General features: G+C 38.2%; 5 protein-coding genes and 1 long non-coding RNA gene across 8 annotated transcripts; 1 reads left to right on the top strand and 5 right to left on the bottom strand.

Annotated features, from left to right (window-relative positions):
- Positions 1-4,043: 4,043 nt before the first annotated feature.
- PTTG1IP2 (PTTG1IP family member 2) lies at positions 4,044-28,504 on the bottom strand. Of its 2 annotated transcripts, none has more exons than XM_083875432.1 (7): positions 28,369-28,504; positions 25,558-25,610; positions 23,140-23,248; positions 20,316-20,424; positions 16,786-16,854; positions 12,271-12,317; positions 4,044-5,654 (listed from the first exon to the last, which is right to left on the bottom strand). In XM_083875432.1, the coding sequence occupies exons 1-7, from the start codon at positions 28,499-28,501 to the stop codon at positions 5,605-5,607; spliced, it is 570 nt and encodes a 189-aa protein (XP_083731558.1). In that variant the 5' UTR covers positions 28,502-28,504; the 3' UTR covers positions 4,044-5,604. The 2 variants fall into 2 exon arrangements, with proteins under 2 accessions (XP_083731558.1, XP_083731559.1); XM_083875433.1 differs by having other exon boundaries at positions 16,786-16,851.
- An 11,786-nt stretch (positions 28,505-40,290) lies between these two features.
- On the bottom strand, positions 40,291-49,161 carry CLDN12 (claudin 12). The gene is made up of 4 exons (XM_083870133.1): positions 49,050-49,161; positions 48,393-48,597; positions 46,044-46,112; positions 40,291-43,933 (listed from the first exon to the last, which is right to left on the bottom strand). Exon 4 carries the CDS (start codon positions 43,909-43,911, stop codon positions 43,174-43,176), a length of 738 nt encoding a protein of 245 aa, XP_083726259.1. The 5' UTR covers positions 43,912-43,933; positions 46,044-46,112; positions 48,393-48,597; positions 49,050-49,161; the 3' UTR covers positions 40,291-43,173.
- Positions 49,162-49,855: 694 nt separating this feature from the next.
- On the bottom strand, positions 49,856-97,166 carry CFAP69 (cilia and flagella associated protein 69). The gene is made up of 26 exons (XM_083880982.1): positions 97,073-97,166; positions 95,111-95,257; positions 94,811-94,988; positions 93,944-94,067; positions 91,854-91,902; positions 91,648-91,769; positions 90,961-91,177; positions 89,863-90,027; positions 88,499-88,617; positions 87,961-88,079; positions 86,843-86,924; positions 85,313-85,505; positions 84,651-84,788; positions 83,251-83,327; positions 82,023-82,217; positions 80,971-81,057; positions 79,106-79,210; positions 61,371-61,564; positions 61,186-61,277; positions 60,024-60,168; positions 57,382-57,455; positions 56,406-56,458; positions 53,391-53,498; positions 52,815-52,892; positions 51,745-51,868; positions 49,856-51,014 (listed from the first exon to the last, which is right to left on the bottom strand). Exons 1-26 carry the CDS (start codon positions 97,161-97,163, stop codon positions 50,788-50,790), a joined length of 3,303 nt encoding a protein of 1,100 aa, XP_083737108.1. The 5' UTR covers positions 97,164-97,166; the 3' UTR covers positions 49,856-50,787.
- On the top strand, positions 62,391-70,274 carry LOC310917545. The gene is made up of 3 exons (XR_014591461.1): positions 62,391-62,495; positions 69,804-69,857; positions 70,103-70,274. It is a non-coding gene; the product is annotated as an uncharacterized lncRNA (long non-coding RNA).
- A 9,940-nt stretch (positions 97,167-107,106) lies between the features above and the next one.
- On the bottom strand, positions 107,107-128,776 carry STEAP2 (STEAP2 metalloreductase). 2 transcript variants are annotated; one of them, XM_083863529.1, is made up of 5 exons: positions 128,724-128,776; positions 123,574-124,095; positions 121,409-121,936; positions 119,256-119,420; positions 107,107-113,020 (listed from the first exon to the last, which is right to left on the bottom strand). In XM_083863529.1, the coding sequence occupies exons 2-5, from the start codon at positions 124,063-124,065 to the stop codon at positions 112,736-112,738; spliced, it is 1,470 nt and encodes a 489-aa protein (XP_083719655.1). In that variant the 5' UTR covers positions 124,066-124,095; positions 128,724-128,776; the 3' UTR covers positions 107,107-112,735. The 2 variants fall into 2 exon arrangements, with proteins under 2 accessions (XP_083719655.1, XP_083719654.1); XM_083863528.1 differs by lacking the exon at positions 128,724-128,776 and having other exon boundaries at positions 123,574-124,379.
- A 9,703-nt stretch (positions 128,777-138,479) lies between these two features.
- STEAP1 (STEAP family member 1) lies at positions 138,480-150,621 on the bottom strand (the record flags this gene model as incomplete). The annotated part of the gene is made up of 5 exons (XM_083863566.1): positions 138,480-142,895; positions 144,419-144,583; positions 146,000-146,512; positions 147,301-147,405; positions 150,409-150,621. 5 exons carry the CDS (start codon positions 150,619-150,621, stop codon positions 142,638-142,640), a joined length of 1,254 nt encoding a protein of 417 aa, XP_083719692.1. The 3' UTR covers positions 138,480-142,637.
- Positions 150,622-243,793: the final 93,172 nt, after the last annotated feature.

Raw genomic sequence — 243,793 nt, 5'->3', positions numbered from 1 at the left:
TCTCCTAATCCACTGCATCTGATCTCCACTGGTGAGTACTGAAGAATGGAAATGCTTTTCCAGACCACAAACACTGTCAGGAGCCCACTCTGCACATGGCATTGGCTCAGGGGAGGCCTGAATGAGCCATCTCTTCACCAGCTTGCCCAGAAATGCAGCCATGACAAAATGGTGCCATGCAAATTCCACGTGCTTCTCTTGCTTTGCAACTCCACTGAAAGCAGTGTAGCCATACTAGCAACCATGTCCCCAAGAATGAGCTGAGGCTGAGCTTCTGTCCTGCTGGCTCTGGCCTTGTGCTGTTCAAATAAAGCATCAAAGCACTGCACTGGTCTGTTGCAACAATTTCAGCTCTGACACAAATCATCTTTTTTAAAATAAGCTACTCAGTGGTGGTAAAAAAAAAAATTAAAATATTATGAGTCAAATGGATTTTCCCTGTGTGCTCACTATGACCTTCTTACAGCCCAGGAGGTCTCCGAGGCAGGATTTCCCTTTGCAGATGCCCATGCTGACTCTTTTCCACAGCAGGCTCAATTGTCCAGTGCAGCTGATCTGAATTCACACCACAGCGACTTAGGTTATTGGAGTAACCCTCTTTTGCCAGGACTGAGAACTTAGGTCATCTGGTAACAAGAATTGTGATGTTCATTAAAAGGAGAAAGAAATAATGAAACAAAGTAGTGGGAACTTAAAGGACTCTCCTTGAGGGCAAGAGTGGTATGTGTGTGTGATTCCTGAACTGATGCATGGGAAATGAGTAACTAGGGCTGTCTGAGAACACCAAGTGCCAGATACAGTTTCAAGCTCGGTGACCATTAGGGGTATACAAAAGGTTGCCCTTGGGATGAAGTATTGAGCTCAGCAACAGTGACAGAAACAGTGATATGAAAATCCCCATCAACTTGGGGTAATTAAACATTTCCTAATTCTTTTTGCCATGCTGCTACTTGACAACTCCTTACAGAGATTGGACTGAAGGTCAAATTAAAAACAAAATAACCCAAACAAAACAACTGCCAAGTCTCTGGACCAACTGTAAATATCTTTATCTTTTTCCTGCATCTTACTTCAGCATGTTAATACACAAACAGATTCAAGCTTACAGGGTTCTCAAAGTGACTTTGCTTAGTCTATCACCCATTTATCTGCCATGCCAGCACTTGACTCAAAGTGACAGCTCAAAAACTCTGCCCTCTATTACTTTTTCTTGTTTAAAAGCAATTGCTATATCAGCAAGAGAAAAGTCACTCCATTTGATTAATAATACATACTGATGGTTGAGACATTCAGTCAGAAAACTGATAAATTGTTAACCTGCTGAAATCCACCTGCAGATTTCTTTAGGTCTAGACTTTCCTTCTGACCCTTCTGCTTTGTAGAAGCTCACTTAAGATATCACTAAATATTTTCTCTGTAAACTATGTTAGATAGGAAAAAGGAAAGTTTGTACTTTTCAGACAGCCTTCCTATAAACAAACACTAAGCTTGGTTATTGATGCAGAAAGTGAATCAACTGGGAATTTCTGATTCTGTAGCAATACAGTGTAGTTGCATATTTTCATTTCTATTGAGGATGACAGGACATAACGAAATACAAAAATGCAAATCTCATCAAAGTTGTGCAAACAGCATTTGTTGATCACTGCTGTAGTTTTTTCGACTATTTCCCTTTTGCCTCCCTTCACAACTTGCAACTCTTCCCATTTGTGGATGGTTTGGGTCATTCACTTATTTACATATATCCTAGCCTTCAGCGTTTCACCATGGCTTAAAAAGGCAACCAGGAGTCAAAGTGGAACAAAGCAACAAGGAGTCAAAGTGGAACAGACTTTTGTTCTCATCTCTGACATTTAACATCTCTTGTAGGAACTCAGCATCAGAAAAGAAAGCAGAATTTGTCTTTCTTGATAACTAAGGAATCCTATTGTTGAGGACAAACACACTTGAACTCACACATGACAAGACCTAGCCAGGAAGCAAACACCGAGTTGACAAAATAGAGCTCAGGGCTTGAGAGCCAATGTATACTTCTACACATTTAAACATCTCACCCTTTCATGCCAAGTCCAAAGCCTTAATGATACCACAATAACGACTAAATGTATTTGCTCAGGCAGATATTGAGTATGACCATGTGAAGCCATTAAAAGAAATAAAAGTTTTCAATGTTGTTTGAAGGTATCAGAATCATGACTCTAAGTTTTGGGTGAAGGAGCTTTTGAGGAATGGTCTCCAAGGATTCTGTCAAATGCCACACACAGAAACACAACTTTAGGAATACTCTGGAATAATCAACTAACCATTAAGAAAGATGTGGTACAGATAACTAAATGGAGTCATCATCAAATCCAAGATTTCTGAAGTGGCAAAAATGTTCCTGCATTAAGACAAGTTAAAACAATATGCTTCAATCTACTAAAATATTCTTCACTTACATAAATGACACCCAGCAATACCACTCTTAAACATGTCCCACTTGAGTTTTGAGTACTGGAAGCTCTATTCTGTGGAAAGATGAACACAAATTTTAGTTTTTTCACTTCCCAGACTTCTCTTCTTTTCAAACAGCACTACCTTCACTAACAAAATTCACAAGCAATAACCACAAAAAGTGTAAACACAGAGGAAAGGGAATAGATTGTGAATGAAGAGGAAATCAGAAAAGCACCATAAACAGAGATACAGCTCTTAGGCCTGGGTTATGCTGTTTCCCTACTTTTATTTTGTTATTTTGTTGCATACCTTCTGGGCTTTTTGTTGGAAAAGTATGGAGGAGGGGAAGCTCACAACTAAGATGATAAAAGCCTTTGCTCATACACCTGAAAAACAAAGATACAACAATACCTCTTTCTACAGCTCTTTATGGCTACACTGAAATACAAAGGCAAGTAACCCTTCTTGTGGTAAGCCAAAGTAAGACATAGTGACATACAGAAAAGCAGGGAAGGTAATTAATATAATGAAATAAGGGTATTTTCCATCCAATTATTTGCTCCAATGAACACAGAAAAGAAAGGTTAAATAATCTGAAAAGTCTGGGGATTTTGTGAGGATTTTTGCATTTTCCATTAAGCTCTAAGGCTGGTGTCCACAACAGTTGCATTAAATTAATAGTCTTAACTGTGTAGGTAAAAATATACCATATTTGATGTCCAGCTTAACATTTTGTATAAACTACAGACTTAAGTTAAGGCTTAACATTAGGTAAATTTGACCACAGTTGTTACTTTTTTATGTCCACAATTAAGATCTGGAATGTCAATTCTCCCATTCCCTCTTCTCAAAATATTTTCGTTCTCCAAGTACTTTACCATCTTTGAGATGGTAAGAAAGGTTGTCCCTCCTCCCCTTTTTGATAGACTACATGACAGCCCTTCATACATTGTAGCAGCTGCTGAAGAAAAATGCTTTTCTATTAAGTCAGGAATGTCACTACTTGGTCATGAGACAGCAGACAGACCTTCATCATTTTTGCAAAAGTTATCTCCAGGGAAAACCATCAGCATGTTTCATTTCCACACTAGCAACTCACTCTTATCACAGACCATCATTCTTCTAAGACAGGTATTTGAATAATACTTCAGATTTGACAATGGCTGACAGATAAAGAAACATGAAATTAAACACAGTGCCTACTAATAAAGCGCTAAATATGAGTTATAGAAAAAAAGGAAAAAGAAAGAACAGAGCAGTATTTCATTAACACAAATTACAATATAGATTCAGAAAGTAGGAAAGTTATTTTTATATAAATTCCTGAGAAACTATACAGAGAAACAGTTTGCAGAGGAAAAGCCAGTGAAAGAAAACTCTACCAAAACCAGTGAGAAGTGTTATTTACTAAATCTAAGCAGAGGCAGGTTCTTTGACACTGCAAGGAATGGTAATTCACATCCTCACCCACAGGCATGATCTAATTCCTGCCACACATAACCAGCAAAAATGCATCTTTTTTCCTTCTCCAAAGTCATACTTAGTAACTTCTTTTAAACCAAGGTAATTTAAAAAGGTATGGAACAACAGAAGTAAACAGAATCACATTCAAGATGTTAGAGTTTATTTTAGGAATGTCGACAAAAATAATACAAACATCTTCAATATTGTACATTTGTTTAACATTTTAAGATAATAAACACCAAGAGAGGTGATTTAAAGCGTACAGAATAAATGGGAACGTACAATCAGACTGGAGGGACTTTGCTTGTCACATTATAATGGTAACCTACTAAAAGTGCTCAAGGAAACACCTCTATGAAAAGAAAGACAGGAAATAAATCGCATTATGGAAAATACCAAAAGAACAATAAAAGGTTAAAAAAAATACTGCCTTGTTACTGTACTGGGTCTGGCAGCGACTGAGGTAAGTTTAGTCACAGCAGCCCTTACGGTGCTGCTCTGCTTTGGATTTGTGGCAAGAATAGTGCTGGTAACACACCAGTGCTTTGGCTTTTGCTGACAGTTGCTTGCACACCATCAAGGTTTCATTTTTCCCCCCCTCTATGGCTGCTCCGGCAACTAGGCCAGAAGTGAGCATGAAGCTGAGAGAGGGCACAGTTGGCCAAAACTGACCCAAATCGACCCTATTCCAGGCTCACCAAGAAAAATGGAGGGGGGACTGGGCAAATGTCTGCTTCTGGGAGGTGGCAACTGCCTTTGCAGAATTAGTTCCCACTATCCTCCTTTCCTTCACTTACTGTGCCTTTACCTCGACCCTTTGCTGTACCCATTCTCTTCCACATGCCCCTGAGGGAGGGAGGAAGCAGCTGGGCAGTGCCCAAGCTGCTGGCCAGGGTCACTCTGGTAAACTGCAGAATCTGGGCAACTTTATACCTTTTTTTAATATACATTAACTTTGCAGAAGAAAGTGTTCACACAGACTGACGTTTCTTAAATTTAGGAACACGTAACTATGTTTGTTTCAGGATGGATCTTCCTCCTGTTTTGCTAACTGGTTTATTTTTCACATCAGTGCTATATTCGAAGTACATATTAACATTCCTACAACTGAATTCCATTATTCAAAGACAACTATGCTCCTCCTCTCTGTCAACCCTTACATATTACACTCTTGGAAGATCTTTTTCCAGGCAAAAACAACTCTCCACCCACAAGAATGCGCACAATGTATTTTTCGTCAATTGTTTCTGCTATGTGGAGCTGTGCTTCCATGTTGCGTTTTGGTTTTTTATATATATATATATGGTTTTATATATATATATATATAAAGAGATCTCTTTATTTAGGAAGAGATAACATGAGAACAACTACTTTAATTGGCAGTTAAGACTGAACTCAAACACACTATTGTAACTACCAACCATCTAAATCAAGCAATAAAAAATAGATTTAAGAAGAGGAAAGATAACCAACCAACAAACTTCAGTGAACATTTCAACAACAAAAACCATTTATAAAAAAATTACTTCTATACACACAGGACATAGAAACATGTTATTTCAGGAAGTCTTTAGCTGCTTTTAGTTTTACAACCAGGAAAAAAACACTTTAGAGAGAAAAAAAAGCAGAAGAGCACAAAGGGCAAATGAAAACAAATTGTCTTCTTGGATTCTGGAGTTACAATTCTTGTGGAAGATGCTCATCTTATTCATTCTCAAATCTGCTGTAAGGGTTATCAGAATCCTGCAGAAGACCTGTAAAACAAAATGGGACTACATTTATCATTTTCTTATAACAGAAAAGCTGAGTTACTGACTTCCCTGCAGTAGGTGCTGCATATAACAAATTGAAAAGGCAAGTTTTGTAATAGTTGCTCTATTACCTAAACACTCAAGAATTATAATAAATTAAAATTGTTCTTAAGCACTCTTACTTTTCAGACTATAATCATGATTAAGTATTTCATGATTTAGCAGGGAGAGAACATTTTTCTATGAAAAATTATCATGGAAAACACATTTCTCATTTGTGAGGTATACCCACATGCACTTGTGAGAGTCAAGTTGACAAAAACCAAAGTATAGAGATGTCTCAAGAAGAACAGGTTCCAAGTGGCCAGTTTATTAATGCAAGTGACTATAAGATGATCATCCTTTTAAAATGTAAGATGCTGCTAGTTTGACTTAGTTCTACTTCAATTATACCCAACAATCTGTCATGTTCTTTTATCTGTCATATTCTTCATTGCTTTTCTGCAAGGGCAATAATCTCTAAGAAAAAAAGATCACTTCTTATGTGCACTAAAACCTCCAGGGACCACAACAAGAGCATCACTTAATCCAAGCTGCGGTATGTTTCCCTCACAAAGATTCTTGATGACTTTATACTGGAATACTGTCACAGAAAACACTGCAAAGCCATCCAATTTTGCTGAGGCCTGGATATGCAAAGCATCCTCTGTATGGATTAGCTGAGCAACCGCTGTTCCACACAGAAATTATTTCAAAGAGACTTCAAACAACACTTTAAACCAGAGGTAGGCAGAAGACTGAAAATAAAGGAGCCCTGTAAGAGTCCAGAGGCTGACCTTATGTTGTGAAAGGACAGGATACTATTGCTATTTTTTCTGCCACAATTTTTATACTGATGTCTGACAGGGACTCTTCTCTAGCTCATTTGTCTAGGCATGGAGACAGAAGACCACCTGAGCAACTCCAAATCACAAATGTTTAGATTCACAATAATGAAAAAAAAATTTTTTTTCTAGTCACTGCTTGTAAGAACTCCCCTCAGTCCTTTTCACACCATATCTCTTTTCTGCATGTACCTGCACACAGATACTGAACATTCACTGTTTTATCTGAAAGTCAAAACCTAATGCTGCTGTAGGCAGACTACACTATTGCCTACCTTGTGCAGTTGGTGAGCTTCATTTGAACTGCCAGGTTATTTTAAGATGCCAGTCAAGCAGCACAACTGCTCAGTGCTGATTACTGTATCAGTTACTGCAACTAACCACCTGATAGGGAACAGTAAATATTTGGAATAAAGAATAAATATGAAAAGTCCTATAATCACTCAAACAAACAAGATTACAAGTAGTCAACTTGTAAAACGTTAATATCGAAACTATCCCTCATATATAATGATCCTTATTTTTCCAAGGAGTAAGCCAGTAACATTTATAAAGCTTCAGCCAGATAACATGACACATAGTCTATCTATCTGATGTAAGACCTTTTATCAGAGGTACTATCCATTTCTGTAATTGTTTTTGGAAAAAAATATTTAAGCATTTGTTTAATAAGAATATACTTAGATGATATAATTGTCAAAAATAATCTACAATATTCTCAGATTTTGAAATTTTTGTATTTTTAAACTTCTAGAAGGTGGTTACTTCTCAGATTTTCATCTTACCTTTCATGCATTTAAACAAGCAGTTGTGATGTCCACTAACTCTATTCCAGCTGTCAAGTAAACTAATACACAATAAAAAAAACCCCTCTTATCCTTGGCCTGCCATTCAGACTTGTTAATACTTTGACAGTTAGGATATACGGCTCCTAATATATTTAGTTACCTGAAACACAACTGAGTAGTCCAATTTATAAAAAAAACTGCAGTGCTTCTGTATCTCACCCCTTGGAAATACAGAACACGTTTACACAAAATTACCAAAAATAAGCATCAATACTAGAAATTACCACTATTATTACAATTACCATTGCATAAACTCCCTGCACTCATTAAGTTCCATTTACAAATAAATGCACCTAACTTCAAAAAGCTTTCCACAAAGTGGCAAGACATGGTACCATATTCCCCGATAAAATGAACGTAGTCTGCAGACTTTTCTCCATAGAGTTTGGCGCATGCTTATTATAATTTTTTTGATATTTCACTCAGGACACATACTAAACACCTCACAGACCTGAAAGTAGCACAGTAAAACACTAGATACTGTTCTTTACAGTTCAAACAACTGAAACCCAATGGAGAAGATTTTCTACATCCAGTAGTGCCAATTCAAATTAACCAGAGGATTGTGTTAAGAGTCCTGATAAACCTTTCCTATACCATTCTGAGGAGTGAATATACTTTTCTCCTGCACCAAAGCACTCAGCTAAAAGCCATTTTAGAAAACTGATCCTCATTTTTCAAGTGAATGTGTAATTTTTACTCCTCACTGCAAATGCCATTCCCAGTAGTACTTGCTTGAATTTTACTGAATTATGTTTAGGAATGAACAGATCTAATCACTACCAATCAGGCATTAGTACGCCTGACTTAAAAGTACTCTCATCTGTTTCATGACAAAATACTGAAACTAAATAGGCTTTAAGAACTATGGGTCAATCCAGTGTGAATACTATTGGCTCTGACTTCAGAAATTGATCTCCCAAGCAAAAGGGACTTCAAGAGAAATGGCAAGCCCTCCTTCCAAATGAGAATAACCAGGGGTTACAATACCTGATCCACTTTCCTTTCAGCCTTGCTCTCAAACTTGCATCCAGCATTTAAATCTTTTACCCTCAGCATTTTAAGTACATCATAAGATTACATTAAATAAGAGAAGTGAGACAGTAGCTCATCACTTGCACCAGCTCTTACTGAAGAAGTATCAGGTTCCAGTAAGTGGACAAAAACTATTTGGAGAGACATACAAAAAAAGAGCATGACAAAAAGCCTCTGGCAGCTCCCACAGCTGCCCTGCCAGTGCCACTCTGAGAACCTGGCAGCCCATGCTAATAGGGCAGCATGTCTGGTTCAGCTGAAGCTCTTGTGCTGCCTTGAAGCAGACAGGAGCTGTCTCTTGACTGTTTCCTGTCTGACATGAGAGCCATTACCCAAGTTGTCATTTACCCTCCAGGGTTCAGAGAAACCAGATGTTTGTATCTTCAGGAGCCTTGTTTGTAATCAAGTCCATTACATGGCACTGATGAACTTGAATCTTGGCACACAGGTGACTTAAAAGTTCTTCTATTTACCCTCATTTTGAGGTTACTATTTGACCAACTTAGCAGTATCTAAGAAACACTCAAAATTTTGAAAGGTATAGTAGTCCAGTATCTTTCATTAGTTTGTATGAAATAATTATGAAATGACAAAGCAATGGTCAAAAGAAATTAATATCTCTTTCCAGCACATTCATTTATAGTGTATACTATCTAACTATGCAGGTTCCCAGTCACTGAGATCTGATTCTCATCATGTACTAACACTGCCCAAAACCAGAATTAACAACTGAAATACTTACAAGAGACTGTATAGTTGAAAACAAAAAACAATAACCTAGTTTGCTGCATGTCTTCACTCCTTAAACTTTTCCTCCTTATTTTTAGTTCCCCAGATTAACAGCTCTATTCTTAACAAATCACATAGCTTTCAGTGTTTGGCAATGCAGGGCTCTCCTGACTTGCATTCAGAACAATGAAGAAGGTCAAGGCAAAGTATCTACCTTGAACAGAAGAAACATTTACTGTCATAAACTACTGAATATAAAAACCAATGTCTTACATAAAATAAACAAGAGAGGATTACATACCATTAAAATAGCTAATCAAAACCTTTGCAGAACTAAAGCAATGAAATGATAATCATTTTGCAAAAATTAAATGAAAAAAATCTTTCCACTAATATTAGGCAAAATCCTCAAATAAATAAATAATAAAGCAGCTTCTCACTAATGCTATACTGAACACACAATAGAAGCAAATGCAGCAGGAATTAAATTGTAGTTCCTTTGTGTACTACAGAAGCTGCAAAGTACTCTGAATTCTACTTTAAATGTTTCCTAAGAGTCAACGTATAATTTGTGTAATCATATTGCATTCATATATGTGAGCAAATGAAAAATACTATCAAATTGTGCAATAAAGAAACAATTGAAAGTGTGTACTCCTGGTTGCTAAAGCTCTATTGCTTCCAATGCTCCCAAAGGATTGTGGCTAGAGTGACACCTGCAGTGCATTATAAATGTGTAATTACCATTTAAATGGGGTATGGAAAGCTGGGGGATGAAATGGGAAAAGGCATTCCCTTAAAGCCAACCAAATACTGAAATTTCAGGCATCATCATCTTAATCTACAGTCAGGTTAACAAAGTCATTGTCATTCTGCCACTCATCCATAACTGAGAATCCTCTCTGCAGTGTGCAAGAGTGCAAAATAATCTAGTGCCTCCATAATTATTTGCAGCAATTTTTATTAGATTATGTTTAATATGCTAACATCTGTATTTTCTAGATAGTAAAAAGTGTCAACAGAAGATCCAAGTCTACTCTATGTCTCACCAAATTATTCTGACAATAATTTGTCTGTATATTACCAGAATGCAACCCTTATATTCAACAGCAATTATATTTTTGAATTTCAAAATTTATACATATTTTGTGTTTCATTTCTCCTCAGTTATGTAAGTCCTTTAAGGATGTGCTAATTATGTTTTTATGAGAGTTAGATTTTTCTTTAAGACAAAAATTAACCATGAGATTCCAGGCCTCAAATTGATATATCTGATAATATAAATTAATCTTTGTTTAGGCAATACAGCAAACATGTCAATAAACTTTATATAGAATTTGCTAATAAAATTTAACTTTTATAGTCCAATTGCAATCTTGTGCAGTTAAGCTGCATTGCAAAATGTAAGTGCAGGAAGAAGTGAGTACATCTGACTTCTTACAAGAAGCAACACCTTCCATTAACACAATGAATGTACAGACTTGTTTCTCATTAATTCACTGATAGTGGAGGCAAAATGACAGTAGCTCTCCTATGACTGTGTCCACAGTATAGCTACAAGCAATACTTGACTGACTGAACTTGATGTCTGTATTCCAGAGGCATTGCATTATACAATTTTAAATTTCAGGGAACTTAAGTACTCCAACAAGATCCAGCAAAGCACTCCACAGAGGTCTGGAAGTTAAGCACTGAACAGACAACTGTCTTCAGTAAAATGTAGGGCCATGCAGAGGCAAATGAACTGGTTCCACAAGCAGAACATAACTGAATGCAGCTTTCACATCCCTGAACCCCAGTGCAGGGCTCTGACATGGGAGCTATGATTTTGCACCCAGAACTTGCATCCTGGCTGCATCCAGGAGATGCAAAGGTCCATCTGCACTCAGTGCTGCAAGTTATTGTGGGGACACAGCCACTACTCTAAGCTCTTCACCATATCTTTCCCAATGAATCAAACTTGCTGAGATTGACTGTGAAGTCTCTTGTAAGGAGAAACAAATAAAAAAGCCTGTGTTGTTTTTGTTGTGCTTGGATCTTGTTTGCTTTTTTTACATCTAGACTATTGTCAACCACTCAAACGCCTCTTGAAACTGAACTGTGGTTGAGATACAGGGTTTATTATCCTGTAAAATACCACAGAACAACTTCCATGACTGCTGTTTAACAAAAGTTACTTCCAGTTTCTACAACATTCTTTCTCCTGTAGCTCAAGCTTCACAGTGTAGTTTTCCTCCTTCAGAGTCCAGGCAAAGAATCATTCTTTTATAAATGTGCTCTAGGCAGAGAATTCCCTACAGAGTTTGTCTGTATCACTTCTGCATCAGGCAAAGGGCAGGCTGCAGATTCATGAAGGCATTCCTAGACTCTGCCAATCAGTTTAACAAGAGGATGAAAATTAACAGCATTGAGTGACTGTTCAGACCCCTAGAAACACCTTCTCTGACATTAGTGCAATTTGCATAATAAAAAATGCAGCAGAGTTTTAGCAGATCTGTCTCTGAATACACAGTACTATTAACCCTATGAACAAATCCAATGGAAAGTGCAAGCACTGGCAAAACTACATACTAAGAATCTCCTATACAACACAGCAGGTCCTACAGTCTTGTGACATTCTTCTACAACTGGAAGCTTGCACAGCTTCACTTAGAAACAAAGAAAAAAAATATTTTATCCCTACATTAGGCTGCATCCTCCACCCTTCTTTTTCAAGCTTGATTTACAAGCTTGCTATCTACTAGTCAGTCTCTCCTTCAATAGCCATGACTCTAGTAGCAAAGTTCAAGTAGGTTCATTTATCACATCCAATAACACACAAAAAAGCCCCCAAACTCAGTCCTCTTACTTAGGAATAGACAGGATGATCCACTTATTTTAATCAATATATTTAAGTGCCCATCCCAAGCACACTTGTCTTCTTGCCCAGTTGGGCAGTCAGTGCAGGAAGAGAACAGGAGCATAAACATGCTGAGATCAGGTGTCAGAAGACAGGCATCAGCAGAAAACTGGGCTTGATTATTTTTGCCACTCATAAAGCAGCTTATTTCTGCTGTGAATTTTAACAATAATTAGGGAAAAGGAATCAACTTAGGCATAGTATCAAAACAAGATGACACATACCATACTTCTTACGTATTTCATCATGCTTCAGTTTTCTTTCATGTTTCCTGCAAGAAATAAAGGCATCAGAAGAACATTCAGACTCTTTTGAGCTGCAAGCAAACTATAATTACATCCAAAAAGGACAACAGCATTTTTTGTATTTGCATTAGTAATGACATTACAATTAAAAAAAAAAACAAAACACACTTAGCAGTTCTATATATATTACCTTTCTATTTACACTTCATCTGTAAGTATCTACATACATTGTATCTCTAAGACCACAAATTCTTATTAATTGATAGTGCAAATATAAGATGTATTATAATAAACAATAAGAAATACCTTTCTTTTCTATATGAAAGTAAAGCATCCACATTATGCACACATTCATACACTGAGGTGTTCATCTGTACATAAGAAGCAAAGTACTTCACTACACTGAAAGACTCCCGAATGCTTTCCAGCAGGGAGCATCACTGTAAAATTTAGCTGTGCACAGAATGTACTTCAGAGTACTAATTCAATGTAATAATTCTAAAAGGATAAAAAGGTGTATTAGTATTTTGCTTAAGATGTACAGCAAGTTTAAGTGAAAACTACTGCTTTCTAAAATAAAGCATGGCATCCATGCAGAGAATAAATCAAAATATTGTGCTAAATACAAATTGGTTTTTATGTTGTCTGACCATAAGGCCATTCTCAAGCCTGTATCTAATACTGACAAACTTAAATTATTCGCATAAACCAAGTTTCTGATGAGTGGATTTCTCCTTCCCCTTTGCAAAGGTGAAGGGTGACAAAGGAAAGATGTTTAAATTGAAAGAATTCCATTTTTTCTCAGATAGTTCTCCTATACTACAAAAGAAGGATCTATTTTGCTTAGTTTAAAAAACAAACATAAAACTCCTACACATCTGCTTCATGATCCAGGATCTATATACCTTGAGGAAAAGACATAGAATTTGGCAAAGATGTTCCTCAAACAAAAATTTAAAAAAAAAAATAAAACATACAAATACACCCTTTGCTACCCCCAGTCAGACAAGTTGTGACTTCTGCCGGATTCCAATTTGCACGTATTCTGCAGAAAGCTGTTAAGCACTGACAGCTTAATTCACCAAAGATCCCATCTGCCCTATGCATATTCCACCTCCCAACAATTCCTACTGCTAATCAGATCCTCTGCGTCCTCAGAAGCAATTATCCTGCTTCCTACTGAGCTGAGGGTTGAACTGGCCTTTTCCAGCAATTGCACTTCTGGAAAAGCACGCAGATGAAGCATGATGAGAAAAACCAAACAAGACAGAGAGACTCAAAACCTTCCACCACTATTTCCCAGAGATACTCATGTTCATTACATCCCTCTGCATTATTAAGCCCAGGCAGCAGAGTAAACAAAGCAACCTGGCCAAAATGCAGTAAGAGGCACTGGAGAGTCAGGGTACTAAAATTCAGGTAGAAGAAGAAAGTCAGGATTGAAGAGAACAGAAAAAAAAAGGGACAAATTTACCCATTGAAGGTAACTGACAACAGGATTTCTGCTTTCTGTGGTATATAAGATATTATATGGGGCAAGGAATTTTGGGAAGAGAATAGAGAAGTTCTGCTTAAAGCAGCCTTCTCCAATATAAAGCTAAACCTTTCTACTGTATAATTTTCACATGAGCTTAAACCAGGTTTATTACTGGTGGTACTAATGGCATTTCTTTGTTTTGCATATCCTGTCTGAAGTAATGGAGACTCACTGCTGCATTTTCAGCTACTGAAACCTCGGTACTTCAACAGTCAGTGTGAATCAGTTCTGAAATCAGAAAGCACCTGCTTAAGAAGGGGATGGTGCGAAACCAAGCTGCGTAGGCTTTAAACCTCAGAAAGTCTTTAGGATACTTCCCTAGGCCATTCAAAACAAAACACCAAACATCTAATTAAGTTTGAAGAGTAAAACCATTAATATCATTGAAACATTCAAACTCTGACAGGCAGCCACAATGGCATCACTTCACCTATGACTAAATCCTTGCTCAGTAAATAAGACTTAGGTACACATCAACCCAGAAGAACCAGACACAGCTCTGAAAGGCAGTCCCTGAATCAGCCACCCAGAATTACTGCACCACCCACATCTCACATTATGATCAGCTCAAGTCACTTTAGTCTTCCAAGCTGGTTCTGTATCTTAACACTATTGCTGGAGTCTTGGCTTCTCATGCAAGTTGTCCCCACTGCTCTAAGGTGAGGAAGTATTTTTCTCAGTACTAACCATTCACATAATAATTTTCCACACTTGGTTCTTCACAAATAAACGCCCATCCTTTCTTTCCCTGGCCTCTCTCCTTGTTCTTCACCACCAATACACTATCAATTTATACTTGGCACTGGATCTTATTGCTTAGCATTTGTTTATAGAATTCTAAAATAAATAATGATCCATAAATTATATAAATCTAACATATAAATATATCATGTATTTGAAGCTGTAAATAATTGAGTGTATAGAAAAAGACTCACTATTCAATGCTATGCTTAAAATTATTTTTCATATTAGAGATAATGAGGTCAAATAAAGAACTAAAGCTATGCAATAGAATACTTGTTTTAAGTCAAAAATTGAACTCCAGACATCCTTTTCTTCATGCCCCTCACTATAAGTGCAAACTCAAACCATCATCAGTGACTTTCAACTCTCTCAGTAAACTGACAGCTAGCTTCAACCTTGTGAGGACAAGCAAGAGAGCCAACATAATTACCTTTACTTTTCATTTTAACAGGTATCCTTTAAAGAGACACTGAAGTATCTGTAAGTAACTGAGTGCAAACAAATATTAAACTTAAAAAGCAGATTTTTACAGTGTACCTGAAAAGACAGAAAATACTAGGTGCTGCAATCATCTTAAACTTTCCACAAAAATATTTCCACGGAAACTATGGAACTTGGGCCTCCTTACTTTGTTTTTACCATTCACTAAAGGAATCATGAAATGATGCTCAGGCTAGTCCTGTTCACCTCTCATTGCCAACTGATATGAACAGCCGTATTTAAAGTAGCTGTATTGCACAGAAAAAACCCCAACATGTCATATGACAATAAAAAAAACAAAACCAGATAGACACAAGGTCAATGCTATGCCTGTTTTCCTCCCATGATATTTATCTGAACATCTATTCAGCTATTTTCATAAACTATGTGAAAACTTCACAGTAGAAAGGAAGGACTACACAGTAGACTACACAGTACCAAGGCACTGTTTTCCTCTGCAGGTTGCTTGTCAAAAATGGGTTGTTGAGAATATTAATTTGTTCTACAACCTGCTACAAGCAATTCATCCTTCAAAGGTCTTAGAGGAAGCACGCAGTGGGTAGGGTGAGGTGCTCTAGGTGCTGGAAGTGGCCCACTCCTGGTGTTTTCCCATGACCCCCAGCCACACACACAATAGGTATTCATGTTCAGAACACGGAAACACCCCGGGGCTGCTGCTAAGCTCTCTCTTGCAATTAAAACAGTTTCTGTTTCACAGACACAATCCTGAGACAAGCTGGGAAAGAGTAATGCTGCTCTAAGTAAGGCTGCAGCAATCACTCTGGCAGTGCAGTCTGCTCCCAGTGATCCTTGCTCCCAGGCTAAATTCAAGAATGGAGCTGCTATTAGCTCTGTGTTGCTAATTGCCTAGTGCAACAGCACTTGCTTGGTGTGTGCAAAGCACACTTTACACTCCAGTAGCATCAGACTTCCTACAGATTAACTGTACCAAGAATTTAAAGCTGATACACAAATCACAGTGGAAAGGTTATGGAACACAATCATCCCCTGTTAGGCACCTAGTCAGAAGTCTGCTTTATAACAAACAGAGGTAAGTGCTGTCTTAACTGAACAAAGTCACATAATTAAGGATGTACATTTGATAACAAGGCACATGGTTTTGGCATACAAAAAACCCACTGATATTCCTCACTGGATCTCTTCTCTTTGAAAAGAAACATAAGCATTATAGGAGAAACATCATGTTCATACCAGCACTCAGCCTACGGTGCTGTGACTAGTTACAACTGGATTAACAGGTAGAAACTCACCTTTTTTTTTCTGATCCATTGCAAATATTCAATACAACTTATCTAAGAAACTGTGCGTGAGTATATTTCGTAAATCAGACACCTATTTCTTATTCTTCCAGGTACATTTAGGTCTGACACTTTCAGCTCACAAATTCAGATGTATACGAAAACAAATTTGCATCTGTTCTCTTCTTGGATAATGTTTGTCATCAACCTTGCAATGATGCACAGAGCACTCATTGTACCTGCCACACTGAGCATCAAGTTGTTTGCTCTCTATTCATCTACAGCAATACAGCTCTTAATCAGGTACATCAACCTCATAATAAAGCTCTGTTTTGTAAAAACCTGAGCTGTAAAAACTGTCATGCCTAACATCACAACGCCACTTTGTTTGGTACTCCATGTATTTCTTAGAAGGGCGGGATACTCCTACATCACCAGGAAGTGTATACTACATATCAAGCTGTCAAGACTTACCTCTGAAGAGACTGTAGCCTTCGTTCCTCTCTCTTCCTAGCCAGATGCTCCTCTTCTTCATCTAGTCTGCTAAAAAAATTAGGAGGGAAGGAGAGCATAAGAGGAGGAAAAAGCAACTTTATTGCTATCATTATTTAGTTACTGTACTTTCAAAAAGAACTTACAATCTGACCAGAGATACTACTTCATAGCCATGTAAAATTTAACAGCTTAGTAAGTATAATTGACAACTTTGTGTAATTATCCTTTCACAGTTTATAATATCCAAATGCCCTACTCATGTAGTAATATGCCCTTCAGCCTCCACAGGACTATTTACAGCTTCTCAGGAAGAGGATGCAGACTGTTCCAGAAGCAGGATTCGTAACTGCCCCTTTCTCTATGTGTCACTCCCCATTTAAGACTCGGTGTTCTGCACGTGCACAGTTAAGTCCATTGTTGTCCTCTGGAAGATTGATGATTCATAAGCCTTTGATGCCAGAACAATTTATCTTCCCAACAACCATTACTATCCAATCTCGAGCTGCCCCCAGGAAATGAGTCTGTTCTGGAATGAGCAAGGATTTACCTGAATATCAGCTGTGTGATTCTGGTAAATGCTGAACCTACACAGTACATCTGAGCTCTGCATGTGCAGATATGCTCTACTGAATTCTCTGCTGCACTTTAGCTTTGTGTCCTGCCTTGGAGAAACCTCAGCTTCACTTAACCATTAGACAGACTGTGTAAGACTGGTAGGACTCCAAAGCAAATGTCAAACAATTTTTCTGTTAGTTTTTCTATGACAGAATTTATGATGATTCTTCGGGATTAGTAAACGGACAACAGCCATGCTTGCCCAGGTGCTAATCATCTTCCAAAAGTGAATATAGTTCTGAAGATGTCTGAGATTAATATTTACTATATTAATACACCTGAACAGCATTAACACACATCTGTAGACACCAACATCTAAGTTAAGCAAGAGTGACATCCAGTGGTTAATTACAGCATGTCAAATGCTTCAAAACAGAAAATTCAGGCATACTCAGCTCTGGAAATGTGAATTCAATTCTTTCATGTGCTCAAACAGTCCATATATCTCTCTGAACACTTTAGTTATTTCAATACAAGCCAGTATTTCAGAATCTATGCAATGTTTCAGAAACAAATTTCTTAGTTCCAGCTTTTTCACCTAAAGAATTAGAAAAATCTTGGGGGAGCAGGAACCACACACAACAGGTCTCTTTTATTTGAAAACAATGTTAGACCCTTTTGGAAAATGAATCAATTCTCCACATCAGCATGTCTGGCATGACTAGAAGCTCCCATTCTTGGGTACCTTCCTGTAAAACAGCTTTACTGGAGACCTCATTCTTGTAACTATGCAATAATCTTCACAATTGGTATTGCAAAATATAAAAGCATCAAATAAATAAAATGTTGCTATATGACTCAGAAAATGCATTTCTTTCTTGTAATTAAACAGCATTAAATATCTTCTGATTTCTGGATACTTTGAATGAATAGTTCTTCCAAATTCATAAAGTTTGATATTATACAAAAAAACATGGTTGATAACAGAAGCTCACAGAAGTCTATTTAGTAGAGTTTAATGAATAATAGTTTTTCATGAAACTGTCACAAGTACATGGAACCAGACTCTTAAAGTCCAAAAACACAGGATAAAAATAAAAACTACGCACCGATATTCCTAAAATTCCTCTGGTAGGATGGACACAGATGAGCCAACTACATTACTGATGTGGGATTTAATGCACATAAATATTCTCTGTGTTGAAGGAAAACGTAAGTTCAGGCTTCTCAAACAACACACCAAAAATTCCCAAAAGAAACACTGATACTTCTGCAAAACAAGGTTACACCTCTGATCTCAGATGATACATAAATGATAAAGAGTCAGTTAAACAGATCTGATACTACATTTCCACAACCTTTCCTTCCTCCTATTCATGAAAAAAAGTTTCTTTTGTGGAAAATGAGTCCCCAAAAGTAAGGAAGAAGAGAGCAAAAAGAATTCTAGCCAAGAATCAGTGGGCTTAAAGTCAATAATGTACCAGGCTTCAGTGTAATAACACATTCTGACTTCTCCTGAAATAAGCTGGACCTCAGATTGACAAGGCCTCTAAATCCTCTAAGGGTCACAAGATTAAGCTTGACACCTTTGGAGTCTTGGCATAAGATGACTCTCAACTAACCCTCTATTTTTAGAATTAGATGTTACAGTACTGATTGACAACTTAGCTACTAAAACTGAAGGCTGGCACAATTATCTCTTTTCACAGGATTCAAGCTTTATTTGCTGACATGTCAGCCACAGGAGCCTACTCAGTTGCTCTGCAGAGGATGTTGGCTGATCTTATGTAAGATCTAAACCTGTTCTTTACATCTTCAGGGCTTATCAGCACAGGGCTAAAGAGTATTCATTTTTGAACTAGGCAGAGTAGGTACACCAACCTACCAACAGAACAGTACTTGCTTCTTCCTCAGGGAAGAGAGAAAGGAATGAGATGTTATTTATAATTATTTTCACACTTCTTTAAAGCCACACATGTACCATATTTCCCTGGCTTTAAGATCAGCACTAAACAATGTACAGTTGCATAAGTACCTTCAAAAAAACGAAAACCATATCTCAAACAGGAACAATGAGTCAAAGGTACTTTAAAAAGTATAGAAATCATTTCAGACCAAGAAATAATGTCCCCATTTTATTCGTACAGGAAGTACTGAAGGACAAAAAGAACAGAGCTAGCTGAAACTTCACTGTCCAGAAAGCTTTAAAACTTGAGTGATAAAGGCAAGCATATTGTGCTGTCCCACTTCATATCACAGCACTGATGTACCTATTGTAGTTACTCATCAACTACTTCCCTCCTTTTAAGAATATTAGCGACTTAAAGAAGCCAGTTAAAAAAAATTAAAAGATCTTAAGAACATTTAATTTTTGCAGTATTACTATCCTTGAAAATAAGTAAATCATTCTTAGTATCTTAGAGCAAAGAGGTATTATCTTGCATTTAGAGTATCTTCTTGAATTGGCAAAGAGAGCTAATCCCTCAGATACTGACTGCTGACAGGTCCTAGAGCAGCTCTGAAAGATGTGTGTATAGGTGCTGTATAGAGGACATTGTTACATTGCTGTACCATGAGCTTGCCTTGAAAGAAATTATTTATACCATTATCACAAGAAGCAAAGATTTATTTGGTCATTGAAAGATTTCATGGCCAGTGTTACTACGAAAGTGTGAAACATAGAAGTGTAAAGTAATAGCTTACCTGAAGTCAGACACATCAGTGCTGTTACCACTAGAAAAATCACTTCCATGTCATTCCAGCACCATTTCCAGTGTCATAGTACCTGTCACTAAGCATCTCTTACCTTGTTGTCTTTCTCAAACAAATAAAGCCAAGTTACCAAAACTGCTTCCAAATGAAAATATCCTTAGTATACTGGAGAGTAAAAATTGTAGATAGATAGAGAAGACCAGCACTCAGTGTTAGCAAAGGAAACAAATGCATGTGTTTACCTCCTGGAACGCTTTCTGCAGTAACAGCAGTAACAGCAACAGACTGTTATGGTCACCAGAATGAGTCCAGCTATCACAGCCATGGCAATAATTAAATCTTCAAAGTTTACTGAAAAACATGAATATATTCAACTTGTTAGACTCCATTAGTAACATTTATCTTTCTGATAATTCTTCCCTTCCTTCTCAGACACTTTTTCATCCCTATATGCAAAAACCTCCACATAATTCTGTTTAACTGCTCCAGATAAAATGCAGTATACCACATTCAAACTTTGCTATAATGCATAATCTACACTGAACAGACATCAAATAAAACCATATTTCTCATTTTGTTACTTCCCTACAAGTTACAAACAATTAAATATACTTCACCTAGTAAAGCAAAAATTCTTTTAAAATTTTGTTTTAAACAAAATTTAATTTTTTCAAAAGTATACTACTTAATTGAAGCAAAAAAGATTTTTTTGAACCTATGAAAGTGCAGGAAAAGACTGTCAGTTTTCAGTCTACACTCCTGGCACCATTACCTATTTCATCTGCTTACTATTCATGAAAACACCCAACACAATTAAGTTACTTTGTATTAGACTGTTCTTCACTTCACTCTGGTTAATAATCTGTCAACACACATTATTCATATAAAATTGTAACTGGAAGCAACTCATTTGTTTTTGACTTTGAAAGCTGCACTATTCACCTTCATTTTCAGCAATGGTGAACAACATTCATCTCTTAATTTTATTTGCTCAAAGAAAAAAAAGAAAAAACATCACCACCATCTTCACAAGTTAATTAATTTTCCTGCTGTGTTTGTAGGGGACAGTCTCAATAAGATCATATAACCCCATGGCATGTTGCTGTCTGTAATTTGTAAATAATCTATTAAGGAAATGCATATTTTAGAGTGTTTTTGTTGTTGTTTTGATCTGGGCTTTTTTTCTACCTTTTTTTTTTTTTCTGAGAATGTGCTCCATCATGAAGTTTTCATTCTGTGTTTAAGCTACAGTCAACCTAGAAACACAGATGGCATACAAGATAGAAGCCATTTCCACAGCAGCAGTAAACTGTCAAGACCACCTTTAGTATCAGTAGAAAAGGACATGTGTTTCTCTACCTGGTGTGCTTGAGAGTGTCAACTTACTTCACAGCACCTCATTTGATGCTGTATTTTGGATTTCTGGCTCAAACATGCTGGTAACACATCAATGGTCAGGCTGTTGCTGAGCAGGCTTGAAGAGCACCAAAATATTTTCCCACCTTCTCCTGCCCCCTTCCCTCTGCTCCCCCCAGTGAGTAGGGCTGGACACAGGCACGAGACTAGGAAGAGGTCAGGAGGGGACACTGACACAACACTTGACCCAAACTGCCCACCATACAATGTGGTCAGTGAAAAAATCTGAAGTGAAGGAAAGGCAAGTGGAGGGTGTAACTGGCTTCCAAGGGGAAAGCCAGTTCCAATGGAAATTGATTGTTTGGGGACTGACTGAGCATCAGTCTGCCTCTGAGGGGTCGTAAAAAAAAAAAAAAAAAAAAAAAAAAAAAAAAAAAAAAAGTCTTTTTTCCCTCTTTTTCCTTCTTTTATTAAACCATCTTTATCTCAGCCAAGGAAGTTTTCTGCTCTTGTTCCCTTTTCTTCCTCCATCCCACTGGGGCCATGGGTGGAGGGAGGAAACAGGCAGCTGTGTGAGCACTCAGCTACTGGCAGGAGTCAACCCCCCACACTTTCAGAAAAAAAACCCACTAAACATTTCATAATAAGAGCCGTTACTACAACACTGCAAGCCCAGTTTTCCTAAAAGTGAGCTTTATCACTGAAATTATATTCTTATCATACCCTAAAAAACTCTAACAAAAGTTTACACATAAATACCCGTTCTCTGAAAACAAAGCACAGAGCCCTTCTGTAAGAATATAGAATTGATTATGGTGATCTGTACTTTCTAATCTATTCACTCTGCAGTAGTCATTAAGTGGTAGTGTTCAGAAACTTGCATGTTACACTTTATCAGCAATCTACTTCTGCTACCCTAGCTTAGACTACTGCAAAATCTCTCTGCACTAAGCATGGCGACTTTCTTCAGTCAGCATAGTCCCTGATAGTTCATCCCCATTTGTTTTTGTCCTTTAGCCTCCTGGTGTCCATGCACAAACACACAGAAAGCAGAAAGCCTTTGCTCTGCTGGACTGAAGCTGTACTCTTGTTTCATACAAGAAGCTTTCCAAGGCCTTAGGTGTTCTCTGTTCCAGTCTAGTCTGATTTTAGATCTGTACCCACATTATTACAAAAACAGCTCCAAATATTTTACCCTGATGGCAGCACATGCTCAGTCCTGTATTTTGTGGTAAAACATGCAAAGCAAATGGAAATTGAAGAACAATTACATGATGCAGGATTACAGTGGCACCATGCATGTTCCTTTTAAACCTTATCTACATTGACTTTGGCACCCTGTTATTTCAGTTGTTTAAGCAAAAATAGCATTCACAAAGTTCTGTGTGACTCTATTCCTGTAGTATTGGTTCACTGCTGCCACTGGAATATAATAGAACTGTGTATCTATATAAATCATCCAACACTTTCAGAAATTTTAAAGGTAAAAATGTTTTAAAGCCATTGCATCAGCATAACTACACTGGCTGCTCACACAGAGACCTTAACAATTGTTTCTAAGTTCAGAAGATTAGAACTACGGCTCCAAATCATACCCACTGCCTCCTTGGCCCAACTCTCCAAATAAATTATCAGGAAACAGCTCTAGCAAGCTTACTTTAATCATACTCATAAATAATTCTCTACAGCAAAAGTAAAATTAGTACCTACTCCAGCAAACTCCCCATCGAGCATTTGAGAGAGAACACAATGAAGATGGTGGGAGAACAGTTCTTACAGGGTAATCAATACATGTGTTGTTGGTGTAACACCAAAGGCACTGTGCAAAAGAAACAAGAAAAATCCAAATTATTAATCTCCAAAAACAGTTAACAATTTAGTGCACCACTCCAAAGACAGATTTTTATGTGAATGTAATACTGGAGAAATGGAAGTGCTTTGTCTTATAAAGCCTATGGAAGTCCAACTTCTCAGTAAAACCTAAACTGAATGGTGAATAAGAACATTTTGTAATTATAAGTAATACTAGCCTGAAAATATTTGGGAACATACTGAGGTACTCTGCACACTTGAGGGTAAAATGGCTTTGGATTTAAAATTACTGGAATTAACAAATAAGAAATACAAAATTGGACGGCCAACTGTTCAGAACTTTAAAACACCTCGTATCTTTAAGGGATAAAAATATACCTATAATCTTACTTCAGACCTGCATTTGATTATCAACAGAAACAAAATAGTAAAGAATCCTTACAAGCCTACAGGAACTTTTGCTGCAAGGTAATGAATGATATAGCCTCATCCAGTGTGAGTTGCAAAGTATTCTGTCTACCCTAATTGCACTTACTTACATATCTGGATATTTTTATAATTTGAAGTGTTTATGTGTACTGTAGTTAAAATTCCAGTACAACATTTCTGCCTTTAAAGTCATCACTAAGCATTAAGCTTAGGTTTTGGTTTTCATCTGTTAAAATAAATACTTACTCAGAAATCATTTACCATACAACTCAAACAGTGAAATAGTTTTGAATAAGAGCAACAAGAATTTTTAACAGAACACGTTTTTTTAGGATTTGTTACAAAAAGAGCTCAGCCAGGAACTGTGCTTTATCTAACAGTACTATCAAGAACATCTCTGTCATACATCCTCAATTACACAAAGCCTGTTATCTTGCTCTTAATGGATTACAAAACGTTAAATACAAAGGAAACAATTTGTAACAGATTCTGCTTTCTGGAAAATGTGGATACAAGAAGATATTACTATTTTTTAGTTGCTAGACTGTACAAGTTAAACATACCCATAAGGACACATCAACAAAAAAACCTAAGAAAGTAGAATTCACTTTGGAAAAACCATGCCATTTTAATTATGGATGTTAGATGAGAATATGTGGTTTTGATTCAAATATTTAATAAGAATTAATAGATTAAAAATAACAACTAATAGGGGGCATAATAAAAGTCACTGTTAAACTCTGAACATAATGTTGACCTTGCTTTGAGCAGGAAGCTGAATGAGGTGGCTCATGAGGTCTCTCCTAATCCAAATGACTGCACACTGTTGGTGACAACTGGGAGCCCACACAGGGCACTGTGTCATTCTGATGGAGACTCCTGCATCCAACTACTGAAAACATGTCTAATCCAAAAGGCAATACCTGACACAGCTACTGGTTGGAGCAAGGGCTGAAGTACAAGAAAATATTTCAGTTGACTCACTCTCAATGATAAAAGAATCTGACAATACACAATCATCAATACAATTCAATTAATATTTTTTCCTTCAAGACAAAATATGCATAAGACAAGCAGGTAAGTTCAGATATTTCTCAATCTTCCCTGGTGAAAAGGTTTTCCAGTAATGGAAACTTATATGCAACTTTAAGACTCCTGAAATGTTTCTTTGCAGTGACATCTTAAGTTTGAATTTGAAATAATCTCACTTCTGTTCTGCAGGGAATAATGCCTTTTGCATGCTTATCACAATCCTTATTGTAGAACTAAAGTTTTCCACAAAGAAATAGAAACAAATTCTAACATTTAAATGTCTTTCTTATTGCATTCTCACTGGAAATCTAAACACCAACAATGGCTTAGCCTGGCAGTTTTAAGCACACACAGTCTGATGTAGTCAGAGGGACCTGCACACTCTGCCTCAGTTACAGGGACTTCTTGAGGCATCTAGAGAAAGGCACTTCCAGTTTATTCGCATTAATTTCCCAGCTTTCCTAACACAACAGAAAAAAAAGCAAGGCGTTTTAACTGTCTAAGTTTCTTAGATGGACATTTAACTAAGTGCTACCCACAAAATGAGCATGAATCTGAGGCAGCAGCAACATCAACTTGCTCAGCTGAGCTATACAAGCCCTGAGCACGCACTGACTGGATTCGATCTGTCCTCTCCAGACAAAGCACAGAAACAGCCTGAGTGACCAAATCATGGAGCAAGCGTGGCAAAGTGAGAGCACACTGGCATCACATGTGACAGAGGGAAAGTAACACATCAGCTGACTCTATCATTTAAATAAGACACAAACAGCCAAAGAAAGCCTAACAATTTGATTTCATATTAAATGAAATATTGAAATTCTTATCAATCAAAAAAGATGTTAAAAATCTTACCGAAACATTTTTTAGACATTCTTCACAGGACTTCTGGGAAAATGCTGAACATGCTAAAAAAACCAAACAAAACCAAATTATACAGAGATTATATTTATTTTTCTATTTACAGAGATTTATAGTTATTTTTATTCCATAAGGTCAAGCATTTATCATAATATTTAACCTTTCTTTTCTTTCCTAATCCTAGATACAAGCAATAATTTTGACTGAAGTAATGAAATCTCAGTAATTCCATTCCAGGAGAACTGCAGCCAACAGAGATAAAAAACATTTCAGTTTAGACACAGGGAAACAATTCCAGCTTATCTCTAACCTCAGTTTGCTTTCTCTAAGGACAAGACAGAAGATGTAACCCAAGAGTCTCCTGGTTGCTCCACTGAAATTTTAGAACTTAAACACTTTCAAGCTGTGCAGTTCTGGAAGCTTTGCAAAAGGTGACCCTTGCTTAGCATTTATCCCCTTCCATAGGTATTAACTTTTTTTTTCTGACAGAAAAGAGTTTTTAAAAGATAAAGCTCTCCAAATAATATAATTTTAAATAACAATAAAATACACTTCCAAATATAGGACACAAAGTTACTATGCAAGAGATCAATAAGAACTTTAACAGAAGCTTGACAAGCCAAGTGATGCATTTTCTCTGAGTTTAAAAAAACCCCACATACTTACTGGTGCTCACATTTACTTTTTTTTTAGAAGTATCACATGTTTATCATCTTAAGAGCAGTCTTTTTTTATCCATAACTCAGATACAACTTGTGGCACAGGACCACATACATGCCTTAGTCTTGACCTAGATGAACTACTTCAAAGATGAGGGGGAATCTCCTTTCCTTGTCTGAACCTAGATTTTTCTTCCAGTAATTGTAATTCCTATTGTTGGGAAAGATGGGACAGGAGGGGCCTGTGGATATGATTGCCTGGCAAGAAATACTGGAGATGTAAAACCTGTGAGTGAAATAGAAATGAAAGCCAGCTCTGTGATGTGATCATGGCAGGCAGGAAGATGGTGATTAGCTGGAGGTAGGTTGAGGGATAGAAAACAAAAGGACCCCAGTGTGTAGCCCCTCTCCACTCTGCCAAGGTGTCAATGAAAAAAATAGATAAGGAAAGTAGTCTTCAGAGTTTAGAATATAGGATGATATGGTAATATAGTAGTTCTCATTGGCTGCATGCAAAGTTTGTAGGTTTTGTATCTCGCACCAGTTGGTCACTGTAAATTACAATATTCAACACAAAAGGAGATACAATTTATTGTAATAAGGTCCTCACGCTCTCTTCTCTTACCGCTCTGACCCCTACACTCTTCTTACCTTTCTTAGCCCTCTTAGCTCTTTTACCTCCCTTACCCCTGCTATCTCCTTTACCTCATACCCTCTCTCTCTCTTTGGGGTTTCCCTTCAGCCGAGGCTGGTGGCTGAAGGCAAAGCCCTTTTTACCCACGACCCTTGCAATAAAACCACGTGTTTCTAGAATACCTCGGGTCTGCAGAGTTCCTTCTCCCTGCCGTCCATGGATGCCTTACATCCTATGATAATTTATTACACCAGTTAATGAAACAAACTTGTTCTTATTTCAGCATATCACAAATACAAACGGAAATGATCTCTAAATGGCGCATTATTCACAAGCAGTTGCCATTTTGAGCTAGAGTTACTTGCTTGTGAAACAACTACAGATTTCAATATTTTCTTTTTATAATTCATAATTAAATATTAAAAGTAAATATTTCTGGTACTAGTCCTTAACATTAACTGCATTTTATGTACCAGTATATTCATCTTTAATTAATATACTCATATAGAAAACTCCCTTACCAGTTTCTCCCTTACCAATCAAATTGTTACAGGTACCAAATAACAGCCCAAGTGTAAGGCCCATATACCAATTCATAAAAAATCAACATGAGGAGCAGGTTCAGAAACTGTCCAGTTTATATTTTAAAATTTTCAAATTTTCAACACGGAGTATAACCATGCTTATTGGAAAAATATTTCATTACTTTTTCAATGTGAGATTTAAAACACTCAAACAAACAAGCTTTCTGAACATGAATTAGTAAGGCTGATTAGCTTCAAGTTAGTTGTCTCAAAAAACTGGAGGCTCCCTTTTCAAGTATAAACCCTTCCCTAAAGGAAACTAAACATCTCTAGCTGGGATTTAGACACACCTGCCAAGGTGCACTTGAGATACCCAAATCTGATGCCAGCCAACCTGACTGCACCTTTGTGGTCACATCTGCTGGTGGCAACTAAATCTGAGGCCGAGCTTCACCAACTGCCTGCCAAAAGCAGCGAAGAGATGAATGACTCCAACAGAACAGGGAGGGACGCGCACCTCCGTCAGCTTTTCCTGAGGCACATTCCTCATCATTACCCAGGGTTGAGCAAACCCTGGCGACTGTGTACTCTAGGATAACCCTGCTTGAGCAAGGGACGTTGGACCAGGGGGCCGCCCTGGCCCCATCCCGCGATTCTGTGACTGTCACCGTGCACGAAGACCCGGACACCCCCGCGGCCCCGCGGGCTGGCAAACCCCAGCGCCACCAGCCCGTCCCTCGCCCTGGGGCGGACTGTTCCCTGCCGGCCCCGGGGACAGCACCACGGCAAGCCCCGAGCCCTCCGTAACTCTCCTGAAGGCGCTTCGGGCGCCGGTGGGCCCTGGCAGCCCTCGGGGCGAGCCCGAGCCCGTGTCCGCCGCCGAGCCCCCTCTGCCCGGCCAGGCCCGCCCCGCTGGACGGGGAAGGCCCCGCGGCCGCACCGCTGGACGGACGGGGAAGCAAAGGGAGCGACGCCCGCCCCTCCTTACCCTGCACCGGCGCCGGCGGAACCGTGGTGCGGATCTGCTCCATCCCGGCCACGGCGCGGCCCCACAGCAGCGCCAGGCCCTGCAGCCAGAGCGGCCACAGCGGCCACAGCGGCCACCACCGCACCGCCTCCATGGCCGGGCCGGGCCGCGCCGCTCGGGCCCCGCTCGCCCCGGGACCGGCCCCGCGCAGGCGCCGCCAGACGGGGGGGCGGGGCCCTGAGGGAGCGGGCGGGGCTCGGGCCGGGCTCGCCTTCCCCGCTCCGGGGCGGGGGTGACGGGCGGGCTGTGGGGGTGACAGGCGGGCCCTGCCTGCTACCCGTCCGCAGGTACTGCCGGGGAGAGCTGAGATACGCGGGGCCTTTTCCTCTGTCTTCTTCGTTTGATGTGACACGCTTTCCCCTTTCTTTGCAGTGTGAACTTCCCGGTGCCTGTGGGGGCAGGGAGCTGGCGAGGATCCCGTGCCCTGGCTCCTGTTTCCTGGTTTGTTTCCTCAGGGAGGATGCCCAGCAAGCTGCCAGAGCCAGCGGAGACAGTAAAGACATCCCTAAACCAGGGCTGGCCGGAGAAATTAATAAAGAGATGGAAGCAAATTGAAAATTTTCCATGACCTTCCAATTTTAAAAGACCAACGAGTTGGTTTTGCACGGTGACCCACCTCTCAGGGCCTTTGGGAAGAATCTAGCACCCTTTCAAGTGCCCAGGGATATACAGAACACCCAGATAAGCCTGCAAGATAGAACGCAGGAACAAAAGAAAGACCCCAAACCCTCTGAGATGGCAGAGTAAGGACACGCAAGACATTCTGGGCATGTCAGTGGCCCTAGATAGCTGTGGTTAGATACCAAAACAAGTCCTTAATGGCCAGTGAAGTGACTTGCCCTGCTGTGACAGCCAGCCTTACTTTAGTTAAACAATCCTACTCCTGAACTTCATTAGCTGCTCTGTGCCTTTTTCAGGAATGGGAAGTTTGATATTTGTCAATTAATAGCTGAAGTACCGGTGTAGGTCTTGCTAGTGCTCAAAGATTTCTGCTCCAAGCAGGAGGCAAACACTCATTCCAAGTATGGCATTGTTCAGTCAGTAGTGATCCCAGCTGCTTGAGACCTCCCTTCTCAAACACTCCTCTTCTGTTTGCACCATTTTTATTACTCTCGTGTAATTAAGGCCATTGTTGCTACAGGAAGTATTGCAATTGGTTTGTGGGCATAGGGACAGCGGGTCTGGGCTGTTTGAGAGGCTTTTGTAAATGCACTTAAGCCTTAACAAGAAATAAGAGGAATGTTTCCTCACAGTGCTTGACCTTGCCATCCTATCTATTTTTAGACACATGATTCACCTCATCGCAGAGATTAATCTCCCTAAAATCCTACATAGTAAGAGATGAGTAGCTCCAAGAAAAATTCAGAGGGAATTAGGATAACTTTAGTATGGTGGCTTAAGGCCAATGTGTAAAATTGACGAGATCAAACTCGAGTAAGGTACCCTTACCTTAAATTTTCAACCTGTGCATTAAAAAGGTGTTTACATTTAATTTTGTCTATGTTATCTTCAGATTTTTGCCAGCAGCACTAGAATCCCTGCTTCTTGGTCTTCAGGGATATTAGAAAAATAAAGCCAAAGTGTGGCTATATGGGCCATATGGAGACAAAGAATTTTTTTAACTTTAAATGTTAAATGTAGGAAAGTATTAAGTATTATTATGACTTCAGTGTACTTCAGCTGGCAGAATCCTTGAATGGTTTGGGTTGGAAGGAGTCTTTAAAGATCATCTAGTTCCATTCCTCTGCAATGAGCAGGGACATCTGAAGACCAGGTTTTACTGTGTGTTCAAGTCTATAAATCTTTATGCTCTGAAAAACTTTTTTTCTTGTTTCTTGAAATCACTTGGAATGGGCTTTTGGGATAGCAGAGAGACACAAGAGACGGACAGAGACTGCCAAAGATAAGGAACTGTTTACAAGTAATAATTCAACAGAGTAGCTCCCTATAGCTAAGGAGGCATATGGCAGAGATGTATTAAGTCATGAAAGGCACAGAAAAAAATTAACACAGAAGGGCTTTTTTCTAACAGAAGACCTAGAGGGCATTGAACACAATTATCATGTAAAAGACTGAAAAAAAGTTCTTGGAAGAAAATTAAGTGCCTTAAATTGTGAAACTCCGGATATTAAGGACACTAAACGTTTAGATTAGGTCAAAATTTCGGATTTTTTTTTCCATAAATATGTCTGTTAACAGTTATTAAATACCAGATACCTCTGGTTCAGAAAGTCCCTGAACCACACTGTTTGAGGCTGTGTGCCATTGCTGAGGAAGATGCATTATATGATTGCTTTGTTCTGACATTCTTTCTTAGGCATCTGTTGTTGACTGCCATTTTAGGTGAGATACTGAGTTAAAAGTGTCCTTGAAATGACTTTATGGAGCTGTTCTTATTAATTTTCTTTTTCTTCAAAGCTTATGTTATATTCCACCCAATCGTACTGAATTATGTTTGAGGCAAAGGGGAAATTCTTTAGCTTTTTTTTTTTGGTTTGGGTTTGTTTTTTTTTTTTTTTTTTTTTTTAATCTTAGTTTTGGATGGCTTTATGTATTCAGTGAGGAGTGACTTCTCATAAACCAGCTCAAATTCCAAGCTTTCCAGAGTTTGTGATTTTCCATTGAGTTGCTTCTAACACAGTTATGTTAGAGGAAGTATTTAGCTGGTGCCAAGTGGGAGAGAGGGGAAAATAGAATTTGCTGAGAGCTCTTCATAAGTATGGATACATCCATCTTCTCAGATTTAGCTTTATTATTCTTTTGGGGGAAAGAAAAACCATTAATATAATTTATGAACAGCTGTGGTAATTCTTTCACAATAACTATTCCTACAGTATTTTTTTCTTGGTTAGGTAGCCACTCCCTCAGCAGATAAAAATTCTGGAAATAGAGTGTAGATGACAAGAAAACGTGATCTACCAAGAAACTGACTTTGAAACAAGTCATATATATTAAGATTGCAAACAAAAATAAAATCTCAGAACTTAAAACAAATTTTGATTATTTTGTGATTTCATACATATTTCAAAGGATAAGGATTCTTTTTTTTAGCTCTGTAGATTTTGCCTGGGATTTTGAACAGTGTTTCTACTCATGCATTTTCAGCATCACCTCTGGCCCCTTTGCCTCATCTCTGTTCCAGCTCCACTGCTGCGATAGAACAGGTGAATGAACCGTTCTCTGGGTATCTGAACAAAGAACAGATTGGGCTAACAGAATCTTGTCTTTTTTTTTTTTTTTTTTTTTAGCTTGTTTATTTTCCATTATCATCAGTGCTAACAATCTCAAAGGTGAAATATGGGTTACAAAGCCTCTGTGTGTTCAGTTGATTCCCTTAACAGCAGTATTACTTCATCACTGTGGCAGAGTTTACCCAGCTTGCTTGATTGCAATATGTGTAAATAATTCAACTGATGAGTCACAAAAGTGATTAGAATGTCACTGGTTTTTTTTCTGTGTTGGGCTTATGAACATAGGCCCTGGTAAGAGACATTTTACTGCAGCAATACATCGTTCAAAAAGCTTTTTATTTAGTTTGTGTCTGGCTGGAGCACAAATGTATCTTCAGGTTGCAATTTGGTTTGTAATTAGATCAGTGTTCCCACAAAAGGCAGTCTTGAATACTTGTTCTTGCATCTGAAAAGCATTGTGATACATGCAAAAAAACTGTAGCTGTAGTCCTATAGAGAACTAATACAACTGGAAGTTAGTTTTTCAGTGACATCAGTGATACTTTATGGGGTTCAGTGAGCAGGGGACAAAAATCTTGTGCTGGCACAGCAGAGGAGGAATTGTACCCCAGGGGCTTTTGTTTTCTCAGTTGCAGGATCAGCTTAAATGTCTGTTGGCTTCATATAAAAGCTTTAGGGCACTGTTGAAGTCATGTGAGACGTATGTGTGAGATCTAGTACTTTCTTGAAGTACTAAGTGATTATATAACTACAGGGAGCAGATCTGCTGAATAAGGGCATGCACCTTCATAGAGTCTTCCTTAAGAGTGTATTCAGATTTTAATAAAATTGTTTCTACAGCTATCTTCTTAAAAAATATTAATAATACTATTTTACAGAGCAAAAAGTACAGCTATGAGTTCAGACTATTTCTCAAGGTCAGATACAGAAAATTAGATCTTCCAGGTCAATGTCCACCTTCTGTCTTATAATAATCAATCATCCATAAATAATCTTTGGTGAATTCTTAGAGATGCTAATAATTAGAAGTAGGAAGCACCATAAACAGCCTAACTCCAGTCCTGCAAATACACAGATAGCAGATACTGGCAGAGATCAGAGCAGCGTGGTTTATTCAAGGTTTTTATGGGTTTGCTATAAAAGCAACAGCTCAGTTTCATCTTTCAGGCAAACCCTGGGATTAAACCAGAGATTGGCTGTTAAATAGTATTAATAAATTCAGACATGGTCAGCTGAATACGGCTGGGACAGTTAAAGGAAGTCAGTGTTCTCAGCTGATATGGGCCTTTGATGTCATGGAAGTAAGATTTGCACCCACAGTGAGTTTTTGCTTGAAAAGAGGTAGCCTAGAGCAACACAAAGGAGCAGTTCGGTGTCTCTGCTATGGGTAGTGGTAGCAGCAGATTTTCTTTGATTTTCATTGCACAGTACACAACTGACCACACAGAATATTTAGTGAATAAACATATTTTTCCGAAGAGTATCTGCATAATTACTCAATTATCTTATGGTTATACTGAGAGATAAAAATACTAGTCTCATCAAAAAAGGCATACAGTGAACATTCTTGCTTTCTGACCTATATGTTTTTCTGGCCTGAAGTTTTTTTTGAAAATGAATAGTTGAGAATAGCTTATGTGCACTGTTCTGCAGAATGATTAATAGTACTGAATTTCAGTCAAATTGAATTATAGTCTATTGTTAGATTTATTGTAATGCTACTATGACCAAAATGACAAGTCAAGTGCTTCAAACTTGTATTTGAAATTAAAATGCACTGCCAGTCAAATCTGGCAGTGCATAAACAGCTGTTAACATTTAGTCCTCTTTAATATTTCAAAAAAGAGAGAGTAATGAATTTTCTAATATAGCATGTACCAAACTGATCACTCCTAGCAGGACTAATTAATTTATTTTGGAAAGCATTGGACATATTTAGACAAAGACTAATTGTTAAAAGCAGTATTTCTTCAATGCCAGCACTGATTTGGTTTCTGGCTGAGCAGTGTTGCATAAAAAATGGACAGTGTTCAAGAAAAATAGCGTCTGAGGCCTTGGCATAGGGTATTGCTCAGATCTCCCAAACAGGCTGGTTGGTTGCAGTCTGGGTAGTGACAGGAATTGCTGGGTCAGGGTCTCTGTTCAATTCTCTCATGCCAGCTGGCTCCTGATCCTGTATGACTACTTCAGCATGTGCATATCCATTGTTGTAGAGTATTTAAAATAAAACATCATGCTGTATTAACTATGTGCAAAAAGACTGGCCTGTGTATTTATAAGAACAGTTTCTAAAATTTGCGTGCATGCAATCCCATCAGTTCTGCAGCAGGAACCACCAGGAGGGTCTAAAAAGGTCAGATTCTTCACCCAGGAGGGATTTTATGGGACAAATTTAGGTGTAGAAGTTTGCTTGGAACCAGCAGGAGCTGCCTGGGAGGAACCCCCAGGACTGTCTGAATTCCTTACCTGAAAATCTCTTGCAATAGTTAGATCCTTTTGTTGTGGAGCTGAGGAGGAGCCAAGTCTGTCACCTTGCTTTGCTTAGCTGTGAGTCTCTTCTGTGCAGGGACTAGCTGAGGAATTCCTGGAGCACCCAGGGAGCTAATGAGTTTGGGGCACTGAGTGTGCACACAGGGACACCCCTAAAACCCAGCTACGCCACAATTAAACTAAAGGACAGCTTGACTTTCATCCATATGTCTCACACTAAACTTAGACACCAAAGCTCTTGCCAACTGAAAACCTTGCAGAACAGCATCTGTCCAGCTGTGAAATAAGATAGGCAGCTCATGATTTCCTGTGGGTCTGTCTTGAGGTTTAACCGGGCACAGGCTTTTCCTGGGAACATGGATATAATGCCATGCAGATCATGCTGTTTTAAATTGTTCTGGCTCTCTAGAGAAATCTGTTTCCAAGATTCTGCTCTTTTTCCCAGAATGAATTCATGTAATTATACTTAATTGCATGTTTTGTATTTATCATTGGCTTTTCTGTATTAAGTCTTGCCTCAGTTGTAGCTGTGCAAGAGAGACATTGTAGTGCTACAGTCACTTGGGGTAAGGTAAATGGGGGAGTCACAACAACAGCCCAATAAAAGAAGGGTTCTGTTGCATTCCAGAAATTAACTCCACTTGATTTCAGCTATTGGTGTAACAAACTGACAGATAATATCCTTTGGCTATTATTTCCCAGAACTTATCTAACATCTGAAAGTTTTCCATTGTCAAAAACTGGTAAAAATCAGCTAACCTCTAATGCCAAAGTATGAGATAATTATTTTCCCACACAGCTCCTCTTATTTAGTCCATTTTCTAAACTGAGGGGACCAGACTTTCTCTTGGCATTTCACAATCTATATCACATGAGTTAACAGACTTTTTCACTTGGACATTGGATCTTCTCCTTAATACTGTGTATTTCCTGGCTTGTCAATATTTCAACTTTTCTTTCCCCTGCTTCAGACTTAGATTTGGTTCAGAATGCCTTATAACTATGCAAAAACTAGTACTGTGATCTTGTATATCTCTGTTCTGACTATTTTCAATACAAAGTGCTAATATAATTTGCTTCTTGGATCAATTTAAGTAATTCAAGAATCCTAATACCAAAATATCCTGCTGTGGCTTTGGTCTCTCTGCCTCCATCCATCACTTTAATTAGACCAATTTAGAAATAGTATCTGCATCTAATCATTGTGCAATTTTGTGCAATACTAGTTCAATACAGAAAAGGAATCCCTTCTTTTGTAATATACAATATAAAATTCCCAACCTTATTTAAAAATCAGAATGTATTATTCCAGCAAAAGTCCCCAGTTTACCTCATCTGGAATTTTGACTGTAGCAAGTACTTATTTCTTGCTCCTTTGAAGAAATTAAGATGCAGAGAAGATACTGTTGATTACCCTGCTGAGTTTCACAATTTATACGCACCTGTGTTAACCAAAGCAGGTAACTACTGTTTTAGAAAGTTGTAGCTTTACAATTATTCCCCTGAACACAGCATCCTGTCCACATCTCCTTGCTTATGCTACTGAACTGTGATGTTGGGAATCTGTGAGTTTACAAATGTCTGCCTTTACATTTCAGACATTTTCAACACAACTGTGGTCAAATCCTTATTTTGATTTACAGATAATTTCTTTCTAGGCAGTGGGTGACCAGCTTGTTTATAGATGGATCATATACTGAGTGGGGATTTCCAATTTAAAATCCATGTCCAGATTTCTGATATTCTCCTCCAAGCCTATGCCAATGGAAAAGGAAATCTTGCCTTCTCCTACATTCTCCCTTATGTCCAGCCAGAGTTGTGCACTTTGTACAAGTGATAAGAGACACAACAGGCACAGCGGTTGGACAATATTTTCAGGCAATGTAATAATAATTTAAAGCCATAGAAGAAACTTCAAGAGCTCAAAAAAAAAAAAAAAATTGATGGCTCTCTGCCATTAGGAACTTGTGTTTATTCCTGTTAGAAAGATGGGATACCAGAGCCAGCAACAAACCCAAGAAAATATGTTTAAGTATTTCAGTAGAAGCTAATATCAAGATGAAATGCAAAACATTGTAAAAATAGCTGTAAGAAAAATATTTTCCAGAACCAACTTAGGAAACACCACCAATTTTAGTTTGCTAATTTACAATAATGCTCAACCAAATCTAGGCTTATGTTATCTTTGACAGATCATACAGGAGCTTCTGTAGCCCCTTATGCCATCTATGGGGACCTACAAAAATAGTGAGATGTCACCTGAGATAGTGTCTTGTAAAAAATGGTTCCTGGAGGGCTGCTGTGGACTTCTCGACTCAGTAAACTGACTTGCCCATGCTAGGAAAGCAGGAGAAGGACTCTGAAATTCTTCAGGGAATGAAGCCATTCATGAAACAAAGACAGTTACGATGTACAAAAAGGCTCTTAGAAGAAAAGGGTAATTTTCTAGGGATAGAAACTGTCAAAGGCAACTTTTCTTCTCTAGAAATGGTAATCTGCTTGGTTGACTGGAGAGTCAAAAGCTGCAGGGTTTTAGTACTTTTGTATGCACACACAAGAAGCTCAGAGGCATATCTCATCAAATCATGTTGTTTTCATGTTGTATGTCTAATAAGACCTCTGAGTTCCTTCAGTGAGTTTCAAACCAAAAAGTGTTTGTGATGTGTTTGAATCTTACTTTGAGTAGTGAAATTCACTCTGAGCAAATTCTGTTCTGCCAAGTGTTCAAGATCTTCTGTAACAGCTCTAAGTAGATTACTGCTGAGAGCCTGGGAGAATTACAGCTCCCAGAGGACTTCTCAAGTGAGGCATGCAGGCATCAGCGACCAGGATTAGTGGTTCTCAGGGTTCTCATAATGCCTTGGCTAATTAAGGTGCAGCCACACAGCATTTGGAAGTGTACATGCAGACTCACTGGGACTGCTGCAGCTTAATGAACGATGAGCTCTGTAACAGCTGACACAAGAACTGCTGAAAGCCCCACAGCATCTCAGCTTAGTCATAGTACCAGAAACCTCGTGTTGTGACTGCCAGTGTTCCAGTGTGCCACCAGGCTTGCAGAGCCAGCTCTTTCCCAGTTGTTCAGCTGACTCTCCCAAGTATTTGCAAGGGAAACGTCCTCATCTCTGCAGCTGTGGATGTCAACAGCATTTGGTCAGAGTTGCAAGTAACAAGTTAGATCTGAAGGTGCCCCCACCACAAGCCTAACAAAGAGGAGAAAAGTGAATATATTTTTTTGATGGCTGGGCTTGTATTCTCAAGGCCTTCCCTGGGAGAGGTATATTTGAACCAAACAGAACAGGCGGCAACAGAAGGCACTCTGCAGTCTCATTTACCTGAAGCTGTACCATAGATAACATGCCCTCCACTAAGCCCATTTTGTGAGAATTCGATTCCTTGTCAGCTGCTTCCCGAGATGACAGTTTTGCCAGAAAATTCAACCTGTCTACAGAACACCATAACAAAACAGTAGAAAGTATGGGGAATGAAACAGAAAGTATAGTGGAACTGATAAAGGAACCTGGTATCTTAGGCCTGATTGAGCAGAAACCATAGGAGAGACAGACACAGATAAAGGCTCCCTGGGGTAGAAGAAACATGTTGTGAAACTTTGTAATGATTACTAAGTAACTGATATCATAAAAAATTTATAACCAATGAGAAATCGTTACCAAAAATAGAACCCTATATAAGTGCCATACAAGAAAAAAACTAGATAAATGCCTCAGTAAATGGGGCTTCTGATCAGAACTCGAAATTTCCCCATCTCTCAATTGCCAGTAGAAAGAATCTGAGCATTTTATTGTTGCTGACTTGATTAAGTCAAAACAGTGAAATGACAGTAATTCATGGTGCTGAGTCTCTAGAGATAATATTAAACTATTCACATCTAACCTATATACTAATGTAAATACCTATCTGGCCCTTTTAATCTACTAAAAAATCAGCTCTTTCCCTTACTAATATCATTATCAGTTTCTGCATACATACAGAAGCAGAAACTGTATGAATAAGCAGAGTGATCTTCAAATTCAATGGAAGTTAACTAATTTTTGTGCTTCATTACCTTTTTTCTTGCCACTGTCTTTCTGAGTGAATTAGGATGAAAAGCACAAAGGACCAAACTTTTAAATGTTTTGAAACATGATTTCTTTGCCTTGCTAATAAATGTTCTGTTTTTTTTTTTTTTTTCCAAATGCAGCATTTTTCAAGAACTTCTACAACTGATAAACACAAACCACCTTAAAAACCTTTCAAATTAACAGAATCTTTCTTATGCAAATTGATCACTAATTGAGAAAACAAAGGTATTAGAGTAAGGCTTCCTGAAAAATCAATCTAAGACTGCTATCTTGCCCTTCTTCCACTCACACACTCCCACTGCCTCCTTTGTCTTGGCAGTAGAGCTTGTGACCAGGAGATAGACCAGATTAGCCACCCAGGGAGCTGAAATCTAAATAAGCAGAAAAGATAAATAGCAAAAGGAGCAGTAAGACAGGATTTCATCTCCTGGTAGGAGACTATATTTACATCTGCTTAAGCCCATCAAAAAAATCACATGCTGAAGCCTCTTGAATAGTAGGTTACAAAGGGTCAGCAGTAACCTTAGACAGATCCAGGACAGATCCATATTTTAGGGAACAACTCAGTTTTGACATAACTGCTAGTAACCAAATTGACTCTTTGGAATACAGACAAAAAGCAGTTTTGAAAACAGTAAAAACTTCTTACCCTCCAGTGAGGCCTCTGTGTCCCCCTCTTGATGAATAATGATGCAGCAGTGGAACAAAAAACTCACAGGAAAGCTTATGCTGCTTCTGAAGTGCACTACTCCTCAGTGGGTACATGAAAGGATAAGTAACATTACACACCTGATGAACTGCATATGTGAACTCAAAGAAATAAAACAAGGGAAAAATCTGCCAAGATATTTGTTTCCAATGAGCATACGTGGGTACTTTTTCTGTAATTTAAACAGGAAAAAATGAGTCACTCTCACATTTTGGGAGAAACTGAATTTTCTGCATCCTGGTATTTATGCCAACCAGCTCCTAGGTTTATACCAGCTCACAGAGAGAGGAGGCCTGTCTGAAAGTGACAGCAAAGGAGTAAATGAACCCACTGAAGCAGAGATTGTGAAATCATTTTTCCACCCCCTCAAATAAACTGTGGTACTGACAACTGCTTTTTACTGTGCCTACTCCACAAGAACAGTTCTCATAAAAACTATTTCCCAAAACAGATAAAAACGCAATCTCCTAGAATGCCAGCTGAGAAGACTAGAAATCCTGAGGAATTACCAGCAAGTCTCACTCTATTCTGCAAAATAATTAATGTTTTGTGGAATTGAGTGATGGTATCAGCATTTTTAACACTCAAAGGGTTTTTGTATTTTGCCCCTTAACAATGGGGAAAGACTCAGTCCTGAGTCACCATAATGCTGCTGAGCTGCAGCAGCCAGGAGCAGCACAACAGAAGTGAAGCACCAAGAACCACCACCATCCTTCCTGACTGCCACAGGTCCCTGGGATGTCCAAGTGACTTTCACAGGCAGCATATTCTCCAGATGACAGCACATCCTGCACAGCAGATGGGAGGGCAGGACGTTGACTTATCCTCCCTTTTCAGAAGGATTGGTTTGGGGTTTTGTGATGCTTTTAGAAATTATTTTGTTTCACTCAAAGCAGGAGTCCTATAAAATTAGGCAGCTAAAATGCACTATACACATTTTAAACCTGTTAAGGCATCTGAAATAGTCTGGTGATCAAAATTGAAAGGTAAAGTCTTTCATATTCTAGTAGCTACTGTTTTCAACAAAATTAATCAAAATAAAGCACATCTGTATGAGACTCTTTTATTAAAAATACATATCTTCTGTTTCACATAAAAACAACCAACACTTAACACAATTTAAAGAAGTTGGACAGGAACTACTTGAAAAAATACAGGTTCCTGTAATCCCAGAGCACCCAAACTTTACTGCACAAGCTACAGATTAAAATCTTTCTGTTCAAGACCCCAAGTGCTTGTCCTGCACACAGCAGTGCCCAGGAAGGTGCAGCTGGTCAGAGGCTGCCAACTGCTCCCCAGAGGCTGTTCCCTGACAGACACATCTGCAGGATACAAGTGTTCTCTCCCAATCCAGGGAGGCTTGTCACTCCCCAGCCCTGGTGCTGGGCATGATGGCAACCTTAGCAAAAAAAAAAAAAAAAAAAAAATGTTGGAGTGGCACTCGGCTTAAATATCACAGGTTGGCCATGTCTTTCTTTAACAAAGGAAATACAGCACAAGCACTTCCAGGTAATTTCACTCAGGATCCAGCAGAAACATATTAACAGCATTGATGAAAGAAAGCCAGACGTGCTTTGGTGACAGAACATGATCCAAAAGTCTTCTTGCTAACTACAACCTACTCTGGAATCCATTATCTTCTGGAGCCCCACTTTTCGTAACTCATTCATCTTTGACTTTTGGAAAGACACAATTTTCAAAGCAACGAGTTATCAGCTTAGGCAGCAGCAAATACTAATTACAAGTTCTGTGCATAAAAATCAAAGTCAGAATACAAAAGAGCTGTCAGAGGCATCTGCTATTAAAGTGCACAGAAAACAACAGTGGCTAAACTTATATTCTGGTAGAAAGCAACAGTTTGCCAGGCTGTCATTCTTGTTCTGGAGAAGCTGAAAATTCAGCTCCTTTTTAAGTCACTAAGAGACATATTCATCAGCTCTTAAAAATGATCAGAATGCTTGGCAAATTCAAGCTCAAAGAGCGTATCAGACGCTGACTGTAACATTTACTGGCCAACTCATAACTGAAGCAAGGCACAAAGAAGAAAAGACACTGAAGTGATGCAGAAGCAAGACGACATTAAATCACAAACCAGTGGCCCCTTTGCTTTGACCTTACAAGGCATTAAAGGATATGGGCAGCTAAACCAGCATCAGTTGGACAACCGGACTAACAATAAAGCAAAGTTCAGTTTTGAAGAAAAAAAACCATTGGCTTGCATGTCATTACACGTGTTCTAAGCCCATGCAAGTCATGATCTGATTAAAAAACGATACTTTATCCTCTCATACCTTGTAAACCTAAAAGAGTATTAAACTCATGTTTGAGCCTTTAGAGGCATATCTCCTTCCATATTCTTTATTGTCTACAGTGTTAATTCCTTAAGACTGCTGTTTAATCAAGCTCTGTCTTAAAGGCCTGTCATTTTACTGACTATGCTGGGAATTATGATAGAGATCAGCTTCCTCTCTCAGTTCACTGAAGTCTGAGATCTGTCAGCTAAAACACAATCCTTCTTAACATACTACTATTTCACAGATTTTAACAGAACAAGATTTGCCCAGTACAGTACTTGTTTCTATTTCTAACACCTGGAGGAGGAAACAAAATGGTTTTCAGGACCTTGGATTAATTTTCAGAACTGGAATTAAAGAACTTGATTTGATTTTTTTAGAAAAACAAATTTATTCTGGGATTAATGAAATGCAAATACCTAAGCTCCAGAATGCCACCAATCAAAACAACTTTCCTTACTGGGATGACATCTTAAACACAAGATCTCAATTTACCAAAACCTGAGAGAATCAAATGCTTGTCTTAATTATAGCACTTTTCAACTCACTGTCATCAAAATTTCAAGTAATGTCAAAGGCCATATTGAAGAGCTTTGATCCTTAGGCTTCACCTGCTGCTCTGCATTTTAGAAGGCAAAAAGTGATATAAAGACATCCCAGGCTGGGAATTTACAATCCTTCCTCATCCTTGTCTAGCTACAACGTGAAGCTCACAAGTTACTCAAAATCTCATTTATGGAAAATAGGAATAGGAAACTTTCTGCATTTATGAGGTGACAGCAGGGGAAATAACTGAATTTTAATATAGCTGAATTTGAAAGGTGTTAAAAGAACAAGGCTGAAAAGGTTAAGTCTTAATCAGTAATGAAATAAGCTACAGTATGAAAAGTCCATCAACCATAAAGATCAACTCTGAAAAAAAGCAGAAGCTCATTGTTCCTTGTATATACACTTTTAAAAAGCATCTAGATTAAAAAATCTCTCCCTAGGGTTATAATTCCCTTTTCAGAGAGATGTTGTGTATATATAGCTTGTATACAGTGTTTCAAAAGAATCTTTCATAGTCTTCAGAATTCTTTATGATTTTCCCAACCCTTTTTGCAGTGAATGACATTTCTCTCCAGAACTGAACACTTTATATCCTACTTGAAACTCAATTTTTAAGAAGGCCTTAAAATAAAACATTCAAGATTCTAATCACAATTTTTAAATACTAGTGTTTTTGTTTTAATCACAAAATAGATCTAGTGAATTTGCTAACTTAGTAAAAAACAGACTAGAAATAAAATTCACAAAAGATTTCTAGCCTCCAGTAATTCACAAAATGCTATTACAGCACAGAACAACATTCTTAGTTTTAAATCCATTTTATTCCTTCTGATAGCTACTTTGAAAATAAAGGGTAATTTGGCACTAATTCTGTTTCAGTAATTCCTAAGCAGGTATCTGTTTGTGTGTACAATGAAAAACAAAGAACAGTGCACAGAACTGAATTAGTTTGCCAAACACCCTTTTCAGACATCACATATTATAATATGTGGGTCTGGATGAAGAAAAAACTCAGTGAGTCCCCTACACCCAGTTCCATTGCCTGCATCTGGACAATACACAGGTGCAAGGATCTCACAATGAGATCAGAATCTAGGAATAGCTTATTAAATTTCAAAGAGGTTCAAACCTACTTTAACATCAGTCAGCAAAAGGATGGATGCATATAACTGTTAGTGTACTGTTCCAACATTAGCAGCGACTTTGACTGTAGTGAGCTCAGAGTCAAAAAAAAGCAAAGAAGGAAAAAATGAAAAGGAAAGGTGGCCCGGAAGTAACAAACAGACCAGAACAGCAACAGACTTGCTGAACTTGGGCCTCCATGGCTTTGTGCCCTGGGAAACTTAACCTTGCAAAGGATTATGCTCAGTGCAGGGCAGCACAGAGAATCAAGCCTGCAATTTTCATGGCTTGAACGAGCACAAGAACTTGGCTTCCAAGGCTTTGTCTCCTTAAGATGAATGTGACACAACAGGAATGTCAATTTCCACGGCAGAGAGGCGAGAACGTGCGGAGTAGGGCTGAGAGGCATAGCTGTGCATGCTGGGGGCGTGGGAATACAGGGGCTGCCAGAAAGGAGAAGGGAGGCTTTTGCATGCACAGTACCACAGGAACAGCAGGATGGAAGTGAAAAACAGACCGCCAGCACTGGCAATGGCAATAAATACAGAAATGTCAAAGCTGAAGACGGGCTCGTATTTTCTGTTCAGATAATTGTTATAAAAAATGACCCAGATGGACGGAGTGAGACAAATGGCACAGGCAAGCAGGAACAAGAGGCCGGCCACGAGGTGGCAGCCCGCACTGTTTACCAGGCACTTGGCCAGTTTGACGTTTGGCACACTGGATACAAAGGCTGTGTTACACATGCCAATCATGCAGAGGAAGAGAGCTGAGACAGCAGTAAACATACTCAGAGGAAGGGCAAACTGAAGCACACGCAGATCCAGCTGATCCACAGCCGTGTACCACTGCGGGTCATAGATCACACAGTCCCTGCTCCCATCAAAGCGCGCGCACTTAATCCAGAGTCCAGTGTAAACCGTCACGTTCCTCTCATTCTTGTTGTATGTGTACAGTCTCATCTGCCTCCAGTTGGGAAGCAGAACTGCTGCAAGGAGCCCAGCTACTGAGGCTGTTCCACTGAGGAAGGCCAGTACAGTCGCTGCATGAACATCCCGGCAGCCCATGTTTGCCCACAGAAGTTGTTTCCTGCAATTAAAAAGAAAAATATAAAAGAAAACCATGGACACAGGACTAACTACAGTTGATATGTGCCAGGTTAATAAACTTAGATGACAGCTGGTAGGCACTAACTTGTGGCACCTTCTTTGTCTGACACACTTAAGACAGTGGTAACAGCACCACATTCACGCTTTAATAAAACGTCAGGTTATTTCACAGACTGTTATGACTTCTCAGCTGACAGACTGCGAAAGTGGCTGTGCTCAGGATGAAAAGAAGCACATTTGAATGTGAGTCTACATAGCCATGATTTAAGCACGATTTAAGTTCACCTGTCCTTAACTGGCAGCTCCGTGTCTTTCATCCAGATACAGTATCAGTCTGCATGCCCAGACCTACCATGCTGCTGCACGAGTAAAAGGGAGTTGCTTAAAATGTACATCATTAGACTGGCAAGGAATGCATATGCAGGCAGTTCTACACATCTTATATAGGCCAAACTGTTGACAAGAGCTGCGAGATAGTGGCGGAGGCTCTGCTGAGTAATTTACTATGAATTTTTCAACAGCAGCTAACAGTTCTGTCACACTACTCCTGCCTTTCAGAATCAACTGTCCAAGCACACAAACAATTACAGAAAGCAGATAGCTTTTCAGCTTTCACATTTTCCACTTCAGAGCAAGTGTTAGTACTGCTTCCTTTTCAATATAACCACCGTCTGCATATCTACTATAGCGTCTTGCCTGCAGAGATGCCGAGAAACAGTCCGAATGACAGGTCTTTACAAACAAAAACTAATAAAAAAAAGACTCAATTCAAGTTATCCCTTCTCTGCATGCCCAAGATATTTAAAAAAAGCCTAATACATAATAGGCACTGAGCATTTACCCCAGAGTGTACTTGAAGCTAAACACTAAGAATGATAGTACCTAAAAAACAAACAGATACATTGCAAATTCTCACTGAGCGCCGTTCAGTTATAAACTTCTCCTGAAATTTCTTCCAAATTATTACACTGCATTGTGCATATGTGTCAAATGTCCAAAGTCATAAACCAATTCCTTAAGTGCCAGAACTTCTACTTAATGCAAATACAATTAACTGAGTATCTGTATCAGAGGAAAATTCATGGTTGCAAACAAAATGGTTGCAAACAAATGGTTGCAAAATATCATGGTTGCAAACAAAAAGGCAGCTGGATCTGATCCCTCACTCTCCTTTTATACCTGCAAACATCCAATGACCAGGGAGTTCTGGAGCTCCAGTTTTCAGATAAGGAATTCCCATGTATACTGGAAACACACTAAAAGCATTATCAAGCCAGACAGCTAGCCAGCATTCTAATGATTTATAGATAAATAAATGAAGTTCAATTTGTTTCCTAAGAAACCATTAGGCTATTATTTTATCCCATCTAACCCTGAGGAATTGCACTGGAATATGGGCACTATTCAAGTGCTGATCACAGTCTTCTAAAGAAGCACTTTGGAAAGAAGTAATGACAACCACATTTATGCTAAAAACTACCTTATTTGTCAAAAAGAAGCACTGTACTGTTGCTAAGGACAGCTGAGTATGGGCAAGTTTCTTTTCCCATGGCAGTCAACTTTTCAGATAGCAGGTCACTAACAGGATAGCCCCAGAGTAGGGGGACCAGAGGAGTATTTCCATCAGGATTATTTTAATATGATGCTTAACCCTAGCTTTGGTAAGGTCAAAACAATCAACTTGCAAGAAAATCGAACAATAGTAAATGAACTTGAGGAGTAAATCATAATAGCATCGAATTTTGTTCTCCTCAAGCTCAAGCTCGATGCTTTGCTCTTCCATAAAGAACTTGCCTTTACCTGGATAAAACTTCCATGCAGACAGGGCATACTCCAAGACAGAGCTATATGTGAACCAGCTGGAATAAATACATGACTGACCATTTTCTAAAGCCTGCTGTTTCTGAAAATTCATTTGCAGTAGTAGATTACTGCAAATAGGCAAGTTACCCACCATCCCTTCCACCAGGGGAGGCCCATCCCATCTTGCAAATACTGCTGCCTTTATGACTGTAATTACAGCTTCAGCTCCCCAGGGAAGACCTTAACAAAACAGGTGTTGTCTTAGTTGGATGCTTAAGTGTACTCACCAGCAGTGTCCTCAAATCCAGAGAAACTTTAGCAACTTCTCTAAGTAGAAAAAAAAGGTGCTACTGGATCTAAGAAACAGAACAAAGAAAGAGTCAACATCACATTTGTTTCATGCAATTTCAGCAACAGCATTAACACTGCAATTTAGGAGTTACGAATGTCAGCTATGTCTGCATTAGGTCAACTCCATCACGTTCTACAATTTCCTCTTATTTAAAAAACAAAACTCAAACTACTCTTTTTAAAAAAATTTTCTTCAATTTTTTTCCCAGAGCTTGTTCTCTATCTATTCATCTCAAAAGATAAGGGTGGAAAAAAAATGCTGTTTTTATGGGTGTTTCAAGACCCAGAGTTTGCATCCTGAATTTTACGTTTTGAGCAAAAAACCTGTAAGAAGTCACACAGAATGATTACTGCAGATGTTAGGTTCAACAGTGAGGAAAGGGTGCAATGATTATTCAATGTTAGCAAACAAAGCACAAGCTTTAAATTGTTTATGTATCTTGTGGGTCTCTATTCCTTCCTGCCTTCTACACGAAGGTTTCAAGGAAATTGGAGAAAACCAGGAAACACTGGAAATGCCTTTTTAATGGCTGTCCAGCTCTTCCAGGGGAAAAGATCCTCTTGTGGGTTTTCTACACCCACATCTAAGTCCCAAGATCAAATCTGCAGGTCATAATAGATAAATCACCTTACTACTGGACAGTATCAGAGCTCCATGTATGCCAGTATGTAACTGTTAAAAGTTACAACCTAAAGTTGTTGGGTTTGTTGGGCTAACATGTGCAAAGACACAGAGTTTATTCCAAACTACCCATATCAAACCCTGAAATATTATAAAATTCATATATGAATAGGCTCCATCACCTTAAAAAATCAAAGTAATTCTTCTATCAAACTATCTGGGCAAGAAAGAGACTTTACAACAGTCATGAACCCTGATTTTTTCGCCAAATGAGAAAGAGGGCTTCAGTTGTGGAAATTCATTATTATGAATGCTATTACATATAAGACACAGAAATGCAGATGCACAGCTTGGAGCAGCAGCTTTTGTTCACTAACATTATTGAAGGATTTTCAAGCTTTCTGTGCACTTTGCAGCTGAAGCCAACATAAACACACAGACCTCCCTCTGCAGGGTCACACCCATGAACAACCACAACAACATAATTAAGTAGAAAATAGTACAGGCAAACAAAGCTGCCAAACGAAGCTGTGCCCAGCCCAGGAGTCCCTCCCATTAAATGATGAAACCTGTGTTGTAATAAACAGATCCAGAGCAGCTATGGAATATTCCCCAACACCCAACTCATTTCTGCAGCCATGGAGTTTCTTTTGGTTTTCTCTTCCTCTCCTTAGTCCATCTGATTTTATTGTCAGTCCCTCGTGGTGTTGAACAACTAGGCACCTCAGCCACTTCTCAAGTAGCTGTCCAAGGGAAGAAGGCACACTGGCCAGATATAACCCTGCCTTGCCTTAGACTCTTGGCTTCAGCTTCTTCCATCCCAAGGATTTTAAAGCTGTACTGTGCAAAGGGCTGATGTTATATGATCCACAGAAGTTACCAGTCCTAGCAGCACCCCTTTGTAGGGAGAGATTTCACCCCCTATTCTAAAGATCCATGTTGCTGCACAAAGCAATGTTGGCTGAATCTAGATAAAAACTGGTAAATCATTAAAAGCCCACAAGATGGAAAAAAAAAAAAAACAAAAACAAAACCAAAAAACAAACAAACAAAAAACAAAACAAAACAAAAAAAGAATAATATTTACTAATTCAAAAATTAGTAAATCCAGTTCTGTTCCCTTGCATGGCCTTGAGAAGACCACGGTCTGGGAGGCATCACTGTTTTGTAAAACCCTGCAGGAGAGAAGTCACAATACAATTTATCAACACAATTCATAAATAAACGGTTGTATATCCAGAACAGCAGGAGCAGTTTAAATTTTTTAATGAGTTTTGGGTAACTGACCACCTGAAACTGGAGGCCTAAAGCTTGTCAGTTTCGAGGGACTGGTTCAGAACCAGTGCCAGCACTCTTTTTTTTTTAAATCCTGGGAATCAATCATGCAGTTCCACGTTCCACAAAACTCCTTTTAAAATTAAATATAGATGTACCGGCTTAGAATTAACCATCCTAGCTAACAGATTACGACTTCCAAGAAAAACTTGGAGTACGGGTAATTATTTTACCGACCGAATCGGAAAGAGCAGCTGACGCACGGAGAGAACACACGGCGTCCCCCCGGGGAGCACCGCCGTCCCCCGCCCGTACCAGCGCTCCGAGCCTGCCGCCCCGCGATCCCGGCCTGGCGGAGGAACCGGGAGGCCGGCGGGCCCGGGCTCACCTTGCCGCCGCGCAGAGGAGGCGCCATGGCCGCCGCTCCGGCCGCGGAGCCGCCGCGCTGGGGGGAGGCCGCGGCCGCGCGGGGCCTTGTGGGGCGGGGCCGCGCCGGCGCAGTGCGGGCCGGGCAGGGCAGGGCCGGCGCACCGTAACCCCGCCGGGCCCGCGGCTCTGCGCTCACAGGCACATCGCCCGCCAGGGGCTCTCCGCTCACAGGCACACCGCCCGCCCGCCCGCGGCTCTCCGCTCACAGGCACACCGCCCGCCCGCCCGCGGCTCTCCGCTCACAGGCACACCGGCCCGCCCGCCCGGGGCTCTCCGCTCACAGGCACACCGGCCCGCCCGCCCGGGGCTCTCCGCTCACAGCCGCGCCCGCCCGCCCGGGGCTCTCCGCTTACAGGCACACCGCCCGCCCGCCCGCCCGGGGCTCTCCGCTCACAGCCGCGCCCGCCCGCCCGCCCGGGGCTCTCCGCTTACAGGCACACCCCGCCCGGGGCTCTCCGCTCACAGGCACACCGGCCCGCCCGCCCGGGGCTCTCCGCTCACAGCCGCGCCCGCCCGCCCGGGGCTCTCCGCTTACAGGCACACCGCCCGCCCGCCCGGGGCTCTCCGCTCACAGCCGCGCCCGCCCGCCCGCCCGGGGCTCTCCGCTTACAGGCACACCCCGCCCGGGGCTCTCCGCTCACAGGCACACCGCCCGCCCGCCCGGGGCTCTCCGCTCACAGGCACACCCGCCCGCCCGGGGCTCTGCCCTCACAGCCGCGGCCGGGAGCTCCGCCAGCCCCGGCCGAGAACGCCGATGCGCTAAAACTCGCCCCTCCGATAAGCCAGCTGACCGCAGGCCGGAGGAACCCGACAAGGCAGGCGGCAATGCCCCCGGCGGAGAGCTCCAGTCAGGCCATGCTGCCTCTCAGTCCAAACACACCCCCACTTCTCCCTTTGTGAGTGAGGTTAAGACCGGTGTTCACAAAGTCTGGAAAAAACAAAATGGTATTTTCAGCTGTGAAATAGCCTGCAGAAAAGGAGGCTCAGGGATGATGTTACTCTACAACCCCCTGAAAGGAGGCCGTAGCCAGGCGGGGGTTGGTCTCCTCTCTCCCAGGCAACGGGATGAGAGGACATGGCCTCAGTCTGTGCTAGGGAAATTCAGACTGGACGTTATGGAGGATTTCTTCACGGAAAGGGTAATGGGCTGCCCAGGGAGGTGGAGGGTAAAGGTGTTCAAGAAAACAATGGACGTGGCACTGAAGGCCATGGTCTAGTTGATAAGGGTGGTGTTCGATCATTGGTGGGACTCAATCTTAGAAGTCTTTCCCAACCTAATTGATTCTGCAATTCTGTCAGAATATCAAAAATTATTGACAGCCTATTCTTAACATTAGTGAAAGCATATTAGCCCCAAACACAGTAAAATTAGAGGAAAATCACAGTAAGAGCCAATACCATTGATAAAATAAATGCATCATGAGAAACCATACCTTTCTTCCCAGCGACTGCTTTAACAAAATTTAAAGCAGGGTATGATACAAATATTACAAAACAAAACTAGACCAAACTCTTTGATGTATTGAATCTTATTTTGCTTTACAATCAATTTAATTGCTTTGAAGTAGAAAACACCCTAATAAAGGACTTCTAACTTTTTCAAAGTAAAAATATAAGTGTGTCTTCTTGTAATACAAAACCTAGAACACTAAATATTTCCAAAAATGTATAGCTCTGTTGAGTAGAAGCCATTTTCTTCACCAAAATGTAACATAAACCCACCTCCATAAAAGGAGGGAATCACAAATTAAACACGGGAATTTGGAATCAGAGTTTCTACAACTAAGATTACTACAGTAGGCACCAGCAGGTGTCAAAAAAACCTCCAACATTATGAATCAGTCTTGCTTTTTGTGCTCGTACAAGTCACTTCCTTGCAGCCATTTATATGTGTTTTCCTTTAAATCCTTAAAATCAACAAAACCCCTACAATCCAATGCCTGTCACAGTAGCAGAACTGGTTCACCTTAGAAGCCCCAGACCCTGGAAAATCCTCCATCAGAAACTTCCCTTGGTTCTTCTGGTGCCCACAGGACCTGGACAGTTGTTGAACTTGCTCCTTTGTGCAAGTTATATTCCCTCCATTCCTCTCACTTGGTAAAAAATATTCCAGGGATCATCAGTTGTTAAGCAACTTAAGTTTGAGTTGCATGTACTTTGGTCTTTACATTGTTGAGCATCGTACCCAACATAAATAAAAAAAAAACTTGCTCCTTTCCCCACTGTGCCCTACCCAAGTGCCTAAACAAATGGAGGGAAGCAGGCAGTGATGGAAGTGGGAACAATTAAATGGAAAGTCTGCACAACAAAGGCTTCATGGGCATAGTTAAAATATTAAAATGTGCTGTCTCCATTCAGGAATGCCAGCCTCTATTCACTTGTTCTTTGGGAGTTTGTAAAAGCAGGAGTTTCCTTTTCCGATATTCTTCATTCACCTGCTCTGCTTGCTCATCTATGGATTTTCTTAGACATGCTTTGAGTTCCTCAATTCCTTCTCCAGTATGTGTAGATATAGGAATCACCTCTCTGAATTCAAGAGTATTTGCCGGAATCATTTCTTCCTCTAGTAAGTGTAAGAAGTCTGAAAAATTGTATTGAAAGAGTTAGTACAATCCCCAAATACTGTATTTGCCCATAAAATCCTACTAAAGATAGAAAATAAACTTTAATAAATTACAGTTCTAAAAATAACTGCAATTAATATACATATTATCTGCTTAATTAGTCTTTTAAAATACAGCTAAAATCTCAGAAGGCAAGCACTAAAATAGCAGTTATACCATTCTTCATGCTGCCATGAGAAGGTTCTATACACTTCCAATGAGTACAAAGAAATCCCAAATTGCAGACTATAGTTTTAAGCCTTTCTGGTTTCTACACACTCCAGGAAAGAGAAAGGAATTCACCCCAATTGCAAGATTGAAGTAAACCTACATAGAGCTGTCCAGAATGTTCATGTGTTTAGGCCCAAGTCACACAACAAATGGTATATATGTCAGTGCCTGTGAGGGGACCTTCTATGCAGGTTACTCTTATTCCAGACACCTAAACTGGAAACTTGATCTCCTATATCATGGTTGGGAAAGATCATCTGGGATATCCCTATTTTATTACAATCCTTTCCCAACAATTAAGCCATCATACATGCCTATCAACAGAGCTCTAAATGCAGGAAGTGATTTTAAACATATGTTCAAATAATACATGTAATAGGTGACTTCAGTTTCAAACAACTCTCTGCCAGGGCAGAGTTATCCATATGAAATCTTACTACTGCTTTTGATGAAAGTTATTGTTGGAATTTCATTTACCCTGAGGATTCTCCAGTTGTGTCATAAGTTTATCCAAGTTATCCTTTGCACAAGGCAAATCCATTTTATTAATGGCAAGAAGTGCAGGTTTTGTTACGAGTTCTTCTTTGTACAGCTCCAGTTCCTTAAAAGAAAAGTAAATTTCCCTTAGTAAGTATTTGTAGTTTAACAAGTGCTACTTCAATTTTACATCTCCTCAGCATTTGTTTAATTGTCTAAATAGCTTTTTTTGCTCAAGCAGCTGTGAGTTGACTCAGGTGCTCTCCTCAAGGCTGATATATTGAAGCACAGAAGAAAATAATGCTCAGTGATTCAGTCACACTTTGCTCAAAGATTTCAGGTAAACAGGCTAGCTCATTCTGAAAAGCCTCTTACAAAATGAATGAGAGTCTTGGTTTTTGTTTATTCTGACATCCATGAACATAAAATCAATTTCAGAAAAACTTCACACCTATAAAACGTAAAAAAATCATTTGGAGAGTGGTATAATTCTTAAACATTTTCATATTAGAAAATCACAACCTGAATAAACTAAAAATAAACAGCAATACCTGAAATTTAGGAGATTCATCAACTTAAATCACACAGATATAAATTTAAAATTACATAATATGTGTTATTTTAATCAGAAGTGCAGTTAAGAGATGGAAACAGTGAATATCTGCAAAGCTGGGGCCTGATGTCTTACCTGTGTTAGTCTATGCAGTAAGGGCATCAAGGCAGGGCTTTAACTATAACCACATATTTCTACTTCTTAAAATACTACTGGATTGGGGAACTAAAAATGATGTGTCTTTTTACCTTTACTTTACTGTAAGAAATATCCCACATGCTGCATAGATTAATCAATTCTATTAATAATTATGTGGTACCCAACATAAACTAGAGCAGTTTAATCTGGACAAGTAAAACCAAAGACTTCATCATTTCAGAGAATCTCTTTGTTAACTGGCCTTATTTTATAAATCCAGAAGATACACGAACATTTGAATGTTTCTCCATCAAAACTGAGCCATTTTCTTGACTCAACACATAACTATAAACTGTCACATAGGAAGATGAGAACTTACCTTTGTTAGAAGCAATATCGTTTCAAAGGCTGTTCTGAATTGAGTCTTGGTAGACAGCTGAAACCCAGAAATATCAACCTGAAAAAGTTACACAAAGACAAGCTTGGTGGTGTAAAATTATATTACATTATCAAGGTACTCTCCATCAACTACTTTGCCCTGGAATGTCCATGGCCATGTGTTCACTCCTGGGCAAATAACAGGGGGCAACTATACAGCAAAGAAACATCAGACACTGGAGGCACAAACTGGTTAATTCTGATAGTGTTTCTCAAAGGTCTGGTTTTTAAACTTCTTACGGGAATCTTACAGAAAAAAAAACCCACACACTTTTGTTACGCTTGGAACACTTCACTCTTCTAAATTAATTGGAAATTTTCAATGATAAATTCTATTTACGAATTTAATTTATCATTAGTCATTTGAGTGTTCCATTCTGTAAACAGAATTACAGCTATATTTATCATAATCATGCAAATTACAAATGATTTTCTAAATTCCAACTACATTGCAATTAAGATGTATTTTATTTACTGCACTTTGATTTCAATAAACTGTAAATTTTACTCAACTTACAACTAAGAGAAGCTGTTTGGTTCTCTCTACATGTTTGAGAAATCTGTGTCCCATTCCTTTGTTTGCATGTGCACCTTCAATCAGTCCTGGGAGATCAGCTACTGAAATCTAGGAAAACAGAAGTTTCAAACAAAATACTTCCAGTAAGCAAACCCAGGGACTTTAAACTATCAACAGTTATTATCATGTTATGTTAACAAAAGAATCCAGACAAAATAATGTGCATTGGCAGTTTCAATACATTTACAATCTATCATTAGAAGCGGATTAAAGAAAATGCTGCTATTACACAGACCTGGTGCTCCTCGTGTTCCCTGTCTATTTTTTATAGCTGTCTGCAAAGTACAAAATAGAGGGTAATAATACCTCAGCAGAGATCTTACAAAATTTAGCTATTACCTGAGGAAAAAAACAGACTCTGAAAGGTGAGCAGCTTAGGCTATCACATTTGTATAGAATTCCATTTGTCACTGGAAAAGAAAATAAAGTCTGTTCCTTGTGGCTACAGAGTATCATTACTCCAAATACAAACCCACTTAACACTGCTCTCCTGAGCATGAGAAGATACAAGAATTTGACTTCTGCTCTTCAGCTCAAATCAGACTTTGATTAATCAATCAGCTTCCAGCCAGAGCCCAGCAAAGACTGCCACAATGGACAGGGACGTTGTCATTCTCTCTGCTGCTTGACAGGGCTGTTGGACAGCTGAGGCAGACCAAAAAAAGAGCAGAATGATAATGAAACCCCCAAAATAGCTACTCAGTAAGTCACAGAAAGCTAAAACAGAGAGTGAAGTAAAGAAGAGCAAAGGTAGCGTCTCCAAATCTATCTAAAGCCCATTTAGACAGCAACTGGATTAAATTCAACAGTGCCTGAAGCCAGCATACCATAAAATTTCCAGTGTGCTACTTATTGCAGAAGGGGGCTCAGATCCTCTGGTAGAAAATGTAAGTGCTCCTGCTAGTTTTCATGATCTGGTTTTCATGAGACTGAAACCCCACCCTACTCAGATCCTCTACTTTTGTGTATTTTTTTCCAAGCAGTAATGACAGACAGCACCAGGAGCTTGCATGTGTTTTCTTTTTTATATTGTACTGAGGTAAAATGAGCAAATTGTTACATATCTCTTTAAAAATATCAGTGTTCTGTAGGAAAAAATGAGTCATCGTCCTTTGAGTGATATAGGAAAGACACCTCAATTATTGCTCTTAATTACATTGCTTATGTTGTTTCAGTTTCAGCAGTTGCAATATGGAGAGTACTTCCTCTTACTCCCACAAGTTCCCCGTGATCACAACCCCTAATTCCCTCAACTTTAGAAAACAGGTATCTTGTCCATACAGTTCCTATACAGCACTCAACACTGTGGTATAAAAACCATGAACTGTAGAAATGGCCAACAATAAGGATCACCGGTTAAGACAAGAAAAACTTTCAGAAAAGAAAGCCAGGAGTGCAAGTAGACCTTTTGCTGGAGAAAGATACACCAGTAGAAGCAAGAAATCCTCATTCATGGCACACAGATTTTGAAAGGGCTATGAAAAATCCTGTTTATTTGATTTCTAGGATAAACTACCTTAAACTAGCAGATAAAATGAATATTTTAAAAAAATATCCCTTAGTCATATTGCATCTCTACAGGGAACCAGACAAACTAGACTTACTTTCTTTAATACACAGTTTTGTTGAAGTTTGTTAAATGAAGGTTTCAAGCATCAGCTACTGAATCTCCCTAGCATTATCAGTTCTGAAAGCAGAAACAGTAGGCTTTTTGTCTTTTCATATCTGAATGTTATGTTTTTCTGGTCTACTCATCTGAAACCCTTTTATGCATTCGCCTTTTATCTTGAAAGTGATGAGTCCAGGGCTGCATGTATCATACACTTCAAAAATAAAGTAAAAGCACATCAAAGAAGATTCAAGCTTGAGGAATGAAAATGTTTGCTGCAACTTTTAAGTGAAGCTGTGGTCCAAAATCTATTAACCTCTCTAGTCTCATTTTGCACTGGTTTCCCACTCAGTGGATACTGTAGAAAGGATTCCATGCACCACACAATTATCTGACAACTTTTATCTGAAGAAGCTAGGTGGAACAGAGTTCACAAAAATTAAAGTGGTAGGGCCATAACTCAACCAGTCTTTCAGAACCACAGCCTACCACAAAAGGAACTGGACCCAAGTGCCTCACCTCTCAGGTAATGCACTATCCTGGCTGTTCAGGCAATCACTATCAGGTCATACTATTTCAGGTTTTAATAAAAAAAAAATCAACCCACCAAACAAAAAAAAAAAAAAAAAAACAAAAAAAAAAAAAAAAAAAACACCCCGAAAAACCCTATGCCCCAAAAACCAAACCAACAAAACCTCCACAAACACAAAAAGCCCTAAAAGAAAGTTAGAACAGCCAACCTGGAAAGTCATAACAAGAAGTTATGGTAACAGGGTTATAATCCCAAAACTGCCTGCCATTCACTAATGTAGATCTTCAGCTATTGGACAAATCTGCCACTATTTGAATTCTGAAAATTACTCAGTCCAGAGCTCTCTGTATAGGCAACTTGCAGAAAATTTGCTTCTTCTAAACAAAGATAACAGGCTGGTCTCTGAAACTGATTTTTTTCCCAAGTCCTAAACTTATAAGAGTATACTATGACACAGCAATCTCAATTCCATAAATAATTTCATACTTCTAAGATTGTAAACCAAGATTAGAACCACAGAAAGAAGGTAAGGGAAAATGAGAAGCCATTTATTAAAGTGACTTGAAATAAGCTCTACAGCATAATACTGTATTTGGCTATGAAACTCTCTTATTATTACTTCATAAAACAGTACTTTTCCCACAATTCCTGTAAATGCATTTGACATGTACACAGTATAGATACACATATGAAAATACCTACAAGTATGCATGAAAATACCTACGAGTTTTCTTTCTCTTTCTGAAATTCTGTTAAGCAACATAAATAGTCACTCCATATAACTTTAACAAACAGAGTGAAGTTTCATACCAACCTGCTTATAATCTGCATACATGATCTTTCCTAGTTCAGGCTGTATTGTTGTGACTGTGGCAAGGGGACAGGAAGAAAACAAAACTGGTTTTAACATTTAAGAAAATGTTAAACAAAACATGTAAATATTGTTAGGACTTTCTCAGTGTATTTAAATTAAACAAACGTGTAGTAGAAAAAAAAAAAAAAAGGCAAAATAAGACAGATTTAATAAGACAGAAAATTTAACCACAAAAAATCCAGCAGTTCACCAAGTCTTGTCTCTTTCTGAAGTTCTGCTCCAGTCATCCCAAAATGGGAACAGTGAAGGTACAGAAGTCTCAGACACAAAAACTATTACCTAGACTGGTAATAGCTTGGATTAGCTTCCAAACAGGGATAAAACAATGAAAGGTAAACTGAGATAGGACTCTTCAAACTGAGAAAAGGCTGTAGAGAATTGGGAATGGTGCAAAAAGATCAGTAGGAATTATCAGTACTTGCACTCTTACTTTTTAATTAAAGAAGATTAGACAATTAATTCTAACTTACTGATAGAAAAATAATAAAAAATTTCTGTCCATTTTTCAGTGGACAGACTAAAACCCCCAAATCTTTTCTGTTGCAAGTGGTAGCAAATTCTAAAGCATATAAGATACTTATGCAAAGGAACTTGACAGTACATATTCAGTAGACTGAGGATCTTATACACCACAGAGAGTCTCAGTTGTAATAAAATGGGCTGAGACAAAAATAAATAGACCCTGGATTAACAGGTTGAAGCATTATGGGGGTGTATACATGAAAAACTGAGGTGGGTAGAGGAACTGGAAACTGAGGCAGCAAGTATCTCCTTGTAGTGTTTCTTATAATTAAAACGTCAGGCAACATTGCTATATCCTATTCTTTATTACAAACCTTTATTATAAGCAAGTCAGTGAAAAGACTTCTTGCTCTCAGGAAATATTACTGCTCTAAAAGTAAGAGTATGAACTTACATGCATAATTTGCAATCTCAGGTTTGGCATGAGAAATCTTGCTTAACAAAGATGACTTTCCTGCATTTGGAAACCTAGAAGGAAATCAGAAGTGTATCAGGATTGATACACTGAATAAACACCTATGTGACTCCTGTATATTTATTTCCAAAGGTATTCAATGCTATCAACTCATTTTTGCACTCATCTACTCAGACTAACTTTTTTTTTTTTTTTACAAAATGAACATGCCCCATATCATTATGATTTACTTTTTGACATCAAATGTGAATAATTTTTCTAAATCCAACAATGCTTCCTAAAGATGCAGGCAGGAGAGTTATGTCAATACATGTTTAGTATATTTAAGGGAAATCTTTCCAAGTCATTCAGACAGAAATATAGAAATACCATCCAGGTGTACTTGGATGCACTCTTCACGTGCTATAGCTGATTTTGTAAATTATGCTTGCATTCTAAAAAGCTGTCATGCAAATACATCTTACCAGTTGGATTTACAGTCTCTTAGCATACACATCATGGTTTAGGAAACTCTACACTTTAAGTACCAATTATATCTATGCTAGAGCTCAGCTGACATAGCAAAGCAAATGTAAACTCAGAGAGAGTGAGACTGTGTATATAGACACATGTGCACAGTGTAAGTGTGGTTTTAAGGCAGTGAAGTCGCGTGTGGGATCCTGAAACTAGTACTAACCTGTTTTGTTACCAAGTAAAACTAAAAGAACACCTAGGAGCTGGTCTGTGCACACCTGATTGTTGTAACATTTTCCCTTTAAAAGGGATAGCTATACCTGCATCCTAAAACAAAAGTGTTCCTTAAGGGATACATCAGCTTTTACAAAAGCTCCTTTACAGAATAAATCTACCCAATGAAATGGAAACCTAAATTAGGATTGAAATTTTAACACTTGTTTTAAAGATTAACCTGAGCTGGAAAAGGCACAATAACTTTAATCCATGTAAAACTTGAAGTTAATCCTGACATCCAAGGATAGACTACAGTCCTTATTCTCAGCACACACTCCATCCAGAAAGTCCACACAAGACTTGTGTTCCAGTCAAATTCACAAATATTCACCACAGCATGATCAAAGAAAAGTTGCCTCTGTCTACAGGCAAGTCAACACAGTCACAAGATATAAAGGCAGGTGTCCCACAGAAAAACAAATACTCTCCACTTGAATACATGGAGAACTATGGCCTGTTAACAAGGCTGGTACTACATCACAGCCTTTATAAAGGGATTGTACATAAATCTTTCTTAAAAAAAAAAAAAAAAAAAAAAAAAAAAAAAAAAAAAAAAAAGCAACCTAATGACTCTTGTTAAAATAGGGAAACTATTGAGTCCAGTTTTCATATACTCTGATGTTGAAAGGTGCCATAAAGACACTCCAGAAGGTTACTCTGGTCATATCCTGGAGAGAGCACTTTGTTTCCACTGAAGTAAAATATGTTCTTTGAAGTTTAAATTGCAACCCAGACTAACACATCACAACCTGTACCCAAACTTGATGGGCCTTTCTCAAGTCTACATGTTTGTTGTTTTTTTTTTTTTACCTGATCTAATAGCAAACCACTCGCAAAAAAGGTAAAAATGGCAAACACAAAGAGATCAAAGTAAAACCACAAACTATCAGAGACTGATTCATACTCTCAAAAAGAAAATTATATGCTTCTCTAATTGACTGATAATGATTTTTGTGTCCATTTTGAAGGCAAACTGTCAGCTAAAATACATTATTAAAGAAGCATCAGCATCATAAAACTCCTGTACTTTCACTCTGATCAAAACAAGAAAAAAAAATCTGTCATGTAATTATTGAAGACCAATTGAATATTATGTAACTTTTGAGAATTTTTATATTAACAAAATTATTTCTAATAACAGAAAAAGAAAAATGTAGTTAGAAAACCATGCTGTTTCCACTTCAAGTTTCCATTTTTTATTGGTATATACCAACTAGACTATTTCCACTTCAAACTCATCATTTCATGTTTCCTATGTCTTTTTATTAAAAAGGACCACAGGGCTGATTTATGTTAGCAGATGGCGAATAGAACAACAGTTGTACAACACTACAAGTGTAGGTTGTTGAAAGCTTTGTCCAAATTAAAATATATTTATGAGCATTATTATAAAGCAGCAACATCAATATGCAACCCCTACTGTTCTTGTTTTGAATTACTTCCTTCCAACATTAAATGCTGGTTTTCTGGGAGAGTAGGAAACATAGCCTTTGGAATTCTCTTCAGAATTGCTGAAAGAATCTACCTGTGCCAGTGCCATGAAGTTAAACATGCAATATGCAGTGTTCTTGGCTCTGTTTTGCACCTCATACCTACTTAATAAATATTCTGCTAATAATGTTGTGGCCATCACTGCAACTGCTAAATACAATTATATTACTAATTACATGTTATCCTGATTCATTAAGCCTTTTGCTCACCAAAACATAATGACTACTTTGAAAATGTTAAAATTAATTTTAATAGCTTTAAACTCAATCTGATTTTTTCAAACTGCAAATAACCTATGTGACAATGCAAATGCACAATTAACACTCATCATCCAAACTCTCAAATTTCTTTGAAATTGAATTTGAAATATACTACTCTGTTTTCTAAGCTACAGTACTTACCCAACTAAACCAACATCTGCTATAAGTTTCAAATCAAGGTGAACGGTTCTCCTCTGACCTTTGCAAGGCAGAAAGTTTGTAGCCAAAGAGCCTCCAAGACCTCCACGAGCTGCTAAGAATTTCTCTCCTGCTGCATTAAGCTCTCCTGAAAATAAATTCGTTAGTGAAAAAACACAATCCCCTGCAGTAGTTCAGTTGTGGTTTTCCATCTAAATCTCTCCAGTTATGAGACAATTTTCTGTATGCTTCCTTGCAAGAACTGTGTCCTCAAGGTCATGGTGATTTTCCTTGTTTGGCAACAAATGAAAGTCATCACACCCCAGTATTCTTCTCTGTCATACAGCCAATCACCTCAAGAAAACTACAGACAGGCAAGATGCCCAAGATGGAGGTTCTGAACCCTCCAATACTTGAATTCAACAATGCAAGGAAAAATATGCATTGATAGAGATGTGGCTCCCTTCAGATGGTTCATATTTTTACATTAAGATGCAGACTGTGATATCTCCCTTAAGGTCAGAATAATTAAAACAACAAAAAAGCGCAACATTTGGATGTCTTTAGCCCCCTGATATGTCTGCACCATAAACAAATATTGCAATACATCCAATTCAGTTAAACATCCAAATCAGGGCAATTTGGGAATTCAGTTTTAATTCTAAGCAGTCTGAAAAATTCTGAGAAACTGCAAAGGAACCATTGAGAGCTATTCCAAGTGTATTGAAGGATCTTCCTCCTGAGTGAAAAATAGGTATGCATTTTAAGTAACCTCCAATGTTGACATTCAGCAAGGATCTTTGTCTTTTAAGCATTTTCATAATTCAGTAAAGATATAGGGACACTTACTTGGGTTTATGGAGACAAAATTTATGTGAGGTCATGAATGGCCCTGTGGAGGATCAGTATGGCTTCCACTTGTTTCCAACAGCAAAAGGCTTGTATGTTGTGACAGAAATCAACTACTGCTAATTTCTGGAAGGGGTCCCTGCTTTTCCAACAATTTTTACAGTGTATTTTTCAACTCTTTGGCCAAACAAAGAAAAACACACATATATTTTGGAAAACGTGTAACCTTAAAATATCCTAGTATTAGAAATCTACTAGATGTTGTCAGTCAATGTGACAAACATTAGATCCCTTAAAATAAAGCAAATGTTCTTACCAATCTGCTTGCCATCATCATCAAGAACTGAAATTCCCAAAGGCACATGAACTTCACGATCTTTTCCTTTTTCACCTTTTAGAGCTTTAACACTGGGAGAAATTAAACCAGATTTAGTAACTTAAGCTGACCTTTTGCTTTCTGGAAAACTTGCAAGTAACAACTTCTATGAAATAGATTCTTACCTGCTGTTGGCTCCTGTTCCAGCTATAAATCGCTTGTGGGGATATTTCTCCCTAATGCTCTTTAAGGTAGTCCTTTCTCGAGCGACGAACCAGACATCACCACCTCGTCCTCCTTCTCCTCCCAGGTTGGGATAACCCATTCCACCAGTTCCTCCTCTCACATAGACCCGCAAATTGTCTATGAAGTTGCTGTACTAATGAAACAACAGTTTCAACATCAGTTAATTAGGTTCTGTTTACATTTCGCTTCATACAAACGTGTGTAAAACCGCCTGGACTGATCTTTCACGGCAACGGATGAAACTGCAGAAAGCAGCACGTACAGTTTTAAATCAATGTTAGGCATGTCCTCCCCGGCAGCGACACCTCACGGCGCGCAGGGCCGCGGGCCGGGCCGGGCCCCGGAGCCCCGCGTGTGCCGCCGGGGGACACGGCCCTGAGGGCCCCGGGCTCTGCGGGCAGCACGGGCAGGGCGGGAGCGGCCGGGGCAGGGCGGGGGCGGCCAGCGCCACCCGGCACACGGGGAGTCCCGCGGAGGCCCCGGAACCGGGACCGCCGCTCGCTGCCGGCCCCCCCGCCCCCGCCACCCGGGCACCTTCCCCACTGGCCCCGGGCCGGCCGCACTGACCTTCCGCAGCGCCGCCGCGCCGCACCGCACCATGGCGGGAGCAGCCGCCGCCCGGGCCCGAGCCCAGGCCCGCGGCAGTGCAGACGGCACGGGTAGGAGGGCAGGAGAGCGGGCCGGCTCCGTGCGCCGCCCGGCCCCGGCACAGACCCGGCCCCGCTCCGGCCCTGCAGACGCGCAGGCGCGGCCCGGCCCGCGCGGTCCCGCCGCTGAGGGGCTGGGGCAGCTCCGGGCACGGCGCGGCGGGGCCGGGCTCCCTGCCGGGCTCCCTGCCGGGCTCCTTGCCGGGCTCCTTGCCGGGCTCCCTGCCGGGCTCCCTGCCAGGTCTCTGCCGGGCTCCCTGCCAGGTCTCTGCCGGGCACGGCCGGCCCCGCGCCTCGGGCCGAGGGCGGCAGCGACGCCGAGATCCCCAGGGCCAGAAGGAGTTAACGAGTCGTCCAGAGAGTTCCAGAGGATGAGAAGGGGGTGTTAAACAGGCTCCTGCCTCGCCAGTAAAGCAGGTCTCGTACCCTCAAAGGAGGGACCCTGGGCAAAGGACACCTGGGCTTTTATCGCACGTTCTTGTAGAGACCTCGGCTCCTGCTATGTCGCTGGCTGTCTCTTGTCACCTGTTGTGTCCCTTGTCCCCTGGCTGGCGCCACAGGCCGCCCTGTGTGCATTACAAGGGGATTGGTGCCAGTTCCCCGCCTTTAGAACCCGGCAGGGGGAGGTGGCGACCCCAGAACGCCAAACATAAAGAACAGAAGACTGAGCATGTGGACTGATTAGTGTAGGAAAGGAAATAATAACTTAAGCAACAGAAGATAGGATACTAACTAGTAACTAGATACCTTGTAGCCAATGAACTGTTACTTCTTTGCTTGCTAAAATATATATATAGTGTAAAGTTTTGAGAATTTGCAGGCTCGATTTGTGGAAAACTTCCACCTCGCGCCCTGCACAGAACAAACGATGTCTCCTTTAAAAAGGAGAGGTTTAGAAACCTGTCCGTGTTTACAGAGCCCCTAACCTGGCAGCAGCAGCAGTGCCGGAGGGGAGAGCCCCAGCTGCAGCAGCGGCCGGGGCTGGTTACAGCGGCGCCTTCTCCTTGGAGCCCGAGTGCTGGGTCGGGACAGGGCTGCTGCTGCTGCTGCCCCAGGCAGCTGGACCCTTTAAAAGCTGTCGGTCATATTGCCGATGTGCTCTCCCTCAAGAAATTGAGACCTGACCTTTAAATTATGCTAATTTTCAGGATAAGTACGACTGTTAAAAATGCATGGCATTAATAAGGCTTAAAAGTGTGTTGCATTTTTTAAATGGTCATGAATAAGAAATTATGTTGTAAATTGTGACATCAATAAGGTCTGAAGTGTAAAATTGGTGAAAAAAATCATAAGAGTCATAGAGTGGTTTGTATAGGAAGGGACTTTAAAGATCATCCAGTTCCAATGTCCCTGTCATGAGCAGGGACACCTTCTACTAGACCAGGTTGCTCCAAACCCCCCATCAACCTGGTTTTGAACACTTCCAAGGATGGGGCATCCACAGCTTCTCTGGGCAACCTGTGCCTCACCACCCTCACAGTAAAGAACATTTTCTGTGTGTCTAACCTAAATATTCCCTCTGTTGGTTTGAACCTATTGCCCCCTGTACTGTCACTGCAGTTCCAGATAAGTCCCTCTCCAGCTTTCCTGTATGGCCATTCTGCATACTTGAAGGTGACTATGAAGTCTCGACACAATCTTCTCCAGGCCAAACAGCCCAAATTTTCCTGACCTGTCCTCAGAGGGGAAATGCTCCAGTCCCCTTAGTAACTTCATGGTCTCCTCTGGGCTTGCTTCAACAGTTCAATGTCCTTCTTGTGTTGGGGGCACCTGAACTGCACACAGTGTTCCAGGTGGAGTCTCATGAGAGCAGAGGAGAAACATCTCCCCCAAGGTCTTTCATAAGTCTCTATTTTGTAGATAAATATTTCTTAGACAATATGAGCATATTTTTAGGTTTTTTTGTGTTTTTTTAAAGCACTGATCCTCATCAAAAAGTAAATATTTTTCTGTTCCTTCATACAGCTTTTCCACAAGGTTTTACATTCTCGATTGCACTTGTTAGCTGGATGAGGAGAATCATTACCATTTACAGTAATTTAATACTAAAAATAACTTTAACAATGCATGTTTCATAATGAAATACTACATTATGAAATGTTACATAATGAAATATTTTTTTTAAAAAATAGAAAACAGTGGTATGCCTTATGCATACTAAATGGCTGAGCAGAACATTTAAGTTCATGTGAATGGCAGAACAGAAATTATTGCCACACCAAAAAATTCAGAATTCCCATGTTGTGCTTTCAGATCATGGGGCCCACATCCACAGTCCTGGAACAGGTATTATGTAAAATCTAGTGGGAAGTGTTTTGAACTGATCAGTTAAGGATCAGTCATGACTGGAAAGTAGCACATGCAGGCCTGGCCTTGTCCTCTTCTGTACTCAGATGTCTTCAGAGGTCAAACCATGCCATGCCCTGTGATCTCCATCTGTCTCTAAGTCTTTGAAGTTAGGTCAGCTGAACTTGGACTGTAATTGCTTATCTTTGAAAAGAAGAAAAGTGACCTGGCCAACCACAGACCCTGAGATCTAGTCTCAGTCTCACTGCAAAGCTTTGGAAAAACTTAGATTTGCTGTTTTAATTCCCAAAAATGTTTGATATGGTACTGCCTGGGAAGGAATGAACATATTTGGGTTAGGAGAGAAACTGAAAAATGAGATAGCCTCAAATAAGGTTGAAAAGAGAAGATGTCAGGCTTAAAGGGTTTGCTTTAGGATGGTCTTATTTGGTATTTTTTGTAGTAGTCCTGATAAAATCAGTAAGAGCACACTCATGAAATTTGGAAATAAGATATACTTAGGAATCATCATATGTACAGAAATGTGCTGTTTTGGCTGGGATAGAGTTAATCTTGTTTCACAGTGACTAGAATGGGGCTGTGATTTGGATTTGTGCTAAGGAGAGTGTTGATAATGCAGGGAATTTTTTAGTTATTGCTGAGCAGGGCTCGCATGGAGCCAAGACCTTTCTGCTCCTCACCCCACCCCCTCAGTGAGTGGGCTGTGAGTTCATGGGAAACTGAGAAAGGACACAGCCAGGACAGCTGGCCCCAACTGACCAAAGCATATCCCATACTATGTGGCATCATGATCAGTAAAAAAAGCCAGGGAAAGATGAAGGAAGGGAGAACAGTTTGAAGTCATATTGTTTGTCTTCTCAAGTTATGTGTCATGGCACCCTGCTTTTCTGGAGATGGCTGCACACCAGCCTGTCCATGGGAATTTGTGAATGAATTCCTTGTTTTACTTTGTTTGCTGCATGGGTTTTGCTTTCCCTATTAATCTGTCTGTATATCAACCCACAAATTTTCTCACTTTTACACTTCCAAATCTTTCCCCCATCCTGCTTGTTAGGGAGAGGGAGCAGCTGCATGGTGCTTAGTTGCTGGATGGGATTAAACCACCACAAGGGAGTATCTCGGGAGCTGGATTTCATTTAATGTAGGGAGGTATTCATACCATTGTGTAAGGCCCTGGCAAAATCTCATTTGGGGTACTGTGAAAACCTAATCAATTGTTCTATAGCTGAGCTAAGGTTGAACTAAGAGAGGGCTAGAGGTAAGTCAGGTTCATCACCAGAGAGCTTGAGAGCCTTTCAAAAGAACTGATCTTAGGATGGCTCAGCTTGTTTACTGCAGTAAAACAAAATCAGAGAGGAGACACAAGTGCTGTCTATAAATATATCAGGAAGGTAAACACAAAGGATGAAAACCATTTAAATGAAGGGGAAAGACACAAGAACAAACAGATATGTACTATTCAGTAATAAATATGTCAGGAAAGCAGAATAATGTTTCTAGTCATTACTGCAATTGACTAATGAAACTGCTTTTCCATGAAATTAGTGGGAACAAAAGTATTTCTATTTTTAATATGGCACTTGATAAATATATGAGATGATTGTATAACAGAGCTTTTTTTTTGTAGTGGCAGGGAACTAGGCCCTGTCATTCAGGAGGATCTTCCTGTTCTGTGTTACCATGCCAATTCATAGTACAAACAGCAGAACATTTTGTTCAGATTTATCATTAATAATATGAGAAGGACCTGTCAGGTTTTTTTCTGAGTGGGCAAGGTTCAGAAGTCCTGTTGTGGTTTGAAAGCAAAACGAGTGAGAGGCTCCAAGTCAGAGATATAATTTAATGAGAAGAAAGGTAAAAAGGTAAAAATAAAATAAAATCAATGCAATAACACAAAGAATCACTGACAGGGTCAGAATACAACCTGAGCAGGATGGTGGAAGCAGTCCAGGTGAAGTGCTCTTCCTGAAGCAGTGATCCTGTAGAGAGGTCTGGGAGCTCTGGTCCTCTGGGAATCCAGTGGGTAAGTGCTGCTTGCACTGTCCCAAATCCCAGCTTATATCCAGGTGAGAATGCTTGGCTCCTCCCCCTGGGCAGAGCATCTCACAATAGCATGAGAAGTGTGAAATGTGTCCTTGATGGCCCATTAACAGAGATAACCCCTGGAGGGAGTTACCTGTGACTCATGGGCCATTAGCAGGAGACACCCCGAAAGTCATTAGCAGAAAAACACCTCAAAGGCGTTAATGGGCCATTAGCAGAAAAGACAGGGGGCTTGGGAAAACACTAGCCCACCTGGTTTCAACAGTTCATGAAGATGGTGATAGAATAAATACTTTGTGTACAGCCTACACTGCAACCCAGGACAAGTCCTTACAAATGCAACACTTAGATTGTGTTACTGTGACTTCAGTAAAGCATATGATGTCAGCCTTCTATAGAAAAGAATAGAAAGAAGGAAATAAGCAAAAGAACTTTTAAGTGAGATGAAAAAAGCACAGGTAAGTTGTAGGTAGTTCTTCGAGGATCAAGTCACAGGCCCAGAGCCCTCCTTGGATACCAGTACAAGTATGTATCAAATTACACCCTGGTTTTGTGCCATGTTCTGCTTTCGTGGTACATAGTGTTTGAATTTAGTCCTTACAACTGTTAAGATCAGCCTGGTCAGAAGCTGGTCCACTTAGCAGAGACTTAAATTCAGTGTGCTGCACTTCCTTAATGTGCAGCAGGAGGTTAACGTGTTAATGTGTAGACTGGCCCAGAGCTGCCAGCAGAGCTACTAACCAATGTTAATTCATGTCATGTAATCAATCCACAACTTGACCTCAAAAAACAGAAATAAAGAAAAGCTTGTCTCCTGTATGTTATGGGTTGAAGGTGTTAAATTTATTGACGTAACACTAGATTTGTTTCAGCAGAGAGCAAGTTTATGCCAACAAGCTCATGCCAGCAGGGAATTAAGCAACATTTCACTTGAAAAGTGGCATTGTGCATTTTCTGGAACCTTTTATAACATTAAGTGGCTCATCACACATACATGATGCTAAGAATTACTGAAATAGAATCATTTAACATGCCGAAGTTTGAGGATATTTAGATGTTTCATTGTCCAAATACCTGACTTCAAAAATGCATCTGGTCTCCTGAAGAGACTCTGTTTGCCAGGGCAGGACTGATTCTATCACCTTTCTCTCATGTTTGCATTGGGGGTGTGTCATACTTGATCTTCAGTAACAGGGCTGAGCACTTCACTGTCAAGCCTGATGGCAGAACATCACTCTGTCATTTTTTTACTTCAGGAGCTGCTAATCAGTGATGCAGAGGGTGACTCAATTCTTTATCCTCAGTGAATCAATCCTGTTTACGTACAAGTGTGCCTATGTCACAGAGATATATATAATTCTGTCACAAAAGGCTGGTAACATTTTAAAGGTTTCCAAACTGATTTTTACATAGTCAATGCACATTCTGAGTTTTGTGATAAATAATACTTTGTTCCTTCTCTTTCATTCTTACTGTGTATATCACTATTTGTATATGATTGCTTGAAAATCACAAGAGTACAGCTACCTCAAATCACAGTTTTACCCCTCTCTCTCTTTTCTTTCATGGTATAAATTACTAAGTAGTGTACTGTCATCAACTCTAAAAAGAAGAAGCCATACAATCTCTTCCCCAAACAATTTCAAAACTTCCGCCAGCAGTTTTTTGAAATTTGTGCTATATGTGGTGTTTTTCTCAGTCTAGAAAATAAATACCTTAGATGGAAATACGTAGAAACTAAGCCAAAATCTTTTAGCAATACAGGTTTATTTAAAGTGGAGTTGAAATAGTCAAAAAATGAAAGTTAGTTTTTCTTTCCTTGTATTTCTGAACATGCACACAGCTGGCAAATTGGCATAATGGTCTTTCTGATTGAGAGCAATAACTTTGCCAACATACCCAAGGTCCAAATATGGTACAATATTAGTGTATTAATTTTACAGTTTTATGGAAAAAAAGAGATTTAACCGATACCAAGGATTGTATACCTTACTTATGCCAGGGATACACTCTTCAGTACAATCAAGTCCCACTATATGGAAGCACCTCAGCTGCCATAATAGAAGGAATAAGTGGAAGTACAACAGTTTAAAACACATGCTATGGAAAGCATGGTGGTTTTAACTAGAAAAAGGAAAAGCAAGAGGAGAGTGATAAAAATAAATCTGTAGGACGAAGAAATATGATCATAGGCTGCCTTCAGTGGCTGTTGGAGTAGAAGGAAATCACTGTGTTTGCACCAGTATCCTGTGCTACTACACCTCGATGTTTTAAGTGGGAATGAAATGAGAAGGGATTGATGCCACAGCCAAGCAGCTGTGAAATTACCCGCCTCTTTACAGGCCTTTAAATGCCTTTGAAATATTGGCAGTTTCATTGTGAGATTGACAACACTAAAAAATTTGATAGTGCATAAAACAAAAAGGGAAAATTTTCTTAACTTGAAAACTTACTGAATGCTGTTTTTTATTAGTGATAAAAAGGAGCTTGCTTAAAGGTAGGTTCCTTGTGAAGTCTTTCTAATGCTTTAATTTCTTTTTTATGAACACTGCCTTAGAATTCCAAAGAATAATTACATCTACTAGAACTTTAGCTCCTTTCAATGATACAATGAGTTCAGAGATAAGCTAACTATATGCCAGTCTCCCAGTTATTTCCTTTTATTTAGTAGTGTAGATTCAAACATGGCTTACTTTTTGAAGCAAGATTTTGAAACAGTGTTGACATAGCTTAGCTGGTAAGGCTTCCAGAAGACACATAATTATTGTGAACACTGTCATTTCAGAGCAGATTTGTATTTGTGCTCAAGTATTGTATATATATTGTTTTTTAAGACAGAAATCACTACATTTCTACTTGAAAAAACTGACTGGCTGTTCCTGTCATGTTGAACAACACCAAAGCATGTTGTGAAACCCTAACAGACCGAATTTTACACTTATTTCTCCCTTTTCATTATTTTGAACATTGTCTCTGCATGTTCTGGTGGGCAAACAGGAACATGCATGGAAACTTTGGTTTATGAATGGGAGTTTATTAAATGAGAATGTTCATGTTCCTGATTAGGAGAAAGATTTGCTATCCATTGTGTTTTCTTCCCTCTGCCCCTCCTCTTCCCTCACCCGAGGCACCCCCACGGCCGAGGGCAGTCTCTGCAGGTGAGGCCCCAGCCCAGGCTGGGCTGACACTGGGCGCTGCTGCACAGAGAGGTGGGGCTGCCACAGCTCCCTCCGCCGACCTTTCAGCTGCTGCTGCTGCTGCTGCTTTGCCAGTGCCAGAGCTGTCCCTGTGCACTGTAACCTCGGCATCCTCGGAGCATCCAGCAGCTGACAGACACTTGCAGCCCTCTCATTAATGTCTTTCTTTTTCTCCAAGTGGCTGACTTCTGTTTTTCAACGCTACTGTTTTCCATCTCCTCCCTTAAATACTGTAAGTACAACTTCTGCTGTGGCTCTTTAGTTATTGCCTTTGTAATTCTTTCTTGTAGCTAATAGTAGGAGTTACTAGAAAGTCTCTGAGTTTTGTTGTGGTCTCTGCTCCTGTTTGTACTGTTCAAATGGGCCTTTAGCATTTCAGTTTTTAAAATGAAAATGATTAAATGAAATTATTAAAACATGAAATCAGAACAACTCAAAATGTTGGTGGTTTCCTGGTGCTGTTTTCCTACTTTGTAGGAAATTGCCAATGTGTCCTTCCTCTGAATGCTGGTGTCTAGTGAAGTGGAAGTTGGAAGAGAAGCATTTTCATCCCTACTTGTTTCTGGAACTAGTTTTCTAAGAACCCAAAGAAGAAAAATTAATGCATGTTGATAAGCTCTCAGGATGCTGAGGCAGATAATCCTGCTGCCTGCTGAAATGTAGCTGGCCCGAGCTTTTAGGAGGGAGCTAGGCTGGAGAGTATCTGTCCGTCTCAGTTCCTTGGGTTCTGAAGCTGAAGTAAAGGAATACATGACTAGGGACCTCAGGTGGCTGCAGCAGTTTGATTACACATTCAAACTAAAAATTATCCCAGGACCCTGAGGTCACAGCAAAAAGGCCTATTTCAAGCTGTCCTGGTTCCTAACCCAGTTTGGTGTGAGTGTGAATTCCATGGTGTCACCCTAGCTCTGTATTCTTACAGACATCCACATAAATGTTGTATCATCTATGGATTATTCTCTTTAATTGCATCACTAGGAGTTGCAGAAAGGATGTCAGTGTGTTAGCACTTAGAAGATATCACAGACTAACTTTTAATATTGTCAGTACCCAGAGATATTTTGAGTGGAAGAGCACACTTGCAGTTCTGGCCAAATTCCCAGTAAAATTTGCACAGCTGCCCAAAATGTTGCCTTTTTTTTTTTTTTTTTTTTTTTTTTTTTTTTTTTTTTTTTTTTTTCTTTTGATTGGTTTCCTCCTTATGATTATTCTCCTGTTCCACTGCACTTTATCTTGATAGAAAGGGCTGATTAAAAAAAATTATCAGGTGTTTTAGTGCTGTTCTGTCTAATCTTGATTCAAGGATATGGAATACACATCACAGGAAGACTGCATTTTTCCCAGGGTAAATCTCTGTATAGTAAAAAATACAGATTCTGTTGCATTTGAAGTTCTCATTATGCCTCCTGTGTTACTGGTATTTCCATCTCCAATTCGCTAAATAGTTTCTATATTTTGCATATATACTAGAAAGAATAATGCCAGGTAATGCCAAAAACTTACTTAATTTTCTAATATAAGCCAGAAAGAAATTTTCCCTCTTCCAGTCTTGCAACAGCTGCTGTGTGAATTCATAACATGCCTACACTCACTCAATACCATGTGGATTTACCATTCCTTCATTTCCATCTTTCTGAGTCAGACTTTCCAGGAATGACTGGCTGTTTATAACTGTTATTTGTTTGCAGTAACTTAAAATAGCATACCACTAGGTCTCTTTAAGCATCTGCTATTAACCTGATTTTACTGACAATCCAAGCACAGGAGGTTAAGGGAAGAAGTGTTGGTCTCAAGGAGCAGTTCTGACATTGGCTATGGTCACTTCAAAGTTGTTGCTTTGGATTTTCATGTTCTAAATGGCATTAACAATTTCTAGCTGCAAAGCTAGCTTCTAGCATTAGGGTTCATTGACTGGTATTTATTTCATGGTTTGGAAAAAAAGTACTTTTTTTGAATATATGTACAAATTATCTCTTGGGATATCCATGAGACTTATGTGACAGTGAATGCTATAGTGTCAGAATAACTGTGATTTTATACACTTCTTTTCAGGTATCTTCTTGAAGGATGGAATTTGTATGGAAACGATGGTGGTATTTTCAGTTGGGCTGTATATTGATAGTGAATTTGGTTAATGCCAGTCTAGAGTATCAAAAAGAAACTCCTCCGAGCCTGCGTGAGATTGACCCTCAGTGCTGGGAGGTATCATCCCATGGGCTGGTGGAAATGAAGAAACTCAAGGTAGCAGATACAGTCATTGCTCTCTGGGACTTCATGATGTTCCTAAAGGAATCCCCTAAGCCCAAGCACAACGAACTCTTCAATGATTTAGCCCAGAACTTCTGGGATATGTATGTGGACTGTGTGCTCTCAAGGTCCCACGGAATGGGCAGAAGACAATTAACATCTCCCAAATATTCTTCCACATACTCACACAGAACTTTAGAAGGTAATTATAGGATATGGTACTAACATTAAACTGAACCAATGCTTCATCCTCATCCTTCATTGTTTAGAAAACTCAATATACTAATTTCCAGTTTTCTGTCTCTACTTATCAAAAGTGTTTGCATCTTTCAATGGTAGTTATTTTCACAATATACGAGACACTAGTAGTTAGGGTACTACATTTCTATATTTAACAAAGTGTAAAAAATGCTGGGTATGCATGTGGAAGTGTGTGGAAAAGGATGCTGCATTCTCTGTTTATCACTGTGTGCATATAAATGATAATAAATTAATAAAGTAATTACAATACTGAAAGTTTCCTGGTATTAGGAGTTCAGTATCAGCTTTGGGGAATCATTGTTCTACAGAATGGAAGCTCAAATCCCTGACAGTTTGAGCTCTGTTCTTCCTACTAAAACTACTGACATAGAATGTCGTGGTCACTGTGAATCACTAAACAGTGACAGATTCTGGTCATCGTGGTCGGGTTTGAGTCTGAACTGAGGTCATGTAGGTGACTTTACATCTTACTAATCAGTCCTAGATCTGTTGCCCCCGTTCCTCCTCAGCAACAGGCTTTTTTCTGATGTACCCTATCAGATGATTCAGTTTCTCAGAATGAACATGAAGATTATTTAATGGTAGCATTTCTAACATATTGCTTGGACAGTAACTACCTGTCTTTCATAATTTTGCAGGATCTGCTTTCACCAATGCATTTTAGGCCAAAGGGTGAGAAAATGAAGATACTTAACAAGGCAACATTAAAACTAAGGAGCACAAAATCACAATATACATTGTAGATGTTTGGACAAATTCTTTGGCATTCTTTTTCTTCTTTTCTTTTTGTATAAAGTACTTAATCACTCCTAAACTGATAAGTACATGAACCCCCACACTGTTACTTTTGCTTTCCTGTCTTGCAGTCTACCCAGCTTGCCTTTTCCTCACTGCATGGTGAATGTGTTCTCAGTCAACACCTTTGTTTTCCCATGTAAACTTTAAAGTCCAGATGTGTCATATTTTTGTAGTCTCATCTTCTCAATAATTCTCATTTTAAAAGTTAATTTTGATGAAAACTTGATATATTTTTATACATTGTGCAACAGCAAAAATTTAAACAAACGTATTTTATACATCTTCTTGCACATATTTTAACTGTAAGAAAAAGAAAAAAAGAGGTGAGACATTAAGTTAAAGGGAAGGATTGTGCTCATTGTAATGTCCTGTGCAATCTTGACTTTGTATTTTAGCATTGCTTAGCCTAAAATATGGATTAATTAAAGTATTTTTCTAAGCAGCAAGGTCTGAAGAGCAGTAGTTTTCTTGTCTATTAACATGTTATTTGATAAGCCACTACTCTGTGACATGAAGAACAGTGCTTTACACAAGACTGCAAATCAGGTGATGCTGTCCATCCCTGTCACAGCCCTTGAGATGGGACCCATGCACCAAGTGGTTCAAAAGAGGGACAGACTGACTTGACTACTGCTCTCAGTATAAACCATTGAACGTGAATAAAATAATTCAAGGAGATTAACTGCCTACTTAATCCAATTTTTCTGAGCATAATAAAACCTTAGAAATGCTGAGTGTTCTTTGCTTTACTCCTTGGGGAATGCAGTTTGTTCAGTCCCTGTTGTGTTTTTGCCATTTATAAAATTACAGGTGGTTTTAATTATTTTAGGAAATAATACTCATGCTGTAACAGCATATAAACCTTCACAAGTAAACAAGAAATCTATCCCACATGTCTAGCTCATATATAGTTTATAAAGTATCCAACAAGTCTCATAGATTTGTAAATGTTCATTTACCTAAACACAATATTGAACTGCATCTTCTAAAATATGTCTCCTCCAGTTTTCTGGAGAGGATACAAAAGTAATGAGAGATTTTTCTGACCCATGTTTCTGACTTTAAGTTCCTGGTAGAAATAATATTTTTGAGCAAATTGAGTTATTACATATGCAAACACAGCAACTTCAGGCATTGATACATTATGATGAGCAGGACATTGAGAGCCATCATCTAACCTGGCCCAGCAATATCCAGTTTATAAAGCTGTGTACTGCATTGCATGTGCAACAAATGTTTTAACTGGCATAAATCATATTAAAAAAAGCCCCTTGTTTACTTACATTAATCACCTACAAAAGTGTCAAAGTATAATAACATTTTAAAGGATCATTTAGTCTATTAGTTTCCCCTATTCCTCTTTTAATTGAATGCCAGAGCAAGGTATCCTACGCAGTTTTAAAAGCTTCAGCATTCTTCAGGCAGTAAGTCTGTTGTAATTAGTCTTCTATAAGACACAAGTGTTTAGCATCAACCATAATTGTTTCCAGAATGTCTGATCAATTGCCATGGTCACCCTGTGGTGTCTGCCAAAGGGGCAGGTGATTATGAACCCCAGGTACACAGCAGCAGCAGAACAAATTCCAGATGCACATTGCTGTGGTGTACATCTATGAGAGCTGTGGAAAGCCACAACTGACTACTCCTGGGATGTCAGCATGAGGGATTAACAGATCTTTTCTTCCACCAGTATCCTCTCTCTTTCCATCCCTGGGTTACAGCAGGGACAGCAAGTCTGGTTTCTTGGTGCTGTATGTTCCCCTCTCCAAGAGCCAAACTATGGGCCATGGCCATCTGGCAAAATTAAATGCTGTTTGTGCCGCTGTCAGCCTTGTGTTAGTATTGATTTATGAGGAATAAATGTAAATATTTGGGGAAATTCTGTCCCCTTCATTCTCCAGTCATTATTAATTAACATTAATGCTCAATTAACAAGAGCATTTGCATTTGCAGCTGCTCATTTGCAGTCAGGGTGTCTGTAACATAAACAATACAGTTGAGGGAGAATGTTGTAGGGCTCACTTTGTGCCTGATTGAAAGTAAGCAAAACTATTTTCTGTTAAAGGTTCTTTATCCATATCTTGGCTATAGGGCATTGATGTAGCTTTTGCTCAGAAATTGGAAGAACTTACATAAGTCCTTTACATTTTTTGTAATGGGCCTTTGTCTTGCTGCCAGAAGTAATGAGTAATGAGTAATGTGACCTACACATTCACATGTGTCCATGTAAAAAGGATGTAAAAACCCCTCCAAGTGTCACAGTCTTTGGTCTCAAAGTAAAATATGTATTGTTTGGTTTTAATTGTGAAAAGACAACAGACCATACATTCTCTAAACCAGTAATAAAGCAGCAAGGCTGCTGCAGAGCTGTCAGAGAAATATAAACATTAAAACACTGAGCAAGACTATTTGACACAGAGGACTTCAGTTAGAGAATATTTATATACCTTGGCTAACCTTTCTTGTAGGCAGGCAAGAAATACACAAACAGGCTAGTTTAATAATACAAACTTTACACAGATAGTGTTGGGAAAACGTCATAATGAAATTAGATTATCGTTAAAAATTATCAGTCAGCAGAGGGTCACCAGAAAAAGCTAAATTAAATTAGCACAGCTAATTTCTCTAGGTTTAAGTACTAGATGACTTTCCTACTCTATAATGTGATGACTTTCTTACTCAACAAGGGTTTAACAGACCTGCCCATAAGAAAAATCCTTCTGATCTTTGGAAAACACACATGTAGATATTTTTCTAAACTTCATATACCATTTTTCATATGTATGTTTTATTTAATTATTTTCTTAGGGTTCTTATTTTTATTGAATTTAAGTAGTCAATTTTGAAACAAATATATTTGCCTTTATTTTTAATGCCACCATTGCTATGTTTGTCTTGCTATGTGGCAAACATTTTTATACACTTATACTCACACCTATCCCATCCCTCCTTCATGACGTAAAAAAAGGGGGGTTGGATTATGTTTAGCTCAAATGTATTTCCTTTTTTTCAAGCTGGCAGTTAAAAAGCGAAAGTCTGTGCTTTTCTCAAGATACTGCTGACAAGACAGTCTAAGTGCCAGTTTGTATGTCACAGCATAAAAGCTTGCAATGCCACAGAAATTTATGCCATAGCACTGGATAGCAACTGGTTTTAAAATGGAGAGCCTTGGGGAATCTTGTGCTATTGTAACATAGTGAATTCTGGCATTGACCAAATTCAAAAAGAAAATAGCTCAGAAACTGAGTCATCTACACAACGGTCTGCTGCTCAGCAGTTTGTGCATTCTAGAGGTGCCAAGGTAGAAGAAGATGAGTTATTTTTGGAGACAATAGGAACAATAGCCCAACAATTATTAGATTAGTAAGATCAGTTAAAGGGCTGTGAGCAAACCAAGGAGAAGGACGTCCCAGCACGTCTCTCCAGCAGGCTGGGAGAAACTCTTGGCACCAACAAGCTCCTTAGTGAGTATTTAGATGAAAACTGGGATCTCAGAAGTCCTGATGCTAAAAGCAGCAATTCAAGAAACAAAATGGGCTTGGACAAAAACTACGTGGGTATGGAATTCAGGAAAATGAAGAACTGAAGGTGTTTATGTGAAGATTTATCACCCTGCTCAATGAAATGCTTAAAGTGCAATGTGTCAGCAAGAGATGGAAATGAAAACAGTGGACCTGCTGACAGTGGATATTATCACACAAAGTTACTAGACTAACATACCAGTGTACCATACTGTACAGGGGATTTTATTAATAAAACATCCCCACATTAAATTAATAAAGGCAAAATATAATTTGACTCTTTATGATGTTCTAAACAATTTTTCAAATCATTGAAAAAGATTTCATCTTGTATCTACATATAGGTAACTACATATTAATACAGCACTCTTTGGAACAGCATCTATTCTACAGGTATTGATTTTTTCTTGACTGAGTCCAATGTTTTATCTCTTTTTATCTTTTTTGAAGCTCCTTTACAATCAGAGGACTTTCTGAGAGCATGGTCTGTATCAGCCAGTGGCCCTCCACCGTGCTGAGGAGGTTCACTTTTCACAGTTACAAAGCGACCAGGTCCAACCTGAAATACAAAATAAATACATCACTTGACTTTCATGCTAGCATTTAAAATGAGAAGAGAGGGAAATCTTCAACTGCCTTTTGAAAATATTTAGTTGGTGGAGATGCCTTCTAAGGTTTCCAAGAGCCACTAAAACTATCCTTTATACTAAATCCAGAATTTGTTCCCATCAATACAAAAGAAATAAGAGTGTGTTCTTTCAGCGGGTACTTTTATGCCCTCTGCTTTTCTGCCTTCATGTCTGATTTCTGAATTGCAAAAAAAGAAATTCAAGCTTTTATCCAATAGAAGTTTGCTGTACAATTGTTACTTGAATTTGTACAGAATGTCAGACACAGTTTGTGACCTCAGAATTTCACCATACAGTATTACTTATTACTTCAAATAAAAACAAACAAACAAACAAACAAACAAACACAACAACAAACACCAGGCCCTCTTTCTCTCAAAATGCAATTGCACAGAGCTACTGCTCCAGGAAATCTCCAAGACTGAAAGACACATATCCTCTCCAGAGTCATTACTACTCTTTACACTGAATAGGTTGGGGTCTTGCAATAAATATGCCTGAGTGACAGCTCTGTCTCCTAATCATGACCTACTGAAAAAAAATGCAACTCTTTGAGTGCATGTGGCTCACACATTTGATTACTTGACCTTGACTGGTTTGCAACAACCATCTTAGCTTAATCTTCATCTCTCCCTGCTGAGGGTGTTTGGCAGAAAGGAGGGAAGGAGGTTGTTGCATTAAAATAATTTTCACCCATATCTGTAATTTGTTATTCTCCTAAGCAATGTACCCAAGGAATGTTATATGATGTTGCTGATACACTTGTTTTCTCAATACAACTATTCTGCAAAATGGACTAAACTTTTCCTTTTTTTTTTTTGTTTTTACCTACAGTTATTGAAATATTGATTGTAGAACCATGAAGGTATTTTCTTGTTAAATCCTCTCCCTCCAAGATATGAATATTCTTGGCTTGAGTTTCAAGCTTTTAAAGTAAAATCTAACAATATATTTCTCTCCACTAACAATTTCCAGATTACTCATGCTTATATCAAAAATTTTCAGATACTTTCTGTAAAATATTGCTGTTTAAGTGGCTCATTGTTGTTTATGTTGTTTTATTGAATAAAATTTTCCACTTCCCCTTGCATTCACAGATGTGTCCCTCCATATTTTTGTGAAGTTTAAGATAATGTGTGAAAAGTCCTAGTCCAGCACTCTGAGACAATCTCCTTGCTTCCTATTAGGCTCCTTGCTTCTCCATCACATCAAACAGGAACTTATTTTCAAGTTGTGGCCACCTTAGTTGTCATTATTCATTCATGGCAGGGAGCCCAAAATAGGATCTCTTGCCTTCTTACAAGTTCAAAACAGCACCTTGGGTTTATTCTTCTTCATTTTTCCTCACATGTAAGTGTAACTTATAAGCAACCAAGCAACTATCCCCCTAAAATCCTCCTTAGCTCTGATACTTACACAGAAATAATCCAGTTAGCTCAGAAATAGTTATTGGCTGGACTGAGGATTCTCCCATGTCTTGTCAAAACTCAACATCTAAATATGATGTTAGGTGTGGATTAGATCTTAACAAAGGATTTTTATTTTCTCACACTTCAGTTGTGTGATAGAAATGAAAAAAAAAATGTTTTCTGCAGATTCAACAAGTGGCTTATCTGCAGGCAGTCAGGAACATGTTACTGATAAAGGACACCTCTATGGATGTATCAAAGATTGCACAGATGTACTCAACAATGAAAGGAGGAGGTCTTCTTGACCTCAGCAAGTTTTTCATGAATAGCTGTTACCACAGGTACATGTCACACAACATAGGGCACATCTTGCCCATTCTTTTTCAGAGTAATTTGCAGATCTGCATCTCATTCTGGCCAAGTGCTTGTCTGAGGCTATGTCAGAACTGGAAATGGCAATTTCCAGAAGATACCGATTCTTTCTTATGTACTTGAAGCTGGTCAACATAAACATTATTAAAGAAGTGGAAGCAGCAGCATGTATACAGTCAGAACAAACCCCATATCCCTTACCTGTTAATGAAAATAAAACAGTGTTATTAAAGGATTACTTACTGTTGTATGGAGTTTTGGAATATCAGTAGAATGATCTGGTCCACCGTGAATCTTTGATTTAGCTCTGGAAGCCTCTATTAATGCTTTCTGAAGCATTTTTGCTTTCTAAAGATAGTCAGAAAAAAAGGTAAAATTGTTCTAATCTGCATTGATTGTGTCATTTGCACTTATTTGAAAATATATAAACAACATGACAAAATAAATGAGGTTATAATTCTATTTGCCTTTAATTGTAAGTATCCTCCCCCTGTTTTTTGACTCTTTCTTGTCCTGACCACCCAAAACCAGAATAAACGGACGTGGCACTGCAGTGGTGGGAAGGGAATCCCTGCTCGCTGTGACCTGTGGGCTGCATTCTGTGCACTGCAGCCGTGGGTGCTGTGAGCCTCCATGGCCACAAGAGCACAGTGCTGCATCACGGTCAGCCTTCACTCGGCTCAGAGCACGCCGCCGCCTCTTCAGGCAGACCCAGCTGTGCTGAGGCATCTCGGTACACTCTCAGTACATCCCAGGTGAATGACTTCACGTTTTCTTTTCCTGAATTCATGAGCTTTTAATCAACCCATCCGTTCAACTTCTGAATAGCAACCCTACCTCCCAGCATATGGCTTCCTTCCTCCAGCTCAGTGTCACAGAATTTCAGGATCATTTAGGTTGGAAGGGACCTTAAAGTTGATCTAGTTCCAACTCCCATGTCGTGGCCAGGGACACCAGACCAGGTTGCCCAGAGCATCACCCAGCCTGGTCTCAAACACCTCCAGGGATGGGGCATTCACACCTTGAACTTGATGAGGATGGATACTGATCTAATATCCAAGTCACTAATGAACATGTTAAATCAACACTATATTAGCAACCCTATAATTAACTCAGAGGAGCATCACCCAAAACAGACCACTAGTTAAACCTCAATCCCTGACCACTGTCCTTCAGAGCCCATCAGCTTGTAGTTGCCCTGTATGTAATCTAGTCCATATATGCCCATTTTGACTACAAGAATGCTACACAGGACCATGCTGAAAACCTTGCTAAAGCCAAGGCAATAGGCATGCCCCTTCCTCTTTTTCCAGAACAAATAATTTTATCACAGAAGGCAACTATGTTGGCAAGGCATGATTTGTCCTTGGTAAATTTGTGACAGTTTATACCAATCTCCTTCCCCCTCATGTGCCTAAAACTGTTTCCCAGTTACTCAGTTAAAACTAATGAGTCTGTAGCTCTTCAGGTCCTTTTTCTGTCCCTTTTTCATCTCTAATTCTAGCATTAGGTCTAATTCTAGCATCCTGCCACAGACCAGGGAGATATTTGAATAGAAAGAAAATTGTTCTTCTTTGCAAGTCCTTTGGGAAAAGAAGAAAATTAAATTTAGCTGCCAAAGTTTTAAAGTCTGATTTCATTCATTTTCCAACTTAGTCTGGTTGTCAAATCAGGACTCTAATATTTTTATGTTCTTTTGGGAAAGTGCAAATATTGCTAGAAGAAACTCCTTTCACAATAAAATATTTCCCATCTTGAAAGATGCTTGCTGTACCAAAAAAAGAAAATGAGGAATTAGAACAAATAAAGTAAGAATGAACAGACCTGTAGTTTCAACAGTTTTAGAAAAAATACACATATATACACCCACTCCTCAATTGCAAGTGACAATGTTGATCCCCAACTTGTGATTGCAGTCAGAAGAATCAAAGATTGTATAACTTTTCCAACACATCTTACGATTACTTCTTCTTTGTCCGTATGAATATGAAATTTACTATCACTTCTACTTTAATATCCTTATAACTTATTAAGAAATGTGTTTGGAACTTCACAATTATTATAACTACACCATAATTGTAATTTTTTTGCTCCATCAGTTTTCTTACCTTCAATTCCTCATAGTTTGATGTCCGAGTCAAGAAATTTTCCCAAGATTTATTTATTGGTTCTCTCTGTCTAACGATATCTTGGACCTGTAATATAAATGAGATTTACAGCATGCAGCACAATCCTACTTAAATTTATTTATTTAAATCAGATATCTTCTGATTTCATTGTTTGTGCAGTTTGAAAAGAATATTCACCTATGCCCCTTTGGCTACCTTGGCTCATCCCTCTCACCTGAGATTGAACAATAATGTTGTAGTAAAATACTTGCCCTTTAAAAACTTCACTTATGAACTGCCCTTAAAAGCAAAGAGAGGTTTACTTTGTGAAAACTAATTTTCCTCTCTTCCAACACATATGTTGGATGAGGGCTAGCTCTTTCAGGAATACTTTCTGTATATTCTTACTCTCAAATGCTGGATAAAAGAGATAGAACCAGGTCAGGTAGCAAAAGTGCAGTCATCATAATGCAGGACAATCCCTCAAAAAGACTAGCATGAGATTTCAGACAACTTGACCAACTGAACTTATTTCTCAGAAAGCAGGAGAGGGTGAGACAATAGATGAGCAAAACCATGAAATGTGTGCCTTATAATCAAAGCTGGAAAATGTCTATACCTTGTCATTCTCAGCATGCTGGGAAGCACAAAGCCCTACTTTCTGAAGTAACAAAGGTCTGTGAATATTCAGCAAGAGAGCTTAGAAAAGAGACTTATATTTCATTTTAAGAAGTAACTTTGTATTGTTACCTGCTACAGATGAACACTGGCGCAATTCTATAGTAAAATAATGATCATTTCTCATTACCCCTGATGATACCGCTTCATTTTTTCATGTTGTTCTCTTAATACTGTGGAAATTATGTAAGCTGGGAGGACTGAGGTTTACCTAATTTTATTTAAAGTTAAAATTTTGCTGCTGGGACAGATTAAAACTTTTCAAGTAGTGTATATGTACAGGATTCTCAATATTATATAATAAGAAAATCTGCACATAAATGGACAAAAATGCTTAGGTGGGCTTTCCTTATTTAAATACTCCTTTGTCTTACTCCTTTGAAAGTTTTTTTCTCTTCCTGGATTTTGCGGTGGAGCTGTCTTTCAAGCGCTTCATTCTGCAGAGCAATAACTGTTCTTCCAGTATTTTCTGACACCTTTGAAATAAGTTGCAAGATTTTCTCATCTGATGAAAGAGGCCTGAATTCTTCTTTTAGTTCTGCACATATTTCACTCCAAACCTCTCCAATCTGTATGTGAAACATACACCATATGATTCAGTATTTATCTTATTCTTCAGTTTCAATTATTCAAAATAAAATAGAGCAACCATATCTCTCCTTATTGTTGTTTGACTTCTCAGAACTTTTATGCAAGGTTAGACTGCACTAATACTATGAAAAATTCACTCATAAGCCTCCCTAAGTCTTCCTAAGACCAAACTTGATTCAAAGAGGAGTAACAAGAATCCTGATAGCTACAGAAATTCAGAAGAAAAAGCTTCAAGATACCAAATTACAAGAGTGAAGTGTTGAGAGCCTACAAGAGCCTACTTCTTTAAATCTCAAACATTGCAGACATTATTAGAGCAAACTGCAACATGAGCCATCAAGGGAAGCTGGAATTATCAACCAAAGACTGAGTCTTGCTATTTCCTGAACACTGCAAGCTCTCACAGACTCTGGTCCTAAGCATAAATTTATAATAAACTAAAGCATCTTTTGAGCAAGACAGTTCTCACAAAGCTTGTTACCCTGCTGTAGTTTCCTTTAGGCACACCATTCTTAACTTTATACAGAATGGATGGATGGATGGATACTGCATGTGGGGACAAAGGTAGCAAAGCACAGAAGAATCTTTTTAAGAATGTGTTTTTAATGTCACTTTTAATAGTGTCCCCTAAACTGACCTTATTGTGCAAGGAAACAGTCCTACTCGAGTCCTTCCCCAATTTCTTACTCCTGGTACATTCGTGTCTTGATCTGGCAAACAATTAAAACTATGTTTTTTCTGAGTTATTTTTAACTAGCATTAGTTTCTTATTTGCTCCATGGTCACAAACATTTGTAGGAGTCTGAAGCAAGAACACGGGGATTGCTGCAATGTTGGACGTGGGATTGTTTCTTTTGCTGGTGGATACTGGCTTTCACTATGTGAAATTATTGGTGAATTGTGACATAAGGGACAGCTTTTGAAGGGTTATTTGTTTGTTGTCTACTGAGATACACTTACTATTTTTGGGAATACAGGTACAATAGTAATAATTGCTTGAACAATACTCACTTTGAAGTCAATATAATGTTGTATAATAGCAAGTGTAACAAAATCCTTAGCAGATAAGCCAGGTAATTTTTCAAAACCTAAAAGAATATTAATCACATCAGTATGATGAATTTATCTTAAAATATAATATTCTAAAAAAAGACATCTTATTTGCCATATAAACACATGCAAAATATTCATCACATATACACTCTTGATCCTGAGCAGGCTTTTGCTGATAAAACCCTCCTGTTTCTCCATAATACACTGTCACTGTATACTAAAATCTTTACTTATGAATGGCTCTCTCAGCCTTCCAATCACTGGGTAAGCCAGGATGCTCCACTTCTGTGGAAAGGGTTTGATTTCTGTTAGACAAACACTTGAGTCTACAGATTACAGGTTCTAAAGCAGCAGTTCAGCTTTAACTGTGAAGTAGCCAACAGGAAAATTATACTGGTGCTTTGTTCCAAAGCTGTGTAATGAGGGTGTCCCTCTATCTTGTAGATTTTTGTTTCTGGCAATAATGCCTTGAGCATCATGACTCCATCTTTTAAAAACGTTCCCAATATGTATAAATGAATAACGTAGAGAAATATGGTTGCTGAGACTGTTTTTTTTTTTGTTTTTTTTTTTTGCACACTGAATGATAATGGCACTTAATTAAAAAAATCTAAATATAATCTAGCAAATCTTTTTCTAGACTTCATATCATCTGTGTGGTAACTGGGAAAGTAGCATCTGTCTAGAGTAAAATTGCATCATGTTTTGAAGCTAAGAAATACCGTAAATAAAGACCATTTACCACCACCGCTTTTCTAGATCATCGTGTTACAGGCTGTTATGGAGCTTAAGAGTTGCTGAGAAAAGATTATAAAATATTTTCATATTCCACTAGGAATACAGCTATTGTTACATTTATGTCTGAATGTTTATTTACAAGATGTGTAGAGTAACATAACTCTATCTGGCTATGAAGCTTCTGCTGGAGTGCTGTGTTCGGCTTTGGGACACTACAGACCAAGAAGAATTTGAATCAATTGGAAAGACTCCAGAAAAAAAATAAAATTAGAGGTTATGTTAGAAAATGCAATCAAGAGTAATGTCTTTCTCAATCTAGAGAAATAAATGTAGAAGTACTAAAATATGAGAAGGAGATATTGTGTGTGGGAAAATAAATTGCAGAGAATTTCAAGCAAATTTTAGGTCTAGTCATAAGAAAATTCTTCCTGGTGGTAGGGGCAGCAAAGTAGTGGGGAAATCTCCAACAAATTCCAATAAAAAGGAACTCTGCTGAATCACAATGCTTCCTTTGACCTTGGTTTTTTTGTTTGTTTTTAATAATGACTTTATTGATCACCAGTGAACAAGCTATGTTTAATGACAAGCATGACACTGACAAGGCAATTCATTTGTCTTACCTAGCTTGCAAAATAATGAATAAACTTTTGCCCGTATGCTCTCTGAAATTTCCATGATGGCAAAACTGGGACAGCTGGCAGGCAATGGAATGATCTTCTGCTGTTTCTGGAAGCTGGTTACAATAGGTCTCTTAGTGTCTAATAATATAAAAACACAAAAACAGAGTAGAAGAATGAAGAGGTAGTATTTTACCAAGCTTAGAGGAAATCCATCTTATTTTGTGGACACCATGTAAATAATTTTTATTGTTTGACCAAGAGTTTGAACATAATTTGAGTCAGGAAATTTTAATAAGCACGACTAAAAATTTGTGAGAACAGCACTCATTCTTTTTACAACAAAACAAAATGCCTTTCGTGGAAGAAATTAAGCAGCTTAACTGTCCAGCATTAGAAAAGCTGGTTATGGTTCCATTCAATACTTGGTTAATTCCCAGCTGATGAAGAAAATGCCATATAATGGCCAGAAAGAAGTGAAAATAAATGAATAAATAAAATGAAATAAAAATAAATGAAATGGATGACATTTTAGGTTTGGTTAGAATTATAGTGTAAAGCTATAAATGCTGTTATTTACTGTCATCAGAATTCAGACTACAAAAGCAAATAATGTCATTATTTTACTGGACTGCTCACATTTTTACATGCACCATAAAACTTACCAACAATCTTTCCATCTTCATCACGTCTGACTCCCAAATCCAACTCCTCCTGTCTCCATAACTGTATTAGAAGGTTAGCTGCTGTTTGATCTCTCTTCCCTCGCCACATACCCATGTGCAAAGTGGTTTTAGGGTTGTCAGAAATTTCAACCAAGATTCCAAGAATTATATTGCACAGGTTCTTTTCCTTTAACTTGGCCAAGGAAAAAGTAAAGAAAGTTTTAAACTGTTCAAAATACAGCAATGTCTACTTTCTGAGAAATTGTGTACTATGCAATCAAGTAACTGCAAGCTTTTCATCACAAGTATTTGCACAACATTAATGTATAAACTTGTAAATCCTTAAAGTTTCCAGAATCCTGCTATGCAAAGTTTCATAAATCAAGGAACATGAGGGGCGTGATTGTAGGATCATATAAGACACATTCCTGTGTGTAGAATTACACAGTAGGTTTTGTGCACATGGCTCCAGGACCACATGCTGGAGAATCTACTGCTACCGAGGTTTACTGCTGTAAGAAATAGACTCTGAAGGCAGAGGCTGAGCAGCACCACGCAGCACATCTTCTGTTTTGTGGCCAGATCTTTTGGCAGCAGGTGAGAGGAGGCAAGGGCTTCAGACTAAAAGAGGGTCAGTTTAGATTGAATACTGGGAAAAAATTCCTTACTTTGAGGCTGATGAGGGAACTTGCCCAGAGAAGCTGTGGATGTCTCCACCCTGAAAGCTGAATAGGACAGGCTGGATGTGGCTTTGAGTAACCTGATCTCGTGGAAGGTGGCCCTGCCCATGGCCAGAGGAGATGGAACTGGATGATGTTTAAGGCCCCTTCCAATCCAGGCCATTCTATGATTTTGTTATTCTGAGGGTCTGCAGCCTTGCACTGCAAGAACATCAGGGGCTGACAGTACAACCAGTTTGAATGAGGAGTGAATGAACCAAGGAAGGTGTGTTTTGATTTTGTAAGAGGTGCCATGTCTGTGCCAGCTCTATGTCCAAGATCCACAGAAATAGCTCTACACACAAGATACATGTACAAAGTAACTTCAAACATAAAAACTGTTAAAGCCATCAAGTGCTCTTACTAACTTCAATGTAAAGAACTGAAGTGCTTTTCTAAAGAGAGATATGATTTGAACTAAGAGCATTGGGTTTTCTTTTCAAAAATAGTATAATTTTGTTAAATTAAGAACTCCCTCTGTCAAATAAGTATTAAAAAAAAAAAAAGAAAAAAGAAAAAAGATACAGGGAAGACCTATTGAATAATATCTGAGGAGATATCTCAGTCTGTCGCAGGGAATAAAATATACTGGTTTTTTTTGTTTGATTGATTGTGGGTTTTTTGTTTTGTTGGTGTTGTTTGTTTGTTTTGTTTGTTGGTTTTGGTGGGCTTTTCTGGTTGTTTGGGGTTTTTTTTATTAGTAGTACTTTTATTACACCAGTCTTAGGAGATACTGCAACAAAAATAATGCAATTTTCCATGTTGTTTTCCTACCCTGTCATTCTAAAAAACCAATAATAAAAATACCTACTGCCAATAAATCCAGAAGGAGAAAAATGCCCTGTTTTTCAATAAAAATGTCCTCTGCAATGTAACATCCAATGACACAGGACCTTAAACAGAAATAATTTCACTTATGTAGAAACACTTTTATGCTTCTGAACATTCTACAATCATCTCATTTATTTTGCTGAATTGCATACTATTTGGTATGCAATACACAGTATGCTTCATACCTTCAGGGAGTAGAAAAATCATGTTTCATGTGTCTTTTCATTTACACCTATAACTAAATATGCCCTGCTTGACTGCTCTTTCTTCTCCTGCAGGTGGCACACCTTCCTTGAAGCAGCCTAAGAAATCTAGTAGGTTCTCAATGAATTGGAGTATGTATTTGAAATGAAACTAACTCAGTAAATGAGTTTAAAATTTAACCAGGTCATATCCCTAATCTGGTTTATTGTAGGGCTGTGTGAATATTTCTGCCAGCAGAATCGAGGGGGCGAGTCAAGCAAGATTTTTTTTTGGCAACAGTTTGCTTCTCCCAGATTTATATCACCATAAAGCCAGCATTCATGTTGCTGTTCCTTCTTTATTTCCTCTGCTATGGTCATTAACAGAGAAACTCAAGAGATCTCCCATATCAGTATTTTCTCCCAGCAAACATATTCAATTTTTAATGTATTTATCAACCTCTGCTTTAAAACAAATTAAGTTTTTATTTTTCTCCTACATATTGGCAATCTTTAAAATATTTCTAGCCCAATATAGCCAGTTTACAAACAATTCTTATGCTTACACACATTTTTGCTAATATTGGCCTATTCTTGCCTGTTGTTTACTTCCCTAAAGTTATTTACTGACTTTAACCATATGCCTCTCTTAGAAAGCCTCGAGTGACTCTGCATGTCAGGAGGTCTGAGTGGGGAGTGAGATTGTCACACTGAATCCATATTTAGAAAATCTTACATGCAGTATATTCCATTTCTTATGCATAATTTTTAATTAGTCAAATTTTATGAAGAATTTTTATACATTATAAACAGAAGAAAGGCCTACATGTGCAGAGAAAGGTCTTAGCATTGCAGATGAAAAAAATACAAGACTTGACATTTTTCCGAGTTACTGCTGCTAAAATACTTCACTAACCACAAGCAGTCCAGTGCGCTGAAGAGGAGACAGTTGTGGCCTAATCCACTATACAACTTCTTTGGATCCATCTTGAAGAATAGGTTAAGTATACCAATTCCTTCATAGCTGAAGAGTTCCTGTTGAAATATTAATTAAAGCAATGTTTCTTAAGCAATATTTACTAAATTTAAACAAGAAAATACAATGGAAAATGGGAAATGTAAATACTTATATTGTAATAAATTTGGTCCACTTGTTGGAGCAGAATACACACATAAGAAAAGAGATTTTTAGTTTTTCCAAAGTGGTAATTAATTTCTTAACACACTTTCATATATCAATTTCAAAATAATGTAAATTAACAATCAAACACATTTGACACTTTTTAGTGGATTTCTGAGTGGTTTTGTATGTTAGCTGTGTCAAGAAACATTACTTGTTAACAATGAACTACAGTTAACACCTACTTTTAAATTAAAACACAAAAGTGCAGCATCCCTTAAAAGAAAATATATTTTGACATTTTCTCCACGGTATAAGCTAGAAAGGTACATACCTTTCTGTGGACATCATTTTCACAGAGAACAGACAAAATAAATAATATGTCAGCTTGGATTTCCAGTAGAATGGTAACTTCTTTTGCTTTAGATTTGTCTGCTGCATACCTTAAGATGTCTGTAAATGGATATATTTTATATATATGAATGCTCCTATAATCAAGTCAAAATTTTATTACAGCTGCTGCTTTTTTAAAAACTCAGATTTATATAAAAGGATTTTTAAAGTAAGTTCAGTTTTATCTTCTGTGTTTTAATAACAGCTTCCAGAAGTGCAGCACTCTGATGCTGCAGTTTCATGGCCTTTACTCTTGGTGACAGAGTTAATGCTGGCAGCTTGCACTGACTTCTCCCTTGTTCAGACTCTGTGCTGCCCCTTATACTGTGTCAGTGCAAGGAATTCAGGGAACTGATATGAATTAAGGAACTCTTAGAAAAAGACAACAAACTGGCTGGGTCATGCTACTCCACAGCTTCACAGATGTTTGAACTGACAGTGGAAATGTGGGAAAGACATGAAGTACCACCATTGCTGAGAAAATCAGCCTTGGAACCACTGTGTGGAGGAGGGCATTTATACACAAAAACTCCCTTAGAGTAAGAAAAGTGACTTTATTCTGATACATAAGGTATAGTATTAATTTTGTTTCACTAAAAGCTGTAGGTTTCCACAGAGTTTTCACTGGAGTTGAACAGAGGCTAGAAAAGACTTAATTTCTAGGCTTACTATTAGGACATAGTCTTTGAATTCCAAAGGATCTTTCCTGTTTTGTTTCCTTCAGAGTACTGAAAACTTTCTCTTATTGTAAGGAAAGAACTTAAACCAGTTTGTTTTGGAACTTAAATCAAATTTTAACAGTAGGTATGTGGTGCTGAACAAGAAATACTCTAAAATTGCAGGAGCAGCGATTAAGCAGTTTTATTCTGCTTTTTTTTTTTTCATGTTGTTAATATCAAGATACCTTGTTATCAGTTTTATTCTATGCTAAAGAGGCGTTGTGGAAAACAGCACTGTGATAGACCTAGGTGGAAAAATACTCATGGGCTGGAGTTTCTGGGGACTGCCACAATTAAAACAAGAGCTACCAAATGCAGTGAGAAGGGGCAGCTTTTGTTCTGAAATTAAACATCTCGACTTTTAAAACTGTCTGTTTTGCTTAAATCATTCAATGTGTGTTGAAATGGGAAAAAAATAAATAACATCAAACCAGTTACATTTGGATTGATTGGTAGAGGATTTTTTTAGTTTTTCAGCAGTCAAAGGAATGGTACACTAAAACCACAGCACACAAAAACACACGAACATTCTTAGTGTCAATAGAAACATAATAATTAAAGAACAGCAATACAAATTGTGCTTTACCCAGTAGCTGGCTAATTGCTCCCTGGTCACACAAATTAATGCTCACAGCATCATCATAAAGGGTCACAACGGATCTCAGCACTCTGAGGCTGTAGCGCATTTGTGCAAACTTGTTGCCAAGACCACCTGTTCCATGGAAACTGTTACCTTGACCAAAGAAAGGATCTGTGGAGCAATCACAGCAAATAATCTTTTTGTCAGACAATCTATGTTCAGAATTATGTGCTCAGGAAAAATAAAAACAAACAAAGAAAGAAAACAACCCAACAACCCCAAAACACAAAAAAAACCCCCACCTTTCCCAAAACCCTGCTGAAGTTAGAAATGATTTTTAAAATCATTTCGTTTAAATGATTTAAACTAATAATTTAAAATGTTAAAATCATCTAGTTTAAAAATCATCTAGTAATTAGCCTTTCTTTGTAGGATTATAATTTTTACATGCATAGAAAAGGTAACGTTTTGGTGAACATTTAAAATTATTATACATTTTTTAACCTTACTAGGTTCATGAGCAGTTTTGCAAACTCAAAATATGTTATGTTTAGCATGACATTTAATATCAACCTTTTGATCTCTATCCAACCCAAACAAAAATTTCTTCCTAGGAAGACATACCAATTTTATGATGAAAAATATCTATCCTTGGAAATCTGGGCAACAAAACTGAGTGCACTTAGTCATCTTTTTGCTTAGCCCACACTCTGATTTGATGCCCAGAAGTCAGCTTTAGTCTGGAACCTGACTCTCTATGCAGGACCCTGAGTTAACATGTCCTGTCTCATGGCAGGAATTGCTGCTTGGACTTCTTGCCACAAGGGAAGGGTGTGGCTCACTTAAAACACAGACAGTAGAGGTGTTTGTCTGAAGAAATATCAATATACTGGTACACAGGGAAAGGGGCACCAGGTTACCCTTCAGTAGTAAAAAAAAGGATGGTTGGTTGTTTTTTGGAAACATTGGTTTCCTAGGTGGCCAATGTAAAAGAATCATTCTAATATCATGAGTTTTACATTTTCCTTTCCTGTCAAAGAAAGGTGGTTTAGTTGAACTGTTTTGAGGTTACTTGTGTGGTGAAAACCATGAGTACCCACTGACCTTGGCCTATGCACCATTCTAGAAACACAAGGAGAAGAGTATTTGCTTGGCAGGACAAATATTTATCAACTAACACAGGAGCCACTGAAGCTAAAACAGCAATTGCATGAAGCTGTAATTCTTCATATTGGGTAGCAGACCAGCGAGGAAATCCAAGGTTTTGATTTCGTTTTACATAATAAAGCAAAGCTGGCATCACATGATTTTCACTGAGGAGCTGCAGAGTCCAGACAAAGAAAAAGAGTTTACAGGTTTCACATGCAAATAAGAAAAATTGAAAGGATGAGTCAACTTTATCTGTCCTACACTAAAAAAACTATTCTTTTATTGAGAAACTATGTCATGAACACTACAAGTACAGGCAAAATCTTCTTATGTTCTGTAGCTTTCCCAAAGATTGTGGTTTGCTAAATTTTATTATGTTCTTAAGGTGTATTTCAACAATGCTCTCAATGCAGTCACTTGTCAGCAATTTTCCTAGCATGGTCTAAGTTTGTAACTTTCTAAAACAGAAACTGTATGCTGGTTTCCAACAGCAGGACTTGCTCTGAAACTATGTATGAATTCTTGATCTGGAGAACAGATAATTTCAGTGTACTGGACTATGGCAGATGGACAGATAAGTAATATTCTCATGATTCCTTTGTATTTTTTTTAACTTATTATTTCTGTTCTGTTGCAACTTACCTGTGCAGCAGATGGGTCTTTAGATAAGATTCCTATTACATTAAACAGCAACTTCTTCATCTCAAAATCCTCGTATGAGTAGGTAATTTTAAAACCTTTTATCAAGGGATTGGGAAGTTTAACTATGAAGGAAATAGTAGAAAAGTTACAACAAAATCATAATTAAAAGCAAAAATTGTGTAATTATGCAGCATGGAATCTCTTACCTTCATAAAATGTTGCAAGTACTATCAAGAGCTCTGCAAATCCACTTTCCTAATAGGCATTCAAAAAACATACATTAATTAAGTTAAATTGCAGTGAAATTAAGGCTTATGATTTAATTTTTGTTTGACTTTTTTCTTCAGAACACAGAATTTAATGTATCCTGTGGCAGAATAAACATAATTTTATCCAAGCAGAGAACAACCATTTGGACATTATACAACAATAACTAAGGGTTATTGTTAAACCCAAAAAGTCCTAAGGGTACAATTGTTAAACCCATCTTTCCTTCACTACAAGTCTGAACTTCAGTGGGGAAGTCCCAAACACAAGAATTCACTACTGTACTCTAACACATGAAAACCATATTCTCAGTGCTCTTAGAGCTGTGTTTTTTTAAATGCACTTGGTCATGTTTTTTCATCAGGGTCATCAGTACACATAATTTTGTTGCACCAATACTACCATACCACTTCGAGTTCAGTGCATTTCAAGTTCAGTGCATTTACAAGTAACATATGAAAACTGCATGTATGGGCAAGAAGAATTTACCAATATCACATATGAAAAGCTCAGAAAATAAAATCTTGTTCTTCATAGCTACTAGAGAGCTAAGAGAAAGACAATAATGTCTAATATAACTATGGATAAGACCAAAGCCAGGAGATGTCTATGCAGCACATTAGAGGAAAAAGAGTTTTGTTTCTGAGGTTAGCAATTAGCAGTTTTGTTCCAACACAGACATAATAATTAATATCATTATGAACTTTATGTATCTGTTACAGTTTGCTTGTGATGAGAAAACTTTTCCTTTTCAAAGGCTCAGACTCTTGTGCTGATTTGTGAACTATATAAAATAAAAGAATGACTTTTCTGAAGTTGCTTGGATAGTATATTAAGAAGAAAAAGGAACAGTCTGAAGCAAATTGCTCTAGTATTACCTATAAGGCAGGATTAAGTGGTAATGTTAATGTTTTTTTCTACCTGATATTTATACCTTGTAAAATCTCTAGGCAGGCTGAGAGTAAAGAACCTAAATGAAATTGTTTTAATATTTTCTTTGCATAGAAACAATTTGTATGAGGAATTAAAAATACATATCTGGTTTACTTATTTTTTAGGAATAAAATGCCCTGTCTCTACAGCCAGATAAACAATTTGAGTGTTTTAGATATCCAATATGTTGCTGCAATAGTATAACAGACATTTCATACTAGTTGGTGTTAAATGAAAAGCTTGAATGAAAAGTATGTAATCTTCATTTAGCAATACAACCACTTGGAAAACTTCTCTTGAAGAGGAAAGTATTTTTTTCCTGAACAACCAATAGATCCACAGGCATATGATTGCTCAATTATTCAGTATGTTTGTCACAACTTCATTTGAAGTTGTAAATCTCAACTGTAAAACAAGAGACTAAAGCAATATTAACACCTATAAAAAGTTAATTCCTCTGCAGGTTTCTCATAAAAACTCTGGAATATTACAAAAGAATGAGTCATCTACATTTCAGGCAAGTCATGGTAGTGCATTATGTGACATAGTCTTTAAAAGAATTTATGTGCCTCTTACTAGATCTAAGTAATTATTTTCTCAGAATCTTACTTAGAGCTCCTGAGCTGATTTTTGGACACCCTTCTTGTTCCCAGTTATGAGGCACACATTGAATTTGGGTCATCTGAAAATAGCCTACATCTTCAAACAACAAATGAGATTTAGTGCAAAACTCTTTATAGGAGAATTGCATATTCAAGGATCCGTACAAGAATATAAGAATTAACATTAATTTAACATTAATTTTAAAGAATTAACATTAAATTTTGCACATAAATAATGTTAATATGTTTTTCTAAGTATTAAATAAGGTTGATGCTAGTATTCTGGGCTAATGACCTACAGATTTTAAGACTCTTTGAGGTAACCACAATTGCAGAAAGAAAAAATGTTTTCTTGCTCAGCAAATCCAAGCAGGAAAAAAGCACTGGAGACACAGTAGAAAAAAAAAAATTAGAACCCTAATGGTGAAGAATACTAAGCCTATAAAAGCAAAGGAGAAGTTATTAGTCTCTGGAATACAACTCTAAACACTTACAATCATGGGTACTTCAGGACTTTCAGCCAGCAGTGTGGCAATCACCAAGAGGTCATTCCGGAGCTGATGATCGCAGTGCCGGGAGCCATGCGTGACAAGGTCTAAAAATACTTCTTTCAAAGCCCTTAAAAGAAAGTGAAATGCATTTTATCTTTTCCTTTGATATTCTGATGTTGGACAGCACTACGTATAGGAACCCTCATTCAGCATCATACTTTTCAAAGCCTTAAGTTTTAATTGCAAGAGAAGCAACTTCCAACTTTATCATGAAGTGGATTCTTTTGGGTACCACTAGACATTCAATTCATTGATGCAAGATCTGTGTATTAAAAATTGCATCTTCCACTGTTTGTGTTATAATTAATTAATACCAAGACACAGTATTTACTTAAATGTGGAACTGGACATTGCTGAATGGTTATTGAGAAGAAATAGTCTAATCTTGAATAGTTAAAACAGTCTAACTCACTAAGGAAGAACCTGTTATTTACTCCAGAGGTTCTAGAAATAAACCTTGTATATCATGGCATAGAAATTCCTAGTAATTTTGTAACATCAGCATTTTAACAGTGAAGGAATACTGGCCTGTTGAGCCTAAGATGGGAGCTTGAAAATGCTGCAATTAACTCCTTTATGTTACAAAGCAATAGATAGAGCTATTCCTCCTGCACTATGCAGCAGAGCACCTTACTCTTGCTCTGTAATAGCAACAACTGTATTAATACTGAAAACTTCATGAGGATGTAATCAGAGACCCATTTGTGTTTCTCTCAGTTTATTTCAAACAACACGCTACACAACAGAATGCTTTAGATGTCTCAAAAACTACAAAATTAATTCATAAAATTATGCCCTCCCTGTACTTACTGTACACATTCCAAGCTCTTGAGCTGATTAACAACTTCTTCTTTTGGGGTGTTTTCCAGCAGGTTCCACAGGATATCTGAGGAACGGAACAGCAGCTGTCCCGAGGGATCAGCCTCATTTAGATACAAACAAATCCTGCTGGCTGCTTGGGCCTTCACCATTTGTCTACAGTTTTTTCCTGAAATTATGTAAGTCGGAGTAATTAATTCTCTATAGGTCAGTAATTGTTTCAGGCATGCTCACAGAACAAATGATCTAAGATCAGTGGTAATGAGATTACTGAAAGAAGTTTGTACTAACCAGAGGTGGAAAGATGCTGGAGAGCTTTAAGTACCCACAACTTCTCAAGAAGTTTATTTTCAACTAATGCTAGTGACAAAACAAGAGCTTCTGCTAATCCTTCTTCGGCCATCTGGATTTTATAGTTTGTACTTGTTGGCTGGTAACCTGTACATACAGTAGCTTTAGTTACAATGCAGTAAATACTCAGAATTTTGATTATTTCATAAAATGTTCATGCTTTCTCAAGAAAAGATTGAAAATCAAGTATCACGTTTCAAACAGTTAAGAAAAACAATCCAATACACAAGAACTGCTTTTCTTATATCTGAATAGTGCCTAAAACATATCCAACAGACTCACCCTCAAGCAGACTTCAATGCTCTAGAAACAAATTGCTTCTTGTAATTTAGACAATGAAAGCAAAAGCAGGGTTACAGAAGTAAAAAACTTTCTTCAGTCATCAGCAAGTTGCTAGTGCACAACCTAGTTCTCTTCAGTAGCCTGTTCACTGGAGAATTCCTGCATTCTATCATCATATCACTTAAAATAGGTGAATCCAAAGTTTGATTTACAAGTTTGACTTTCTAATGTGTCCCTGTTTTTACTTTTGTCCATGCATATGCAAATCTGTATTTCATTACTGAATTATGGAGAAGGTGAAACATTAATAAATTTATATTTATTTTTATATTATGATAACTCAGAAAAGCAAATTTTATCTTAAGCAGCTTAACTATATATATGTGTATATGTATACACACACATATATATGTCAAATGTCGTAAAGTAAAAGATTGATAAATACAGATAATGCACATGGTGAAATGAGGTTTAAGTAAGCATACAGTCTGATAGGCTTCAAGCTGATATTACTTTATAGATAAGAGAACTCTGCAGGGTCAACCTTTGGCAAGATTTACATATATGCTTAGTGATTAAATATACGACTTTAAAAAAATCAGACTGAAACACAGTCTTCATTTCAAGATAATGTATCTTATTTTCTAAATTGGGAGAACAATAAAATTTTTCAACAACACGATAGATTTATTTACAGATACAGAACTAAATGCACACATAGCTACTTGCAGGATTTGAGTCTTGTTTGTAAGGTAAAAAGAGATTTGGATGCTTTCATATTTCTAGAATTTTGAAAGGGCTGTAGTAGCAGCTTCTTTAGGCCTACTAAAAGAAATGAAAACTTGTAAAAGGGCACAGGAGCAGTTCCACACTGCAGGAACACAGCAGGGGAGCACACTGACATCAAGCACACTCCTTGACCTGCACTCTTGACCCACATTGCAGCAATATTCACTTGAGGTTGGCTGCCTATAAATCCAGTGCTGTCTCAGAGCATGTGATGCTGTGCCCCTCTGGGAGGGGATCCATGGTGGACTTCACCTGACAACAGTCTCTGCCACCATCATAAGAGTCCAAGGAATTATATAATAGAGGATTCTGATCATGCCTGAATTCATGCATAGCCTCTTTCTGCATAGACAAGCCACATGATTTAAACAAACCTATGCTCAAATGTGTCCATATAATATAAACTCAATCAAATTTAGATAGGTTCAGATCTATTCCTCACAGTACAAGTGAAACCAGAGCTGCTTCTCCCCAGGCTACATATAAAAAGCTGAAAACTACATTTCCCTTCTTAAAATTCTGATCCTAACTGCTTTTTTTCCCCCTCCATTACCCACGTTTCAGAGATCTTGTATCACTTCACATTTTCTGGACGCTATTTAATGCTAATTCCACAAGTGTAATAATTAATTCCTTGTACACTGATGAACTTATTTCAGATTTAGAACATGTACCTCTATAAAGGCATGTTAATTGCAAATTTGTCAATGTTATATATTTAATATATGAGATACCGTAACCATAGTTATAAAGAAAAATTAATCAATAGCTAATTGAAAGAGGCATTTCAAAGCAGTTGGGATCATTAAATAATAAAATACTGTGCTTTACCTGAAAGTAGTTTTCCTGGTAGCTCCATATTATAAAAGCTAACAATACTCTTACAGATTTGTATTTTAACTTGAGAGCTTGGCACCCTCATCAAGTAACCTGTCAGAAAGAGAAATAAATGTAGTTAACAGACTTTATAATTTGTTTAGAAAGAATTCTTAACACAGCATTCTTCTTTTTACAGCACTTAGTATTTTCTTTGGTCATATCTCGTACAAATCTGTAATTCCATGCAAAGTTTCATAATAAAATACTCAAGAGACAGAGACTCCACACTGGAGACGACAAAGGCATCTTAGAGGAGTAGCATAAAAAGTTACCTTCCCTGCTTTATGGCTACAGACACTTATAAGACACTGGATGTCATCCCAGAAGTTGTGGAATTCTGAGGAAAGCTACTAAGCTACTACACTAAGCTGCTGTCATCACTACCATGTCATTAGACACTCCTCTTCTAAGCAGAAATGATACGAAATAAAGGGAGCATAGAAGCAGGAAGGACACATGTTCCTCGATCTCATGTTTCAGTGTTTGCAGTGATACCTCCCATTTCTCAGATCAAAATGAAATGAAACAGGCTATATGCAGGTTTACTTCTTCATCTGTACTGATAACGTTTTCTCGTGTAGCTTTTGACATCGGCAAACAGGTAATTCTGCTAGCCAATCTGCAGGCTAGCTGCAGAGCAAAGTGAAAATAATTTCTAATACTAAAAAGCACAGAGGATTGAATGAATAATTTAAAGAAGTTATCTACATATACTAAGGAGTAACAATAAATTAAAATCATGCTAATAATACAGTTGATTTTATTGTGGCATAATAATAATTTTATTGTGGTATATCAGGTTACACTCACCCAGTTGTGCAATGGATTGTGAAACTTCAACGGAATAGTTTTCTTCATCAGATGATTTCTTTTTTTGAAATGGTAACCTGCAAAATGAAATTTAAAAATATTACAACTATGTTTTAATCAAATCACTAGAAAAGTTCAGTAGCTCTTCTCTTCTTCCTTGATAATTTTTTCAGATAAGAACACCTTTTCTAGGATGAATGCATTGTTTGCAATGCTGATGCTATACTGAAAACTTCATAATCTGCAATTACATGTTGGAAATTAGTGGTACATGTTCATAGATAATATTTTCATAATTCAAATATGATGCAACAAGACATGCTGAATAAACAAATGTCATTTAAATGTGGAAGAATAAATCCTACAACCTAGACACTATCAGGCTATTACAGGGCTAGGCTATGTACAGGCATATGCAGAGGTGAAAAAAAGGGATCATATCTCTGGGCAAGACCTCTTGAAATGGATAAAAGTAAACCAAATAAACTGACTCAAATAGCACAACAACAAAGTTATTTTAAAAAACAGGATATTTTTAAATACTCAGTAACACATCCAAAACACTCAGATATGACATAAACATGCAAGTGCTAAAAATTGTCTAACAGTAAACATTATAATATTATGCTAAGGTCTCTGCAGTACATACTGTAGAAGTAGCTTTCCGGTAGGTTTACCTCTGTAAACATTGCCAGAGAAAAAGAAAGGAGAGAGCAAACAATGGAAGAAATGTTGGGGGAGGCAGGGGAGGGAGAAACAAGACATTGAAAAAAAAAAAAAAGTGGGAAGAAGACAGGTAAACAGAAACAGTTACAGAAGAGTGAAATATTTTACTGGAGAAATTAAGGTATCTGAAACTGAATTCTGAAACAAACCAGCCCCTGCCACTGGTTAAAGGCTTCTCTGTCATATGAAGTAGTAGTGAATTGTGGTGGAATTTCCATAGTACAGAAATTAAAGCAAAACCCAAGGGTGCAATTTTCCAAAATATACTCATTGCAGAAACCACAATTAGTGCTGAACTGCTCTAAAAGAGGAAAAGTCTCACAGCTACATTTTATTGACTTTATACACTCATTCTCAATTTCGTCATGCTTCTAGCAAACACCAAAGAAAATTAAACTCCATGATGTGCCCCTTCATTCCCCACTGTGTGGCAGCAAAGAAAAGCAGTACAACTGAGGCTGCTTAGGGAACTAAAAGATCCAGCTGAGAAGTTCTGTGTTTATTAAATCTAACAGCTGAGAGGAAGGTATGTAAAAATGTATCTGAATATCTGTTTTAATATGCCACTAGTTTTCTTTCTGGTGGTTGGGTTTTTTTGGTTCGTTTTTTTTTTTCCTATTCTCCTCAAATGAAATTAAATACAAGAGTAATCGTAGCTACAAGCATATCAGAAATAACTTCACTGAATAATTGAGGAGGAGAAAACTATCGATAAATGTGGATAACGCCTAAATTCTATTCTACAGATTGCTTAAAATACAAGTATGACAACAAAGATGCCCAAAAGTTCATGCAATACATTTTAAAAGTAAATGTAACCTAAATCCTGTTGAGGTTTATTCTCTTCTGCAATATGGCTCATCATTTTGTAATGCTTACCTTCAGGTATTAATGTCTTTGTGTCAAGTATTTGTGTCTTTTTAAACTCACTTAAGAGCTTGTCTGAAACACTTAGCTGCTGAATCTTTTGAGGCCAGCAGTCCCAGATTGACTTACGCAGTAAGAGACCTTGGGGAACCTTGCTTCCCAGCAAGCGGGAGCCAAGTACAGCACAGTTTTGAATTATGTAGCATGTAACTGCACAGATACTGAACTGTTAAAATAGGTTCTTCATTCATGTCACCAGAAACTGGATACAAGTAAAAGACAGATGATGAAAAGGAAGCATGATACAACAGATTCAGGTGCTTTGTAGATAAATGCTGCATAGATATGTCAGTTGCTTTAGAAAATGTATAAACCTGTTTATAAGCAGTATTTAAATCTCTAAAAGAGGGGCTGAGGTACTTACTCAAACAATTTAATAAGTTCACATAAAGGCTCAGTGAAAGCTTCTTGTTCGTTAATTTTTTCTGCACACAGGTTAAGAATTTTGGTAATTTGTGCTACATTCTTAAGGGGCTATTAATGTGAAATTAAGGAAATCAGATCATATGTACCACTACAAATCAGAAGAAAAAGCTGAAGACTGTGCTCACCACACTTGAAAGACACAACCAGGAAAAAAAAAGACTAATGTTTACAAAGTTAGGTGTTTAAAAGAAGTATGTGAGTCAATACTTAGGCTTTTTGAAGCAGCCTTACTTTTACATAAGTACAACTTTTGCAAATTTGATTTAGGTGTCTACTGAGCCGAACTCACTGGAAGCTCAGTGCTAAATTTCTAAAAATGGAGGATGAAAAGTGTTTACATCATAGTGTCAGATTTACCTATCTAAATTCTGAGACAGCCTTGTGGTATTTAAATTATTTTCTCCTTTAGTCCCAAGTGACTAACTGACACTTAAAAATGGAGACCCAAATACATATTGAGATTATTTAATTTAGGGTAGAGGCACAAAATCAAAACTGAACAGAGAGCTGAGACTGAGAAGTTACTACCAATCCACTGACTCACAGAAACTGACTTTAAGTGCACAACTCAGTTGTAAGGTGATGCCTTAAATCACTGTGCAGTTATCTGAACTGTATGAAATTAATCACATTTTTCCACATGCCAACACCCTCCTCAGTACTTCTCATTATTGGAACCTTTCTGTTTGTACTGTAAATATGAAAAAAAAAAAGCTTCTGATAAATTAGTCTGACTTCATTTTTCTTTAAAATATCTCCATACTGGAAGTCTATTTTTTCTTGCTATTTTATTGGCTGTTTCTTAAGTGGCAATTATTGGGCTTTTCTATTCTAGGTTTAAAGTACACCAGTTACATTTTGGACACTTTCAGCCACTATACAGGTGAGAACCCTCTATTTAATTTTGTGACAAATGAATCTAATATTCAAGAATCTTGCCAACCTATCAACTTTGGCTGTGTGCACACAAGGAGGTGAGTGATGAGAATGTATATGATCATCCCTATTCTCCATGTGGAAACACAGTACAGCATCAAATACTTTACTGAAAAGTCAGACTGTTACCATACAAAAAACACCATGGCTTCAGAATTCTAGAGTAACAAAAAGGATACAAGTCCATTTTCAAAATGCTTGACTACCTTCTTGAGAGTTTTCAGCTGCTCTTTTTCCAAATCTTTCTTAATTAAAAGAATGAAAAACAGGTTTTAATTGCAGTTTGCCCTAGAACCTTAAACGATTATGTTTATCCCCTTTTAAGTTTAAATGAAAGTGGAAACCAGATTTAAAAGTTTACATGGCATAATGAAATTCTCAAAGTGCTTTGAAGCAGGATTAACTCCATGATGAAGCCTCATTTCTAAGTATGAAGTCTGTTCTCTTGTAACTGAAGAGGCTTTCAAAAACTCCTGTTCAAACCTGTGGACTCCTTCTCTTAAATCCTTTGTGATTCTTTGTAAAGGAACTAAGAAAACCAAACCTATGTCACACACAACATAAATGTGAAAGCATGTAGATCTAAGTGACTTAGAGTGCTCTGCACCACTGGGAAACAGCCTTCAAATTCAAAGCTGAAAACAACAGAAGTGAGGATGTGTCAGTGCTGTGCAGTGCTCATTTCAGCTCTCCCAAGCACCTGCAACTTGAGGAAGGCCAGGAAGTTGTTTCAGGAGTCTATAAACCCAGAATCCTATAGGCATTTTATCACGTATCTTATGCTCTCTACAGGAGCAGTAAACAATATCATCCCGCACCTTTTTCTTCAGTCAGTAAATTTATTCTATCAGGTCTGTATTAAAAAAGGGGAAGAGTGAATGATATAAATACTTCTCTGTGGGGCATTAATTTAAAATGTGTTAGGTTAATCAGTCCTTATTTAAGAACATAAATTATCCATATTTTGGATCAAAATTATTTGATGGCTTAGTGAATTTAATCTCCCAAATCATCTTTTGGAGACTAAAAATCATCTGTGAAAGCCCATGAGATGATGCTTCTCCTGTGTGTGTAGGTAGTTGTATTTATTCTTCAACACTGACCTTTGCATATTTCTCCTTCATTTTAAATCACCTCCCTAGAGAAATGTTAGCAGTTAACTTGGGAAATTACATGAATTCATGACATACTTTCAGGTTGTCTTCTAGATCTACAAGGTTGTATTGTATGTTTATTTCCCAGCTGTAGGTTTCATTACTTGAAAATTCTCAAATATGCTAGAAATTCTGCATGTCTAGTTTTTGAATGCTCATGCTTTTGTCTTTTTTTAAAAGTTCCTGTGTGACCTTCTCTTTCTCTCTCTATATATATTTTTAATATAAACCTATATAGGACACTTTTTTATCTTTTAATAACAATGATCATCTTTAGAAGCATTCAAATACCAGAAGAAATACTCACCTTTGTGCTCTGTAGCTCCAGCCACCTGTGCTGGATATAATAAATGCACCTGACTTTATTCAGGGCAGGTGCTACAGAAACTGTATAAAACATTTATCGAAGCCCCATCACTACCTGTGTGACTGAGATAGAGAGGTACCAGGGTTACTTACTGAGCCTGAACTTTTGAGCAGAGTGATGATGTGATTCAAATCCACCGATCTCAACAGTGTATCCTGAAAAAGCGACACTTTTAACTTTTTTCTTTAATTTGGAAATTTTGCTTTTAAGGTGTTTAAAATGTGAAATAGCCGTGTAAAACCGACACTAATTTACTCAGGGATGGGTAAAGCCAGGCCATGTGTGGAGCACGCACCGGGGTCTGTTCTCAGCCCGAGGAAGACGGCAGGGCGAGGTGGGGCAGGGCAGGGCGGGGCAGGGCAGGGCAGGGCGGGGCAGGGCGGGGCAGGGCAGGGCAGGGCGGGGCAGGGCAGGGCAGGGCGGGGCAGGGCAGGGCAGGGCGGGGCAGGGCAGGGCAGGGCAGGGCAGGGCAGGGCAGGGCGGGGCGGGGCAGGGCAGGGCAGGGCAGGGCAGGGCAGGGCAGGGCGGGGCAGGGCGGGGCGGGGCAGGGCAGGGCAGGGCAGGGCAGGGCAGGGCAGGGCAGGGCAGGGCAGGACGGGGCAGAGCAGGGCAGGGCAGGGCAGGGCAGGGCGGGGCAGGGCGGGGCGGGGCAGGGCAGGGCAGGATGGGGCAGAGCAGGGCAGGGCAGGGCAGGGCGGGGCAGGGCAGGGCAGGGCAGGGCAGGGCAGGGCAGGGCAGGGCAGGGCAGGACGGGGCAGGGCAGGGCGGGGCGGGGCAGGGCAGGGCGGGGCGGGGCAGGGCAGGGCAGGGCAGGGCAGAGGTCGGGCCAGCAGTGGATCCGGGGGTGTCCCTGCCCGGGGCAGAGCTCACCTGGGCGGTGTCCGGGGCATTCCTGCACCCGCTGCGAGCGGGGCCGAGGGCGGGGAAGCGGGCGGTCGCCCGTGGGGCCGGGGGCTCGGCCGCGGCCGGCTCGGCCATGGCGGCTCCGCAGCGCGGCCCGGCCGTTGCCATGGCAGCGGAACGGCGCCTCCGCCCGGCGCCGGGCCCGGCCCGCCCGCGCCGCCACAGCCCGCGGAGCCCGGCCCGGCCCGGCCCTCCCGCCGCCTTCCGCTGCCGCAGCCCCGCCGCCACCCCCGCGTGTGGCGCCCTCCGCCACCCTGCCAGAAGAGTCACTTCGTGGGCTGCTATCTGTGAACGAGACCTCGGCGACAAAACCATTTCCCCACCCCGCCCGGGGGACAGAGGCTCGGCGGTCCCGCACGGTGGGCAGCTGGAGGGGAAGAGGACCGTCCATCCATAACAATTGACTCATGAAAAATCCCTCCGTGAGAGGCCACCATGACAAACCCCAGACGGGAGAGCGCTGCCTGGGGAGCCTGGCAGCGGGGTAAAAGGCGAAAGGAACCTTTCCTCTGCACAGACCAATACAAAAAAGTAATAAAGGCAGGGACGGAAGGGTGAGGGGATGTAGATACCTTTTACTTGCAAACAGTGAGCAGCTTAGTTTGAGGCTTAGTCGACAGCTGAGACTCAAGGACAACGCAGAGCTTGGTGTGCTCACAGGTACTGCACTGCACTGCTCACTTTAGCTGCCATTCCTGGGATTTGGATACACTTTGGGCAGGATGCAAACACGGCACCTCAGATATGCACATAGCCCAAGTCTTGGAGTGCAGGCACTCTTGATGCCAACCTCTTTTCATTGACAAATAATTAACTACAGTGATTCCAAACAAATATTTGAATATGTGAATAAATTTATTAAATGCTAAGATACCCGTTTAAAACTCCAGATGGCTCTTATATGAAAATAAGAGATTTATAACAATCAAGAAAGACAACTTCATGGCTCTAACTACAACCAACACAGTCCTTATTTCCATTTTTCCCAGATTGCATGCTACACCACTTCCATTTCACACCTGCCTTCTGCAGAAATAAGGTGCATCTCACATTTCGTTCTCACGTTACAGTTTTCTTTCCGTCACAGGGAAAATACTCAATATCGTGTATTTGGGCATACAGAAAAATACCCATGCACATTCTGCATTTAGTAGAAATTCGTCCTGTATGCATCTCCAAAATGATGGCAAAAAATATCATAGTATAGGACTCTGAATTTAGAAAATGCAATGACCCCTTTGACATCCATAACATCCTGAGCTGTGATCACAGAACAGGGGTCGTGCAAGGGCAGGAGCTGTAGCACAGGCAGTGTCCTCACACGATGTGACAATGCAGTTGCTAGAGCCTTGGAGCTGGTGTGTGACACTCTTCATCCATCCATGTACACACATCTCTCCATTACTCTAACCACTTTACTGGCCTTTCCATATTCTACTTAAATATTTGTTTCCGTGAACATTCTGTTTTGTATCTGGATGGAACAAGATTTTCTATTAAGCATCTGAGATTAATTGTGCTGACAATGCTTATATTTCTGTAAGCAGTTAGCTGAAAAAGCTGGATTATATATATAAATATATATATATATTCTTTTCCTTGGTGCCCACATAGGAACTGAAGTTGTATGTATTCAAAGTTTTAAAGCTTATATAAAGAAAACCTGCTTACCTTTATTTCTATTGTAGCCTAAGTGATTTCAAGTTTGGTTGCTCTGTGTTTTGAATAACAAATGTATAGAGAATATACCTAAATTGGGCAACTTAGTCTGTAAATTATAAGCTTAAGTCACATGGCACTTGTTGGCTCACTGTTCCAAAGATCAGATTGCAAAGCTCCATTTGCTCACCGTGCACCTCCTTCAAAATGAAGCTTTTAGAATGAAAGCTTTAGGATGAAAGCTACATTATACAAGTTTGAGTAAAAGGATTCTGCTGCCCTTGGCAAATGGCAAATGCCCATCTTCAAAATCATACAATCAACTGTGAAAATATTTACTCAAAAGTTAATAAACCCTAAATAGGCATATATTGTATTTTTATCACATCTACCTCTTCTGCTGGTAATGAAAATATTCAAGACACCAAAGCCTTATTTACGAGAGTATTGAATTTTAAGTCTTACAAATGCTAAGAAATGTTAACAAAATAGAGTTGATCTAAAGTGGATTTCTGTTTTGACTGAGGACAAACTGCTTTGGTATGAAGACACAGTTCAACAAACTCTATTCTTGTAAAACTTAAATTTCATAAAACCACAGGACTCTGTGTGTAGGACACAGAGTGTTATAAGATCAAGGTTACATATCTAGGTCTGCCATTAATCTCCTGTTGACTTTGCTGAGTGAATTATTTCCTCTAGCACTCAGTATTTGCTGCTTTACAAACTAGGTTGTGAGCTTTTAAAGGACTGTTTTTCAGTATATACTGTTCATGTGCTGCAATGGGGGTCCTTCAGCTCTAGTCAAGTGATGTCCTTTCCTTGGCTCTATTGAACCAGGATACTCTGTCCAAAGCCACCTGCACTCTTTGTCAGATATGACACTGAGGTCTTTAAAGTACAGAAATCAGAGTCTGTCTAAAATCCTTTTATAAGTCTGTTGACTCCTTGAATTCCTTTTCATTCTCCTTTTTTTGTCTGTCCTGACAGACCTTCTGTGTTTGATATTCAGAGAATAAAAGAAAAATACCTTTGAAGTGGCTGGCACTAGACTCACTCTTAAACCTGTCAAGTCAACAGAGCTCCCAACATCTGGATTTACCTGCCTCTACTATTAAAATATAGTGCTGAAGTCATGGGGTGGTATGGAATTGAGGGGAACTTTCACACTGATCTTTATTATTGTAAGGAAACACAGTAAACCACAGGACACAGAACTTATACTCTTGTACAGTACAAGGTAAGGCTGGAGAAAGGTGTAAGTTTGGAGCCCCAGCTGCTGGCATAATATCAGTATTCAGTTAACAATATCGACTAGCATATAGAGAAATAGGGAGATTAAAAAAATAAAAGCCAAGAAATGAAACTTCAAGGTCCAAAATGTTACTGTTAGGTTAGGCATGGCATAAGCCAATATTAAATGTTCTGAATTTTAAAAATACTTATATTCCATTTGGGAGTCTGGGAAGGCTATGTAACCTAATGTGAAAGCAATGCAAATGCTGCCAGCCCCATTGGCCCATACATCTTTACTTCTCTGAACTCAGAACAGTTTATGCTGCTCATGGACAGTTAAGCAGCATTATACCTCTCATGTATTGTTTTCCTTTCTGCTGGCATAAGCCTCTTAGGAAAAAAGTTATGTATTTTCAAACTAAGGACTGCCAAGTGCTTCACCTCCTTGTTTAATTTGAAAAGTAATTCTATTTCATTCACACAAGAGGACACTTGGCAAACATACTGGTGCCTAGTAATCTCATCATGGCCAAACTTTTTGTTGAATGCAAAGTGGACTGAATATATGCTGACAGTACCGTAGTGTTCACTCTTGTGTTCTGAAAGCATGGAGAGTATTTTAGAGTAGGTTAAGGGATATAGCTATCCAGTGTGTCTGTGTGAAAAAGCTGTTATCTGGATATTGAAAAATAAATAAATTGCCCTTATAATATTTTTATGAACTCACATTCAAGTTTTACCTCTCAGAGAAAATGTTTGATCAGAGCACCCATGTATTAGAAATAAACACAAGCTAAAATTTATTCTGCATAAGCACAGAAGAAAAAGCAAAATACCTTACACTGATTTTTTATTGATTTTTGTGTAAAACACAGTCTATGGAAAAATAGATAAGAGCATTACTAATGATTTATAATAGCCCTGTTCAGAGAGACAGCACAAACAGTCTGACAAACACAACTACAAAGAGAATATTACACATGGGAGACATAGTATGCTCACTGTAAGACATTGCCAACAAGGCATGAGAAACAATATATAATGACAGAGATCATTGTTCAAGTCAGTTAATGTGTCACTTATTTTAAAGGCTGTAATCTCATTAATTCAAGCAGTATCATATGGTGATACAATATCAGTACTGCAACATTATTCATTATCTTGATAGAAAATACTACAGGATGAACAGCCAAGAAATCAAAATCTTCTGTATTAGGAGATGCACTGTCTGCAAGGATCTATGCATATGCATTCATTACTTCTGCATATGTGAAAATATTACACTGAAAAACTCAATCTATCTAATTTTTATGCACCTGATATATCTAAATTTCAGAGGAAAGCTGTTTCCTAACTATATTCACACCTGTGAAATTTATTGCCACTTGGGAACTCACTGCCTTATTTAATTAACTATTTTATTTAATGCTAGTTGGGCAGCTAATACCATACAGACACAAACACTATTTTATAGGCAATTAATGCCAAATAAAAATATTTCTTATGTTGGCACATCATATAATTCACAATGTTGGAACAAAAAATTAAATGTGGCACCAGTTCACAGTAACCATTACCACAAGCTAGAGAACTTGCAAAAGAATTACAAAACAATTAATCTCTAAATAACTCAAAAACTTTAAATAATTCAAGAACATGTGCACTTAATTAACTTGTACATAGCTGCCACTGTTAATAGAATTTAAGACACATGGAACTTGTAATAGAACTCTGGTTTAGACAATGTTAAGAAAGAATATCTTAATATCCATGGAAAACAACCTGTTGCTAAATACATAGAGGTCTCCATTTTATAATATGTGTACAATTCTGTATCACATATTAAGCACTATTTTTTAAACTATACAATAACTAAGAGAAATAAGGATTATTTCATTACTTATTTTCATTACGCAGTTAAGCAATTTATATAAAGCTACACAAAAATAATCTTATAGCAGGCTATTCCTCAAAATATGTATTTATTTTCCTAAGTAACTAAGATGTCTAAATTAATTTAGTTGTTTATATTTAGGCAATCTAAACTAAACAATTAGCCCCCATTATTTTTCCAATGAGAAGTCATACAGTGAGTTCTACAGAAATCAACATGTTTGGTCGCATGAATAAAAGATCCCTTGTGGGACTAAACTTATGCTGGATATAAAGTTTGCTAATGCATGAGTGTCTTTTACCTTCAGGCTTAACAGTATCTTGTTAGAGTGAATTGGTCCTTAAAGAACACTACAAAATATTCAATCACAAGTCAACATGCTATTCCAGTTAGACTTAAATACATGGCATAAAAGGAAACCATATGTCATTTTTGTAGCATAAATAGTTCACAAAATACCTTCATATAGTTGATCTAAAAATATTGTCCATTTATTAATACTTCAATATTTCAACCTTTCAAATAACATATAAAACTAAAACATATTTTTAATTTTCTACACACAGTTGGAAAATAGGAATGACTCATCATTATTCTCTCCAGACATCTTTGGCAGTTTAAAATTAAGCAGTTTCATCATTGTTGAAGAAATGTAATGATGAAGTAACCTTTTGCATAGGAAAGAGGGCCAATACATTTCTGTATATACTGTCAGTGGATGCATTACAGTACAATATCTGTGGACTTTGACAGTAATTTTCAGCTAGTACAATATCATAGTTCTGCAACATCATTATTGCATCAAAAAATTAAAAGCTGTAGGGAACATGAATGTTAATTACATGTTCTACAGAAATGTAAAATGACTGTAAAATAATATAGCAGCATATTTAATTTTCAAATGTAGTCAGATTGTCAACTTTGGTACTTTCTGCCTAAATCTGTTCACCAGTACTAAATTCTACTCTCAGTTATACCAGCCCATTCTAGTGATTTTAATTAGGTTTCATGAGCAGGACTGGCACAGAACGTAGACTGGTATTTATCTCATTAAAATTCTCCAAGATTTGATGTTTTCTAGGATTTTTAAAGTTAATTTTTCTTTAAAGAAATGAAGCACAATGCAATGCTTCAACCTTGTGTGGTTTCACTCTGCAATAATGAAATAGGAAACAGTCCAGGACATTCAATTCTGCAAGCCTTTTAAAAGATATACACCTTTTGGAATGCTGAATAACAGATGTGGTGAAGTTAGAAGTTGTAATTGTATTTGTTCTTCATTTTTATATGAAAATCTCATTTGTACTAGTTCAAGCTCCTGTCTGTCTCCAGCTACAACAGGGTTTTTTCACTTAATATCTAGAACATTTGATAAAAAAGTATCGTAATTGTGTATCACCACCAGTATCACTGAAATAGCTGCATATTGGAGGAGGAACAATAAAATAAATACCCTTAAACAGACTTATTTGGTTTTGAAAAAAAGAAGGAATGCAAACATTTTTTATTTGATGGATTTATTGAACTTTTTTTTCTTCTTTGTTTTTCTGTTAAAAAATAGGAAAGTTTCAAATTTCTGAAGTGTTTGATAACTTTTTGGAGAACGTAGCTATTAAATACAGTAATCCAGAGGCAGCACCTATCTCAAATAAATCCAAAATTATTGATTTTCAAGAGGCTGAGAAGTTATGTTAGGAAAAAAAATCACTGGACACCTGCTTTCTTTTTGGAAGCATCTGCCACTTGTCAGCTACTAGAGACAACTCTCAAAGATCTTAGCCTGATCAATTACAGCTGTTATTATAATTTATTTTTCCAAAAATGGTGAAATAAAATCATCAATTATTTCCCTTCCAATTGACTCCATCACCAAGGCTTAAAAAAGAGGATAAATCTGAGCTTTTCAACTAATTGAAATTGAAAATTTGTAAACTAAAAAAAAAGTATCAAATATCTGTTGACACACATAACATAGTTGTTTTTTTCAAAAGAAACCTCCATTTTCAAGAAGAATCCATTGGCCTCTCATTCAATACAAAATATGTCTAAAGACATATAAAAATGCTTTAATTCTGAAAAAACATTACACAAGTATTTTATTTTTCATCTCTGGATTTGGTCATGCTTAAAATGAAAGGAAATTCAACTGTCTCTCATTTTGTAACAAACCCAGAATACACACAGGATTGACGTGTATGTTTGGGGAATTTGAATACTAGAATAAAAATAAAATTGTTGTAGATATTTTGAATTTGAAATTAATTAAATTATGAACAACTGACATGAATTCTTTAGGCTTAGGCTGGCATAACTGTGGGCAGAGTTTGATTCTAAAATCTTCTTTTGCTGTAAAGCTGTTTGATTCATTAAAAGCAGAGATAATGAGATTTACAGGACCAGTGATGTCTAAGGATCAACTCAAGCTTAATTCTGTATATTTCTGATGCATGATAGGACAAATTCTTAGAAAGTAATAAATAATAAGAGAAGGTTTAGCTAAGAAAATCAGAGATTTTAAACAGTGCAAATATAGATAAGAAAAATACAATTTAATACAAGAATATTAGGCCCGAATGCACAATCTGATTCACTGAAATAGAAGTTTTGCTAATTAAGCAGTAGCAGCCTGAAGGTATGAGTTGAGTTGGGTTGTTAAAGAAAAGTAATTACTACTGATATAGCAGTAGTAATAAGTAATTGTAAATATTATTTAGAATCCAACAGGAAATGTAAATGTCAAAGTTTAGAGATTTTTAAGTATAAGAATAATAATTTGGTTTCTCAAAATTTCAGGCATATCCCAGAGACACTTGTAAAAGTTAGATCTTTATATAAAAATAGAAGATTGGATCTGCACAAAAAGATACTAAGAATTTAAGACACATTCTGGGAAATTCATACATAATAACTGAAACTCCAGTGTAGACACATACAGAATATGAGTATTGTGATGCTTCCAACATACTGGAAGTTTCACAGTGAAAATGGATTTTTATTGTTGCTGAATTCTCAGCTTTCCTTTTTGTTTTAAAATATTTCCTCATATTTCAAAATAATTGAAAAATCAAAAATTAGTTTACACACATATCTTTCTATAAAGATTCACTGTTTTGAATCTTCATTATATGATGTATGGAAATAAAAAAATGCCAAAGGTCTAAAATCCTACATAATACTTTGGAAAAAAAAAAAAAAAAAAAAAAAAAAAAAAAAAAAAAAAAAAGATGGTATTAGTACAATACCCTTTGCTTACAAGATATACAATCACACCATAATTGAAACTGGGTTTGCATATTCAAATCATGGAATGGTGTAAAACCACACACAAATAAATATACTGCACATGTGCAATACACTTGGCCAAGTACAAGGTGCTGCACCTGGGCTGGGATAACCCTCAGTATCCACAGGCTGGGGATGAAGGGATGTGGAGCAGCCCTGCCCAGAAGGACCTGGGCGTGCTGGTGGGTGAGAGGCTGGACATGACCTGGCCATGGGCACTCACAGCCCAGAAAGCCAAAAGTGTCCTGGGCTGCACCAAAAGCAGCGTGGGCAGCAGGGCAGGGAGGTTTTGCCCCTCTGCTCTGCTCTGGGGAGAGAGATCCACCTGGAACACGGCACCCAGCTCTGGGGTCCCAGCACAGGAAGGACATGGACCTGCTGGAGAGAGTCCAGGGCAGGGCCACTGAGATGATCAAAGGGCTGGGGAACCTCTCCTGTGAGGAAAGGTGGAGAGAATTGGATTTGTGCAGCCTGTAAGGGATGGCTTGGGGGTGACCAAATTTCAGCTTTCCAGCACCTGAAGTGAGCCTGCAAGAGAGCTGGAGAGGGCAATGGCATGTAGTCTCAGGACAAGGCAGAATGGCCATAAACTGAATAAGAGTAGGTTTAGATTGGATATTAGGAGGAAATTCTTTACTGTGAGGGTTGTGAAGCCCTGGAGCAGGTTGGCCAGAGAAGCTGTGGATGCCCCATCCCTGGAAGTGCTCAAGGCCAGGTTGGATGGGGCTTTGAGCAACTTGGCCTAGTGAAAGTTGGCAAGGCCCATGACAGGGGCATTGGAACACTGACCTTTAAGGTCCCTTCCAACTCAAACTCAATTCTGTGATTCTGTGATCATTACAAATTAATTTGTTTCAATCTCTGGTTATTTTCTAAATAAATTATTTTATATTCTGAACTCATTAACACAGAAATGTGGTTTTAATAGAAGAAGCACTGCCCAAAAAATGTCATATTGATAAATAGCACTCTGAACAAATATGCTCTAAGTCAAAAAAATATCTGTAAAGCCTGGTTCTAATAAAATACTATTGTGATATAACTGTGCAAAGGAACATTATTTTTTGATTTTATTTCATAATCATCTGCCTTCTGTAATCCAAAACAAACATATATTTGTAGTTATCAGAAGTAGTAATTTTTTAGTTATAAACTTCTCATAGTTTGGTTAAGAGCTTGTACTATATGTCAAGAAAGACTTTACAAAGACTCCTACTTAGCTAAACTCCTAAAAATTCAAGTTTATAACAAAAAACCCAAAGCCAAACAGGCACAACAGTGTTAACAAGTATCATCTACATTACAGTTATCCTTTCTGGAGAGAGATGTGGCACAGACCCACTTACTTCTTCTATAACATGGCTTTTCTCCCATCCTCTTCGAATTCTCCTCAGTTTCCTACTTACACATGGCAAAAGTAACACAATCTTACCTAGAATTACAATAGAAGGCAGAACAAGGGCAAGAACAAAATTTGGTGGTGTATAAAATCTGTAATACTCTTCTTCAAAAGCTCTCTTCCATCCATAAATCAGTACATGGAAAGTACTTATAAGCAGAGCAATGTATCCAAGTGTAGACTGTGAAGAAAGAGAAAACAGGAAACAAAAAGATATAATAGCACTTGGTCCTTCACCTGACAGCTCAAATACATTCTTTGCATTATTTTAAGATTTCTATTAGACATCAAGTTAAAACCTCTTACCTATCCACTACATCAAGTTAGCAATATATGGTTTTAAGTTCACATTCTGAAATTTACAGACTGAACTGAGCACTGGTTTACAGAGTAGCTCTGTTAACATCTACAGGCCTTAGCCAAGCTGAAATGATGTCTGCTCAAATTCTAACTAATGGAAGTCAACTTCAGGATAGTATGCCAATAAGGAACAATTCCAGTGTAGTTACTAGAACAACATCCATTGTGACTGGAAATTAAATTTCCTAACTATGAGGACAGACCACTTCCAAGATTCCTTATTATGGAACAATGCAATTCTGCTGGAAGAGATTTGGGCCTAAACTTGCATATTTTTATCACTCTGAGATGCACAGCTTACTTCTGCCTCACAAAGGCCTACATCCACTTGTCTGATGTTACCATGAACTGTCCCTTACCTTCTCCATCTGTTGTTGCTGACTGGTTAACAGGAATATCTGAACTGCAGAGCTTGGGCATATTAGCACAAAGTGGTGCAGTTTACCATAAAAAGGCAGTGTGGGATAAAAGGTGTGAGGGTTCCAACAGCAGCCTGCAGAGGAAGAATTCTCACCACAAAAATCTAGAGCTTACCACAGAAGGTGGTGATAATAGGGGTCACTCACCAGTTCCGTGAGCCTGCCTTTTTAAGGACCCTGTAGATCTAATGCTTCACAGATTTGACAATCCATCAACCTTAACTTTCCCCAGCCATGATAAAAGAAGACGACTATGCTTTGACTTCTGGTTGTGATCAAATGAAGAAAAACTCTTTCTGGCCAAAACTGATGTAATGACTAACTTGGGCTCAGAAACATTTGTAGAAAATAACTGAAACACAGAATGAGCATTAAGAAAGGCTACCAAGGTATGGTCTAATTCCAACAAACAGATAAACAGAGAAAAAGGCAGCCTAAGGGTCTAAAATAGGTAGTGAAAGAATTAAGTCCTCCTACTTCAAGATTAAGCAGTTTCTAAGGCAAGAAGAATGCCTGAGCTAATACTGTTAGCAAGGATTCACAGGTATAATGGCATAAAAGGAAAATATTCCTGTTAATTTCTTCAGATTGTTGCCTTGTTTGTCAACTTTCAAATATTTATGTATTTTTTTGTCAATGGTTTCAGGACCATTTTTTAAACCTTTAGATATGCTGCATACTTTTTCTTAAAAAAATAATTTGCTCCCAAAATATCCCATAGTAAACAGAACATTTAGACAAACACTTGAGGATATGGATATGGCATATGCAGTATCTGAACGGAACTTCTGGTAAGAAATTTGGACAGCAAACAATCAAACCTGATATTTTAATACGTTATTGCAGATTTTTGTTGGTATGACTGTCCTGAACTCATTGTTATATCACTGCCAGCAGCGAGAAGGGCACAAGTGAATCATATCCCTCATTTCTTCATCAGGATCACTGATGAGAAATATAACAATTCTTGAATAAAGAAACAGAAGGGAAATATTATACAGTCATTTCCAAATATTTTTTATTTTAGTGGTTATTTTAATTCCATTTTCAAGCTATAGTTTTGAGACATCTATATATGTCTTTCTATCTAATGGTCAAAATGAAAACTAAGAAGTACATCAGTATATTTCAAACTAACAACAAAAGAACAAGAAAAACATATGATGATGCACATTTATTAAGTTATTTTTTGTGCCCTGTGAAGAGCTGCCATATACTTCTCTGAAGTGTTGGTAGAACCTGTGCTAGTGTGTACTGCACAATTTCAACCACACATCTAAAAAACTAACAAAGACATTGCTATTGCTTCTGTCAGCTACTAATGCTATGTTCTTCATCTGGGGCCCTAATTACATTATCAGGCTCCAGATAACAATTCCTTTAAGAGCAGAGGGTTTTAAGAGCTTCTGAAAACAGCAAGAAACAATACTGTTTCTTTACTGAACAGTGTTTCTTCACATTGAACAGTGTAATGAGCAGCAATATCAGTTGTAATTCTTGGCAACCCTCTGCTTGGGCTTTAGGATGGCTGCTGGGAAAAGCGGAAGAGTATCTTTGGCTGCTTTGCTTCATTATCTTCCATAATACTGTGTTTTCTGGAACCTGAGTAATAGATTAGCACATTTCCTATGGATTCCCAAATCTTTTAGCTTTTCTCCAGGTCCTCCCTGTTTTGTTTCTTTTCCTTCCTGATCAAAGCTTTTAGCCAATACGGGGAATTCCCAGCCAAGGCTACTGATAAACTGGACAAACTGGTATTGTTTGAGAAAGGAACCAACAAGTTAGAGGAGCGGGAAAGATGAAAGAGAAAAACCCCTAAAACTTTACCAGCAATATGTAGGTATTTAGAGACAAAAATATGCTGTGGGGCAAATCTGCTTCAGAAATTTCTACATTCACAATGATCCAGCAGTTCCAAGCAATTTATATATACAAAAGATATTTTCTAAATTCCACATTTATGCAAGATATTCTTCAGATTCTCTGTGTAACAGGCGATTGTTGGTAGTAACTTCTGACTGGAATCTTACCCATAACCTTGCTAAATACTCAGGCCTCAGTCTTCTTTACTCTGGGGAAAAGGTATCCTATTCTTGTGGGAGAACCAAGGCAGGGCATGCTTTTGTCAAAGTGTATGCATGAGAAATATTTTACTCACACTGTCTCCAAAAAACTTTAGCATTGTGCTAGCAGAGAAAAAGAATATCTACAAAAAAGTCAGCTTCCTACCACTCAAATGGCAGATTTGTGAGGGGGTTTTTTACTAAAAACAATGAAGCTCAGCTTTCAAAACCAGTCTGCTATGTCCATTGCCACTTTAAACAATGGGATTTAGACTTGAAGTCTTAGACTGGAAAAAAAAAGCAGCAGTCATTTATGTTTATATTATACAGTTTTACTTTTCTCACTAGACTGAAGGACCCAGTGCAGCATAGCTTGCAAACAACGTTCACCATCTCCTTGTATTTTATTTGAACACTCAAGGACTGGTTTCAACAAATGTCTTTTTTTTTCTGTGTACAGTGTATTGATTTAAGCTGTTTATTCTGCCTGCTCTGACAAAATATGAATTCTTTTGTATTTCTTGCCCATGTCTTCCTTTGCTCCTTATCCAAATATATGAGAAAAAGAAGAATACTGAAGTGGCATTTAAGAAAACTGATGTGTTAGTATAGCAGCCCCAGCTTTCTTCCTTGCTGCTTTTCTTGGTAAACCTAGCTCTGGGTTACGTTGACTGCAAAGTTTCACACTAAGTTTCAGTCATCTAGGATCTCCTACTGAGAAAATTCTTCATCACTGTCTCATTCTGTGTTTTCTCTGTTTGGATGTTATGAGTGTTTCTCTCCAAATCACGACAAAATAATCAGACCTTTGTTTTGTGCAGTGGTCAGCTCTGTAGTGTAGCAGTTCCTGTTTTCTGCTGGTCTCTATGCTCCTTCTAGGACTGACACAGTAATTTCCTTTTCCACTATTAAACATTCTCATATCTCACTTTGCGCATTGCATACTATGAGCAAAGGAGCGGAGCCTGCATTGCTTGTCCTCTCAAAGCCCTTTTCCCTTGATGAAGCAGGCTGGAATTTTTGGGGCTGCTGACACCTGTGTTTCCTAGCTAGGTAAAATGGAGGCATCTCCAGAATAATTTGGGAGATCAAAGGCAGCAATGACTTCTGTGCAAAAGTATTAACTACTGGCGTTTCTTTAGAGTATTAGGAAAACTGTGTTCAAAGACTGTTTAAACTGCTGTAGGTTGGGGAAATGCTGCTTAGGGCTTCTTCTACTGGAACAAGGCTAGGCTATACTGTACATTTTAATAAACTCAGATTTTCTAGTAGGACTCAAGACTGAGTATGTTCTAGTGGTAAACCTATTTAGAAGAGGCCAGACCCTTATTTTGATGAAATTGCATTTATTAAGATGAGCAAGCAAGAATATGCTGCTCTCAGTGGAAAGTGCTGAGCTGGGACACTGTCTGAGTGGCTGACTGACTGATTCTTCATCTGCCAGATGTGAAACAAGTTCAGCAGCTGTTGTGGCAAATCATCTGAGATTCAGCACTAATGCTAGAGACATACTGCTTTTCCCAGCTGAAAAGAAAAGCAGCAATGGGATGATAAGATATAGTTCCATTGTTTGTCCCCCTGACTCAGAGAAGAAATTGAGAAATTTAAATTAAATTAATTTAATTAAATTTAATTTAATTTGAATTTTCCCTCATTGCATTGCACTTCAGTAGAAGAAAAAGATAAAAGAGCATAAATATTATGTTTTATCTGTTCTCCTTCCATACTGGGGACAGTGAAACACAGAAATACAGACTCCTTTTACTGTAGTAAGAAATCACTCAAAGTCTGTTTTCTGATTGAAGAAAGCAAGAAGACTTTTCTTGACAAGTAAATAAATGAAGAATAACTTTTATCCCGAGAATTAATGACAAAGTAAATACTCAATAACTTTAAGGAAAATTTTAGTAGCTCAATACTTTTGTGATTAAGAATTGCAAATGGTCATAGTTCATTACCAATACCAGTTATCTTCTGCACATAATGCAGTATGAACTGTAACATACATCTGGAGCAAACAACTTATTCCCAAAAAAATTCCTCAAAATACTGACAGATAAATTTGGAACTATTTTGACTTAATTTATAGCAGAAATAACTACAGTAAATATGTAGTTGTAGATACATCATTGTGATTATTGTGTGTGTTTTGACTCAGTCACACAAACCTGAAAATTGTTAATATGAGTAAGGAAAAATAAGACAAAAATGCTGTGTGTGTGGCTGGAAGTTATTACAAGATAAAGGCATCATGTCAGTCACAAGTGAATGCATATTTTCCCCTTTTCCACTAATGTTTTATATCACCCAACAGCAGTACTATTGTCCTCACACAGAGAATTCCAGATGGCAGAGATGTTTTAACAATAGACTTGAGTATTTAGTCTATCTGAAGGCTCTAGGCCATGACCATGAATAAACAGTTCTGTCAGGATTACTCCATGTTGAAAAACTTGCCAGAAAACTTTTTGTAGGTCTAAAAAACTTTTTGTACGTCTGCACTTTTCCAGTAATAGAAATCATAAGGGAAGGGAAGACATTACAGACAGACCTCAAACAACTACAGCCACTGAAGTGTTCCCCACCATTCTCTTTAAAATGTCTGTAAATTATGAAGTGCAACCCAAGCCCTGAACTTCAAAGTCAGTGCTCACATTCTGAAGTGAACAGGACTCAGAATTAGGCAATATTATTAGGCTAAGCTGAAAAAAATGTTAATCAGAAAAGACTGAGCTAAGACTACAGTACTAAAGCCAAGGTCAGAAAACAAAACATAACAAACCCCAAAACTGTGCACTCTTAGGAATTTTCACCTGACTGAATCCTAGTAAAATTTCTTATACCTGACTGCTACCTAAAACTACTGCAATTATGTATAGGAGCAAGCACTGAGCTGTTCATTAAAGCCCATATTTCTTAGTATTTTATGCTGGTTAGATTTGCATGTTTGAGGTATTTACCTGAGGAAGGAAGGCAACAAATGGTGTGCCATGGCCCTGAAAAGCCTCTGATTTTATTAAGCAAAGCTTCATATTTTACTAGTGGGTATGTTCAGCTAATGGGAATAATTCAGTTGGAGAGCTGTGTCAAGTCCCTCAGTGGATGGGAAATAAAACTTAATCAACGGCACCATGGCTGTCAGAGAGCTGTGCAACAAAAATCCTGCAGGGTAAATTAAGTCTTCAAGTTTAATAGCTGTGTACATCTACCTATGCAAGTATCTCATCAGTATCACTGCATTTAGCAGGTTTGTCCAAATTTATCTAGTTTGAATTTAGCAAGAAATTCTAAGAACGGAAATGGAAAAGATTAGTGATCATTTGGTGTTAGCTATGTTGGTTATTTAAGATCAAGTGTAAAATGAAAAGTCCCATTCTAACACTCATGAAATGCTTAATGTGCCTTCATGGTAACATATTTGCTAAGTAATTGTTGTTTTTATTGAATTACCAGAGACAGAAGAAAAAAAGGCTCTTGTCACATAGCAATGAGCTTTTGTTTATGATGTTGATCATGATCGTGATCAAGGAATTCTTGTTAACACCAAAACCCCCTTATTAAAAAAGTAACACACCTGAATAAAACTGAACTCCCTCCAGTTTAAGGCATTGTTTACTGAAGGGATGGAAGTTACTGCCAGCAAAGAAAGCAATCCAAGACTCATTATTCCAAAGGAGATATACATTTCAATTCGCCACACTTCTTCCTCATTCCAAGAATTTTCAACATTTGCATGAACCTGATGAAAGAGCAGAAAGGAAGAACTTTATTCTGAAGAATATTCAAAAAACCAACAGAAGTTATTTTGCTGACTTAGAGTTCACAGTCACAAGACAACTATAAAATGGAGTCAAATATTTCAGAGGTTTCCTCACGCTGTGGAGAAAAACAACTATTTCCTTACTGCTGGTATTGGCTTTTGCTAGGTTAAAAACATGTTAAACATGGAAATGCTAAAAGAAAATGTAACATTTACACCATTTACAACAACACTGTTATAAAATCAGGTAATTCTGCACATTCTTATTCACTGTAGAAAAGGAGCTGTGTTCTTCAAACTCCACAAACTTAAATTCTGCAACATAAGTTGGATAAACTTGCAATTTATTTTTAGTTTGTTACATTTAGAAAAAGTGTAGAATCATTTCCTTCAGCTTTTCTATGCTCAGTCCAAGCTTGTTTCTCTCACTATTGACATCAGATTTTTCCAAGATGGTTCTTACTGGAGAGCTTCACCAGAAAAAAAGAAACAATTCAGGCCCTTAACAACTAAGAAACTGAGATATTCAATTATTTTTTCCACTTCCAGTTTAACTATTGCAATATGGCACGTTTTGAAAAAGGTGCACCAGAAATATTTGCAAATGAGTTTTACAGTATCATTAAAACTAAAATAATTTCTCAGTAAAAGTACCAGTGAAATCTTTAGTATTACTAATTTTAAGTGTGAATTATGGATTCTTGTTGCTATTATAGTTTTGCCCTTCCTATCTTTCTCTTAGGTTCAGTTTTTGATCCTAGCTCTTTCAGAGCTTTGTGACACTTCCTATTAATTTGTTACATTTGATTTTATTTCCTTATTTGGTTTTCTTTTCTGTTCTGTCACATCTCTCTTTCCTACAGATTTTATGTGGTGAACGGCAATGCTGTTTTTCTGGCAATGCTGCTTTTCTCCCACTTTAAAGGTTACAATAAAAGCTGTCTCACTGACAGTAGCATGAGACCCTCTTCTAGAGGATGACAGATTTGTGGGAGAATGTTTCAGGGTTATGCAAGATCCTGTTCCTGGAAACTATGAGTCAATTTCTATTGCCTGCAATAGGTGATGTCCACAGAATTTTAAAAGAATAAAATAAAGAGTAAGTATTTTTAGCATTGGTCCAAAATGTTACAAAATAGCAGCATCGTTTTTTTTTTTCTTTTTGGAACACTGAAATATGTGTAAGCATGTGTAAGCATGATTATAGCATCTGCCTTTCAGATGCTATAATCATACTTTTAATATCTGTAAATGCACTTATGATATACATACCTCCCCCATGTGTTAAGTATACATAGGGAGGAACATACCTCAGAATTTTCCTGCTATTGCTCTTATCCTGTCTATCCTACATTCTTCTTGTGTATATTGCTATCAGAAATTTCAGTAGGATGTGTCCTTGATTCCCCTATCACACAAACTTGACTGCTGATTGACCCACAAGGTGAGCAAAATGCAGAGATATTCATTTTAGTCTCCTTATTTGGCACCACCTATGCGTAAGATAACCCACAATGTTTTGTGCCAATAGCAGTAGGGCAAATTAAGAAAAACCCAATTATTATATTCAGGAGCCATGTGCACTCAGCCAAGGCGTTTTTGGCTTACAGAACAGTCGCTGTACGACACGAAAGAAAGACTCTAAATATTTCAGAAGGCAAAGAGTATAGAAAAAGAAGGCTTTATTTTCTAAATCTTATTATGTTTTATAAGGTCTTCAGATACAGACTTAACACGATTGGTGAATAGGAACGACACTTCTTTAATCTCATTGGTTAACTAGAGAAACAGCAAAACACCACCTAGAGAAAGATTGTTTTGAGAAAGGATAGCTGTTTTCCAAGATTGTTTTGAGAAGAAACTTTCTTGAGAAATTTTTCCTTGGGAAAAAGTTAGCAGCTGCTAGCAGGCTAAAGTCTCTCAGACCTAGAAATATCAGGCCCACACAGAACTAAAGACTGTCTTACCTGTTGATATGCCATGTTAAGGAACAAGTAGCGCTCCGATCTCCTCATGGGCAAGCAGAGGCTGTATACCACATGCACTGCAGCAAAGAAAAAACTGAGCAGTCCAAGCTGCTTTCGGCACTGGAGCCAGTTGTCCAGCCAAGGAGGAAATCGCCGGTACTTAGTGCCGTAGTAAAGCTGATAAGCAGCTGCAATAAGTCCTGATAAATACACTAGAGAAAGCAAAGTGATAGCAACAATTGGCAGAGTCTTGTTCACGATCTCAATGGGAATCTTGTAAAAGTCACTCTGTTGATTTCTCATGTAGGGATGGATGACATCTCTGACAAAGGAATAGATGAAGAAAAATGTTGCCAGGCTAATGGCAATCACTACAGGCCCCTTCCACAGGGTGAACAGTCGCAGAGGCAGGTTTTCAATCTCCCTTGAAGATGACAATGCCCCCAAATCAATAGGAATGAAACTGAGCTGACGGGCAAGCTCAATAACTTGATGGCGAGCCTGAACATTGTTACTGCATATATAGACCTGTTGGGAAAGTCAAGGGATTTATCCACAGTCAGAGAAGGAGACTCAAAGGTAAACAAAAAACTAGCAAAACCCACCAAAAACTTAAGGGCTTCCAAATCATAACTACAACACAACATTAAAACTGTATACTTTATCCCAGCTTATATCACCAATATGACAATAAAATCACATTAAAATCTAGCCAAAGTGCAAATATGCACATTGATTTATCAACAGAGTAATCAAAACAAAATCGGCTTTCTCTTGGATTTAATAATGGGGGATGTCTTGGTAACCTGTACACTGAAACCTGTCATACTGAAATGTCTACAGGACTGGATTAACTTGAAGCAACAGCTGAAAGCATTTCAGAAAATCCCAAATCTCTCAAAAAATACAGGAATCTTGAACGATGACCCTTAAACAACTATAGCATACAGAACGGGAAGCAGTGAACTGTGTAATCTCTTCATGGGTAACAATTTCAGCCTTATTTCACAACCCAGATTTCCACAGATTTCAGATCTGAGCATTTAACAGAAAAGACAAAAACTAGCAGCCAAATAAGACCTTTTTCTAAAGGCCAGTTTATTACACAGCGAAAGAAGTGTACTCCTATAAAGCTCTTCAAGGTTCTGTTAAAATTTACAATGGCTATAGGTTGCCCAATGCTATTTGCTGATCATCTGCATTGAAGCAAATATGATCTGTTTTGACTGAAGTGAATTATTTTTCTGAAAGGGATAAAAAAAGTATGGTGAAGTTATTTTTTAAATTATGCTAATTCCATATCAATTCCATTCCATTTAGATCTACCTGAAGTGCCATAAAACTCAATTTAGTCTCTGGCAGTTACGTTACATTAGTTATTTCTTATGTATATCTCAGATTTCATAAAGCTGTGAAGTACTGGATGCTCACACAGGTTTAAATCTTTTACATCACTTCAGCAAAACATGAAAAACATAAAGGTGCATTTTCCATACGCAGGATGGATTTACAAAACATACTGGGAAGGAATTTGAACATGATGTGCCCAAGCAGTGCTGGATTAAATGACTGATCACTTAGAAACACATGTGCCTGCTTCTGTTCCCTCACATTTATGATTTTGGAGCACTCTACAAGCTAGATAATTTCTTTCAATCACTTTGCTGCTACATTGAATGCAAGCATTTCTAGAACAGCTGATTTTCAAGCTCTGCGATTGGGACCTGAGATTTCTGTGCATTTCTTTCAATAGTTCACCCCAATGCTGCCACTAAAATGCACTGGGAAAGACTGTCTCCACCCTTGTATAAAGCATATGGAAACACATGAAGGAATTTCCTATGGAAAATATTAATACCCAGCTCTTCTCCTCTGTCTGTAGTCACCAAAAGGTAAGTTGTTTACTCTAAGCTGCTATCCACATTTCCTCTGCAATCTTTAAAGACAAACAGGCAACACAAGGGAAAAACTGGACCACTGAGTTTGTCTTACAGTGGGATGAACTAAACTCTGAAGGTTTTATTGGCTACTAAAATGTAAGCTAAACATCCAACATTTTAGGCATGTTAAGTCAGGGAATGTAAATTTCATAAGTTCTGGCTGTTATATTTCCTGTAATTTCCATTTTACAAATAAGTTAAATTAATACAAATAAAAACATTTACCTGTCTGCTGGCATCCTTTGGTCCTAACTGCAGTGACCAAGCTGAAATGACATTGAATCCTTTGACAACTAGGGAATCAGGAAAAAGTGATGCCAAATACTCTGCATTGGAGTCTGGATATTGGTCTACTCTTGTATTATTACTGACATCAATCAGAATTTTACCAGCAAGTAAATGTTTGAGATCCCACAAAGAGATGTAATGTTCTCTGCGTATGGCTACAAAAATGATGTTTGTTTTAGCTACTGCATCTTCATGGTGAGTGACATCAACCACATGGGGAAAGAAGTCAGCAGCGTGTTTAGGGTTTCTGCTCCCTACAACCACGTGGTACCCACATCTGATAAGTCTGATTGTCAACGACTTAGCGAAGTCTCCACTTCCAATGATGCCTATTGTGACCTTACTGACATCCTTGATGCCATTGGCAACATTTGGTAGAAAAGTTTCATTGAGGTTCTTGGGACTCCCCATCATAGAGATTGATTCCATACTTTCAAGACACCAAACCTACAATGATTTCTCTAGGAAAAAAAAAAAAAAAAAAAAAAAAAGAGAGAGAGAGAGAAGGAAAAAAGAAAAAAACAACAGAAGGAAAAATCAGCATCATACAATTTTATGAGACCTCAAAATCCATTAACACTCTGGAAGCAAAATCTTTGGTTCTAAGTCTCTTATTATATTTTCAAGTATGTGCTAATCAATTTTGTCTTGCAATATGTCACCAATAGAAGGAGAAACAAGAAACATAAAATACTTTAAGCGTTTCAATAATACAGTTACTTAAGTAAACAACTGTTTTTCATCTTCTCCTATTTCTTACCTTCTACTGCCCTGGAACACTGGACCACAAGATAACTTTGTACTCCTGAAACTATTGGTTAATAGAATAATGGTCAATTGACTAATGGTCAATAGAATAATGAGTAGAAACATGTAAAGAAAATTGGAAAATAGTAGAATGTAGAGAGCACTGGCCTGTGATCAGCATGAGATCAGTGAGTACAAGGAAGCTGAATTCCATTAAAAGTTTATGCAGGTTATTATTGGGATATCCTCTCCTGGCCAATGAAGGAGGAGATGCAAAGTCTCAAAGCTGCAAATGTCATTGCACCATGACAAACATCCATCTGATATACTCACCTGTCAGCCTGGAAAATGGGCTGCCCATGTGGATCTAATGGCAAAATCAACACAGAAATTTATCAAGACCTAATCATAAGATCACTAATGACATTTCTAGGTCAGACTGCTTGGTCTGGCCATGGATGTATATAAGGATTAACTGTGGATGCAAGGGTAAAGGATTCAAGGCCATGAGTCACAAATATGCTTAACACAATTTTCTATCCAGGCAAGTAAGATAAATACTGGAGACAAACACATGGGACAGCCTTCCATAAAAAGCTAATGGCAGGAAGAGACAGATTTCACACAATAATAAAAGGGAAGATAATTTTAGGACTCAAATTCAGTGTAGTAAAGGATGATTTGAAGAAAAACAGATGCTAAGGCTTGCAGAAAAATAAAATAAATACTGCTATATCCTTGGTCACAGAACTGCAATAAAGCTCTAACAAAGACATTAAACACCAACAAAACAACCCTCAGGAGGGAAGTCTTCACACAAAACCACAGTTATGACCTAGGTGGCTCTGCATCGTTGAGGGGGGCTGACCCTGGCTGAAGGCCAGGTGTCCAAAATGGTGCTGCTCTATCACTCCTCTCCTCACCTGGGCTGAGGAAAGAAAATACTATGAAAAGCTCATGAACTGACATAAGGGCAGGGAGAAATCACTCACCAACTACCACCACAGGTAAACCATACTCTACTCAGGGAATTTAACTGACTTTATTATCAATCAAAATCAGCAGGATAATGAGAAGTTAAACAAATCCTAAAGAAACACTTTCCACTCACCCTAATAAGCTTCTTCCTGGTCTTAACTTTATTCCCAATTCTCTGTCTCCTCCCCCTCTGCAGCACAGAGAGACGGGAATGGACATCAGAGTCAGTTCATCACATGCTGTTTCTGCTGCTGCTTCCTCCTCAGGGAGAGAAATCTTTCTCCTGCACCAGCATGAGGTTCTTTCCACAGGAGAGTCCTCTACATACTTCTCCAGTGTGAGCTCTTCCCACAGGCTACAGCTCTTCACAAACTCCTCCAGTGAGGAGCCCTTCCAGAGTGCAATCCTTCAGGAAGAGGCTGCTGCAGTGTGGGTCCCCATGGGGTCACAAGCCCTACCAGGAAACCTGCTCCAATGTGGGCTTCCCATGGGGTCACAGTCCCCTCTCAGGCATCCACCTACATTTGTGTGGGGCTTCTCCATGGGCTGCAGGTGGATCTCTGCTCTACCATGAACCTCATGGGCTGCAGGGGGACAGCTGCCTCACCATGGCCTGCACCACAGGCTGCAGGAGAATGTAAAATTCAGGGCTTAGGGCACCTCCTCCTCCTTCTTCAGTGGCCTTGGTGTCTACACAAGTTGTTTCTCTCACATATTCTCATCCTCTCTTCTGCAGCAGCAATTACTTTTTTTCTCCTTCCTATCCATGTTAACTGAGAGGTGCTGCCACCACAGCTGATGGGCTGGGCCCTGGCCAGCCATGGTCCCTCCCAGACCCAGCTGACACTGAGCCCATTAGACACAGGGTAAGGTTCCTGCAGCTTCTCACAGAAACGACCCCCACAGCACTCCTCCCCACTCTGCTACCAAAGTCATGCCAGGCAAAGCCAATATAATTGTAGAACGGAATAAATTCTGAAAATTAAAGCAGCAATGAGGAGAGCTCATAAGAAGTCTCGGGTTGGTTTTCTGTCCTGGACTCCAACAAGAAGGAGCAAAAAGAAACCACAAGGTTGCTGTCTTGGGAGCAATCAACAACCTACCACACAGAACCTTTTCCTGAACCACCATCCAAAAGCTGATATGATGGTAATTAATCAGCAGTAGGAGACATTAGCCAGTCATTGGCTAGTAATAGAGCATGTGTGGTGAACAACCTTCCACAATTAAAAGCAGCTTTGTGTTTCAGAAATTAGAGGAAGCTACTAGAAGAATGGGCACTTTTCATTTCAGCTTTGACTAGAAGGTACAAACTCACTGAAACTGGACTCAGAAGTTAAAGACAGAAAGCAATATGTGAAAGTTAGTATTCAAAGAAAAGATTCTAACAGTGAATCTTTCTGGCAGAGCACAAAGATTTTTATGCATGCTCTCAAAAAACCATTGACTTTTTCCTGACCACGTGACCTGAAACGTATTTAACACATGACCAAACTACCAGTATTTCCCGTATGAGGATGGGTTTGCACCAAGGAACATGATGAGAATATATAAGAAGATAAAAGATGTAATTGGATATGACAGAACATGTAAGCTTTCACTATGTGACTACAGCAGCCCATTTTAGTTCATATCATGTAACCAGAACGTGCTGCAAAACTCTGAGATTGAAAGGGAGCCACCATAAGGAAATGGGCCACCAGTACCATTTAATCATACTGCAGTCTACTTTCAGTTTTAGTCCAAAGGATCCTGGGGAGAGTGGGCACACAGGACTCGGATGTGATGAATTGCTCTGGTGAGCTGAATTTGGCCTGCTGGCCAAAGTTTCTCACTGCCTGTTCTAAGGAAAATACAGTGTGAGTAACAGAATCAAACTAACAGACTTCACAAAAAACCCTCAAGGGAACAGGCTGACATGACTTTTAGACAAATAATCTAAGAGATGTACAGGAGCAGAGAGCTTGCATTTACTGAAAGGACTACATTAAATGCATAACTGCAATTCAGAGGCAAGAATGTGTAAGACTGTTTCAACTGCAACAGGAGAGCTTTCCTGACCTGAAAAATCACACAACTAAAAAACCCAGAAAACTTTGTGTGCATGGCTAAGGAGCACTATAAAAAGACAAAGAGACAGTGCCATCATGTAGGGATAAAATAAGAACAAGGATGGTACAGAAGTGAGTTTGTCACTAGTGAAGAAAATAAATGGCAACAAGTAAAAGTTCCATAAATACAATAAAAAGCCAAAAGACAGAAGACAATGTTTAAAGCTTCAGAGGAAAAGGAACAAGTCATAACTCTTACAAAGTAGGATGAATTATTAAATGTCTTCTTTATTTCAGCCCTGAGCAGAAAAGTTAACTATGAGTAGGTATTTAAAGAAATTCCTTCTGTGGGGAGACAGTGAGGTCAAAGTACAAAAGGTAAGTTAAGAGTAAAGGATAAAGTTAAAGATAAGATAAAAATTTTCAAGCCAGCAGACACTTAAGAAATCAGCCCTTGATGCTTAAAATGCTGACCAAAGTGACATCTTCAGAGCTAAAGAGATGACAAGACAGGCAGACTAGCACATATTGCTAAAAGAAGGGAGGACAACTAAGGAAAACAAGGACTTAGCCTAACTTCAGCACCTGGACAGATTTTTCATCAAGTTATTGTGCAATCAATTAGTAAATAAATGGGAAGCAGATATAAGAAGCAGGTGAGGTGAGTTGTTCAGGAACAGATTTCAAAAAAAAAATCTGTTCTTTTACGAATTAACTGATTTCAGGGTTATAAAAATTAATAAAATAAGCACAGATTTGACATATGGTCTTAAGAGACTAAAAGAACATCACAGAGCTATGTCAGCCAGACGGTAACACACGTGAAAAACCGCTCCTGGACAAATAACTGCGGGAGGGGAGAAGCGAACCCGGGCACGCCGGGGCAGTGTCTGTGCGGGCCCCCCGGGCGGGCACTAACGGGGCGCGGGCCGGTTCCCCCGGGCGGGCACTAACGGGGCGCGGGCCGGTGCCCCCGGGCGGGCTGGGGGATCCAGCCCGGAGCAGCTCGGCGGGGCCCGGGGCCGGGCCGGCATCTCCAGCTGCAGCGACAACACCGCCCGTGACAGGAGCGGCGGCCCCACCGCCCGCCGGGCCCGCCCGCCGCGGGGAGGGGGCTCCCCGGCCCCGCCAGGTACCGCAGCGCCCCCGCGGCTGCCCGAGGCCGGGCCGCACCGCTCCGCCGGCACCGCCAGAGCCTGCCCGGAGACGGGGGAGCCGCCGCGACAGGCAGCAGGGAGAGCCCCGCCAGCGGCGGCTGCGCCGAGGAGCGCCCGGCGGAGATGGAGCCCGTCCCGCCCCGGCGCCGCTCACCTCCGCCCGCCCGCCGGGAGCACCGCGCCGCCGCCGCTCCTCCTCGCTCTCGGGCCCGCAGTGCCGGGCGGGCGGAGAGGCGGCGCCTCGCCCGCCGCTGCTGCGACCCGCCCCCTGCGGCCGCTCCGCCGCCGCCACCGCGCCCGGGCCGCTCCGTGCGGGCCTCGGGGGGACGGGGTGGGCATGAGCCGACACGTGTGGCCCTGCGGCCGGGAGGGCCAGAGGTATCCTGGGGTGCATCGGGAAGAGTGTGGCCAGCAGGTGATCTTCCCCCTCTCTCCGGCCCTGGTGAGGCACATCTGGAGTGCTGAGTCCATTCTGGGCTCATCAGCGCAAGAAAAACTACTGGAGAGATTCCGAGGGACACCACAAAGATAATGAGGGATCTGGAGAGTCTCTGTTATGAGGAGAGACTCGGGAGCTAGGCCCATTTAGTCTGGAGAAGAGAAGACTGACAGGGAGTCTCATCAGTGCACAGAAATATCTCAAAGAAAGATGTGAAGAGGCTGGTGCCAGGTTCTTTCCAGTGGTGGCCAGCAACAGGACAAGGAGCAATTGCCATGAACCACAACTCAAAAATTTCCACCTCAACATGAGGAAAAACTGCTTCACATAGAGGGTGGCAGAGCTCTGGAACTGAGCGCCCCGGGAGATTGTGGGCTCTGCCTCTGGAGACGTTCAAAACCCACCCAGGAGCTCTCCTGTGTAACCTGCTCCAGGTTACCCTGCCTTGACAGGCGTTGGTTAGAGGATCTCCAGAGGTCCCTTCTGACCTTAACAATTCTGTGTGATCTGTGGCAGCACAGGGGGTTGGTGCAGGGAAAGAGGGCTGTGGATGGCCCTGCAATGCCCTCAGCTTTGGTCACTGTCACTGTACTCCAGCCCCTCTGGCCTGCACAACACTCCCAGCAGTGGCAGAGCTGGAGCTGGGGTGCTGCTGACACAGGAGCAGCTGTGAGCAGCTGGCCCATCCCCAGATGAGCTCATGGCCTGGAGGGCAAAACGCACCTCCCAGGCCCTGCCCTGCCTTGGCTGCCCTGGCCCAAGCTGTTCTTCAGCAGGAGCCTGTCACCAGCCACCTTTCCTTATCCTCTCCTGGCAAAAGGGTGCTGCTGCAACCAGTGCCAGTTGGAGAGTTGTGGAATTGTACCATCATATGTCACAGAATGATAGGGTTGGAAGGGACCCTTAAAGATCTGAATCCAACACCCTTGCAATGAGCATGAACATCTTCCAGTAGATCTGGTTGTTCAGAGCTCCGTTGTAGTGGTGTGTTTTTGGTTTTATCAGTTTTATGTATGCATTTGTTCCTTGTTTTATATTGTTTTTTATAAGTTGTAATGGTTTGCCCCATGTCACCCATGTTCAACCCTTCTTGGTTTTACCCCAACCCCAGTTATGTGTCAATCATAAATTACACAGCCCCTGGGCCTTGTCTGTCACTTTGGAGTCTCTCCCAAAAGTCTGGAAAGTTCCAGTAAGGACCCCAAGTGATTGGACAAGACTTTGGCTGTCTCCGCACCTGAGTTATTGATTTGTTATAATATGTGTCATTTACCTGCAGAGCCATACCCACATGATCCCTGATTTGTCCTTAGTTAAACCCATCCCTGAGTTCCTCCCCCCCAATAAAAGATGCTACTGGGGGCGGGGGGGCGGGGGGGAAGCTTCCCGCTCTTTTTTCCTGATGCTTCTGCCAAGGGGTCACTTCTGCTGAGAGGTGTCTGCTGAAGCAGATACCCTGAACTGAGGTTATTCCCACTGGGGGATGACAAAAGCCAGCAGTTAACCCTGAACAGCCTCCCTCTTTCTTTCCTGCTGTCGTCACTTGACTCCTTCGGGCAAACCAGAACCCAAGGGATTGGTGAGGTTCATCCTGCTACCAAGCCGTGCCCTTTACTGTTGAGGTGTCAGGGCTGGCTGAGGCAGAGAGACAAGACACCTCTACACTCCGTCCAGCCTGACTGAATGTTTCCAACAACGGGGCACCCACCACCTCTCTGGGCGACCTGTTCCTGCATTTCACCACCTTTCTCATGAAAACTTAATTGTGAGGGGGTGTTGGGTGTCCATGCAGCCCTAAACAGCTTCCCAGGTTTGGTTAGTGGGGAGGTCACTCCCCATGTTTCCTGTGTGCCCAGTGTACTCTGTGTAGGTGAGAGTTGTGCTCTAATTTCAGTGTTACTCAAAATAAGAAGCACATGGTTCAGCCACATAAACGCAAAGCTGACCCCCAAGATCTGAATCCATTTGACATGGAAATTTCCAGTTGAAGACAAATGGACCTTTTGCCTGAAAAAGCATAGCTTCTGATTTTAACATCTTCTGATTTACCTAATAAATTCTACCTTTCATTAAGCTATGCTGTGTATGTAACAAGGTATAATCCTCAATTCTTTACTTTTAAACTGACCAACCCACATGAAAATGTGTCTCTCATGTTGCAGCAAAAACTGATGAATGCACAAGTGATTGAAAAGAAGCCATATGATGACACTGAAACACTGAAGGTAACAGTTTTCATCTTTTGTGTGTGTATGCTGACTTGTTTCTATAATGTATTAACCAAGGACTTCAGCAAATTTAACCATGCAATTAATACATACATTTTTTCCATATATAATCATGGCAACCATGGTGTAGAATCTGAAAAGATGACACTTTTCTGTTGTAGTTCAGAAGACATTCATTCCCCTCCCCAATTATTAAATAAGTAGTTTTCTTGATCTTGAAAACATATATTTTTGAAGTATTTTTTTTATTTGGTAAACAGGTGCATGGAAATTGTATTGCTTGATTTTTCAAACTCTATTTTCAGCTCCCAGACACTGAGGACTGAGTTGCTACTCCACAGAACAAAACAAAAAGGTGAGTCCATTGACAGACCACTCAGAACTGAATTGGTGTTTTCCATGGTGAGAACTGGCATTTCAGCTCTTCATTTTCTTGTTCTAATATTCTCCTCTGCTGTTGATTCAAAAATTTTTATCCTAGGCTTGTTTATTGGTAGCTGTGATAGTATGAGCTCAAAAATTTTAGTCTGGCCAACAAATATATCAAAATAAAAAAGCAGAATGTTCTCTCCTGCATTATTTGTGGCTGATTCTCTCTATATGCTACTTTATGTGATTCCTGTTACCAGAAGAGTATTTACATGAAAATGGGCACTTGATTCATGTGCCTCAAAGTGATAATGTATCACACAAAATCAGAGCAGTCATAATCTTGTAATTCTTCATTTATTTGAATTAAAGCCTTAATAAGAGGCTATAAATTGGAATGTTTGTCATTGCTTTCCTGCGGGATTTTTAAAACATTATTATTGCAGCATAAAGTCGTGAACCAAAGACTCCAGCCTTTAGGAGATGATCATTAGATTCGTGTTGGTTCTTTTAGTAAGTAGGGAGCTTTTTTCTTATGCAGGTATATGATCAACAATACATGATTTGTTACGTGTTTCCTGGGCAACTGTTCGGCCTTGCAAGTGCTCTCTAGCTACATTTTCATGGGAAAGTGTCACAGGTTCTGTCCTGCAGCCTGCACTACGTAGGGTGTGCCAGCTCTGACCTTGGTCCTTCATTCCTAACTCACAACCCCATGGATATAATTCAGTGTCATTTCTCACCTTGTGAGAAATTGTTAATTTCTTCTCCAGTTGTTTCTCCTCTTGCTATGTGGGAACCTGACTTCAGCCTTTGGCACGGGGGTAAATGAGGGAACTCTTGAGACATGGTCATTTACCAGGCTGTTCAACAGACACCACTAACTTGGTATCTAGTACATTTAAAAATTAAAATCAAGGCAGTTTGATGGATTTAACTTGTTCTTATGTTTCCTTCTACCTTTTTGAGGTTTTGCAGTTTGAAAATTCTTGTTTGAAATTGGGACTAAAACAACTACAGCCTTCCATTGCTGTGTACCTGATCTGTTCAAACAGGAAAAGCGTATTTTGCATGGAGATTAGCATGAGAGCAAGGGTACATAAATGCCTTTTATATACTTAAACTCTCAGCAAAACTGGACCATGTCTCTGTAAGTAAGAGGATGAAATTGGATAGTTACAGGTCTCTCAAATGATGTACTAAGATCTATGGTCAGTGTATTTCTCAGATAACCTGTTAAATGATTATCTTAAACAATCTGTTAAAATAGGAGATTATTTTCTCTTAGCAGGTGTTAATCTTTTTTTAACAAAGTCCAGGACAGCATTATTGTTTCTTCCTTTAAGGGATAGAATATAACAAAGGACTTTTGAAATGGCAAATGGAACAGATATTCTGGTTCTTCCTCTTGGCAATGGGAAAGCAAAGCCCTGGAGATTTCCTTGTGGAAAAAGAGTGAAAACAAACACATAAAATTTTGCTTCCTATCAGGGCAACAAAATCAAATAGAATAATTTTTGGCATACTATGCTCAACATAGCTAATTTTATAACCTAGCAGAAAAATACAGTGTTTCCCAGCCAGGAACATTTAGACCAACTCATTTTTTCTTATGGCAGCCTGCAATTACTCTAAAAATAAAACTTATACTTCTTACCCATTCTTTGTAAGGAAAAAAATTTGATTTGAGAGATATGTTATTGTTCACTTGAAAAAGTATTTTTTGTTGAAATAAATAGATTATTGAAAATACCGCCACTTTACTATTAATTAAATGAAGAACAAAAATGAATGGTAAACACCTCAACTAAAGTATCTTCCTTCACTTGTTGGATTTCATCAATTCGTGATGTCCCCTTTTCAATAACTGTCCAGGTATGACCAATTCTCTTAGACCCTGTAGGATCTGAATTTCAGTAGTCAAAAGCAAGGAAAAAAGCACAAACGGAAACAACTAAAACCATTTAGACATTCTTTTGAGAAAGCATATGAGAAAGATAATGTAGTAAATAAAAAGGAAAGGGAAAAAAGAGAAAAAAAAGAAGGAAAGGAATGAAAAGCCTTTATAGAGCACATTTAATAAACTATAGTTGAGAAATACTGGCAAGTCATGTGAAACAAGACAAAGTATCTCTTTCTTCCCAAGAGAAATTACAAAATAAGGGTGATTCACTTAAAGTAGAGGACTACTCTTCCCTCTCTTTTCCCTCCACACAAGAAAAACAAAAATCCAGGTTTACACTTCTATTTCTAAGGCAATCCAAGTAGAAAAACAGTGAGGCTTGTTTCTGATTTTATGATCTATCTGATTAATTTTATTCACCAGAAAGAAGCTGAAGGAAGGAGGGAAGGAAACCTTTCCTAGATTTCTCTGACTATGGTATTCCATAGCTATTATGATGCCCAGCTGAGGGGTTTCAGGACCTTTGTTCTTGGTTTCATGTGGAGAACAAAGTCATGTGCGACCTTTCCATTTCTTGAAACAACATTTGCTTTATGGTGTAAGTAACAGAAGGTAATAAATTTTTTTCTTGATTTGTGGCTGCTCATCTTAAAAAGTATCTACAAAATGAGACAGTGAGTTCTAAAAGTGTGATCTTATGCCTGCAATAATTGTTAGACTCAAAATCAGGGTAAGAATAGATTATTTTTCTAATTCATACACTTGCATCCAGATGAAAGTTTTCAGTCAGTTGACTTCCTAACCAAGAACAGATATACCCTCCTTCCTAGTAAAGTATTGCAAAGCTGAAAAAATTATTCCAAAGACACTAATAATTGCCTGAATACTAAAGTAGCTGAGGAAAGCATAAGCTGGATTGTGGCTTGGCCACCATTTGACAGCCTAAGACTAGTGTGTTTTACTTTTTTCCTTCACAAAGCTGCAGACCACAGATTTTTCTTAAGAGCAGAAGAGAAGTGAAATTCAAGATCATAGAATGTTTCAGTTTGGAAGGGATTGCAGTAGGTCGTTTTGTCCAACCACCCTCCCCTTGCTGGGTTATCCAAGAGCACATGGCACAGGATTGTGTCCAGATGGTTCTTTAATATCTCCAGTGAGGGACTCCATAACCTCTCTGGACAATCTGTTCCAGTGCTCAGTCATCTGCACAGTAAAGGAGTTCTTCCTCATATTTAGGTGGAATTTCCTGTGCATCAGTTTCTCCCTGTTGCCTCTTATTCTATTGCTTGGAACCAAGAAAAGCCTGGTCCCTTCTCTTGGCACCCTCTCTTCAGATACTGACAGACATGGATGAAGTCTCCTCTCAGTTATCTCTTCTCAAGGCTGAACAGACTCAGTTTCCTCAGCCTTTCCTCCTAAGAGAGATGTTCCCATCCTTTATTCATCTTTGCTCTCCTTTGCTGGATCCACCCCAGGAGCTCCATTTCTCCCCTGTACTGATGAGCCCAGAACTGGACACAGCTCTCCAGATGTGGCCTCACCAGGGCTGAGAGGAGGGGCAGGATCACCTCCCTGGGCCTGATGGCAATGCTCTTCCTAAAGCACCTCAGGACACCATTGGTCTGCAAGGCCATGAGGGCACGGCTGGCTCATGGACAGCTTGTTGTCCACCAGGACCCCCAGGTCTTTCTCTCAGAGATGCTTTCCAGCTTGTCAGCCCCCAGTCTGTACTGGTGAGGTACTACACTATGTCTTATGTATCATTATGGTGCTGAAAATGTAAAAAATATTTAATATGTAAAATATTTGTAATCTCATTACTACACATACCTTGTCATAGATTAGGTCTTGATTCTGAACATTTTGTTTCACTGAATGGGGTTGTGCTGGCTGTGTAAAATATTCCCTGACAAACAAAAATTAAACCACAGTTAAGTAGCAACTTAGCACTGTAAAAGGAAAATCTTTATGTTTAGAGAGCAATGAAATACTAATTGAATTCCCACTCCTGTGAAGAATTATGTAGTTAATTCCACAGATATGAATTGAGACCAACAAGTTGCTACAGTTCCTAAGAGTTAAGCAGTTTTTCACTATTGAGGTAATAACTTTTTCTTTAGAATTTGTCATTCCTAACATATTTGTTTTCCAGCCATGAAACTTACAGGAATGTATTAGAATGAGTGATTTACTGTTGATGTAAGGGAACATAAGAAACCATACTTGGTCAGACCTGTAGCCTATCTAACCAACTAATACCTGTTCAAGAACAGCAAAACAATGCCGTTTAAGGAGAGTGTGCAATCTTGGCTGCTGTATTTTGTACTCTCCTCCCAAATTCATATTTACCCTAGTGATGTCATAGGGTACATACCTACAAAGCCCTTTTGGTGTTGCTTTTGGGGCTGTTGTTTCTGGGTTTGTCTAATGTCCTTTTGAACCTGCTGGTTCTGTTTACTTCCACAGCCCTCTGTGGCAACAAGGTCAAAAATTCGTTCACTGCAAAAAGATGCACATTCTTAATCAGCTGTAAACTGATCTCCTTCTATTTTATTGAATACTCTCTATTCCTGGTAAGGTAGATTTAAAAAAAAAATAGTTCTGTGCTCATCTTGCCCATTGTCTTCAATATTTTGTAAATCTTGACTTAATCCCCTTCTACTCCCCTCTCATTTGAAGAGCTCCCATTTTTTTAGTCTTTTCCTAAATGCATCTGTTCCACACTGTGCCATGGTTGTGGTCCAGAGAAAACAGGAAGGGAAGTCTGGTGGGGTGGCAGAGGCACCAGTCTGCAGGGTTAATGGTGACAGCCCCTCTGCTGGGGCAAGCCAGGCACCCTCCTGGTTCCAGTGCCCCGGCTTTTCCTCCTGAAACCAGCTCCCAACAATTATGTTTGTGATACAGAAAAAAAAACTGGGCAAGGCCACCAAGCCCCTTTTCTGTAACCAGGGCAGAGGTGCTTAGGAATAACTGAGAAAGGATGTTAAAGAGGGCTGAATAAAACTTTATGAGATTGCATGGCTCAGCTGTTGCGTTGTGATATGGAGTGTTTCAGGCCAGGCTGAAAATAAAAAATGGTAACAGATTTTATTGTTGTTCCCATGATAAGGCTGTTTTGATGGAAGGTATGTGGCAGGATAGAGTCCATCCCAAACACTGCAGGAGGTGAACAAGTTAGTGGCAATTGCATCAAAGACAATGAAGACATGAAGTATTTCTGTTACTGTAGGGGACAAATCTTGCTCTGAATAGCTAAGTAAAAGTCCCATTGGTTTCACTGGGAATTTTGCCTCCACAAGAACTAAGTGGTAACAATTTAATATTTAAAGTAGAATAGTTATATTAGCACAAGGATAAAACTAAAGCTCTTACAAATTTTCTGAATATAATGAATATATATATATAATATATATAATAAATATAATGCACCATCTAAATCTGGTTTCAGTTGGTTCCTTAATTTGTGTAAGTAACGCTTAAGACTGTTTTAGTTTCATTGTGTCTTACATGAGAGTTTTCCTTCATTTAGCACATGATGTACCCTTTACCAGGAAATAAAACAGCAACGTCTGCTGTTATTTGAAAACAAGTCAGTTTATATATAGATCATGATGGAAAGTGGAGCAATATCTATGACTCGTTCCCCAAACTTCAGAAACAGTATGTCACTGAACCACTTACAACCTCACTGAGGTTCATCTGTATCAGTAGATTTTGAACAAATTTCCCCAGAAATGCCTCTAATGATATTTCAGGGTTGGGGAAATGTTTGCAACTTAATAGGTTCTGCAGGTCAAACTCTACACATACTCAGGCTTTTTGTATTTATTCATTCCATTCCCCAGCTCCATGTGGATAACCAACTCTACCATGCCCTCTGTTTCAAGTATTCACTTCAGTATTTTCAGACTCTCCCACCAGTCATTCAGTTGTCCTCCATTTTACTCATCTCTCTTACTAAGGATTTCTATTCGCTACTAACTTGATGATGTTCATTGATCTCTTGATGTTCAGTATCCTCCACCTACTTATTTTTACCCTTTAACATCCATTTGACTCCTTTACTCTTTCCTCTCTTAAGAAAATCTGAATGCTTGCAATGGCTCTTTTCCTCTTTTTCACAGATCTCGAACTGTCCTGTTCCTTCTGATTCCATCTTGATGCCTCTTTGCATAGCTTCATAGTACCAGAATACACTTTGGTCTGTCATTATCAGTGAATAAAGAAAGATGTGAAAAAATGGTGTAAATAAAGATGTACATGTGAATAAATAAAGATGTACAAAGTCTATTGGAAATTAAAAGGGGGGAAAGCCATCATTATTTTAATGGTGACATCTAACAATTGTCAGATTTCTAAATTAAAGTTGCAGAGATACTTGAGGAGCTCTGAAAGTGTTTTTTTTTTCCCAATTCCAGCTTCTTGTTTATTTTCTTTTTGAGGATTTCCTGTTAGATACTTAGAATAATTTTGAATGAATGAGATGCACTGTTTGGCAGTTATTCTGGTACATGCACAGGTACAGGCAAGAGAGAAGTGCCATTCAGTTTTATATATGAGTCACAGGACTGAAAAAATAAAGCAGAGAAATAATTAGAAATCGGTTATATGGCCATTCCTCTAAGTCCAGCACTAAGATACTTCTTAGCATTCCAAGTAATGGGGATATTCACGTGGAAAATTCTTTTTCAGTAGAGTACATCCAGCAATAAATTGTAAGGGTGTATTGTACACTACAAATCTGACCATCCAGTTAAAAAATCCTCACATTTGCCTTGCTGCTTTTTTAGTAATGAGCCCCAAAAAATTAAAGGACCCAATATTTATATCAGTAGCAATGGTAGTATTCTACAAATCCCAAGTCTTTAACCAAGTCAAAGACATAGCATATTTATCTCAGCATTATACTTTCATGCTATGAAGATGAAATATATATAAACAAAAAATACAAAGCAACTTAAACTTCTGTTGTATCATCTTTATTGAACGTAGCTGTGAGGTTTTTTATGCTTATAGAGTTTGGTTTGTGGATTGGTTTTATGTATTCTCAGCTGAAAATCTCTGAAAACTTCTTATGCTTACTTAATGAATTAGCCTCACTTCACCCAAATGTTAATCTACAGAAAAGTTAAAAAATGATAATTGAATCCTGATGCAACTGAATTCAATAAGACTTGTTTTAATTTAAAAAATAAGAAGTAATTTTGCCATCAGCAACAGAACATGCTCATGGGATCAAGAAATCCTGGCATTACTGAAAAAGCATCAGTGGCAATGATCAGCAACTGCCAGACACAGCAGATTACATTCTTCAGAGGTGGATCCAGCGTGTTTTCAAAAATTGGTCGTTTTGTTTTTTTGAATTATTCCTTTCATGCTATTGAAAGAAAATTGGTTTAAAAGATATTAGTTTGAATTTCAAAAATGGTTAGCAACATTTTGTATTAAGGGACAGTACTAGAAACTGTGGACATAGGAGAAAAGAGATGTGAGATCATCATCCCTGCAAATGAAACCACAGCCCACAGTCACGTAGAGGTCAGTCAGTTTTATATGGGTTTTGATGACAATTTCTAGAACACATTTTTGCCCACTGATTCATGGAAAACTAAGAATGTGACAAAAAAGTGAAGCAAGGGAATATTCTTGTTACTGAAATACGATGAAATAAAGTAAGTTTTAACTTTTATGAGCACTTGGAACCTTTTACTTAGGGCTGGTTTAAGTTAAACTGCCTGTTTACACCATTCCTCTTCCTGTCCTTCCTATGTGTATGCCTGTCAGGTGAGTCAGACCCATGAGTGGATCTGGCTCAATCATTCTTCTCTTTGCATTACTTTTCAACTGGATCCAATGCCCTACTCACATCTTTAAAGACTTGCAGCACTGAGAGAAGAGTGGCCAAAGGGAGGGACTGCTTTCAGTAAGTGCTGCTGTCAACAGGAATTTGCATTACACAATAGCCAACACAGCCCTGGCTCTAGCTTCCTGAACAATGATTGTTGCCATCACTTCTTGGAAAGAGTATTCTGGATATGACCTCTTCAAATGAATTTGGCATAAAATTCCTCCAGCCCCCTTAGCAATTTATATCTCCAGAGTTTCAATTCTGTCTCTCTCAAATACATTGGAGATATGTAATAACAGAAAAAATACTTTGTAGGCCTTGTAGAAACATTTCAAAGGCTCTGTGACTAGAATGATGTATTCTTACACAAAAGTATGCCCACACATGCTTTTCCTCAATGCCCTTGCTCTTCTTGAACTTTTCTTAGTCTTTGATCGGTATTTCCAAGGATCTTGGGTCTCCCTCCAAGCCTTCTCTTCCTTTTCACAAAATCTCTGAATACTAGAATACAGAGTTTAAGATTGTCAGGAAAAATGTAATTTCATTACACTATGAAAGTGTCCATTTAACTTTTCTCATCTTTGTTTTCTTTCCTTTGGAGGCTGCAGGCTCTTCACTAGCATGAAGAAAATGGTTCCCTTTGACTGCTTATATGAGCAGCTCTTCTAGAGTGTACTGTGCCTTTTTACCCTTTTACCCTGGATCTATATGACACAATAGCAGATACAGCATACATTGAAGCATTTAATGATGCAAATTTTATAAAACTAGTTAGTGTTAGACAAATAAGTGACTAAAATGTGCACACACATTCGATTATGTATTACAATAGTATATAGGCCATTAATACACTGAATTTTGAAACAGGTACATAAACATAAATTAAAAGGTACATATGAACTTAATTCCATCAGTATTGAACTATCATGTCTGCTACAAATGGAGAAATTAAATACTGTCAATGGCATTTTCTTCTTAGCCCTATATAGATCTCCCTCACTGTTGTATCTGAATGCCTAAAAAGCAAATCATAGAATCATTTATGTTGAGTCCAACCACGAATCTAATGCTGGCAAGCCTACCACTAGAAAATGTCCCTAAGCACCACATCTGTGTGTCCTAAATACCTCCAGGTATAGTGAGTCAACCACTTCCCTGAGCAGCCTGCAGACTGGGAAGTGAGTTACTAAGATGTAGTTTGCTAAAGACTTACAAAGCAGGAAACAGACTCAATATGAAATCTCAAGTTCTGGCTATAAGCAGTCAGTGGTAGCTTCTAGAGAAATGGCTAGATGTGATACAAAAAATCTGGCTCCTACTTGAAACAATCAGTATGGAAAACATACTTGAATGTTTGGATGTCATGTGTGATTTTTGGAATAGCTTTTGTAGACTGTATGTAAATTTCATGCTGTAGAAGAGACTTTTGTGTTTGCCTCTGGCCAATGCTAGAGGGAAAAGTCTGAAGTGTGCTTAATATTCCCAACTGAATGATGAGCATAAAAGGTCCGTTTGGATAGTGTGGGATGATCTTGAAATTGGTTTGCCCCTGTAATCTGTGTTATCAATTCAAACCATATTAACTAGTTGAAATCAATGAAGTTATGCTATCTTAAACTACCTTCTGTAAGAAGTGCATAGAGCTTACTACTTATAAGACATTTATTTAATTCATGGAAATATAAATGCAAATGCATTGAGCACCATACTTTGCCTACTCTGTTAGAAATTTCTTAGATTAACATTGCAGCCCAGCTTCCTGTATTGTAGGGTTTTGGCCTCTGCCATGCATTACTGGTTTGATACATGCCACAGATTTCAATCAATATTATACAGGCCACCATGTCCCCAGTTACTTTCACATTATTACATTATGTGCAAATTTTAAAAAGGCCAACTTTTAAGTTGCAATAATCGAATGGTAAGAACCAGGAAAATACAAAATGTAATATCCCTGTAGCTATTTATGCTCTGTGTAAAAGTCTAGAAAGGGACAACAGATTCATTAGCACAATGTATTACACTTTTTTTTTAGGTGTAGGTTGTTTTCCTGTTTGTTTTAATACCAGAATCCTTACCAATTACAGTTCTCATTCAGAGGATTCCAGCAATAAGTGGCATCGACAGTCCATGGCAGAAATGTTCCTGATGTTGGGTGAAAATATTGACTACTGAATAACGTATTTCAAAACAGATACTAACAAATGAATTATTCATTTACAACTTTCAGCCAGACCTATGCAATGTAAGGAAAGTAGGATTTCATGAGCTGATTAAAGTTATTAGGAAAGTTTCTGTAAAAGCAAATGCATTTGGAAACCATTTAACGTGAGAATCTCACCAAATCAATGGCAAGATTCAAATGTCTATTTTTAAAGTTTTTCTTCCAGTCACACAATTGTGTTGGCCCTAGAGTAAACAAAAAAACACATTTACCTGATGGAGTTATCCCACTGGAATAATTTGTGCAAATAAAGTTTAGCACATGTCAAGGGCTGCAGGCTTAGGTCAAAAGCATGGAAAATTTCCAGCATCAGAAACAAAAGAATGTGTTCATGGAATAAAAAATGGGAAATGTTTTATCGTTTCAAGTAAATAGAGACACACCTAGTCCTGGATAACATGGAGATCTGAGTCTAAAGACTTTTTTTAGACTGTGCCCAAGCCTCACAAGATATTTATACCTTGTAAAGATCCCTGTGATTCTACTTGGCCAGCTGTGTACGTACAAGACCTGGCAGAAATACACAGTTTCTGTCTGGCTCATACGCCAAGGTGCCCACTCTGCAGAGTAAAACACAGGCTGCAGGTGCTAAGAGGCAACTAAATAAACCAAAACTAAATGCTCTAGTTTTTGTTCATTATAATTCTGAGATTTAATGAAGGTACATGCATGGCCGTGCGAAGCAGAAAGCATTCCTGGGCTCTGTGGTGTAATCATTTTTTAACTTTCTGCAGTCATCTGGAGGAATGATTTATGCTTGCTTTTACATACAAAGAACTGGGATTGAGACAATGAAACACTTGGATCTTAAAAACAATGAGTCAGAAGAAAGAAATCATCAAATACCAAAACACTGAACAGATTAATGTGTAAAATAAATGTTTTTGTTTTCTGTCTTTGAAAACGACAAAACTGCATCAAGTATCTTGTACTCCTGAAGTCAAAAAGAAAAGTGAGAAACAAACATCTGTAGTAAATGTGAAAACAGAGCTCATGAGTGAAAATTTCATGGCCTTGAGCATATTTACATACATAGACAGAAAACGTCCATATTTGATCACAGTCTGGAAGTTATGCTGGTTTGATTGGCTTGTGTCTTGGCTTCCCAACCACTTCTGATTTTTCTTATCCTCTTCCTAAAACATGGGAGGAGCAGTACGCATTTACAAAGCAGAACTACACTAGGAAGAAAAACTGCAACCATAAATGAAGGTGGCGTATACCAGATGAATTGGTTAGCATCAACCCACTTATTCCAGGCAAACACCAGTGCGTGAACAGTGCATAGCAGCAGGGATAAATATCCCATCTTGCTCTGAAAAGAGAAACAAAATAGTAAGCTGTTTATTTTTCCCAACTTAGCAAAAAAAGCACTCTGTTAAACAAATAGAGAAATCTAGATGGGCCTTGACCAACATGCTCAAGTCAAAGAAAAGAGGCTTTAAACTAAAAAGTAAGAACTGTAATTCAAGACTCCAACTGTACTCCTTTATGCCACTGTAAAAGTAAATAGATGAGGCACATTTTTCAATGCTAAAATATAGAAGAGATTGCAGGTTATTCCTGAAACACGATCAATCCTGAATATATCAATTTACAGATTGAAATCTGTGGCATGTATACTAAATTACTTTAATTCTGTGATAAATCATTGTGAGTTCAAAACCAGATATATTAAAGGATTTATTGATTACTTGCAAAGAAAAATTTTAAGCTAAATAAAACCACAAACTCTAGTAAGTACCATGGCAAAAGCACTGCACAGCAACAGGAATCTCAAGGCTTCCACTTCACTTACAGTGATAAATTTGGCTTAGCTTGTTTACAAAATTCAGGAGTAAAGAAAATTTACTAGTAATTTTAAGTTTCTTGTCACTTAATGATCTTGTACTCATCAGTGAAGTCAAACACTGTCTTTCCAACTGCTGAATGTACAAAACATGATTTTTAATTAATAAGGTTATTTGTTTATTAAGTAAGTCCAACACAGAAGTATTACTCTTCTGGGTTCCTTCACCATAGTCATGCATTTGGGGATTTCCTCCTGACTTCTCCATATTCTCTGTACACGCATCTTACAAATGATGGACTTCATAGAGTGTGCAGAATATCAAATCACTAATTGGTGATTGTACAGTTCAGATCAGCTTTTAAAATATAAATCAAACTTTCAAATGCCAGGTACTTACTGAACACTTTCAGATTTTGGTGTTTGAGGGCCTGATCCAATACTTGCTTAAGTCTAGTGTGACCATACTGATGTCAGCAGAACCACCCTGATTATTACTGCATATGATATAAGAGAATAGAGAGCAACCCAGATGCCTGGGTTAAGGAAACAAACACAATTGTAGCAAACTTGAGACTGGCTGGATTTGATTATCCAGCATCTGTTCTAAGATGTCTCTTTCAGAATACACTGTGTCCTATGGGAACAGCATTGACTGGTTCAAGGCCACCTACTTCAAATTCAGTTGGACATGGGACATTCTGGAGGGAGAAGAGACCCAGAAGATGACTTTAGCATCAGAGCTCAGAAAAGGTCTCAAAGGGACAACTGCTGCTGCCCACAAAGTCAGGAAGAGAAAATGAAGTGGTATACAGTTGTCTTTTCTTCCCATTTTATACACCGAACACAACAGCCTGTTCTCCCAACAAGAGAGTAATAAAAAGAACATTTCTCACATACCAGTTAACAAAGAGTACAGAACAAACTTTTTGGTTGGTTCCACTAACTCTGTGTTTGGCACTTCTAACTCCTAATGGTCTTAGCTGATAACTAAGTAACACAGTACTATAAATGGGACTAACAACTGCAGTAATGACATTCATGCACACCTGAATGCAGTGGAACTCTCTCCAGGTCAAAGAGTGACTGACAGATGGAATTGACGTTATTGCCAAAAGGGCCAGCAAAGCAAGTCCCAAAATTCCTAGAGATACATAAATCTCCATTCTCCAAACATCATGTTCAATCCAGGCATTTTCTTTTTTTTGTTTGACCTGCCAAAAGAACACCACAAAAATTACAGACTGGCACACTTGGCTGTTGTGTTAAATACAATTTCACTATTTTTGCCATAATATTAATGAAATTAACAAAGAAAAACAGTATTTTGGTTATTTGTTTGAATGTCTTTGAATATAACTGCTATTTACTTCTGATGACAAAGTCTTCACTAGTATCTGCAGAGCAAAGGTGAGCTTTTAGAGAGAAGAATTTAGACTTCATCAGTGTCTCGGCCCAGGAGAACCTGATTCTGAGGCCTCTTAACCTGCCTTCACAGCAAGGATAAATCTTGGTTTCGACAAGGAAAAACCCCCCACCTATGGCTAAATACCATATCAGGGAGATTATAACAACAGGAAATATATTAACAGCAGTACTTCAGAGAAGTAATTCAGCAGCCTTAATAAAAATATCCTGCCAGGGTAGCTGCTTAGCTCTGTTTTTTTTTAAAAACACGACTTGGTATATTTGTGATTTTAATAAACTGATGTCAAAGCTCCTTCCATTTACAACTACTTGCAACAGCACTTTGATCCTGCTAGTGATCACCATGGCATAATACGCCTCGAATATGATCACTTCTGCTTCTTGAAGACTGGAATCTCATGGAAATTTCTAGTAAACCGCTCAAGTCAGATTACCAGTAAGGCTGATTTCAGAGTTTTCAACAGGTAATTTGACTGCTAACAAAAATCTTAAGAATCTACTGGCACCATCATATTGTGCTTTTAATAGTTTTTAATAATAAAGACTTTAGAGGTAATAAAAACATACATTCGCAGTCTATACCTTACATTGAAATATTTCTAATATTGCATTACTTACGGCACCCAAGGGAATAGGTGAGAATTAGGAACTCTCTAGTCACAGAGGACATTGGAGAGTTCTGCAAGCCAATTATTGACCATGAGTCAGAAGCATCACTGAAATCCTATCTTTAAACAAGGTAGTATGTATCAGTCCAAATGTGAGCCATCATTATTCACAAATTTAGTTTGTCCAAATACATATTACTGTGATTTAGCTCAGCCCTCCTTCACTGCTGGCTGATTCGTTTTGCAAAGGTGTCTAAAAATGTTCAGTGCTTCGTTTTTGTTTCTAGACTTCATGGGTCCAGAGAAGATTAACCTACACTAAACTAATAGTGTGCCAAAGACTTAAATGTTCCTGTGAGATACAATTTTGTGCATTTTACAGATGGAAAAAATCCCAAATTAAGAAAATTACTTATTTAATATACATTGGCACAGCTGTGATGCTTACATGCTTTGGCAACTAGGTCCTGCTCCATCCTTGAACAGTGCTCTCTGTGAATGTGCTTGAAAATCAAACAAAGGCAATGAAAATGGCTTTCCCCCATTCAGATTCACTTGAATGACCAAACCAAGGATTTCCCATGCCCATCGTACCTGCTGGAATGCCCAGTTCAGCAGTTTGTATCTGTACGATCTTCTCATTGGATAGCACAGGCTATAGCAGGCGTGCAAAGTAGCGAAGAAGAAACTGAGAAGTCCAAATTGTTTCCTTGATAACATCCATCTATCCAGCCACTGGGGAAACCTTTTATACTTGGTGCCAAAGTACAGCTGGAAACCAGCAGCTAATATTCCTGGTAAATACACTAGTGCTAAAAGGGTAATTGAAGTCACTGGCAAAACTTTGTTTATGACAAGGATTGGAATTTTATAGAAAACATTTTCCTTTCTGGTTATAAAAGGATATATGACATCTCTCATGGAAGTGTAAATAAATGTTAATAATGAGATCACAGATGCTGTCTTCATTGGCAAGTGCCACTTAGGGAACAGATCCTGCTTGCAGTGCTGTTCTGAAGAGTATTCAAACTCACCAAAATGGTGTGCTTGATGTAAATCAAAAAGTGCAGCTGCTTCTGATGGATTGGCAACCTGCATATCCACATTCTGGACGGGACAGAACAGAAGTACAAAGTGAGTTTAAGAGAAGATTCATAACTTCAGTAATGACAGTATTTGTCATCCCGACTTTTACAACTTAATGCAGTGGAACCATATACAAAACATGCACTATTAAAGCAAGGTGATTTGGAAATGTAACATTTCAAACAGCATAGTCAGCACTTGAGTAAGGCACTTGTAGAGTCAACTTCCCATTCTTCATCATCTGCAGTGATTTTAAAATAGATTTTCATTCCAGGAAGATAACTACACGGCATGGAAGGATTACATTATGTGAATGAAGCATCGTTTCAGCTTCTTACTCTATAAGTTACAGATTTCAAATGTAAAATTTCAGTTATAGACTTAATGATGTAGCCCAAATACCACACACAAGAAAGGATTAAAGGATTTTTTCCTGGACCTTTTTTTGTGCAATGTGGAAAACTTCCTGAGTGCAATGTTGCTATTGTGAAGATTCCTCCAAAGATAAATTTTATATACCTGTGTAAAAATCCAGGTTATTTCTATGGAGTTTTGCTCATCTGGTAAAGTACAATTAGTAGCTACCCTCATGTAGTTTTTAGCTGCCCCAAACTTTATTTTTTATCATGGACTGTGATTAAACTGAATGAGATGTTCTTTATCTTTTTATCTCTTTATGTCAATATTGTGAAACACTTCAGAAATATTCATGATATGCCAGTGTGATAGTAGCACTGTCTGGACAAAACTGAATCAAGGATTGCAATATTCTCTGTGACATATGAGCTGCTTTTTTACAGAAACATTACCAAGTAGTTAAGATTTCCTGTATTTCTTCTCGGCATGATGTTCTGACCCACATTCTGATCAATGGCATGATTACCACATTCCCTTTTCTCCATTGTGGAAACTCCCTGCAAAACAAACACAGGATGTAAAACAGGTTTTGAAATGCCATACTGGAAATTTGAGGCCTATTTTACCTCAAATTGTTTTCTTCCTTGTCCTCTACACATTTGCTGGAGAAGGTACAGTCAACTGGGGAAAGGAAAGTTGGTCCTCTGAGAATGGAAAAAGCTTATTTTCTGTGTAAAGCAGAGGATAAGAGAGAGCATAAATCAACAGAACAAAATTACTAATGAAAAATAATATTTAAGCCTAGTATCCCCGTCACCAGCGGAATTAATGCATTAATTCAAGTTTTTAAATAACAAATTAGTTTGAAAGTTTGCAGAAAAAAAACATGTAAAATGTTGTGAAGCTGGATTTTAAGTTCATGAGACCTGCTGATGCAAGAAGCCCATGGAGATGTGTTGTTTCTAAAATATTTTAGGGTTTAGGATTGGTCTACCCGACAGCCACTCTGCAGCTTTAGAGGTGTATTCTCCCTTCAAGATTGTCAAGAAACTGGAGCTTCAATCAAGAAACTGGAGCTTCACTCATGCTGTTCCGAGGTATTTTGGCAATACACATCCCAAGTAGCAGCAGAAATGGTTCTAAACTATTAGGGATGACAAAAAATCAGATGGCAGAAAAAGAAGAAAAAAGGAAGAGAATTTATAAGCTTGAAAGAGATGTTTCTGAAAATCCTAGGATAGCAGGAAAGATGATATTTTGAAGAGCTTAAAATAACTACAGGGCCTGCAAGGACTTTGCAACAAGGACTTTCCAGGTGTGCATCACACTGTTGCACACTGCAGGAGAGGCATTGTGGCACCATGCTACTGGAAGCTCAAAGTGCCACAGGGTGACTTTCTCTGACACCTTTAAGAAAATTACTAGGTGGCTTTTCCATGTACTTTCCTACTGAACAACTGAATGACTAGATATTAACCTGTTTTTTCTAACTACTGATTCTTTTATATCCATAAAACTTTTGGGAAATTATATGCAGAAATCAGACTTTGACAATTTTCCTTCTTTTACTGTGTCTGGTTCCTTTAGTGGATGAGTCTTACAGTCTTTTACTGTCTGCTATGAGGGTCTGTTCTCTGCCAGGCCACCAGGCACCTGAAGCTGAAGTATTCTTTTTTGAAGTGTTCTTTTCCTTAGTATTTCTTTTTGAATTTTTCCCTCCTGGTAATCAGCTCTCCCTTTGAGCATAACCTTTCAGACAAGTGTTGCAGAGGAGGGTCAACAAGAGTTATGTCTGAAGGTCAGGCTGTTAACCTTTTCCTGCACCAGCTAATGGTGTAGGAAAAGGTTATCCTTTGTATATCCTGCACACAAGAAAGCATGGACTAATGAAGGCACACTTCTGTTTTCCCCCCCTATTCCCTAGGGCTAGTCCTGGTGATTTTATCAAAACTTTTGGGGCATCATGTATCTTCATAAAGCCTCAGGTTTTACAATTTCTACTTCTACGTTTCAATATACTTGATTTCTAGCTGTTACAATTCAAAGAATAGTTTACAAAAAAGAACTTAGTTTACAAAAAAAACCCCTAATAACAAATACAGTGAACTCTACATCTATTTTTAAGGAACTCATAATATGAAGGGCAGTCACTGTTTCTAAGGCCTACCTTCTGGCTACCACACTGTCTTAAATGTCCAAAAGCATAATTTAGGTTGGGAAGCTCTATGTGGAAAAGCCTGACTCACCCAGTTCTTGTGTTCCTATCACTCTTCATTCAGAAAATTTAGAAACAAAAAGTCTGTTATAAGTTTCCAGTTAAAGGTTTATATTGATGACGATGTAATAAATGATATCATGATGTGAAGAAAAGCAACCCACGAGCTAGAATGCCAGCTGCTGATCCTAAAAGCTGATTTATTGCTTCTTTTGGGATGCAATGTTTAGTACAGTGTTAAAGGCTTATGCAGCAGAAAACAAGACAGAAAGAAGAAAGTGTATGTGAATGATTGCACATGTTCATCCGGGAACTGTGGGTTTCAGCCATGTGACGGCGTGCAAGGAAACTCAAGTGTCACAGCATCATATTCCACTTGGCTTCTGATACCAGTTAACACGAAATTATTTCCCAGTAACAAAGCACAGTAATAGCCTTTGAAAACCCTAAAATAATTGTATCTCTTGTGTCAAAACCCTAAACCCCTACAATTCACTACTCAATGCCTTATAAATTGCCAGAAAGAAGTCGTCTAGACTATATGTCTTTTTGGCATATATCTGAAGAAAAATTAAGAGTCCTGCAAGAGACAGTGTTAGCCATCTAACTCACAACTGTTATGAAAGAAAAGTGTTATATTAATGTCCATACTCAGTGCACATCCCTTCTGCTCTGGGAGGCAGCTGTCAATGAGGGTGGAGGACGTCCCACTGCAGAAAGCCAAGTTTCCAGTGCTGTGAATACGGTACCGACTTTCCTACCAAGGCAGCACGTTCATTGTAATACTGAGCCATCAGGGATCCACACTGTGCAGACATTATCCCGGGAAAACATCATCCCAAGTCACTGGGAGGTTTTCCTGAATAAGGGGTTTCAGGGCTGGGTCCACGAAAAAAAAAAAAAAAAAAAAAAGGATAAAATAAGCTATGATATAACGAGGAGGTGATGGCAGAGGCGCGGGATAGTGCCTGTACCTCCCTCTCTGCACTATCGGAAAATTACAGCGTGGAACTGCTGGGCATGTGTCTCGCTTTCCAAGTGCCCGCTGCATCGTGCAGGGCTCGGCACGCGAGCTCTCAGCTTTCCCCACTCTTCAAAACTTCTGCTGGGCTCGGTGGAAAGCCGAGTGGAAGCCCAGCCGGAGCGCGTCGCTCGGCGCTGCCCTCGGCCAGAACCGGCTCGGGCCGCCGGGGGCTCCCGGCCCAGCCCGGCCCGGCCCGGCCCGGCCGCGTGGCGGGGGGGCCCCGCCTCGGAACGCGCCTCAGCCCGGCCCGGGGGCGAACCCGGACACCTCCCCGGCGGCTCCGGGCACGGCCGGCCCCTGCCCGCCCCCGGGCTCACTCACCTCGGCCCGGCAGCCCGGCCGCTCCTTCCCGCCGCAGGTCCCGCCGCGGGGAGCGGAGGCAGCGGCGGCCCCGGCCCGGCTCCGTGCGCCGCTCGGAGGGGAAGGCGGCCCCGGGTCACCGGCGGAGCGCCCGCCGGGCTCTGAGGAGATGAGAGGCGAGGGGGCCCGGCCGCAGCCTCCACCTCCCCTCCCGGCCCCGCCTTCCGCGCCCATCCCGCTCCCCTCCGCCCAGGGGGTGCAGCGCCAGCCCCGTCCCGAGCGGCGCGGGGCGGCCTCGGGGACTCCCCTCCGCCACCGGCCGGCCCAGATGGAGCCCGGCCCAGAGCGTGCCCGGCCGTGGGTTTATTGAGCCCTCGGCCGGACAAAGGGCGCATTCACCTGCTCCCTCCCCGCCCCGCCGCAGGGAGGAGGAGGAGGCGCCGAGGTGCGCTTTTCCCCGGCGCCCCTGGCCTCCCCCCGGCCCTCAGCCCGCAGCTCCCCGGGCCCTCAGCCCGCAGCCCGGCCGCGGGGTCACTGCGGCTCCGGCCCGCCCGTGCCCCGAGGCCTTCGGATCCCGGGAACCCTCCTGCCCTCCCTTCAGTCCATTCTCTCTTCCCTGCCGGCCCCTCCAAACGTGCCACTCTCCTAACTTGCAAAATGCCCTATTAATCCCCGTTTCCCATACGAGCAGTCCTCACTTTAATTTCCCCCTCCTTCCCCCCCGCCCCTCCCCGCCCTTACCATGATCCTGTAAGTTTGTTTGTTTTTTCTTAAACCTGTCCTGGCGATTTTGAAAAGGCAGCTGTCTCCTGAAATTTTAGTCACACAGTAGTGTGAACTATCATTATCTTGTGAAAACTCTGTTTTAGTGCATGTTTTGACATCTAGTGACTTCCTGACGCTGAAGAACACATGGTCAGTTCGTGTCAGAAATGTTTTCATGCAGAACTCATTGTATCCTCCTCAGGATGTCTTCACAGAAACGATGCCAAATTCCATGTCTTTCTATCTTGGGAATAGTTTTTTTTTTTTTTTCCTCTCCTTTTCAGTAGGTGTTAAATGGACGTAGACTCTAGCTGAACGCTACATCTGGAAAAAAGAGGAGATTGTTTTAGAAGGAATAGAAGACAGAATAATTGTATCTCCTGTGTCAAACCCTTAACTTTTATAAATTTTAGTTACCTTCATTAGCATGTTTTTCTGTGCTTTGCATAAAGGCTATTTCCCACGTGTTTTCCATTAGTTACTTTTTTCTCAAGGGATGCTAACTTGGGTATGCTCTCACTTGGTGCAAGTGCCGTTTGATTTTCTTCCCTGCTCCTTTTTTCTCTTGGTCGGTTTGGGGTTTTCCCCGTTCCCATCAGCAGGGTGACGCCTGGCGGTGGGAGCCTGTGGCGAGGTGTGCCGAGCGCTCCCAAACCCCGGCTAAGGAGTTCAGAGGGCTAAAAGCACGTTCCCAGTGAACTCCTTGCAAAGCACTTCTCAGAAGCCCTGGTGTAAGGTAGTGTTATGGGAACTACATTTATAGAAGACAGCTCAAGATGCTGAGAGATTGCCGCATCTGGATATCCTGTCTTAAGAGTAGAATATCCTATCTTAAGGATAGAATATCCTTAAGGTATCCTTAGCCTTTTCATAAAACACACAAGAGCTCAACTCCTGCATATGCATTCTCAAAAGATGAGATGAAAAGCCAGCTGAAGTGTGAACCTGGCTATTAAATAAGTATCTGGTAAGCTGTTCTGCACAGATGCTTTTAGTATCTCTGGACAAGCAATCCCCTCTCTAGTCTGCATCCTGAGTACTACTGGGTGCCTGTCTGTGAATAAAAATGGAAAGCTGATTTTACGTGGGGGCTGACAAAGTGGAAATGGATTCAAATGCTAGTGAAATACTTCCTTTCATGCCTACCCTAAGGCATGACTTCCCCCTCACTCAAAGTACCACTTAAATTAGAATGATTACTAGAAAGCAAACTGCATGGCAGTCCCACAAACCATTACACCCAAATGACACCACTGCATGCTCACAGCTTTGAACTGGTATTTATGACATGTGCTTTGTAAGAAGTCTGAGGCTGAAGGTAGGAAACGCCACAGGAATCAAGAGTTGATTCAAAATGAGATAATTTCTCTTGGCACATGCAGAATGGGCATGATGTCACTGACAAGAATGTAAAGTTGTGCAGATTTGGCTAGCTCCAGAGGTTTAGAATAGTGTCAGTATGCTTTAACTCTTATAGGAGCTGGGGGAAGAAAGACTAATACTTAGGTGCTTGCTGAAGTGTGTCAGGGTTTTTTCCACAGAACAAAAGTACTCAGGTGACAGTCTTAGCCCATCTGTGTTTTATTCCTTCTATATTCTGATGAAAATCTCTGTGTGATGTTGACAAAGAACATGAGAGAATGCTTGATTACACTGGAGGAGAGAAATATTGCATTATTGACAAGGTTGCCAGACAGTTCTTTAATCTTGATAACAGTTTCATCAGAGTTTTTACATGGAGAAGTCTGTGGTCAGGACAATTTGTCTGCTTCTGCAACTGCTCTTTAGACAGCATTTCTGAGAACAACTTGCCAAATGGCTGGAAAAGTGGTGCAGTGTTCCAGTAACACACAGACTTACGTATAATCACACTAAACAGTCTTGCTCTGAACTTGTTGACTAAGCTAAGTGTAACTGTTAGTGTCAGCAAGATGACTACAGCGTGCCCTTGGGTGACTCAGAAATGATGCTACAGAAGGGAAAGTGGTGTGGAAAGGTGGAAACCATTCTCTGTAATTTAACCAAGTGTAAATGGGCTTGGTTCAGCTGGGTAGAAATGCTTAAATGGTGACAGTGTTTCCAGGATGGCACTTGAAGGGTTCACTAGAGGCTTAACAAGGTGGTAAAGGGCTCACAGCTCATGCTCCCTAGGGAGAGACGTGGGGAATCTGGGCTTATTTCATCTGGTAAAGAACAGGATGACAGAGTAGCAACCCTCTATACTTGAAGGGAAGGTACAAAGGTGAGGAAGCCCAACTCTTGATAGTGCCAGTGAGTGTAAAAACAGTCAGAGATCACAAATGGCAGTTAGAAGGTTCACACTAGGTACTAGGGAAATATTCTTCACTGAGAAGATAGTGAAAATCCTCATTGTGTCCATTGCTTTTTGTCTTTCTTTTGAACTCCACTGAGAAGAGTGTGGCTCCATATTCTTTACTGTCTTCCTCCCTCAGGTATTCATATGTAATGTTAAGAGCTTCCATGAGCCTTGTGATCTCCAGGCTGAATAGTTCTAGCTATCTCAGCCTCTCATTGTAGGGGAAGTGCTTCAGTCCTTTAATCCTCTTCATGATGACCTGCACAGAAGCAATTTCAGTATGTCTGTGTCTTGCTTGTACTGAGGAGTCCAGAACTGAACACAGCAATGCAGATGAGTCTCAGAAGGGCTGAGGGAAGGGGAAGGAGGACCTGCCTTGACCAGCTGGCAGTGCTCTTCCAATTGCAGCTTAGGACTTGATCTGGTATTGACAGAGGTCTTCCTTTAAGTGGGACAATGCACACAAAATTTAACTGCATTAATGTTTTGCCCATGAAGATATGTGAGATGACACCAAGAGGACTCTTGCTCAGAATCCCCAAACTCAGCAGTCTGTGAAAAGGAACATAAAAATGTAGGTGCTACAAAGAATCATGTATGAATTTGGAAAACTATGAAAACAATTGAAAATTCATTTTAAAATGCTATCAAATCTAACCTGATTTTGAAAATTACAGCCTGAGAAACTGCAGTGTTGGCTCCTAAATAGGAATTGGGAATGGAAGTGACAAGTGCTCTATGTTCATGTTGTGAGTAGGAGTTGCAGATGCAGCTGGTAGAGAGTGCTTGTCCCTTGTGGACTTAAGGCCATTTGAGAACAGAGACATCAGACAACATATTTGATTTAGTGTCACTTAATAAGCTTTTTTATCCAAGGGAATACGTCAGAAAGAGATCAGATAAGTATACAACTGCTGTACTCCCTGCTGAATAAGTATGTAGTAAAGAACTAGCTGTTCTTAGTGAGTAATATTGTTAAAGTCAAACAAATTTCTTACTTGGCCGGGATTTATCACACAAATCCTGATTCTAAGAAGTGGCACTCAAGCTACTTGAAATAGTTGAATTCCTCTGGAGGATTTAAGTCATTGGTGCCAAGTCACGGGAATCTGAGGAAAATAATGACAGTGAAAAGACACAGAGGCTCAAGATTGTTTTAGAGGGCTGTTCATCCTCATCCAACACGCATAAGAAACAAAATTATGTACTACTTCTCTTGAATTATGAGAAATCAACAAAGCCACATGATACTAAAATAATTTTTTAGCAGTGATACTTTTAAACATTGTTGAAAGTACAAGTAAACACCACATGACTGCCACAGTTAAAGTTCAATGAAATTAGTTGAAAAACAACTCAAAGTAGAGGAGAATAGCAGTATTTTCTTTTCTCATTGCCTGTAAAAAATTGCATTCTGGATTTCAAGTATATAATTTATAGACAAATACAGAAAGCACTTCCACTATCAATTTTTTGAACCAACATCTTTCACAGCATTCCTTTCTGATAATGCATGTTGTTTCTTGGAAGCAACACAGAATTTGTTTTATATTTAAGAAAAAAAATTTGATTGAATCAGACATAGTGATATTCTTTGGGTATAATCACATACTCTTAAAGAAATGCTTGCCCTTCCCAGCGTGTTTGTTACTTTTGCTTACATAACATCTAAAATGATACTGTTATCCCTTGAGGCAGCCGTGGTACTTCTCTGTGGTGTCTTGTTTATTTCAGGATTTTACCACACACATGCCTCTGGAGTATAGAGCTGGCTGCCTTAAAATACTTATAATAATGAAACCAGTGAAAATAAAAATAACACTAATTTATATACAGATTAACAACAGAGCCACAACAACCATGAAGCACTTCAAGGCTGTAAAATGCAAAGAATACAAGGAAAGGAATAGACTCACAGGGAAAGTATTACTGAAAAAGACAGAATATTGGTCATGCAGGTTTTCTTTTTTTTTTTTACAGGAAACCTTTTTTGCCTAAATCTGATTATGTAATAGCAAACGGCAGTGATATATTTTCTGCTCTGGTATATATGGGTATTCATTACCTCTAATTGTTAAAAAAATAAGGTTTTACAGTAATTCTACAGGAATCCATTGAAATGAAAATGCTTTGTAGCATATCATGTGAGAAACGTGTCTTATTGCTCATAGCTGTGGTTCTTTGATGGATTTTGTGGTTGTCATTGTGTAACCCCGGCCAACAACCTAGCTCCAGGCAGCAGCTTCCTCACTCTCCCTCAAGGGAATGGAGAAGTAAATCGGGAAAATAAAAGTAAGAAAACTCATGGGCTGAGATAAAGACATTTTGATAAGTAAGAAAAAAGCTATGTTCACAAGCAAAGCAAAGCCACTTCCTGTGGGCATGCAGATGCTCAACCATCTCCAGGATAGTAGGGCTCCATCAAATGTAGAGGTGACTTGGGACAACAAATGCTATCACTCCAAACATCGCCCCTTCCATCTTTTCTTCCCAGCTTTATATGCTGAGCATGATGCTGTATGATCTGAGGTATTGCTTGGGTCAGTTAGGGTCGGCTGTCCTGGCTGTGTCCTCTCCCAACTTCCTTTGCATCCTCAGACCACTCACAGATGGGAGTGGTGTGAGGAGCAGAAAAGGCCTTATCTCTGTGCAAGCCCTGCTCAGCAATAATGAAAACATCTCTCTATTATCAACACTGATTGCAGTGCTGACACTGTGTCTTTTAGCTGGCTCAGCCACCAGAGCACGGTGCCGAGAGTGGAACACGTCTCCTGAGCAGGCACGAGGGACACGGCTTAGAGCGCTTTGCTCTACGGCACAGAATCTTTACATCGGCGCTGGCTGGGGACAAGGAATGAGAGAGAGGGCTTCTGTTTGTAATCCAGAAGGGTTTATTCTTCTGAACAGTCAGTGACAGAAAAGACCCAGACTACACTCTGCAGCAGTTTATAAATGGGGGAGGAACCAGGAGTGGGTATCAAATTCTAACCAATAGGGAGAGGATGCGGGAGGAGAACAGGGAGGAGTTTCATGCTTCAAGAACCAATGGGAAAACAGTGGGAGGAGAACAGGTCACTTGGGCCAATGGGGTGTTGAGGATCAGGGGAATCCCAGGGACAGATTTGGACAAGGGTTGGCCCAAGGGAAGGATTGACTTAGAACATTCAGGAAAAGGGGTTAGGTTAGGTGCAACTGGCAGCTCGGGGGTTGGAAACAGCTTTTGGGACAAAACCATTAATTCAGGGAAACAGGGGGATAGAGAACAGTTTGTTAATAATGGAACTTAAACGAACTGCAATGCAGTGCAAACCCAAAACACAGCCCCATTCCAGCCATTGCGAAGAAAATGAACTCTACCGCAGCCAAAACAGCATAGTGGTTTAGGAATGGCATTCTAATGTCGTTATACTTCCCATGAGAAGTTCATTACACTTCCATGAGGAGTTACAAAGGCATGTGGTGACAAAAAATTGTCAAAATGTTGTAGCATCCCTCCCACAACCATGTTCTTTCCCAGATCATCTACCTCAAAAATTTATCATAAAATCTTGTTCCAATCCAATACCATATTTTAAGCTCCTTACAGTTTGTAAGGATTTTTTTGGCACTACACCTACTACAAAAACTTGCAGGTTTTTTCCTATCACCTTAGTGCCTACAAACCCCAGTCCCTGGTGTCAGATATGGTGCAAACACAAACTATGGGCACTGACACCTTCTCTGCAGGCCATGAGGTAGGGTTCACACTAGAAACAGTAAGAGACCGGTGATGTAAGCACATGGGCAGGAAGCTGAAATGAATATGGTTTTAGGAATGTAATGAGAGGGTGATTGTTTGGATTGTTGGGTTGTGGTGATAACTGTCCAGTGTGATGATAGCAGTCTCAACTGCTGGATGCCATTGTAATAGCAACAGCTTCCTAATTTTAAAGAGGGATTTGAAAGAAGATAAGGAATTTGCTTTGTCAGAATTTATTAGTAATTTCTCAGTTACTAAGATGTCTTTGTGAAGTGACCAGGTGGGAGAAATTCTTAAAACACTATGTTAAAGGTACTGAGGTACTAAAGAAGACTTTGTTTTGTTGCTTCGCGTATCTGTCTCTCAGGCCAGCCCAGCGTTCGGCTGGACCACACTGCTAGCTCTGATACGCCTCAACAGGACCTTGCGTGGGTCTTTGGCTCTGCAGCACCTTTACCTTCGCTGTCACGGCCGTGGTTCGAAAGAGGGGACACTCTCGAGGCTCGGGGAACAAAGGTTTTATTCGAGGATCACAGGGGCAGTCCCTGGTCCCAGGCCCTGTGCCTCAGGAGGGTGACCCAGGACCTGGTCTGCAGGGGGTTTTTGTTCAACAGAAGTCTCAAGGGTGGACACAAGTTACAAACCAATGAAACAAAGCAAGGTGGCTAATGCAAACTGCAATACACAAACATCAACAAATCAGGTAAATTGGGGTGGGGTCTCTGGGGGATCCACCAACCACTGGCCGACACCTCTCAGAATGTCTTGGGCCTGGGAGATTGATGGACAGGAGGGGGGAGAAGATACATTGGGATGGGGGAAAAGACAATGGGAAGACCAGTTTCCAGGCAGAGACTTAGGTTGTCTTGGAAACTCTTATCAACTTCTGATAAGAACATTCCAGGACAGGGAGCCTTTACCCAGCTAGGGTTAAAGTTCAAACCATACTAAACTTATAACTAAAAACCTATAAAACAATTCCAGCGTCCCCACACTGTTTGTCAGATGGTTGTTAGAAATTTGATACAATCTAAACAACTGTGAAACAGAACTTGCTGATGCATTTGAAGTTACTTAAACACTTTATTCAAGTGATACCATAATTGATTTAAATAAAGCAAGTTGTGTGCCATCTAATTTTGGGAAAATACTTTTTATGTGGAACTACTGCATTAATACATTTATTATGGTTGACTGGTAAGGGAATTGCTGCTCACATGCAAAGACTGACAACACAATTACACATATGTCTTCAATATGGAAGTAATTGTGCTAATTAGAGCTTATTAAGTTGGATATTTGGCTAGATTTGGAATTAATTTGCAACAATTTTGCTGCTAATATTGATATTACATATCAGTTGCAAGTTCTCAGAGCAAGACTATTTTTAAATCTGAACTGTTTTCTTATTTACAATGGCAAAGACCTTTTATCCAAAACTTAATACTGGAATTCTAGTTTAGGATTTTGACTGTTAAATAATACTGTCTGTGGCCAAAATTAAAATGTTACTGCCATCCAGAAGCACTATTCTTTGTGACTAACTTCATGCTACAAACAACACTAGATAGCTGAAGCTAATTGTCAGAAATAATCCAAGAGATTATATCTAAAATGAGATATTTGTTTGGACTTATTCCCACTGCCTGGGGCACTGGTCTACTCTAGAAACAGAGCAGGGACTCAAAAAATAACTGGAGCAGGAAATGAGGCAGGGCTGGAACAGACAGGGAACTCAAGCAGAGCAAGAACAGCAGGCTCTAGCATGCTGCAGGTTCCAGAGAAAAACTGTAAGCTTCCATCTGACAGCCATCCTGTCACAAATGAGCTTTGCAGGAGATGCAAAAACTGGGTGGAGGAGTGGATGTACCAAATGGTTGTGCTAGCATTCAGAGCTGCTTCAGCAGGGTGGAGAAATGGACCAATGTGAAATTCATCTAGGTCCTGCACCTGGGAAGAAATAAACCCCTACACCAGAATGGGCTGGTGGCTGACCAGCTGTAGAGAAGCTTGGCAGAAAAGACCTTGGAGGTTCTGGGAGGACACCAAATGAACACGAGCACCCTTGGAACAAAGAAGACCATCAATCTCTTGGGCAGAAGGAAGCAGAGAATTCCCAGAGGGTTAAGGGAAGAAGTTCTCCTTCTCCTTATCTGTCAGTCCACATCTAGAATGCTGCATACAGTTCTGGCTGTCCCTACTTGAATGAGTCCAGCAAGGGCTGACAAAGACAATTAAAGGATTGGAGCATCTGACATAAGCAAAGATGGGCTGCATAGTTTGGATGAGTAAAGGCATGGGGTATTTGTCTATGTGTAAATATCAGGGAGTAAAGAGGAGACAGGTATTTCTTGATGACAGGACAGGAGGCAATGGGTACAAATTGAAACACAGGAAATTCCATTTAAACTTAAATATTCCTGATGGGCTATGGTTGAGATTGCATTGACTGTGAAAAGACTGAAGTGAAACTCCACCCTAGTGACTATGGATGGCTTCAGGAACTGGAATTGAAACTGTGCTAACTTGAATATAGAGGTTGAGTGATGACACAAGAGTTTGATGAGCACTTTAAATCCATGTCAGAGGAAGTGTAGTTAGAAATCTCCTTTAGGATAATTTTTTGGTTGTTTATTGCCTGTTCTTGAATTCTAGAGTAGAATTCTAGTTTTCTGCTATTTTGCTATTTACTGTCGCACACTTGTGTGACTAGAGTTGTTGACCTAAGGTGACTTACTTAATGGTGCTCTTAAAATTCTGTCTCTGCCAATTCTAATCAAAATCTCAATGAAAATGGAGGCAGGGAAAGTGGTGAAAGAAAAGGTAGACACTGACTTACATTTAATCATTGCAGGTGGACAAGTTTAAGCTTGGCAATCACTTCACAAAGAGATGAGGCTCAAGCCAGAAACTCTTTAAACTATTTAGTAGAAAAAATGCATATATCTTGTCTCCTATCTAGTTTCAAAAACAATATTAGAAGATGAAACAATGTAGAGAAACGCAATCTGAGCATTCATAAAGAGCATCAAAGCTAAGGAAACAAGCTTTTCTTAAAATTATTTATTATTATAGTTCCCTGATTGTCAATATGGACCTGTAACTGCCCTGGTTTTGGCATAAACTATAACAAGATATTTTTTTCCTTCCTAATCTGTGTCAGCTGATAACTTCGTCCTGACTTATTTAGTCAATGGTTCATGAAAAAAATAGAGACTTCAAAGACAGGAACGATGGTCCTAAATATTCAGGTGATCTACAAGGGGTTGAGTATTGCTATTTATCCTTTACTCTCACTTAGAAAATCCCCTATGATTTTCTTATTGCCTAAAATAACTGTCTGAAGCTTTGTGAATTCCATTCTGCAATGCATTTGTCTAAGTTTTAGGTGTTGTGGTGCTTTGCATGCCTAAGAAACTGAAGTAGGCTGATATGCTTAGGGGTGCCTTAGCGTCATTGAGGAACTTGCCTAATAACTGCTGTAATAGTATTTAATGAATGTTCATTAATAAACTGGTGTGGTAAACTATAAACCTTTTATCTTTGTCTCTAAGAAGATACTCCTTTAGATTGACTCATGACTAAACTGTTCCCAATTCTACCAACTCCCACTTCTTGTAAATTTAGAGATTTTAGCAAAACAAAAATCATCCTAATATACAGTACCAAGATACAACTTAGAGGGGAAAGTTAAAATAAAGTACTCTGAATAGTTTTAATTTAGTATCCTTTGTGTTTTATAGTCTAGTGTTACCTAATTTTTGGCTCACAAGTGCTATTTTATGTTGGCAGAAATTGAAAATCCTGATTTTCATTACTTATCCTGACTGTCTTGTTTAAAAGTAACTCAAATAATGTGTTTCTATATTATCTAAAAGTCACTGATATAAAAAGAGTTGAAAGAATTTAGTACATTTCAATAATGGTGCTGGTAAAGTTATAAAAATAAATTATAGGATTTTTTTCCAATTTTGGTTATATTCGTACTGAGTTCTGCCCTATTATTACTGCATTGGTGCTGAACAAAAAAACCCCAAATTCTGTCTTAGTATGTTTTTTGCACAGTTAATTTCTGTAAAGCATACAGAGTTATTTATAACCTTAGGAAAAAAAATGGCAGATCAGGTTTTTTATAATGCCTTTGAGAGGAACAGAGGTGTAACACATCTAACAGATCAGATGAGCAAAGTAAAATGGTGATGAAATAAATTCTTCTGCTAGTACATTAATATCAAATGCAAGTAAACACAGAACATCAGGTGTTGCAAGAATTTTTATAAATAAGTAAATACTGTGTCAGTGCTAGCTGTATATACATACAATTGTAATTAAGAAAAGGGAATTAGACTTTCTAAAAATTAGAAATTATATAGAAGAAAAAGAAATACTCTTTCCCCATACAAGTCTTTCTTCCTGCTCTAAAATACAATATATTGTAGAATCAGAGGTACTAAATGAAACATTGAAGCTGTTTGGTATAGAGTAGTGTATGTGGATTGGAATAAACAGGACTGCACTGAAGCTGAGAAAGAAGTTGGCTTGTATTTAAAATTGTATCAATACTGTGAAAGTGGTTGGTAGTGGTGCCTAATTCTACTGTTGTGGAGTTGCTTCAGCATTGCATCTACTTGACACCTGTGATGTGTTATCATTGGTGTTTTTGTTGTGTTATTGTTGGAATTGTTCCTCCTTTAATATCACAAAAGAACATGGCTTGACCCTATAGAATGTCCTCTGAGGAAATTTCTCAGTAAATTATGGGACAGTTTAATTAATACGTTAGATAAGAGAATATTCCACACTGAAAGAGGTTGTGGTCCTTTAAATATTGCATAAAAATACTCTTAGTTTTACCTTTACCCTTGAACAGCAGCACTTTATAGTGTAATACACAGGAGCAAAGTTAATCCATATGATAGCAAGCCTTTTTTCTCCTAGAAATGCTTTTGAGTTTTGATGGCATGGGAAATGACAAAACCCTCCCATTGGATAGCTTCTCCCCTTACTTCCATGCTGACCACCTCTACTTCCATTCATAAATTCATCTAGCTATCTCTCTGAAACACATAAAGATATATTGATTAAAGGGAGGAAACAACAGCTTCCTGTATTTCCTCTCTCCTCATCCCAGCTGTTGACTATTCCAGGTGGCCAGCTGTTCCCCCATGACAACCTTCCCACTTCAGAACTGCATAATTTGGAAAATGTGTGACATTACTTCTGGAAAACAACTTCTACTCTCTCCCCTCCATTCTTGGCCATGTTCTGTGGCCTGAAGAGTAAAGCTTCAGTTTCGGTGTGGGTTTTTTTGCTTGTTTGTTTAGTTGGTTTGTTTCTTTTTATTTCTCTCGTTGTTTAAGACCAAAAATGATCTGAAGAAGTAATTTCCATTGTCCTGATTCAAATATTTTGTTTCATCTGAGAGAAACAGGAAACTTAGATGTGGGTGACTTTATTTTGAGAAAAAAACTGCATGAAGTTCTGTCATATGATAAAGAAAAGCTCTGGGTGAGGAGAAATAAACAAATACTTAGTGCTGGTTCTTATGTTGTTTGGGTTCTCTGAAAAGTTCTTTTTTGTTCTCTCTCAGTGCTACTATTTCTAATTTAGCCACAGTGCCAGAACATGCTAATATCCTGATACAGCCCTAAAAACTTCCAGCTTGCAGCAGCCAAGATTTCTGCTAGTCATTTAAATTAGTTAAGTAGTTTTTGTAGGGTTGAAAGCCTGACCAAAAGGTTGTTGAGGTCAAGGGCAGATATTTTGCCACTGACTTCAACACACTTTGTATCTGGTCCTTTGTAAGAAGCTCTGACACCAAAAGGTCCAAAATGCAGGTCTGTGTCAGACTCAGTGCTTGCTTTCCTCTGAAGCTGACACCAGACAAGAAAGCAGCTGTGATTTCCGTGGTGGACATGCACAATGCCTTGCTGACACCCAACAGAGGCACCTGAGGTACAAGGCTGGGTGCTTTTTTGGCTATCTGGGTATTTCTTAGTTTATGTTTTGCTGCAGTATCTCATGTCTGCTGTGCACTTAGAAAAGGAACATATAAAGTTACCATAATTGAGTTGGTGTTCAATAATTTGTTAAGCTGCTGTCAAATTGTAACAAGGAGTGAAATCTGAGCATGAGTACAACTACCACTCCCAGAAACAAATGGGAATTAAAATGTTGTATCAATTATGGTTTTTATAGCAGGAGTAAATCTGTTTTAACTACTGAAATGGGTTAAGCCAGGTCCAAAAAGAATAAAAATGCTGTGAAAACGTCTATTTCCTAAACTAATAGGATGACATGAAACAGCCTTCCTGAATTAATAAACACTTAGAATTAAGCCATGAAATCTCTATAATTAAATACTTCATAAGGGAGGCATAAACTTATTGTGAAAGAGAGAGAAAGGTGAGATAAGAAGTAAAGCAAATTAATATTTTCACTGAGGTTATTTAATTTTTTTTTTTTAGTCGTTCATTTTTTTCTACAGTAGATGTTTACTTCATAAATCCACGATGAATGGAAGTTCACCATGTCATCAAGGGTGCTGAAAAGGAAGGTGCCAGCATGTGAGCCAGGATAGGCTGCTTATCAAAACTTTTGATGAATCCCAGAGCATAAAAGAGATAATTAATGCTGGAGGGAGATTTCAGAGTGATATCTTCCATGATGCTCATATTTTATTTGGAGGTGATGTACAGAAGTATAAACCCCAACACAACAATGCTTCCTAGCTACTTCTGAGTATCTGTTTTCTCAGCTGGATGCCTGTCCCCTGAGCCAGATGCTGCCCTTGGGTAGTGTCCTGAGGAAGCATTTTTACAGGGGCTGTCATGTGGTTGGTGGGAGACACAAGGTAGACTGGAGGAAAGCAGCCTGGAATGGGACTCTGATGACTTCCTTCTTGTCCACTTTCAACAGCTTACGGGATGCCTTTGGAAAAGATCTCTGCTTTGCAGCTCTATTTCCCCTCTTTAACATAAGGATGTTTGTCCTGATATCTGTGAAAATATTTTGAGATCACTAAGGGCAAATGCTACAGCAGAGAAGGATGGTAGCAATTGCTGTACTTACCAGACTTGGGACCTGCTAAATTGTAAGCCTGATGCTTCACTAAGTCTATAGAATTGAAGTACAGATACTTCTGTTACTTATATATACTCTTCCTACCAGTTTACACACTTCTCTCCCACATGTTCCTTACTCTTACCCAGCTGAATAGAGAAGGTGCATCCGTGCTCAAGATGTTCTGGGTTCTTACTGATTTAAATTAATTAATGCACTTTGTGGCAGCCAGAGAGTAGCCAGAAATAACTATGCTGCTTCCTGACTATGTAACATTTTGTTAAGGAAGAGTTAAGCCCTTAAAAGATGAGCAGGTGTAATCAGTGTCCTAAACCCAGTTGGTCTCAGCATGTGATAAATACTTGACTCTCTCTTTTGTGGAGGTAAAAGTTAAAATAATGTTCATGTCTCTTGTATGGATTTTTAAAATGATTTATTAGAATGTAAAATAGTTTCACTTGGAAGCAGATTTTGGGTTATGTCTCCTGGGAATAGTGGATGACTTGGGTTTGTGAGAAAAGGCTGTTAGGGATTAGGAATGTCTGATGGTCTGCCACTATGCAACACATGTTAGAGCAGCCTTAAAATTATTTTAAGTGTTACTAGTCATAGCTGGTCTCCTAAGAACCATTCACTGCATGTAAGTTATAGGGTAGATGGTGTTGGCCATTCATCCCTTTAGCCTTTCTTTGTGCTTCTCTGCTGAGACTACAGGAAGTGAGTGGAGGTGACTGCCAGTTCCATGATTTTTGAGGGTCCACAATGCTGAAGGCCATTATAGATTATGGGGGTCAACAAATGTGATGATATTATGTATTTTCTTTAGAATTATAAATATAAAGGGTCATGAATAAACCCTTTGCTGTATGTCTCTATACAGTAAGATCTTCTCCAGTTGCATTTTAAGTGCTGTTGCTGTTTAAAATTTACATTAATATATTTTTAATAATAATCTATTAAATGTTATGTATGCCTTTCTATGACATGAAGCAGGCTTTATTGTGAAATAGGATTCTTCTTTACATTAACAAATGTGAATCTAATAATGATGAAAGAGTATCTAAATACCAGAAGAAAACAAGTATATAGTGGGAGCTGTTGATCTATGGAGAGAAAACAAGTAGACACTAGCTCTTAAGTCAGCATATCCAGAGACTTCATAAATTTGTGTTCAATCGAAGTACCTGAGGAGGGCTGTGAATCAACAGCAATGAACCTTTCTGTAACTGACTTCAGAATAAAATAAATTTGGGGCTTTTTTCTTGTCTGACCTTTCTCTTGTTCTTTATGTTGTGGTGGATTTTTTTTTTTTATTTTATTTTATTTTTTTTCCCTTGGTTTAGACTTTGAAAATGTTGAGACTGAAAAGTTTTATTTGTGTCATCTTGCACATTCTGATCTGGATATACTTTTGGATATGCTGGATATAATTATTTTTATTTCGAGGGTTTGCTTGTTTGTTACCTTGCTATTTGTGTACTGCTTTTAAAAAGTAAAAAAAACCCCAAAAATAATTCAAAAAAGAAAACCAATAAGAAAAATGTTTGACCACAAGGTGGCATTGAAGACATGCAAAATACATAATCCTACATTTGAACAGAAAACAGTTTAAAAGAAAAATCTTCTTCGCCTAAGCTTTAAGAATGTTATTGTTAAAAAAGTTTCCAGTTAGGTTGCATGTTAATGCACCCTGAAAATCCAAAAGAAGTTTGGCTTACTGAAGTAACTTACTGCTTGATAAAAGTCTGCTATTGGCTTTTGTGAACTGTGGGCAAGACAGGAAAAGAATGGCTTTGCCTTGGCGTTGTCGAATGCTCAGAGAATAGATGACAGAGGGCTCGGATGGCTCGGATAAGGCACTGCCCATCCATCATTCCCAGTGCACAATCTACATGGCTAAACAGCCTTTCTTTTGCTCTTCCCATCCTGTCTCTGAGAGCAAAGGAGGAGCCAACACCTGACCTCTTTGGCCATGGTGAAATCTCTCCGTGCTGTGCTGCCGGCTGCAGCCCCTAAGGGTGTTTGGTTCACTGCTGTCTTTGGGGCACATCACCTATGGCTGTTCCTCTGCCTGCCAAATGTTTATCCAGTTCAGTAACACACATGACATTGCACTCTTTTGCTCCAAAACCTGATTTTGTCTTAAAAATTATTTCCCTTATTATACTTACTAGTTATGACTGTAGCTAAATAATCTAGTTGTGCTCTATAGAAAATAGTAATTAAAGGGATAACTTCTTCCTCAAGTAGTATTACCCTCGGACTTAGTTTTCTTTCATGTTCTTAAATTGTCCCTTGCTTGCACAGAAACATAGAATTTGAAGAACACCCACACATATATTAATGTCATTGCTAAAACACTCAGATTTTGTTCCTGGGTTTAGCCCATTGGCAAGGTCACATTCCTGTAAATGTCTTTTGTTAGCTCTTGTGTTTTTCCAATGCATTTTCTCTTGAACATTAGTCAAATATATTATGGAAAGTAGGGGCAATGTATGCAATGAAAGAGAGCTTCATTGATTTGTATGTCTGCTTTTCACAATTTTTAATCCATGGATCACTTGATCTACAAAACATCAAAAACTTGCCCAGAAAAAAAACCAGTTTAAAACAAATCATGATATCTTTCACATAGAAACAAGGAAGTAAACAGATAAAATAGTGGGGAATGTAAATTAAAAAACAAATATTCAAGATTTAGTGTGATTTTTATTTGGCTGGGTATTAGAATGCTTTGTGACCACCCTCTTTTTTACAAAGATGTAAGTGGTTCTCCTTGTGTAAAGAGGTTAAACAATGCTGTTAGCCAGTATCCTACTGAACGTGTGATCCAACAAGCTTAAAAAACTGACAGCCTGTCCTCTGGGAAGCTGCATCACTGTGTGATAAATTTCTTTGCAAGGGAATTTTTATGCCATGCAGCCCAGATTGACTTGGCATCACATGATGTTCATCAGATCCCACTCTTTTCTAAGCCTGAAATAAGCTGGAAGTTAAACCTACAAATGCTGCAGTGTTTTAAGATGCTCTATTCTTAAAAGGCAATGGATAATTTGGTGTAGGTTAATCCCATTAAAATTAGAAACAAATTAGCTTGACATTGAGGATGGGAAAATCAATCCTTACTTTACTGAGAGCAATCCTTTATTTTCACACCAGGAATTGGAAAATGCTTTTCCCTGCCTCCCCAGCTTTTGGTATATGTATTTAAGATTTTTTTTTTCTTCTCATTACAGTTCAAGACAAAACCAGTGGAAACCACTGACATGAACTACATTAAATGTGTTTACATGAATCGCATATCCTTCTGAAAAATAATTTTTCTGAATTTATTAAATGAGCTTGTATCGTTTGGGTTTCTTGTTCTTCCAAGGACTCACAGCTGTAGATTTCTTAGATTAGCTCAGTTTGGAATGTTTGTGCAATTTTGATGGCAATTGCAAATACTTAGTTAACTTCTCCTAATTAAATTCTTTGCAAACTGTTGATGAACCCTGAGCAGATGAAATGAAATCAAGGAGATAGAAACATCATAAACATATAGTTAAATACTTGCAGAGACCAACACATGGAAATTGCTATTTTTGTTAAGTTCATGCTGTGAGGCACTTTTTGAGCTATATACTTTTAGATATATTTATTTATTTATATATAGAGAGATATATTTTTTTTGGGGGGGAGGTGTATGTGTGTGTGTATCAGTCAGAGTAAAGGGGCCATATAAATGTTTTAAGTAGCTACCTGGGAGTATTGGGGTGGCTACTGAGAAACTCAGTTTTGTAGTCAGTAGAGCTGCTTCCCCACTGGAATGGCTGCTGGAAATGTCTGAATGTGGATTTACATAGCTGTAGCCTCTTGCGTTACCTCTGTGTGTATCATTGTGGTGCTCTCTCTGTGCTGTGTGGCATAGAAAAAATTGCAGCACTGTTGATTTGGCTCCCTGAAATTGGAATTTCTGTATGGATTTTCTGCTCTTGCAGAGTTCTCTCATCAGATTTGGCTCTAAGGAAATGTATGCATGTCGCCCTGATTTTTCTGCCTTCTGATTGTTTTTTATGTTTACTGGAGTTTTCTCACACTTGTAAGAAAAACAAAGACTGAAATTTTGTAAATACATTCCTTCCAGGGGGAAGGACAAATTGATAGACTGCTAGTCTGACCAGTGGGGCCTGAGGGGTGTCAACCTCGTTCCCCCAGTCGCTGGTCAAAGTCCAAACTCTATTTAAACCCTAAATCTAAAAATGAAGTTCTTCTTTTTCTCACTCTCAACCTGATGAGTGAGTGTCCTTCTTTGCATGTCCTCTTGCGACATATGCCCTTCTAAATTGCATTAATTTCACTCTCTCCCTTCTATTGCTGTTATCACTGCTGCGTAGAGCTCTTAAGATGCAGGAAAGATGTCCTATGTGCATGTCCAATTGAGGCTGGAAAATGATCAAGGGGTTGGTTCTTCCCATCAGGAGGAAATTCAGTGTTGAAATGAGCTCAGGTTCCTTTGTGGAATTAAGGAAATGCCCCCATGTTCCTGACAGCACCCTTGCAGCAAATGGAATATACAGCTCTATGTTGGGAACTACAACTACAACAACAACAACAACAACAACAACAACAAAAAAGACAAAATACTGTGCTTTGGATGAGATACAAAATGTCATATTCTGAAATTTGACCTGAGTTTAAGAAGTATATGTCTTAAAACTTCTCCCTCTTGTGTGTTGCAATTAGTGGTGCAGAAACCTGCTGTCTTCTGGAAGACAGACTGCAGGGAATAACAGTATTTCTTTTTCTCCATAGTTATAAAAGAAAAATAATTATTTGTAAACAACAAAACAACCACCTTCTTTCCCAGCTGCCAAAAAATAGTGGGTGTAGTTTCTGGGGATTTTTGTCAGAAATCTTAAGCAGTCCTTCAGTTAAAAAAAAGAGGAAGTATTTGGTTGCATTGACACTATTCCATATAAACTTGAAGTAACTCCAAAATTTAAAGCTTTTGGATCAGGTCACTGGTAATCTGAAATTCATCTCTTATATGGTGGATAAAAAAATCCAGTCATTTGGAAAGAGATTTATGTGGATGAATACAGATAAATTTTTCATATTTGAATGAAGAGGGAAGGATTTTCTTGTAGAGAAAAAAACCCACAGATTAAACTAGGAAAATTCATGTTGACAGTTTCAGAAAAGGAAGGCAATCTGTGATATTTTTAGAGTTGCTTCAAATACAATTTATATATATATAAGCTGCAATGTCAAGAAGACAGTGGTACTTGAATTTTAGTGAATTTCTTTGGGATGTGTGTACTCAAGTACATATTGTCATCCTTAATCTTACATATTAGGTACACCCCTTTCAGTTCCAAATGTGAAAATTACAAGTCTAAAGTGTGGTTCTCTAAGTCTTACATGTAATGGAATATATAAAGTGCAGTTCTGCTGCACTTTATCCTTAGGGTCTGGATACTGTTTCAGATATGGCTTTCCTTAGAATACATAGAAGTTGTGCTGAGGAAAGATTTTCCCTACTGCCACACTCACAATGTCAGCATCAGTAATGCCAAGAATCAGCACTGGCTGCTGTTATGCTTAGCTGATAACATCCCTTTGGCCATCATGCCTGGATTTCCCCCTGTAAAAGCTGCAGTGCTGAGGGTTGACTAGATGCATGCCTGGATCTAGCCCTGATAAGGAGTTTGACTAGGCTGTAAATTGTGCCTAGGACTGGAAACTTGAAAGGACAGGGGATTTGCAAAGTAAATGTAGCTTTTATGAGATAGCTGGAGCCCAGTCAGGGGGTGGCAACCCTTATCAGTGCCTGTTAAAGCTTCAAGGTGGGACATAAAGAATCTCTGGGTAATGGTTGGCTTGACTAAGTCTTTGAATAATAACTCCTGTTATTATCATTGTCCTATTATAATCTTTGTCTGTGACTTTTGTTATACAAAGGACTGATGACTTACCTTGTTCTGTTGTGTACAAAACACATCTCCTTTCAGGTTATCCTCCTTAGTTCATGCTGTTTATTTCCCTCCCAAGGTATGTAGTGAATGCTTTTTACTTTCCCCTGCAGACAGAAAAATATCTTCAATTAGATATTTATCTAAAGCTGTTATCGGCTTTAGCTGTGTTTGTTACATAATGGAATTCCCATGCAGCAAACCCAAGCAGCCCTGCCCTGCAGCCCCATCTAATAACAGCAAGGGGTGCACATTAAACTCACAGTATGGTACATTCATTTCACAGTAACTTTTATACATTATCACAGGACAAAAATAAAATTTGCAGCCAAAAATGTTATAACTAGGAAAGCAGCATAAGAGGGATAAAGAGAGAACAATTTAGAGCTATCAATTATGAATATTTAATGATAGGAAGGTACTTCTTTTGCACAGCTTATCTTAGCTGGACCCCTTCTTGCCAACAGTAGCATCTAATTATTATTTTTTTTTTAATTAATTCTGGTTTAAACAATTACTAAGCCTTTTTGTCCAATATTTCATGTTCCTTCTTATACCCTTGGTACAAGACTTCACGTTGAGAGCCTAAAGCAGGCTTCACCTTTCTTCCTATTGAAAACATTTTGCTTCTTACACCTTGGGAGATAAAGGTAAAGACCAGAATGAAAAGAACATACAACTTCTAAGTGGGAAGTGATGTGTTCTTTTCAAATGCATTTTGCTCAAAACATATACCAAGCCGTTGTTAGTTGTTAGACTAATATAAACTCTTTCTAGTTTTCAGATGTTGTCTGATTGATTTGTATGTCTGAAATCTGCAAGGCTCTTGACATCTGCTGCTTTGAGGCTGAAACACGCTGAATACTACTAATTGTTCATTGAGCTATGGAGCCTCTTATGCAATTAGGCCACGTTTTTTTGATGAGAAAATCAATTTTAAATTAAAGGACTGCACTAGGGAAGGGTGTAACTTGAAGGTTCTACCTAAAGGGAAATTGGAAAACTATACTGGAATTGTAGTGCTTTATCATGCAGCAGATCTGAAGAGCTTTTATTCCTGCCATACACCTTGGTAACTGAAGATGAGCTTTTTGCAGAACATGGTAATTCACTTTAAGAAGTTTAGTTACATTATTTTGGAGTTGGTATGATTGTTGTGCTGGTAATAAGACAGCATTTGGAGGCTACAGAGTATGCATGAATGACAACAGAAGTATACACAGGACAACTGAACAGCGATGCTCAGGGAATCTTATTTGATGCACTCACATGTTATTTAACTGCAGAGGTATTTTTTCCTAATGAAGTAGAAGTTCATTTTTGCCGGCAGAGTAAATGCAATTGGTACAAAGAGCACCTTTCCTGACATCCTGAGGCCATGGTGTTTTCCCCATCTTTATTCTTATGCTGCCAAAGCAGGCAAGCAAGCTCAGACACAGAGCTGCCAACTGGGCTACTACTTTGTAGAAACTACAACAACCTGAGCCAACATGCTTTCCCACCACTTCCAGCTGATGCTGACTCTTCTTTTCACCCTTTATTTTGTTTCTAGCTGGATATGAGATGCCTCTGCTTCATGTCAGGTGAAGGTGTGAAACTGGGCTAAGTATTAGGTTTGTAAGCTCCTTAGTCAATCCTCCTATGTTCTGTCCGAAGATCTCAAATGATCTTCTTTTCAATTACTATCATTACTTAATCTGGCTTGGCTTGACTTTGTTAACTGATGAGTTCACACTGATACATTAAGACTTTTATATTTAGGTTGAGCTGCATGAATCTTTGCCTGTAGTGATGGACAGATGGACTGGTGATGGATGGGCGTATCAGTGTCCAATACTCATAAGATGATCCTTTCACAATGTCAGAGATACTGACCTTTCCAGGAATAGAATATGTGTCACTCACATGTAATCTATTTGATCTTCTGAGAAAAGAAAATATAATGATGATGTGAAAAGGTTGAAATACATCCTTTCAGTCAAAGCACTAGTTGGTTTGAGTCAAAAATAGTTATGTATGTATAAAAAACTTGAGTACTACATAAATACAGGTATATCTGTGCACATTCAAGTATGAAGTGCTTAGATTATGTGCTCTTTACATTACCCAAGCATGGCAAGCAGTATGTATTAAATAAAGCTTTTTATTCCACTTGTACTTAACAGAGAAAACACTCATCTCCTTGGCAGAAAATAAAGAGGAATTATTTTAATTTGTCTCGTTGATGGTGCTTTCAATTAATTTTGAAAATTTCCTGACATGAAATGAAAATAAAAATGCTGAAAATAATAAACCATGAAATATGAAAATAATAAAGACCTTTCAGTTCAATTCAGTTCAGTATCTTGTCCTTTAACTAGTCTGCCAAGGACTTTTTAAAGATATCATTATAATACTGATTTCTACATAGAATTCACATGGTATTATCTTTATCTTTGACATACCTTTTGTATCTAAAACTGTTTTATATGTAATTTCATGCACTATCTCACATAAAAGGAGCTGCAAAGAGATGCTAAAGGTGTTGTCGTGTGAACTCGATATGCTCTCTTTGGTGATACTTTTGTTGCAGACAGATTATTTCTGCACAATTTGGTTTGGTGAACTACATTGAATGTTGAGTCTTACAGTCAGAATTCAGCAAGTTTTTATGTGCCTGAAATATCATAGTCTTGTTAGTGTAAATAAAATAAAATAAATACCACCATCAAATAGGGGCTACCCTTATTGAGGTGTGGAAGGCAGTGTACCAAATTCTTATGTACATTCCATCACTGCCTTGTGTCTTTTTTGCTTTACTTTCCCCATATTTGTTTTCCAACAATAAGTTTCTTCCACTCTTTCTTTGGTGCACAAAAAGGCAGAAATGGCTTTGTCTGAACAAAAGTGCTCTCTCACCCAAAAGTTCTTTTCTGGAACTTTTATCTACTTGAGTCCTTGAGCTGTGCTAGCTCAAGTTTGTGGTAACAGACATAAATTACATTTTGTTGTGCTGCTCCAGCTGTGTGCTGAGGGGATTAATTTCAAGGCAATATATATGTTTCTATCTCACTGTTTTCTGTGGCTTCCAGAATGGGAGGGCAGCTTTAATTTGCTCAGGTGGTATTGGTAGGGAGGGATAGTGACTCAGTTTCTTATTTGTGATCTGCATTTCTTTCCTCCCTGAGGTAGAGCATTCGACAGCTTGGGTTACACAAGTCTTTTTGTACAGAAACATTGATCCAGTCTTCCATTTGTGAGTGTTGGCCTCAAACTTGTCAGGATGTAAAACTGATAAAAATGTATGTAAGGCGCTTATTTGTGTGCTGAATCATTTTTCTTTGTTGTTTTTTGAATTTTGGCCCTCTGATGAACCCCACAGAAAAATGTGGTGGCTCTTCTGGAGGGTTATCTCTAGGGATAGGGAGCATGGCCTGTAAGGGAGCATTTTCAACACGTGCATGGAGAAGCAGCAGAGGAAGATGAGGAGAGGCCTGATCTCTTGCTTAGCTGAACCAGGACCAAGCAAGACAGGGTGCTACATACCAGGGTTGGTGGCTAAGTCTGGGGGTTTTTATGAGTAAACACTAAAGTAGTTTGTGTAATTCATTTAATGTCAAAGAAACCCAGGCATTCACTCAGACAGTTTCAAGCCCAAGTGCATTTAATTTAATGCATGGTTATTTTATTAGTCAAGCAGATAACTTCCAGCAGCTGCATTTAGCAGTTGTTGCCTTGATCAATTCAAACTTCTAGAATGGCAGTTCTGGTTGTTACTGTGCCTAATCCTGATTCAAGACTGCAAATATTTTTGCTCATTGCATTTTGCTGTTTCAGAATATGCCCTGACCTGCAAGAATTGAAATTCCAAGGAAGCATATTGGGGGACCATAAAACCCTTAATCTTAGAGCTACATCCTCCTCCAAACCTTCACATAAAACAGGATATATGTAGATTGTGATAATTTAATATAGAAAATTATACTCTCTAGTTTTCACAATTGATTCTTTAGAGGTACATTCTTGCTTCTTCATGCACTAGCTCAACACCTCAAATAAACCATAATTGCTATCAATTTAAATACAGACATATTGATGTGCTATAATTAATGGTCTCAGTGCAAAAAAATTCACAGTGTGTTTGCAGATGGGTGGCAGTGGTGATATTCAGGAAATTAATAGAAAGCATGAGAGAGAAAAGGCTATACAGGAAATTGTGTACCTGTGGACACGTCCTGAAGAGGGCGTGCATGGGGCTGTCCTGAATGCGTACTGGATGAACATGACAAGATGCGGGAAGAGACTGATTTATAAAGAAGTAGAATTGCTATAAACAGCTCAGTTTAGGGTCCAGGGAAGACTACTCAGTAGGAAGGTTACAAGGTGGGAAGGATGGGAAACAGGTACAACTACTGAGTACTCAGTTATAGAGTAGGATATCTGTATTTCTAACGTGTCATGAATGTTCCATGGAAAAACGGAAACACACCAAAAATCATAAGATTAGTCAAATTGTTGGAAAATTTATACTTTTTATGATGTGCAACATAGAAAGGCTAGTAAAGTCACTAAAGTGTTAAAACATTTGTCTTATGCCTCCTGTAGAAGAAAGAATATGTTAAAAATGCAACATAAAGGTCTTCTTAAACTGGAAATCGAGAGAGAAAAGAGGGAGTCATGATTCCAGGAAGTGCTTTGAATATCAAAGGCAACCCTGAATATTTCATTTGCTTTGAAAGGACACTGATCAAGCTTTGAATGTTTCATTTGCATTAAAAAGGGACAAGAATACACGGCTAAGAGAAATCATCAAGGATTGGAGGAAATCAGCCAGCAGATGGAGTAATTTGATGAATTCTGCAGCCTTAGCTTCTGCAGGGTTTTTGGGTGACTGTTATTTCTTGAGCTCCTAAGAAGAAACCATTTTGCTGTTAAAATTTAGATGTGCCTTATTAAGAGTTTTACTATTTGCAATCGAGCTTAGAAGTTTCTAATTAATTGTGTGAACTTTATCTTCAGAAACTAGCATTTATTGTGCTCTAAGCTTTCATACTCACATAGTACTATAGGGGAAGTTTGGGTGAAGCTGAGAAATTGGGGATTTATAATCTCTTTGAATGTAAAAAGAATATATATGAAACAGCTTCCTTGGGACAATCTGCACACAAAATAATGTTTTTAAGGAACACGTGTGCTCTTCTGGTGAGCCAGGAGCTGGTTTGCAGCCTATTAAATGCAGAAATTGGTCCAGTGAACAATCATCGTAAAGGCAGCAGACCGTGGAAATATCTTACCATGCAGTGTGCAGAACGAAGCAAGTTCCTGCAAGACTTTTTCATCTGGTCTACTTGATCTTAGGATCAACTGGATTATCCTCAAATAAGATTGTTTGAGGGTTTGGCCTGAAACCATGCCTAAGATAGAGAGTCAGTTTGACAGTAGTTTTCAACCTTTTTTGTGGCTCCACCCCTCCCTCTCCCCTTTAATGTGGTCTCTTTGCAACCACAGAACACAAACTTTGTGAAGTCTTTATATCATTTGTGGAGGTCCTCATGGATTCCAAAAATCTGGCATTACTCTGTAGATAGCCATAGAATTTGTGAATCTCCTCTTACCAATCTGGCATTTTTTTTGAAAGAAAAATGTTTAGATTAAATTTAGGAAGTATGATGGCAGTGAAAATCCCAATGGTAAGTGGGTGCTAATACAAATAGTCAACCTGCTGGGTAGAATTAGCTATTCTACCTCCCAGTTCTCCTCAAGGACATTTTGGTAAGCAAAACCAGAATTTATAACAGAGTTGTAACAATTAATGAAGTTGAAGAACCTTCATTACAGAAGTTTGGAAGGTACCTGTGAATGGCACAAATTACTGCTCAATTTGTTTGATATATTATGACACAAAGGTTCTTGCCAGAGCTCTTGGCTCATAAACTGAAAAAACCCCCAAACCTCTTATTACTCTAATTAGACACATAAATCAGGTCAAATTTATTCCATTTTGGCAAGAGATGGACAACTCATAAATATAATTGTAATTGTGCTTTGTAGGAATTTGAAGGAATACTTTGTAGCATTGCTGCTGGGCATTCAAAATAGATAGGGTTGGTTGGGATTTTTTTCCTAACCCTTGAGGGAAAAGGATTCAGTACCCCTTTTACGAATCAGATTAAATTGTTGTATATTAACCCCTCATAAGGGTAAATAATAGATAATTAGATTTCAGAATCTTTTTAATTAAAGAAAGAAAATCTTCTCTACTCTTCCATATTCTGTTGTTTTCTGTAAGTTTTATCATGCATGCAACAAATTAAAAAGTTTTTTGCAGATGATGTCTGGTTCTAAAACCCATGAAGACTTGCTTTCAAATTATGAGAATGCCTTGAGAACTGTGTACATAGTATGTGTGCAAATGTCACAGAAAATTCTTTGCTATAGCATAGATGAAATACAATTTTCAGGTTTAGCAAATGACACTGAAATATCTAAGATATTAATGCTAGGAAGGGAAAATAGCTGAATGTGCTGGTTTGGGCTGAGGTAGAATTATTTTTTCCCCACAGTTGCTGGCCTGAGATTCCATTTTGGATTTGTGGTAGGAATAGTGTTGATAATACAGAGATTTTTTTGCTGTTAATGAGTAGCACTTACACAGTGTCAAGGTCTCTTCTGCTTCTCACCCCACCTTTGGATGGGTTTGGGGTGCACAAGGAATCAGGAGGGCGTACAACAGGACAACTGACCTCAAGGACACAGCAGACATCCCAGACCAAATTATGTCATCCTTAGCATATAAATTTGGGGGAAGAGAAGGAAGGAAGGATCTGTGCACTGCTCAGCAATAACTGAAGTATATCTGCAATAGAAACCCTGTTTGCAGCACAAATCCAAAATGCAGCTCCATGATAGCTACTGTGAAGAAAATTAATTTCACCCCAGCAAAACCAGCACACAAAATCAATGCCATTATTGCACTAAGCACTGAGAATTGGTTAAATGAAGGTATTTCCTCTCAGACTCTCTGAGAAAAGAAAGATGGAAATTATTATTTTTACCAAGAATAAGTAAGCCTTAGGGAGATTCCTAGCTCTATAGTAATTTCAGAAAATGGAAATACTCCTAAAAATGAGAACCACCTTCTTACCCTTACTCTGACACTACTTGGCGTCTAAAGCTGTAGTGGTGTAATATTTGTATTAAACCAGGCCATGAAATTTCTACTTTCTATCAAAAATGAAATGCCATTGTGCTCTAGTTCCATCATTTATGGTTCTGGACTTTGAATTTTAGATTATCTGCAGTATTCATTGGACCTGTCTGGTAAAGGCCAGCTTAGTGTATCAACATCACTTTAGGCTTCATCCCATGTAGAGAAAGTTTCAAGATAAAAATTGAAGAGAAAGGTTCAGAAAAGACTGGCTGCCTCACATATACACCTCCAAAAATATCTCTGTTAGTAACCGAGGCCTGGATTCCACCTATCTTGAGCTGCCAAGAAGTCTAGCATGTTCTTAAATAAGGTGATATGTTTAGATATATCACATCAGAATGAAGTCCCAAAATATTTATGTCACTGAAGTATCCAAATCCTCTTCTTCCTGAAAGTGATACAATTTATACAGGCTGCCAACCATGCAGTGTTAGTTTCCATTGACACACAAAAGTTCACACAGACAAGTATTATAAAAATTATAAAAATAGACTTATATAGAAAGAATTTTCTGTATTTTAAAATTATGTATATAAGTATTATTTATACACACACATGCACGTGTACTAGTAGACAGAAACACACATAAAGTTAAAAAATGTAGCAAGAACTGGGGGAAAACACTTTGCTCACTTAAACTGAAAAAGAGCAACATAGGAGATAAAATGAGCGTTCTTTGACTGTTATATGTATTTCATTCCATTTTAACAGAAATAATCTTTTAGTACCTTGGCCATTTCAGGGGCCTTAAGAAATAGAAGCTGAACCAACTGACTGATATTGAAGGTGTCGGGGAAGAAATATCAGGTAGTTTTTTGTTCAAGTCATGTCTTCCAAATTCAGGTCTGATACCAGTGTGATTCTAATACACTTAGTTGACCTTGATAAATAGTGTCTCTATGCAGTGTAGAGCAGGCAGTTAACTAAAGTTTTGGAGATGGTGAGATGTGAAAAAGAATTCTGAACGAAAAGCACTTGTTAAAGAATCTTAGTCCTCTTGAATCTGTTAAATGGATTTTGTGGTTGGAGACTTAGACAAACAGCTGGAGTTAAATCTATATATTTCTTTTTTGTATTATTTTCCTCTCTTCTTTACTTTGAATATTTTTCTCTATGTCTTTATTTGCCCTATTTTTGTGTGTTTATTTGCCCTGTGTTTGTTTTAGTGTGTGTCATATTAATCAGTGCAGAGAAACTACTGTGTTCTGTGTTCAATATACAGGCATCCAATCACAGAGAGAATATTTTCATCGCTTTTCATGTTTAACATTTTTTTCTTCTGTTGACACAATTTGTTTGTTTTGATTAAAAAACAAAGATAAAAACAGAGGAAAGCTAAAAGTGTTTAATAAATAATTAAGGGGATGTGTTGACAACCCTTTGACAGCTAGAGAAGGAAATACATAAAGAATTTTAGATGAAAATACAACCCCAGCAGGACATGAGCACAATGGTTTTTGAAGTATGCCACACTTTATCCATTACACTTTAAAAAAAGATGGTTTGGTTAATACCCAAAGGATGCTAAAAGTATTTTTTTGAGTGGAAGTTTCACAACATGCTCGGTTAATTGCATAGGAATTGCATCTTAATCCCATGAAGTTTGCAAGTAATTTTCCTGACACAGCACAGTAGTGGTTTTTAGGAAGAAATACTAAGAAAGCAGAGCACTTTCTGGTGAGTTCTGAGTCTAAGAATTAAAGGTGTCTGAAGAGTCAGAGTTTTTAAAACATGAGTTTGCTGTTGCCCCATGTATGCAAGTCTTACTCTCCTACAAATGCAAATACTTACATTTTATATGTTGAGGATTTAATCAGTTGTTCTTGTGGAGATAAAATTTCCAATTTGTGGACATAGTGACCCTTAGATAGATGGCTGTGGTATGTTCCCCAGGTTTACATGAAGTAGGCAGCAGCCATCCAAAGTCATTTTACCTTCATATCTTTGACCAGAATTTGATTTGAAGGATGGATTTTGAATTCTGAATTTAACACAGACAAAACCTGTCCAAATTTCCTAATTAAATGTGTTAGTAACCACATATATCCATTTATTCCAATGTACTTGTTGTATTTCGTCAAAGTAATTATTTTTTCTGGTGTTTATCCTTCTAATGTAGAGACCATCTTTTTCACTCCTCATGTTCATTTTTCTAAGATAAGCAGGTCAAATCTTTATAGTGTTCACTGTAATATTTATTTCTCTAGCCTCCAAATCGTCTCAGCATCCTTCCAGTTTGAGTTCACATTATTTGAAAAGAAAGATGTCCACCTAGATAAGTTCTCAGTGACATCTGGTAAAAGAGCAGTAATTTTCTATATTCCCACAGGAGTGACGACTTAATCTGATATAACCTAGGATCATATCTGTGCCTGCCATGAAGGCATTGCAGCAGTAGGTAAATCATGTCTAAAACTAACCAACAGTTCAAGACTGCAGTGTTCTTCTCCTTCCTTATTAGCATTTCCCTACCAATGAGCTCCCAGGTTATGGCAGAAATACTTGCTATGCCCTGACTGTGGGTCTTCATACCTTTTCCTATATAAATTCTACTTGTTTCCTTGTACCTCATTTCTTCCCGTGCAAGTTTACAGTCATCTGACTGTATAATTTTTGAAATTATTCTACTCATAGAAAATCTCACCTTGTTGTGGTCATTTATGGTGACTGTTTATTGAGAAACTCCACTACAATGACAACTTCAGAACAACTGACTATTCTTTAGTCTTCAGAACAACTGACTATTTCATTTTCAGTCAGGTTTTGCCTACCTTCAATTCTTGTAGCCCCAGCCTTTATTTTAACTGATTTCTCATAGGGTGAACACAGGAAAATTTCTTGAAGACGACTTCATCCATATTTTTTCAGTCTTAAAAATCAGTTTATCTTATTGAAGAAGGGATCTGGCATGATTTACCATCAGCAAATTCAAGCAGGATTTTTATATCACATTTTACTTAGCTTCAAGTCTTAATTTTTAAGGTTACCAGGACATTAATATTATTGAGTTATTAATTTTTCTTGCCTATATTTAGAAGTTTTATATTTGCTATTGTGCAGCTGTATGGAACAATCCAATTAAACAACCTCTTTGATCTTTGCCTTGGATTTCACAACAACCTTTTAAATATATACATTTTGCAATTGTAATTGTCCCACTCTGCTGGGAATCCAGGAGTGCATTTTCTTTCTGTTATTCAAGTCAAAATGAATACTAGATTCTTCCTTCCAGATCTTATTCTCTGGCTACAGATTGTTCTGTCTGCTATTTTCCTATATTCCTATTTCATTTTTCTCTTTGAGTCCATCCACTTTTTGTCCCCACCAGAGATCCACTCTTTCAAATGGAGATGGTTTTGTGAATTCTTTCTATTCAATATTTTTTATTTCAGCAAAGAAACATAGTAAAGACATATAGGCTGTCTCTGATTTTGGACCTATAAAACACCTTGAGTTCTGTATGGTTGTCATTACTGCTCATCTAGAGGATTATCTGGTCTTCATCCCAGTGTGGTCCATGGAGATCAAACAGCTTGGATCCTGTGCTCCTTGCTCTCTGGATTTTGTCCAAAATCAAGGTCAAACTAACTTGCCTTAGGATTCACTCCCAAACTATATTTTTGCATTAAATTTTTGACTAATGTTTAATTGTTGTAGATTTTAGAGGCTGAGGGTTTTTTTCCCTCTTACAAGGAGTTAAATGGGACCAGAAAAGAAAAGATTCTGAGACTCTCTTTACTAGCTGGATACTAGTTTTTGGAATGCTGCTATTCAAAAATTTACTTAATAGATTGTAGAAATGCAAGAGAAACCATGAAAATGACTGTGAGAGCTTACTGGATTCTATTTCAACTGACTTTCAATTAAATATTATTATGAAAACATTTCCTCCTCATTTTTCATTAGTAACTTTCAGTCTCTCTCATGCCATCTGATGGCTGCTGAGATCTTTAGTTCTCAGGACATTTCAGGGGTCTCTTCTCAATATACTTTCTTTTAAACTTCTTTGCCCACTTCAAGATCAAGAAATGTTCCTCTATCCCAGATTACTGTGTTATAGTAGCTCATACATGCCCTTTCACATGCTCTCAATCTTCCAGGAATACCATTGCTCTCTGTTTTTTTGTCTCATTGGACTGCTGCACAAACAGAAATTCAGACCTCTTCATAAATATGTGGAGTTTGTTCCATTATATATAACCTGTTCTTGGAGATAGGTGTTATAACAGACACTGCAGGTGAAGTCCGAAAATCAAATTACAGGACTCTTGTGGGTAGACTTCAGCTGTGCATACCTCAGTCACCTGCTGCATATTGTTTTGCTGTCTTTGTACATTTCTGGGAACAGAACTGGAATTAAACCAGGTTTTTATGGCCAATGGGGCCTCCTTTTATTCACAGTGGAACCCTGTGGGCACAGTAATATTATTGACCCTTACTGTAACAGAATTAGGCCCATGGCATTCAGCTTTCCTGTCTGCTGTGCTTCTCCCTGAGAAATTAATTTAATAAGAGTGGGACACTAACAGACAATTACTGCAGTGAACATTTGACAATAGTGTGGAAACTTTGATGCAGTGGACTTCTTTTCTCCCACAGTTAAAAATCTGCTTTTCATTTTACTTTTCCTCCTGTAATGTAACATCCTGTCTTTGACATGTTCATAGATCAAAGGTATTTTCTCCCCTGACTGGAGACATAATTTGCTCATGTACTGTTTCAAAACTGACTGAACTCAGTTGTACCATGGTAGCCATGGTCAGTCTCTGTGCACTATATCTGGGCTCTCTTCTCCAAAATTTGACTTCCAAGTACTCAGCTAGTTCCTGTGTTTGACTCTGCAGGTTCAAAAGTCCCCACGGTGCTGGGAAAATAAAGAAAACTGCCTGCCATGGCAAGAAAAAGGTTGTTGAACAAATTTCTCGGGTGGCCATCTCAGGTATGTAGCCTTTAGAAATCAACAGCAAGAGCATTCAAGATCTCAGCCTTAATGTCATTAGAAATCCACTTCATAATACTGTCAAACACCTTGTAGTTTTTTGGGGGCAGGAAATTTAAATGTTTCTAGTTGAACAGGAATCAAACTTCTTATCTAAGTTGTGGATAAATAAAAGTTATGTTATATAAAATAATAAACAATGCCTTTGACAAGCATGTGACAGATAGAAACTGATAGGTGAAATTGAATCTCAAGCCAGGTTCTAAAAATAAATGAATGTCCTTCTAATTATCATTAGAAATGATTAGAAAGACATAAACAAATGGCAAACAGGGAAAACAGAAGGGGGAAGTACTAAAGAAAGAAAGTTAGAGAAGAGAAAAACTCACAAAGTAGTTAATTATAAGTAGGATGCCAAAGGATATCTGAAAAGAGGATGAGAGTTTAATTATGGTTGCATAAAACTAGGCTGCTTCTAAGGGCAGTTAGAGAAAGTAGAGGTCGTAAAGGGAATGTGTCACGTGATCTGTTTACAGAGATATATGCAAATTTGAATCTTGTTGGTCAGAGAGAAGAGTAAAACAGTTTCTTTATATCAAGGAAAATTTGCATTATTTGGGAAAATTTTCCAGTATCTTGGACTAGATGGTCTGCAGGAAGCATGGACAGTAAGTAAGAAAAACATCTGTAGAGAATCTATAGGCCCAATAAAATCATAGTAAATAATAGCATAAAATTGTTTTATATTCTTCAACTTTCATGCATGAAATCAATGCTAGAAAACACATTGTAGTGTTTTTAAAAGGTAGAAGATTATTACATTGGAATTGGTTGAGAAAATTTAAATTGAAACAATAAGATCCACAAATATGCCCAGTTATGGCAGAAACAGAAGTTATGAAGCCTGGTGAGTGACAATCTAAAGTGCACTGTGATCTTACCATGAGTGTACCAAAATAGCACTGCTTCATGTGAAATCAAGGTCTGGCAGTCTGTGAGACTTTTAGAAATGAAGGACCTTTAAAATACTGAGCAAGGGAATAGCTGTGTCAGCACATGAGTAACATACTCATGGAGTTCCATTTCTCTTAAGATTTCACCTGATGTCAAATAACCATTTTTGGTCTGTGTGACAGATAACTTGATTTCTGTACAGGGACAGAAATCCCTGAAATCTTTTGCTCATGCTGTTTTGTGCGCAAAAATATTCAGGGTGAAGGTTAAGTTGGGCACATGAATTGTGTGGCACGATCATGAGATCACCAAGTCCTGTTCACTCATTAAATACTTTAAAAGAAATGTCCTTGGATTGAAGTGTGCTCTTGCGAGATCAAAACAAGCGTTGTTTTTCATCTTATCTTTTAAAATTAAACCCTCATAATTCAAGTGGATTGAGATCAATCTTGTGCTACTCTATTGCTAAAAACATAAAGGTAAGTGAAGGTAATTCTAATGTCAATTCAAGGGGTTGCCTACCTCTTTTCAGCTTTCAGTTTCAAGTCAGTTTCCATTAGTATTCAATAAATACACCCACATGCAGGGAGACGTGAGCTGTGACATCCAGTGCTTCCAAGCTGCAAAGTCAGATGCTGGAATGGAATTCAAGAGCCTCTTAAGGTCCTTAATTTGCTTCCATAGGAAATGAGGGCTGTCACGTCCCTTAGGTTTATAACACACCATGTGTGGGAGTTGTTGAAAACAGCTGGTAAAAAAACACTAGAGAAACAGCTACAGATGAGATTTTCTTCTGTGTTAGGTCTTTGAAACAGCTGTTCAGAAAGCGAACACGTTTCCAAGGTTCCCATACCTGAAATGGATAGGTGGGTACAGAAAATCAGATCACTTTTTCTTTAAAACAGACACTGGATTTGCATTTATATTCACCCCATTCAGAAAATGCTCTAGGTTTGTTCAGCATATATTTCACAGTACCTCTGTAATACATAGCCATATTCATATAATATCCTACTTTCCTGCTATTGGGGGAACTTTTATTTTAGATTAGAAGGGTGAAGCAAATAAATCTTCAGAGAAAGAAATGCATTTCCAGCTCTCTACAGTGTAGCTAACAAAGTATAATAATAGCCAATGAAGAATCTAGCTTCAAGAATATAGTAATAATTGCCTAATTGCATATACAACAGGTGTAAATTAAATAAGTAGATAAATGAAGCCTGAAATAAACAACTCTATAGGGAACACAATTAATATAACAGATGATAGATGTAGAGAAGAGTTGTTCTCAGCCCAAACACAAAAAACCTTCTGCAGAGAAAATGTGTTTTATACCTCTCTCCTAAGGTAGGCAAAAACATCTGGGCCTAGCTATGTCTCCAGTTTCAGAGAAATGCTTTGAAGTGCTTATAAAGTTGAAATGATATTGAACAGCTATCTATCAAGGAGTGCTGAGCTCCATTAAATATTGTATGTGGCAGTAAACTGAGTAGAAAATGGAAGGAAGAATCACCACATTAACGGTTGGTTAAACGGGCTGGTTGTGTGGTGATTAATCAAAGCAATAACATAAGAAATCAATCAAAAATCAAAGAAAGGCTGTGAGAAGAAGAACAAGTTTTTCAGTGGCACATTATTATAAAGGATATTGGAGTGAAGAACCCTGCAGGATCTGGGAACCAATGACAAAAAGGCAGAAGAAGTAGGTGGATACAGGGCTCCAGAGTCTGTATTCAGCAGATACTCGTTTTTCACACAGGCACAGCTCAGAGGCATAAATGGGAGGTAAGGGCTTTTCACAGGAAAGTCTATTTTCATAACTTCACTCACAGAGTGCAGCAACCGGAGCTTCTGTGATCTCCTTCAATTTGTTTCCGTACTTCTTTCATAATGTCCATTTCTTTGGTGGCTCAGTTTCTTCTTCATGTGTTCATAATTATTCATTCCTTCCATTTTCCTTGTTATAGCACACATATTTCTAAGAAGACAAAGTTTTAAGTGTAAAAGCTCTATGTGATATCTCTTCCAAAGAACTCTGTATGTTCCAGCTGGTTTTAACATGACAAGTGAATATTTTTTGCAATGTATATTAGCATTATCCCATTTCCCTTTTATCCAGTTTATAGTCATTTTGGTTTTAGTAAAGAGGGTCAGAATTTGAGAAATTGTGCAGTGTAAAATTTTATTGCCGAGTACTTCCACTTTAGCAGTTGTTTCTACAAAGGCAGATTGTATTAAAGATTGAAACTGCAGCTTCACTGGACTTGGCATATTTAGGAAGAAGATGATACTTTCTAAATTCAGACTTCTTTTTTTATGTGTATTGAAAGCAGAAACTCATTTAGAGGAACATGTTGATAATCTTGAGAAATCCTATATGCCTTTTGTTAATACTACTGGTAGTGTTGAAGGTCATTGTTGGGAGACTTCCATTTGACTGACCTTGAGCAGGTTATCAGTCAATGTCTCACTCAAAGTGATAAAATAAGTAGGATCAAGAAAGATGTTCATTTTACAACTTGAAAATTATTTTACTCACTTCCTGATTAAATCCTGTATTTTGCTTAAACACCCACAGTGGAAATAGGGACATAATCCACACAGTTAGTAAATTCTTCAGATGGTATCATTAGAATAGCTATTAATTTTATCTGGATGCTTCAAATAAATTGTTCCATCTCTAAATATGCTTCTTTTAAATGCTGTTATTAACAACGTATATTAATTTAAGGGAAGGCTTTTTCTACCATGAAAAGCTAAGACAGAATATTGGAAATGTCCATGCTCTATGGAAAAGCTAAGGATATATGCAAAATCAAAACTATGTCTTGTCTTAATGGGGCTTCCACAAAGACCACTGATTTGTACTTTAACATTACATTCTGTGAGAAGTTAGTATTTTTTTCAAAACTTTTTAAGGTTTCATTTTTATTCACATGATCAAATCTATAGATTAAATTACATGGAGTGAACAATCTGCCATGAAAGGCCAACTGATTTCAGTACTTCATAGTTTCCTTTAGATGAAAATGGAGAAAAGCTTTGATTCTATGAATCACTAGAAAATTCTATGAGATCAGGACAGGTGGATGTTACTCTAACTCAGTAGCTCATACATGACATATAGGTGTGTTACCTTATCTAACTATAGGGAGAGTGTCTCAGAACCTTTGGAAACAACTAAACAGTGGGAAGTGGTACCACTCATTAAAACAAACTGAAAAAATACCCTGTAGATGGCCTGTTTTAGTAGGTTTGGTTGTTCAGCCAAAGATGAGCAACTCAGCAGTTGCGCTCTGTTCTCTCAGATGCATTTGAAGCACTGTTCCTCTCATAATTGATTTTCACATTTAACTCTGCTTTTTCTGAGTTCTTGCTCTCTACTGTGGATTTGCTACGCAGCATTCAAGAAGGTAAAACCAAAGGACCTTGAGGCAAGGTGACAAGAGGACACATAGTACCATTCCAAACACACAAGCTACTGGCCTCATGGAAAACCCTTCTAAGTTCCTAGGGAGCAACATGCTGCACAGGTCATGTTTTGCTATCTTATTGCACATACCTCTAGGAAAACTCCTTCCCCATAAACAGATAAGGATCTGGGAAAAAAGTTAAAGAAAATCTATATAAATTTGTTACTTGACTCATCTTCTGTTTAAGCTAAGATGATTTCAAGTGGCAGAAGGGCTTGTTCTAAAAGGTTCCTAGGGTTAAAATTTTTACATTTCTGAATTTACTATGTCACCTATATACAATAATTCTTTTAATGTATTTAAACAGGTTTTTTCACAGAATATACATAATCTTCAAAAAGCTGAAAAGTCAACTTGACATCCCTCTTCCCTTGTCTGAAATATGGTGCATCATCTCTATATTTTTCTGCACTGTATGATATCTCGGCAAACTTTCCAATGCTCTAAAATAATAAAGATAACCTGTATTTTTCCTGCTTAAGATCCCAGTTCTGAGATTGCTCATGTTCTATTTTGGAAGATTAGCAGGATACCAGCCTGTTATAATTTATTCAAAGAGGGAGAATGGTCAATCAAATATTTTTTACATTTTTTTTTCCTGGCTTTCAGAGGCATAATGATAACTAATTCTACGTAATTTTCTTCTCGCTCAGCTCTAAGCAGTATATACTAAAATCAGTAAATCATTATCTCTCTAGAAAACAAATAGGAAAGGCTCAAAACTGATGGATTCAAACTATCTCTGAAGGCATTCTTTTTGAGAGACTAAGAGTTTGCACAGCCACTGCTTTCATTGGACTTGTTTTCTAAGGAGTATGGTTTTAAAACCTACAGAAGTGGTATTTTTCACTGAGCTTTGAATCCCCATGGGCCGTGTTAGCCTTTTGCTATGCTCTGTGATGTTGGATACAGAGGTGATGCAGGACTCAAATTCTTTGTCATGGGCTAAACCTTAGATCTCATCAGCAAAACATACTGGGGGGAAATACATAAAGGTTTGGAATGCTGCAAAATAACTTCAACCCAGATAACACATATTATCTGCTATGCAGACAATAAATTTTAAAAAGATCTATTGAAGAATGAGAGGCATTCTTTAAAAGGAAAATAATTAGCAGGCTTTTATTTCTCAGCCAACATTTAGAAGCTTGAAAACATGTTCTAGGATTAAAATATCAGCATCATTACAAAAGAACCATGTGGCATTTCTGTTAAATTCACTACATCCCCCTTTTTCCTATTGTAAACTCTCTGTTTTTTCATAGCTGATAGGCATGAATCATTTATCTCTAAAACAACTTTGAAAATTAGCTTTATTTTTGCAATATTTTGCTTCAGGAAGAAAATGCAAGTAATACTCTTATACAACATCTTTTAAGACTCTCTACATTAAAATCTATACTGAAAATTCAAAGTATCCATTTTTTACCTGGAAGGTTTTCTCCACAAATAGAGCAAAGTACAACACTGAAATGACACATGTTTGCGTGGAGATAGAACTGAAAATGCCCAGTGGTGCCTCTCTAGTCACAGATACAGGTTTAGCAAAGCCATAGCTCTTAAAGTGTGCATTCTAATAAGAGATACTCTTGGAATCAAGCTTGTATCTGCCTTCGAATTTTGTAATATAAAGGTCCAACTCAATTAAAACTCTTAAGGGCAAGCTTTGTAAGGCAAGAAAATCACTAGGAATTTCTAGCAAGCAGTGGGTTTGCTAGTTTAGCATCTTTTGTAGCATGTATACTTGTTTTACTGAAAAGATGGTAACACAAGGCATTTTAGTCAACCTAGCGCATGATAAACTGAAGATTTTCTCCTCAGTAGTTAGATTCCCAGTTTCCAGTAAAATTTGATAGGTTTTTTGAGTCTCATTTCCTTAGAAAAATCACAGTTTTCTGACACCATGGATACAGGTTACAACATGGTGTTAGATACATGGAACACACTGGAGAAATTCTAAGGTAAATAAAGTGCATCCATGCAACAGATTGAAATTGCCCTTTGCCCAAAATAACCACTGCAAGTTAGTCTCAGAATTTGTGAAGGAAATCACTGATTACCATCCCAGTCCATCCCAGACAGACCAAATTAGTCTGGCCAAATTGCTGCATGCAAGTGTTGCAATGTAGCAGGAGTGGACCAGCAGGGCCAAACAACTGGAGTGAGTAGCTCACATCTGGTGTGCAGAGTGTGAGGGTTTTGCTGCTCTTGTACTGGGTCCTGTGCACTGGACCCCACTAACAGCCCAAGTGCCCTCACTGATGTGACCCAGAACCACTCTCAAATGTGACACAGAGAGCAGCAAGTGAAATTGGCTGGGAGATCCAGTTCAAAAGCACTTTCCTGATCTGAACTGAAAGGCCAATGTAGATATATCCTACAAATCATTTGTGGGATGTGCCCTCTGACAAGACAGCACCTTTGAAATGCTTTTTGCCTCTGCTATGGTGCTCTGCATACACAAGCAGCAGTGGACCTGCTTCAGGTTCCTTGTGGAACATAGCATGAAAAAATCTAACTAAACAGTGCATTCTGAGTGCAATATCTCAGAAACATTCCTGATTTCTCTGAAATGCTGCAATTCCCCAAGTTTCTCTCAGCTCACTTAGATAAAATTACATTGTATGACAGTACTATGCTGAGTGCGCTTGCCTTAAGCGAGTTGATTAAAAGGTTCCTGTTTCCTGGAATAACTAATGCCTTGAAATTTGTCTCTATATCCTTGTCTGTGCCAGTAGTATTTCATGTATGCTATGTGCTGGTTGGATCCTGCCAAGGAGTTGAGCAGAAATCCTATTTCTGTGATGCAGTAGCAAGATGCTTGCAGTACTTTAAATTGCTGTAGATGAAAGAGGTGATTTACACCTTGAGCGTCATCAAAGATGATTTCAGCACATTTTATTTCTTGTCACTAGCAGCATAACTATTTCTGTTATTCAAGTGAAAATAAGCACTGAATTAATGAAGTCCTGGAATTTTTAACCTACGAACTGGCTCTGCCTTTTGACCAATGGAAGTGTCAGATCAGACCAGCAGAATCCATTCAGAATTTTTAAGTTTTCTTATCCTTGCAATGTAAATGTAAAATGTTTGACACAAATCTCCTATTTATTTCACTAGTCTCACATTCATTTTAACTGAGGTGAAAAACCTGCATATTTTAGCTTGTGGCTGTATGTCTCCTTGGTTCAGAAAAAGGTATTTGGTGGGCATAGTGGGGTTTTTATTTAAGATTAATGGCAAGGACCTAAAGGTCTACCAATTCCAAATTGGAATAGGAAATGGTATTTCTACTTTAAAAAAATAAAAATATTTTCTTTCCTAAAAACTGAAAAATTAGGATATTGATTGAATTTTCCAGAAATTTGCATAGAATGAATATTATGCAAATTATGAAATGTGATTTTATGGAGAAATTTAGCGATAATGATTTTTCCATTATATAAGATTATCTCAGAAAAAAACTTTCCAAGAGAATTTTTTTTTTCTTTACATTTGCATGAGTCTGAAATTTAAGTACTGCTAATATGAGGTCTCTACAGATTAACCTAGCTTTACCGGATACAAAGTCACCTGAGTGACATCAGCAAATGATTTATTTTAGTTTAGAATCCAAAATTCCATTTTATGAATTTCTTTTATAAACCAAAAGGGTTAAGTCCTGTGTCAGTGGAAGACATGGAGTATTACCACACCAGTTTACCTGAAGTTCTGCTTATTAAGGGCAGAATTTATCCTCTTATGATGTGAGTGTATAATATATATGGGAAAAAAAATATTAAATTAGACATAGGTAGATACAGAAAGACTGATTTAGAGAAGTGTTTTTTGGTAGAAGTTTAATGAAAATGAAAATATAATTTAACCCCAAACCAAATGCTGACATATAGTGTGCTGAAGTGCTTCAAATGTCAGCCCCCCATCTTGAACAATTCTTGAAAAATATAGGAGTGTATTTGAGACCATTTGATTTTCTTGTCTTCCCATGAACTGATAAAAGCTGAAGCAGTAAATTAATTTCTCTTTTTGAAAAAATTAGAGCAATAAAAATATTACTTCATGAGACAGCTTTTAAGGAAGAATTATAATACAGAAGAAGGAAGTACTTTAGTTAAGAGAAATTTAATGTCATCATAAATGTGCTAAACTAATGACCTGCTGCTCTCATCTGTGGTGGCTTTGTTTTCCAGAGAAGGATCTTTTAAATCATTTATTACCTGTTTGAAGAAGTTAATGAATTCTATGAAAGGGGGAAAAGTTTGTTCTTTCCTTTTTTTTCTTTCTGTAAGGATGTTTACTGTCTGGCACAATGATTATTCAATTTTCAGAGATGTTCACCACCTTCTGCTGCTGATTAAATTCCTGTTTGGTTTCCCTGCCAAATCTGCTGGATTAAATTAACAAGCTCTGTCTGCTTTAGTGATAATGACCTGCACTGACCTTCAGTTTGTACAAAATAATAATCTTTTCAGTGATTTATTGATTCAGTGCTCTTTATCTTCTTTTAAAGTAATATGCAATGGAAATGTTTGCCTTTACCTTGACTGAATTTGCAGACATGCTCTGCTTATTTCATTATGCTAGAGACTTTGGCCCTTTATATGTAATGTTTTTGTACTCATTGCTATTATTAACACTTTGTTTTCTTCAGAAGTTTCACTGGAGCTTGATTAAAGAAAAAGCTTCATGTGATCCTTCAATCTATATTAGGGCCCACTCTTTAAAATCATCCACATCAAATGACCAATTTAAGAAGTTTAAGCGCTTTCTCTTTTTTCTAAAATAAATTTAATTTTTGTTTAATTAATTTCTAAATTAATTTTGATTTGTTGTGAAGCAGGCAGTGGGGAAACTGTAGAGAAATTACATTAGGAGCAAATGTGAAAAGGATTCAAATGATAGTGAGTGTAAGAATCTTTAATTGTACTTCCATTACTATTCCAGTGTCTCCACTAAGTGGAGAAATTACTTTTGAAGTCTGGAGAAATGGAAGTGCAAACTCTCCTCTCCTTTTTGCAGGATAGATTTCTACTGGGTGGTTTTTCACTCCTTGCATTGTATGTGCAGGCTGTGAATGCTGCCTTGGCTTATGAAATCTGATGGCCATTGCTAAGGCATAATACTCGTGATCTGCTGTGGAAAATAGTGCTCAAAGGGCACAGATAACTCCAGATAGCATCTGTGGAATGAGAAAGGTTGTTCACAGAATCACAGAATTACAGCTTTGAAGCCAAGAATCCAGGTGTTTCAAATAGCTCTGGTGGGTCATAAATTGACCAATGGAAATATTGCATAAGGAGTCAAAAGCTGTGGATACTGGAAAACTGAGCCTCGGCAGAAGAACTAAACATTATATCATATTTTTCTGTTTATTTTCATTTGTCTCTTCTGTTGGATTTGCCAGGGTGAAGGCAGTTTTATTTTATAGCATTGGTTGTCACTTCACTTTTGAAAACACAGTTAATAGTGAAGTCTTTGTAGAGCCAAATCCCATCACCATTCAGGTGAATGTTGTTTTCCCCATTAGACAGGTGGGAAAACTTTTTAAAGAAGATTCCCTTTATGCATAGCTTTAGAATGGATATTTTTCTTTTGTTGTCAAAAAGATATTTTTAAAAATCTGCTTTATTGACACCACTGCAATATTAAACCATTTCTAAGCTATTTCAGTAAATCGGTTCTTTGGTTTATCCCAGTTGCAGAGCTTCAGCAAATCCTTTTTATGTGAAATGTAACGGAAAAATGGTTGCAATACATTTCAAGCAAAAGACAAGATGAGCACTTACAGACATCTTAAGTGACCAATTGATTTGTTGATGACACTGATGAAGGGCAGTGTCCCTTAGGAAAGAGAGATGAGGTAACCACGTAATACTCTGATACTGGTGTTTTTGTGTTGTTGTTGTCTGTGCACATGGATAAAAACCAGAATGGCCATCTAAACCATACTTTAGTGCCTGTATTGATTGCTGGTTCTCAAACCAGCCCTGTTATGAATTGGCCATTTATCACTTCAGAGGAAATGAATATCCCCAGATTTTGAGCTACAACTTCTGTAACAACAGCCTTTTCAGATAAAAAAATCAACTTACAAGATGAAAGCAAAAAAAAAGAACTATATTTTCTAGTGTTAGGTATGTGAAAGGATCAGGAGAGTATACACAGGTCATGGTGATTGCTGCATGCATATTGTCTGTTGTGACACATGGGCTGCACTCAAAAAGTCCTCCTGCAAAGCCATTTAGTTGTCTTACCCTGCAACACCCAGGAGGGTGATAGCTGTCACTGCACTCTTTAGGACACATTCCTGTGCATTAGAGCAGTAATAAAAATCCCTACTGTGCTCAAATAAAATTTCAGTGAGGTCCAAAGGCTGTAGCTTTGGTCTGAGCTTCCAATTCCGTTTTAAAATTGTTGCCTTTGCCTTCATTCTGTACCCTTCCACACTCTGCTTTTCTTGTTTTCTCTAAGTTTTATGTAAAAGGCTTAAGTTTGCTTTGAGAGCACATACATTTTACAACCATATTTTACTGATGATAACTTTTATTTTGAAGAGGGTCTCACTTTCCTGCTGTGCATTTGGCAGCTGAAACTGGCTAGTATTATCTGCTTTACACAAGAAAATAAAAGATAGAGATTTCCCAAATCAATTGTCTGAAGCTTAACTATATATTGAGTTTTCTAGTTAAATGTCCTGTTTTCAACAGCTATATTCTACATCACCTCTATTTCTTCGAGGTTTGGAGAAAAAGCCCGAGTAAGCAGTGCTTTTGAAAACCATTCCTGCTGGGCTTCTAAATTAATTCTTGATATTTTGCTAAATGGTTTGATTGTCAGGTGTTTTGTTCTTGTAAACATTTCTGCTAACTTTGGTGGGAACAACTAGCTGGTTTGGCACTGTCACCTTAAACTCCATTCTTAATGTGATTTGGCATTCCTTGTATGTCTTCCCTGTAAGTATTTCTATGTTTTGATCTCAGTTATCCAGTTGCTGGTTTACTATTGTTTCGCAGTCTCTACTGACAAGAGACATTAGATAATTTTAGATTATGAACCATGTATCAACCTATCAAACTGGGCAAACAAAGGTCTTATTCCATATGAAATATTTTGAAATTACTGTGAAGGTTCTTTAAAATGTAAAAAAATACTTTCAAATTGTAATATAGGTCTATGAAGGTATCTGGTCCTTATGCCATTAGCCAGTCAAAAAACTAACATCATAGTTACATATCTCTGATCTCTTGTATAGATTGCGTGGGAAAACAGGTTCCTCCATGGAGAGTACCAGATCTTGGATGAAATATTTTGAGATGTCTCAGTGAGATGGGATGGATCAGAACAATGCATCTATATGTACACTGGAAGGAATCCTGCTGCATTAGATATATATAAATAAGTAACAGGAAAAGGTTGTTAATAATAGCTATTGTCTTGAGAGTATTCTTCTGTATCATTTTTTTGTTACTCTTGGAAATCAATTCTTTCCTTATTTTAAAATATCATTTCTGTCTCTAAAAAAATAAAAATCATGATAGGCATCCTTTCACCTGAGAGAAAATTGCACTTTTAGTGGGTAGGGGCTGTTCCACATTATGTTAGTGATGAATTGCAGTTTCCTGTATGAAAGATTCATTGGCCTCAACTTTGTGTCTCCCTATCAGCAGGCAGAGGATAGACTATCTCTGTCAGAAATGTGTGATATAAGTGACAGGTTGCCAAATGCATGATCTTGGGAAGAATTTGCTTTCTCCTGCTGTGAATCATGGATGCCTGAACTGCATTTTTTGTACAAACTGCAAGTGACTGTAAGGGCATCCATGCTGTGTAGAAGTAGGCATACAACACAGGTAGCTAAACAAGGACTCAGAGCTTCTTAGGTGTGGTTTTAAAATGAATCACAAGGTCTTCTTATCACTGCATGACTCTGAGAGGAGCTGCTTTTTGAGGTTCACCCTGAGCCAAGAGGATTTCTGGCTTGCTCTCACTGCAAAAGAAAGGTGATCAAAGTAGAAATGAGACAAACCATCCTTAACCAGGTCATGGAGAAAAGTCACTAAGGGTGAACTTGATTTTTGCAGCTGAAAGTTGGTGGGAAAAGACTCTTATAATGTGTGCTTCACTGTTGAGGTACAGTTGGTGTGGAACTGCTGTGTCTAAAGATTAAACAGCATCTTTTAACACACTAATGAATCTCCTGTTTTCAGATAAGTGCTTTTTGCCCTTAGTTTGGTGACAATGCTGGTACTTCCATATGCATGCTGTTTCAAATTTAGCTTTTCCTTTTCCTCTCTATAAACTGCTCACTTGATCAGATCATAAGTTTGGAGTGCCTGTTGAATCCTGAACTTCAGCTTTGTTTGAAATGTAGCTTCATTATTCCAACTGCAGAAAAGCTTTTTACTTTTTTTTGCAGCCATAATAAGTAACAAAGGATGATAATCACACAGATAAATAAAATGATCTTTATTTCATGAAAGGAAGTTAAATGCAACTATGTACTTTTATGATGACTGTTTTTTTTAATATTGTTACAACTCCTGGTTTTTTAGCATGTTAACTTTTCTTTGCATCTATCTTGGAGCATTAAATAACAATGAATCCTAGATGAACAGGCTAGCTAAGGACACCCATGTATATTTTTCAACAATATGATGACAAAGTTAATCTGATATTAGATCTTTGAGGACAGAAAAGTGTGGTCACTGAAAAAATGCATGTTCAAAATATATTGAATATCTGTAGGTTAGAAACATTGTTTAGAACCTGAAACTGCTGTGAATAACTCCAAAGATCTAATTGATGAAGTATAGAACAAAGCACATGACTATTGAGCTACAAGTTGGTCTAAAAACCCTATTTAGCTTTTTCTAATCCAAACAATGATATGAAAGCAGCTTGACCACTGAGTAAATAATAATTTATAATTTTTCTTTGTTTTCTGAAGCAAAGTGAAAGTACATTTCAATGGTGCAGTGAGTAGTACAGAGAGCAAGGTGACTGGCACCTTGGATGAACACAGTGAACGCTAGCCAGCTATGAAGATGCAGCATATAAAGTTATTATGGTAAAGTTAAGTGCTCCAATTAAAAAAGAAATTCAGCTTATGACTAACAGCTGCCCAAACAAATGCTTCCCTTAAAAAAGATAGAAATAATGCTGACCTGCATCTCTGAAGAGCTTAGCTTACAGCTTGTTAGCCAAATGGCCTTTTTTTTTTTGAAATCTGGCATATGTATTTTACACTGTTAACACATTTCTTATAAGCACCTAAACCCAATTTGATCTGGTCTGTGATATAATTTATGATTTATCTGGAAGTCAAAGGAAAAATAAGCTTGCTTTTGTTTATACCCTGACTGATGTAAGACCTCATTTTGACAATGTAACATCATTAACACATTCTTTAAAACAAAGGAAGAAACATATTCTTGAGTTCACACAATAGCAATAAGAAATAACTGCATTTTTATACTTCATACAGCATGGAACATGCTTTCAGAGGAAAATCAGAGATAGAATTTATCTTCAGAGGTAAAATGAATGGGGAAAAAACAAATCTGTTTTTTATTCTTATTTCTGTCATCAGAATTGACGGTTGCCTGTTTATCACTGGAGTTCCTCTTCCTCCTCTACCTTTGGGGATCTCATGGAGAAGGCAATGGGAGCCACACACGAGGCATGCTGCATGTCCACCAGCTGCTCAGTGGTCCTTGAGGCAATGGGAAAACAAAAAAACCAGAACTGTGGTATTTTCTAAATGCTTTCTAAAAGTAATCTTTCAAAAGGATGGATTATAGATATGTGGCAAGCCTGGGTAGATTAAAACATACAGTTCTGGTTGCTTGCATGACAGTGGTACTGTCTCAGCTTTGATAAGCAAGGTAGACCTGAAGATTATTCTGAGCCCACCTCCTGTTACTGTCCATCTCACAGTTAAGCTCTCACTACCACCTGTCCATCCTGGTCAGATTGACCTTACTGCTGCTTTTCTATGAACTTGATGCCTTCCGCAACTTCAGAAACTGTTTCAAATTAACTTTGTTTTGGTGGTCACGAGTCTGGAGTTCTGCCAGCAGTGATCCCTCTATGTTCTGCTTCTCCTTCATAATCCTTCTAAATCACTTTCTGTCTTTGTCAAGGAGTAGCTTAAAAAGTAGACTGCATGCTAAGTTGGACAGAGGGCCTGTTTTGGGTGTCAAAAGTGTCAATGTTGATGGTATTAAGTGGGTCATGTTGTCTCAGCAGAGTTGACAACTAACCTTAAGATTGACCCTAAATATTATCATGAACACCCTGCTTCTCCTTCCAAAGAGATTTATTTTTGTTTCTTCCAGTACAACCCAAGTCCTTATACTTTTTCTGTGGAAGATGTGTGCTGGAAGGACCTTCTGTTTGACTTGCACAGTTAATATTATATATGTTGAATGCTCTGAGAAGCAATGGAGGCAAAAGATTGGGCTAAGAAAGGGAAGTGAGTTTAAGTTAATAGTTCAATAGTGATGCAAATGTAAAACTCCTTTTCTCCTACTGGTATCTGAGCTTTCTTGGCTTCTGTTAAAGGAGAGCATTGATCACATTGGAGAAACGAAGCGTGGGTTTGCATCTTTGTACTGGCTGAATTAAAATTCTTTTGTCTAATTTTGGACACATGCTTTTAGGTACTACTTGTTCTCTCCAGTCAAACAATCCTCACCTTTTGTTTTTTGAACTACCTAGCCTAGAGTAAGTTGCTATCACAGTGAAGAATCTTCTCAAGTGTGGATGATTACCCAGTATCTAATTGAAATCCATAGTTTGTAGATGTGTGCTATGTTACAAGATGAATCTTTTTCTTAAATTTTTCTTAAAGATCTTCCTACTTAGAGTAAAATGTTAGGGGCCGAACTTCAGGTAGAGTAAAGCAATGTCTTTCTTATATGCCAATGGAAACTATTTTGATTTCCAGATACTGAACCTCTCACCCAAAATATTGATTTAATATTTTTTTTCCTAATGGGAACAGAGTCTGAATAGCTTTTATATTCTTTTTGCTTGCTCTGTTCCTTCTCCTTCTGCATATAAAAAACCATTTTATTATTTTATTAACAAATCCTGTTGCAGATTTTTTTACACCATATAATAAAATCCCTTCAGATTGTTTATGGAAGTTCACTCATTTATTTATGCAAAATTGCTGCATTCTTCACTTTTGTCTCATTTTGCATGGTGTTAAAATTAAATATTTTATTCATTGGTTGCAGTTGTGCCCACCATGCATATTACTTCATCATGATGGAATAAGATTGATGTCCTGTCTTCTAATTACCTGCCTATACAAGCTACCGTTGTCAACACTGGTTCATTTTTCTTTTTCTTTGCCAAGAGGCAAGAACAGGAAATCAAATAAACGTGTAATACTGTTTCAATATTAAGTTTATAACATGAAATCTGAGAAGCGCTAGAAAAATAGTGGGAGACAGCTGGGCAAAGTCCAGGCCACTCTTGGAAGTTTTCACACTGGAATCAGTTGGGTTTTTTTGTCAGTGTTCCCTGTAGGATTGGAAGGGTAAATATTATCAACAAAAAAAATATATTCAACTTGAAAAAGAGTCTGCAGGTGTTGTTGCACTTGGAAAGTAACATTGTGAAACTGCCTCTCTTTCCATTTTAGTGCAGAGAGATTTAATTTTTTTTTGAGTTATTCAAAGACTGTTTCTTAATAGATTGTACAAACATATACATATATATATATATATAACATATATATATAATATCCCACTTCTTTAGTACATGATCATGTTGTATCACATATTTTCCATCTCAGAGTACTAAAAATATATTTCTTGATTTTTTTATTAGCTTTTTGGAGCAATGAGTTTTTTCATTTTGTACATTGGTTAGCACAGGGCCTCATGCTGACTCATGAATACAGCAAGAATTAGGCTTTCTGCTCCCTGATTCTTGTTACAATGTAGTCATGTCATTTTTCAGTGTGCTCAATAAAGGTCCTCTTCTTCTCTGAGAAAATGTTAATGTTAAAAGCTTTCCCAACAGTCCTAGGTCTTCACTCCTGACTGCTCAAGAGTGTCTGAGGGACTGTGTAAGACACAGAGTCTTATTCCTTATTTAACTCCTATAAGGCCACATATAAATGTGTGTGTAGGTGCAGAATTGAAAGAAACGCTGAAAGTCACAGATTACTATGTAATTTCAGGGCTTAAATAGAGCATAGATCCATTATGGCTTTCCTCGAACATAAAATTGGCGTGTGACTAGCAGGACTCAAAATATGGCTATGCTGGAGACTGTTAATATTAGCAGAGTCATTTGCAAAATACTCAGTTTGAAAAGATCTTTTAGGATGACTCTTTGTGTGCTTTGAAAGGAACACATGCAAACACAATTGGCTGAATCAGGTCTTAATGTAGGTACAAACATGACTTGTTTCAAAATGATCCTAAGAAAAACTTCAAGCTAAAATTCAATTATTAACCAAAGATTAAAGAGTTTTATAAGAAAATAAAATGTTGAGCTTTGTTTTGGGAGGTTTTTGTTTATTTGTTAGTTTCTTTCTTTTTAAAAAGGTTCTAATGGTTCTAGAATGCCTGAAAAAAACAAACAAACAAACAAAAAAACCCCCCACCAAAACAAAACAGGAAGTAAGCTACAAATAGGGTTAATAACAACAAATAACCAAATGACTCTGGTTTAGTTGTCATTCTTCATATCATGACCATTTATAACCTAGTGGGCTTTCCACCTCAACTTATGATGAGATAATGACATTTAGTCACTCAGCAAAGCAGAAGAACATATATTCTATAAGAAATTATTGAATCCTAAACCAGCAGTGGTGGCCATATGTTCTTTTTGCTTGTTACATGCTACCTGTAAAGCATATTTGTCTCTTGCTAAATTATGTGAGCAGTCACATTTGAATTTTTTTTTAAATTGAACTTCTATTTCCCCCCCACCCCAGCACTTGCTTTGGGCAGGGTAGAACCAAATTCTATTGAAATGAACAGAAATATTCTCCAACATTCTATGGCTTTAGGTTCATAAAATTTTAATCAACTGGCTACAACTGCCAATCTTGTTTTTTAAGCTCTTCTTTCCCAACATTCCCAATGTTTTGTTTCAAAATATAACCATGTTCATTATATCCTGGCTCCTGGTCTTCAGATAACGCATGATAAACAAACTATATCCCTTGTACATATACAATATCACACAGAAAACCTTCCACCTCTTCAAATCTCACCTTCTGTTTAATAGGTCCTAATATCTGACTTCAAACTTGTGCTCGAACATGGGTGCTGTTGGAGAATTATTACATTTTCAGCTCTTGAAAGAGACAGAGAATTTGATTTCAGCTATTTTAAGTAGTTCTCTGGACCAGAAAATTTGATTGTCCACAAAATGAAACTTTTATTAACTGCTTGATTTTTGCAGTGTGAGAAATTATTTCTTTTATTTTGTCCAACTAAACTTACCTTTCATGATGTTCAACACCTGTCACCTTCATTCATTTTTGCACTTAGAAGCTCTATTTTGTAAGATGTTCAAAACAAATAGAGAAGAAGCAAATTCCTTTTTCAGGCACAGTAGGGGCACAATCACCTCAAATATGATTTTCCACTTTTAAGTGATGCTTTGGCTTAAATTAATTCTCAATTTTTGTGCTAATAAATAAACTCAATTTTTATATTAATTTTAAAATTTGAATTTAATTTTATTTAATGTTTGGCCAAGGCAAAAGATTCTTTTATCTAGAGATAGAGATTACTATAATGAAGTTGATGCTATGAGGGGTTAAAACTCTGAAATGGATCCTTGTAGAAACATTAGGTGACATAATATAAGGTAGAGGTCATTAACAGCCTGAATTGCCTCAAAGCTCATGCTTGTTTTCCTTTTCCAGACTTTTAATATTTAAAGTGGATAGGTGGTGACAACATTTCAGTGTTTGTTACAGGAGAGTGTTCTTAAATTTATAAATTTAGGAACATGTTGTCTGACCCTTGCCATTTCAGATGTAGGGTGTGTTATAAAAGAGAGGCACTGTCAGATAGGTAAGAAAGTAATGTCACTATTAATTTATTGCATGGATAAAATCCCACACTAAGCTGGAACTGCAGGCCTGATACTGTGTTTGGTTTCCAGTGGTCCATGAACGTTCACGGCATGTTGGACATTGGAATAAGTCATAAGTGCTGCAGTTATAACACCTTCAGTACAAATTCAGAGCACGAAGGGGGAAGACACATCATAATGAATGTAAAATTGACTTAAACAATGGTCTCTTAGGTTTAAGCCTGAACCTGGCTGGATAAATGCAGATTTTCTTGACTATGAGAGAATAGCTGGAGTTTTGAATAAGATGATAATTTTAAAAAAGAATGTCAGCAATGAAAATGTAAATACATATTCGTGCTAAGTTATTTTTTAAGATTTTATTGCCTGTATCAGTGAATGTATTGCTTTTATATGTATTTTTACAGTGAAGTATATTTTGTTAAATAAGTTCTTTCATTTACTTCCATAAAATTACCTCAATTATCTTTTAATTAAGTGAAAAAATGCTTTTAATTATTTTTTATTGTTATTTATCACAAATACAGAAAAACAGAAAGACAAGTGTTATGCTGGTGTCCAGGCTATGGCATCTGCTATTCCATGTCTTTTGTGTCATTGACAAAAGGTAAAAATTCTGTGTGCTAGTCTGAATAGAAGCTCTTCAAAGGAATAACCCATCACAATGGTCACCCTAGTCAATAGTGTTGACAATTCTAGTATTATCTAGAGACAATATGAGATGGGTACAATGGAAACTTCCTGCAGTGGAGAAAATATTAGTGAATTTTTTCATCTACAAAGATAATGCTTGCTGCCCTGAGGTGGTAAGGACTGGATAAACTAGTAAATATAACCAGGGGACATATTCCTGGCAGAGCATTTCAATACCAGTAAGTTGTATGGTTTTTTCCTTTTTTTTTTTTTTTCCCACTGTTGATGTAATAATATACCTCAATAAAGTAAGCTCAGAAAGTTCCTCAGAAAGAAAATGGTGTGGCCAAAGAAAGTCCTTCAAAATCTTCAATGTTTTTCTTTGTGTTTTAAAGGAGGATAGAAAGAAACATAGACCAACAGTAAGAGAAGAATCACGTGGTTTTGTCACAGGTGCCTTCAGTTTAATTGGCCTTTGGAAGACTGATGCACATCTCTTCAAAGCTGGAACACAAGATTTTGCTGACTTAGGCCCTCTCTGGGGGACCCTTCATGGCCAATTCTGCTTCTTCCACTGCTGCTACAGCCTGTGCAGCCTGGTGTTAGAGAGAGACTGCGAGGGAAAGACATGACAAGTGGAAAATAGGGGAAGCAATGAGAAAAAAAGAGAAGATCAAGTCTGGGTTCCTTACCAGGGAGTGAGCAGAGGAGGGAAGTTCATCACCAATTCTTTAATACAGCTCTTAGCAGGAATGTAATTCCTATTTGTGATAATTTCAGGCTTTCACATATGTATTTGTCCTTTCACACACTTTGGATAATACTGTTTTGCAAAGACACTAAAACCCTGGTTAAAAGAATTTATTTTCTGTCCTCATTTTCATTCCTTTCCTTCTGCCCTCTTTTTAAATTACTAGACAGTGTGGTGAAAAACTCTGGTATCTTTTAGAAAATGATGCAGTAATCAGAAAGCTGTTGCAAACCATTCAAGTGAGTCACAAATACCTGTCATCAGAAAAAAAAGGTATATAGTGAGTTGTAATCAGATGTATTTTTTTCTATTGTCTATCTGCAATTCTTGTAAGATTTCTACAAAAATGAAAACTTATGTAAAAGTTTGGATGGTATGCAGAAAAAAAATAGATATAATTTCGTTTGAAGCAACACTTTTTTTTTTTTTGTAGGAACATCATGTTCTAGTGGATAAATACAAGAAAGAGCTACATTAAGAAATAATTCAGCAAAAGAAATAGGAATAATGAAAGAATTTGAGAAAATCTGGTGAGTATTTATAAATAGAAGAAACAAAGATGTCAGAATATTAATTGCAAATGCTCCATTTTAAGGAAAATCTAAACAAAAAAATACTCCAAATCCCCCATCCTAAACACCAAAAACCAGAAAGAAAGGTTCAAGTGGCTGCTATATGAAATGAATGAGCAATGGAGATTGTCACATGTAAATGAGGAGGTTTATAAAGGAAACAAGGATGCTTGAATGGTAAGTTATTGCTATTATTTTGGGAATTAAATAAACAATGCATTAAATTTTCATTTTCTAATAATTTATTTCCTAGCATTGGCTGACTGCTTTCTGGATTCTCCCTCATTGGATATTTCTCTTTCTGCAACAGGAAACCAGACACAGTGTGCATGCAGAGTGTTTAAGTGAATATGCTAAATCATTGTATTGACATGCTGTTAGTTCCACTCACCAGACCTTGCTTCTGGTCATGTAGAACACTATCAGTTTGAGAAATGCTCGTAAAGTCTGACAAAACACTTAGGACACAATATACACTGGGGACTCCGTGATGGAGCACAGGGAAAACTCAGTCTGCTGGGAACCCAGGAGTGACTCTCCATCCCAATCTTTACTCTTTGTTGTAAAAAAAGATCACAGTGAAAGATACTACAGCCTTACTGTGATCCTCTGTGTCCTAGGAAAGGTACCAGACAATACACACTTGTTACACAAAAAGTCAGGCCCCAGCTTTGTTCTGGAAGTAATACTTCTAGAGATGACCACCAAACCTGACTTAGAGTCAGTCTCAACCCTGAGGGTTGGAGCAGCTTCTGGAAGAGTATAGCAGGAGCTTCCTCAAGGATGTATTTTATAAGTATTAAAACCAGTGGATTTGAGTACAAAACATAGGCTGGTTGCTTTTTGTTCCATGAAATTTCTTCCTTGTATTTTAATTGTGTGGTGAAGTCTGCACTTTCTGCATATGTGGGCATTGTTCTGAATCCCACAGGGGCTTAAAAGGGATTTATAGACCTTGCAGCTCAGGATGGTCAGTTCTGAGTGACCAGGAAAGCAGAACTGTCTATATATATATGTGCCAAATCAAACAGGGAACTCCAGCTGAACTCAAGGGTATGTTGATGCTGAACAAGGATCTCCTTTCTCATAAATTTTGGGGTTAAAGATTAATTATCTTTGTAAGTCCTGTGTTAGGTGCATAATTCCCAAGTTTTAGCAGGCTTTTGGTTGATCTAAGGAGCAATCATTGCTTGAAGGCAACAGGACTTCTTTGACATGTTGCTATCACCATGTATGCAAAGCAAATAAACGAAAACTCTGAACAAAAGTATTACATGCCCAAAGAAAGAAGGCAGTCCATTATGGTGTTTCAGTTATTCTTAAAAGGAGAAATGTTTGTTCCAATATCAAGCCCCAATTTCCTATGTTGCAATTCAAGCTTTTTTTGTCTCAACTTTAATATACATAGTTTCATATATGTATATTCATATAGATGATTGCATATTAAAAAATCCTGTTATATTAAAAAATGTCATTGTTCCAGTTTTTTGTTAGACCAAACTGTTGTGGTTTTCCTCAATCTGCCCTCATAGATCATATTCTCTACAGTTTTATCAACCCACCTGAACATTATCTCATCTAGAAGTTAGTTCTTTGGTTTGTATACTAGAACATTCAAATTTATTCTAGATATTAGGAAAGCCTTATTAAAGTCCAAATATATTACAGCTGTGACTTTTCCCTTACCCAGTTATTCCATTAATCAAACAAAGAAATTACGTCAACTTGACATGATTTGTTCCTGACAGGCCCATGTTTTCTCTTTTTTATTACCGTCTTAGTGCTTTGTGCCTTAGAAAAGAATTTTTAGTAAACTACCCTAGAATCTTTCAAGGAAGAACAGTTCAAGGACTGGTTTGTACCCTCCCAAGAAGAGATATTTTCCCCTTTTTGAAGGAGTGACATTGTGATTGCCCTCTATTTCTCTTCAGGGAATTCTACTCTTCTTCATCAACTCTCCAAGGTAAGGGCTATGATTCAGAGATTACAGAGGTTGCTTTGTTAAGGATACTCAATTGAAAGTCATTGAACTAAGCTAAATTGAAAATCTCTATCTTTTTCATTGTCCTCACCCACATTCAGAAAGACATGCCTATCTCCTTAAAAAAATTAATTTAATTAAGTATTGGATCATAGTTAACATCTTTTTGAAAATTGAAAGAATGCATTGGATGCAATGGCCTTCCTTGAGTCATTCATTATTTAATCTCCTTCATACTTCTTTTTACTTCTTTAATGTGTCATATATTTGTAGAATCTTTTACTATTGCTTGTTGTCCCCTGTTAATTGCAACTCAATAGCTTTGTTGAATTCAACGTATCTGAACAATTCTTTTATATACTTAAGATATATGCCCTTGTTTTCATTCTGTGTGCAGATCCTTTTTCCATTTTCAGATCGCTAAACTGCTACTAATGGAGTCAAAACGCCTTCTACTAGAATTCTTGTCTTTGAGGTAGTTTAAGTTGTGTCATTGTCATAATGTTTCCAGTGATCACCAGGTCTCCCACTTTTTAAAGAAACCCAAATTATCCATGCAAAAGACCTCACAATAAATAATTTCTGCTGATGTCTGTTTTTTCAAAGTGCTGTCAATATTTTACAGCTCTTTTCTTTTCTGTGTTTCCAATGTCTCCTTAACCCAAATGATTTTCTGTCTCTGGCAGAATAATTTTAAAATGGCTACTGTCCTAATAATTTCTCTTCCAAAGAAAAGACTGTGCCCAGTACATGCAGCAAATATTTTGAGCCCTACAATATAATTGTTCCAAAATACATAAAGAAAAGTCATGTCCCCAGTCACCAATAGTCTGGCTCCCTTGGGTTGTCTCTAAACAACCATATCCAACAGCCTCTCATTGTTTTAGAAGTGGAGATATTGCCTTAAAAATCTTTTTCTATCCCAGAAGTCATTGAAACTGTCATTCACTGTATGTGATTTTCCCAAAGTTCAGAAAGTGCTCTTGATAAATAACCCTTCTACTGCTGCATCCCAGGTGCTTCTCAACCCTCCTTAGGTGCTTCCTTGTATAATTAGTATATTCCACTAGGAATTTGTGACACCAATTATACAAATTAGGTAAACCTTTGAGTTATTTCTGTTTGTTCCTCATGTCCTGACCGTGTACCTAGAAAGTATTTCAGATTTTCCATTACTTGTGATATTATTCTTTTACTTGTCTCATAGTTTCTCATTTCTTCATCTCACTTTCTAGATGAAGGCTGGTTTCCTCTAAGAAGGAAAAATGGCCAAAGACAGCTCTTCCCTTTTGTTCCCAAAATTTTGGAAGCCAAGCATGTGTTATCACTGAGATACTGTCTTATTGGCACTGCAGATTGCATATCCATTCCCTCCTCTGTCCTTCATGTCACAAGCAGACTAACTACATTTTGAGGTTATCAGTCACTACCCCAGGTGACAGTGACATTGACCTGGGAGTAGTGGTAGAAAAGTAGGAACTGTGCCAATGGACTAAAGTGTATTTGCCAGCTTACAGTCTGATGAAGTACAAAATATTTAGCTGCTACATTTGATATTCCTGCTTTGGAATAGAGTAAGAAGAGTTACCCTAGCCCTTGTATTAGAGCTGAAGTGACCACATCTAAAAGAAAAAATGACAGCCTATCATAAACCATGATTTCTTTCTTATCTAAAATCAAAGCAGAAAAATCAGTTTTCTCCAGAGGCCTGTGTTTGAGAAAGATATGGGGTGGCTTTGAGGTGGACCTTCTTCTGCTATGAAGGAAAAGCATAACATTAACAGAAGTATTTGCAATGATCTGGGTGAATATCTCATTTCTGTCTTTAAAAGAAGAAATAGCCTGAGTGGGTAAACCAGAGTAGTGCAATTTTGCTGTTAAAAAGAAGTTCGTTCAGTGACTGTCTAGAGAAATCAAATAGTTAGGTATTTCAGCAGCCTGAGCTACAGCTTCTCTTGGGAAGCATGGTGCTGAAATATAGAGCTCTTCATTCCAAGGTCAGTGACTCAGATCTGCCCCTAGGTGAAAAGAAAAAAAAGAAAAAAAGAAAAAAAAAAAAAAAGAAAAAAAAAAAAAAGAAAAAAAGAAAAAAAGAAAAGCGGGGTGTGTGGTGTGTGTGTGTGTGTGTGTGTGTGTGAAATCCCAAACCTTTGCCTGATGGCTTTTTTGATGATACATGTGAGGAAAACCAATGGATTACAATCAAACAGAGGAGTGCCCACACTTGCAAAACTACTGTCAGAGCCACTGGTGCCTCAGCAAAATGGCCAAGGACAAAAGAGTCATGGAAAATCTACTTACTGCAAATTCCTGGCAGCTGCTAAAGCCAGTGATGATGGACATATACCTGTCCCATCACTGTATTGAGCTTTTGTGGGGAGCAGTGGTGGGCAGTGAAGGACTTCAACCTGTAACTTCTCTAAGATAAAAAGAATCCATATCAATGGAAGCAATGTGTGCTAGACGTCTCACTCAGGATTAGTAATTTTTATCGGAGATATCTGAAGCTCTCCCACCCACTCTGAAGTGAAAGGTAGAAGTGTTTGACAGGTTAAAGCAGTTCTGAAATATTTTCTGGCAGAAACTTTCTGCTGATGGGCTGTGCCACAATAACTTGTTTTCTTGTAGTGCCATCCAATGTATTAAGAAGAGAAGTGGGATTCAGCCAAGTCTGCTGTGTCTGAGGATTCATCTCAGAACAACATATAGAGCAGCACTCCAGGGGGTTTTAGCTTTGAGGGAGGAATAAAGCTAACAGGATATCCATGGATCACCCACTGAATTCAGTGAACCTCTAAAATATACTCCTGTACTATGCTTCAGTTTGCACTGTGGAGCAGCCTCAGAGAATGATTCCTTTTGTGTGGAACTTCACTGGAAGATACACTCCAGGAGTTCACCAGTGGTGAGCTGGCAGTCAGTCAGTGAGAGCAGAACACAGATAATTTGATGCAGAAAAAACCCCATGCAATATGAGCAGGGAGGATGCCAGGTCCTGACCAGCTATTTCACTTTACAGAGCCACTTCTGGTCTGTATTGCTTACTAATATGGATGTAGCTTAGATAGACTAAGGGATTTTGGCATTCTATAGACATGTGAGTTATATTTTGCACTTAGGATCAAAAATTGCATGAAGTATATGCTTAAAAATGAGATAGAAAAGTAAAATTTTTGTTGCACTTAGTTCGGTGGTTTTGATTACTCTGTCATCTATATCAAAGTAAAGAAAAAACTCTAGTGGATTTAATACTTAGCAATTGTCAACAGTATGTCAGGATAAAATATAACTTTAAGCATAAAGTATAGCCAGCCTCTTTCTTAAGCTGATATAGGGAGTTCTTGAAATGACCTTGGAGGCTGAGAATGAAGAACAGACATAGTCAAAATTGCTTTTTGCCTTCTAAAGTCAGTGGGCTGGATTTGACCACCAGTGCATCACTGAACGTCACAAGCTTTCACACCAAATATAGTCATTTTTTGATGGCTGTGGAAAGCATTTCTATAAATTTGTAAGACTGAAATATTAGTGGCTTTTTCCCTAATCTTGGCAAAATCACGTTTTTAATTTTCTCCATCAAACATATTTGCATTATTTGTAGCAGACCTGTTAATTATGGAAATAATTTAAGGATAAGATAAAAAACTACAGTACAAGACATGAAGAACTTTAGGGTTTGTTTTTCCTTTTCTGTAATACTGTGACAGTCATGTTTTATTTCATGCAAAGAAAATAACATCAGGAGGATACTAATCATCAGTTTGCTACAGCTGGAAACAGCACAGCTGGCAGATGAGTATTTTAATGTATTTCTAGATTAAGGAAGGCAGTTTAAAGAAAGCATCTTGCAAAAATTCAATCTGCCATGGGTTTAAAATAAAGTCCTCATCTGTGCCACGGTAGAGTGAATAGCTACCTTATGTTTTATCATATTGTAGTGGATTATTTTCCTAATGAAGCTTGTGTCCCCCTTAAGCATTCTTCAGATATTTTTTTATTCACTTTGGTCTATAATATGCAATGATTGAGTGCAAGAGTGGATTTTCCTTTAGTAAGGCTCTATCAGGACACTTAACAAATAAAACTCAAACTGAAAGCAATCTCTACAGGCAAGGAAAACAAAATTCTGTAATTAATTTCAACAAGCTATTTTATTTTCATCAAATTGGATCCTTTGCAAGATTAATAAGGATTTTGGAAAGGGAGAAAAATAGAAGTTTGGTTCTTGTTTATATTTGTTTTAATACCTCTTTTTCTCTTCCAATCCTAAAATAATAACTCCACATAGTACACTTTACCTGGAGTAATACAGTTGGAGCTTAAGAGGCTACAAATCGATATTCAACACTTCATTTATGGCCAGAGATTCCTCTACTTTCAAGAAGCCCAGATTGAGGGAGAACTAGATTTTAATTACTCCTGAGAATAAGCTAGAATACAGTGCATTAAACATGTGTAAGAAATGGCATCTAAGCTGCAGAACAGGAAAAAATGTGTAAAGACTGTGCAGAGTACCTATTTTTAGTCATGTGTAGCCCTGGTTTATGCCTGAGATGTTTTGGTTTTCTGAAATTCCTTTCCCAGGGAATTTTCTGTAAACCAAACCATCTCAGACACAAACCAGGGCTACAGTCATGTGCACCTACTGTCTGAGGTTTGGAACAGACAAGATATTTGTTCATGCCTTGTTTCACAGAGGAGTGAAAGGATCCCAGGCTTGAAGTTTGGAGCAGGAGGAGGGGTCTCAGACCACTTCACTTCTTTGAGTTGGTATGGAGGCAGTACTGACTTTCTGCATACTCTTCCATAAATTGTACTGGTTGTCCATGCACCTTCAGGTAAGTCTGACTTCTCTTAGGAGAGTATCCCACATGGTAATATATCACAGGAATCTGATTTTCCCTCCTCTGTGCTCTGCACGGGTGTCAATCTATTAATTGCAGTCCATCATGACTCATTTTACTGTACTAACAAGTGTCTGTATATGAGGTCCTTCAAATAAGCTAAATATAACAGCAGAAAGACATCACCACAGCTCTGACTAACATTTTCTCTTGATTTTTTCCTTGTGTGCCTCTCTGGATGAAAGGACACAGCAAAGGGCATTCACCTTTCCCTTGGCAGTAATAAACTTCTATAGCCCAAAGAGTTTGTAATTTTTTGTGCTCTCTTGCATCAGCTGATCTATTTAAACCCTATTACCTATTTGCCTGGATTTTTTTCCTTTCTGATAAGAAGATGGCATACTCTCTCTCTCCCTAAGTGGTGGCTGCTTTCCCTGCCTTTCCCCCATCCCCTACCCCCTATCCTTACAGAGCCTTTATTTGGACTCCTTTCAGTTGTGGCTCTGCTAAATGATTTATGTGGAGCTTTCCTCCTGCATTAGTCTCAGTCTCATCCCTTTCTTCAGTGAAGACAGTCTGGCATTCTCTCTCTTCACTCCAAAAGGAATATTATCAATCTCAGTCAAGGACATTATTTGGGGCTAATCCTAAAAAACATATATTAAAAATCTCCTTCTGATTACCTTATCCTAGATTTGAATATGTTTTTTTTTTAAACCAAGTACGTCTAGTTTACGAGACTGGATATGGCTTGTGATATCAAGAGTTTGGATGGGTGCATTTTGGGGATAATATACTAAGGCTGAATGTCCCATTAAAGCCCAGTGGAAAATCCCCAGGTAAACTAGGCCATGCTGATCAGCCACAGACTTTTCATCTCATTTTGTGTCTTCTCCTGTTAAAGATAATCTTTCAAAGTTGAAGAACTTATTAGTCATCAAAGTGTTACCATCAGAATAAGTAAAACCGTGCATAGTTACTTCAGAGTGATATGACAGTTTTTTAACTTAGCCTCTCACCTTTTCTCCCCTCCAATCATGACACAAGGTTAGCAGCTGAATGCCCAAATGCTCTTCATTTGTTTAAGTTCTATATATAAGGAATATATAGGAAGAGAAGGAGATTTGCTCATTAGTCAAATCTGCAGATGAGAGGCGGTTATTTAGAATAGTCAAAAACGTACAGTATGTGCAAGTTGTAGAACTTCTGTGTTCAAGGCCAAAAAATGCTGAAGTATATATACACTGTAGGGGAATATGACACCAGCTGCAGTAGGGGAGCAGACACCTGCTGGCTCTGATCAGTCCAGCCACTCTGACCCCTCCATTTTGGTGGACAGGTCTGTACTGCCCTTGGCACAGCTGCAGAGGAGCATTTCTGAAATCTTAGTGAGACACCTTTAACTCAACCACACTGTACCTAACCACTGCTCTTGTGAGAGGGGGCTGCATAACAGGTACACAGAGAGGGATCTGCATAACTTTGAGGGTAGTCTAAAGAGAAAAGGTACTCACAGTTCCTCTGTTGATAAAAGTAAACTAGAAAGTAAGGTGGATAAAGCAGAAAATAGAAATTAATATATAGTATTGTTTTCACATGAACTACTGCATAGGGCCTTGTTATCCTATCTAAGGAAGAATATTGTTAAATTAAAGAACAATCAGAAAAAGGTCATAGTGTGATTAGGTGTTTGAAAATCTCTCTGATTATGATGATTAAATGATGGGGAATGTCTATTTTAGGCAGACCTGCACAGGGTTAAGGAGAGAAAATGAAAAAACTAACAATTTAGAGATGACAGATAATGAAATTTTGCTCTCCTTAACTCATAAAGAAAGGGAACAAAGAAAAACTTTTCTGAAATATCACAAATTTAAAGCTTGCAAAGGAAATACTTTTTCAAACTTGGTGGAATTAAGCTACGAGACTTATGAAGACTTATGTATCCCATAAGATAAAGAGGGTTTGTTTTAGACCAATTTTGATACAATGGAAAGGAGTTATGTGGCTGTTTTGGTTATTATTATGTATAGAAATGCAAAATGTAGAAAGATATCTCTTAGAAACATGTATAAGGAGAAGAAGGAGATAGAAAGGATAAGAGTAGAAAGGTATCCCCACTTGTCTATTTAGTCAGGAGACTTGATTGTTGCAATTTCTGTGTCCATTACTCAAAGGCATAGTCACAGTCTTGATTCATCCGGGGAGGGGGCAGCAAAAAAACCACAGAGTTCAATGGGTTAATATAGGTTCCTGTTTAGGTGGGAATGCCCAGGTTCCTCCCCTGGAAGGAGGGAATTTTCCCCCACTGCAGGGCTGTGGATCTGTTGTGGTGGGTGCACCCGCTGTGCTCCCGGGCTGTTCCCTTGGACACGGAGCACAGCACCCAAAGGGTCCTGGTTTCTCATCAACCATGAACCCCTCAGCCTCCCACAGGCTGGGCATGCACAGGCTGGGGCTACAGCTCTGCCTTTAGGGGCTAGGAGAACTGAGGAAGGAATTGGGAGATAGGGTGGGTGGCTCCTACCCAAGAATTTCTGCTTTTTATTCCTGTTTGTCACTGGGGACCATGGATAGCCTCTTGTCTCAGAGAACTGCTGTAATGTCCTCTCTATCTCCAGTATCCTGATTTTCCTCTTGGATTAAATAAAGTAGTTTAACAGATACAGATATGAAAAATAGTTAAGATGATGAGAGTAAATGCTAAAATAAAGTGCTAGAAGGAGGAGAGGAGGTTGTGGTGCAGATTTTGAGACACTTTTTGACAATCCAGGTTAGGAAAGTCTCTCCTTTGTTACTGAGGAGTTGGTATTGCTAGTCACTATCTGCAGGTAAGGCAATGGTCTGTATGACAGGTGTGGGCCAGTTTAAACATTCTTAACAGTATTGCAGCACTAACTGAAACACAGTGTGGGTTAAAAATTCTCTGAAAAATGTCTGTGAAATTTGTTATTCAATTTGGGAGGGAGCAAACTCAGTTTACTTATATTTCATTCCAGCTGCAGCATCTGTTCCCAAGAAAGTGTGACTGAGTCCTTGACTGTGTCTCTCAGTAAGATTAGCAAAACTTTTCTGAGTGACAATGCAGAACTAGGGAGGTGAGGAGCTGGTTATGGGCCTAAGTTTTCAGAGGTACTGGACAGACATGTATCACTCTGACTTTTGCTGGAGCTGTGGATATTCAAGATTTCTGGTAGATTGGAATGTTTCCCAAAAGTTTAATCAATCTTTATAGTATTACATTTTTATTAGTCATGAAATGGATTTTTTTACATTGATTATTTTTCCCCAAAAAGCAATTAAGTGATGCATGAAAGGCAGTGAAGTAACTAAATTAAATTCAAAAGGTTTAAGGAATAATAATTTGAATTATAAAGATCAATTACATTCTAAATGTAATTCAGCAGACTCATAAATCCCTTACTACAACTTTTACAAACTTTTACTACTTGTCTTCTTAATCCTGACATAGGAATTGGAATTCTCTGCATCTTAATGCCCGTGTAAAGTTTGGTCTAACTTAGAAGTAGTTAATTTCCTTTATAGTGTACTGAGAATTCACTGTTTGCTGAAGATTGCATAAACTGAAGAAAAACATAGCATGACAAACATATCAATGATCTGTAAGTGGGATTGCTAGGAAAGATTTGAGGTAAATGTCGGAAAAAGAAGACTTCCAATGATAAAATTCTCGGTGTCTACAGCAGGCCTGAATTAAAAGGCTGCATTTTTTTTTTTTTTTCTCTGCTAGCAGTGAATATAATGATCAGTAGTTTTCAAATTACTGTATGTAGACACCAAGGAATTTGCTAAGTCTGTCCTGGTTGTCAGCAGAAAAAAAAAGTTAATTAACAAGTTAGCCAGGGATGGGACCAGTGGCAGAGGAAGCAGCTCTTGAGAAAGGCAATTATGAAAAGTGCATTGTGATATGGAGTTTCTCAAAACAGCTAAGCCTCTGGGAAATTAAGTGGTGATGGCACTTCATGAAGTGCCCCTGTTTTGGCTGTTCTTTTCACATTTATAGCAGCTGAGGGTCCTTGTCCTAGAGCTCAGGTCCCCTAATGTCCTGTAGAAGCCCAGAAGAGATGGCATTGCTCCTATGGAGCTTGCTGGGTGTTAAAGCAGCCTGGTACAGCAGGGATACGAGCTCAGGTCCTGCCCCAGGGACAGCTGTGATACAGGTTTCTGGCCTAAAGCATCAGAGCGCAGATTCAGGATTGCTGAATGGACATGGCCCAAGTGTAAGAGAACAGAAGGATAGAAGACAGCCAAGAGATGGCCGGGAACCTATGAGACAATTCTGGTCACTTTGATAAGACAGACTTCCAGATTTAATTATTTGTGCTTTGAGTACAGGTTTTACACAGATTAAGCCCAATTGCTAAACAGCAATAGCAAACTATAAAATCACAGGCTTTTTCCTAATGGTTTTCCTACAGAAAGTTCTGGCCATGTTTATTTCTCTTGCACATAATGTGCTTAGATTTACTGACTAGTAAATAAAAAAAAAGTGCAAGTTCTTATAATATAAAAGAAGAAAATGTACTATTTCGCTGATTCATAGTTTGGTTGTTTTCATTTTTGCTTTAGCAGATCATAAAAGAAATGTAACATGAACGAAGGTGCGAGAATAAACATTTCTGAAGAGTAGATGGAAACTTAGCGGAGATGAGTCTTACAGCTTGTATATCGTTCCTAACAGCAGCAGCACACAAACCTGCAGCCTGTAGGGGTAGAAATATTCTTACTGTTTAGTAAACAATTTTTAAAATAGCTGTTGGCAGTCCTCTTGCTCAGCTAAGATTAGTTGCTGATATACTTAGTTTAACAGCAACCTTCAAATTAACTGAGACTTTTCTGATGCTAACTACAGTGCTCTGAAAAGATGTGCAGTGCAGAATTCTATAGGAATATATATAACAAACAGAAATTTAATACAGCTCTGCATGATATGGTATCTTATTAAACAGAAGATATTTACTTAACAACCATCCAAGAAAACTAATAGGTTAATTTTTTTCTGTATGCATACTACTTATTTTTTCATTGTAATTGTGCATGAATATAAAGCCTGAAGCTATCTTTTCAATCAATGGAAATTTCTTTACTGACTTAAGAGACCATAAACGTATATAATGCTGTTCCTTAGCAGTATACTAGGACAGCCTTGCAATTTCATCCAGGCTAGCTACTTGCAGCCAATTTTGCTGTCAGTTCTGCTACATCTGCTCCTGAAAAATCTGAATTTGTGTTTAAAGAAGTCTTCTGTAGTTCTCAGTTCATGAGTTAAAAAATGAAGTACTTTTGTTAGATTTTTGAGGTACAGGAAATGCTGGATCCTTTAACTATTCTCACTTGTTTTATCGGTCCCTTCCATCATCTGTTATCTGTTGATCTACTGACTAAGCAGCTGAACTGTTCACCAATTGAAGTGAATGCTGTCTCCCTCTAATTTCTATGCTTCTGGTAACAGAAAAGAAATAGCAACTGGAGAACCAAAGTGGGACAGAATTTTATGCAGTATAATTTAATAGGTTATAAATTTATGTCTCAGTTATCTCATTCCAGTGCCTAAACCTCTGAGGAGACAAGCTGTCTTTGTTAGAAGCTTGCCTCTGCACTGTTAGTTGATTAGTACACTGCTGCCAGATCTTGCTGCAAAAAGGGTTTTTAGGCTGTTTTTAGTTCTCAAAAGGTGTTTTTCAGTTGAGTCTGAACAAAGCTGATGCCCAGACACAATGCCAGGGAACAATGCTGATTCCCAGACATATGATATTCTGGTAATTTTGAAGTTAAAAATAATTTTTTGGGGCATTTTTTAAAAAAGTAAGTTTCTCAAGCTTATTTAGCAACACCAGTGCAAAGTAGGGTATAGTTCCTTACTTCATAGATCACCTTAGAACACAGATTACTCATAATTCCAATTTAAAAAATAAAGATTAAATACAACTTCTGGAAAAATGAAGGGTAGAACACTTAACAAATGTTTTAATAATAATCCTTTTTCCAAAGTGCAAGAGGCATTTCAGCATGGAGCCGATACTTGCAACACTATAAATCCCTCATATTAGCATAAAGATTTAATGTTGGTACACTAACTTACTTTCTAGGAAGTCCAAGAATCCAAAACATGCCTAAAGGTTTATTTATATTTCCTCATTCTCTGTTGTATCGGGCTTCAGAGGTGGCTACACAAATTTGGCCATATTTCTTTTAATAATTCAAAGTTATCTTGAAAGTAGTTGCTTGTTCTTCCTTCAGTCTAAAACCAAAGTTGCTGAATCATCAGTAATTACAGATACAATGTGAGAACAAAGTGGGAAAAAGATCAAAAGCAGCAAAAATGCATCATTAAGAAAGACTGAGAAGCTTAGTAAATGGTATCTGGACTGGATTAAAGAAAATATTCAAAACTGCTAATCGTGTGGCACTGACAAGATCTAAGGCTCATCGGGTACTAAGAAATACATGTGAGAGTCCAAGTAATGATTAAATTAGTTTTTAGTAGCATTTCATTAAAGACACCAGATGGTCACTGACTTCTAGGGGAGAGAACTGTACAAAACAAAACCAGTTTTGTTTGGTTGCTCCCATTATGCTTCTGGAGAAGGTTTGATATGCTTCTGCAACCGCTCATTTCTTCCAAGTCCCTTTAAAAATGAATTGGTTCAAGTGGTTTTCCTGAGACCTGAAGATCCACGGGTCTTGTGTTTCTGGGCACTGCGTATTCCCTTTGAAAGATAAGGATTACATTTGTGTTCTTTCTGTCTTTTACTCTGACCTTCCAAGACCATAGAGATAACTCTTATTAGCTCTAAGCTCAAATTTCCAAGTTGCCTCCCTCTAAAGCAGATGATTAAAACTTATGAATGCAGGGACAAAACTATAAAGTTAATGAACATTTGGGTTTACTCATATCAGAGAAAAAGAGGTCTTTAAAGTAAAACAAAGTGTACTTACTAGATGTGTATGAAAACACTTGAACGAACTGAAAATTCTATGGAAATATTTCACTGAAAACATTCTAAAGCTTATACTAAAAATGTTTTTCTTCCTGCAGATATTAATTCCAAATCAATATTTCCATATGAATATATAGATTCAAATATATTTTTCCATTTCCTATCACCTTCCAAAATACACCCCCTAAAATAATAAGCAAAAAGAACAACTGAATGAAATAATATTTTGTATTAAATTGTCCTCAGATGAGAACTACAAAATTCTTTAGCCAAATTTTGTCAATTATTTTATCATACAATCATATAATGGGCTGGATGGGAAGGAACCTTAAAGACCATTAAGTTCCAATAGCCCTGCTGTGGGCAGGCATGCCTTTCACTAGACCTTTTTTTGGTTGTTGTTGTTTTGGTGTTTTTTGTTTTGTTTTGGGGGTTTTTTGCGGTGGTTTTTTTTTCCCTTTCCCTTTCTACCTTTCCTTTTTTTTTTTTTTTTTTTTTTTTTTTTTTGTTTGTTTGTTTGTTTTGTTTTGTTTTTGTTTTTTGTTTTTTGTTTTGTTTTGTTTTGTTTGTTTGTTTGTTTGTTTTGTTTTGTTTCAAAGTGTAGACCTGGCTAATCTAATTGCAAATGCCTACTGGTGATAATAACAGTGTGTCAGTGCTTTGATTGACATTTGATGTTATTATAAAATCCTATCTGGGTATCTTCTAAAAACTAAGTGCCCTAAAATATAAACCAAACATAGTATGCAAAATAGATATAGTCATGTTTGCTGATGTAAAAGAAAAAGTTGACAGCAAAGAGCTGGGAAGGAATTTCACGGTGCTAGACAAGCACATGGCCAAGTGACCCAGCTGACAGTAGAAAGTCACTGTGTATAGACACAAGGTGATGTAAATGAGAGAAAAAGCAATTGTCATTTCACAGGCATGGTGATGAACTCTGAAGGAGCCATCCCCACTTTGGAAAGAGAACTTGGAGGAAAGAAAAAGGAGATATAATGACATTACTGGCCAAATCTGTATTCTAAACTGCAAATCCCATGTGTAATACAGAAGGAAAACCACAGAAGGTCCTTGAGGAGGCAAGAAAGCTGATCAATGGTATGAAATTGAATTCAAATTAGAAAATGACTGACTAGAGCTGCCCAGGTGGGGCTGATGACAGAAAAGGTAGACCAGAGTTGATGAATTAGCTAGGAGGATTTACAGTCCTTTCTCCTTGTAAAAGACTTGTAAGTTATTGAAAATATTGATCAGGCCTCAGTTTTAGAACAGACATAATCTGGTAAATTCTCAAAACAGTGGATAGGTCACCCAGGGAATGGTTTTCTGCACTACAAAGTAGATGCTGGAAGTTTTCAGATCTCTAAAAAGCAAATAAATTAATGAGAAATGTCACTTCAGGAATATTATTTCATACAAAGAATAATTTCTGGCTTAGGAAATCCTTGACCTACAGGTCATTAAGAACCTAAAATACAAAAATACATTAGACATTGTCTATTTACAGAATTTCCATATCCTCTCCTAGGTAGGGTTGTTGGCTTGTGAAAGATAATGGGGGTCAGGCATGGTAACATAAAGTTTTTCTGTGGATGATGTTTGTTGAGCTATTGCCCTTTGTAAGGCCAGAGCTAAAAAATATTAAGTTTGAAACATAATCATAAGCCATAGTCTAAAACCTATCTTGCGCTGCTCCTGTTTTACTCCTTGATGGTAGGACAAGCACTTCGGTTTTAGTAGTGGAAAAATTGTATCTTTTGTTTGATCTGAGCTGAGATACATCATTGCCTTTTGTGGTAATTTCAGATGGACTGTGCAAATATGAAATATGCAAAACAGCAAATGTTGTACTCAGCCTAGCTGTTCTGGTGGTCATTATTAGAGATTTCTTCCAAGAAATGCTTTGCAGTTCCTCAAGCTGTCTCAGAAACCAAAACCACAGCCCCTCTTTCTTTCTCTTTGCTATGACACAATGCTGGGACTGTGTTTATCCTCAGTTCTGTTTCTATATATAAGATAACCTATAGCACATCCTGAGTAATTCCAAAATAATTTCTTCCTGTGTCTACAATAATGATCTTTTCAGTGCTCTTTTATCATTTTGATTTGTACTTCAATATTTAGAAACTAACGAACTGTCTCTTTGGCCTTACAAATGATATTTTAAAATGGTTGCTATCTTAAGCAGTGCCTGTCTGTAAAGAGGTATGCTATCTCTTATAAGATAGCACAGTGGTAGAGGGATACCACATACTTCAGTCTCCAACACTCTACTTAGCCTGTAATTAGAAAACATGTCTTTCTAGCAAATTAATTAGTGCTAAATTTCAATAAAAATTATGATAAGGAAGGTGAGTCTAGGGAGGGCCTGACAATGTTCATGTCCATTTAATACATTTCTCTCTTTCCCTCCTTCCCTGTCATCAATTAAATACATAAGAAGAAATTAAGCCTTCTGCAGCTCTCTATTAATTTGGTTTTGGAAAAACCTCTGGTAGGGAGAAACCCTCTCAATATTAATTCTCTTTACAGGATGAACATTGGTGAAAAAAATACAACCCCTACATGGGGGGTTGGTGTATTTTATACTACTCACTCTCAGTTAGAAATTCAGAATGGATCAGAGTTATTCTTTCAGTGCAGTGTGTTTTTCAATATTAAGGTGATTATTTCCTCATCTGATGAGACAAGCCCACGAATAATGTTCACCAAGCATTCCACCTAATCCACTCTTTACCTGGGAGCTGCAAACTATGCCAAGAAAACCTCAAGAGTACAAACCTCAGAGATTTGTTATAATTTTTTCATTTAACACTGTTACTACACAATGCCAGAATTGTATCTATTCTTCTGCACTTACTGAACTTCTTGGAAGTTACCAGCTTTTAAATTTTGGCTATAGAGGGGAATCTGACCCAGAGGGAATTAATAATTTAATTCTGGATATTCTATGGTTTGTTGAATGCAATTGCATGTCTGTGACCTTAAATGTAATTTTTGAAATTACTTACAAATAGGGAATTAAATGTAATCACTTGTGTGTTTATTCACAGAAACACCTGCAGAATCCCCATGTCTTTCAATTAATCAGCAAAAACTTTAGAAAATGGGCTTTAGAAACATGCACTTGCTAATAAAGTGATAGTGGAATGAAGTGTAACAGGGAAAATTCTTTTTTCTAAGTGGTTATTGTTGGAGTCAATTACAAGAAACCCCACAGGAATGGAACTTCACTTCTTAGACTTCCAAATTAAGTGTCTCAGTGGGGCTTGAGATGTAAAAGTTCTCAAAGTTTCCAGTTTTGTAAAAATGGGAAGTTTTGGAGCTACTTTGTGTTTAGTAGATATAATAAAATTAATATAATCTATGTTAAGTTCTTGAAAATGAGTCAAAGTAATGGTGAAGCATCAGTTTGAATTTTTATATTCAATCCAAAGAAAAGTTTGTCTAAGGAGTTATTTTACTAACATTCTTGCATTTCCAGAGATGTTAAGCTGATTTAGCTACTAGAGTGGGAGTGAATGAAATCCTAAATTCTTTTAAATTAACGCAGATCTAGTTTTGGTATTATTTGCTTGAGCAGTAGGAAAACATTTATCTCTACAACAAATGTTAATCCTACCATGTAAATTTTAGTTAAAAGCAGGCAGGATAGGAATGAAAAGCTCACAAATGCTTTTTACTAGTGTGCTGGTCCAGACACTCACCAAATTATGCTCTCTAGGTAGTATCACTATAAATTAAAACTTCTTGATAAGAATTACACAGACGCTAAGATAGATCCTCTCCCTTAATAAGCATTTTAAGTGCTTTTCCCCTAGGGAAAAAAGTACTAATTTTTGGCTCACAGAGTCTTGCAGGATGTTTGGATTTACTTTGGTGTCCAGTGATGAAAAATTTTAAAACTTTTTAATGGTCTGGGAAAGTATTTTCTAGACATTCTGTCAGTATCTACATGTACAACCAGATGTGACAAGCACAAAGACACAGGTCACTCTGTAAGTTGACAAAGTCTTATGTTGAATCTTGATATGAATGTTGTAATTTGTGAAAAGAATAAATAGTATTAGGAAGAGGAATATTCATGGAAAAGAAAAAGTATGTAGGTATCCTCAGGGTTCACATTTTGGCACCATTATTTTGTAATAGAAACTGAGTTAGACTAACAGTAAAAACTGCAGATCATTGAAATTCAGTAAGCTGAGATGATTGTGAAAAATTCTGATCCTCTTTCATTTAATGTGATTAGGGTAAAGAACTGCTATGAGTTGAAAATCCACAGGGAGACATTTTTGAAAAGTAGCTCAAAAGTCAAACAAAGTAAATCGAAAACAGCACAGTATTTGTTGTCTAGTAAACTGGCCAAAAACTTAAATATTTTTGAGATGCATATTTATTTTAGAAATGTTGACTATTCAATTAAAAATTAAAGCCTTTATGACATCTTTGAGCTGACTTTAAAAATGCCAGCAATTTCTATTTCATAAAATATAGACATATATTCAAAACATGATCAATTCAATATTGTCTTTTCAGCAAATACCTGTACCATTTTTATGGAATAGAAATAAGACTGAGATAATTCCCTGTTAATTTCCTGTGATTTTCACAAAAATAAACACTCAATTAGTAGTCACATCATATAAATGCTGTTGAGCGTGTCTCATATGTCACTCTGGTTTTGGTCTCATTCTGCTTTTATAAGTATTCTGTTGCTCTCTCAGTGCTGGCTGTCTCTGTCCTGAAACCATGCTGGCACATGCAGACACTGGAAATCCCTGAATACTTGGGTCTTTCCTTTCCCATCTGCCTTTAGGTTATCTCTCTAGTTCACAATTTCCCTGTGGGAAGTAGTCAAGGGGCTTGATGTACCAAACTTCCTTGGCCGGAAAACAGGTGCAAGTTCCCTACAAATACTGCAGTTGACAACCACTGCCTGTGGATGTCCCCTTCATAGTGCTGCTCTCATTCTGCAGAGCTTGGCCATGCTGCCTGATGTTTCCCCTCTTTCCCCCTTCATTTAGCAGAGCCCTGACTCTCTCCACTAGGTGATGGATCCAGGTAGAGCAATCCTGCAGCTTCATCATGTAAGGTCAAAAGGAAGAGCAGAAAAGGCCTGATTTAAAAGGGATGGAAAGGAATGTAAGAATGGTATATTCCAGTGAGGCCCCTGCACCAGTCTGCAGTTGCAGAACCCTCCAGTGTCTGGAACTGCTGTGTAGCAGAATACCTCTGCAACCTAAAATATACACACAAATTACAGTAGTTTCTAGCCCTGCCATGACAAGACAACCTTGTGCCTTCTCTGGTCTGGATATTCCAGTTCAAGCCTCACTACATCTCAAATTTCTGACCTCATTAAAATGATTCTGAGAACTAATCTTCCTGAAGCTCAAGACATTGCTGGGTTCTGATGTCTTCTCAGAAGTATGTCTGAATGTTCTTTGTTGGTGTTCGTATCTCTCTGGTCAGCCTGGTGTTTGGCTGGACCACCCGGTAGCTCTGATACGCCTCAACAGAACCGATGTGTGAGTTCTTGGCTCTACAGCACCCCGACCTTCGTTGCCACGGCCGTGGTATAAATGGAAGAGGTTTATTGGGGAACATAGGAGAACCCCTCACCTCAGGGCCTCAGGAGAGACCCCGCACCTGGGCTGCGGGGGGTTTTGTCCAGGACAAGCTCAAGGGGTGGATACAAGCTGTAAACCAATAGAACAAAGCAAAGCAATAAATGCCAACTGGATTACATAACTAGTAACAAATCAAAGGTAAATTGGGGAGGAGTCCCTGGGGCCTCTGCCAACCACTGGCCAGATCTCTTCGAAGTTTCTGGACCTTGGATATAAAAACTCCAGTGATGGACAGAGAGAAAAAGGATACATTGGAGAGGATGGGCAGGAATATCACGGGGAAAGGACTAATAGGGAACAGTCTCTGGGCAAAAACCAGAGACGGCACAGAAACCTTTATCAACTTATGATAAGAAAGAAATTCCAAGACAGGGGGCCCATCTAGAATAACTAAAACTATACTAAACTTATAATGAAACATTTAAACAAAAATCCTGCAACACCACAGTTCTTCTCAAGGACTGTGTAGAGGATAGATGTGTCAGCTCAGTGAAGAAAATATAGGCTAAAATGTAGATTAGTTTATATTTAACATGTATGTCACCTGACCTAACTTTTTTTTTCAAAAATAGTATGTGTTTCTGGTATCTTTTGAAAGCACAGTGAAGAGAAATTCTTATAATGATTTTTCTATTATTTTACTAGTTTATGCGACTGGACAGTAGCTCGGAATGTTTAAATTTTAAACAAAAAATAATTACATGCTTAACAGTAACAGGCGCCACATAAATATTTGAAGGTATTTTTCACATAGTTTTATGCTATGTGGAAAGTGTCTCATTGGTTGAGATTTTTGCAGGATCTTTAGTATGAAGATTTGTTTTAAATGAAGAGAAAATAGTGAAAGATTTGTCTATAGCTCAGGCATTCCATCATTTTCTGATGGTATGTACTAAGAAATGCTTTCATCAGAATATGCTACTACTATATAATTTGTCAAATCCTAAATCTTGTGTAGACTGAGAAGCTGCTGTAAATACTACTTCAAATTGCTTTCAGATGAGAATGTTATCGGAGAAAATTCACATGATAAGAGGCAAGAGAAGCTTTGCTGTTTGCTTGTCTTTCACAGTTGTTGTAGGACAAGATATATTGATTGCTGTGACCTTTTTTTTTTACTGGCAACCTGAGAATTTTGATATCAACCTTCTGTATTTTCAGAGTTTTTTTTTAATAACATGTACAGTTCTCCTTTTTGATATATCTTTTAAAAAGGTTGTTCAGATATAAGCTGGAGAGCTGAACAGTTTTTCATGTCCACTCAGGGTCTAGTTTTCCTGATATGCATAATATTTCTTTTCCTTCTCTATCCAGGTTTTGCCTCCTTTATTATTGTCAGGGACTGAAATTCGGCTTCCCATTCATTTTGGCACTCTGAGAGGACCTTAGGGCAAGCCTTAGCAGTACAAACAACAGAACAACCTGTTGGCTCTGTGCTGTAACCAAGCTACATCAAAATCCGAGTAAGGAAAAGCTATTCACTCTGACTTCATCATACAGTTGCTGAAGACGCGGCAAATGAACTTAGCAATCAGCTGTGTAAGAAAACAAGAAGGCCTTTTTCAAACAACTGTTTCCTTAATCTCTTTTTGATAGATGGATGGGGAAAATTCAGGCAGGTTAGGAGGCAGAGACCAACAGACACAAAACATAATTTTCCAGATGCTATTAAACACAAAGAGATGCCTGTTGTGATTCCCTCAGCCACAGAGCATCAGAGCTGTGGGGACACCCCAGTAGTGTCGTTATGTCTCTCATATTCTTGACCTCTGATGTTATGGGAGATAGGATAATGAAAAACGTATTCCCAGACTCTTGTGCTACAGAACACTCTTGTTCTTAAAGGAAAAGCCACTGCTGCTATCTCCAGAGGAAAAAGAAAAAACAAGTAAGACTTGGATGGGTTTAGGAATTGATACAATGCTAAGTATTCCAAGTATTTTGGCATTTGAGATTTTTTTTCTTTCCTATTACAAAATACAGGAAGAAAGGAGACAGTACTTAATATTGCTAACTTCAGATGTCCATAGCCCTGAAACTGTTCCAGAATCTGAGAATTATGTTAATAGTAATTACAGAATTTGCTCTTTACAAGACTGGCATGTAGAACACTGGCATGAGATTAGAAAAAAAACAAAACACACCACCATACTACTCATGAATTTATATTAATCTGGAAAAATGTGAATGTTGTTGTGACCATTCCTAATTGCATCATTTCTCTCACCTTTGTAAATTGAGTTTAGGGAGGACTGTTTTGTCCAGCTGCTCTGCAGCTGTTAATGTCCCTGAATTTACTCCCATGAGAGAAGTTTATGCCCCCAAAATTTACTGATGTCATTCATATATGATAACTGGCCTGGATATGTGCCTGACCATGTGAAGATTTGAGTGATTTCATTGAAATCAAATATATAACTGGTAGAAATGCCAACAAAATTAAAAAAAACCCCAAAAAAACAAACTGAAATACTTGGCAACACTTTTAGGTTTCTGACTAAGATGTCTGTGTTTAGATGCTTTTGGCATTTAAGCAAGGGAATTGTGGAGCAAATAAGTAATTCAGTTTCTACTATACTATTTGCAGTTACACTTGGTCCTGCAGCTTGTCATAATTCTGTGAAACTATGAAGAGAAGAACTCAACATAATATTGTGTATGAACTTGTGATACAGGTGTCTTTGATTTGTTATAAACAAACAAAAATGAAAATTAGGATTTTATTTGATTAGCATGGCTTTGACCATTTGAGAAATGGTTAAATGATTAACTTGGCAGGTAAAAGTAGGATCTTTGTGTGACCATAACCAAAAATCACAATAACATTTCTAGTTAAGAAGCTTGTAGAAGTGAGAGGGAGCAAGAAGGCTACTTAGATGTTGTCTTTAGCCCAGGTTATTCTCTCAGAGCAGGAAAAGAACAATCATTACTGATAGGTGTGATTCCAAGTGACAACAAAGTGTATTTTAGAACATTTTAAACTTGAAAATACAGAGCTTAGAATCTCTGAAAATTACCAGAGCAAGACAGCCAATCTCAAATAAACCCTGCTTCATTTAAGATAAAGGTATATATAATTCTCTAGGGCAGGTAATATCTGTATATTGTTATGCTGTGATAGTGGTATCACAATTCATTCAGATTTTCTGTGTTTGTGACAAGCACATTGTGTTTTGCTTCTCACTTTTGGTCTGTAATGTAGCCAATGGCTGTTTCATTCCAGATGCATGACATTCATAGTTGTTTTTCTTGTTTTTCTTATTTATCCATGTGTGAAAAAAAGGGTCTATGGATGTTTTCTCCCCAAATGGTTACTCACAATATTCTTGCTTTAGTGACAATTGTTGTTGTATTTTTGTGTTCTTGCAACTTCTGCTTCCCACAATAACTCAGTTTTGATGGTGATGGGATGAAGCTTAATTAAGACTTTCTAATATTCATTGTGAATATATGGGGCTGAACAGGCAGTCTTCCACAAGTTTTAATTTTTTATGTGTGAAACTCCTATTAACAATGAAGCATCTGTTCTCTTAAAGGGAACCATTTTTCACACATGTTGGCATTGGGAGCTCTTGTGATCAATTAATAGTGCAGGTGGAAATGTTCTCCTTGACTCAGGAGCCTTAATGGTACTTTGCAAACCTGATGTTTTTCTTCATGTAAATTATTTTATCTACACATATCTGTTGATTTACATGTAAAATAATCAGTGTCTCTAAACCAAAACAAGCCCCTTTTTTGGCACAAAATGCTAGTCATATATTCCACTTATTCCCTGCTACAGTTCTAAATGGTAAATGGCAGCCTTTTAAGAAATTCCCCTGTGGTGCAGCTAGCAGGAGATTGCTCAGCTGTATAATAATCAAATCTGACCAGATGGTGATGAGGCTGGGTACTAAATGTTTTTTAAACTCTCCTGCTAGGTTTTCTCATTTAAAAGAGGAGAAATCCCACTCTAAGGCGTACATGATTTGAAAGACACCTTTCTACGAGGATACAGCATTGTCTATTCTGTCACGTAGTACAGCACTTCACATTATCAGGCAGTGTAGGGAAGGGTCATGACTTATTTAGAAAGTCAGTGTCTTGCTCAACAACAGTACCAGCCGGATGGCTCTGGAGAAAAAACTGACACTGTGTAGAATGACCTCTTAAGTTTCTGTTTTGTATGGGCAGTAACTAATAAATGTTCTGAAGAAGATTTTGTTTCTTCATGTGGCAACTCAGTTTTGACACTAGATTTTTCATCTTTTTTTTTAAAAAAGCCCATGCCTTGTGCTTGCAAGGAGTACTACACCTTGTGATTAAAAAACATTTAGTGCAAAATGTCTTCCTCTGTCTATTGATGGCAGGCTAAAGCCTGAAGTCCCATGAACCTCCTTTGTCCTAATTCTGCTCTCCTGATGGTACTGTGGCTGTGATGTGTTGTCCCCAGGCACTCTCTCTTCTGTCATTCTATCTCTTCAATGGGACGTCCCTTCTTTCCTTTCTTAGATATTCTTCTATGTTACTGATTTATCCATACATCACATGTTTTGCTGCCTCCATGCATACCTTAAATATGTTTGAGCTAAACACTTTATTTTAAGTCAAGGAAAAAAAATCCCCTCTAGTTCTCTGAGCTCATTTGAAAATATTTTATATTTCCCAGATCAAACTGAGGGTTAATGATAAATAGAGAAATAACCTGGTTTTGAACATTCTTGTTACTTAAGTTTCTTTCATGTGAAAGCTGTGGTACCTGTTGCTCACAGTCTATTCAGCACAATATGTAGTAAGAGACACTGCTAGCAGAAGCTAGTTATTGATTCAACATTAGCTTTTGAAGAAGAAAAGAAAATTGCTTTCTGCAGTAGTGACATCTGAGGAAACAGCAGAGCAAGTGTTCAAAAAAAGTGAAAGCACCTTGAAAGTGCAAAGCTTCATCTAAGATTATGTATATGCCTATACAAGAGCTCCGTTTCTCCTACAGTAACCCCCAACTCATCACCTTAACTTAGAAATGCATCACCTGCATTTTCCAAGACGGTGGAAGAAATTCTTTAGTCATGTAAGAAACTTCCCTTGCCACAATGTTGACAAAGCCATTGGCCCTTTCGTGCTCCTCTGGAGAGCATTAACAGAGGAGAGCACAGCTGAGTTACTGGCTTGGCAGGTGAATCATTAATTTCCAAATCAGCACGTTTTATCTGACAGCTGCTGCCCTTCCCCAGAGGAAGGGAAGGCAGCCTGGCTGGCAGCATGTGCTGCCAAAACTCCTGGCGTCCCTCCGGAGTTGGGCTGTCCATGGGTGCATGAGCCTGGAGCTGTGTCTTCATCTGCATGTGGATGTAACCTCCTTCTGCTGGCGGGACAGCCAGCTGAACATGCTGCCAGCACCCAGGTGAAGGATGCTGCAGGATGCTGCAGTCTCACCTGCAGTGCAGTGTGCCATGAGCAGGTCAGCGGGCTGGGCAGGGATAAGGTGGAGTTTTGTCTGTGCTGTTTGCCTGAGCTATTGCCATCTGAAACCAGGACAGCTTTTTTTATTATTATTTTTTTATTATTTTTTTTATTTTTTTTTCCTTCCAGAGAATTAACTGACTGCTACCAGTGGAAGGGAAGGAAAGCAGTGCTGTGCATGTGCCTTTCCTTCAGGGGGATGTGCAGATCTTACCACTTGCTGTCTGTGGTGTCTTAACCCCATGCAGTGAGGCTTATGCAGTGCTCCTCTGTACACAGCCTCTATTTTCCTGTCTCTCTGTCTTGTGATTCTGAAAGTTCTGATATAATTTTTGTGAATTTAGAGATTTTTTTTTCCTTGTTGTATGAATTTAATTTATTGTTTGCTGTACCTTTAGAAGTCTGGCCTTTGTTAAGAACAAAACCTATAGTATATCAACTGTTTATTCCTCACAGATGTTTCGCCTAAAAATAATGCCTTCTTCTCCAGCATTGTCATTCCTGTGTTTTACTTGCATTCAGAGATGATCCTACCACAATCGCAATTCCCTAGTGTCAAAACTCTACTCTGGCAGCAATTTTTTAATCCTTTTTTCTAAGTGCTGAGTACTGGAAGAAAGGCCTATGACCCTTCAGTTTCTTTTATTGTGTGGTTTTTGTTTTGGGAGTTTTTTTGCATTGTTTAATGTCTGCTCTCTTTTTCTTTGCTCTAATCTCATTTATTAATTTTTATATTTCATGTGTTGTGAAAATTGCACCAGCTGGTACATCTTCTGAAATGACATGTACTGATTAAAGGACTTGCTGACCTACCAGCTACTGAATAATTATATCCTCAGGTGGGGAAATTGCACCAGACTAAAATGCTCTTCAAAGTGATATTTAGACAACTTGCTGAATACTTTTATGTCTAATGCACATATTTGGTGTGAAAGATTGGTAACTAAGGCTTTAAGTTGAACCAAAACCAGTTCTTCTGTAGTCCAGGGAAGAACAGAGTTAACAAATGAGAAATGCCTTTCCTGCCAGGGAGTAGTAACAAACAAAATGAAGCTGGGCACAATCCTGAAATTGTTCCTGATTGAAAGAAGAGGTTGTCCTAACCTGTACACCATTCAACTCTGCAATACAGAAAGAGCAGTCTGAAAAATGAAGAACTGTTTGGAGGGTTTGCATAAGTATGTTTAATTAAACTGAAGCAAGAAAAGCTACTTAAGGGCTTATTGTCAGCCAAGAAACAGAAAGACATGTTAATGGCATGCAGGTTAAGTGAGGATACTGTGGTAGTCGTCAATGTTTCATGGACTTTTGCTAAAAACTAAAATGAGCAAAGCTGAAGAGATTAACCAGGGCATTCAGTGGCAAGTGATGTCTAAGAGGAGTTATAAGCTGAGCTGAGAGGGATGTGGTGACCCAGGCAGGCAGGACAGCTCTGGTTTGCCACTCAGGAGTGCAAGAAGCCCTTTTTGCATGAAAGGAAATCAGTGAACTGCCCTTAGTGATTGCATCCCCTAGACAGGACTGTACAACTGTTGTAATTTTGGTATGACATAATGTGGTTTTCTATGCAATGTGGATGAATTCCCTGGTTCCCTGCTATTTTGGTGGTTTTCTTTTCTCTTAAACTAATGTGGTTTGTTAAGCCAGCTGATTCACGTTAGATGAGCTTCTTGAGCATCAGAATATTTAGTTGCTTTTTGCCAGCATTATGGACGAGGTTTTTAATCAATGTCTCATTAGCAACCCTTTCAAATTTGAAGCCATTCCTTCCATTATGTTCCTGGCAGAAACATTGCAGTTACATTAATCCAGTTTTTATACTTTAAATTTTGGGATGAAACCAACTCTAGGTGTATAAGTGATTACTTCGTATCATTTCATGCCAAGGATTTTTTTTGCAGAACCACAAAAAATCAACTTCTAAACCAGAAACAAAAGAAAATCCTGTTCCGCTGTCCTCAGATAATTGTCAGGACTCTGTCAAAATAATTCAGAACCCCGTGTAATGTGGTGGTGCTTAAATTCAATTCCAATTGGGTTTTCACTCCAGTTTGGTTTTATAATTTGTGTTTTATAATTCTGTAATTTTTACTATTGTTTAAGATGGCCTCTTCTTCCCTCTCCTTCTCTCCTTCCCCCATTCCCCCAAACCTTCCCGCCAAAATCTTGGTTGTCCTGGTAACCCCATCCCATAATAGTTGTTTACCACCTTTCGGTTAAGTGTCAATCTTTAAGTTATATAACTTCCCCACCCCCTCATCATGTATTCCTCCTCCCCAAGTTACCTGTTACTGGTTCAAAAGTTGTGCATCCCCTCATTATACGTTGGCAAAGAGTTTTAATTGGTCCCACGCAATCCCACCCCTGAACCCACCTAATAAAAAGCCGTGCCATCTTGAGGCCAGCGTCTCTCTTCGGAGCGCTGCCTCGGGGACACGCATCCCCTTGTTGCACCTTCTGAGAGTCCCGCCTTTCTATTCTGCGCACTATCCGCACCGTTGTCGAGTTTGCCCACGCCTCTGGCAAAGTGGCCCCTGGATGTAGTGGCGGCAGGGCTGGCCGGAGCTGCACCCATTGGAAAAGCCGATCCACTGCAGTGTAATGCTACAGGCTTGGCTGATACCCTGCTTTGGGCATTGATATATCAAATGAAGGTCACTGTTTAAGTCCACTTGACAGAGACTGGGATTTTAAACACTGATGCTGCTTCAATTTTAAAAGTAGAAATGTGGAGTCCATGTCTGAAGAGAATGAGGCTGGAAATCTTGGCTATCTGTAAGCATTTCCAGATTTCAGTACCTGACATGACACTGAGCAATCTGTCAGGGGAAAGTCACCCAATTTTCTAAGCTTTTTCCAGGTTTCTATAAAACTGAGCAAGGTGCCAGGAAGTATTTGGATTTCAACTAACTCGCAAAGTGATGAAGACACATTTTAACAACAGATCTATCCCAAGAGCTCTTGTTGTGGCTTTAGTTTTTGTATGGATTTAAGATGCAACCTGATAAATAGTTTATGGCAGTAATCTCAGGTATGCTTCTTGGGAAAGTTTCACCAGACAGCTCTCCAGCAGTCTTATTTTAGCAAAGTTCATGAAAACAGTAGGCGATCATCAAACACTGAGCAATTTCAATTAACTACTAATTGAGAAACCTTTCTGAGACTGGCATATAGGCTCAACTTCACTTCCTGTCACTCAACGTCACTTCCTGTGACGTTCTTTAGGCAGGAAAACAGTATTTAGTACAGTTTAGATAGCAGCCTGATTTAAATACCTTTTATTTATTTAATAGCATGATTGGAACCAGCCAGGACTCAGTATTTTCTGAAGGAAAGTTTTTTTGAGCAGAAGCTTAGCTTTGATCAGTGAAAGTTCAGAGAAGAGGTAATTATCTGTTGAGTCTGGTTTTATCCATCTTTGGAAACTAGAAAATACTTTTTTTTTGCCTTGTATTAGTTGCATTGTTGCTGAGAGGGGTGGAGATGGGGAAAAAAGATTTTTTTTCTTTCGTTATTTTTTGAGAAGGGAAAAGCTGAGCAGTTAAGGAATTGTAGGGAAAGGCAACTGGGCATAGAAATGCAAGTTTCAGGAGATGTGGCTGCCATAGTGCACAAAAAACACTTCAAAAAGAAAAGGCAGAAGCTATTCTTAGGCAGAGTGTGCATTTTCGATATCCAGGATTGAGGAAAAGGAGGTAAATATTGCTTATATTGAAAAATTTAAATTGGGATTACCTAAAAAACCCCCAGTTCTTGCTCTGACAGAGGAACATCTTATCACCTCTAAACTAGCAGCTGACAATTTGAAAAAATCCTGGTGTATCTTTTGGGGACACATATAGATGTTTCAGAGAGAATATTTATTTTTTTGTGACACTGATTTGGGCAAGGACCTTTAATAAGGTCTAAAGGACACTAGAAGGTCTCTGCTTTTACACAGAGGTATTTATTATTATAGTGCTCTGATAGCAGTTGAAAGCCTCAGTGTCTATGCCCTGGTCCATCTATACATCATTGCTTTTGTCTGCAGTACCCTATAAGAATATATATTGTAATACAATTATGTGTTATAGGTGAAACGAAACCATAATGACCAGCAGTTTAAATAGTTTTCCATTCCTGTGCCAGCAAATAAGTGTAGGAATTTCATCACCCACTATGTCTTCTAGGATTATGCAGATAGTGTTCTCTATTGGTTTAGGTCAACTTGGATTCAGCATGAGGCTGCTCTGAGGGGAAATTTTGACTGTTCTAATGTTGAAAATGTGGTTAAAATTATGTGGTAATCTTTGCGAAGCTACAATTCATGCATTTAAACAAAGTAATCTCTTTACAGCTATAAGGAAAAACAATATAAATTTGAAAACACATTAATCATTGGAGTTTGTGATGAATAATCCATTTGTTTCTGCATGTTATCTGATAATATATGGCAAAGCATGTTTTACTGCTTTTGTTTACACATTGCAGCTTTTATGAAATGTATTATGTCTGGAACTTAGTTGGAATTCTTCATTTGCTTTGCCTTTTTTTCTTTTGAGTGCACTTTTCTTGTCTGGGAGTGTAACCAGCACCTTTCCCTTTCCTCCAGCTTTCCCACCCTCTAACAGCTGTCTTCAAATATTTCAGCCAAACTTTGCAAACACATAGAAGCCTAAAAGGTAATTAAACTCTCAAAGCTTTGTGAAAATGTGTAGCCAGTGGAGGAGGAAGTCTATAGAAATGGCTCAGTTGAGGGATCTGTTATACTAGGAGTACTCAGGTCACAGGATTCCAGGAAATTCTGGGTGGAAAGATCTGACAAGAGGCACAGAGAAAGAATGCACACTGCTTTGGGTACCAAGAGCAGCGACGCACAACTGTATCCCTGCTGTATCCAAGCCATGACATGAACACGTGTCACATCCTATCATAAAGCTAAGATGTGCTGAGTGGATTCCCTAAGGGACCAAGTTTACCAAGTAAAACTTAGAACATTTTTTCTTCCAGCATAGATAGCCTCTAAGATATAAAATTATGCAACATCTAAATCCATAGGAAACTGGGCTCCCTCAGTGTCAGTACCTGTGGAAACACAGACTTTTCCTCTCTCTCCTTTTCTTATTTTAAAAATTACATTTAAAGTAAAGACTAAAATGTGATCTGGAATGGAAACCTCATCTTCTAGACAGACACAGCCATCTGCAGAATTCTGCTGTGCCACTTACTTAAATGAATGTAAAATTTTCTTATGCTACGTTTCTTTGTATTTCACCAGTAGCCCTCCAGTAAATCAAAATTTTCCTGTTAAAGAGGAAAAAAAGTATCACACTTAAGCTGCTCTTTTGCTGCAGTAATAAAATAGAGCTGGATCAAGAGGGTCTGAGGATAGAAAGTGTTAGAGAAACATTCTGTCACACTCCCCAGGTTTCTTGCTAGGCCTGATCCTCAGCTGTGAGCCATTCTGGTGTATAACAGCTGAGGTGTGGGCTGATTGTGTCAGGTAGGTCTCTGAGTAATTTCCATCAAGGGAGTTATTTATAAGATAGACTTAAGAAGTCCAAGCTGATGAAGGTGGACTTTTTGTAAAATAAGTAGTTAAAATACCAACAAAATCAGATCTGTGCTTGCCAAATACTCTATTTCTGTTGTATGACAAGCATTTTTTGTGTTAACAGTGTGCCTACAGGAGAAAATAATATTTCCTGTAACTTCAGGAAGAGATAAATTATAGCCTGCTCTTTGTCACATTAAATAAAAACTAATAAACTAATAACCTAGTGGGCTTTTCTATTAATACTTGGTTAAATAAAGCACTAGCAAAGAATATTTTTCCTTTGAGTATAAAATCCAATTATAAAATTCCAGTAGTCTGAATGATACAACTCTATAATAAATAAATCTTTTTCACAAATAAGTGTGTATTTTCCTCAAAAAGGCCTGTATTTAAGTATTCCATTATCTTTAAGCATTTTGATTCTTCCCCTCTTGCCCCTCACCCACTGCATCAGAAGGAAAACAACTTTTCCAGATTTGGGGACTTTATTACATAGATAAATGGGTAGTATATCAAAGAAGACAAATAGTAGCTAGTTTCAGTTAGACAACTGAAATATTTAGATTCAGGCAAACCCAAAAGAAATATGTCTACTTTTTTCCTTCTGACTGAAACAGAGGAGAAAAAAAGAATCAAAAAATTTCCAGTACATAAAAACAACTATTTTTTTCCTATAAAAGAAATTACAGTTTTATATTCTTGACCAACTGAACTTTTCAGTTTACAGTGATGCTTTTAGGGTGCTGTGGTGTTTTGGCTCCTTTTTTTATGAAGCAGTGCAATATATTGCTTTCTGGTGACTGTTCCATAGAGGGAAAAAAATAACTTATTATTGCTTCAGACAACTGAGTTCTCTTGAAATGAAGTATTAGAGGTCAGGGATTTTGCCTCAGAAACACTGGGCTCCAGTTCCTCAACAAATACTGGTTGAGTGAGGTTTTCCCCTATTCATCCTGTTTGCAACACAGAGATTTCAATGAGCCTCAAATTATCAACTTATATTTTCAGAAGCTTATTCATTCCCCTAAACCCGTTTCTATCAGTCCTTACAACAAGTAGTTGTGAGACCAGAACTAATTTTCTGACATCCAAAGAGTAATGATTTAAAATAGAATTTTCATGTTCTGAGGGTCTCTTAAATTGTTCCCCTTGAAATTTAAAATATCCATGCTTTTCTTGTTATTGAAACAATAAACCTAATATTTCATGTAGTTCTTCAGAAATGACAGGGGGTTTTGTGGCCTGGTGCTTTTATTTTTTTTACCTTCTCCAGGGCATTTATCATTAAAAACAATTTTATATTCCAAGAACTTAGTTATGATTAATTTCAGTTGCAAGACTGAGCATGCAGTACTTCCACAGACAAATCTCAAGTGTCTAAAAAATGAGCCTTAAAATCTAAGGAAGACAATGATCAACCAAACATTTTTATGATAAATTATTTACTTGACATCTGTAGTAGGCATCTGGGTAGAAAGCAATTATCTAGGACACCATTTTACTCCCTTAACCTGTTTTTCCTTTTCATTCAATGCATCTTCCATCTCCTACAATACATGACAGATTTCCTAGGAACAAAAGACTATTATACAGCATGAATTAGTCTTGTTGCCCATGGGGGAATCCTTTGGAAAAATAGTATAGGAGCATTTATTGTTGCTACTGGGGGCAAATGAGATAGTTTTGACTTGACTCTAGAACTTCTTAATGGAGTGTTTTTATTAGATTTCCTTGGCTGTACCTCTTGGAGTCCTTGTGAGGAAAAATTCCTATAGTCTCTGGAGAAATGCATGACAGAGAAGGAGATGTGCTATTAAGGTGGAATGTGCAGAAGAAGGAACTGGTGAAGTTTACTGACCTAGTCTAAGTAACACTGTGCAAACATATTTTATTTCTTAAGACAGAGGGCCCAGAATATGAACATTTGGATGAATTTTTGCATGAGAAGAAAAATGCCTGTCCTTGATGTAAAGGACTCGTGTTACAAATGTCTCGGCCCTAGCAGGAAGGCTTTGGTGGTTCTCAGTACAATGGCTAGAAAATGTTACAAGCATGAAGTATTTTGTTCTGCAGAAAAATTTAGTATTTTTAAACTGAAATAAAAGCAACAGAAGGACAGGGGAATGCTGAAATGAATGGTTGGTATTAGTGAAAATATAAGCAACCAAAACGTGGGTCTTATCTGTAGCAGAATTTCTCAGAGAGCGAGGGCATGATTTATATTTGGATTGAAGTTTGAGCTACCTCAGCCTGGGCCCCAGATTCAGGCCTGTGAAGCCTGTGGCACAGGTATAGGACAGTGGTTTTTCTAGGTATTAATAGGTATAGTTTGCAGTGTGAACACTTTAGCCATCTTAAGAACGAGGTAAACAATGTCCGTTTGCATTTTTCCTTATGCTGTATACCAATGAGAAAATATATATAAGCTGTCATTTTAGACAGAATAAAGGGAGAACGTATGTTAACCATATTGGTTGGATCTGCGTTGCTCTGTCCAGCTTCCGATGTTTTAAGGGGTTCTCTGCTTTGCTTATCCACTGTCAATCAACTTTAAATGGAGGCTGTATTATCACTAGAATCTATTGTATAATGGGAAGAATGTTAAAGCAGTTGACGTAAATAATTTTCAGATAAGACCATGTGCTTTTTAGAAATGGATAGATTTTCAAAACAGTTATAGAAGTCTGAGATATTTAGAGAGAAAAGTCCTCCTAGAGAGCTTCTGATATTTTCTCCCTCTTTTAGAGGGGCAAAATCCTAATGAAACAAGTGTAGAAGAAAGGTTTGGACTATCACTATTAAGGATGAAAGCTAAGCTTCAGTTCTGCAAATATGTGAGCCCACTTGCCTTTGAACTCATGTGCAGTTCCATTTATTTATCTGAACAAAGGTGTACTCTTTTTTTCAGAATCAAGGCCTACATCTGCAAAGTACAATTTGTTTTTGTGCAGCTGAGTTCCATGTCAACCCATGAGTGTTGGCTACCTTATGAGAGAGTAATGAAGGTCCAAGGAGTTTTCCCCACCTGTGAATTCCCATTAAAAAAAAAATCTTATCTACTCAAGTTACTAGTTTTATGTGCAGAGATAAGGAAATAAGGTAGACAAATAAACACAGGGTCTAAACCCAGAAAGGTTTTCTTATGCTCCTGCTATCGCCTTTTTTCCCCTCAAGTCTAAAATATATTTTGGGAGAGGATGCCATCTGAGCAGAAAAGATTTTGAAGACCTATACACACACACACACACACACACACACACACACACATATATATATATATATATACACTTGTTTCACAGTGGTCCTGTCAAACTTTTGAATTGTCCATTCTCCTAAGCAAAATTCTTACGGACTCTCCACATACAGCTCCAGAGAGCCACTAACCTCACCTTGAAAACTAGAGTAGCCTGGTGAATATATCAATACTGAGGGTGTGAACAATATAAGTATATATGCATGCATTTGCATAAACTTGCGCATAAGCTGGGAAGTACATATATAAAACTTCTCATTTTCTTAAATTACAGCAGTTATTTGGAAGGGATTGTCAAACTTTTTGAGGGTCAGAGAAAGGAAAACTATTGTAAACAAAGTCTGCAGTGAGAAGAAAATAATGCCCTTTTAAATTATTTTAAAAATTATTTTTAAAATTACTGGAATATATGTGCCAGGCACTACCTGAGGGATTGTATTTCTGAATTCTTCCTATCATGTCACTGAATGCCTGTCTTTCAGCAAAGTTTGCCTTTTGAATTTTCTTATCTGTCTGGTAGAAGTTAAACTGCCCATTAAGAATTTCATCTTGAAGGATGAAATACTGTCTCCATATAATTAGATTTAGAGGATGGCGCTCAAAACGTTGCACTGTAGCTCTCAAACCACCTGGTCTTTGACACAATAAGTAGTGATCATCCAGATCCTTTTATAGAAACATATTAAGAAAAAACAATGACCAGAAATTTTCAAAACACTGGTTGGTAAACTGATAATAATAATGCAAGTTTGAATATTTCAAGCATTTGGGGTTCAGGTCCTTTTCCACTGTATTTTTCTCCCACAGCCCAAATATAGGAACTAGGGAGCCCTTCCTATTCAGCTGGGCATGACTGAGGCTTCTGGGACCAAAAAACTTTTGAGGTGATTGTGCAACGTTTCTTGGATATTCTCCCTTGGGAAGAAATTTTCCAGAAGGATCAACCAGGTCGCTGGTAACTGACATTACCAACTATAGAGGGTATGAGGAAGACAGATGGGAATGGACAGCTGCTTGGTAGACAGATGTTTCTGCTACAGACAGGGCAGTCAATGGAAGAAGTCTGGCTTAATGGTACAAAAGGAATGATAAATTAGGTTGTGTCTCAACAAGAATGTCATTCAGAGCTCCTCTCTTCAATGCCAACATAAAATGCTTCTTACGGTTATTAAGACACTGGTAACATTCTCCATGCATACCTCAAAAGCAGAGTTTATGTCTTTGATGAAATATTCATCTGTTTGATTTTCTGTGAATGCAGAGCTGCTGCCTACAGCTCTAGTATTGTACAGGAATAGTCATCAGTCTGAATTTCTGTGAACATGCAACTTCTCTGCAGGCACCTCAGGATGGTAACTCAACTGATTTCTCCAGTCTTAGAGTCCTTCCACTCATTTCAAAAGTGGAAATACTTTCTGTACATGCTCCCTTCTTTCCTTAATGACTGATGGAGAGGCAGGTCTTTAAAGGACCTTCTTCCTGGTGATCCCAAACATGTTTGGCCTTTCTGGGACCTGCAGGTTGCTCTGAGGCTTTATATTAGTTGTTCACATAAGGTACCTAGTATAGCATGCCAGGGCCACCACCTCCATAAGGGATTGACAGCTGTGACAGAGGTGTATGGGATATCCACAGCCATGGAAACCAGCTGGAATACACTAAAGACTCCCAAATGATCTCTCAAGTGTGTGTGTGTGTGTGTATAAATGAAGCTCTGAAATCCTCACACACCTGGCAGGACTGGACATACTTTTGGGATCTCTCTCACCTGAAGTTTCTTAGCTGACTATCTAGATATCTAAGGAGTTTCTCAGATATTTCAGTGTTGGCTGTTGAAGTCTGACATGACACCTTTTAGTTATGCAGTTCTGAATACACATGACTTGAACAGAATGCAGCAGTACTGTGATTGCTGTCATTTATTTTGACTTTGAGATGCCTAATATCTTCCTGCCCCTTATGATGTATAGAAGGAATTTGCCTTTATTTTTTTTTTTGCTTGCCTATGCTGATTGAAGAATTATATTTCTTAAATGAAATTGAACACATCTTTATGAAATGCTTTTTAAATATTTGGTAATAGTCCACCTGTAATGGCTGATATTAACATGACCATTTGTTACATGCACCTGGTAATCTTCTTCTGTCTGGTTTTCTGTCAAGAAGCTGTCCTCCCTTTTTCCTTGACTATTTTTATTGCTCAGAATACTCTCAAATTTTCTGAATAATTTTCTGCCTAGCTGTTTGAAATATCATGCAGTTAAAGACTGGTATAGGTCAGAGCTTTTCAGGCTCTTGGGTTAACTTTCCTTATTGTCAGCAGCACTTGACTTCCAAAACCTTTCAAGTTCCACCTTCCCTCCACCACCCCTAAGCGATGTAAGGTAGGTGTTGTTTCAGTTCCTGAATGAGGTTTCTCTGTCTAGTACAATGAAGAATAGCCCTGGCTCTTGAGGGCTTATTCTAAGAGTTGGTGTTAAGAGTATATTTATAAGAAAAATAATCAGTGTGGGATGAATATTCCTTATACAAATGGTAATCTTTTGGTCCTGGCCTTAGGAGTACTCTAAAGTACTACCAACTACAAGTCCCAAAGGAGGAACAACTTAGAACAACCTACGTGAGAAGTTTCTCAAATAATCCTGCAAGCACTTTTCTGTGGTGAACTGGTCTTTCCCAAGGAAAATACTCAAAGAGCATTTTCATCAAGGAGTTCCCAACTGGCCTGATATTCAGAGCAATGCAACACGCATGCTCAGATAGAACGAGCATTCAGGGAAGAGAGATGTTCTCATTAGATTCCACTAGCACTGTGTGATATCTACCAGATTTCCATATCTGAGCTGACAGAGATGATTTAGAGTGCAAATAAACTATTAACATAATTAGATTAGACATACCATGGTGCAATTAGAATTGTCTCTGTCAGACCATTCTTCATTAACTGAACTTACTCAGAACATACTGTCTGCTTCCTGCTTCTCCTAGACTAATTAGTTACGTGTATGAATGCTTGGATTGCTTAATTATTTTCACTGTTCACCATTAACATCTTGCTGAACTGGGGCATGGTGTCACTCAGAAAGAGGCTGTGGGATTGACTTGGGTCCAGCAGAGTTGGAGCCCAGACATCCACCAGGCTGAAATGACCGTAAGGGCAGAGAAAACCTTAGAACACAGAAAACATCCATGGAAGGAGTTAATAGATTTACTGCGAAAAGAGGAAGATTTCAGCAAAAATTCTGCTTGGAGACTGATCTTGCTGCTTATGAGCAGAACTGAGAAAATGGATCCCAGATAAAGGAGGAAAATTTTGGGATTTGGGAGAAGGAAGACATGAGGAACAGGAGAGGAGCCTTTTTATGTTTCTTTTTGTTTTTAATAACAAAATGTTGTGCTCTTGTTGTTATCTTCTGATGTGAAAGGCTTTGGCTTTCTAAGCCTTTAAATTAAACCTGATCCTGTAGTAGACTTCTTGCTTTGGTTGGAAAAAAAGTAAATTTGAAGTCTGTTTGAGGAAAGAACCTCAAACAACCACACCTTTGGAGATGTCAGTTGAAATGTTTTTTAACCTTCCCTTTAGAAGGCAATTTGGGAATGAAAAATACCATTTCAAAACAAAAATAAAAGTTGACATTAAATGAAATGTCAAAACAGAGTGAGTCAACATTTCTAAAATATCTCTTTTCTCAACAGTCTTCCACTGAAACTATTTTCCAAATGTGGAATGAAGCAAATTTCCAGCTCCTTCCATCCGGACTGACATCATGCTACATTTATTTTATGATCCAGTATTTGCCAATGCTTTTGGCCAGTACTAGTCTTGTTTCTCTGTGAGGGAGGCTTAAAAAATCCTTCTCTCAATGCTTTGGTGTGGCTCTACCTCCAGGAGAAGCTGCTTTCTCTAGCATGCCAAGATGACAGAAAATCAGCACAGGGTGAAGCACAGTGCCCTCAGTGGACAATGAAGATGTCTAGTTCAGATGAGCACACTGGAAAGGGATTTTGTTGCAATATCACTAGAATGGATAATTTTTAGTCTTACAAAAACAAAACCAAACCGAAACAAAAACCAAAAAACTAAAACAAAACTCACCCAAAAAAACTCCCAAAATAAAAACAAAACAAAAACCCCCACAAAAAACAAATGTATGTTTTTCTGTTGCCCTGAGTTTCAGTGTAGGATGGGCACAAAGTATTTATTCTATCACCATCTTCCCCTGTTGGAACCAGGTGGAGCAGTGTTTTCCCAGGCCCCCTTCCTTTTGGCTCTTCTGCTAATGGCCCATCAAAGCTTTGCCCATGACTCACAGGTAACTCCCTCCAGGAGTTCTCTCTGTTTAATGGGCTATCAAGGACCCACTTCACACTCCTCATCCCATTGTGAGATGCTCCACCCAGGGGCAGGAGCCAAGCATTCTCACCTGGATTTAATCTGAGATTTGGGACAGGACAAGTAACCCTTACCTACTGGATTCCCAGAGGACCAGAGCTACCAGACCTTTCTACAGGATCGCTGCTTCCACCATCCTGCTCACGTTGTATTCTGACTCTCTCAGTGGTCCTTTGTGTTATTGCATTTATTTTTTTTTACTTTTTTTCTTTCTCTGTATTAAATTGTATTTCTGACTTGGAGTCTCTCACTAGTTTTGCTTTCAAACCACTACATCTGTTTAGCTGTGGAGAAAATGCTGACATCACCTTTCATCTTAATGACTGAGTATTGAGGTATGTACTGTTATCCCTTCTAATTTCCTCTCTGGCTTTTGACCTTTCCAATAAACAAACCAGTTGGCAGTTCCTTATTGAATCAGAGGGAAAAGAGCAGTGTGGCAATGCACTTCTGGTCTCACCTGCATGTTTTTGGATTAAAAAACCCAACAAAAATATGACTAAGTAACCTTGCATCTTCCAATACACACCATTAAAGGCAGAATAATGATTTCCTTCAGTTTGCTTAATCAGTTTAATTCAGTTGTATCAGACTTTTTCTCATAAGTAAAACCTGAACTCTTGATAATCTGGTATGGTAAAAGTTTTTAACTTCTTGGTAACTACCAGACAGACAAATCAGAACCTGTTCAGCTAATTTCACCAGCCAGAATTTCAAGTTTAAGAATTTTTCTTGGGCCTAATGCATAATTTAGAGAAACTTGGTCATGTCAATAATTCTGATTGATATAAATGAAATTATAATGAATTTCAGTTAATTTGAAGATTGGAGAAATTTTCCCATGGTATGCTTAGTAACAGGAAATATTCTCTTCTGTTGTATTCTGCATACAATACATCTCTCAATTCTATCTAATAAATGGATAAAATTTATGGAGGTTTTTTTGAAATATCAAAGAATAGATTCATAGAAAACTTAAATGTGGTGCAAAAGGGCAGACTTAACATTTCATCAAGCAGTTTTATTCAATATATGATTGCTCGAGGTCTTTCAGCATGGGAATGTTCTTTTAACATACCATTGTAATTACATTCAGTGCTAAACGAGAAATGACAGTCTGAGATAATTGTTCACATTGCTTTTCTATTCTTCTGTCATTTCACCAGCTGCAGGAGATGTTCTTACGTTTTAAACCTGACACTTCAGCCCTAATTAGGAATGGTTGTGGTGTTAGTTTGTTCACAGCCCTTCTACAGGCAGATGTCATGAAGCTTGTGTAGTTTTTCCTTCAAATACTTCAGTGGTTTGGTAGTTTCATTACAAGATTTTAAGTGTAAACTCTGAGCTAAGGTGTTAAGCTAATTTGTAGAGATTTCATGTGTATTTTTTCCACAAACTCTTCATTTCTAATAATTTAATGCCATGCTTTAGTTGATGGAATAGTGTTAGATCATAGGCTGGACTCAATGATCTCCAAGGTCTTTTCCAACCTAGTTAATTATGTGATTCTGTGATTTCATTGGACTTGAATATTGGATGTTCCACACTTAAATATGCTGTCATTAGAGCTGCACTATCCAGATGATAAGCAGATATTTTTAATGCAACTTTTAAAATGAGATCAGTAAATCAATTTCAAAGTCAGTTTTTTGCAGCTGAGGTTTGTTTGGAGTAGTCACCTCAAACAATAAAATCTCTTTTATAATATCTAGCATGTTTATTATTTGATATAATTTATGTATATACCATTAGTTCATTAGAAGTATGAATAGAAAGCAAAGAAATGAGAGACAGACTACACAGAAATCCTCCTTATTGAAGTGTTTTCTTATCATGTTCTTGGTTTAGCTATCTGTTGTCTCAAATGCACCATGATTCATTTATTAATCTATTTTTATATATGCATATAGTTAAAGAATAAATTATATATATCTACTTTTCTAATTTTTTAATCTCACAGCTGGGATTATATTATCCCACAAGCTGTAGAAAAACATAATTATAATTTCTACATAAATAGAAATTTTGTGTGGTCCTTGAGCTGATTATGAGTAGCATATCATTAAAAATAAAAATGACTTGTAAGGGTTCTGGGTAGTTCAGGATAAAATATAACCTCCTCCAATGTGAGATTGTAGTCTAAATGGAGACAGTGAAAGATTTTTGCATTGGGCTAAGATTTTACCTGAAAAATGTTTGTAGTGTGCTACTTCTGCCCTAGCCCTGTAGTCAGTCAGAATGATGAAAACCTGTAGAAAAATTTGTCTTCTTTGAGGAACTTAATACTTGTATACTTTTCTGTATTTATAGTGTAGGTGTCTGAACTTTTCCTGAGAAAGATGTTATCGACTTCTAATTTTTGACAATTTCTCTCCAGAAGGAAATAATTTATCTAGAATGTGTGGAAAGTGTCTGAAAAGAAACTATATTCTTTTTTTTTTACTGACAAATCTCTCTTAAAGTACTTAATCTTATTTGTCCATGGTTATTAAATTCCTCTGTTAAGAAACTCATTGCTCAAAAAAATCTAAAGGAACCTTTGATTCCTCATTTTAAAATTTGAAAAGAAAACTTTTATCCAGAGAATAAGTGCTTTGTGTTTGCATCTTTGTGGTTGGTGGTTGTGTTTTTTTTTTTTTTTTTTTTTTTTTTTTTTTTTTTTTTTTTCCTTCTGTCACTATTAGTCTTGCTCAACTACAATTCTGTCATGAAAGTTAATTGCCCACTTGGTTTTCTGAAATCGAAATACAACAGATTTAGGCTTTACAAAGTCACCTTTAAAAGTTCATGCTTGGTAGCACTAAGTATTTCCAAATTTAATTTTCAGTATTGGAAATAGGAACATAAGAATTATATTAAGAAGCTATTCTGGGACATGCAGAATGCATACACTTCTAGAAGCAGCGTAGCCATTATTTTTTGGATGGAGACAGCTATT

The sequence above is a fragment of the Zosterops lateralis genome (assembly GCF_965231275.1).
Source record: "Zosterops lateralis genome assembly, chromosome: 1".
Lineage (NCBI taxonomy): Eukaryota > Metazoa > Chordata > Aves > Passeriformes > Zosteropidae > Zosterops > Zosterops lateralis.
The sequence above is the reverse complement of the archived record's forward strand: the minus strand, read 5'-3'. Positions and strand labels throughout refer to the sequence as shown.

Excerpts from the sequence above, each read along its gene's own strand:
- CLDN12 (XM_083870133.1), bottom strand. The coding sequence starts at position 43,911 with ATGGGCTGCCGGGATGTTCATGCAGCGACTGTACTGGCCTTCCTCAGT.
- PTTG1IP2 (XM_083875432.1), bottom strand. The coding sequence starts at position 28,501 with ATGGAGGCGGTGCGGTGGTGGCCGCTGTGGCCGCTGTGGCCGCTCTGG. Across the intron at positions 23,249-25,557 it reads AATGTCTAAAAAATGTTTCG|TGCCTTTGGTGTTACACCAA; the intron begins GTAAGATTTTTA and ends TCTTTTGCACAG. Across the intron at positions 20,425-23,139 it reads TCGATGGGGAGTTTGCTGGA|TAAACTTTGAAGATTTAATT; the intron begins GTAGGTACTAAT and ends CATGTTTTTCAG.
- CFAP69 (XM_083880982.1), bottom strand. The coding sequence starts at position 97,163 with ATGAGGGTGCCAAGCTCTCAAGTTAAAATACAAATCTGTAAGAGTATT. Across the intron at positions 88,080-88,498 it reads AAAATGATGTCCACAGAAAG|GAACTCTTCAGCTATGAAGG; the intron begins GTATGTACCTTT and ends ATATTTCAACAG. Across the intron at positions 52,893-53,390 it reads CCAAACAGCTTCTCTTAGTT|GTTGATATTTCTGGGTTTCA; the intron begins GTAAGTTGAGTA and ends TAACTTTTTCAG.
- STEAP2 (XM_083863529.1), bottom strand. The coding sequence starts at position 124,065 with ATGGAATCAATCTCTATGATGGGGAGTCCCAAGAACCTCAATGAAACT. Across the intron at positions 121,937-123,573 it reads CAAAGGATGCCAGCAGACAG|GTCTATATATGCAGTAACAA; the intron begins GTAAATGTTTTT and ends CTTTCCCAACAG. Across the intron at positions 119,421-121,408 it reads TTAACATGGCATATCAACAG|GTTCATGCAAATGTTGAAAA; the intron begins GTAAGACAGTCT and ends CTCTTTCATCAG.